Here is a 288,358-nt window from a genome sequence, read left to right as displayed (position 1 = left end):
AAAATAATATAAATAGTGTAACACCCTGCCAAAAAACCCTACAGGAATCAACTAACATTCTCGAAAAATAGTGAAAACTTTTTTTTTAAACATTTAATGAACATACATTAACATTAAACGGATAAGATTACTCTATAGTGCACAAGCGAAAGTCTACTACAACTTGTCCCATAAGGTTTCTCAACGTGGTTACTTAATCTAACCATACATCATTTAAGTGATTTATTTAAATCAAAGGTAACATTAATGCATACAACTTCTTAAGCAAAATAACCAAATAAAGTAAACCATTTAACCAATTATTGTTTTTTACAATAATATTGCCTATTATAAATATTTCTAAAACTACATACATCATTAACATAATTAATTACATAGAATCAAAGTTCACATTATCTGATATAAGATCCTACCATCTAAATCTCATTTCATATACATCAAGTTTACATCATAGATACAACATTGTTACATCATAATTACATCATGTTGACAACATTGCCACGAAGGCATGTACATACATAGGTTACATCTGAAGAACATAAGTACAACATGAAAGATACAAGCAATCTCCATCTGACTCATTGAGCTGAAATCCAAGAGAGCAATCTGGAACAAGAACGAAGCCAAACCACACAAAGATAGGAACAAAATCCCCGATGGAAAAAAGAAGTACTACTCGACCATGTGGACCAAAAGGACCACCCCTCTGTACTAGGAGATAGACATAAGGCCCTCAAGAAAACAAACAAGGGAATACAACACATAATAAAGATTTATTTAATTAATAGTAGACTTAGGATAAACTAATTAAATAAAAAAAAAAAAATATTTAATTAATGAATATATGATCATTAATGAAAATAATATATACAATGAAAAAGGTAATCTTCTAGTTTATAAATTAAAGTAATAATTATTCTATTAATATTAATCCCGACACAAGAAGGAAATATTAAATTAAATTTACAAATGATTTAATTTTTGTGTTAAAAACCACATGATATTATATACTTTCTTTAAATCCAATTCAGAAATAATATAATCTAAATTGTAATCCCCTAATTGGATATAATTAAATCTAATAATCACTTGCAAAAGATTATAAATACTTAGTACACAAAAATATTCTCTCTCTCTCTCTCTCTCTCTCTCTCTCTCTCTCACACACACACACACACACACACACACATACAGAACACAAGCATATAAAAAAAACATTTGATAGAGCATGAAATAATTATCACACAACAAAAGGATTAAATAGGGCATGATTCAAAACCCTATGAAAATATAATAGAGGAGATGTGGGAAATTTCCCACGGCTATGGGTGCTTGGCTCCCCACAACATGGGTAAACCTTCTCATGGACGTGGGAACTTGGCTCCCCGCAACATGGGTAAGTCTCTCCACACCTGTGGGTAGAGGCTCCCTATGACTGTGGGTCGAGGCTCCCGGCAGTGTGGGGTTACCCACAAAACAAACAATAGAAAAAAAAAATTGTATTAAAAATTTAATATTCAAAAACAATAATTCCCAAAATTTACAAACCGAATAAATTTACTAGCAATCGTAAAAGAATTTAACAATAAATCTTATATAATTACATGCACAAATTACGAAAGAATATTTTAGATTTTAAAAAATACCAACTATATTGATACGATTTTAAGAACCCCCACAAAGATTCACAATAAATTCTCCAGACACCAAATTAACTCAAAATTACAATTCCAGAATAAAATAACCATAATCTCCCCAAAACACTCAGCAGGCAACTCATTCAATTTTATTTTTGTTTTTAAAATACAAACTAGTTTCCTTATCAAAAATTTCCAATGAAATCTCACAGGCATAAAGGATTTTAAACCCTACCTCTGTTCGCAAACCGAAAAGAATACATATAGAGGCAACGTTGAATCCTCAACAATCTCTGCTCCTCAATCCAATAACCCCGATGAATCATAGGCAATAACATCCACAAAGCACCCCAAAAATTGTCCCCACTTCCCTTTGCAAACTTCCTTCCAAGAACTTTCTTTAAAAAAATAAAAAAGAAACAAACCCCCCATATTCTGGAAATTTTCCAGAATATAAAGTGTTTTCCCCCAAAATCAATCTAGAAAGGGAACTTCCCCCAACCACAATGCACACACAGAAAATACCAAAAATTTTCCCTTCTAGAAAAACTTAATTAATTTAAAAATTCCATTTAATAAATAATCTGATTTAATCTGTTAATAAAAACCAACTCAATTAATTAATAAATAATGCTTATATTTAATTTATTTTTACAAAGCACCATTATTAATTTATTTATTTGAAACTTTAGTATTAATTTATTAATTAATAACAAAGGTTCTATTACTACAATGCATTTATATGAATATATATAAACCCATACATACATACATACATACATACATACATATATATATATATATATATATATATATATATATATATAATTTATTACTCCCAAGTACAAATAATTAAATATATTACTCTCAAAATAAATAAAATTATAATAATAAAAAAATAATTAAAAAATACCAACACAACACACATTAAACCTAAAATCAACACCTAAACAGACACACAATATATTAGAGACATCGAACAATTACCGATGTGGTGTTCTGATTGGGCTAACAAATGACAATAGACTACGCTCTAAAATCGAGCAAGGCTAAGGGTAACACTGATGGGCCTTATGACTATCTCCACATCTTCCATCAAGATAATGTAGGCACGCTCAAACCTGTGAAGCCAGGTGGAGTTGATGCCTTGCGCCTGCAATCCTACTTCATCGAGAGAAAACATACATACATATATCCAACATTTGCAGGCACATCGATGGAGGAGAGTCATGACATTTCTTGTCTCTCTGAAGTGAGTGACAAAAGATCATCCCCTCGCACCCCACATAGACTTATACACTTACATGAAAACGAATACATGATATATCCCATACATAAAGTAAATATGTCAGTACATGGTCAGTATATAAGCATAACATCTAACATCTAAACATCCATAAAGATATAATGCATAACCACATTTATTAAATCCAAAACATTATAGCATAGTATCATGATGAAAGTCATCGCAACATAGAGTATTATTCAACCACATAAACAACTGAAGAGGTCAACTAGAGTTAAACTAGGTTAAATAGAATCTAGTCAAGGGAGGGGCATTACAAATAACCAATCACAATCAGAGAACTGGTCCTAGAACAACTTCAAGAACTTAGAAACCAACAAAAAGCAGCCTCTGGAAAAATACAGAATCAAAAAAATCATCATAGAAGGCTTGCAATAACCAAAATGAAAAAGATAGGCAGATTAGCACCTTTGAAAATCAATGCAACACATCTATTAATCAGAATTGTACATCTCAAACTTAGAACAACGCATTCACCTCATAGTTTAGTGCATATAAGCTATTCTACAACACTTCTGCCAAATACTTTAGTGCATCTACACAATGATTTTGTGCATACGGAATGCAAATTAGCACATACATGCAAAAGAATAGCGCATTTGTACAAGGGGTTAGCGCATTGACTAAAACCTCAAAAACAGAAATAAAGGATTGCGATTGAATCCAGAAAATTAATAAGACTTTTAGGTGACTCCGAAAAACTAATCAAATAGGGATGCAATAGTCAAGCGTGGCAAAAATCATGATACTACTCATGGCACGACAAACTCAAGAATACCAACTCCCACATTAGCAAAAGATAAAAATCTCCCACATTTGTAGAGACATTGGGATACCAATAGAGTTATATTCAATCCATGATGCACATACAACATGATAAGATGAAATCCCAAATTCCCCAAGGTAGCCATTATTGGGTGTACAGGAAGCTCACAACAAATGCAAAAATAATACAAGCCATTCATGACAATACTACAATGAATAAAATCCATAAAATATATAATACTCTCCAAACATTATACTATAAACTAAATAAATAAATTCACCACCATTCCTAGCATCTTCTCGCTAGCAACCTTTTCACAGACACGATGCATACAACCTTATCAAAACCAAAATGTGAAAATGGATAAACCTCCAACCTGGAAAAATTGAATTCATGATAAATGAATTTGATGAAGCGCAATTCCAACCACAATCCATCCAAGTCGAGCTCCAAGAAAAACAAAATCTTCAATCGCAGAAAAATTCTCCAGAAGGTCAACCCCCAACAAAACTCAAAAAGCTCAATAAATAGAATAACAAACCCAAACTATGCAAATACGTCGACTAATCAGAATAATCAGAAATATAATATTTCATACCAACCCTACCTGAATATCAAGGTAAGAAATATAAAATAGTATTAATTAACTTACCCAAAAACTCTCAACCAATAATAAAATAAGGTAGGTAGGATGAATAATATTTAAATAACCAAAAATGGGTAAAAAGGGAATTAAATAATAAGAATATCCCAAATAATTAAATAAATCAAATGGGTAATAATATAATTACCCAGTCAAATATTAAACCACAAAGCTCAATAATAATTAAACAATAATAAATAATTTAACTAAAAGGGCCAATTAAATATTAAATCACAATAAATAAATAGAAGGGGTCATAATAAAATAATATAAACACTCAAGTAAATAATAAACCATCAAATAATATAAAGCTACCAATTAAATATAAATATAAATCCTCCATAAAATAATCACACATAATTATTTAAATATTATTACCATCCAATTAATTAGTTTAACATTAATACTTATTTAAGCCAATTAATTAATTAATAATTTAATTAACCAATAATCACAACTCCTCAAGCAACCCAACATAAGGTAACATAAAATACCACGAGACAACTCTAACCACAATACCATGACTAACAGGATACCAACTTAAACCTAGAGTGTAGCATGGAATCTCATGTTACCTCCGATCAACTTGCCATTAGGATGAAGACATTCTCAGGCCTATGCAGCCAGACAGAGTCAATGTCTAGTACTTGAAAACCTATCACCACCAATATATGTATGACAACATATACAATAACATATATCATAAATGATCAGGCAAGTGAAGAGAATCACAACATCATATCATGCTCATAGTTGAGTGATATGACATCGTCTCTATCACAAATACAATAGTAAGATAGTCATGACAATCATAGCATCAACTCATCCAATATAATCATGAAGTGGGGTTACCACATAGTATGAAACCATCATATCACCATAAGAAAATATGAATCTCGCATATGCATATAGATCATCAAATAAGAGTACACCATAATAATCCATGAATATCATCGTCCATATGAAACCATAATCTCAACTGCAAATATGATATCTCTATCATCAACCATATGGCATCCAAATCATAGATAAATCCATAAACATCTATCAAAATCATCATAAGATAGTCTAAGCTATATCAATATAGTCTATCGATGCACAAAAGCAAAGATGAATCAGGGAGGGACATGTTGGAATCAAGGAACATTGAGAGGTGGGGTGAATCAGTGTTCTGCAACTTTCAATCTTCTTAAATTGTCCTTTAATCCACTTAATGCCAATTAAAAAGAGAGATAAGCATAAGGAAAAAACACACAAAACTACCACCATATCATAAAGATTTTGTACGTGGAAAACCCGGTCAAGGGAAAAACCATAGCGGGAATCCTATCCAAGTAAGATGATACTCTGTTAGAAGTATGTGAAAATTCTACCTAGGAATGCACATGCATTCAGGCACACTTCCTAGAGCTCACTGCTCAAATACAATAAGGGCTACAACCCCAAAAGGCTCACTACCTTACAAAGGAATTACATAAGGATAACACCAAGATTGAACTATGAATTAACATCTACAAATGTGTGGAATGGTTTCGGTTTAAGCACAAAGTACATCTACCTCATTGCTCTGTTTTGTTGATCTTCTTTAATCCAAAACAAAAATCCTTCAATGGCGCACGTGAAATTGCGCATAGTCGCACATACACACCACTCGCATACTTTCTGATATGCAAAATGAACTTTCCAATCTCTTATATATCCGCAACATGAATTTAGCTCACCAACAAGTCAGCTTCAAAAATACTTACAAAATATGAAACTTGTATGATGTGTCAGTTGAATCCATTCCTCAATGCATATGTGGACCAAAAAAAATTGATTACACGCCACCCACATGTCGGCCAAACAACCTCGAACATAAAATCAATCACCAAAATCATTCCAATAATTTCGCATAACACGATACATCACTAGTTTACCAAATAGCACCGATCTTCCTGAAATGTCAAATACCAGACCTTCAATCTTGCATGACAGACAACATCGAAGGCTAAGATTCTGGAATAAGATACTCCAGACATCCAACCAACTACTTGAATCACCCCAAAGAAAAATATGCAACCAAAGTGAATTTCTGCTCAAAATACTCCCATACTGTCAAATATTGTGTTCCAGCTTCCAAACTTAAGAAAAATGGATTTCATACTTCCAGTAGGATGAATCTGTACAAACCAGATGCAATCTCTGAGTTGGGTTTCCATCAATGATAACTCCTATACACTTATGTACACTATGCAGTGTCTCTTGCCAACAATATCCTCCTTTGGCATTGATGACAACACTTGGTGAAAAATGACTAAGTGTTAAACCAAAAATGTCATACATTGCAAACTTTAAAAAAAGAAAAACTTCTACAAACTCCAAACTCCCCCTAAGACTATACACCATTTTTCACTTCCCTATCTCCCCCTTTGACATCAATGACAAAGTCAAAATTCGGAAAAATCAAAATTTTCTCATAACTTACAAAAATTTGAAGATATCTACAAAAATGTTCTTCATTAATTGCAAATGGTCATCCCATCTCTTCTTCAGATTCTCCAGAATAGATATGAGAGTACTGAATAAATATGCATGCATTTATGCTTTCCTAACATCTGTAGGAGCACTTTTATTCAATGCATTCTGGGCATCCTGCAGACTGCTAAGTAGACTATCTAACCGGAGAGTGATTAGATTCCTTAGCTCTCCTACTCTTCCTACAATTCTATCCTTCTCCTATTTCAGAATCTTGATTTTACCAAGCAGAAATATCACCTGATTTTCTCTACTGCTCGCAAAAACAAATTAAGGATCATAAGATTGAGATAGGCTAGCCAACTACCCTTCACACTCCTTTATCTTCTTATCAATCTGAATAGTGAACTTAGGCAATACTAGGCATGACTTGTAGACTCTTCCTCCTTCAGCCAATGCATCTTGAATGATTTTAACAAAGGTGGCCAAACTTTTTTTCTCCTTCAATCATTTTCAGAATTGTCTTCATCCTTAGCATTAAAATTTCTTAAAATCTTTGCCTCAACAAATTTCTCTAATAATTCAGAATGAGAATCAGCTGACTCGAGCAAACTCTTTAGCTTACCCGATAGTGTGTCAAATGAGTCATGCTTTAAAGATGGAAATTTTTTCTCAAGAACACCCATTACCAATGATATCACCTCACTGTCCTCTGTGGGGATTTCATTAAGTCTTCACTAGTTTTGGCTTGAGCGAGTGTAGCAAATTTAAGCATGTGGATAGGGGATAGAGAGTCAAGATTGATAGGGATGGGAAAAATTAGTGTCACTCATGATCTGCTTCCCCTTCTCAGATTCCACATTGTCTCTTGCCATTGGAATCTATTCAACCTTGCTTTCTATTTCCTCTGCTTCTTTCTCTGCTTCTACTACCTTTTCAGGTTCAACAGTTACTACTGGAGGGTTTTGAGTTCCCTCATCTACATCAACTTCCTTCTTACTTACATCTACTTCCTCACCTACAGTATCCTCAACTCCTACATCTCTCAGAGCATCTATGACAACTTGTTGAGCTATGTGTTCTCCTGGATCAATAGTTTTTGGCTCATCTCCTAAGGATGGCATTCATAGGACTTCCAGAACAAACTCTTGAACATGTTCTTAATATCTCTTAGGAATCACCTCATACTGATACTTTGAAATAATTTCCCTCAATCTCCTTGTGGACCTCTTCATTTTTTCCAATCATTAATCTATTCACCCTTGATTTACTCCTGAACTTGTCTTTATTTTCAATAACAATTCTATCCATTTCCACTTTAGCAATTACCAGACAAAGTTGCACTAACACATATTCCCTTATCCTTTCTTCCTCTAGTGTAGCTATCTCTTTCCTTATTTCTAAGAGGTCATACAAGCTCTTATGAACTTCTGATACAATCTCAATAAGAGCTCTATTATACTTATTCAAGTTTACAACTGCGACCTCTTCCAATGATCTCTTCCCTTTATCATCCAGTAGATCATAAAAATGAGAAAGTAATTTGAGATTACCTTGTTCAGTTATTGCTTCCTTTACTTGCTTGAGTGTTATTCCAGATTGTCTTGCTTTAGCTCTTGACTTCTTGCTAGGCTTCCCCTCACTAGATGATCTCTTCTTGACAACTCTGGAAGTTGTAGAGCTTTTCTTCACTTCTTTTACCGCTTCATTAGATTTAGTTTCCTCTTCTTCTACAGGTGCTGACACATAAAATCTATGTGGTTTCTCTTTCTTCCTCTTCATTGCTCCACTTGATGATTGGGCTCGAGGCTTAGAAGTATTTGATGGTTTATGAGCATCAGAGGAGGGTGTAAAGTTCCTTGTATGTCTTGGCTTAGATGAAGGGGTTTTTGGTTTGGTTTCCTTAGGCTTCACCATATCTTCGTCCTTCAAGATGTTCTTCTCTTGGTCTCTCTAGATTGCCTCCTTGCTAATCTCCATTTTTTTTCCAGCTGCTCCACCTCCTTCCTTATCTTCTTCTGAATCTCAGGTTTCTTGAATTGAGAGTTCAGGTTGAAGCTCTTTTCCTTATATGTGTTGAATTTCTCTTCATATTTGTCCATCGTTTTTCTCAATAAGTGTTGAGCATATTCTTCAAGTACACATCCTTCAACCTCATACCCCATGGGCATGATCCATGAAGTCCTTGGCTCAACAACTTTCATAAGACATTGGTCAGTATCAACCATAAAACATATAGTATCTTGATATTTCTCAACTATCTCTTTAGGAATCCTTTCCCTACTTTGCATCATGCTTTGAAATGTCTTGAAGTATCCCCAAAGTATGCCTTTTTGTGCTTAAAAATATCTTAGATTCTGAAGTGTCTCTTTGATCTGAACAACCATTGACCTATCATAGGCCCACTGAACCTTTCCTACTCCCAGAATCTCATTCATAAAGTAGAAATATAGATAGATAATCAGAATGCCAAATTTGAATACGTGCTTCTTATCTTTCTTGATTTTCTTCAGATTGCTCAGGAGCTCACTCTAAAGCACCTCACACAGTTCACACATCTTACCTTCCTTCAAGATTTGATAGGTAGCATAGATGGTCGTACCAGATACCGAATTGTCACAGATGAATTGATAGACTTTGTATCCTATTACCATTGATGAAAATTTGGCATCACGTTCAATTATATCACTAATTGTCATTTCCCTCTTGTCAAATTGTGAATAGTTGCTTCTGTTATAGTCTGGCTCTTCACATTTCTTAGACCAAGTACTTCACTAGTCGAATTAAGACAAGTCACTACCTTGATTGTTGTGTTGGTGATCTTGTGTGGTTTGTCAAGCCACATAAACTCACCTCACATTTTGCTCAAGATATACTGGACCCACTCAAGTTCATCAAAAACTAGAAAATTCACAAATTGTGCAAAACCCTTTTCCTCAAGGATTTTGAATTCTGGTTTCAGGTTTCCCAACTTGATAATCATACGATCTGTGTAAATTCTCAACATCTGAGCATTCCCAAGTTATTAAATGTTACAATGATAGTTAATCTTCCATATGCAAGACTCCATATGGGACTGATAAAAATGTATAGTTCGGATCATCTTTCGTCAATTTGTAGGGATGTTTGTTGAAGTTTGGTCTAGCTCGTTTAGTTAGCTCAACTACCAGTGGAGTTGCAACACCAGTCAATGCCATATCAAAAAAATAGGTTTCAAACTAAAAAAGTTCTAACTTAGAGAAATACCTTTTCAATCTTCAACTGGATGAAAGATCTCTTTGACAAGTTTATCTATCTCAGCCAAATCAGCTTCGCCACACTCTACTTCTTTCTCACTTCAAATGAAAAGTGAGAAATGATAGATTGGATCACCTTGTATCTGCCACATACCTAACCTTTAGGTATAATAAATGCTCTTTAACCCTAACTCTTCCGAACACCCTACATACACAGATTTCTCTTCTATGAACCTTTAGTTTGAATCAAATCTTCTAGAAATGCATCAGTGACCATCACACACATCTCTACAACCTACCAGAAACAAGTATGGATCTTCAACAGGGAGTTTTTAAGAATTTCATGAAAAACTCCCCCTAAGGCCGGATGCCTTAGCTTAGTTATCAAATGAGGTTCCAACACCGAAATCAGGTGCAGACCCACTTCCTGTATCATTATCGTTCTTCTTCACCCAATTCTTCTTCATCTTCTCTCCGATTTCTTCATTTTTGGCTTTTCCCTTCTCATTTGTCTTCACATTCTTGTTTTTGACTTCCAAACCTTTCCTATTAACATTTCTACTACTGCAATACTTAACAATGTGACCAGATTTGTTGCAAGCATAGCAAACAACATTGTTCCTCTAATTAGGTTTGAAATTTCCTTGATCTGCATTGATTAACAATATGTCCAAACATACCACATGCATAACATCTGACATTTCTTAGAATTTGAAAGTTGTTTATCACACTTTTGCATACATTTGCCTTATGACCATACTTATTGCATTTGAAACATTGATCGGTAAAAGATTGACCATTATTGTTCATCTTATTTCTGCATTGACTAGCCATATGACCAATTTTATTGCAAACAAAATAGTTACCATTGTTTTTTTTAGCTTTAGGCTGCCTTACCGAAGACTTTCTTGAATTGTTCTTTTGTTGTGCCGATTTGGTGCTTTCACCTTTCTCATATCCGAGATCTTTAGTATCATTAGGATTCTTCTGACTGGAAAGCATCTCATCAAGCTTGGCTAAGTTGACTCAAAACTTCTCTTTGTATTCATTTGCAGCTTCAAGATCAACCTTAAGAAATAGGATCTTCTTTCCAAGATCTTCCTCATGATCTCTAGCATCTTTTAGATCACTTATCAACTGTCCATTCTCATTCTCAAGTCTGCAACATTCTTTGGATTTGTCTTTCAGTGACTGAGCAATTTTTTCCTCATTCTTCTTCCTTTCTTCAATCTCCTTTGTCAATCTCATCATAATGGCTTCTATCTCATTCTTTTAGACTATATTAGCTCTAGCAAGTTTCTCACATTCTTCCATCTTTTCTTTTAGGGATTCTTCAACAGTGATTTGATTTTCTTTCTCCTTCAGCTTGTCAACAAGTTCCTTTCTCTTATCCCTTGATTTGTTCAACTGATCTTTCAATGTTTCAATGTATTCCTCAACATCCTTGAGATTTTCTTTTACTTGCCGGATTTCAGCTTTTGAATGATCAAGATCTTCAAGAGAAACAACCAGCTGTTGTCTGAGACTACTGAAATCCATGGATTTTCTTTCTCGGGTCTTCCTCAAGCTGTTAGGCTTCCTCCAAGGAACTAGGCTCTGATACCAATTGTTGGAATCAATGAACACTGGGAGAGGGGGTTGAATTAGTGTTCTGCAATTTTTAATCTTCTTAAAATATCCTTTAATCCACTTAATGCAAATGAACAAGAGAGATAAGAATAAGAAAAACAAACACAAAAGTATCAACATAACACAGATTTTGTATGTGGAAAACCCAGTCAAGGGAAAAACCACAGTGGGAATCCCACCCACAGTAAGATGATGTATATGGTGAAAAGTGATGATGATAAACTATTGTAAAACCATAAAGATCCAACCACAAACAATATAGGTCCTAGAATGAAACATTCACCAATACCAATAGAGATACCTAAGATCATACAAATAAACAATAACAAAACAAGATATACCATTTACATGTCTAGTAGGGTTTCAATCTCCATTGTCTTCCTATCTCCATTGATCTTGTTTGATGTAGTTGCTCTCAGATTTTAATTTGTATACAAGAGCTCAACAAAGAACAAATTGCACGGTTGATAGCTTGATCACAAGAAGGTTTAATTGAAGCAGTTGCTAGGGTTGATAATGAAGAGGGCATCCTCTTATATAGAGAGCACTGTAAGAAATGAAGGGATAAGATTGAGAGGTGTAAATATAAATGGGCAGCTAGGATTAAAGGGCAGGTAGAGGAAATAATTAAATGATAAAGGGGGTAGGTAAGAGAAGAATTAAGAGATGAGTGACGTGTCATAGGTAGAAAAGACTAATGAATTAATTAAATAAATAAATAATTATTTAATTGATAGAGGAAGTGGGATCAATTAAATAAATTAAATATTTATTTAATTTAAGAAAAGGACAATTTAAATAAATAAAAGTATTTATTTAAATGAGGAAAGGATTAGAAGAGGATTAATGAATTAATTAAATAAATAAAGATTTATTTAATTAATAGAAGACTTAGGATAAAATAATTAAATAAATACAAATATTTATTTAGTTAGACAAGACAATTTTAGGTGTCTACATTTTGCCTCTCTTTGAGACAATGCAGCTTGTTGTGTTGGCTCAAAGAAAATAAGATAAACTAATACAAAGTTGCCCCATGACGAGAATGATATGCCCCCTCCAGAGATTGGATGAAAATGTTTGAAAGATTGCAGACAATCTCTCGATAAGAAATAAAGGTTAGAAAGGATTGACAAGATAGGGTGACAAGGTCACATAGGAAAAAGACTGACTCAAGAGGAATCAACAAAATTGTGTCTATGTCTTAGTGATGAACATACACTATCAATTGGCTAAGCTATTGAAAGGATTCACTCAAATAGGTGCCCTAGGGAAGACAACATAAAACAAGGCTAGAATTGACAATTTTGGGATAAACATATGTTGCCAATTGGATAAGCTGCTGAGAGGATTCACTCAATAGGTTCCCTACAAAAGACAAACTAGAAAGAAAGCTAGAATTGACAATTCTATGATAAACATACGTTGCTAATTGGATAAGCTGCTAAGATGATTCACTCAAACAAATGCCCTAAACATGTAGGTTTGCTAAGCCGAATATAGGATAAGTTGTCGAATAGATAAAATCTGGCAAGTGCTCTAGCATGATGGGATATAGTACAATGTGACAAACGTATACACTAGGATGCAACGAAATGTGATAGACATAAGCACTAGGATAGAACCTGATGAGCAACACCATGTGATGGACATAGGTACCACTAGGCTAGGCTAGGATAATATAAGTAGCACTATGTGATGGACATGAGTACCACTAGGGTTGACATGATTAATTTGATTGGATGCAAGAGTACTTACCCCAGATTGAGTCTAGAGAGAGATTCCCTATGACACAACAATTGAGAACAAATTTGACTGTTGAGGACCATGCCTCGATCAAGGTGATGAGATTGAGACACATTATGTATATGCCTAAGATTTGGGAAAACAAAAGACTGTTAACTGTTTTGGTGAAAAGATGGTCCCACGGGATCTACAGGAGAGGACAGATGAGATGATTCAAGGGCTTGTCCTTCAGGAGCTCAAATTCCTTCGAGCCTAGTTGGCTCTGAGTGAAGGTCTTCATCATAGCTCTCTTAGATCCCATTTTGTATTAGTTTTTGTATGATGATGTAGACACCTTTGAGTGGTTTTGTAGCCCTATGAGATATTTTGACATCATTGTAGCATGCCACTTTATTATTTTAATATATATGAGATGATCCATCCTTGCAGCAGCTATATGCATGTGTTCCTATGTGATGTTCTATATGCTTAATGATGATTTAATGATGCTTATGATATGGATGCAAATATGTGCATGGTGAAATGCAATATATTTTTGTTATTTTTCTAGGTTTATATGTACTAAATGCAGATGAGTATATGGTAATGATATGATGTGATTATTTACAGGATGAGATGCATGATGTGTTATTATTTTGGCATTTTATGTTTTATATGAGAATATATATACTAACCGTAATCACATAAATCTGTCCACTTAATTAAATGAATATTTAATATTTATTTGATTATTTAACCATCAATTAATAATTAATTAAGTTAATATTTAATTAATTCATCTTAACCCTCTTCTCCTATTAATTAAATAAATTATTCAATTTATTTGATTTAATTCACTTAACCAAATTCAGACCATTAATTAAATAAATAAATCATATTTATTTAATTAAATTTTCTCACATTTAAATAAATTAATATTTATTTAAATTCCCCCAAAATCCCACCTCTCACATTTAAATAAATTAACATTTATTTAAATCACCTTTATCCTTTACCCACTTGCATTTTCCTACAAATGCAAGTTGCACAACTATTTTAAATAAATCATTTATTTAAATCACCTTTATCCTCTACCCACTTGCATTTTCCTACAAATGCAAGTTGCACAACTATTTTAAATAAATCGTTTATTTAAATCACCTTTATCCTCTACCCACTTGCATTTTCCTACAAATGCAAGTTGCACAACTATTTTAAATAAATCATTTATTTAAATCACCTTTATCCTCCACCCACTTGCATTTTCCTACAAATGCAAGTTGCACAACTATTTTAAATAAATTATTTATTTAAAATCCTATTTATCCTCACCCACTTGAAACCTTTAATGGTTTCCCTTAAAGTCTTCAAACTTAATGGCTTCCTTCTAGAGTCTTCTTAAGCCTTTAATGGTTTCCCTCAAAGTCTTCAAGCATTTAATGTTTTATCTTCTTTTTCTCATTTAAATAAATTAATATTTATTTGAATATTTACCCAAATGCAAATTACACCATTTAATTGAAATAAATGATTTTATTTTAATTGAAAATACCAAAATTCCTCCCACTTGCATTTTCCTACAAAATCCACTTGCATGCCTAAACCCTTTCTAAATTCTTCTAAACCCTTCCTAATTAACCTAATCCATTCCCTAAATATTGTCACATTCCTAAGAAAATTGGAGTCACTTCTCAAAGACTCCAAAGTCTTTGAAAAACAATTAATGCTTTGTGTGTTCAACAAATTAACCTCTAAAGTCTTCCAAACCACTTATGGCTCTTACATTACCATTAATGGTTAATTCCACTTGCACCCATGGTTAAGGACTTTGACCCCTAATTTAACCCTCATGTAACCCATGTGTCTCTTCAAAGCATTTATTTCCTTGACTAGGGTAACCATCATGTCCCCTCAAGCATTTAATGCTCCTTATCTCTCCTCTCAAGCCTCCTCATGGTGACACTTGTCAACATGGGATTGGGTTGAAAGTCTCACATGGATTGAATATCTTTCAATCCTAACCCTTGTTAAGATTACTCAATCTTAACCCTTCATTTCCCCATTTCTTCTATAAATAGAACCCTTCTCCTCAAGCAAAAGGGAAGCATTAGAGTATTGTTGTTATACTAGTATTAGCATAGAGCTTTTTCATAGCATCACTATCTACACTTGCATAGCATTTGCTTATCATATTCAACCATCTTGAATCTCCATATGGCATCCATGGCTAGTGCTAAAAGCTGAGAGCTACACTCATTTGGGACTTGGAGAGGGGAGAAATAAGGGAGAAGCATCTTAGGGAGGCTCTTCTCCTTTCTTTTATTTTGTTAAACTTCTTTCATGCTTTTTGAAATCTCTTTTGATATGTTTGGAATGGTTTTTAGTTATTTGTTTTGTTTTTATGGTTGAAACTAACTTATTAACATTGAACTTTGTTGTTGCCTTGTCCCCATTTCCATAACATCACTAACCAATGACATATACAAGATGTGATGTGATTGTGATATCTATATTTATGTCTATAATGCTAATATGTGGTAATGCAGGTGAAAACTACATGAAATGCAGATATTTTTGGCATGTCATTATACTCAGTCATGTGATAGCGAGCTACACGAACTCAGGAAGGACAATGGAGGTCAATCATGAAAGGGGAATGGAAGGTAAAAGATATGGAAGTGAAAGAGATTCTTGTGCTTTATCATAATTGAGCTTGATTATGGAACATAGGTTATGACAATCGAGGTATAGGTTCAACCCAGAAAGTCATTATACCTGTTTGCATGGAGATCAGACAGTCACAAATAAGGAACGCCCCAGTTCACACTAGACTCATACTGTCCTCATATTCTTAGACAAGTCATAGTATTACTAAGAGATAATCCACAGACAACAAAATAATAGGTGAACATATCCCATCCTCGCCTTTCTAGTCAAACACATCCTGGAGATATAATCTCTAGTCAGAGACATCCTGGAAAAGATAAAAGATATGTCATCAAAAGATAAAATCAAAAGAAAACCAAGACTTGACACCAACACACAATGAAATCTTTAATTTATTTGTGTTTCTTTCCACATATGTTAACATATTTGATTTGGTCACAATGTTGTCATCCTGATAAAGGACAAATCATGCTAAAAACCATGTTGCTTGAAAAGTCTGTTGAAAGATTTGATTTGTTGAAAGCCCATTGCTGCTTGTGTCTCATCTAAAACTGACTGAATCCATGAAACTGATACTTTATTGTGAAGAAGAACGGATTTTTAATGCGGATTGGTGATGCAAGTGATCTTTTATTGCAGATTGTGCATGAAAAGGAGGAAAGAAAAGACAATACTCCTCAAAACTTGCCATGCTCAGGGTACCACTTCCATCAATAGATTTAGGATTTTGCCCCAGTTGCAGATTGGACATGATTTATTATGAAAGGAAAGGTTGAAAATTATTATGAATGGTTAACCAATCTTAGGTAGATAAATAACAAGCCATGATGGGAATAGGTAAATTTGTTATGGATTGATAGATTGTGAGTGTGTGCAAAGTGAAAGGATATGATTGAATCTTGAAGGAGGGAGGAGAAATGTCTCTACACATGGCACCAGTAACCTGGTTTTCACCATGGTACTTGTCCAGGGAAACACCAAAGTGGTTTTCACCATTGGATGGATTTATTTCTCTTTAATTTTTTCTTATTTTTCAAAAAAAAATTGTGTCACAAGGCGCTTGTTTGCCAGGTTTTCACCAAGTAATGATTTTTTAATTTTTATGATTTTTTTGATATTTTTTTAATTTTTATGATTGTTTTGATATTTTTTATTTATTTATTTATTTATTTTTTGATATTGGGATATTCTGAAAAACTGTGTAAAACTTGCGAAGGTGCATGTTGTTGATAGGATCTTCCAAAGGTTCTCCATCTGGTGTTGAAAGCTTATATGCACCTGATCCATAGACTGTTGTGATGACATAAGGACCGAGCCAATTTGGTTCAAACTTGACCTTCTTCTCTCTGTCTTGTTGATTCTTAGAATTTTCTCTCAGAACTAAGTCACCCATCTCAAATGTGTGAGGATTTACCTTATTATTGTAGTTGCGATGTTCATTGACTAAATGATGTGTTGCTCCATTGATTGTATTCCTTGATAAAGGAACTAAGGTAGAATTACTAATGTGTGAACTACATAGGCCCATATGCATGTCACCTAAATAAGTTTGGGCATCCCTGATAACAAAGTCCTTCAAAGAAGTTCCATTAAGGGTCCATTGATGCGATATATCACCAAAATTGAATGGATGTGTGGAACAAGTGGATGAGGAATGAAGGTTTATGATTGTGAAAAGAAGTGAAAGTAGGATAGCATGATGGAGACTTAGGATCAACAAGTATTCTTTTTGACTTGAAATTTTAGAACTTTTGCCCCCTAGTTATTTTGATATTAGGGGAGATCAACTCTTGTTCTTTTTTCTTCATAGGAGTTTTATCCTTGACTTTGGATTTTGCAGAGTCCAATAACTTTTGATTTTGATTTGGACTAAAGGAATTTTCATTATTTTTTACTTTTAAATTTTTAATTTCAAAGCTTTATTTTTGATCCCCAATAAATAAGGGATTTTGTAATTCTTGTTGATCCAATCCTAGGAGTGGAGTGGAAATGGAAGGAGTGGCTGAAATGGTAAGGCTATATGAGTGCTCAAGAGGGCTAGTGATATATTTGACAAATTATTTGTTGGAACCACTCTTAGGACTATTGATATCAAGAGTTGCTTGCACCACTAGAGGAGATTTGCATTCAGACTTAGTAGTCACAACATTAGGTGATTCGTAACCAATTCCTTAGCATTGCAAATTGTTTGTAGGATGTTCCTATCAACTAAATGTCTTAGGAGATAGTAGGAGTTGATCAACATGAAATATATACTCACCAGATCCCATGTCTTTAACCTTGAATTTTTCTTTAAGCTCGCCTTATTTTGATGTTGAAGGTTTTAATGATTCTGGATCCACATATGCTAATGATGGAGTTGCTTCTCTATTAATTGGAATTATTATCTCTAATCGTGGTCGTAGGTTATTGCAATATATGAACGGATTTGGATCACCTTTTATTATTACTTCAACTCCATTGTGAGGGAACTTGATACATTGATGATATGTTGATGGTATTTCACTCATTTCATGTATCCATGGGCATCCCAGGAGTATGATATATGTGAGATCTAAATCAAGGACTTGACAAACCACATCCTTCGTGACTGGCCCAATTCTTAAAGGTAAGGTGACTATTGCTTTGGATGAGCATTCTTTGTCATCATATGCTTTAATGGTGATTGCATGTGTAGAATTCACAACGTTTTTAGAATATCCCAATTGCTTAATTTTGTTCAATGTACAAATGTTCAGACCTGCTCCTCCATCTATCAAGAATCATTTTATTCGGTTTTTATGGAGAAAGGATTCAATAGGTAGAGGTGAATTATGAGGCTAGATTACAGATGCATCATCGGCTTCTGTGAATGTAAGGCTATGTGGAACAAAAAGATATCCCACCATGGCTTGAAACTGGTCCACATTCAGATCAGTAGGTACGGAAGTTTCTCTCAATACTTTATCAAGGATGGCCTTATGTGAAGGGGATATGCGTAAAAGCTCAAGGATGGAAATGAGGCGGGTGTTTTCCCTAGCTGATACATAAGGTCATATTCATTCTTGGTAGATGACAAGGTTGTGGTCTTGGATGGAACACCTTGCAAGGCGACTTTACCTCGACGGGTTGTGACATTACATTCAAATGTTTCATTTTTGGAAAATGAGGAAGATGGTCTAATGCCTTTCAAAACAACTTTACTCCTTTGGGTAGAACCTTTGGGAGTTTTGTCCTTTTTGATAATGGTCAAAACATGGTTTTCCATTGAAATGTGATTAATAATACTAGAATCATAATCATAGGGCATCCTAGTATAATTAGCTCGATTATCTATATTTTTGGCTTTTCCTTTGTCATGTTTAGGAAATGGCTCCTTGAACATCACATGCTCTTCATTGGAGGTGTGACCATCAACTTCTATGTCACCTTTGTCAATGAGATCCTGTATGATATTCTTCAATCTGTGACAACTGCTAGTTAAATTCCCTTTACTCTTGTGATATTTGCAATATTCATCATCATTCCACCAATTTGGTTTTACTTTCAACTCATATGGTGGATTATCTGGTAGTGTTATGAGCTTGTTTGCCACTAACTTCTTAAATGTTGTTTCAATCGATTTTCCCAATAGAGTGTACTTTCTTTAGGGTTTTGATTGCCTTTGATTGTTCACTTGATTGTTCATATTACAAGAACTTGCACCGGGAAAAGTTATCTCAGGTTTCACAACATTTGCATCTACTACCCCATCATTGTCTATGTTCTTATTCTTGTTCCAAAAGCGGGGTTTGTCTTTCCCATTTGATTCCTCTTTGTTCTATTTGAATATCTTAATGACACCTTGTTTGATAAGGACTTTTTCTGTTGCCATTCCTTTCTCAATGACCTCTTTGAAGGTAGACAAACAAGCTTTTCTTAGCTCATATCCAATATCCTTGTTGATATTTTGAGTGAACATTTCTACCATCTATTTTTGCGGGATATCACAAGAGCATTGACTAGAAAGACCTCTCCATCGCTGTAAAAATGAAGAGAAATTCCCCATTTTTCTGCTTAGTACTGCACAAGGTAGTTACTGACACATCTGTTTCAATGTTATATGAGAAGTGTTGTATGAAAGCCTTTGTTAAATCACCCCATGACTTAATTCCAGGTGGAAGTTGGGAGAACCATTCCATTGCTTGTTCACCTAAGCTTTGTGGAAACAATCTCATCAAGTATGTTTCTTCTCCTGCTACCTCAATGAAAGTTGTCACGAAATATGGAGGAAAAGGAGGCATTAGAATGCTTCTATCAAATGGGTAAGGGCATATGTCCTTCATTGTGTACTATTGATTTGGTGTATTCATGTCCGCCATTTGCTTTTGCAAATCCTTGATTTGTTGTTGCAAGTCGTTCTTGAGTGGTGTCTTTTCTCTTTGAGCTAGTCCCATGCCTGAGTCACTGGGCGAAGGAGGAGGGATATAATGCATGTATAGATGGTATTGATCATAGATGTGTTCATATGGAGGAGGAACATAGTTATAGCTTGTATATGGACCACTTGGTATGGTGTTGAGGAGCACTAGGTCTAGGTCGATACATGTCATGACCATGAAGATGGGAGGTATCATAAGAGTGATCTTGAGTATTGCCCCCAAATATGACATGGGGTCTCCTCATGTCATGATTTTGAACATTCGCTTGAGTATAATTGTATATGCATTGGTATGATCTTGGGTATCATCATGAGCTTGTGTGGTGGTATTTCTTCTCCATGGGAAAGGACGACTACAGGGTTGTTCATGAGAGTTCCTAGTAAAATTGGCATGAGAATGAGTGTATGTGTTTGGATTTTTAGGTTTTTGAAATAGGGAGGAAGGTGACTTAATAACGAGACTCTCTCTCCTATTACCAACATTATTGGGCCTCCTAAGCCTTGTATTAGCTAGATTTTCTTGATTTGGATCATCCTCCAAAATTTGTGACATCTCAAAATCATGGGGTAATCTTGTTCCACTTTGTGCCATTACTTGTAGGAAATATTGTCTATCCCTCTTCATGATTTCTTAAACCAATTTATTAAAATGGTGATCCATGATAGTTTCTTCAACTTCTGTAGAATCCACAGATGCATTATCATTTTCATTATCATTTCCATTGTTGTTCTCATTGTTGTCATTATCATGGTCTGGTATATTATTGCGATTGTCAAATGGATTGTAAAATTCATCTCCATCAAACTCATAAGTACTCATGTTTAAAGATCTGAAAGCTTCTTCGGCTTCCCTTCCAAACCTTTGTGAACGGTTTTCAACCATGGGCTAAAGTCTTGAACAAAATGAAAGGTATTATGAAAATGCAAAGACTATGGAAGACCAAGAAGTGTATGAAGTGTAGATAAATCTAGGGTAAACTTGCAATGTCCAAGAGTGTAATACCAAAGTATGTATGTTTTTAAAGTAAGGTGTGGCTTTCAAAGAGATTATGGATCTCTTGATGAGGTAAGTTGACCTTGACTCAAGAAGACCAAATGAGACCCTAAGACGATAGATCTTGATATGGGAATCACTTAGTGTTGTGTTGTAGTATGTTTGCAAAGTTTGATGAGGACAAGCAAAGTAACCTTTTGACTCAAATTTGGAAAATATGTATGAGGGAAATGAAAGTGAAGGAAAATGATTGACTATATGACCCAGACATGTTGACTGAAGAATGAAGCCTTATAGGAAGCAGCCTTAGAAGCTCTTTAAATCTGAAAACTTAAGTCTTTTTTCTCTTGACAAATCTTTTGCAATTTCTTAGTTTTGAACACAGGCATAGTTTAAGTAAACCTAGACGTGATTTTGAAAATGTTTTGCAATTCTGTCCAATTGTGAAGTTGTTGAATGTGACCAAATCTCAATGTTTTGACTTTTAGTGACAAGAAAATACAACAAACAATGAAGACACAATGTCTGAAGGTGTTTGTCTGATTTGAAATAAAAACATGCAAGCACAAATCCTAAGGTTGACTAGGACAATAGTTGTTGAATCTCACTTGGTTTCCCAACTATGTTTATTCAAAGCGGATACTTAGATGCTTGACCCCACTAGCTCCACTCCACAACACTCACTTCCCCGGGGCAGCCAAGCATCAGTCCCCACGAAAAATCCCCGTGGTGAAATTTGTATCTCTACTAAGAACCGTAAGAATGTGAGACAACATCAGAGGTCCAACCTCCTATACCAACAACTAGAAAGTTTTTCGATTCTAACACAAAAAGGTGTCTAGTAAGAGCATCCATTCGGGTGGCTATAATCAACAACATGTTACACTCTGTTAAATGGAAGGCCTACTAGCCTATAGAGGTTGCTCTCTATAGGTTTTATGGGGAGTCATAACATCGTTATACCAGCATGTAATACTCGTTGCTTGCAAATTTCGTCACAAACACTTTTATTTATAGTGGCTTGGAAGAGATTGGCTTTATCTCATTACCACTTGAGTTGTTCCCTCTCACTTGGTCTTATGGGCTACTTGGGAGGCATGCCCTCTAAAAGGTAAAACAAAAAGAGCCTATTGCTCAAGACACAAAAGACACTTGTTAATTTTAGAGCACCAATTGAAGTGCTTCTCTAGACTAAAGAAGACAAAGCAAGAAATTTCAAAATCAAATCTTTGCCAAAGGTCCTGCACCAAACTTGTTAGTAGTTGTGAAATAATACCCCTCCTACAAGAACACAAGTTAGGTAAATTTTTAGAAATCCCAAATGACTTTGTGAAATAGGGGCCTTCGACAATACGTTTTTTGACAAATCTAAAGATCTGATTTTCCCCGAGTTATTTTGCATCAAAATTAAATTCATAAAAAACATAACACCTGTAGAATTTCAAGACATTTCCAAGAATGTAAGAAAATCCAAAAAATTTCTAATTTGCTCCCAAAATTAATTTTTTATGAAAAATCATAAAAAAATCAAACTTGATCCAAAAAATATGAATTTTGTACTGGAAACTCCTAATACCATTCCCAACCTGCAAAAAAAATACTGCAAAAATTCCAAGAAGTTTATGAGATATGATCAAAACATTGCAAAACCCTAATTTTTAAAGAGTTGATTTTTCACAAATTATTTTGCATCAAAATTAAATTCATAAAAAATAGACCCCCTGTAGAATTCTGAGAATTTTCCAGAAATGTAAGAAAATCCAAACAATTAGCTAATTTGCTCCAAAAATTATTTTTTAATGAAAAAGAATAATTTTTTTATAAAAAATACAAATATGCTCTTAAAAATCTAAATTTAGGACCGAACACTCCTGATACTGTTCCCAACCTACAAAATCAAATTTATGCAAAATTTCCAAGCCGTTTCTGAGATCTGATCAAATCATTGCAAAACTCTAATTTTTAAAGATATGATTTTTCACGAATTATTTTGCACCCAAATTAAAATCACAAAAAATATACCCCTTGTAGAATTCTGAGAAATTTCCATAAATGTAAGAAAATCTAAATAATTTGCGTCCAAATTTTTTTTTTTATGGAAACTCATAAAAATAAAAATATGATCCAAAAAAAATGAATTTTGGACTGAACACTCCTGATACTATCCCTAACCTACAAAACAAATTTGATGCCGTTTGTGAGATCTAATCAAATCTTTCCAAATTCTTAATCTTGTGTCCAAAACCCTAGCTGCACAAGGTTATTCTCCAAATTGTTTTACAAAAAAACAATATAGAGTTAGAAAAACCTGCAAAAAAAAACATAGATCTAACAAAAATCCATGTCCCACCAGGCGTGCAAAAATGTATATGGTGAAAAGTGATGATGATAAACTATAGTAAAACCATAAAGACCCAACCATAAACAATCTAGGTCCTACAATGAAACATTCACCAATACCAATAGAGATACCTAAGATCATGCAAATAAACAATAACAAAACAAGATATATCATTCACATGTCTAGTAGGGTTTCAATCTTCATTGTCTTCCTATCTTCATTGATCTTGTTTGATGTATTTGCTCTCAGATTTTATGTGTGCACAAGAGCTCAAGAAAGAACGGATTGCACGGTTGATAGTTTGATCGCAAGAAGGCTTAATTGAAGCAGTTGTTAGGGTTGATAATGAAGAGGGCATCCTATTATATAGAGAACACTGTAAGAAATGAAGGGATAAGATTGAGAGGTGTTAAGATAAATGGTTGGCTAGGATTAAATGGTAGGTAGATGAAATAATTAAATGATAAAGGGGGTACGTAAGAGAACACTTAAGAGATGAGTGACATGTGTCATGGGTAGAAAAGGCTAATGAATTAATTAAATAAATAAAGATTTATTTAATTAATAGAGGAAGTGGGATTAATTAAATAAATAAAATATTTATTTAATTTAGGAAAAGGACAATTTAAATAAATAAAAGTATTTATTTAAATGAAGAAACACTTAGAAGAGGATTAATGAATTAATTAAATAAATAAATATCTATTTAATTAATAGAAGACTTAGGATAAAATAATTAAATAAATAGAATATTTATTTAATTAGGTAGGACAATTTTAGGTGTCTACAAATGATACTCTATTAGAAGCATGTTAAAAGTTTACATAGGAATGCATATGCATTCAAACACACAATCTAGAGTTCACTGCTCAAATATAATAAGGGCTATAACCCTGGAAGGCTCACTGTCTTACTAAGGAATTACAAAAGGATAACACCAAGATTGAACTATGAATTAGCATCTACAAATGCCTAGAATAGTTTTGGTTTAAGCACAAAGTACAACTGGCTCACTGCTTTGTTATGTTAATTTGCTTTAATTCAAAGCAAAAATCCTTCAATGGCGCACATGAAACTACGTACGATCTCACATACACACCACTCACATACTTTCTAATATGAAAAATGAACTTTCCAATCTCTTATATATTTGCAACATGAATTTAGCTCACCAACAAGTCGGCTTCAAAAACACTTGCAAAATATGAAACATGTAAGATGTGTCAGCTGAATCCATTCCCCAATGCATATGCGGACCAAAACAAATTGACTACATGCTACCCACATGTCAGCCAAACAACCTTGAACATATAATCAATCACTAAAATAATTCCAATAATTCCACATAACATGATATATCACTAGTTGGCCAAATAGCACTGATCTTCCTGAAATGTTGAATACCGAATCTTAAATCTTGCACGACAGATAACACCGAAGGCTAAGATTATGGAATAAGATACTCCATACATCTAACTATCTACCTGCATCACTGCAAAGCAAAATATGTGGTGCAGGAGCACCTAAGGGTTGAAATGTCCTTGACCAATTTTGACTTTTGAGACCCTCCCGTGGTCATGTAGATATTTGTTTGGTTGTTTTCTTTGAAGTTTTTGAGTTTTTCCTTATCAGCAAGTCTTATTCTGATGAGGTTGCCCATGTTGAAGTAGTTGTATTGGGTATTGGCGGGAGTTGTTGAATTCTTTACAATGACCCGATGGGAGTTATCGGGTATCAGAGTGAATGTTTTTAGGTTATCCCACGGACCCGATAGGAAAGTGCTAGCCAATAACAAATGAGCAAGTCTAGTGCAGGAGCACCTAACACAAAGGTACAAAAGGAGTCTATAAGAGGATAAATATCAATTCATAAATATATTCAATTATATTTTCATTTGTAATGTCATTTTGAGTCAATATGAATCAATATGTAAGGCTAAAAGAGCCCATTGTAATGAGTTGTCCAAGTTGCCCTAATAAGGTCTTGAATTAGTCATTTGGTTAAAATTGTATAAAATAACCTTTGAGGGGTGAAATGGTGACAAAAATACATTATTATTCCATCCTAATATGTTTTGAAGGTTCTTTTAAAGGTTTAAAGTCATTTGAGTCAAAAGTTGTAAAAGTTGTAAAATGCAACTTTTCAAAAGTTGTAAAAAAAACAAAATGGGAAATTGTATGGTCCTAAGAGGAAGTTGGGTAGTTGTAACTTCCATGTGAAGATGAAAAGGCCATAAAACCTCTATAATGGTCATTCATAAGAGTGTGTAAAAATTGGAGAAGGAATTGAAAAGCATTGGAAACATTTTGGTATCATATTTTCATTGTTTTCAATCTCTTGTTTTATGGTCTTGAAAGTTTTTCCTCTTGTTTCCAGGCCTGGTACAGCCATGTACAGCCTAGAAACAAGTGTATTTCTACAATTATAGTGTATTATATTGAATCATATTTCCATTGCTTTTAGTTTGATTTTATTTCATTCAGTTTTAAGAAAGTTATGAGTGTTTTGGTGAAAACCGTTTGGAACTACCCAAAACCCTGATTCACGACGACTAGTTTTGGAAAAATTATCATACATTTGGATTTAACTATTGGATTTTTCTATAAAGTGGGGAAAAGTTATATAACTAGCATTTATAGAATATGACTGGAGCGATTGTCCTTATGATTAATATTTTAAGAGTTATTAATGAATGTTCATGACTATAATTTCATGACCAGAATAGAGTAAATTTCATAGTTTGGGAAAATTCTTGGTTTTCATTTGCAAGAAATGAATAGATGAAGGGTTTAAATGATTCATATTTAATGCATAATATATGTATCTACAATCATGATGGATTGATATCTATGGATAAGATTTGATAATGGTTATTTGATTGATGATTTTGTTGGGAAATATATGACAATGTCTCTAACATGTTGGAAGATTTGTGTTGATAATTGAACTTCACGAATGATTGGAGGTTCTTGGTATGTTTTTCATGATTCTCTGCATCAGATTGGTATCAGATCTCAGCAAAAGGTTTGGGTTGAGCAAGTGATTGGTATTTTGGTTTGCTAATGGTTGTGGTTATAGATGTATATCCACTAGCTGCAACTAGGCAGACATGAAGGTTTGTCATGGGGCCATAGGAGATGGTCCAAGTGGTCTGAGAAGAAGGTCCAATGGGTTGCCAAAAGACCTGGGGAGAGAGGAAAGGAAAGGACTCCTGGGTGAGGCAAAGTAGTTGGTGATTTTGGCAGCATTGAGGGTGGAATTATGTTTGGAGCAACATCTTGAGGAGTAGCCAGTATGAACTCCATTGATGGGAGTTTTGATTGAAGTAGAAAACAAAATTAAAAAAATCAGCAAAGGCATCAAGAGAATCCAAAGAGGTAAAGATTAATGAAGACAAAGGTGAAGATCTCACTCAAAATATTCTTGCAAGTTATTTTCATCCATGTTTCCAAGGGACTTGGAAACTTTTCAAAGTCAGGAGTATGGTGCAGAAGCACCTAACACAAAGGCACAAAAGGAGTCTATAAGATGATATAGATCAATTCATAAGTATATTCAATTAAATTTTCATTTGTAATGTCATTTTGAGTCAATATGAATCAATATGTAAGGCTAAAAGTGCCCATTGTAATGAGTTGTCCAAGTTGTCCTAATAAGGTCTTGAATTAGTCATTTGGTAAAACTTATATAAAATAACCTTTGAGGGGTGAAATGGTGACAAAAATACATTATTATTCCATCCTAATATGTTTTGAAGGTTCTTTTGAATGTTTAAAGTCATTTGAGTCAAAAGTTGTAAAAGTTGTAAAATGCAACTTTTCAAAAGTTGTAAAAAGAGGGAAATGGGAAGTTGTATGGTCATAAGAGGAAGTTGGGTAGTTGTAACTTCCATGTGAAGATGAAAAGGATATAAAACCTCTTTAATGGTCATTCATAAGAGTGTGTAAAAATTGGAGATGGAATTGAAAAGCATTGGAAACATTTTGGTATCATATTTTCATTGTTTTGAATCTCTTGTTTCTAGGTCTGGTACGGCCATGTACAACCTGGAAACAAGTGTATTTGTATAATGATAGTGTATTATATTGAATCATATTTCCATTGCTTTTAGTTTGAGTTTATTTCATTCAGTTTTGAGAAATTTATGAGTGTTTTGGTGAAAACCGTTTGGAACTACCCAAAACCCTGATTCACGGCGACTAGTTTTGGAAAAATCATCATAACTTTTGATTTAACCATTGGATCTTTCTATAACATGGGGAAAATTTCTATAACTAGAATTTATATAATATGAGTTGAGCGATGTTCCTTATGAATAATATTTTAAGAGTTATTAATGAATGTTCATGACTGTAATTTCATGACCAGAATAGAGTAAATTTCATAGTTTGGGAACATTCTTGGTTTTCATTTGCAAGAAATGAATAGATGAAGGGTTTAAATGATTCATATTTAATGCATAATATATGTATCTACAATCATGATGGATCGATATCTATGGAGAATATTTTATAATGGTTATTTGATTGATGATTTTGTTGGGAAATATATGACAATGCCTCTAACATGTTGGAAGATTTGTGTTGATAATTGAACTTCACGAATGATTTGAGGTTCTTGGTATGTTTTTCATGATGCTCTGCATCAAATTGGTATCAGATCTTAGCAAAAGGTCTTTACTGAGCAAGTGATTGGTGTTTTGGTTTGCTAAAGGTTGTGGTTGCAAATGTATATCCACTAGCTACAAGTAGGCAGATATGAAGGTTTGTCATGGGGCCATACGAGATGGGCTAAGGGGCCTAAGAAGGAGGTCCAGTGGGTTGCCAAAAGATCTGGGGAGAGAGGCAAGGAAAAGACTCCTGGGTGAGGCAAAGTAGTTGTTGATTTTGGTGCAACATTGAGGGTGGACTTATGTTTGGAGCAGCATCTTGAGGAGCAACCAGTATGAACTCCATTGATGGGAATTTTGATTAAAGTAGAAAACAAAACAAAAAAAATTAGCAAAGGCATCAAGAGAATCCAAAGAGGTAAAGATTAATGAAGACAAAGGTGAAGATCTCACTCAAAATTTTCTTGCAAGTTATTTTCATCCATGTTTCCAAGGGACTTGGAAACTTTTCAAAGTCGGGAGTATGGTGCAGGAGCACCTAACACAAAGGCACAAAAGGAATCTATAAGACGATAAAGATCAATTCATAAGTATATTCAATTATATTTTTATTTGTAATGTCATTTTGAGTCAATATGAATCAATATGTAAGGCTAAAAGAGCCTATTGTAATGAGTTGTCCAAGTTGTTCTAATAAGGGTCTTGAATTAGTCATTTGGTAAAACTTGTATAAAATAACCTTTGAGGGGTGAAATGGTGACAAAAATACATTATTATTCCATCCTAATATTTTTTGAAGGTCCTTTTAAAGGTTTAAAGTCCTTTGAGTCAAAAGTTGTAAAAGTTGTAAAATGCAACTTTTCAAAGGTTGTAAAAAGACCAAAATGGGAAGTTGTATGGTCATAAGAGGAAGTTGGGTAGTTGTAACTTCCATGTGAAGATTAAAAGGCTATAAAACCTCTATAATGGTCATTCATAAGAGTGTGTAAAAATTGGAGAATGAATTGAAAAGAATTGGAAACATTTTGGTATCATATTTTCATTGTTTTCAATCTCTTGTTTTGTGGTCTTGAAAGTTTTTCCTCTTGTTTCCAGGCCTGGTACGGTCATGTACAACCTGGAAACAAGTGTATTTCTATAATGATAGTATATTATATTGAATCATATTTCCATTGATTTTGGTTTGAGTTGATTTCATTCAGTTTTGAGAAAGTTATGAGTGTTTTGGTCAAAACCGTTTGGAACTTCCCAAAACCCTAATTCACGGCGACCAGTTTTGGAAAAATCATCATAACTTTGGATTTAACCTTTGGATATTTTTATAACTTGGAGAAAAGTTATATAACTAGCATTTATAGAATATGACTTTAGAGATTTTCCTTGTGATTAATACTTTAAGAGTTATTAATGAATGTTCATGACTGTAATTTCATGACTAGAATAGAGTAAATTTCATAGTTTGGGAAAATTATTGGTTTTCATTTGCAAGAAATGAATAGATGAAGGGTTTAAATGATTCATATTTAATGCATAATATATGTATCTACAATCATGATGGATTGATATCTATAGAGAATATTTGATAATGGTTATTTGATTGATGATTTTGTTGGGAAATATATGACAATGCCTCTAACATGTTGGAAGATTTGTGTTGATAATTGAACTTCACGAATGATTTGAGGTTATTAGTGTTAGGATTCCCAAAGATGCTGAGACGGGGGGGGGGGGATGAATCAGTATCTGATTGGTTAATGAATTTTCAGAACTTATTATATGAAAAGCATACCAAAACTGTGTACCGGTAAACTAAAATTAATGCAGCAAATAAGAACAATAAGCACAACATGAAAGACACACCATAACATAGTATTTTTAACGAGGAAACCCGGTGTTGGAAAAACCTTGGTGATATTTGTGACCCACAATATTCGCTTACTGGCCAATAAGGGAATATTATTGTTTACAATAGGGGCCTGCACATGCAGGAAGGCCAATTGCCTAGAGCTCACTGCTCAGTTAGAAAAGAAGTCTCACTGACTTAAAAAATGGATTATACAAATCCAGTATCATGTACTGCTTCAGATCAGCATCTACTATGCCAGGTTCAGTACCAGTTTAAGCTCTGCAATATTCATAAACCCTTATCCAAAATCTACCTTAGAATTCGCATATTAGGTCTCCATTGATCCTTCCATATTCACTTTTCAAATGATATACAATGATCTCATACTTATATGATTCATATTACAATCTGCCAAGTCGGCTTACAAAAGGTTTTACAATTAAATACAAAATACATTTAAACAAAATTCTTGTGAGCCATGGTGCCGGTAATCTTTCTTTTCGGTGCCAGTGAACTATATGTCAGTGTTGAGTCTGTCGGTGTTGGTGCCTGTCGGTATCATTTGATTGTAAGGTTGCCATCAATGACAATACCTTCAATCACCTACAATTTCTCATTGGAGTGTGCATTTGCCAACAATCTCCCCCTTTGACATTGATGGCAACACTCATGAGAAAAATACAAAATTATATATCCAAAAATGTTTTGCCAAAATTGTCTTACCAATAACTGTGTTATCAAGATGCTCCCCCCTGAGCTGATGATGTCTTTCTTCTGATCATTTTTCTTAGTTCCACTACTCCCTCTTTGACATCAATGACAAAGGTTGTCAAAGTGTCAACTGAGTGCAGTTTCAGCTTGATCCTTGTAACCGGTTGGTTACAATATAGAAAAGGTCTGCCAATACAAGATTCAGGCTCTCAGTGAACCTTTCGATGTCCTTCAAAGCTACCTCTGTTCTCTAAATTGTACCGGTGAGGTGTTGCATTTTCTCTTCCGGTGTCTTCAGTCCTTGAACAAGTGCCTCTGAGATCTCTTTTCTCAAGGAGATGAGGTAGTCCAATTTGGGACTGAGTTTGCATTTAAGATCTTTTGCCTTTCCTTTTATTCTTTCCTTCTCTTTTTCCAAATTTTCAAGTTTCTCCTCAAAACTTGCTATTTCCTTCTCTATAACTGATAATGGTTCAGATGAATCAAAGAAATTGTCAGCTATATCATTTATTCCTTTTTGTACCTTACTGATCTCCTTGTCTATATCTACTATCAATGTTTTAGTCTTACATGTGTCTCTATACAACTCCTTAAACTCCTTTATTGTTTTTCTTAGTGCTGGTAAAAGGGTATCAATGTGTCCCATGCACTTCTTTATTTTCTCATCAAAGAATTTTGTTTTTCTTTCTCCATTTCCTCTTTGAATGTTTCCTCATTTATCTGATCAACTGCCATAATGTTATCGGTGATATATTTAGACAATGTGTCTAGTTGATTTAAAGAATCTTTATTTTCCACATTGCAATTGGGTGCTATCAATTTTAGAATAGGAATTGTATCATCGATAGCCTTATATGCTTGTGCACTGCACTCTGTGATTTTCTTAATTGAGTCCAATAAAACCTCTATCACATTTGTTGGTCTGAATTCTATCATGGAAGAGCCAACAATCTGCATTCCGTCGGTGTGAGTAACCTCTTTGCTTGTATTAACCTCTAGTAGGTCAGTTTGTGTTTGCATTTCTTTTAGCAAAGGCCTAGGTTTCTCAGATGTTGCTTGTGGCACTATCTTTGCATGAACCTGTACCTCATCCTATGCCTCGGAGTGTTTCACTGTGCTCTCTACTGTCAGTTTCTCTGATGAAGTTTCAGTATTCACTGTCGGTTTCTCAGTATGTACCTCTGCACTATCCACAACCAATGTCTCAACTAGTTTGTCAGTCTATTGCTCTAGCTCGGTGGGTTTAGGATCAACTGATTGTTCAGTTTGTGTCTCAATCCCAATCTCAACATCTGCTGTCGGTGGCTCAGTAGCCACATCTTTCTTCTTATCTTCAGTGGTCTCTTTATCCACCACAATGTTTACCTCTTGGGTGTCTATGTTCATAGTGTACAAAATTTCAGACTCAAGATTTGTATCCTCATGAGGAGTCTCCATACTCTCTGTTGTTGGTTTTTTGTCAACAGTATGTACCGGTGGAGTATCAGAAGGAGGTGGGGGCAAGTTATCTATTATATTTAGGCTTGGAGGTCCACCTACCTTACCTTTCCCCTTATCCCTATCCTTTTGGTAGACTTTGATGGTCTTAGGTTTTTTAAGTTCTTCTTGTTTCTCTTTTTCAACAAAGAATATATCCCATTGATCTGCAGTTTCTTCAGAGATCATTCACTCTTCCTGCCATTAGTGCTACATGTCGGTGACCGGTTGAAAATACTGTCCGGTTGGCCTCACTGATTAATTGATCTATCTCTTCAATGGAGTTCACTGGGTGAACTGCAAGTATTTTTTCTATTTTTATCTTTTTGTCTAACTCAACAATAGCTACCCTTCTAGCTTCTAGTCTTTTGTATAAATCAATGGGTATATCATCAACAATCTCCATCAAAAATCTCTTGTATATGTCTAAGTGTAAAATTACACTATTCTCTATGCTCACTTTATCATCAGTAGAAAGTGTGTTATACATCTTGCTAATACTTTTCATTCTTCCATCCTCTATTATTTCACTTAGAAGTTTGTCCAGTGGAGCAATATCCTGTTTTACCTTCTTTTTTCTTTGGGGTTAATTTCTTGACTGGAGGCCTAACTGCTTGTTGCTTTTGTCTTGTCTTTCTGGGTATAGGTGAGGGTGCCAGTGAGGGTTTTCTTTTCCTTGCTACCCTTTTGAATTCAGCCGGTATGTCACTTTCAGATGAAGTTGCAACTGGTGAAAGATGAGCTTCTGGTTGAAGTCCTTCCAACTCACTTTCCTGAATACCAGTTTTGTTTAATACATCTTCCTTAATTGCTTTAGCTTGTCTTGTACCTTTCCTCACTATTTGTTCAGTCTTCTTGACTCTTTTCTGAGACTGAATACCACTCTCAATTGTTTCTGCATTGCCAAAAACTTTCTCAGATGGTTCCTTTGGTGCTTCAAGGAGGGCTTTTGCATAAGTCTCAATGATATTATCATTTGTTTCATATCCCATTTTAGTTACCCAAAGAGTTCTAGGGACATCTGCTTCCATCCAGATTTCATCTTTCTTAATTACAAAACATATTTCCTTTTGATATTTATCCACAATTGCATGAGACAGCCTTACTCTTGTCTTCATTCTATCCTTCAGTGCTTGAAAATATTCATTTATATGTTTCTCTCTGTTTTCTCCCATGTTGTTTAATATGTCCAATAGTTGCTTTCCTACCGATATATCAAAGCCAAAGTCTTTCTTACCAATACCGGGTACTTCCTTGGTAATGTACAACATCAAACATACAAGCAAATTTCCAAATCCGAATGTTCCCTTCTTATCACCTTTGATTTTCTTCAGATTGTCTATCAATTCATCTTTAAGCCATTCACACACATCTATTCTTTTATTGTCGTTCACCATGTCATATGCACTTTTAATACATAGGCTAGATACTGAGTTTAACCTATTTGCATGTGTAGCCTTATAGCCAAGAATCATACTGACAAATCTAGCGATGTCCTTCACATCATTGACTCTTGGAGATATTTTGTCAAATGTTTAAGTTTATCACAGTGTCATTTGGAACTTTCTTAGTTTTGTCAGGCCTGCTACTGGTGGAAGGTAAACTTGTTACTGCCCTAACTGCTTCTTTAGTGATCTTATGGATGGAATCCAACCAAAAGAATTCACCATGGACTCTTCTTAGGACTATTCTTATCACATCATTAGGAAAATTAGGAATGCTAAGAATATCCACAAAACCTAGGGTTTCTACAACCTTGTGTTCTGGTTTGATATTTCCATCTACATCACAAATCACTGTCCTATACATGTTCTTGATTTCATCATCTTTTAATTCCTCAATATGACAATGTATGTATATTCTAGGATCCTTTGCATAAACTACTCCCTTAGGTATTTTCGAAAATGATCCTAGGGTATCATCCTTTTTCGCAATTTCAGGGATAAGTTTGAATACGAGTCTAGGATGCTTGATAACCTCAATCACAAAAGTGTTTGCAATAAATTCAGGTGCATATGAAAAAGCCATAGTTATAAATACCTCAATCTGCCTTTAGGATGAGTGCTTGAATGAACTACTTCACTTTTCGTTAAGGATGCCTTTGCTTGGGAATTTTTGCGCTCTCAAAAATTTGAATGCTCAGTGAATAAAAAGGAGCCAAAACACTTACTTTATAATGTTATTTTCTTCAACTACCACATTTAATGCTTGCCGGTTAAGTCAAACTTAACTCATCTTGTCGGTAAAGAAGTAATTCAACTTCTCACCATCAACAGAGGGTATATTAGCATGTTTTTCAATCAGTTGCCAAACCCCCAAAGTATTTTCCTTCAGTTAGATGAAAAGTCTCCTATCCGTGGAGTGATACTCTATTCAGCCAATGGAGGAGTATTCCCATCAACATTCTGATCTGACTTTCTGATCCATTGCTTGGAGAATTCTTGCTTTACCTCTTCAACTTTTTCTTTACCGCTCAAGCTGGGTCCTTTGTTATTTGTCGGTGATGCCTTACTTCTACAAAATTTTACAATATGTCCAATCTTGTTACAAGCATAACAAGTCACATTGTTTTTCTGAATAGCTTTTCCATATCCTATGTCAGTATGTGTTCTGCATTGATTAGATAAGTGTCCAAATCTTCCACAAACATAACATCTTACATTCATTCTGCAATTTTCTGAATTGTGACCCACTTTGTTGCATTTAGAACATTGATCGGTGGGTGTGTTGGTGTTCTGATAATTTCTAGATCTATACTGATTTTCTCTATGACCATACTTGTTACAGTTAAAGAATTTCCCATTAAATTTGTAAACATTAGGTTGTCTTACCGGTTTGATGTGATCATGATTGTTTGCAGTACCGGAGCTTTCACCAACTTCAAAGCCAAGGCCATTTTTATCACCATTAGGTTTCTGATTTTTCAGCATGTCATCAAGTTCTTCTGAACTTTTGTTGAATTTTTCCTTGTGTTGATTTGTAGTAGCCAATTCATTTTCCAAGATTCCTTTCTGTCTCATGAGTTTAGTTCTGTCATTTTGTGTATGCATCAAATCTATTTTTAACATATCATTTTCATGACTAAGTCTTGTGTTTTCATTTCCAACATCATTTAGTCTTCTAACCAAGTCATCTTCATTCTTCTTTCTATCTTCAATTTCTTTACAAAATCTCATAGTTATATCTTGCATCTCATTCTTCATTGTACTGTTTTCTTGTCTCAGTTTGTTCACTAGATCATTAAGAGTTTCCTTTTCATCATCATCATTCTGCATCTTTTCACAAAGTTCTCTTCTGTTAATCCTTGCAATAGTGAGATTTTCTTAAAGTCCTTGAATGATATCCTGTGTAGTTCAGATCATCTTCAAGTTTGATATTCTTCACTTTTTTTGCATCATAGTCTGAAAGAGTTGTTTCCAATTGCTTTCTCAAGTTTTCCATCTCTACCGGTGTCAGGATCTTCCTCAAGTTGTTAGGCTTTTGAAAATAGAGGACCAATCTCTGATACAAATTGTTAGGATTCCCAAAGATATTGAGAGGGGGGGTGAATCAGTATCTGACCGGTTAATGAATTTTCAGAACTTATTATATGAAAAGCATACCAAAACTGTGTACCGGTAAACTAAAATTAATGCAGCAAATAAGAACAATAAGCACAACTTGAAAGACACACCATAACATAGTATTTTTAACGAGGAAACCTGGTGTGGGAAAAACCTCGGTGGGATTTGTGACCCACAATATTCGCTTATTGGCCAATAAGGGAATATTACTGTTTACAATAGGGGCCTGCACATGCAGGAAGGCCAAGTGCCTAGAGCTCACTGCTCAGTTACAAAAGAAGTCTCACTGACTTACAAAATGGATTATACAAATCTAGTATCATGTACTGCTTCAGATCAGCATCTACTATGCCAGGTTCAGTACCGGTTTAAGCTCTGCAATATTCATAAACCCTTATCCAAAATCTGCCTTCCAATTCGCATATTAGGTCTGCATTAATCCTTCCATATTCACTTTTCAAATGATCTACAATGATCTCTTACTTATATGAGTCATATTACAATCCGCCAAGTCGGCTTACAAAAGGTTTTACAATTAAATACAAAATACATTTAAACAAAATTCATGTCGGCCATTATGCCGGTAATCTTTCTTTTCAGTGCCGGTGAATTGTATGTCGGTGTTGAGTCTGCCGATGCCGGTGCCTGTCGGTATGATATGATTTTAAGGTTGAAATCAATGACAATACCTTCAATCACCTACAATTTCTCATTGGAGTGTGCATTTGCCAACACTTGGTATGTTTTTCATGATGCTCTGCATCAAATTGGTATCAGAGCTCAGCAAAAGGTCTGGGCTGAGCAAGTGATTGGTATTTTGATTTGCTAATGGTTGTGGTTGCAAATGTATATCCACTAGCTGCAAGTAGGTAGACATGAAGGTCTGTCATGGGGCCATAGGAGGTGGTCCAAGGGGCCTGAGAAGGAGGTCCAGTGTGTTTCCAAAAGACCTGGGGAGAGAGCCAAGGAAAGGACTCCTGGGTGAGGCAAAGTAGTTGGTGAATTTGGTGCAGCATCGAGGGTGGACTTATGTTTGGAGAAGCATCTTGAGGAGCATCCAGTATGAACTCCATTGATGGGAGTTTTGATTGAAGTAGAAAACAAAACAAAAAAACCAGCAAAGACATCAAGAGAATCCAAAGAGGTAAAGATTAATGAAGACAAAGGTGAAGATCTCACTCAAAATTTTCTTGCAAGTTATTTTAATCCATGTTTCCAAGGGACTTGGAAACTTTTCAAAGTCGGGAGTATGGTGCAGGAGCACCTAACACAAAGGCACAAAAGGAGTCTATAAGATGATAAATATTAATTCATAAGTATATTCAATTACATTTTCATTTATAATGTCATTTTGAGTCAATATGAATCAATATGTAAGGCTAAAAGGGCCCATTGTAATGAGTTGTCCAAGTTGTCCTAATAAGGTCTTGAATTAGTCATTTGGTAAAACTTGTATAAAATAACCTTTGAGGGGTGAAATGGTGACAAAAATACATTATTATTCCATCCTAATATGTTTTGAAGGTTCTTTTGAAGGTTTAAATTCATTTGAGTCAAAAGTTTTAAAATGCAACTTTTCAAAAGTTGTAAAAAGACCAAAATGGGAAGTTGTATGGTCATAAGAGGAAGTTGGGTAGTTTTAACTTCCATGTGAAGATGAAAAGGCTATAAAACGTCTATAATTGTCATTCATAAGTTTGTGTAAAAATTGGAGAAGGAATTGAAAAGCATTGGAAACATTTTGGTATCACATTTTCATTGTTTTCAATCTCTTGTTTTGTGGTCTTGAAAGTTTTTCCTCTTGTTTCTAGGCCTGGTACGACCATGTACAGATTGGAAACAAGTGTATTTATATAATGATAGTATAGTATATTGAAACATATTTCCATTGCTTTTAGTTTGAGTTGATTTTATTCAATTTTGAGAAAGTTATGAGTGTTTTGGTCAAAACCGTTTGGAACTACCCAAAACCCTGATTCATGGCGACCTGTTTTGGAAAAATAATCATAACTTTGGATGTAATCGTTGGATCTTTTTATAACTTGGAGAAGAGTTCTATAACTAGAATTTATAGAATATGACAGGAGAGATTGTCCTTGTGATTAAAATCGTAAGAGTTATTAATGAATGTTCATGACTGTAATTTCATGACCAGAGTAGAGTAAATTTCATAGTTTGGGAAAATTCTTCGTTTTCATTTGCAAGAAATGAATAGATGAAGGGTTTAAATGATGCGTATTTAATGCATAATATATGGATCTACAATTATGATGGATTGATATCTATGGAGAATATTTGATAATGGTTATTTGATTGATGATTTTGTTGGGAAATATATGACAATGTCTCTAACATGTTGGACGATTTGTGTTGATAATTGAACTTAACGAATGATTTGAGGTTCTTGTTTGGATTTCCAGGATGCTCTGCATCAAATTCCTGTGGCTTCCAAAAGGATCGAATGACTGCCACTATACCGCGATGGGAAAATGATCGAAGTTTATCTATCGCGACTTGGCGATCAAGGTGGGGCCCAACAAGGGACAAACATAGGCAAGTTAACGAGTGATCAAGTTCTGGCTGATCGGATGGTTGTTGCCATACCTCTATTCAAAGGTTCCCGAAGTTTATCTGTCGTGATTTGGCAACCATGGTGGGAGCCAGCAAAAAAGAAGAGCATTCCGGGTGGTTAGAGAGACCGTGTTGAGATGTCAGGGTAGAGTCCCCAGAACCAATCAGTGATTTCCACGTGGCAAAGCACAAAAGAGAGATCGAGCATATCGGACGGTTGGATTAGCTTTTTGGTTATCTTCCTGAAGACCGTTAGAAACACCCAGCAAGAAGAGAAGGGCATCGGCTATCGGACGAAGGGATTTTTTTGCTATCTCGACGCCCGATGGAAAACGTGTGAAAGGTGAACATTGTCATCGATCATCGGAAGTAATGTTTTGAAGACTTCCTGATGACCCGATAGGAAGTGCAAAGCGCAGAAAGTTGACATTGGCCGATGGATGCCAGGTTCTGGGGCTTCACAGATGACCGTTCTGAAACTGTTTTCCAGTTTGTAACCGTCTATGTTTCACGACGGATGAAATTTTTAAAAGACCCAATGGGCATTTTTAAAGGGGGCGATGTTGGTTGTTTGAAAGGTTGAAGCACTAAAAGAAATACATACAGTCTATTTTCTGGTTTTCTATCATTGTACTATTTATTTTGATTAAGTTTTTCATTATAGTTTTGTAATTAAAGTTCCTTTTGTTGTTCATTTCTGTTTTGATCTCACTGTGTAAATATGGCTCTGTCTTGAACCTCCACTGTGGGATCCACACGGCTATTGGAGTTCTTCAGGAAGAGCCAAAAATGTATAGAAGAAGTAGAGTAGTAGTAGGAGGAAGCCAGGAAATGGCAATCACCATTTCTACATACTGAACCTAGGCGAGTTTGATGGTAGTTTGACTAGATATCAGTAATTGAGGAGATAACTTACAGGGGAAGGAAACTATTGTGAACTAGAAACATATCTAGAAGGCTACAAGCCTGAAAGCAAGACATTGTGTAACCTTAGGGAAAGGTTTACTAAACCAAACAAGATAGGTGGTTTAGCAAGGAGAGAAAGAATGAGCGTGTCCTTCACCCCTACAAGGATATGTTGAGAAAAATTACTTGGTGAGCTTGAGGAAGGAGAGTTAAGAAATCAAAAGGTAGGGAAGCCCTTAGAAGTCTAGAAGGGTAGACTTGAACCCGGAATGGGATAGAAGAAACCATTGAAGAATTCTAATTGATGGTAAACTAGGTTCCCTCCCTATCATATTGGTATTAGAGCGAGTTTAGACTTGGGAAGAAAGTAGTTGATGATTGATACTGAATCAATAGGAGACAATAGCCGCAAAGTGGTGACTAATGTAGAGTTATCCAAGAAGGTAGCAGATCAGGAGGAAGACAATAGACTCCTAAGAGAAAGATTAGCACAACTAGAGAGTAAACTAGACACAGTTGAGGATAAAACTGAGAAAGTAAGAATCCAAGTCAATGAAGGGAAGGGTAAAGAACTAGTAGAAGAGGATTGGATACCAAAACCAGACCCTGTTCTACCTAAAGAACCTTTCCTGAAAGCAATTAAAGCTTTAGGAGGAAAATCTTTAGAAGGAGTGCCACTTTTCATGGGAAAATGGAGCCTAAAGTAGTTATTGAATGGATTGATGGAATTGAGAATCACTTTGAGTGTGATGGAATTAGTGAAGCCCAAAAGGTGAAGGTAGCTAAGTCTAGATTGAGAGGAGCAACCTTAACTTGGTGTAAATTTGTCCAAGAAGAGAGGCAAAAAGAGGGTAAGAACCCCATAGCTTCTTGGAAGGGCATGTTAGCCAAGGTGAGGGAAACCTATATCCCTAAATATTATGACATCTAGTTGCACAAGAGGAGACAAAACTTGAGGCAAAGAGACTTGGATGTGAGCAGCTACACTGAGGAATTTCAGAAGTTGTGTCTGAGATCCAAGGTGGTAGAGGATGAGAACATCAAGGTAGCCAGATACTTGAATGGCTTGAGATAGAATATTCAAGAGGATTTGAGTTCTATCAGTTGGCACTAAAGGTGGAGGAAAAGAGCAAAAAGAAGCAAGAACAAAGAAACAGAGGAAGAGGCAGAGGAAAAGATGGTAGAGGCCAAAGAGGCAGTTTCGGTGGAAGAGGAATAGATCAAAGGTCCCAAGGAGAGTCCAAACTTATAGAGAAAAGTGAGGATTCACATAGCAAGAGCATCTATAGAGGAAGGGGATCATCTAGCAACCCAGAAAGAGGTAGATCTAGTGTACCAGGAAGAGGGTCCTACTTCTCCACCATGAAGTGTTACAATTGCCAAAAGTTGGGTCACCCTACCTATAGATGTCTAGAGAAATCCTCTTCATCTCAAGGAAGTGAAAGAAGAGTGGCATATGCACAAGAAGATGCAAAAAACAACAAGACACAAGATGTAAGCTTATCTCCTGAAGATGGAGAAAATTTAATGATGAGAAGAGCCTTGATTAAGGAGCCAATCAAAGAAGAACCAACTCAAAGAAGAGCTTTGTTTAGAATCAAATGTAATGTCATTGGTAAGGTTTGTAGAGTGGTGATAGACTCAGGGTCTACTGACAACATTATGTCAGAGGAAGTAGTAAGTAAACTGAAGTTGAAAAGAATTCCACATAGTAATCCATATAGGGTCACTTGGCTCAACAAGAGCAACATGTGGTAGTGAATGAACAAACATGGGTTGATCTCAACATAGGTAGTTATAAGGATAAAATATTATGTGACATCCCGCCTATGGATGCTTGTCATCTACTTCTTGGTAGATCATGGTAGTTTGACAGAAAGGCCATTCACAACGGAGAGGAGAACTCTTATTCTTTTCAAAAGGAAGGAGTTACATAACACATTCAGTCCCTAATTGATGAAGGAGAGAGCAACAAAACTAAAGGCCCAAATGTGTCATTGGTGAGTGAAAAAGAGTTCATTAACACTCTCAAGGAAGGAGAAGGAGTGGGATTTTCTCTTATAGTAAAACCAAGGGAAACAAAGAAAGAAAAGAAGGTTCAAATACCTCATGAAGTGTAGTAGATACTAGACAACTTCAAAGAAATCATAAGTGATGGAGCACCAACAACCCTACCACCTATTAGAGCCATCAGCCATCAGATTGATTTTATTCCTGGAGCATCATTTCCCAACAAAGTAGCCTATAAGATGACTCCCGAATAGAACAAGGAAGTGGCTAGACAAGTCCAAGAATTGTTGGACCAAGGATTGATAAAGAAGAGTATAAGTCCTTGTGTCGTACCTTCAATGTTAGCACCCAAGAAAGGAGTAATGTGGAGGCTATGCACAGATTCAAGAGCCATAAATAGAATCACTATCAGGTATAGATTTCCTATCCCAAGAATTAAAGACTTGATGGATTGCTTGGGAGGTGCAAAGTACTTCACTAAGATTGATCTCAAGAGTGGATACCACCAGATCAGAATAAAAGAAGGCGATGAATGGAAAATAGCCTTCAAAACCAATGAAGGACTTTATGAGTGGATTGTTATGCCATTCAGTCTTAATAATGCTCTCAGTACATTCATGAGACTCATGAATGAAGTGCTTAAAAATTTTATTGATAAATTTGTTGTTGTATACTTAGATGACATCTTGATTTTCAGTAGAATTAAAGAGAAACATCTAGAGCATCTTAGTATTCTATTGCAAAAATTGTATGATGACAAACTAACAATAAACTTGGAGAAGTGTGAGTTTATGAAGCAGGAACTTGTCTATCTCGGATTTGTAGTTTCAGGAGAAGATTTGAAGATGGACACATCAAAGGTGGAAGCCATCACAAATTGGCCAACACCAAAGACAATGAGTGCAGTAAGAAGTTTTCATGGTTTGGCACAGTTCTACAAGAAGTTTATCAGAGGATTCAGTGAGATTTGAGCACCCATGCTGGATACCATCAAAGGAGGAGTTAAGACTAAGTTTCAGTGGACCAATGCAGCTAACAAAGGGTTTGAACTTTTGAACAAAAGATAGCTACACAACTAGTACTCATTCTTCCTAGTTTTGACAAGTTGTTCACAATTGAACGTGATGCCAGTAATATAGCAGTTGGTGCTATTTTGAGTCAAGAGAATAGACCTGTAGCTTTCTTTAGTGAGAAGCTCAATGATGACAAGAAGAAGTATTCATCCTATGATCTCAAGTTGTATGCTCTTGTTCAAGCTCTTCGGAAGTGGAGGCACTACTTGTTACCTAAGGAGTTTGTTGTTTACACATATAATCAAGCTTTAAGTTTTCTGAATTCACAAGATAAGTTGAGTCATAGGCATGTTAAATGGGTTGAGTATCTACAGTCATATACTTTTTTTATTAAGCATAAGAAAGGAAAGTGTAATAAAGTAGTAGATGCTTTGAGTAGAAGGCTACTAACAGTGCAAGAAGTATAGATTCAGAGTATTGGAGTTGATTACTTCAAGGATTTGTAGCCCAAGGATGAAGATTTTGCAACCATTTACATGGTTTGTCAAGAATTCCATAATCACTTTCATAGTGAATATGCTGACTTTACTTTGCAGAATGGTTTGTTGTTTAAAGGTGGACAGTTGTGTGTTCCCAAGGGATCGATGAGGGAAAATCTGATCCAAGAAAAGCACAATGGATGTTTGAGTGGTCATTTTGGCCTTAATAAGACATTGGAACGTGTTCAAAGGTTCTACTATTGGCCCATAATGCATAGGGATATCGGAAGGTATGTTGAGCAGTGTATGGTTTGTTAGAAAGCTAAAGGCACAATTACTAATGATGGTGTTTATCAGCCATTACCTATTCCTACAAGGCCATGGGAATGTATGAGTATGGATTTTGTGGTTGGATTACCCAAAACAAAGCTTGGTTGTGATAGCATTTTTGTTGTTGTTGACAGATTCAGTAAAATGGCACATTTTGTTCCATGTAAAACTACTCATGATGCTAGTCACATTGCACACTTATTTTTCAAAGGGTTATTAGAATCCACAGTTTGCCGGTTAGTATTGTTTCAAATAGAGATGTCAAATTCCTTGGATATTTTTGGAAAACTCTTTGGAAAAGACTGGGAACTAATTTGTCTTTTGGTTCAACCTATCATCCCCAAATGGATGGTCAAACAGAGGTGGTCAATAGGACACTTGGAAAACTTTTAAGGTATTTGACAAAAGAGTATGGACAGAGTTGGGATCAGGTTCTTCACCAGAAAGAGTTTCCGTACAATGACAGTGTCAACAGGTCTACTGGGAAGAGTCCTTTTAAGATAGTGTATGGTATGCACCCACAAGGTGTTATGGAATTATGAGACATTGGTAATATGTCGCACAGAAGTGGTCAAGCTGATGATGTCGCTCAATCTATGAAGGAGGTTCATGACCAAGTCAAGCGAACTCTCCAAGATTCTTCACAGAAAGTTAAAGCCAGAGTTGATGCCACACAGAGAGATGTGCAATTTTCAGTTGGAGATTTGGTGATGGTACATTTGAACAAGGCTCGACTTCAGAAGGGGATTCCTAGCAAGCTACAAATGAGAAGAATAGGCCCATGTAAAGTTTTAGCCAAGTATGGCTCTAATGCCTATAAGATTGATTTGCCATCTGATATTGCTTTGTCTCCCATTTTCAATGTTGCAGATTTAGTTGTCTACAAGGGACAACTTCCCAAAGAGGATGCGCGAGTTTCAAATGTTCAATAGTCACTTGTTGATCTGCCATTACTTTCTTCTTCCATGCCTTAGGCTGATAAAGTGTTAGATTCCCGCATTCTCAAGAAGACTAGACAACAGGTCTACATGGAACATTTGGTGAAATGGATGCATAAACCTGATTCTGAAGCGACTTGGGTCCCTAAATCAAACTTTGTGAAGTCAGGAATTGATCTTTCCTTGCTGTCGAGCGCAGTCACTTGAGTTCTTTGTTTTTGGGGGAGTATGGTGTAGGAGCACCTAAGGGTTGAAATGCCCTTGACCAATCTTGACTTTTGAGACCCTCCCGTGGTCATTTAGATATTTGTTTGGTTGATTTCTTTGCAATTTTTGAGTTTTTCCTTATCGACAAGACCTACCCCGATCGACAAGTCTTATTCCGATGAGGTCGCCCGTGTTGGAGTAGTTGTATCGGGCATCAGCGGGAGTTGTTGCATGCTTTACCGATGAACCGATGGGAGTTATCGGGTATCGGAGTGAATTTTTTTAGGTTATCTTGTGGACCCGATAGGAAAGTGCTAGCCGATAACAAGTGAGCAAGTCCTACGGCTTCCAAAAGGATCAGACGACTGTCGCTATACCACGATGGGAAAATGATTGAAGTTTATCTGCCGCAACTTGGCGACCAAGGTGGGGCCCAACAAGGGAGAAACATAGGCAATTTAACAAGTGATCAAGTCTTGGCTGATCGGATGGTTGTTACCTTACCTCTATGCAAAGGTTCCCGAAGTTTATCTATCGCGACTTGGCGACCATGGTGGGACCCAGCGAAAAAGAAGAGCATTCCAGGCAGTTAGAGAGACCATGCTGAGATGTCAGGCTAGATCCCCCAAAACCAATCAATGAATGCCACATGGTGAAGCACAATAGAGAGATCAAGTAGATCAGACAGTCGGATTAGCTTTTCGGTTATCTTCCCAAAGACCATTAGAAATGTCCAGCAAGCGGAGAAAGGCATCGACTATCAAACGAAGGGATTTTTTTTGCTATCCCGACGGCTGATGGAAAAAGTGCGAAAGGTGAACATTGTCATCGGTCATCGGAAGCAAAGTTTTGAAGACTTCTCAATGACCCGATAGGAAGTGCGGAGCACAAAAAGTCGACATCGGACAATGGAAGCTAGGTTTCGAGGCTTCACCGATGATCGTTCTGAAACTGTTTTCCAGTTTGTAACCATCTATGTTTCATGATGGATGAAATGTTTAAAAGACCCAATGGGCATTTCTAAAGGAGACGATGTTGGATGTTGAAAGGTTGAAGCACTAAAAGAAATACATACAGTCTGTTTTCTGGTTTGCTATCGTTGTACTATTTATTTTGATCAAGTTTTTCATTACAGTTCTATAATTAAAGTTCCTTTTGTTGTTCATTTTTGTTTTGATCTCATTATGTAAATATGGCTTTGTCTTGAACCTCCATTGTGGGATCCATGCGGCTATTGGAGTTTTTCAGGAAGAGCAAAAAATGTACAAAAGAAGTAGATTAGTAGTAGGAGGAAGCCAGGAAATGGCAATTGTCATTTCTGCATACTGAACCTAGGCGAGCTTGATGGTCCGGCTAGGTGTCTGTAATTGAGGAGATAACTTGCAGGGGAAGGAAACTATTGTGAACTGGAAACAGATCCAGAAGGCTACAAGCCTGAAAGAAAGACATTGTGTAACCTTAGGGAAAGGTTTACTAAACCAAACAAGATGGGTGGTTTAGCAAGGATAGAAAGAATGAATGTGTCCTTCACCCCTACAAGGATATGTTGAGCAAGCTTACTTGGTGAGCTTGAGGAAGGAGAGTTAAGCAAACAAAATGTAGGGAATCCCTTAGAAGTCTAGAAGGGTAGACTTGAACCCGGAATGGGATAGAAGCAACCATCAAAGACTTCTAATTGATGGTAAACTAGGTTCCCTATCTATCAATATGAACTTTCCAATCTCTTATATATCCGCAAAATGAATTTAGCTCACCAACAAGTCGGCTTCAAAAACACTTGCAAAATATGAAACATGTAAGATGTGTCCGCTGAATCCATTCCCCAATGCATATGCGGACCAAAAAAAATTGACTAAACGCTACCCACATGTTGGCCAAACAACCTCGAACATAAAATCAATCACGAAAATAATTCCAATAATACCACATAACACGATACATCACTAGTCGGCCAAATAGCACTGATCTTCCTGAAATACCGAACACCAAATCTTGAGTCTTGCACGACGGACAACACTGGAGCCTAAGATTCTGGAATAAGATACTCTAGACATCCAACCAACTACCTGAATCACTGCAAAAAAAAAATGCAACCAAAGTGAAGTTCTACTCAAAATACTCTCATACTATCAAATATTATGTTCCACCTTCCAGACTTAAGCAAAATGGATTTCATACTTCCGATAGGATGAATCTTCATAAACCGGATGAAATCTCTTAGATGGGTTACCATAAATGACAACTCCGATACACTTATCTACATTTTGCAGTGTCTCTTGCCAATAGGACACTACATCTTCTTCAAGTTGTAATGATTTCGTGAATGTAATTGTTGTCTCTTATGCCCCTAAAAGGCCTAAGAGACCAATAATTTATGTGACCACAACTAGTCCTTCTCCAAACAAGGTAATTTCTATTCATGGTGTTCTTTTAAAAATGAATCACTAGATTTTTTATGAGATACACACAGTTTAAGACTCCTTATAAAATGGTAGCCCATACTTATAAAACTCGTGAAAATAAGAAAAATGTCAATCAATTGAAATCTTCTTTACTACCTTCTCAACTAGATCTTCCTCAAGAACCTATGCCTTCAGTTAAGAAACCTAGTGATTATAATCATATTGAGTAACTTCATGTTACTCCTAATAAGATCTCACTTTGGGATTTTCTTCAGACTACTCCAATTTATCAAGGTATGCTTTAGGAAGCTATTTAGAAGATCTTATTGCCTTCTTTTGCTAGGCCTTCGGATGTGAATGCATTGATAGATCATATTCATGCAAATTTATTGAATATTACATTCTATTCACATGAACTCATGCCTCAACAAATAATAAATCAAATAGATCCATTACTAATAATTGTTTATGTTAATGATGTCAACATTAGATTAACTCTTGTTGATACTAGCTTAGCACTCATTTTTTGTAGTCTCGATTTATTGCCCATAATCAAAGTGGATTTGAATTCTCTTGTTGCATCTTCTTTGTTCATCTGTGATTTCGATAATACTAGTAAAATCACTTTGGGCACTATTGATTTTCCTATAAAGATTGGGCTAGTTACTATTCCAACCCTGGTGTATGTTATGATAGGGCCTTTACCATATAATCTTCTCTTGGGTAGACCTTGGATTCATGCTTTAGAAGTGCTCAATTATGTTGGAAATTAGAGTTGTTGGAATGTGTTGTTGTCATTGATGTCAACATATTCCTATGTTGCGGAGAATTGGTGTATTGCAGAGAATTGGCTTGGGTGATATGTTGTAGATGTGCTGATGCGGTTTATTGGGTTTTGAGATACCTATCTCTAGTTGATTTAGTATGAGTTTCATGATTCTATGAGGTGATTTGGTCAAGTTATGTGGTTCAGTATGTGGACTGGTTTTTTAGTGTTCTATATTGCAGAGTTGTGGTATTTGATCCATATTGCTCTGGAATGATTATATCTTGAGTTGCGGATTTTGGAAAGTATTTGGGATGTTCATGTGTGTCCTTTTATTAGATGGTTCATGATTTGGAACTTTTCAAGCATATATTTTAATTTGATAGTTGGTGTTCTTGTGCTCCGATGATGGAATAATGATGATTCTTATTATCCAAGTTGTTGCGGTAATTACGGTGGAATTCATGTTGCTTTTTGATGTTCTCTGATCATGTCCTATGTGTTTTGGTGGTCCGCATTGATCATGAGGCGCGTTATTGAATATTTTATTAGTCTAGTGGTATTCTTCTTGTTATGTGACATATTCAGCGGCTTAGCATGTTACGGATGATCTTGGAGAGTTATTTGGAGGTGTAGCATGTTCGAGGATTTGATTTGGTTCCATGCTATGTCATTGCCGAAATTGTATTGGTCCGGTTATGGATTTATGTATCGTGTGATGTAATTTTATAATTAGGTCTTATGTGTTGAACTTAACTTAAGGTTAAGGTTGATGATTTGTATAAATAAGTGTTGTAATCATGTAAGTTGGGTGTCTATGAGTGTCTAAGGTTGGATCTATGATCTGAGAGAGTATTATATGTGTGAACAAGTGAATCTATCATTCGGAAGTGGAGAAGAGTAGAGAAGAGTTGTTGTGCAGACAATGTGCTTAACCAGAATTGTAATCAAGAATTTGGAGATATTATTCTTTCAGTTCATGTAATCCAGATTGGTGTCCGATCTTTGTAAGGCAGCAAGCCTTCCTCTATATTGCATCTCTTCTTGTTTTTGAGCAGTGAGCCCTAGGCAGTGTGCCTGAATGCATGTGCATTCCCCATTGTAATATTTACACATACTACTGCAGAGTAATATCATATTGTGGGTAGGTTCCCACCATGGTTTTTCCCTTGACCGGGTTTTCCATGTCAAAAATTCATGTTGTGTGTTGTTGTTGTTCTTAATCAGATCTGAAGGTGAAGTTAATTTGATTGAGTTTGGTGAAAACTGATTCACCCCCCCCCTCTCAGTTTTCCTGCTGCCCTACTACCAACAAGTTCTACCCTTCATGGTTCTATTAAGTTTGTTGCTAATAATTAGGTAGTTACAATGAAGGTTGATCATAATGCTATGGACTCATATCAAATAACAATAGTTGGTCATGCCTCAGACCTCAGTTACAGCTACCTTTAAAACCATATTCCATGTTTATCTTCTAATATACTGACAAATATTCCCATGGACTCTCCTAAAGAGGAAACCCATGACAAGGTTGTCCCTTAAAAATATTATCCTAAAATAGAAAGTCCTAATTCTACTCCTACTCTATCTCCTTCTTCAAATTCATCTTCTTCTCAAACAAATGCATTTATTGGTGGTGATTGGGGTTCCTTAGACTTTACAAGCTCATTCATTGGAGAATATAAAGTCAACCCTATCCACCTTAACATTCCAAAAGTATCATTCACACCCGTTATCAAAGATGATTATTCTTCTGTATCACTGGATCATGTGACCACCATTTGATATACCATTAAATGTGATCCTTGCCATTCAGAGGAGTCGAAATCACATTATGGTCCATGATTCAATATTTCCTCCAAGTATGGATACAAAGGAAATGGTCTTGGGCGCATGGGTCAAGGAGTTAAGGTCCCTTTGGAATCAAAACTATGCTCTTTTACAACTGGTTTAGGTTACACATATTTTCCTTTGTCTTCATCCCCTCCATTGTCTAATGTTTCTATGTCTTCTTCTTCTTTTGAGAAGTCAAACTTTTCTTCATAAGAGAAAGGCTTGCTTCTTTCTCCTCATCCTTTATCTAATCAAGAGCTTATTTTGTTGAGGCTTCTTAAAGCCCACTTGATTAATTTTCCTCATATACATAAGAAGTTTCATAAGGATGATAAAGTGAAAAATTCTTTCTATGCATACCATCAAGTGCTTGGCCATACCACAAGTGAATGTAAGGTCTTGAGGGATAAGATACAACAACTTCATCAATTAGGTGTTATAATTCTTCATCTATTGATACACCTTCTTCTTCTTATTCTTTTCACAACAAGTGATCAAGGATTACCTCTATCCTATTCTTTTACATATTCCACTCATTTGTAAATTCTTACTATACCTACTCTCCACCCATGGTGGCAGCTATCTCTTCTTCACCCACAGTGGTACATGTCTATCTCTTGCCCGCTTCGGTGACTATATTTTTTTCGCTCGATGTGGCACCTACATATCTATCTTTTCCCTTTGTGGTTCTTATCAAATTGATATTATCTATAGTGGCTTCCCTCCATAGCAAGGTTGGTTCTATACAATGTCTATTTATCTCTATCAATGGTGGCTCTCTTCCACAAGTGAAGTTGGTTCTATTGGGCATCTTATCTTTTGGTATTGGCTTTAATTCATAGAAAGGTTGGTTCTACTTATCTTTTAATAGTGGCTTTTGTTCATAGAAAGGTTGGTTCTTCTTATCTTTTGGTAGTGGCTTTCCTTCATAGCAGGGTCCATCCTACTTATCTTTGATTACCTAGTAGAACACAACTTTCTAGACTATCATTTTAATCATTACCATCTACATGACCGCTAGCTACAAAGCAAGCTAGTGGCTAGGTCATGTACTACCTCTTCGATATTGGTTGCTTCTTTGACTTTTGGGTGCATTCTTTCTTGAAGAAATCGATCCTTGCATTCTTTTCTCCTTTTTATATTTCTTGTATGTGTGATTTCTTGTATTTTGGGGATGACACATAGTACCAAGACAACCTTTTATATCGAGGTCTCTTTCACTTTGCTGACTCAAAACTTTTAGTTTTCTTGTTATGTGCTTTCATGTGTGGTATCCATGTTCTTTCTCATATATCTATCGTGATTTAACCCTGTCATATTGGGATTTTTTATTCTCTAACCTTGTTGTCATGCAGATTTATTAGCCTAATGAATTTATTTTTTACGTCTTCAATTTGGGGGCATGCTTCCTTGGCTCAAAGATTTGTTTGCTTCTTCTATAATATCATTTTGCATCATGATATTATCTTATGTTTAGTAGGTTTCCTTTAGCATGTATATTTATGTTGATTCATAAGCCTGCTAAAGTAAGGGCAAAATGTAGTGTCAAAAATTGCATACCCCCTTTGCAATTTCGCCTACACTTTTGTGGCCACTTTAGTGTCGATTTCCCTAAAATTTGAATAGGCTCATTTCAACCCTTGTATCAACCTTTTCCCTCTAAGGATGCTTAGGACGCCTTTTCCAACACCTATCTTTCATCTTCAATTTCATTTTAGCCATAGGTTTCTCTTGCCACTCATCATTTTTTAGCGTGATTCGTTTGGACACTATCATACCATGCGGACGCTCATGCGCGATGCATTTTTTTGTGACATATTAATGCTCACATGTTAGTTCTACTACACATTTCAACACTTGTCGTCTATCTTGGTCAATTAAAATGGCTCATAATATTCTAAACGGATTGCCAACCCTCTTCTCCCTTCGATTTTGTTATTTTAAATCTATATTTTCTCTCCATTCAATCTCTTTTGGTTCTCTCAAGAAATATTTTGTATACTCTTCGCTCTCATGGCTTTTTTTTGTTTTCTCACTTGCTACAACAACTCTAGTTTGCTACAACACTCTCAAGATCTCAAAATAATCTTCTTATCTCTCTTGGCTTTCTCAAGACTTGCTGGTAATATTTTTCTTACATCAAGTTGAGCATCTTGGGGTTGTTGGCAAGAGACACTATATAGATGATCAGTTGTTGTCATTGATGGCAACTAGAGTTATATATTCCATCCACAGTTCTTAATTTATTCATATAAGAAGTGTGATTGAGCCTTTGTGAGGTCTGGTGAGATAGAACATGTCATCCAATAGTGTATAGTATTTGGTTGGTATTTCATTTCAGTTGTGGATCTCAGAGGAATGTTGTGGATGTGTAATCTACCTTATTCTAGGTTTGTGGCCTCTGATGATGTTTAAAGGAGTAAGCTGGAAGGTTCGGTTTACAGGCTTTTGGTTAGAATAGTATTCATCAGCAGTAACGTGTGCATATTTATTGTACGGATTGTGTAGAGTAATTTTGGTGATTATTTTTGTGTTTGAGGATGTTTAACCGACATTTGGGAGGCGTGTGGACAATTATTTTTGGTCCACATGATTGTTTTGAATTGGATTGAGCCAACTTGGGTAACATGCTTCATTTGTGTGTTATGCGTTTTTGGGCCAACATGTAAAAGATATAATTTGATGTTGCGGATATATAAGAGTGATTGATATTGTCATTTTGGTGATTGATGATTTTGTGGAAAGTGTTTAGGAGTGATTGTGTGTAGTTTCACATGTGCAAGTGAAAGATTTGTGCTCTGGTATAACACAAAACAACAAAATAAAGTAGTATAGCAAAGCAGAGTACATTTTGCTTAATTGGAACTATATCTTGGCATTTGTAGATGTTGTTTATTAGTTTAGACATTCTAATTATCTTTGTAATCACTTTGTAAGATAGTGAGTCTTCTGGGGTTGTAGCCCTTATTGTAATTTGAGTAGTGAGCTCTAGGTAGTGTGCCTGAATGCATGTGCATTCCCCATTGTAATATTTCATGTACTCCTAACAAGGTATTATCTCATTGTGGGTAGGTTCCCACCATGGTTTTTTCCCTTAACCAGGTTTCCACATAAAAAATCTTGGTGTTATGGTGTTATGGATATTTGCTTTATATGTTTGCATTTCTCTTTTGTTGATTTGCATTAAGTGGTTGATAAATGAAATTAATAATATTAAAAATTGTAGAACACTGATTCACCCCCCTTCTTAGTGTTCCTTGATTCCAGCAATTAGTATCAGAGCCTAGTTCCTCAAAAGAATTCTAACAACTTGAAGAGGATTTGGGAAAGTGAATCAATGGATTTCGGTAGTATTAGACAACAACTTCTTGTTGCACCTTCAAGATCTTGATCAATCACAAGCTATGGTTCGACAGATGAAAGTGAATCTTAGAGATGTTGAGAACTTCCTTGAATCATTGAAAGATCAGCTGAATAAATCAAGAGAAAAGAGAAAGGATCATGTTGATAAGATGAAAGAAAAAGAAATTCAAAGCATTGATGACCAAGCCTTGAAGGAGAAGACATAAGAGTGTGAGAAGCTTGCTAGAGATAATGCAGTTCAGAAGAATGAGATAGAATCTATTGTGATGAAATTGACAAAGGAGATTGATTCAAGAAAGAAGAATCAAGAAAGTCTTAATCAGTCCCTTAAAGATAAATTTGAAGAATGTTGTAGACTTGAGTATGAGAATGACCAACTGAATCATGACTTGCATGAAACCAAGGAAGAACTTTGAAAGGAGATCCTTCTTCTCAAATTTGATCTTGATGTTCCAAATGAGTATAAGGATTTGTTTTTCATGAATTATTTTGCACCCAAATTAAAATCACAAAAATATACCCCCTGTAGAATTGTGAGAAATTTCCAGAAATGTAGGAAAATTTAAAAAATTCACTAATTTGCTTCCAAAATTATTTTTTTATGGAAACTCATAAAAAAATCATAAAAATACAAATATGATCCAAAAAAATTAAATTTTGGACTAAACACTCCTAATATTGTCCCCAACGTGCAAAACAAATTTGATGCAAACATTCCAAGCCATTTGTGAGATCTAATCAAATCTCTCCAAAATCTTAATCTTGTATCCAAAACCCTAGTTGCATAAGGTTATTCTCCAAATTGTTTTACTAAAAAACAATATAGAGTTAGAAAAACCTACAAAAAAAACATAGATCTAACAAAAATCCATGTCCCACGAGGCGTGCCAAAATATATATGGTGAAAAGTGATGATGATAAACTATTGTAAAACCATAAAGATCCAACCATAAACAATCTAGGTCCTGCAATGAAACATTCACCAATACCAATAGAGATACCTAATATCATCCAAATAAACAATAACAAAACAAGATATATCATTCACATGTCTATTAGGGTTTCAATCTTCATTGTCTTCCTATCTCCATTGATCTTGTTTGATGTATTTGCTCTCAGATTTTATGTGTGCACAAGAGCTCAACAAAGAATGGATTGCACGGTTGATAGTTTGATCGTAAGAAGGCTTAAATGAAGCAGTTGTTAGGGTTGATAATGAAGAGGGCATCCCCTTATATAGAGAACACTGTAAGAAATGAAGAGATAAGATTGAGAGGTGTAAAGATAAATGGTTGGCTAGGATTAAAGGATAGGTAGAGGAAATAATTAAATGATAAAGGGGGTAGGTAAGAGAAGAATTAAGAGATGAGTGACATGTGTCATGGGTAGAAAAGGCTAATGAATTAATTAAATAAATAAATAATTATTTAATTAATAGAGGAAGTGGGATCAATTAAATAAATAAAATACTTATTTAATTTAGGAAAAGGACAATTTAAATAAATAAAAATATTTGTTTAAATGAGGAAAGCATTAGAAGAGGATTAATGAATTAATTAAATAAATAAAGATTTATTTAATTAATAGAAGACTTGGGATAAAATAATTAAATAAATAAAATATTTATTTGATTAGACAAGACAATTTTAGGTGTCTACAGATGATACTCTATTAGAATTATGTGAAAACTTTACATAGGAATGCATATGCATTCAGACACACAACCTAGAGCTCACTTCCAAAATAAAATAAGGGCTACAACCCCGGAAGGCTCACTGTCTTACAAAGCAATTACAAAAAGATAACACCAAGATTGAACTATGAATTAGCATCTACAAATGTCTAGAATAGATTTAGTTTAAGAACAAAGTACAATTGTCTCACTACTCTGTTATTTTGATTTTCTTTAATCCAAAACAAAAATACTTCAATGGCGCACGTGAAACTACACATGATTGCACATACACACCACTCGCATACTTTCTGATATGCAAAATGAACTTTCCAATCTCTTATATATTCGCAACATGAATTTAGCTCACCAACAAGTCGGCTTCAAAAACACTTGCAAAATATGAAACATGTAAGATGTGTCCATTGAATCTGTTCCCCAATGCATATGTGGACAAAAAAAAATTGACTACATGCTACCCACATGTCGGCCAAACAACCTCGAACATAAAATCAATCATGAAAATAATTCCAATAATACCACATAACATCATACATCACTAGTCGGCCAAATAACACTGATCTTCCTGAAATACCGAACACCGAATCTTGAGTCTTGCACGATGGACAACACTAGAGGCTAAGATTCTGGAATAAGCTACTCCAGACATCCAACCAACTACTTGAATCACTGCAAAAAAAAATATGCAACCAAAGTGAAGTTCTACTCAAAATACTCTCATACTATCAAATATTATGTTCCACCTTCCAGACTTAAGCAAAATGGATTTCATACTTCCGATAGGATGAATCTTCACAAACCGGATGAAATATCTCAGCTGGGTTACCATAAATGACAACTCCCATACACTTATCTACAATTTGCAATGTCTCTTGCCAATAGGACACTACATCTTCTTCAAGTTGTAATGATTATGTGAATGTCATTGTTGTCTCTTATGCCCCTAAAAGGCCTAAGAGACCAATCATTTATGTCACCGTAGCTAGTCCTTCTCCAAAGAAGGCAATTTCTATTCATGGTGTTCTATATTGCAGAGTTATGGTATTTGATCCATATTGCTCTGGAATGATTATATCTTGAGTTGCGGATTTTGGAGAGTGTTTGGGATGTTCATGTGTGTCCTTTGATAGGATGGTTCATGATTTGGAACTTTGCAAGCACATCTTTCAATTTGACAGTTGGTGTTCTTGTGCTCCGATGATGGAATAATGATGATTCTTACTATCCGAGTTGTTGCAATAATTGCAGTGGAATTAATGTTGGTTGTTGGTGTTCTCTGATCGTGTCCTATGTGTTTTGGTGGTTCACGTTGATCGTGCAGTGCATTATTGAATATTTTATTGGTCTAGTGGTATTCTTCATGTTATGCGACATATTCGGTGACTTAGTGTGTTGCGGATGATCTTGGCAAATTATTTGGTGGTGTAGCGTGTTTGAGGATTTGATTTGGGTCCATGCTATTTCCTTGCCAACATTGTATTGGTCTAGTTATGGATTTATGTATCATGTGATGTAATTTTGTAAATAGGTCTTATGTGTTGAACAAGCCTTAAGGTTAAGGTTGATGATTTGTATAAATAAGTGTTGTAATCATGTAAGTTGGGTGTCTACGAGTGCCTAAGGTTGGATCTATAATCTGAGAGAGTATTATATGTGTGAACAAGTGAATCTATAATTTGGAAGTGGAGAAGAGCAGAGAAGAGTTGTTGTGTAGACAATGTGCTTAACCAGAACTGTAATCAGGCGTTTGGAGATGCTATTCTTTTAGTTCATGTAATCCAGATTGGTGTCCAATCTTTGTAAGGCAATGAGCCTTCCTCTAGGTTGTATACCTTCTTGTTTTTGAGCAATGATCTCTAGGCAGTGTGCCTGAATGCATGTGCATTCCCCATTGTAATATTTTCACATACTATTATAGGGAAATATCATATTGTTGGTAGGTTCCCACTGTGGTTTTTCCCTTGACTGGGTTTTCCATGTCAGAAATTCTTGTGTTTTGTGTGTTGTTAATGTGGTGTTTATCTTTGTTGTTGTTGTTCTTAATCAAATCTGAAGGTGAAGTTAATTGGATTCAGTTTGGTGAAAATTGGTTCACTCCCCCCCCCCCTCTCATTTTTCCTGTTGCCCTACTACCAACAAGTTGTACCCTTCATGGTTCTATTAAGTTTGTTGCTAACAATTAGGTAGTTAAAATGAAGGTTGATCATAATGCTATGGAATTATGTCGAATAGCAACAGTTGGTCATGCCTCGAACCTCGGTTGCACCTACCTTTAAAACCATATTCCATCTTTATCTTCTAATATGTTGACAACTATTCCAATGGACCCTCCTATAGAGGAAACCCATGAGAAGGTTGTCCCTAAAAAAGATTATCCTAAAATAGAAATTCCTAAGTCTACTACTCCATCTCCTTCTTCAAATTCATCTTCTTCTCAAACAAGTCCATTTATTGGTGGTGATTGGGGTTCCTTAGACTTAACAAGCTCCTTCATTGGAGAATATAAAGTCAACCCTATCCACCTTAACATTCCAAAAGTATCATTCACACCCGCTATCAAAGATGATTATTCTTTTTTATCACTGGATCATGTGAGCACCATTGGATATACCATTAAAGGCGATCATCTCCCTTTGGAGGAGTTGAAATCACATTATGATCCATGATTCAATATTTCCTCGAAGTATGGATACAAAGGAAATGGTTTTGGGCTCATGGGTCAAGGAGTTAAGGTCCCTTTGGAATCAAAACTTTTCTCTTTTACAACAAGTTTAGGTTACACATATCTTCTTTTGTCTTCATCCCCTCCATTGTCTAATGTTTCTATGTCTTCTTCTTCTTGTGAGTAGTCAAACTTTTCTCCATAAGAGAAAGGCTTGCTTCTTGCTCCTCATCCTTTATCTAATCAAGAGCTTATTTCGTTGAGGCTTCTTAAATCCCACTTGATTAATCTTCCTCCTAAACATAAGAAGTTAAATAAGGATGATAAAGCAAAAAATTATTTCTATGCATACCATCAAGTGCTTGGACATTCCACAAGTGAATGTAAGACCTTGAGGGATAAGATACAACAACTTCATCGATTAGGTGATATTAATTCTTCATCTATTTATACACCTTCTTCTTCTTATTCTTTACACAACAAGTGATCAAGGCTTACCTCTATCCTATTGTTTTATATATTCCACTCATTTATAAATTTTTACTATACCTACTCTCCATCTATGGTGGCAGCTATTTCTTCTTCACCCACAGTGGTGCATGTCTATCTCTCGCCCGTTGCGGTGACTATTATTTTCGCTTAATGTGGCACCTGAGTATCTATCTTTGCCCTTTGTGATTCTTAGCAAATTGATATTATCTATAGTAGCTTCCCTCCATAGCAAGTTTGGTCCTATACGACATCTATTTATCTCTATCAATAGTGGCTCTCTTCCACAAGTGAAGTTGGTTCTATTGGGCATCTTATCTTTTGGTAGTGGCTTTCGTTCATAGCAAGGTTGGTTCTACTTATCTTTTGGTAGTGGATTTCCTTCATAACAAGGTTGGTTCTACTTATCTTTTGGTAGTAGCTTTCGTTCATAGCAAGGTCTGTTCTACTTATCTTTTGGTAGTGGCTTTCCTTCATAGAAGGGTCAGTCTTGCTTATCTTTGATCACCTAGCATAACACAACTTTCTAGACTATGATTTTAATCATTACCATCTACATGACCGCTAGCTACATTGAAAGTTAGTGTCTAAGTCATGTATTATCTCTTCGATATTGGTTGCTTCTTTGACTTTTGGGTGCATTCTTTCTTGAAGAAATCGATCCTTGCATTCTTTTCTCCTTTTTAGAATTCCTCTGTGTGGTTTCTTATATTTTGGGGATGACACATATTACTAAGACAATGTTTTATACCGAGGTCTCTTTCACTTTGCTGACTCAAAACTTTTAGTTTTCTTGTTATGTGCTTTCATGTGTGTTATCCATGTTCTTTCTCATATATCTATCATGATCTAACCCTATCATATTGGGAGTTTTTAATCTTTAACCTTGTTGTCATGCAAATTTATTTGCCTAATGCATTTGTTTTGTAGGTCTTCAATTTGGGGGCATGCTTCATTGGCTCAAAGATTTGTTTTCTTCTTCTATAGTATCCTTTTAGAATCATGATGTTATCTTATGTCTAGTAGGTTTCCTTTATCATGTATATTTATGTTGATTCATAAGCCTGCTAAAGTGGGGCCAAAATGTAGTGTCAAAAATTGCATACCCCCTTTGTAATTCCACCTACACTTTTGTAGCCACTTTAGTGTCCATTTCCCTAAAATTTGAGTAGGATCATTTCAACCCTTATATCAATATTTTCCCTCTAAGGATGCTTAGGATACCTTTTCCAACGTCTATCTTTCATCTCAATTTTATGTTAGCCACAGGTTTCTCTTGCCACTCGTCATTTTTTAGCGTGATTCGTTTGGACACTAGCATGCTATGTGGACGTCCATGCGCCATGCATGTTTCATTTGACATCTGAATGCTCACATGTTATTTCTACATATTTCAGCACTTGTCGCCTATCTTGGTTAGTAGAAATTGCTCAAAATATTCTAAACGGATTGCCAACCCTCTTCTCCCTTCGATTTTATTATTTCAAATCTATATTTTCTATCCATTCAATCTCTCTTCGTTCTTTCAAGAAATATTTTGTATACTCTTGGCTCTCAAAACCTTTTTTTGTTCTCTCACTTGCTACAACAACTCTAGTTTGCTACAACACTCTCAAGATCTCACAATAATCTTCTTAGCTCTCTTGGCTTTCTCAAGCCTTGTAGGTAATATCTTTCTTACATCAAGTTGAGAATCTTCGGGTTGTTGGCAAGAGACACTAAATAGATGATCAGTTTTTGTCATTGATGGCAACTTTTGCTAGATATTCCATCTGTAGTTCTTAATTTGTTCATATAAGAAGTGTGATTGAGCCTTGGTGAGGTCCAGTGAGATAGAACATGTCATCCGACAATGTACAATATTTGGTTGGTATTCCATTTCTATTGTAGATCTCAGAGAAACATTGTGGATGTGTGATCTTCCTTATTCCAGGTTTGTAGCCTCTGGTGATGTTTAAAGGAGTAAGTTGGAAGGTTCGGTTTACATGTTTTTGCTTAGAACAATGTTCATTAGCAGTAACGTGTGGATATTCATTGTGCAGAGTAATTTTGGTGATTATTTTTGTGTTTGAAGATGTTTAGCCGATATGTGGGAGGCATGTGGTCAATTATTTTTCGTCCACATGATTGTTTTGAGTCAGATTGAGCCAACTTGGGTAACATGTTTCTTTTGTGTGTTATGCATTTTTGGGCCAACATGTAAAAGATCTAATTTGATGTTGCGGATATATAAGATTTGATTGATATTGTCATTTTGGTGATTGATGATTGTGTGGAATGTGTTTATGAGTGGTTTTGTTTAGTTTTACACTCACAAGTGAAATATTTGTGCTCTAGTATAACGCAAAACAAATTAACAGACTAGTATAGCAAAGCTGAGTACCTTGTGCTTAATCGGAACTATATCTTGGCATTTGCAGATGCTATTTATCAATTTAGACATTCTAATTATCTTTGTAATCACTTTGTAAGATAGTGAGTCTTCTAGGGTTGTAGCCCTTATTGTAATTTGAGCAGTGAGTTTTAGGTAGTGTGCCTGAATACATGTGCATTCCCCATTGTAATATTTCACGTACTCCTAATAGGGTATTATATCATTGTGGGTAGGTTTGCACCGTGGTTTTTCCCTTAACTAGGTTTCCACATAAAAATTCTGGTGTTATGGTGTTGTGGATATTTGATTTATGTGTTTGCATTTCTCTTTTGTTGATTTGCATTAAGTGGTTGAAAAATCAGATTAATAATGTTAAAAATTGCAGAACACTGATTCAGCCCCCCTCTCAGTGTTCCTTGATTCCAACAATTAGTATCAGAGCCTAGTTCCCCGGAAGAAGTCTCACAGCTTGAGGAGGATCCGGGAAAGTGACTCAATGGATTCTGGTAGTATTAGACAATAACTTCTTGTTGCACTTGAAGATCTTAATCAATCACAAGCTGAGGTTCGATAGATGAAAGTGAATCTTAGAGATGTTGAGAACTTCATTGAATCATTGAAAGATCTACTAAACAAATCAAGAGAAAAGAGAAAAGAACTTGTTGATAAGCGGAAAGAAAATGAAATTGAAAGCATTGATGACCAAGCCTTGAAGGAGAAGACATAAGAGTGTGAGAAGCTTGCTAGAGATAATGCAGTTCAAAAGAATGAGATGGAATCTATTGTGATAAAATTGACAAAGAAGATTGAATCAAGAAAGAAGAATGAAGAAAGTCTTAATCGATCCCTAAAAGATAAATCTGAAGAATGTTGCAAACTTGAGTATGAGAATGACCAACTGAAGCATGACTTGCATGAAACCAAGGAAGAACTTGGAAAGGAGATCCTTCTTCTCAAATTTGATCTTGATTATGCAAATGATTATAAGAAGAAGTTATGGATCAGCTCAGCCAGACTTGATGAGATGCTTGAAAGCTAGAAGAATGCTAATGACACGAGGTCTTGGATTTGAGAAAGGTGAAAGCCCCAAATCTGGTCAAGGCAATAACAAATCAGCTCAATAGAAGAATAATTCAAGAATACCTCTGGTAAGGCAACCTAATGCTCATAAGTTCAATGGTAATAATTATTTTGTTTGCAATAAATTTGGTCATATGGCTAGTCAATCCAGAAATAGGATGAATAGTAATGGTCCATGCTTCTTCGGTCAATGTTTTAAATGCAACAAATAAAGGTCATAAGTCAAATGAATGCAAAAGTGTGATGAACAACTTTCCAAATAGAAGAAATGTTAAATGTTATGCATGTGATAAATTTGGACATGTTGTTAATCAATGCAGATCAAGAGGAAATCAAATGAACTTCAGGCCAATGCAAGGAAATGTTGTTTGTTATGCTTGCAACAAATCCAGTCGCATTGCCAAATACTACAGGAGAAGAAATGTGAATAGAAGAGGTCTGGAAGACAAGAACAAGAATGTGAATGCAGATGAGAAGGGAAAATAAAAAGTTGAAGAGATTATAGAACAGATGAAGAAGACATGGGTTAAGAAGAGTGATAATGATGCAGGGAGTGGATCAGCACTTGATTCTAGTGTTGGAGCCTCATCTGCTAACTAAGCTAAGACATCTAGCCTTGGGGGAAGTTTTCATGAAAATATTATAAATCCCTTCTTTGAGATCTGTGCCTGATTCTAGTAGGTTGCAAAAGTTGAATTTGATAATATATATCTATCTAAAGGATTTCCGGAAGTGTTTAGGTAGATTTGAAGATCTGCAGAAGAATTCTTGAAGTTGCAAAGTATCCAGGAGTATTAGGGCAAAGTGCATTTATTATAGTGGAAAGTTAGGTATGTGGAAGATAAAAGGTGACTTAATCACTTTATTTGTCACTTTGCATTCGAGGCAATAGTGTTTGAAGAGCTCTGAGAGAAGATTGACAAGCGAGATCAAGCATCAAATCGATTTTCGAAGCAAAAGCTAAATCCGGTGGTAAAGGTATTTATTGGTGAAACCCTTTAGTTTAAAATTTGAAATTGCTAAAATGGTTGCATCTAGTATTGCTACGCCATTAGTTGTTGACATTATAGAGAGAGCTCGACCTGATTTCAAAAGCCATCCATTTATCTCAATGGAAAATGATTCGAAGAGTGTGTTTTCATTGGTTCTGCATGGTGTATTGCATATTGAGGATGTTAGGGTTTACACGCATTGTCCTGTTGAGGAAGTTGGAAGCTCACACATGCTAAATCTGTATAATAATCAATTGTTTGACAAGAGTTCAATGTTGAAACCTAAATTTTGAGGATTGGAAGATAAGAGTTTTGCGTAGTTTGTTAGATTCCCTATGTTTGATGAACCTGAATGGGTTTGGTTTGTGTTGAGTCGTATGCATGATGAGTTTATGTGTTTGGACAAGCCCTACAAGATCACAAAGAATACAATTAGAGTTGTTACAGGATTGTGTCAATTTGGAGAATTACCCTCACTGAAGGTTGTAAAGAACGAGGTTGTTACAAACGCAATCAAATCTAAGTTTGATTGCAGATCTGGAGCATGATGTTAAGTTTTCCTCAATGGTAATCAAATATAAGATCTACTACTCTGGCAGGGAGAATTCAGTTTCCGAAACAACAATTTATGCCACTTATGAGATGATGAGGGAAGACAAGAAATATGACCTTTGTGAGTTACTCCAGAGTGAGCTCTTGAAGAATTTGATGAAGATAAAGGATAACAAGAAACATTCGTTCAAATACAGAATTCTAATCCTATGTTTGTTTTTCTACTTAATGAATGAAGTTTCAGGTATTAGACAAGTTCAGTGGACCTTTGATAGACCTGTAGGTGTGCAGATCCAAGAATATTTATACAACTTCAATGACTCTAAAGTCTGGAATACAAATATATGGTGTTATTTCAAAAATTTCTAGAATGAAATGCATTAGAGGGAAAGAATTCCTAAGTCTATTGTGGAGAAGTATCAAGATACAATCAATTTCATGGTAGACACCGACCAGTGCTTGGTAGAAGCAGTTGAACCAAGGACTTCATGGATCATGCCTATGGGATATGAGATTGACGAGAAAATTTTGGAACTATATGCACAAAATTTGTTGAGTAAGCTGGTGGATTCCTTGGATGAAATATTTGGTACTTATGCAGAGAAAATCTTGAAGTTGCATCAATAGTTCAAGAAGCCAGAAATTCAAAGGAAGGTGAGGAAAGAAGTAGAGGCTTATGTAGAAAGCATTGGAATTTTTAAGAAGTGGTATGAAAAGAAAGAGAGAGGAACATCCTCTCTGAAGAGACTATTGTGAAGGAGATCAAACTGGAAGCTACACCAAAATCTAGACAATCAAGAAGTGCTACTCCCTCCTTCGGTCCTGCAAAGCCTGCAAAATCTTCAGTCCAACCATTGACTGGTAGTGGTGAGAAGGAGAGAAAGACAATAAGACTTGTTATAGTAGATGTTGAGGAGACTGAGTCAGATGAAGCAGTAAAGGAGGTTAAGGCCAAAGCAACTAAGGCCACAAAATTTGCAAAGGAGAAGCCATCCGGTGGAGTGAAATCTGGTAAGAAATCTAAATCATTCGAAATTGATGATGTGATCAAACAAAGAAAATTTATTGTTCAACTTCCAATGACATTAGATTAGATTCTGAATGAGGTAGTGAATAATGGCAATTTGAAGCCATTCTTTGATTGGTATGACAATTTTGATGAAACAAGTAAAAGAACATTAGAAGAGGCTACTGTAAAATACTTGAATGTGTATAGCAAAGCTTTGATAGAATTAATGTTAGAATTCCCAAGAGTCTATAAAAAGTTTTGGATATGAGAAGAGACAAAAGAAGAGCAGAAGAAGAAAGATTGAGAGAGTATGTATTAGTTAATTTATGTTTTGTGATATCCAAGGTGGAGATAGCAAGAATACTTAAGTTAGCCAAACATGAATTTCATAGTAAGACTAGAGTGAATAAGATCATGATTGGAAAGACTGATGAAGTTATTAAGGAAACTGAGAAAATTATGACCAATTTTTTGTTACTGAACTAGTATGAAGTCAATTCCGAAATAGGACAAGATAATACTCATCGAAAAGCACAAAACATGCCATCTCAGGAAACTGAGAAGACAAGGGATGATACCTCTATTCCGGAAGTACAGGTTGATAGTCGAGGTGGTCTAAATATTTTGAAAGAAGTTTGGGTCGAAGATGCAGAAAATAAGGATGAAGTAGATCTAGGTGAAACAGAAAAAACAGATGTGAATTCTTCGATTATTTCTATGATAGCTAAGAAGGAAGCTGAAATAGGGAAGGATACAAGGAAGGAAAAGGTTGAGGTGAAAACTGAATCCATTCCAGAAGTAAGAGACACTGTAGAGGCAGTGAAGGGAAAACATATAGTGGATGATCCACAATTCATCCAAGGCCCTATCAACCTAGCCTCTCTGTCCCCCTTCCAAAAGCTCCAATTAGCTACATTTGCTTAGGCCAAGACTAGTGAGGACTTGTTGAAATCTCACACATAGGACAGTGAGCTACTCACTCAGGCATCCAGCGTCCTTGCAAAGATAATACCGTCATTTCAGAAGGATGCATCAGATACCCACTCTAGTTAGCTAAGGAGTTTGATCAAATTAGTGGATACTCATTTTGAGTCTCTTGAGAAGTCTGCAGAGGAGAAGGTACATAGTGAGTTCAACGCTAAGAGTTTGAGAGCATTTAAAAGGATGATTGATGGTGATAGAGCTATATTGGGCACCTGCATTAAAAGCATTCAAGATGCACTAACTAAAGGAGGCAACATTTGCAAATCATGCCTATCTTTGTCCAAGTTCACTAGAGAGATTGAGAAGAAGTATAAGGAGTATGAAGAGTAGCTGGCAGGTATATCTCAGTCCCTTGATCCTCTGACAATATTTGTAAGAAGCAAGGAAGACAAAGTAATATCTCTACTTGACAAGATGAGAAGCTTCAGCCATGAAGAGGAGAGGATCATTGGTAGGGTTGAATAGTTTTAGAGTCTCATCACTCCTATGTTAGATACATTCTTCAGTGGATTGCAGGATGCTCAGAATGCTATAAAGAGCCTTCAGATCTAAGGTCAATAGAGGCACAAATATATCTTTTTGTTGGCCTTATAACTATTTTGGAGAGTTTGAAGAAGGGTTGGGACAACCACTTGAATTCATTGAAGAATACTTATGCAGACATCTTCAAGATTCTATAAGGACTGTATGTATATATGTTTATAGAATTTTGGCTTGAATTTTGACATTCGGAACCCCATATTTTCCATTGATGTCAAATGGAGAGTGTAGGCGAGTGAAAAAATTTGTAATAAGCTTAGGGGGAGTCTCTTGGAATTTTACAATTTTGATTTTTGGTTGCAGTATATATTATTTTGGTTTTGGTCTGACACAGTGTTTCCATCAATGCCAAACGGGGAGGTTGTTGGCAAGAGACACTGCATAGATAATCAGTTGTTGTCATTGATGGCAACTGGATTTAGATATTCCATCAGTAGTTATTAATTTGTTCATACCAGAAGTGTGATTGAGCCTTGGTGAGGTCCGATGAGATAGAACATGTCATCCAACAGTGTACAGTATTTGGCTGCCATTTCATTTGTGTTGCATATTTTGTGTTGTGGATCTCAGAGAAGCATCATGGACATGTAATCTACCTTATTCCAGGTTTGTGGCCTTCGTTGATGTTTGTTGAGTAAGTTGGAAGCTTGGGTTTATAGGTTTTTGGTTAGAACAATGTTCATCAGTAATAACGTGAGGATATTCATTATGTGGATCATGCAGAGTAATTTTGGTGATTATTTTTGTGTTTTAGGATGCTTAGCCAACATGTGGGAAGTGTGGATAATTCTTTTTGGTTTGCATGATTATTTTGAGCCGGATTGAGCCGACTTGAGTAACACATTTCATTTGTGTGTTATATGTTATTGGGTCGACATGTAAAAGATCTAATTTGATGTTGTGGATATATAAGAGTGATTGATATTGTCATTTTGGTGATCGATGATTGTGTGGAAAGTTTTTATGAGTGATTGTGCATAGTTTCACATGCGCAAGTGAAATATTTGTGCTCCGGTATAATGCATAACAACATAACAGAGCAGTATAACAGAGAAGAGTACCTTGTGCTTAACCGGAACTGTATCTTGGCATTTGTAGATATTGTTTATCAGTTCAGACATTCCAATCATCTTTTTAATCACTTTGTAAGACAGTGAGTCTTCTGAGGTTGTAGCCCTTATTGTAATTAGTGCAGTGATCTCTAGGCAGTGTGTCTGAATGCATGTGCATTCCCCATTGTAATATTTTACTTACTCCTAATAGGGTATTATCTCATTGTGGGTAGGTTCCCACTGTGGTTTTTCGCTTAACCGAGTTTCCATGTAAAAATCTTGGTGTTATGGTGTTGTGGATATTTTCTTTATGTGTTTCCATTTCTCTTTTGTTGATTTGCATGAAATGGTTGAAGAATCAAATTAATAATGTTAGAAATTGTAGAACACTGATTCACGCCCCCCCCTCAGTGTTCCTTGATTCCAACAGGGGATACATTACATCCCTTATCTATCAAATCATTTATCTTTTCTATTTACATTTTTATCTATCTATCTATCTAGCTATTTTGGAGGTGGAAACACCAAAATATGGACTTGACTAAGGCAAGTCTCCAAACATCCCCAAACATTTTTTCTCTTCTGTATGTGTGTAGGTTTCTTGAAGGCATTCAATCACATAGAGGTTTGTTGTATTTATTGATTTTATTTCTCTCATTCAATCCCTTAAATATTGTTATTTATTTTACTCTTTTATCTCTATATTTTATATTACATTTCAAACTCCTAGGTTTTGCAGGTCATTTGAAACATAGAGTTAGGTTTTCATGTTTTTGAGTCTTTTTCTGTTCGCGATCCATATGAGACTACAATGCATTACACAGACAATTGTGTGCCTCTTTGGATTCCTTGGTTGAGATGCTTTGATTTAGACCAGATACTCTCTATATCTCCTCTTTCCAATTCTCTAATTAGATATCTTCACCAATTGGATATATTTGAATGTATATTGTGAAATTGCCACTTAAGGGAACATAGTTCTTCCCTTTGCGGGGTCACTTTTGTACCATTAACATCTTAAAGAAAAATTATAGACTAAATCAAAGGGCAATCCCTTGAAGATCCAACTCATGCAAACACCTATTCTATATTAAAAATATATTGAAGTGACAAATCGTTCAAGTTGTCTTCGATTTTAAGTAGATAGTTGTTTAAATAAAAATGTATGTTTATATGAAATGGGTTAATACCTTAGGAATAAAATGTATTTTGTATTATTATTTTATCATTACCATGACAACAAAATCACTAAGGAATTTAAAATATTTTACAAAATATTATTTTTTAAAAATTTCAAAGTGAAGTTTGTGAAATGTGAAATAAGAATTTTAGGTCTAATATGTATTTAAATGTCTATTTCAAATTTTGAAAAGAATGCAAATTATTGTGTAAACATATATAAATTAGAACTAAAAAGCAATCCTAGGAGCACACTAAGGTGTTCATAGTAATTTCAATGAAATACAACACTTTGTTTGGTGTACTCCATTCATATTTTTAGTTTTATTATTTTTTTAAATGTTAGATAGAAATTTCCTAACATAATATTAATTGTGATCCATCCTTATATTCCAGTACACACATCTTTAAAAAAACAAAATATCGAGCGTGATCCCTCCCTCAAATTTCAAAATACATGATATTTTTTCTAATGTGTATAAAATATATATATATATATATATATATATATATAGATAGATAGATTAGAAGTTCAAGTAAAAATATAACATAAAAATTCAATAGATGTGTAGCATACAAAGGCATTAATAAAAATAAATAACGATGAAAAATACAATTTTAATTAACTATTCAAAATAGTTAAAAAGATAAGAACTAGATCCACATCGTGACATTTGTACAAAATCTATTGATGAAATATAAAATATTAATTTTGGTTGAAACTCAACATCTTCTATTTTATTTTTATACATAAATTTGAAGACCAATGATAGATCTAGTCCCTAGACTTGCAAATTTGAAGACCAATAATAGATCTAGTCCCTAGACTTGCAAATTTGAGTCAATTCCAAGTAGGCGTGGAGTTTTCTATAAAGGATAACATAATGTGCTTGTTTTATAATGTTTGTATATATTATGTTAATTTGACTAAAAAAAGTAAAATGATCTTAACATTAAACATTGTTAGGTACTTGGTCAACAACAAATTATAATTATTATTTTTTGTCAAGTTTTATATGAATATTGATAATTATCAATTTAGTAAGCCTTCGTTGTGATTCTTACATTTATTTTTATTTATATTCAATTTTAAATTTTATTTTATATTAATTAAAATTGAGAGTCATGGGCTCAAAGCCATTAAAGTGATAAATACTCAAGGAATTAAAAGTTAGAGTAAAACAAAAAGAATAGATGAAAAACGCATACAAAGAGGAAAGTGTACTCTCTAGATGAAGGTATTTCAACTAGCAATAGGAGGAAGGTATGAATTCTTGTTCTCCTTCCTTTCTTTTGGTAGAAGATTTTATGTTTGTTCAAGATAACTCCTCTTGGGTGTAGATGTCTTTTGAGAAAATATCTCTTCTCCTCCAAGGATCCCCTTTGCAGTTGTTGCAAGATATCTCTTTTTCAACCATCTTATCGTCGCTTGAAGAGTACCCTCTCTAGCTTAGGATTTATGGCATTGTTGCCTAAAGGATATCTCCTTGGTGTCGAAGGTAAGGTGTCCTTGTTTCTAGCTTCCTTAAGACATCAACATGAAACTATGTTGATATCTTAAGTGGGGAAGGGGGGGGGGGCACCCACATTGCTCCCTTTGTACTATATTGTACTATGCTCTTGCATATCATTTTTTGCATGTCTTAAACGAGGTGTTCATTCTCGAAACCAAAGTAAGAACTCTTAGAGAAAGATGCTTCACACTCAAAACTAGACACAACATTTGATATATGTATTAAATGGGGTTACACATCACCGAAAAAAGTGGTCTTAAACGGGATGGCCTCGAAACCAAGCATGTATCTTCCACTTGGCATTTACACATTTGCACACACACAATCACCCCTTGGCATTTGTATTTGTTGGCATATGATGAAGCGATGACAATGTATGTTGTCATTGATGTCAATAGGTGAACCGGTATGAACTGGTATGAAGATTGGAAGCGGTTATGGTCAACCGAGATGGAGTGGACCGATGTCGAGGTTCACTAAGTGTGACTACCAGTCAGTAGTCTTTGTTCAGCTCTAGGGTTTCCGGTTTGGCTTATGTGGTGCAACCGATGACATTTTGTGATGAGTTAGTTAATAGATAAGGATGAGATCGTGGTGCCATGTCAGTTATGTGCATGTGAAGGATTTGTTTGAGGATCTTGTGTGTGAAGATCAAATGCACTGAATGTCTACCTCGGGAATACACAATGTTTTGAGCGGTGTATGAAGTGCACGTGATGGGTTACTGATTTCTAGATGTGGTGAAGATCAAACGATGCATAATTACTTGAGATTTGTTTTAGATCGCTTCATTCTATGTAATGGATCTAATGGTCAGGATTGGACCGCTTGTAATTGTAAACCTAAATTGTTTAGGGTTTAGGGTTTATGCTACCGACCTAATTGTTGTCTATAAGGTCAATGATGTTTATTATTGTTAGTGTTGGCAAATGATACATTTGTGTCTGCATGTTGAGATACTTGCCAAAATAGAGTGTGGAATCTGCAGAGTGTGATTGCAGAGGAGAGGAGCCGAAAAGGATCTGCCTTAGCAAGTAGTGTTGTTATCAGATCAGAGCTTTACATGTTGAATTCTAATCATTTCAACAAAAGGAAAATCCCTTGACCGGGTAGCCTTAACAAGATTGTTGCAAATCCTCTAACCAGGTGACTCAAGTTCATTGAGTTCTTTAAATCCTCTAGCGAGGTAACCTTTAATAGGGTTCCAACCTTTAACAGGGTTTAAAGCCATCCCTTAACTGGGTGATCTCTAACAGGATCGGTTCCTAACAAAACCTTATTGTAAAGTCTTTAACCGGACTAGGCTCCTAGCAGAGCGGACTTCAAAAGAGTTCAAAACAAGTTTGTGGGTATTCATCCCCACCGCGGTTTTTCCCATTTGGGTTTCCACGTGAAAAATCTATGTGTTATGGGTTGTGAGTTTTCATGTGATGAGTGAGTAGTTTTTAATTAAAGTTGAATATGCATGCAGTGCTAAGTGATTGTGGTATTATTGATACAACTCATGCATGACTATATTGGTAAATTAGATATCAAGATCTAAGATCTATTAAAGTACATTTGGTTAACCGGTTTAGATGTTTGAAGTATCTGTGTTTAACCGATATACCCATGGTTAAGTTCAGAGGTGAAGATAACCGGTCAGCATTTTTTTAATATGATAAAGTGTTGAGAAAGTTTTTGTCTTTACTGATTCACCCCCCCCTCTCAGTAATAGTCAGGGTATTATTTTTTCAACATTATTCATCAATTGGTATCAGAGCAACTCTAGGTCCTCGGTGATATAAGCTTAACCGCTTGAGGCAAAAGATCTTGCTTTTGTTAATGCATTAGTAGCTTCTGGAAGATAAGACTCTCTTAACCTGTTATTCTCCTTTGTTTTGTTTTGGTTATTCATCTATGCCATTAGATTATCTGATTTATGTTTTCTGAATTGAATATGTTTATCAGATTATAACATTTATCATGATTGTGATATTGACAATGGATAAACATAGATTGGGTCGACGACTTGCTTAACATAGTTAAGCATCAATCTAATGCTATCGGGCTAATAACCTGATAGCATATTAATGTCAATTCAATTATGGATCGGCATTAGTATGCTATCGGGGTATTAACCCGACAACATATGTAATGCTATTGTTATCGAGTTTGGTTCATAAACATTTTCGGGCCATTACCAAAGCATCATAACTAAACATCGCTTCGAACAAGTGTTTAAGTATTAATGTTAGTTACCAAATATAACATAGATTGGGATGTGCAATATGAAAAGGCACCAATCAATAGGTGCCTTGATCGGTCATGTTTAAATGACATGACCGGTCAAGACATCTATTGACCGGTCCTCTAAACATATAAAGCCCGACATGAATCATTTGGAGAAGACATAGAAAACGTAAATGATCTCTCTCCTTCAGCCTGCAAACGATACAATAAGAATATTAGACAATATAATCATATAGTATTCTCACATATATAATAAGTTCTTTTATTGCAATTGAATATAACTTTACAGCTTTAATGATGAAGAGGGAAGGTCCTAAGTTCAATAGGGATAAATTCAAATTATGGAAAGACAGAATGAAGATTTATATCAAGAGTTTGGGTGCTCAACACTGGAGCTATGTTGAGAATGCCTATGTAATCCCCACTAGCACTCTAACCGATGATCAAAAAAGAGAGATTCAAGAAAATGGGCAAGTCATGGAAGCCTCTATCAGCAGGCTGTCCAATATTGAGTTCATTGATGTACAAGATAAGGACACTCCTAAGGATGTATGGGACACACTAGAAACCATTTATGGCAGTGATGAGCATGTCAAGCGGGATAAGGAAGAAAGCCTTAGAGGAAAATTTGAAGACATCAAGATGGTTGAAGGTGAGACCATTCAACAATATGGCATAAGGATCAAGACTGTGGTTGGAGATATCAAGAGCACTAGTGGAACAATTGATGATGCCACCATTGTCAGTAAAGTTCTGAGATCATTGTTATTGGTCTATGCAATCAGGGTTGCTGCTATTCAGGAGTTAAGATCTATCGACAAGACAAAGGTATCTCTAGACTCTATCATTGCAAAGTTGACTACATATGAATTGAATAGCTATGATGGTAGTGTTCAGAAGACAGAGTCAGCCTTTAGAGCGTCTGTTTCCTCCGCACCAACCAGGAAAGGAAAAGAAGTCAGCCCCAGTTATGAATCTAGGCCAAGCAGAAACATGGATTATGAGGAGATTCTGATGGAATTTGAAGCTCTTCTTGCCAAGAGACTTCCAAAAGGCACCGGAAAATACAAAGGTAAGCTTCCTCTAAAATATTTTTCCTACAATAAGATAGGACATATAGTTGTTAACTGTCCTAACAATGACAATAAGGATAAACCGGAAAGGTTTAGAAAGTATAAAGGAGGAGGTAGGATAAATTGTCTTGTTGCAGTGGATGAAGGTGTTACCAATGAAGAATCTGAGGATGAAGAGAATTAGGACATAGTGTTTGTAGTTGTAAAGGAAGAGGTGTCTGATTAGAAATCCCTTGTCTCTCGCATTGACAACTCTAATGAGTGGATCATTGATAGTGGGTGTTCTCACCACATGACTGGTGACCGGAGAAAGTTTTTGTCTGTGGAAGAATATGATGGAGGTGTTGTCTGGTTTGGCAACGATGCACCTTGCATGGTGAAAGGAAAAGGATCCATCTCACTGAATGGAAAAAGTAGTGCGGATGATGTCTACTGGGTGGAAGGCCTCAAACACAACCTTTTGAGTGTTGCTCAATTGAATGACAAAGGACTCATTCTGGAGTTCAAAGGTGGAGTCTGCAGAATAATTGGAAAGAGTGGTGAACTTATTGCCACCGGTAAGCAGACCAGAGGAAACTTGTTTTAGCTAAATGCCAAGATTAGTCAGTGCCTGATGGCAAAATTTGATGACAGTTGGATATGGCATAGGAGACTTTATCATATGAATTTTGATAATATTGCAAAGGCGAGTAAGATCAATGCAGTAAGAGGATTGCCTTTGTTGAACAAACTAGAGAATGCTTTATGCAGAGAATGTCAACTTGGGAAGATGTCTTCCTCAACATTCAAAGGTAAGTTGTTTTCAGCAGAGAACTTACTTGATCTTGTGCACACCGATCTGTGTGGCCTAATGAAAATTAGAAGTATTCAGGGAGATTGGTATTTCATGATTCTTACTAATGACTGCTCAAGAATGATGTGGGTCACATTCTTGAAAGACAAGTCTGAGGTGTTTGGAAAGTTCAAAGCCTTCAGAGCATTGGTGGAAAGGGAGAGCGGCAGAAGAATAAAATGCCTAAGAACTGATCAGGGAGGTGAATTCACTTCTGATGTATTCAACAAATACTATGAAGAGAACGACATCAAGAGGCAGTTGTCTGCCCCAAGGACACCACAACAGAATGGCATAGTAGAAAGGAATAACAGGACTATAGTTGAAGCGGCCAAAACTATGCTGATCCAAGGAAAGCTTGCTCACACTTTTTGGAGAGAAGCGGTGAGCACTATAGCCTATACCATGAACTGGGTACTCATCAAGAAAGGTAAAGACAAAACCCCCTATGAGTACTAGAACAGGGGAACTCCTAATGTGAGTTATTTCAAAGTGTTTGGCAGTAAGTGCTATATCAGGAGAGGTGAGCATCTGAGTAAGTTTGATGCTAAATGTGATGAAGGAATATTTCTGGGATATTCCACTAAAAGCAAAGCACACGACTCAGAAAATTGTTGAGAGTATCAATGTCAAGGTTGATGAATCCCCTGAGGAGCCCGAGAAAACCTACAGCAAGCAAGCGGAAGATGAACTGGGTGTAGCCTTCTAAGAACCAATTAAGAAGGAAACAAGTTGCAAACACTAGAAAGACCTCAGTGTTCCTATACTAGTAGAAGCTGCAATAGGTGAAGAAGAAGATGAAGTGGAAAAAGAAGAGGAAAAGAAAGCAGAACCAACTAGGGTCATTCCTAGGTATGTGAAACTACATCATGATCCAAAGCAGATCATAGGAGATAAAGATGCAGGGATACTCACAAGGAGAAAGGTAAAATAAAACTCTTGCATGATTTTAGAATTTGAGCCTAAGACCACTAGAGAGGCACTTATCGATGAAGATTGGATAAAGGCAATGAAAGAGGAGCTGGACCAGATAGACAAGAATACAACATGGTCCCTGGTACCCAAACCAGAACATAAGAATGTAATTGGTACCAAATGGGTCTTCAGAAATAAGTTGAATGAAGATGCCACAGTGGTAAGGAACAAGGCAAGACTTGTATGCAAGGGATATGCTCAGGAAGAGGGAGAAGACTATGGAGAAACCTTTGCCCCAGTGGCTAGACTAGAAGGTGTTGGAATGCTACTTGCATTTGTAGCATTCAAGGGATTCAAAGTATACCAGATGGATGTAAAGTCTACATTCTTGAATGGAATCCTAGAAGAAGAAGTGTATATTGAGCAACTAGATGGATTTGCTTTGTCAAAAGATAGTAACATGGTGTATAGATTACACAAGGCCCTGTATGGATTGAAACAAGCACCAAGGGCATGGTATGAACGGTTGCACTCTCATCTTGTGAAGATAGGATTTCAGAGAACAAGTGAGGACAGTAACATCTACCTGAAATCTGAAGGTGATCCGATTATGATTTGTGAAGTATTTGTAGATGACATAATCTTCAGAGGAGATGATGAAATGAGCCATGCATTCGCTGAAGAGATGAAGAAAGAATTTGAGATGTCTCGGATTGGAGAGATAAATTTCTTCATTGGTCTATAGATTCAGAAGATGAAGGAGGGTATCTTCATTACCCAGTCCAAGTATATCAAAGAGGTATTGAAGACCTTTGGCATGGAGGAGAGAAAACTGGTTGGAACAATGGTGGTGACCGGCTGCAAACTGACAAAGGAGGATGACTCAGCGTTGGTGAATGAGAAAGAGTACCGGTCAATGATCGGTAAGCTGCACTATGTAGTGCACAACAAACCGAATATTGCTCATGCAGTGGGCATAGTAGCTCATTTTCAGAAGACTCCAAGGGAATCCCACTTGGTAGCGGTAAAGAGGATTCTTAGATACCTAAAAGGGACAGTTGATTATGGATTGTGGTATCCATACAGTGGCGACTTTGGTCTCAAAGTGTTTACCGATACAGATTGGGCAAGTAATGTGGATGACCGGAAAAGCACAACCGATGGAGCATTCTTCCTTGGTGGAAGACTAGTCTCTTGGACGAGCAAGAAGCAGAGCTGTATTTCCCAATCTATAACTGAAGCAGAGTATGTGGCAACATTTATGAATTGCACTTAGGCAATCTGGATAAAGCATGTACTGAATGGCTTCAAAGTGCCTATATCTGAACCGGTGAATATTTTCTGTGATAATACTAGTGCAATCAATATTTCCAAAAATTCGGTACTACATGCTAGGACAAAGAACATTGAACTCAAGTATCATTTTTTGAGAGAAAAGGTTCAGAATAAAGAGGTTGTATTAGAACATGTTTCTAGTAAGGATCAGTTAGCAGACATATTCACTAAGCCCTTACCGAAGACTACATTTACCTATTTGAGAGGTGAATTAGGGGTTCTGCTCCTTCATGAAGTAAATTAAAAATGTGTGCTCGACATCAGTCAGGTACTACAGTGACAAATCTTACAGGATTGATGTGTTGAAGGATGCTACTCCACAAGGGGAGCAACATAGTGGAGCTTGGAAGCTTGTGCCTCCACTTTGGCATTGTTGTCAAAGGGGGAGAAGATATCTAATGTATGGGGGAGAAGATATATGGGGGAGAAGATATTTGATGATGAAGACATATGGCAGAGTACACACTGACCAACCCAAATGGTGGTGGTTGTGATCTTTGAACCGGTATATGTTATTAAGCATGGTGCAAATACTGAGCAATGATACAATGAGTATTGCCATCAATGCCAAAAAGGGGAGATTGTTGGCATATGATGAAGCGGTGACAATGTATGTTGTCATTGATGTCAATAGGTGAACCGGTATGAATTGGTATGAAGATTGGAAGCGGTTATGGTCAACCGGGATGGAGTGGACCAGTGTCGGGGTTCACTAAGTGTGACTACCAGTTGGTAGTCTTTGTTCGGCTCTAGGGTTTCCGATTTGGCTTATGCAGTGTAACCGATGACATTCTGTGATGAGTTGGTTAAGAGATAAGGATGAGATCGTGGTGTCGTGTCAATTATGTGCATGTAAAGGATTTCTTTGAGGATCTTGTGCGTGAAGATCGAATGCATTGAATGTCTACCTCAGGAATGTGCGATGTTCTGAGCGGTGTATGAAGTGTGCGTGATGGGTTACTGATTTCTAAATGCGGTGAAGATCGAATGATGCAGAATGACTTGAGATCTATTTTAGATCGCTTCATTCTATGTAATGGATCTAACGGTCAGGATTGGACCGCTTGTAATTGTAAACCTAAATTGTTAGGGTTTAGGGTTTATACTACCGACCTAATTGTTGTCTATAAGGTCAATGATGTTTGTTATTGTTAGTGTTGGCAAATGATGTGTTTGTGTCCGCATGTTGAGATACTTGTCAAACTAGAGTGTGGAATCTGCAAAGTGTGATTGCAAAGGAGAGGAGTCGAAAAGGATCTGCCTTAGCAAGTAGTGTTGTTATCAGATCAGAGCTTTACCTATTGACTTCTAATCATTTCAACAGAAGGAAAATCCCTTGACCAGGTAGCCTTAACAGGCTTGTTGCAAATCCTCTAACCAGGTGACTCAAGTTCATTAAGTTCTTTAAATCCTCTAGCGAGGTAACCTTTAACAAGGTTCCAAGCTTTAACAAGATTTATAACCATCCCTTAACCAAGTGATTTCTAACAGGATCGGTTCCTAACAGAACCTTAATGTAAAGTCTTTAACCGGACTAAGCTCCTAACAGAGCAAACTTCAAAAGAGTTCAAAACAAGCTTGTGGGTATTCATCCCCACCATGGTTTTTCCCATTTGGGTTTCCACATGAAAAATTTGTATGTTATGGGTTGTGAGTTTTCATGTGATGATTGAGTAGTTTTTAATTAAAGTTGAATATGCATGCAGTGCTAAGTGATTGTGGTATTATTGATACAACTCATGCATGACTATACTGGTAAAGTAGATATCAAGATCTGAGATCTGTTAAATTACATTTGGTTAACCGGTTTAGATGTATGAAGTATCTGTGTTTAACGGATATACCCATGGTTAAGTTTAGAGGTGAAGATAACCAGTCAGCATTGTTTTAATATAATAAAGTGTTGAGAAAGTTTTTGTCTGTACAAATTCACCCCCCTCTCAGTACCAGTTAGGGTATTATTTGTTCATCATTATTCATCAGTGTTTACATTACATGTCTTAAACAAGTTGAAGCACACTCAAAAATAGAGCAAAGACTTTTACATGGGGTGTTATACGCTTGAAACCAGACATCACTTGCACACACACACACACGAGGATGGGTGGAGCTAGCTAAAAACAACTAGACTATTCCTACTCTCCTCCCTACATTGATCACCTAGATAAAAATATCTAGGGGTGATTTGTCCATGTCCTATCTCACCATGGATCACCTAGATAAAAACATCTAGGGACGAGTAGTATGTGCTCTCTCTCATCATTCTTCTCATCGATCACCTGGATAAACACATCTCACATGTATTCATGCTCTCTCTTCTTCCTCTCATGAGCTCATAGTTTTTCTATTGATAGTTCATGGATGATGCTTGCTTTTCTCTTTTATGTGATCACTTGTGTTCATGAGATGACATTTTCAAGAATGATATTAGTTGTTGAGACATTTTGATATCGAGGTCTCTTTGGCTAGTTGACTTGAGGTCTTGTTTTTGGTCTTTAGCTTTTGGGTCTTGTGTGCCTTTATGTCTTTGCCTTTCTTTGTCTTTTTGTCTTTATTTGTCTTTGTGTTTTTGTCTTGTTTTGTGTGCCCTTGCATATGTTTGTGTGAGTTAAGATCCTGAGATTGGGAGCTTAGTTCCTCAAAATTAGTCATATCTTATACTTTGTGATTTTTCTATGCATTCCTCATCTCTCTTCTTCTACTTTGCCATGAGTATTTGTGTATGTTGATACTCCCACTAAAGTGGGGGCTAAATGTAGCATCCTAAAATCGCACCCCTTGCAATTTTGATTGTATTTTGGGCCCTCACCTTATCAATCTCATCCCCATGCTTGATCGAGAACTATTTATGCCTCCCATATGCAACCAAACCTCATTTTTTTCATCTTGCACCTTGCATAGCTCTTGATCCTAGCCTAAATTAGGATAGGACCAAGGCACCACACACTGGTCCTCCCTAATCAGGACCTATTTTGGCTCCTAGGCCCTATCTCAAATTTGAGCAGTAAATTGCTTCCCCATGTCGGCTTATGTCAGAAAATTAAACAATTGATGACAGGCAAGTATATAAGGAGATTTTCCCCTCTCATTTGGAGATAGAATCAATCATAAGGTGAGAGCATGAAAAAGTGGAGAAGGAAGGGAGACTACATTCAAGTATCAAGCATTCAAGCATTCATCATCTATCATTCCTCAAGGATATATATTCTTCATCTATCCATTGGAGCAACATAACATCATTCATTTACAAGCATGTGTGTGTGTTAGGGTTTTGTCAGGTCATGGCATTTCATATAACATAAGTGATTTCATTTAAGAAGCAAAGCATCATCATCATCTATTGCAGATCTGAAGGTATACCTTTCCATCATTTATTTCAAGCATTTGCAGTATTTTATTTGCAGAGACGGAAAAACACTTTTCAACACGCGAAAAGTTCGAAGGACCAAGTTGGGGGCGATCTGATCCAGATGCATGGTCATTGCAACTTTTGGTAGATTTCGGAGTAGCTTCAAATAATCCCAAAATTCTTAGATCCAGGTGCACGATGAAATCCCAAATTTGTAGCTCATTGTTTTCACTTACCTTGTCTTCAATTTCAGCACTTTACTTATTCAACTTACAAAAGAGGGTCAAACACATTCCAAACATCAATCAATCTACTTAGTATTCGATCCTTGCATCATTTAGGATTGGATCTAGTAGATTCATCTCCCTCTTTTAAATGTAAAGTTCTCCAAGAAAATTAAGCTTAGTGAATTCTCCTTTCTCTGTGGTGGATTTTCTAAGCCTCCAAACAAAGTTCGTACAGTAGGTAGTATTGGTTGTACATGGATATTTCAAGCTTGTACGGTGAGGAAAGAAGACTATACGCAACAACCAAACAAGACTTGTACTTGATCAAGTAGAATGAGCCATATGAACCCACCAAGTTAAGGATAGGTTGTACGAGGTAAGGCATGGATCGTATGAGTACAAAAACAATAAGGTGAACTAGAGACAATTGTATGAAGGAAAAGAGATAGTATGAAAGAATTTGGGGATCGTACGCAAGAGCAAGTCGTACGGAATAGCCGCACACCATAAGGATCTAGGGGTTTATGAAATAGGTCTGATTTCATGCAGACAACTGAGAGGGGGGATGAATCAGCTCTCTCAAATTCACACATATTAAACTTATTCTCAGATCTGATAATTAACCATGAAAGAATGAATTAGCAACACAACATAAACACACATAACATCAAGATTTTTCACATGGAAAACCCGATCAAAGGAAAAACCATGGTGGGAACCTACCCACATTTGGATCAAATCCGAAAGATCATGAACTGAAGGATAGCGTCTTCTAATGCCTGGTTACAGTTCCAAATAAGCACAACTTCTTCTAAACTCTTCTTTGCCTCTCAAAGATTAATACATTATTCACTCATACATTTGATTTTCATCTGTACACATCACCTCTCACCACACCGCACTTAATTACAAAAGATATTACATTTATTTATATATGACATCAACCTTGAGAAGATCAACAAGGTTGGCTCAACACTCATCACCTAATTACAAAAAAATAATCACACACACTACAAAATCATTTGTGGATCAAGCAATGTCAACTAAGGCATAACAAGGACCCACACCTCGAATGCGAAACACCTCCAAGAATTATGTGTCGAACATCCACAACACACTACAAGCATCTAGTTGAGGAAAATATGAAGAACACGGGAGAAAATCATCAATTACACACACAACGATCAATGTGAACCACCAACACAAAAGGCACACAATCTAGAAACATCCACAAGCAGAATGAATTACCACCGCAACATCCTCAACGACTCAATTTACTAGAATCATATCATCATTATACCGAACTTTAAGAACACTAACTGCAATGACTATCAACTGGAAAAATAACTTGTGGAGCACCAAACCACGAACCACTTAAATTGAAGACACACATCAATGTCTCAAACATTCCTCCAAATCCACAAATCAAGATATTACAATGATGAGCAATGCATATCAAATTACTGACACTCTATCACCACTGAATAACTGAAAAACTAGCCACAACACAGATAACGATAACTCACTCAAATCTTCATGCAGACCTCAAAAAATTGCACTGAATCATCTACGAACAATCCTCTACAAATGCTTTAATCTGCAAAGTCTGATCATCAACATGTTAAAAAAACCAAACTCACTAACCTCCACTGCAACACTGTCACAAATAGAGAAATATGTTGACATCAATGATAACACATCTCTCAGATATCACTTAAGCACATATTTGCAACATATTTACAACAATCTCCCCATTTGGCATTGATGGCAACATATGATGTGAAAAACAATCAATGACAAAGAAATCAACAGCTCTCTCATATTACTTTTCCTCTTGCAAATAACTCGCTCACCCTTAGATCACTACACAGTTTTTCACATGAATCTCTCCCCCTTTGACATCAATGACAAAGACACATATTAGCACCACAAAACTCAAAATTGACTCACTAACTACTCCCCCTAAGTAGCAACCTCCACTCATCATTCCGGATCACAAGATATGACTATGAAATGCACCAGACTGATGCATACCAATTCATCTTCATTTCGATTAGGAGGGGCAATCACCCCTAACTTCCCTCTGAGATACTCAAAAGTATCCTTAGGAAAAGGCTTCGTGAAAATGTCTACAATCTGTTCCTTTGTAGGAACATACTCCAATCTGACTTCCTTCGCATTTACCTTGTCTCTAAAAAAGTGAAACTTGATTGATATATGCTCTGTCTTTGAATGCAACACCGTATTCTTAGAAATGTTAATTGCACTTGAATTATCACAATATAGCAATAGGCTCAAGATACACAACTCTGATATCCTTCAACATCTTCTTCATCCATACCACCTGAGTACAATTGTTAGTAGCAACGATGTATTTTGCCTCTACAGTAGATAAAGAAATAGAATTATGTTTTTTACTCAACCAAGAAACCAACCTTTTTCCCAAGAAAAATGCACCACCACTAGTATTCTTTCGGTCATCAACATCTGCTACCCAATCAGCATCAGTAAAAGCACTCAAAGTAAAATATTCATCTTTAGGATACCATAAACCAAAATCAACATCTCCTTTCAAATATTTAAAAATTCTTTTAACAGCTACAACATGAGATTCCTCAGGATCAACTTGAAATCTAGCAACAAGACAAACAACATTCATAATATCCGGTCTAGTCTGAGTCAAATACAACAATCCACCAATCATAGATATGTATATGGTCTAATTTGCTTTAGGGGAATCATCATCCTCAATCAACTTACATTTGGTCACCCTATGAGTTCCAACTGGCTTTGTATCCTTTAAACCAAACTTCTTTAACAAATCTTGCACATACTTGGATTGTGATATAAAAATCCCTTTATCTGACTGTGTAATTTGCAATCCCAGAAAGAATTTCTACTCTCCAATCATATACATCTCAAATTCATTCTACATTTTATTAGCAAACTCTTTGCACAAACTATCATTACCTCTAAAAATAATGTCATCAACAAAAACTTCAACAATCAGAATGTTATCATGATCAATCTTGAAATACAGATTACTATCAGCGGTACCTTTGTTAAATCCTAGCTTCACCAGATACTTATTCAATCTAGCATACCATGCTCTTGGCGCTTGCTTCAACCGACACGTCATATCCTTTTGATTAGTCAACTGAAATCCATCTGGTTGCTCTGTGTACACCTCTTCTTCAAATTCACCATTTAAGATTGCAAACTTGACATCCATCTAAAAAAATTTGAATTTTTTGTAAGCAACATAAACAAGAAATAATCTAACTGCTTCAATCCTTGCTACCGAAGCAAGTCTCCTCATAATCAATTCCTTCCATTTAAGAATATCCTCTACAGACAAGTCTTTCTTTGTTCCTAACAACTTCACCTTTCTTATTCAATTTATTCTAGAAGACCCATTTAATTCCAATTACATATTTGTCTTTAAGTCTGAGAACAAGAATCCATGTATTGTTCTTTTCAATCTGATTCAATTCTTCTTCCATCGCTTTTACCCAATGTTCATCTTTACACATTTCATTTACATCCTTAGGTTCAATCTTTGAGATCAAACAATACTCAACCTAATCTTCTACAATTCTTCTCCTAGTCTGAACACCTTTATTTCTATCTCCTATAATTTGATTTCCAGAATGAATCAACCTTACATGTCTGGGAGTCTTAGGTTTTTATTTTTATTTTCAGACTCTTGAGTTCTTTCTTTTGCACTTGCCACCGGAATGATCTGAACTTGATTCTGGATCAGAGGTTGCTTTCCTTGGTTTGTATTGTCACTTTGATCATCAGAATCATAGCAGCAGGACCTGATCCATTTCTCATTGCTTTCATCAACTTTGACATTTGCACTCTCAAATATCTTTCTTAGTCTTTTGTTATAACATCGGTAGGCCTTGATTTTACTAGAATAGCCAAGAAATATTATTTCATCACATTTTGCATCAAACTTCCCTAAATATTCATCTCTTTTGATATAAAATTTACGTTAAAAAATTATGAAATATTTAACACTAGGAGCATGACGAAACCATAATTCATAAGGAGTCTTATCGGTATCACCTTTGATATGCACCCAATTAAAAGTGTAAACAACAATACTCACAACTTCTCTCCAATAAACATGCAGAACATTTACTTGCAACATCATTGTCCTAGTAGCTTCCTAAATGGTTTTTTTCTTCCTTTCCACAACTCCATTTTGCTAAGGGGTTCTCGGAGAAGACAACTGTCTTCTTATCTCATTCTCTTCATAGTATGCATTAAAATCACCAAAAATGAATTCTCCACCTCTATCAAATCTCAGACACTTCAACTTCAGACTTGTCTTAGTCTCAACCATAGCTTTGAAAATCTTGAACTTCTCTAAAGCTTTAGACTTCTCCCTTAAAAAAGTAACCCACATCATCCTTGAATAACCAGCAATCAACAACATGAAATATCTATCTCCTTGCATGCTTCTAACTCTAGAAGGTCCACACAAATCAGTATGCACAAGATCAAATAATCCATTAGAAAAATGTTTCTTGCTCTTGAAAGATATTTTGGTTTGTTTCCCTGACTGACATTCTTTGCACATAGGGTTAGCAGGTTTCATCAACTTAGGAAGATCTCTCACACCCTGAGTAGAACTATGTTCTCAAAATTCACACGACACATCCTCCTATGACACGACCAACTTTCATCAACCTGAGCAATCAAACATCTTTTATCAGAGCTATTCAAGTGAAAGATATTACCTTTAGTCTTTGTACTTGATGCAATCTCTATTCCAGAGCTACCCAAGATTTTACACTTTCCATTCTTGAACTAAAGATCGTATCCCTTGTAAACCATCTGTCCAACACTCAAAGGATTATGCTTTAGGCCTTCTACATACAAGACATCATCAATATTGTGCTTACCATCAAGATAAATAGAACCTCCTCCACGGATTATACTAGCTTTATCATCTCCAAATTTTACAACACCACCTTCATACTTTTCCAAGCTCACAAACTTACTCTTATCACTTGTCATATGATGAGAGAATCTGTTGTCTATTACCCATTCATCTTTCTCTTCAACCTGTGCAGCCAAAGCTCTTTCCACATTCATGCAACTAGTAGAATCAGTAAGTATTGGATCATCTTCCTTGGTAGCAATAAACAACCATTCATTATCACTTGTATTTCCTTTATCCGATTCATCATGTGACACACCTTCATCAGCAACATAATAACATCTCTTCTGAAATTTAGGCTTGTAAGTTTTCTTAGGAACTCTTTTCAGACATCTTGAGGCAAAATGTCCTATCTTATTGCATGAAAAACATTTAAGAAGTAAATTTCCTTCATACTTATTGGCTCCTTAAGGTAATATTTTGGCAATCAGTGCTTCAAGCTCCTCAAGCTCTCACTCTTCTTCTTCCATCTCCTTCATCTCTTTCTCATATATGGACATTATCCTTGAAGAACTTTCTCCCAGATCATATCTATGCTTGTCCTTTCCGAAAAGAGTGGCTTTGAATGCAGATTCTACCTTAGAAAGGAAGTCACCAAACTCACTCAATTCAAAAGTTGATAGCTTACCAATCAACATGTCTCTGGTTACATATGTCACGATTCGGATCTCCCCAATAGCAACAACTTTGTGTTTGTAGGATGCAGGTAAGGATCTGAGCACTTTAGCAACAATCTCTAATTCTTCCAACTTTCCACCAGCACATTTGATATTGCACACTAGTTCATTCACCTTCTACATAAAAGAAGTAATGTTCTCATTTTCACCCATCCTCAACATCTCATACTTTCCCTTTAAACTCTGCAACTTAGCAATCTTCACATAGTTGTCTCCTTCATACAGGGTTTCCAACTTCCTCCAGATCTCATGAGTAGTCTGCAATTCCATAACATTTGTCATTTCAGAATCTGTCAAGGCACCCAACAATGCTTCCTTAGCCCTAATATTGCATTCAGCTTCCTTTACTTCATCCAGAGTTGTAGGTTCATTTGCAGGAATAGTATACTTGTTCTTTGTAATAGTCTAGTAAGATTCGCCAATGCATCTCAGATGATACTCCATGCAGCTCTTCCAAAGAGAGTAGTTAGTACCATCAAATCTTGGACTATCCTTCTTGTAATAAGTCATCTCGGATCACCTCAAGCGATTAAGCTTCTCCAGAGGAACCTGCTTTGATACCAATTGATGAAATAGGTCTGACTCCAAGCAGACAACTGAGGGGGAGTGGGGGGGCAGGAGGGGTGAATCAATTGTCTCTCAAACTCACACAAATTAAACTTATTCTCAAATCTCATAATTAACCACAAAAACATGAATCAACAACACTACATAAACACACATAACACCAAGTTTTTTCATGTGGAAAACCCGGTCAAGGGAAAAACCACAGTGGGAACCTACCCACAATATCATGATACTCTGTTTTTGAATAAGGGAAAACAAGTTTTGAAGGGACTTGAAACTCTGTACAAAGCAGGTGAATATGGGGGAACTTGAAACCCACAACTAAAGATATTCAAGAATAACCAATAAACGAAACAGAGCTAAGATGAGACGGAAAAAAGCCAAGAAAGGGGATCGAAAAAGACTGACCCCTCCAAAAAGAAAATTTGCTTGACAAGTAAAAGTATATACATGGGAAATCTGGAGGTAGTCTAATAACCAAAAGGAGAAACAAACAAGTAGTAAAAAAGCAGCTGCCCAAAGGGGTTTTAACAACAGGCCCCCCAACCTGGAGCAAACAACTAACATTAGGATTTCCCTTTGGATCCCTTCTTTTGGGATCTAAGGGTCATGTCAAAAGAGGGTGAAGACCTTTTAGAATGTTTGCTTTTAATTGAAATCCAGCCTTCTTCAACCTTAGCAGCCTCAACTTGCCACTCCAGCGAATCCAACGCAGGAAACCCAATACCCAAGGAGGGGCCAACAAACATCAAAGAGCCAACGGATCTAGGGCTAGGCACATCCCTAGAAGAAAAAGAGATAGCTCCAGCAAATGCATCAGAAGCCGAAATAAAAAAATAAACATAAACAGGTATATGGGTAGTACCAGCAGACGTACCATCCAAAATCCTATCACACCCAGCTGTAGGGTAGAAAAAGCAATTTGTAAAATATCAGGGCCACCAGATGGCTAAGAAGGAATCAAAGTAGGAACACCATTTGAAACGTCAGCAGAAGGGACAACACCATCAACAACATCCACTGAAGGAAAATCAGATCCTGTCCCAGGGACCAAGGGGACAAATCCAACAAAATCCACCATAGGCTCTTTAGAAGCATTGTTGGGAAGATCCTGCCCAACCGTCTGAGAAGAGCTTTTGAATATCATATAATGTTGAGAAGAGGCACCTTTCCACCATGAAGAGGGCTTCTTCACTTTATCTTTCTCTAAATCACATTTAGTCGTGACATGCCCAGTCTTGAAACATCTTCTACATCTGAAGGGAATCCCTTCATAATCCAAAGGTTGAATCCAGAAACCCTTGGGTGTTGAAAGTTTGATCTCTGCAGGTAGCCCCTTAGAAGCATCAATATCTACCAAAATACGAGCATAGGTGGAGTGAAGGATATCATAGGACTCCACATCCACCATAAGAAAATCTCCCAAAGCCTCACCCACTTCTTCAAGGAGTTGGTCCACCCAAAGATGAAGTGGGAGGTTGGGGAGTCTAACCCAAATCAACATTTTACAAAAGGATTTAGATGAGGGATTAAAATCCTCATGCCATGGTTTAATTATCAAAGGGAAACGATTCTCCCAAAAAAAGTGATCACATAGAATGATCTTTCTATCCATCACTTTATCAAACTTGGCAATAAAAAAACCCTTTGCCAAAGGAAAAATCTGAACCGAATCCGAAATGAGGGGTTCCCAATGCTTAGAGATCCATTCATGGAGTCCCAAGAGATTGGGCCAAAAACCCCTAAACTGACATATAACCGCAGTAGAAGAAAGATCAAAGGCAACTTGATCAATCTCTTCAATTGTCTTTTCTTCCAGATTAATAGCAATAGACTAACAAACAAGAAAAGGCATAGTCTCAACATGAGAAGATCCTTTACCCCTTCCAAAAGCCAGACGATCCGCATAAGATTCCCTAGAGACCTCGGAAGCTGAGCAATCTACACCCGAAACACAAGTGGTCGAGTCAACACAGCAAGAAGACATCAATGGAGGCACAACAGGCAAATCATCACCAGCATGGGTCATTCCATTAGAGCTGTCAGAAACATCAGTACCCCCACCGAATCGGAGGCACCCAGAGCAGGCACCTGCAAAGAGGCTGAGGGTTTTAAGAGGGAAGACATCAATTTCTATTCCTTTATATATGTTTTTAAGTGTATGTGTGTTTATATAAAGAACAAAAACAACAAAAATAATTATGATCATCAAACCTGCAAGGTTGTCAACCCCTGCAAGGCTAGTATCCCTACATAGATCATTGAGTCTGTAAGGCTTGGTACCCCTTGTAAGGTTAGATGATACTCTGTTAAAAGTATATGAAATATTACAATGGGGAATGCACATGCATTCAGGCACACTGCCTAGAGCTCACTGCTCAAAAACAAGAAAGGGCTACAACCTAGGGAAGACTCATTGTCTTACAAACACACTCGAATCACATCCGAAAGATCATGAACTGAAGGATATCATCTCCTAATGTTTGGTTATAATTCCTGTTAAGCAGAACTTCTTTTGCACTCTTCTCTACCTCTGAAAGATTAATACATTATTCGGTCATACATTTGATACTCATCCATACACATCACCTCTCACCACACCACAATTAAAAAAGAGATTACATTTATTTATACATGACATCGACCTTGAGAAGATCAACCAGGTTCGCTCAACACTCATCACCTAATTACAAAAATATAATCACACACACTACAAAATCATATGCAGACCAAGCAATGTCAGCTAAGACATAGCACGAACCCATATCACATGCCTCGAATGCGAAACTGTTAATATATAATAGCTTCGGTAAGATAAATGATTGAATGAGAGATAAATGAAGTCTCTCATTCAATCATTTATCATATCGTTAACTATGATAAAATCATCAAGCAATTAATTCATCCTTGATAGCGATTCTGTATTTGCATATGAGCAATCTATGGATAATCACATATTCATCTATCTAATGAATTTTGTATTTAGATGAATAACAACTAAACATAAATAATGATCACACCGATTAATATATACCAAATTGAATATATATTATATCAGGTTGCATATAAAGTCTACACCGATAGTTATCGGTTGTCAAGGCTAACACACCGATAACTATCGGTTGTTAGCATTGACAGCCACCAATATACTATTGGTCATTAGCGTTGGGTTAAATACACCGATAAACTTCGGCTATGATCATTAATTTGCATTTACCGTAACATGCCTTTGTTAGTATAAACAAAAAGGTACGATCAAGTAATGTCTTGATCGGTCATGACCGATCAAGGCATTACTTGATCGTGCCTCCTTTGTCATATACTTATAGTAAGTGGCATTTTTGAGATAGGACATAGAAAATATTAAATGCTCCTCTCCCCTGCCACAAATAAGAAGATAGTCAGATATATATATTAAGGCAATCATAGAATTAGATAATAGAATATAACTTGCATATTGAATGTAAATTGAACATCTTTTACAAAAACACCTCCAAGAATTATGCATCGAACATTTGCAACATGCTACAAGCATTTGGTCGGCCAAAATATGAAGAACACTAACACACCGGAGAAAATCATCAATTACGTTCACAACGATCAATGCTGACCACCAACAAACAAGGCACACAATCTAGAAACATCCACAAGCAGGATGAATTACCACTCCAACATCCTCAACAACTCAATTTATTACAATCATATCTTCATTATACCGAACTTCAAGAACACCAACTACAACGACTATCAACCGGAAAAAATAACTTGCGGAGCACCAAACCACAAACCACTTGAATTGAAGACACACATCAACGTCCCAAACATTCCTCCAAATCCGTAGATCAAGATATTACAATGCGGAGTGATGCAAATCAAATTACTAACACTGTCACCACTAAACAGCTGAAAAACCGGCCACAACATAGATAACCATAACTCACCCAAATCTTCATGTGGACCTCTAAAAATTGCATTGAATCATCTATGAACAATCCTCTACAAACCCTTTAATCTGCAAAGTTTGATCATCAACATGTGGAACAAACCAACTCACTGACCTCCACTGCAACATTGTCACAGACAGAGAAATATGTTGACATCAATGATAACACATCTCTCAGATATCACTTAAGCACATATTTGCAGCATATTTACAACAATCTCCAACAAACATCCAACAGGGGTATCGTACGGGAGTAATCAAACGATGGTAAGAACAAGTGTAGGAAACCCTAGCAAAAAGCGGATGAACAGTTATGATGGTTATTTGAGAGGAGATAAATGCATAAATGACAAAGGAAAACTATTGTATCAGGCAACCATGGCGACAATAGTTGGAGGAAGTAGCGCTACCAAGAAGACATGACCAAGAGTCCAAAGTGACAAAGGGGTGACAGTTGAAAATCTCACATTTGAAAGTATTAGTGGCATTGAGTGTCGCACCTAGTGGGACAAAACCCTTGAGAACCACCCCCTAAAGGACTCTATCAAAAAGGTGGAGGTGGTTAATGCTATTCAGATGTTGGTCTTCAAGGTCTAGGAATTTGAGCCTATTCTCAAAACTCTCGTGGCAGGATGTGACCACCACTCCTATAAGTCGATTGTCCAATTCCAAGGATCCAAAATCACTGTATCCTTTAAGCCAACCCAGTTCCATTTAGTGTTCGCTATCCTCGATAGAGGGGAAAAGGTGGCTAAACAAAGGAAGAAGATGACAAAGGATAGAAAGAAGTGGTTGCTAGATTTGGTGTGTCATAGTAACTTGTTGGTAGAGGAGTGAGGGAGTCTATGGAATCACAGTAGTAGCTAAGGGGTTAAGAAGACCTTTATTAGTTCTCTCGAATGGTGGTGCTTGATGGACATAGAGAAGAATCGTTTCATGGGAGCCAACAGAGTGTCTGATATTGCAATATGGATGATTGCTCTCATAAATGGGCTCAGGGATGGCAAGGTATACAACTAGGCATCATTTCCTGCAAACTGGATAGAAGAATTCCTCACCCTCCAACATAAAATGTTGTATATGTGTCCTCACGCTATCAAACTATTTTTGGACGCCCTACAAACACAAGTACTTGTCGATGGATGGGGTTTTCTGATATTACAATATGGATGATTGCTCTCATAAATGGGCTCAAGAACGGCAAGGTATACAACTTCGCATCGTTTCTTGCAAACCGGATAGAGGAATTCCCCACCCTCCAACATAAAATGTTTTATATGTGCCACTGCACTATCAAACTGGTTTTGGATGCCCTACGAACACAAGTACCTATCGATGGATGGGGAGAGTTCCAACTCCTCAGCCGAGTGGAACCCACCAAGCCCCCAATGTTTTACTTGATGCATCCCGACTCTCACAATCGACAACCACTCTCAGGGCAAAAAGAAGAGATGGGTCGAGGGTCGGGATTTGCAAGATGCTAAGCCTATTGTCGAAGAGGAAGACATTGAGGAGGAGGGAAGCCCCGACAAAGAGGAGGCTGACACTATGGACATTACATCCATGGAGGGCAAGGGCGAGAATAATTCGTTTTGGATGGCGGTGCATGATATGAGGCAAGAAGATGAGAGGGAGATTCCCTTTGAGGGTGAGTTGTTAGAAGACAGAGATGCATCTGTTGCGAGGGTTACCATAGCATAGTTGAAGGTTTGTATGGCACCGAGGGGTTCCAGTGACTACATTACATTCACACTTGCCATGTTGTCCCCTACAACATGTTTGGTGGCAGCAAACCAAGTGTGTATCTCCACACCTTTTGGCAAAGCAACTTCTGTGGGTATTCTGCTACAACCTACCAAACCTCTAGAAGGGGCTACCACATCGGTTACAAGAAGAATGTACTTAAGGATGTCATTGCAATTGAAGGGATGGTACATGAGATTGTCATACTTGAAAGGGATACACCTACAACAAAAGAGGCAATTGGGGAAGTCGATGCTAGGCTTGACAGTTTTCTGAGTAGATTTGATGTGATTGAGATTGAGGAGAGTGCACATCTCAGTGGTGAGGGGAATATATTGAGCAGGAGGTGGAGGCGATAGCTGAGGCATCTAGCAAACAGGTGACACATGCATGAGATTTTCAAGTTTAAAAACCCAACCAACAAGATGCACTTGATAACATTCAGAGGCACCCCTCAGAGATGGATGAGATTGTTGTGGTCACTTGAGAGGTGGCTGAACTGGCAAAGTGGATCGACATATGCCTAATACTAGCTGAGGTGAAAAGACTCCTGACATTTATGCAGAGTGGAAATGGGTGGCACTTTAGAGCCCAAGGATGGCCAGATATAGAGACACCTGAAATGGTGGAGTCATGGTATCAGCCAAATGTTGGCGAATGACTGAGTGGAGTATTAAGTACCCCACATAGCATGGAGAGCACACTTCAAGCTATTTTTTATGAGTTGCAAAAGGCAACCCACTCAACGAGGGAGGCAAAGGAAGGCAAACTAGCCACAATGGAAGAGTTGATTCAGCATGAGCACCTTACTAGAGCAAAGAAGGACTTGAGAGTGGCAATGTAATGAACTTTTGTCCCCAAATAAATAATACTTTGTTTTGTTTAAATAATGGCCATGTAATGAGTTTTTGTCCCCAAAGGGGGTAGTTGGTAGTTGTCCAAGGTTGGCACTCTTAACCAACCACTAAGTGGTATATATATCTCATGTTGTATTGAGAGCAAGGATGGTGATAATTGCACTCATTACATGTTTTGGAATAAAGGATATATCATTTTGCCATATGTTGTTGTGAGTTCTGTATTGTTGTGTTCCTATTATAGGTTTTGTTTACTTCCCGTAATTAAAACACATCCCGTAGTGAGTAAAGAAAGGCATCTTTGACAAGTCCGAACCAAGCTTTTTATTTCAATTGTTCAATTGTGTATGCATGTTGGGGAGGACATCCTACCTTGCCATTTTTGCCAATAAAAGCAATTGTTCATCATAAAGGGTATTGTAATTGACATAGGCTTCACCCTTCTTGATTTTGGTACAACATATGGAGGAGAAAACATATATTCTCAAGCTTGAAATAATGAGGGTGAACTTCTAGACAATTGTTTTGCAAGTTAAAGGAAAGAGATTGAGCTCATTTATTGTTGCAGGTCAGTGGGAACCTGGAGTTTCTCAACAAAATATTTGATTAGTGTTATGTATTTTTATGGGCTATAATGTTGTTTTTGCTAGAACCAAAATTTCCCAAAAAAATAATAATTTTTTTGAATTGTTTGTTATAGAAACCAATAATGATGTCCCATATTTGGTGTTATAACCCTTCTTTTGTATGTTTGTTGATCCAAATTTCCAAATTATATTGTTACTCATGTCTATAGTAATATTGTGATCGAATCTTAGTGTGATGTGGCTACTAGGTCACTACTCATTTGGCTCTCTATCCTTGACTGCATCATTGAAGATGATTTATTTCATAAGATTATTTGTGAAATAACTCACATGTGCATGCACACACATATACTCAAAGACACACAAAAACGTGTGTGTGTTGTTAAGAGTTTGGAAGTCTAAGTGATCTCCCTAAACAACATTATAAAGATAGCAACAACTTTGTTGATGGGTTCTCTATTGTGTGAGCAAGTCACATTATGATGTCCAATCTCTATTCATTTTGAAATACAAAAAAAGAATTTTGTTCAACCTGCACAAAAGCTTGTCCAAAATTGAGCTTGTCCAAGTTGAAAGGTGGGGAAAGCATAAAACAGAAATGCACGTTAAATATGATTAGAGGAATGATTTTGATTATATAAGAAAAATACAAGTACAAGATTTTAATGTTTAGTTTGGAACCATGGTTTTCATTATTTTTATTTTCTCAAAGGATAAATAATTACACAAGATTATCACATTTCATGCATTGCTAGGCTACTTGAAATAGTGTGACCCAAGTTCAAATACACCTCACCACAACAAGGTGGCCCATAACCTCTCCCAAGCTTCACCAAGAAAAGAAAGAACCTAATAGCTCAATACATATTAAAGCTGGTAACTTTAAGAGTTGAATTTGTGAGATCGTCTGATTCAGAACATTACTTGAGAGATAAATAGCACAATGTTTCTACAATCATAATGGAGCTAAACCAACTCCCAGATCATCAATTTGAAGAAATGTCATATTTACATTAAGTTTGCCCGTTAACCACATCAATGAAAAAAGCTCTCTAAAAACCCATAGCATTAAGTACAAGATATGCAATATTTGATATTTTTTTCCAAACAACAAAGGATAATGTAGATAGTTGTGTTTTTACACATCATTATAGAGGCGTACATTCCAAAGCATAAAGCATTTAAATTTAGATTTAGTGCTTAGATAATGCAAAAGATAAAATAGAAATCGAAAAATGAAAGACAACTTCCTTGGTGTGCATTAGATGTATTTTTAATGCAATGGAAATTCCTTATATGTGACTTATATATGCGTATAGAATGTAACTCAATCCATGAATAGATTATAAATACATTTACATCATTCACAGTTGTTTTGTTTTCCCGAAACAACTTTATGGGGACAATGGGATATATAATGAATTTTAAGTGACAATACAAAAGATAATGGAGATGAAGATTGTTGACAAAAGAAGCTTGACCAGTGGGAACAAAACTTTAAAAGGAAACTATGCTCATGCCTTCATCAAGCAGTGCCTGTTATAAGTCTCTCCTGTTGATCCAACCTTCGAACTTTCAATATACCAATAAGAACTAGGAGGAAAAAGATTGCACTTCCAAAATATGCAGCCATAGCAGGCAACTGTCAACACAATTTAGATGCTTAATTAGTTTTCCATTATAGAAGTTGTATGTGATAAAATGCGGTGATCAAAACGAATAAATCAAGATCAAAAGACCCACATACCAATGAGACTCTTGGTGCAAGTATATAAACTAACTTAACTAGTTTAACTTCCCAAGGGGTGTCCCATTGTTTTCTATCTCACAAGATCCCTAAAGTCAATGTTTTTCTCTCAGATCATTGAGCAAGTGACTTAGGAATGACAACTCCAAGAACGAGTGATATTTGATCTACATGCATGAATACATCCTAAGATCTATATGATGTGTTAAAACTTATGATGATTAAGCTAGTATGAAAATAGTAATATGATAAATATATTGCTCATGATATACTAGCATGGATATATTATTGATATGAAATGAAAAGCTTATAATTTTTTATGATGATATTTTAACAAAGAGGCTAAACTGCTTAGTAAATTAGACTATAATGTAGATGCATGAAACTTGGATATATAGATAATGAAGAATGGGAGCTCTATTTATAGGGAAAATAGGGCAATGGATGGTTAAGATTGAATAATCTTAACAAGGGCTAGGATTGAAAGTTAATCAATCCATGTTTACAATTCTCATCAATGAAATGGTGACAATTGTCAACAAAAGGTGGCTTGAGAGGAGATGCAAGAGGCATTAAATGCCTAAGAAGACATGAAGGTTACCTTAGGAGGTAAAGGTTAAAGTTAGGTTAGGGTTATACAATGGATAAAGCTTTTAGCCAAGGGGTAAACTCTTGTGCAAGGGTTAAATGGATAACTATGGTCAAAGTCATAAGTGTTTGATGAGACCCTTGAGTCAAAAGGATGGTTAAGTTAGAGGAAAGTCTCTAACCAAAGGTCAAAGGCGAGTTAACCATAAATGGTTATGTAAGAGTCTTTAATGGTTTGGAAGACTTTAGAGGTTAACCATTTGAAGACACAGAGCCTTTTATGGTTATTGAAGACTTTGGAGGCTTTGAAAAGTGATTTCTTTTTACTTAGGAATGTAACAATAATTAGGAGATGAATTAGGCTAAATTGGAAGTGATTAGAAGAATCTAGAAGGGGTTTAAGAGGCAAGTGGGAGATGTAAGAAAATGCAAATGGATGAGAAAAAATGATTTTAATTAAAATAAAATTACTTTATTTCAACCAAAATAGATGCAACTTGAATAAATACAAGTGGAGGGATTTTATAAATAAATTAGATTTATTTATTTGCAAGGCTCAATTTAATTAAATGTAAATTTAATTAAAAAGGGAGAAAGGGGAATTAATTAAATAAAATGATTTATTTAATTATTTAATTAATTCCCCTAAAAGCTAAAAAAGGTTTATATGAATTTAATTAAATAAATTGAGTAGTTTATTTAATCAAATAGATGAATGCAAAGAAATCAATTAAATAAGATTTAATTAATAAGAAGAATGGAGTTAAAATAAATATTAAATATTTATTTAAGAAAGTGATCAGATTTATACTCTGGAGAAGTTCACATGTACAAGTCTATTCTCTTTTATAATACATGATATATTTTTAAGGATATTACCCGAATAGAGTTAAAGTGCAGAATGGTGGCAAGATTGACCAACGTTCCTCCCAAGACAGCCTAGCAAAATAGCATAGACGTGACAGGACTTTGTTAAAAACAGCAGATGTCAAATCTTTCAAAATCAATTTGAGTTGTCACATTAAAAACCGAAAACGAAAAGTTCTATATTAGAACATGCTAAAACAAGGTCCAAAAGATGCTTACATTTTCTATTGTTTTCTGAGCAGCAGCAACTCGCTTGAATGCTCGTTCTGACTCAAGAGTACGGACTCGTAGCTTCAAATCCCCTTGTTCCTGTAAAGCAATTTATAAGGACCTATTCATTTTCTTTTAAATCCACACACAAAATGATTGCACCTTCTTATAATAAGTAACCAAAATTACAAAGCATATGATGATTTGATGCAACTCTGAACAGGTAAACATATAAGCAACCTTTAACTCCAAGTTTTCCAGACATGTAATATTTTTCATTGAAAGAAACAAATACACACCATTAATAGGATCTTACCAGGCGTTCAATAACCTCAGCAAGTTTCTCAACTCTATCAGCTTGTCTAAAAAGATTAGAAAATGCACGTGCTTGTCGCTGCCATCTTTGACTGAAATCCTGTGGCCCACAATTGAGAAATCAAACTTGTTTTTACCTTAAAGAACATAAAGTTAAACAGAAACTCACATTATAACCCATCTTTACAACACATTAGATAATACACAATCGGCTGTGATATATCATCTTACCTTCACAAGTACTTCAATCCCAGCCTCTCGAAATCGTAGCAATTCCAGTGCATACCTGGAAAGAAAGCATTTGTCAGTAGACTTTTTGGGGTGGCAATTTTTTTACTGCGTCAGTCTTACTGATTGAGGAAGAGACAGTTGTACATATTATGTCATACTTACGGCTTTGCAATCTCAGATATATCAAAACGAGGGTCAAGACCTTTTCCAATGCCATCTAACACTGAAAGAAGGCAGTGTTGACCAAGCATTAAAAGACAGAATCTACTAAATAACAGTTCACATACATTCATAATATTTTTAAATAGAATTTCTTTGTTGAGCCTTTCGATACAATCATACATGGACAAACCTGAGAATGCCCTAACAACAAATGTGAAAGTAGCTGGAAAACGGAAAGGTTGGTCCACTGCTATAGATAATAGATCCTCTCCTGTGGTGAACAATAACAACAATATCAAAATGCAGCTCTCAAACTGTTTATTTTAATAAATCCAAAAACCCTTTTTCTTTAATATTATAACTAAATCATTCATAATGATAAAACTCGCTAGCTTGGAAAAAAAAATTATATCACTTCAATTCATAAAATTAGAAAAGAGCAATGGCTTTGCATTTATCTATTGCATAATCCCACCCCAGAGAATTTTACATAAAAGCTTACTAATTTCTTGGCAGTTTTGTGCTCTTGTATAAGAGAAAATTGTTTCTTGCAAACTTTATTGTGGTAAAGATATAAAATCACAATCTAAGGCCAACCTCAGTGCTAGCTGTCCTTGTAGTTGTCAAATTATTTCTCTGTTCGGCTTCAATGCTATATCTGCTCATGAATCTGTAAAAGGCTTGGATCCTTTCAAAAACCTAACATTTATCCTTTATAAGAAAAAAATCAATCTACGGCCTGCTGCAGGGTGTATGGAAGAAACTTCCTAGAGATTGGGTTATGCTCAATTTTATTGGAGCTGCACATTAACAGGAGAGATCTTTAGATTTGATGATGGGCAGTTTACATAGAAGCTTACTATTTTCTCAGCAATTGTGTGCTCATATATCAGCCTCGCTAAAAAAATTGTTTCTTGGAATCTTTATAGTGGTAAAGATATAAAAATCAAAATCTAAGGCCAGCATCAGGGTGTATGGAAGAAACTTCCAAGAGATTGGGTTAAGCAAAATTTCAATGGAGCTGCACTTTAACAGGAGAGATCTTTAGATATGCTGATAGACAGACCCTACTAATATTTTTGGTCCACTTGAGACTGAATATAAATAATCAGAGAATATAAATAATCAGGAAGAAGCAATGGCTCTCTTAGAAGTAATAGACTACTAATGAAAAGGGAAGGGAAAAACTTCAACAATAAGGAGGTTGAAACACTAATTTTTCAAGCAGTCAAAAAGAATCAGTGCCACTAATGGCAAGATAAACAATGTAATTCAGGAAGCTTAGATGGAAACAAAAAAATTTGACACCCTATACCAAATATCAATAGGACAGGAAATACAGTGACAGGTTGAGCAGCCCATTGAAGGGTGGAAAAGTTGGAAGGTTTATATCCATCATTTTCCCACCATGGCAATAAAGCTGATCTCATAAGATTGCTCCAAAATGGAAGAGATTGCTCTTAATTAATTTTTTTACAACTCTGGATCAAAAAGACGAAAAACCTTTCTGAACAAAAAATCATCTGCACATGCACCCAGTAGTGCTTCTTTCATGATTGAATCAAACACATGAGAGAGATAAGAGAAAAAAGAGTGATGGATAATTGATGAAAGCCACTAGCTTTTCCTTTTGCTAACTTTCTAGCAATGCTCATATACTTGTCTTGCTGGAAAAAAAATTAATTGCTTAAATTTGAATTTGGAAATCTAGGTCATTTTTATTTTAACAATTTGGTTAGTTAACACCAACTGGGGATCAGCATCTCAACAACAATTTTTCTAGGTAACTTTAGCAAAACAAATAAAAATTGAAGACTAAACTTGGCCTTTCCTTATGTAAAGGATTCTCCTACATTTATATAAAGAAAATCTACAAGTTACTTGCCAACAAGTTTTGGACAAGAACTTGCAAGAAAACTCAGAGTTCCAGACAAAAACATGGCTAATTGGCGCAAGCAAACCTGCAGGTTAAAGCAGCCAAAAACATCAATTTATCCATTTTTATAATATTTTCTCATGTGCCCTTGACTCATTGACTTCGTTGCATTAAATTTTCAATTTTGGACTTGTCTCAACTCTCATGTAATCTTTGACTAATTTAGTAGATTTCTTGACCAAATTTGAAAGGTATGTATTTCCTTTTTGAATTTTTTTAATTAGGTTTTTGCAGTTTTTTCTTTCATTTTTGTTGTCTTATAACAATTCTTCGGCTTCAAAACGGGAGGATTGCACGATGTCACTGCTGTGCCCTACCACAGCCAGTTTTTCTGCAAAAACTTGACGATAGGGCTTGGTTTCTAGTCCTTGGCAGGATACTGGTAGGGCAAATACCTCTATTGGTGCTACAGGTGAAAATGGACAACATTTTTGGTCTGTGCCCACCATTGGGGCCAAAGTGGCTGATGGTAGAAGCGAGAGTGACGGCATGTGTGGCTACACTAACATAGTTAGAGGGTTTCATTGGAACAGTGAACATGCTGCGCGAGGAAGGATGAATGAGATGGAGCAAAACTCGGGAAGTAGCTTTAGTAAAAGGGTTTTGGAGGGCGGTAGGAGCATTGGGGGGTTTATGGGAAATTATCAGGGCATCCCTGTTGCAGAAAGACTGGCCATTTGTTTAGGGGAAGAAATAGTGAGTGAAATTAGTGATAATAATAAATTAGAAATGCTTCTTTGAGTTGGGGCTGATTGGAAGATTCAAGGGTTTCTAGCCGAATCTGGGTGAACTTCACAACTAAGTTATGGAACCCCATTCTTCAGGGGGATGTCCAGATTTTCCCTCAAGCGAGAGGTTATTTTGTGGTCATCTTTGACAATGAACATGATGGGAAGAAGATACTCTGTGAGTACAATTGGAGCTGGGAGGATAGATTTTTGCTTCTTCTAAAACCGTGGTATCCAGCCTTCAACCCTACCATGAAATCTTTCAAAAAAATTCCAACATGGGTAAGACTTACATACCTTCCTTTACAATTCTGGTTTGAATCTTGTTTTGAAGTTATTGGAGACTCTTTGCGCAAATTCTTGGGTGGATGTGACCTCCCTAGGGTTTCAACATACAACCTTTGCCCGTATTTTGGTAGAGATGTATTTAAAGAAAGGGTTTCCTGCTGATTTACTTTTGAAATCAGGAGAGGGTAGCTGGCTGCAACTGTGCATTATGAGGGCATCCTTTTAGATGCTGCAAATGTTTCCAGATAGGTCATAATGTTGCAATTGTGAGAAGAAGAAATCAAACAAACAGGGAACGTGGTGGAAGGAGGTTTTTGATAAGCATTATGTGGTGGAAAAGGGTAGCCAAAATGGTTTCCCAAGAGCTTTAAATGAGATGGGCGTTGCTTGTGCTAAACAGAACAAAGATAAACACTATCCAAAGGCCCTTCGTCTTCTATGCCCTCAGGTATTGCAGTGACTTTGGCTTTTGATAGTGTTAATATTGGTAGTAGAGCCGACAGAGCAGGAAACAGTAGTAATTTGGATTCGAGGGCAAAAAATATTTCAAAAGATGGGTGTTGTAATGGACAGGAGATTAATGAAAAACAAGTTTGTTCTAGGAGCACGGAGGAGAGGGGGAAGTCTATTGTGATAGAATCCAAGTCGGAGATGTCATAGGCAGGCAGATAGACAAGAGGAAGGATGGACAGACGTAAAGAGGAAGAGAGATAAGAGAGTTGAGGAGGAAGGGTCCTTCAATACGCTTCTTCGCTCACATGATAGGGGTGGAGTAAAAGGTCAATATGTGATTGGTGACCTGTTAATGGGTCCTACATTTTGGTGCCTTGTTGGTCAGGGGAGGTGGCTCCCTGGATGTAGCCCCACCTAGTTCAGGCCAAATTAAATCTCGATATATTAATATAAATAAACAAACTTTACCAATAAAAAAAAACAATTCTTTGGCTTCAACATTCCATCGTGTTTTTTCTCCTTTTACTTCTTTCTTTCAAAGCTTGCATTTATAATTTTTAAAGTTGAAGCTTCATTGAGCATTTTCTTTTTTGCTAAATCTCCAAGTTTGCAAATAGAGATGGCATCCACAAATAACCATTGTCGTGGAGAAACCAAATACCCCACTTGGAGGTGTGGTGCAACAAGTATAGAAGCTAGAACGGTGGCATGCAATTGTTGTGGATTAGGGAGTATAAAAGGCATGAATCACCTCAAATATCATCTTGCATTATGATTCAAGAGCATCCCAAAATAGTAAAATACAAGCAATTTTACATCAACCAAGGAATATAGTGATTGGATTTTTGTCCATAAATGATATAATAAATGCATATTACATTCTATTTGGAGAACAAATTCACTACAATTTGTAATGTCCCTAGCAAATATTAATGCTAATATTCCTTAAATCTTTTGCAAATATTAGTTAAATTAGTTACTCTACTAGAGCTTATAATGTCATGGCCAAACATTTAGGGTAAATAATTGACAGATTTATTAAATCTATGTTGGTACCATGCAAACCCTAAATTTGTATCATTGTTTACCTGTAGCATTAATATCTCAAATATTTAAGTCAGCACCATACAAACCCAAAATTTGTATCAATGAATTCTCGCAACATTAACAACTCGAAAATATGTAAAACCAAATCTTATAACACCTTAGATTATATTAAAATTTACATAATACATTTAATATCCCATTTTTACGCTTTAGAATTTACTATCAACCCTTAAAATGACAAACCCTAATATGTTCAACCTAAATCTAGCAAACCCAAAAAAAATCAATAACACTTTTGCAATAAAGATGGCAAGAAATCTAGTATTTCACAACTGAAGCACGCACATCAACACCAAATTTCATTTGACTCAACATTATGTGAAAAATGGCAATGCCAAATTGATCTATTTTCCAACTATAGATCAACCAGCAAATATCCTAACAAAAGCACTTGGAAGTGAGAAATTAAAAGAAAACAAAAGCATGTTTAATCTAAACTCTATAGATTAAGGGGGGATGAAATATTATGTAAATATTTTGTAAATAATCTTTCGTTGCTTGTAGAATCCAACCAATCATCCTAAGGATGAACTGAATAGTCGCTCTTGTTGATATATTTGTACACTATTCCCCATTTCAATAATAAAATTTTGGGGTTTGCATTTCATTTCATTTTTATTTTTATTTTCATAATTCAATATCCTTACCTAACACGAGATGTCCCCAAAGGCAAAAAAAGGGAACAAGCTAGGTAAATTCCATCCACATCCCGCTGTCCACAAAACATCACCTATCTCCAAAATAATGTGTAAACACTGAGGATGAAAGTAATTTTCTGTAATGATGATAGCTGATCCATCATCATATCATATATGCCACTATGTTGTGCATTGTACTTCCTTTTTTGGTCTAGAACTTATAGGATAATTACCTATGAGTTCTTTTGAAATCAATATTTTACATGTTATTAAAGTTTATTTTGCAAATTTATGCATATTAAATAATAGGCCAAGGTTGTGCCAAGTCCCGTGTAATGTCCCCATTTTCTGAAAGAGTCGTTTACTGAAGATTGTTAGTATTCCTATAGGCTCTAGGCTAAGTCAAGTATTTTAAGAGAATAATTAATTAATTAAATTTTCATAGTCCTAAGCTTCTCAAGATTATTTATATTTAATTAATTTAAATTAAAATTGAACCTTGGTTATTTTTATATAGTGACTTTATTTTATGTCAATGGAAAATTGTAAAGTGGGTCACTTTATGAACCAGAAAATGAAATAAAAGAAAATAAAATAAAGTAATTCACGAAGATGGGATATAAAAAGGGTTGAGAGCCAAAAAGAAATTCATTCTTGACTAATTATTTTCTTGGAGAGCTTTGAGAGCTTCTGATTTCGGTTCAAAAAACTATAGGACAAAAACACTTGATATTCTTGGTTGATTGGACGAAAACCCATTTCAGCCAACCTTAGCGGATTCAGACAAAATTCACAGGTGTGTAGATTGATTCAGGTTTTGCAAGATTCAGAGAAAATCGATTTATCTTTCAAAGTCACAAGTTTGCCAAGTTTGCAGGTACAAATTCATTAGATTTGTTGGCAAATAACAATTTTGTATATCATGGTGTGTGCAATGCTTAAAGATCAAAAAAAGTAAGAGCAATTGGTGCAAGTGAAATTTGAAAAGACAACTTAGTGTTTTGTGTGCATTGAAGAAATTGATTTTAAAATCCAAATATTAATTTATTGCTGAGTTCTTACCCCCAGACATACCACTCACTCTTTTCAAGTGACCAATAAAATTATTGAAGACTCCTTAGGTCTTCCTTTATGCATTCGTAGCATCTTAACATTTTCCAAAAGCTGTCGTACACAACAACAAAAAATTTGCAGCATTAGGAAGGGCTTCCATACATTCCCTAGAGGAGCCATACCTCATCTAGAAGGAAATAGATCTTCCGTACAGCTTCAAGGGAACAATGTTGCTGATTGGGAGCTTAATAGGATGTGGAAAATTCTTCCATAATGTCAGCAATTTGGGAATTTAATTAATAACTCTATGCTGTTTGTAATTTCTGAAGTGTAATGTTTTGTAACAGCAATACCAAGAGTTATAAAGAAACTCATTGTGATTATTTTATGGAATATTTTCTGTATCAATGAAGCTGATTTCAATATATGAGATATGGACATTAGTGTCATGTTGATTATTTAATATTTACAATATCAATTCAAGACAAGTTTAAAACAATCTCAGACCAGCCTATTGTAAAATGTTTTCTGAAATGTCTGTCAAGAAAAAATTGTGAATATGGTCAGTTTGATAAAAATATTCGAGTCGGGGCTTTTACATCCCAGGTCTCACTTAAATAATGCCTATAAAATTTTTAATTAAAGCATATGCACTTTCATCCGTTTGTATAAGCAAAAATTACCATTACGCATAAACATTGTTATAAACTTATATTATTTCTGGCATGTCACAATCCATCATTACAGAATAATAAAAAAATATATCACAAATCTATCTGCATATGATTAGTTTAATGGAACTGCAGCATAGAAAATCTACTGCTTGGTTTTCAAATATACCAATTGCTGCAAGACGGAGCTTTTTCTTTTCCACTTTTTCTTCCTTTGTCAATGGTTTCTTGAACCCAAGCTCCGTTGTTGCCATCTCTTTTTCTTTCCTCTGGGATTCCAAACGTTCTTCAAAACTATATTCAATCATAGAAAATGACAAGTTAGATATAAGCATGTAAGATTTACATTACCAGCCAATAGTAATTTTCAATTATAGACAAAAATGGTTTGGTCCACAATACCTGTTGAGAAAAAATTGAGCAGTTCGCCTGACAGCAGTCATATCACTAGAAGGCGCTAAAACGCCCATCTGAACCATGGCTTGTAACACCTGCACATTGTAAGCCAGTTGCAACCTGAGTTTCTCACCTTGACATGAAGATTTCAAATCATTTAGCGACAATTTTGCTGCATACACATGTAAAAGTGTGCATATGACAGTATGTGTGAATATATATGTATAAGTGCATGTGTGTCTCTCTTTCTGTATGCACATGTATGTGTGTTTATGTCACTAATTGGCACTGAAACACTCATCTGTACCATGGCTTGTAACACTTGCACATCATAATCCAGTTGCAACCTGAGTTTCTCACCTTTACATGATTTCAAATAATTTAACAACAATTTTGATGCATGTACACCTGTGCATACGGCTGCATGTGTGAATATGTTTATTGTGTGTGAGTGGGTGGTTGTGTATTTGTCTGTGAGCACATGTGGATGTGTGTGCCTCTGTGTATGCGTATGCGTATGCGTATCTGTGAATATATGTATATTATATGTTGTGCATGTGCAAATGTGTGTGAATATATATGTATTTATTTTATTCTGTGTATGGGTGTGGGTGTGTGCATGTGTGTGTACATGGGCATGAGGTTGTGCATGGGTGTGTGTGTGTCTGGATGAATATATATGTATATTGCGTGCATGGGTCTGTCTATGTCGGGTGGGACAGGGCAGAGCAGGGTGGAAGTGTCAGTGCCTGTGTCTGCATGTGCACATGTATGTAAATGTGTGGTATGAACTTATGTATGTGTGCATGTATGTGCATATCCATAGATAGTAGTCTAATTTGCTTTTACCTCAAGACAAAAAACATTCATAGTGGACTAGACTGTTTCATGGTGTACCAGAATGCAGTATACAATTACAACGTATACATTGGATGAGGAGGTCATGGACTGTAGAATCTGGTATTAACAATTATCACATGTCAGTACTAATCCCATGGAATGGTATGGGAATACATATTGGAAATGACTGTTTAAGACCCTCACATAGGGAAAGCAGATATTTTGAGAGATTCAGACTGACCAAGTCACTTGTAGTCATCATCCTTTTATGTTATGAAGCCCATGGTGAACCAGACAATGTAAGAAGGAAACACGTGCCCAGGGAATTTGAATGGAAACATTGCCCAGTTCTACAGACAACAGTAAAATGATGAGTCTTTCATATTTCATGATGGTAATTGTATGTTTTTACTGAATAGATGACACTGATCTATGATAAATTCACATTGACAGAATGAAATTAAATAACTAGAATAGACTTTGAAAGACATACTTCTGGAAAATTGAGGTTTAACCAATAAATAGAATGCACAGAAAAACAGATCTCAGCGATGGTGAGCTTTTGCAGTAGTTACTTTATTGAAATTTAACAATATGTTGATCCTCGAAAACATAAACATCGCAACGGAAAATGTGTATAAAAGAAAAGATAATAATCTCAGTTCTAATCTCATTAAGCTGCAATATCAATGCTAAACAATGGACGGTGAAAAGAATATCATAAACTGACGGTCACATTGCACGATGTCCAGATACTTCCAAGACTAAGGAACGACCTTAAGAAATGAATCTGGTTCCTAATGGAGACTAATAAATTTTGGTTTTTTGTTACAAATCTTCATGGGTCTTAGGCTAATATGCATGCATTATGATGGTTACCTGGCATTTCCATTCAAAGCAGAGAGTGGTTATGAGAGCTGATTAATTCCATCCCATAATTTCCACAGCTACGACTTAACTTTTGATTGATAGTTAACATTAACATATTTAAATACTCTTAGTTTAAAATCAGGCATAAATGCCTTCGCCAAGAATAGATGCGTAGTGGAGGCCAGTTCAGAGCAAGTGACCACAGGAAGGAGAAGAAGATAGCATGGATCTCTGTCTTGAGACATAACATCAGAAAATCCAGGATGAGGTAACAATTTTTAGCCAGTTGAAAAAATAAACATTTTTTCAGTTAAATCACATTAACTTCAGATCTGATAGTGCAGAGCTGACCTTTAGCCATAAGTCATTTTAGTTGAATGCTTTAACTAATACAAAATCCAGCTAATTCAAAATAAAATGGAATATACTCAGAATATCAATCACTCAATGTTGCTCACACCATTACAGAAAACATTAATTATTGCACTCGTCTTGAATATTGGAAAGATCTGTATCAGATATTTGGCATGTACCTCAGGTACTACTAGTTTCAATAAGCATGCTATATTAAATGATCACCCTGATCACAAACTTAGAAAAGATTTAAGATAAAGATAACCTTATTAGGATCCTTCTCATACACCCCATAAAAAACTTCCAATAGCCCTTCTCTTATGTTTGGATTAATGCTGCATATGAAAGGTGCACATCAGATTAGCATTGTTTTAAAGTCAATGCCTACATTATTAAACAAATCCAGCAACACATAATGCATGGAGGCTTATGTAAATTTCAAAGTTGAACATATCACCTTCCCATCATGCCAAAATCATAAAAAATGAGTCGGCCTCCATTTGCATCATCTACAGCTATATTTCCAGGATGCTTCATGCAAAATATAAGATAATTAGCCCTCTTGATTCAATAGCTATATTAAAACCAACATTAATTAACATCAGTGCTAGCATTAGAACCAATCTAATGGAAGCTTCCTTATATTAGTAGCAGTATATTTCTTGTAATAAATGATGATGACAGACACCCAAATTCATAATTGCCACTAACACGTAGAAACTGCAAGCTTATGAGAATCCCCCAACTTTAATTCAAGAAATCGATCCATTAATTTTGCCAAGTTGCTTGCAATTTATTGGGATCCACAAATTTAATACCAGTTAGGTTTCACGAATAGCATCCAGACTCCACACCTTGCTTTCTTTTTGGACTACCATAATTATACAAATGATACCAAAAAGTGGCTAAAGAAGCATCTGAAAGACTCAGTGCCAATCACGGCTCATATGCTGAAACTAAAAGCACACAAAGAAGAGAAGAATGCACACTAAAGAAACCGAACCAGCATTAATAAGATTTAAAATTTATAAAATCATGTTTTCCAATCTAGTTTTTATAAATACTGGTTCAAAACAGAGGAATACTTATCAGTGCATTGGCATATCTATAACAAGTCAGGGGTATTGTCCACTGCAATCTGGGGAGGCTGGAGTTAGACATCATCAATCTGTTCCTATGTTAGCAATTCTAGTACTGGTTCAGGTTCAGGTTTGTTGGTCCACTTCATGCTTTTGACCAAAAAAACATTTGCAGTTGGATTTGTTTTGGGTTCACCAGTGCAAAAACATGTGTGTGTGTCACACACACACAACCTAAAAGTAAGAATTAAATTTAAGTTTTATATATATTATATCAAACTAAATAATTAAATTTTGAACATACCATATTATTTATTAAACAAAAATATAAAATTTAAATATAATAATATATGATATTAAGACTGAAAATATTAAAATTTTATATAATATGTTAAATGTAAAAGATTAAAATAAAAAAAAAATATCATATTATACTAAATAAACATCAAAACATTGATAAATATTTTAAGATGTCAGAGACTCAGAAGTAGAAAACTATAGAATGTAGTTGAGTAAGTAATGATATGGGATGGTGTAACGAATCTCCACCTTACGTGTTAAGGAGCCAACAACTTTAAAAAAATTAATATTTTGTGATACCATCTGCCCACTAAGCCCAACAGCATCACAGGTACACACTGCTGAATAGATCAAACCGGTCTGAACAAAACAATGAATTCCAATCCAACAGATTTTGGGCCTTGGCAAAACAGAATAGAAAAAATAAAAAATCCCCCGGTTTCACTGTAATACTGAAGAAAATAGATGATAATATATTTTTGGGTTCATTGGATAAACCCATATGATTTCACCATCTCCTGTACAGTCCCTTGGCCACACCAAACCAGGTCCAGATCAGTCCTGATTTGGGGCTTCTAACTAACAAATTGGAAAATAGATCTGTTCCAATAAGTATAGAGAAAAAACTCTTAATTCTTCTAAGTATCATCCATTTCTTCATAATTCCTAACCCTCTTGGCCAGACCTTGACCCTCATCCTGAGCCACATTCTCCTGCAAGGGTCACTCAATGTCAGTGGTGGATTTCACAACAGAACAGTCAAGTCATTTTGAGGAGTTGTGTGAAATAAAAAATGCATTCCCAGACAGGCTTGGTTCAGTTGCCCTTGGTAATGAAACATGACAGGCCTTACTGGAAGACATCCACATGATGCTTTGAATGTGCTTAATTGTTAAACAAAAATTGGAATCTACTAAACCCGCCATTAGGTGTTCATAGTTGCTAACAGAGAAACAGCAACAAAAAACTGATTTTTACATAACCACGAAATGACCTGTCTGAGGCAATAAACCTAAAGAAAACTTATAGTTAAGAAAACAAAGTAGAAAAGTTAAGACATCTCTCATTGATTCCAGCCAACAGCACCACATTTTTAAAAAGTTCAAAATTTGGCTGCACAATATCTCCAATGCCTTTGCAAGTTTGCACTATTAAGCATCATGCCCCCACCATGACAACAGTACTATCACCAATCACAGCAGTGTGAACTCCAAGTCACTGCCTTTGATCTTGTCAAAGGAAATACAAAGGGCAGCGCTTCATTAAAATATTTGATTAAGAGTAATGGGCAACAATCTCCTAAAACGTGCATTTAGAACTAAACAAAAATAACTATTTAGCATGTGATTTACATTAAGCCATGCAACACTGTAGTCGGCAGAGTGTGCTGGGTTTGTTTATAAATAAAGATTAGTTTGCCGAACATATAAAATGTGTTAGAAGTTAGTCGGCCATTTGGTATGTAAAACTATGTTATGTAATTGTGTTTATGTGTCCCCAACAAGTGGTTGTTACTTGACAGTTCCTCGCGGTTGGTAATCTTAACCAACCAAGGACAACTATATATATACTCATTTTGTATGTGTCAAGGGCCTGTTATCAATGTCATGTACACATTGCATATCAAATTGAATAGAATAAATGCTCTAACTTTTTGGAATCTGTATTCATAATTGATGTTATATTATCTGTTAGTTACATATTCGTAATTGATGTTATATTATCTGTTAGTTACATTCTCATTTACTCTGTATGTTAAGTGGCATAACCTTACCAAGTAAACATTTGCCATTGTTGCCGATACGAATTTGGAAAATATAATTCACAGGCAATATGGCGATGTAATGGGCCAACTGGTAGAAGAACCAGAAGTAACTGAAACTGAAGAAGAGTACACGATAGAAGACGAATTGACACAAGATTTGGTGTACTTGTGGGAAGTATCTGTCAACTCGTACGATCAAAGGGAGTCTCTCCAGCGAGAGGTTCACAAGAGCATTGTTCAGGAAAACTTGACAGTGAAGGAAGAAGTTGACCATATTCTCCAAAGACTACCAAGGTTGTTGGCATGTAACTTTATTGCCCTTCGAGACCTCAAGGAAGAAAGGTACCAAGAGAACCGTAGGCAGCAGATACAACTATGGTATGAGGAAAAGAATCTGAGGGAGGAAGAAGAATGTGACACAAGTAGATGTTGTACCTCTGGCAATTAATGCCCTTGCAGCCAAACAAAGACCGAACACATACTGCAAGCAATCGAGAAGAGGGAAAGGGATCAATAAGAAGATCTCTCCGCCTGAGAGAGAAAAGTGAACGATGACGACGGTTGTGGAGAATTGTCGAGGAATTGGAAAGCCCACTAGGAAGTAAAAGTAGAAATGTTAGCAAAAGCCATGGTCGGGAGGAAAGCAAGAATTTCACCAATAGGAAGCAAACGACAAGTGAGAGGGTAGAAATAGCAAGACACCTACCACTCCCAGACAAAGAAAACAAAGACCTTGCCAACCAAGCAGGCAAACTGTCCATGCAGTCAATATATTGGACGAAGAGGAAAATATTGGAACCGAGTCCATGGAGAGTAACCAAGCCATAGAGTCTGTATAGGATGAGGACAATGAAGGACGAAACCTTGAGAACGAGGTTGTTGAGATACTTGAGAATAATCTACACTGCATTGAGAACCTATCCATATTGGAAGAACCGAGAATAGGGGGAATCGAGCCAAAGACACTAGGGAGAATCGAGCCAAAGACACTAGGGAGGTAACCAAGGTGCAAGGGATGCTAAGGGTGGACATATAGAGAACTTGTACATGGCCATGACTACAAGTGAAGCACTGAAACATCGAGAGTAAAACAGTCCAACTAGGTTCTAGGCATAGGGTATATACTGACCAAGAAGGATGGTGACTCCCCCAACGAGTCCAAATGTCGGCAAGCAGAAACTCCCCAAGTTTATGAGAAATGGATTGAAGGATCCAATAAGGCACTGTAGAATGTGTGAGACTATCTGGATAGTAGGCGGTCAATTGGATAAAGATTATTGGCTAAGAGCATTCCTTACAACACTAAGGGGAATAGCCATTGATTAGTTCTTAGAACTTGAGGATGAAGCCACATCCTCTTGGGACTCGCTAAAGAAGGTGTTCATGGGCAAGTTTAAATTGCTAAGGGATGACAATGAAACTGTCGCTGAAATTTACAACACTAAAGAAGGGAAGCATGAAAATGAACGAACTTACAATAATAGGCTCACAGGCTTGTCACTAGTTCATCAAGAGGTTGACCCCTTCCTTGAAAAGAAAATGAAAGAAGTACCTTCATCCTCATTTACTGATGCTTACAATTGGATGATGGACATTGAGAGTGAGAATAAAACATCCTCACAAGGAAAGAAAGACGCAAGCGACGACGAGAGCACAAATGATGGCAACAACGACGGTGAGTCAAAGACAATGCAAGCCTTGAGGCGAGATATGTTGGGCATGATTAACTCAAGGCCGAGAAGGAAAACACAAAGGAAACAAAAGATTTGTGGTGCACCAACTATAAGGTAAAAGGCCACACAAAGGTAAAGCATCTAAAGAAGTGGTTTTGTGACATATGTCAAGTAATGGGGCATTCCATCAAGGAATGCCCACACGATTTGAAAACAAGGAGCACACAAGTGCTCTTCGCCCAAGGGGAACAGTTAACATTGCCGAAACCGAAAAAACACCAATAGCAATGCATCTCCTAGTAGGTATCAAAACCAACAAGGGAACAATAACAATAGGTCAAGAAGCCATATCCAATCTGATTCTGAGAGGAGACCAATGATCTAGTGCTGGAAGTGCAACAAATGGGATCACTTCACCAGGGAGTGTCAGCGCAATCAAAAAAAGGGAGATATGTTGTGCAAGGGGTGTGGGTCAGGCAACCACAAGGACACCAAATGCCTGAAACAAAAGGGCATCAACACGTTGGAAGTAGAAGACAAGGATATTTTGGCCATTACCATAGCACAAACTAAGAAGGTAGTGTACCAAAACCCTCGTACGGAGAAGGAAAGACTCCCTGGAGCCAAGGCAAAAATTGGGGAAGCAATGGCCAAGGAGAGAACATCCAATGAAACAACCAACACATCCATATGGTCGAAATCCGAACAAAACATAGTACAGCAGATGTTGCAAACAATAATTCCCATCAAGGTGACAGATCTCTTGCAAACAATGCCACAACTGAGAGTGGCAATTACCAATATAGTTGATGACAACCAACAGCAATAGGAAAGTCCAAGAAAGAGTATGGTGGTACCGGGTAGTGAGCAAGCTATCAATCCCATGCTATTGATGATAAACATCAGGAAGCAACCAGCCATCGTGGAGATAGAGATCATGGGAAGGAAACTTACAAACACAATTGTGGACGGAGGATAAAGAGTGAGCATACCACCAAAGGAGACGTGGAAGTGTCTTGGAAAGAAGACCTTGTGGCCATCGATATTCCCCCTGGTAGGTGCCGATCAACACAGTATCAAACCACTAGGTATACTAATGGCACAAAAGGTGACAATTGGCACACAGTAATTTTTGTTAAACTTTGTTGTCATTTTGTTACAAAAGAAGGCATATAATGCATTGCTCGACAAAGGATGGCTGGTGGCAGCCAAAGTAGATCATAATTGGAAGAGGAACACATCGTCCATTGAGAGCAATGGGAGGAAGTTCATAATTGATCTCAAGAACCCGGTAGTCAGATAAGAGTTGGCATCCTTTGATTTAGAATCAAAAGGGGAAGAACCAAAGATAGATAATGGAAGAATAGAACTAAACAATGAAGGAGTGCTCGATCTTGAGAATTGTTCCATGGCTGAGATGAGTTCTCTCAACGGCCTATTCCACTGGTAGATGGAGGACTATGAAGTATTCCACCTCGAGTGCAACATGTTGCAAATCACAGAGATGGATGAGGAAGAGATTAAAGCATCAACAAGTGAGACATCCCCGCCCGAGTATGGAGAATATAAAGGAGTTGCAAAAATTGATGACAAACTAACTCACAATTTTGAATGGAACAAGGAGATAAAATATGAAGAGTCGAAGATGAAAAGAGTAAACTTGGGTGACGAAGACAATCTAAAGACAATTCTCATCGGCGATGACTGGAACCTATTCCTGAAGGAAACAACATTTAATATCTTCATTGAGTACAAGGATACCTTTGCCTAGATTCATAGGAACTTGAAAGGCATACCACCAAAATTGTGCAAACACAAAATTCCCTTGGTACCTAGAGCACAATTAGTAAGGAAGAGGCCGAACAGGATGAACAAAAACTATGCTACCAAGGTCCAAGAAGCGATGAGAAAATGTTGGAGACAAGTGAATGGGTCTCACCGATTGTGGAGGCAAATCAAATCAAAATATCCTAGAAGAGGTTGTTGGTCATGACATGTACTCGTTTATGGAAGGATTTTCCATAAACAACCAAATAAGTATTGCTAAAGAGGACAAACTAAAGACCGCCTTTATAGTGAAGGCTAAGTATATGCATACAACCGGATGCCATTCGGCTTATCCAACGCCCCGCAACATTCCAACGGATCATTCTACATATCTTTGATAAGATGTCGTGGGGAATTTTAAAGCCTTCTGGATGATTGGTCGATATACAATGGGCAAGACATTCACTTGAAAGCACTCATAGAATGCATGGAGAGGTATAGGAGAGCACGGTTGGTGGTATACCCGAAGTGCAGGTTCATGGTACCTCAGGGTAAATTACTTGCCCACATATTTCGCTAGGCATGACTCGAGACATATCCGGACAAGGTCCATCGTACAAATGGAGGCACTCGAGATGTCACAAGGATAAAATCCTTCCTTGGGCATGTTGGCTACTGTAGAAGATTCAATAAGAACTATGTTACCCCAAGTTTCCGGGACGGGGACGGCAGGGGACGGGGGTACGCGTTTCCGGGACGGCGATTTTTTTTGCCAATTTTGGGGACGGCTAGGGGACAGCTATATAAAGGTAGGGAAAATTAAAATAAATAAGGAAATTTAAAATATTCATATGAAAACATGGATAAAACATGCACATATCCATTATAGAACCTTAACATATAAGAACTAGTAGAGTTCTTATGGCAAATTTGTGTTAAATTGAGAGTCAATGTCAAATTCATTGTCAAAATTCATTGTCTATATGCAGAATTTATGGGGACGTCCCCTAGGAGTCCCCTGTCCCCGGGACGTCCCCGGGATGGGGACGGCTGAAAAAAATACTGGGGACGCGTCCCCGGGTAACATAGATTAAGAACTTTCCCTAGATTTCTTAACCGCTAGATGTGCTAACAAGGGACAACCATTCACATGGTCGAACGAGCAAGAAAAGGCCTTTGGTGAACTCAAGTCAAGATTAGTCAACACACCTATCCTAGTGTACCCTGACTGGAACAAGGAGTTCCATGTACACATATGCCTCAAATTATGCCATCGGGGCTACACTTGCACAAGTGGGATCACAAGGGCTAGATCATCTATTTTCTTCGCTAGTATTACTCTTGAAGGTAGAGAGGAACTATAGTACAACCAAAAGAGATGCATTGGGGCTAGTGTACTCTGTGCAAAATTTTCGTCACTACCTATTGGCAACAACATTCATGTTTTACGTGGACCATCAAGCCCTCATGTACCTAGTGAACAAGCCAATCATTCAAGGATGAGTAAGCAGATGATTGCTCTCACTACAAGAATTCACATTTACAATCATTGTATGATGTCATGTCCCAATCTAGGTCGATATACATATACGGAGAGAAAGAGAGAGAGACCCTAAATGAAGAAGTTATTATTATTAATTTATATAATAATTACCAACGAATGAATATTTAATATTTATTTATTTATTAAATATTATTATTTAATTAAACATTTATTAATAGTTATAACTAATAATATTCTTTAAATGATAAGGATGGGTAAAAAGAATACATACAAAGCAATCATATGGTTTCTCCAACAAACAAGAATAGCATTTAGACTAATTGACATTAACATTTAATTGGACATTACATCACTAGGATTCCTCAATCTTGTGAAGTCTCTAAAAGAGACCAAATTGCGAATGTTATGGGAAGACCATTACTATAGAGGGATCGAGTGTGGTGCTTAGCACGGACCACCATTTAAGAACACTAATCGCATAGTCAACGATCATGATTAAGGACATATCGGGCACTCTAAGGGGATTTACGATGCAGCCTTCTACTCGGACACCCTTCAGTAGTTCATGGTTCTGATTTAAAATTATTTAATAATATTAATCTATGGATTAATTAAATAAGGTTATTATAGATAAATGATTAAAATGATAAATAGTAATATATAAAAAAATTAAAAAAAGAAGGGAATATATTTAATATATAATAATAAGAAAAGTATTACTTAATAATTAATATATTTACAATGTCAATATTTAATATATGTCAATGTAATAGTTAATATATTTAAAGCATCAAATATTCAAAAGCCCCCCCACGTGATGTAGTATTAACCTATGTATTAACAAGCCCCCCCCCAACACGATTACCCTGCACGAAGTGGTGCGACAGTAATCGCAGCCCATTACCATCGCACCCCTTCATGCGGAAGGGGACCTATGGAGGGGTACAACCCTTCACGGGGTATAAAGGGGTGTAGAGGAATAGCCATCAGGGGGCAGCGGGGAATAATTCCATGAAGCACAAATCCAGGTATGTCTCTGCGGAACTAAGAAAGTAGAATATCTAATTCGCATAACAGATAATGAGATTTATATGCTGTTACAGTCATTAAGTTTCTAAAAGCAGTCTTAATACATTATATTTATATAGTCTCTATTTCTCTGGTAACTAGTATTAATCTGCTAATAAATCTTTAGAAAACCATAGCCTGAATATTCATAATGCAATAAATCACACTAGTTCACAGTATATAACTCTAATAGATTCGCATTCTGTATATTTGATATGGCAGCCATGAATTACATATAACATTAATGAACATTAAGATTCTGAATAATAATATAATGAAATGACAATACTACAAGAATACCCTTAATACAAGCTGTAAAATAAGCAATGGTAACAAATAAATTAATGAATGTTGGAATAAATAATCAATGAATATTATTAATGAATATTTTAATATATATATTAATGAATATTTTAATACATATATTAATGAATATTAATAATGAATATTTTAATACGTATATTAATGAATATTTTAAATGTTGATGAATGTAAGTAATGAACATTTTATTACATATGTTAATGAATGGTTCTTAGATGTTAATGAATACATCTCAATGAATAGTTAGGAATATACATTAATAAATAAATATGAATTTTGGATAATAGATATTTTGTTGAATATATGTTAGGGAATACATGTTAAAATTAGGAATATGTAAATATGGATTATGGAATGGAAAATAGTAATAAATTGTAAAATGTAATATAAATGTGATTACATGATGGAGGCTCTAAGGAGGAAACTCCCTTAGTCTAATGGAGGGAGTATGATAATCCTTGGTAGGCAATATATATACTGAATATCTATAAGCATATATATGGCTTGGTTGACTAAGTTCACCCAAGAAGAGACGGATCTGGCCGGTCCCCTCTAATGGACTTGGATGATGAGATGCATCATCCAAGACAAGGAATTGACATATGGTCTTCCTTGGATGGCTTGGGTGTAAGAAATTACACTCAAGATAGGAATCGAATTAACCTTCGATTTCCTAGATGGCTTGGGTGTAAGAAATTACACTCAAGACAGGAATCGAATTAACCTTCGATTTCCTGGATGGCTTGGGTGTAAGTAGTTACATCCAAGACAGGAATCAAAGTAACCTTTGATTTTCTGGATGGCTTGGGTGTAAGAAATTACATCCAAGACAAGAATCGAATTCATCTTCAATTTCCTGGATGGCTTGGAACCAAGACGGGTTCCAAGAAGGCGAGCTTCACAGCCGCCTAAGGACATATCTCCGTATGGCATTCGTATCCTTTTTATTAGATAAGAATTGTGATTAGTGTTAATTAAGTATTTTAAAGTTAAATTGCAAGTTAAATTAGTTATATATATATATATATATTTGTTGTATTATAACAATCTGGTTTGCAGGAAAGTGATCTCTAACTAGTAGGGACATTACAGTCGTATCAGAGCAATGATCCTGCCATCCTGTCGGGTAAAGATGAATCATTCTAGTCAATAAGAAAAATCTGACAATGCATGTATGCTTCGTGTATGAATTATCCATGTGTATGCTTCGTGTTTTTATGTGTATGCTCCGTGTTTGTGATTCATATTGGGAGATAACTCAATTTGAGAAAATTGCCAATTGCTTGAGGACAAGCAATTTTGAGAAGGGCGGACTGTCATGTCCCCTCCTGGGTCGTTATACATATACGGAGAGAAAGAGAGAGAGACCCTAAATGAAGAAGTTATTATTATTAATTTATATAATAATTAAGTGTTGAAGGTGTCTTCATTCTTAGAATGGTATTAAATAACTAAATACACACTCATAGATCACTCTCCTTCACTCGGCATTATTGCTTCAGCATATCGATACTTACATCAAGGTGTGATCGGATATATGATGCTCTTGACATGCGATACCTGTGAAAATACAACAAGGCAACCAAGCCATCCTCTTCCACTTGTGCAATGGGAATTACCAATAAGATGCAAATAGTGATAGCTAATGGTACTACCATTAGCTTTACAATGAATCATTCTAAAAAATGGCAACTAATATGAAATATAAGCTATTACAAACATAGAACTGAAGGAGAAGCACGAGAACAAGGAAAAGCTTTATAATAGAGTAAAAACCACAGTACCGAACTGCTGTTACAGAGAACAGCCTGCTGCAACTCCACCAATCTGCCACCACGAACCACAGCAAACTAAGGAAAGCCACACCAACGAAGCACAAACAACACTGGAGATTCGCACACACCATAAAACCAGGATCACTGAACACAAAATCACCGAAATCTCCCATACAAAGCACACCAAACACGTCCAGCAACAAACACCAAAAGGTACGACCAGCAAAGCAAGGTACGGCCTGCAAGAAAAATACGACCAGCAATGAAAGTACGGCCAACAATGAAAGTACGGCCTGCAAGGAAAGTACGGCCAGCAAGGAAAGTACGGCCAGCAAATGAAAGGCACGCTCTTCACCAAAAATCACGCCCTCCAAAGGAAGAAGACGCCACACACTCAACACTCCAACAAACGCTACCCACAAGAATCAAACCACAACTAGGAGTGATGTCTCACACTCGAAACTGCGAAAAGCCTTTCACCCTCGAAGAAGTCTGGAGTCAATCCGACAGCATAACAGTATAAATTTTCAAAAGATATCCAAATGAGAGCCCAAGCTCTTATTTATAACATTTGCTTACCGAAATTCAAATTCAACGCCTCTAAATTCGCCCACATTACATGACATTTCATTTCACCCAAATGAGCATTGCATTTCATTTCATTACACCAGCATATGGCCGCCCAAGATGTGTGTTTTCCTCTCCTAGACAAGTTTGAACTTGTCCAAGGTCCACAAGTAATATTTCAAAATAAATTTCCCTTTTTCGACCCCTGACTTAGGAGAAATAATAAAATCTTATGAATAGAATACTTTTCCCTCTTTCCTAAGTCGTCCAATTCAATAATTGAATATTAAACTTGGGACAAAGTATTAATATTTAATAAACCATTTTGAAGACCAAATGTCATATAATATTAACTTAAGTCATTTAAATGATAAATGACCAAGTCCATTAAACTGCATTCTGAACTCAACTATGTCTACCAAAAATAGAACCAAGTCACTGAACCATCACATAACTGCCAAAAATAGTCGGTGCTGCCAGACTAGATCATATTGTCGGAAAATTCTTGAAAAACCCAAAAAAATGAGCTACTCACACCCTACTTACTAAAAATAGTAAGTATGCAAACCTCAATTCAATGCAATGCATGTACCATCATTGTGAAGCTCTTTGAAAACCCAGAAAAACTGCACAATCAAAAATCCCAGACTCCAACTGCTTCCCACTCAAAATCCTCCCGGAAGATGGAAACCCTAATTCTGCCAAAAATAGCCAACGGGCCTCCTCAATAGGCTATTCTCCACCAAGAGTGATCGCTGGATGGAAGGGGACATTACAGTCTGCCCTCCCCAAGATTGTTTGCCCTCAAGCAATCGTAAGCCTCGATGTTGTAGAATCTCTTCACTCTCCCAAGTAGCATCCTCTACAGGTAGATTCTTCCACTTCACCAAGTACTCCCTGATTATCCTTCTCCTCAAGGACTGCTCTCTAAAATCAATAATCTCTTCTGGAATCAGCACCAACTACCCTTCCTCATCCAAAGGGGGTAAATCTGAAGAGACCACTACGCTGTGTCCTAGTGCCTTCTTGAGGCATGACACGTGGAAGACATTATGAACTCTGTGTTGGCATTTCAATAGAAGGAGATTGTTGATATTTCATTAAGGATATTGAGAAGGTTGTTGAAGATTATTGATATAACTGAAGAAGGATGATAACTATCTTTATAACATTATTTTGTCATTGATGTCAAGCAATTGATATTTTGATTCTGTATGATGTTGCCATATCTTGAGAAGATTGATTTGAAGAGAATTAAGAAGTCGGTAAAAAACACAGAAAGAATGTGATGAATAAGGAGAGAAATAAGTTATTCAATGGGCAACTATTACCGAGTTAGACAATGATGAGATCATGATGTTTAGATTGTTTTGATATCCTACATATGTTGTTGATTGTAAGGTTAATACTATACTATGTCACCGAGAAAAGAACCTAGTCGGTAAACCCCAAAGAACCTAGTCAATAAACCCTAAGATTATTGATATCGGTTAATGAAGGCGGAATGTCTACCGAGTGAAGTTTAGTATTTACCGAGTTATGATAGACAGCATTGAAGGAATGAAAGCGTTATTTAATGAAGGAAGCTGATTAGCTGGAGTTGATTAAATGATTGATATGACGTGCAAGAAATTTGTTAAGGATCTACGGCTTTTAAAATTCAGGAGCTAGATCTACAGCACAGATTGAACCGCTTAACCTAGCACAAGTTCCAAGAATGGAATGCAAGTTCCTAGGCGAAGTAAAACGTTTTTTTAGATCGAAGGATACATTGAACCTAGTCAAGATTGAAGATCTGATGGCTATGATTGATCATGGGAAATGTGATCAAGGAGATTCAGCAGTTAGCAAATTGTTTATAAATAAGAAATTATTGATGAACAATGTATGCGAGCAAGTGTAAACACAGGGATGCTACATAGTGATTACCAAGCACAGAAGCTTGAAGACCTGTTTGAATAACAGACTAGGGAGCCCAGCAGAGGGACAAGATAAGTCCTATGACTAGACAGTGTTGAGCAAATAAGAATCTGCTTTAGCATTTTAGATGTGAAGTTGCAGATATATTTCTATTACTGTTATTTTGTAAAGTGATAGAAAATCTCTTAATCGAGTGGACCTAACAATCTTATTTGTAAATCCTCTAGCAAGGTAACATTCTAATTGAGTGTTTAAAATCCTTTGACAAGGTCACTTCTAACAAAGTGAAGATCCTAACAGATCTGAGGGAAATCCTTTAACAAGGTCACATCTAGCAATGTGTTTGTAATCTTTAACAGGATTTGCTTTTAACCGAGCATACTCTAAAAGAGTATATTTCTTAGTGGGTCTGAAATCCCACAGTGGTTTTTCCCTATTTGGGTTTCCACGTTAAATCTGGTGGTATATGTGTTATGATGATTATGTGTTTATGAGTTAGCATGTTTAGCAGTCTTTGGTTATATTGCTAGAATATAAGTTACCGAGGTTGAATCTATTGATTTTATTGAAGATTAAGTTTGTATGATTCAACCCCCCCCCCTCTCATCTTGTTAGCTATTGGCATCAGAACTTTACAATTGGTATCAAAGCTTTGGACTCCGGAAGAAAAGTTTGAAGGTACTTGAGTTAAGATTCGAAGATGTATAAGAGGGATGCCCCAAAGCTAAACAAGTCAAGTTTTTCCACATGGCAGAAAAGGATGAAGCTGCACCTATCAGGAATTGGAGAATATGCTACATACTATCTAGAGAATGATTATGTTGCACCAAGCACCTACCCGATGACTATGGAAGAGATAAAGGCAAAGCAAGAACACACTCAAGCAATGATTGAAATATCATCAGCATTGACCGACTCAGAGTTTAATGATCTAGAAGGCTGTATTGATACAAAGGCAATGTGGTCTAAGCTTATATCTATTTATGGCGGTCATGAACATATACAAAGAGCAAAAGTGGACAGTTTAAGAGGACAACTTGAATCTATGAAGATGAATGAAGGAGAGAACATAACCCAGTATAGTACAAGACTAAAGGAAATTGTCAATCAAATCAAAGGAGCAGAAGGAACTATTGAAGAAAAGGATGTCACAAGCATAGATGAAAAACTCGGATTTTGCAATAACTCGGCAAGGCCAAAAAATTTTAAAAACTCGGGACTCGCCAAAACTCGGCAAAAAACTCGGCAAAACTCGGCAACTTTATCGAACATTTGAAAATACATTTTTTTTTTATATATAATTCAAAAACACACATTTACACCAAATTTGTATAACATATATGATTTCCATGATATATAAATCAAATTTTTTTGGTAATACATAGCAACAAATGCAAGTATCATAGCATAAACCAAAAACCAAGTGCAACATATGTATAAGAGTTCAATACATATCAACGTACCATAGTGACAGTCTCATAGAGTTATAGAGTCATAGACCACAAAACAAGAACCTCTGAAATTCTGATTACATATCAAGTTCAAAGTTTGGTATCAATGAAATTATGAAAATAAGAAATCATAAATTGCGTCTACGACTAAAGCTCAAAATAGATTGTGGCCGCTGGGTGGGTGGTGCTGAAGTAGTGGCAACATCCTCAACACTAACAGGTGCCTCTTCTGCATGATCAACCTCTTGCTCCTCCTCACGTGCTGCCACTTCCGCATCCCATTCCTCTCCTGCCCTCTCCAACTCACTCAGCTGCTCATTAGTAAGGAATGGATCCAAATCATTATCAACATCATCAGGAGAAGCAACCCATTCTGCTGCATATGGATCAATGTCATCCAAGTCAAGTGCTTCATGTGAATCTTGCCCTAGCACCTTCTTCTCATGTAATCGAATGTTGTACCGCACATAGACAAGATCATTCAAGCGTTGTTGAGTCAACCTATTGCGCTTTTTTGTGTGGATGTTCTCAAAAACACTCCAGTTGCGCTCACAACCAGAAGCACTACAAGGCTGTGATAATATGCGGATGGCAAGCTTTTGAAGATTAGGCGTTGTGGCACCATAATCTTCCCACCACAAATCTGCAAGGATACAAAATGTGATTTATAACTTGTAAAGATTTCAATAATCTTAAAGAGAGAAATAAATGGTAAAAATTAAACATATGTTTTTTTTTACCTGGTCGTAAGGTGGCTCTCCTACGTTTGCAATCAGGTGAAGAAAACAATTCCCCTAAGGCCTTCTTATAACTCTGCAACTCATCAAGTATCAGGTCTCGAAGGATCTCATCATCAACTAATCTCCGAATGCATGTGTCAAGGCCAATTCTAACCTCTGCATCTGCTTTGAAACTCGGAGAGTAAAAAAACTTGGGATTCAAGAAGTAGGCAGCAGCATGAATATGTTGGTGGAGTTGATGGTTCCACCTCCGATCAATTATGCGCCATATGGGTTCATACTTGGTCTTGTTTGACCCATACAAGTGTTGAATCGCCTCTTTGGCCTTATCCATGGCCTCATATAGATACCCCATGGAGTTATGATCCCCATCCACCATTCGTAGCACCCTCACCAACGGTTCCGACACCTAGATATAAAAAATCTAACAAAATCAGCAGATTGAAATATTAGAAAATTAAATAATAAATCATCAATTAAAGTTTCAAAACTTACATTGATGATCTCCTCCACCATCTTGGCAAAATTAGTATCAAAAATGGCAATCACAACCTTCTCTGCTTCAGGCTTTGTAGCATAAGGACTCCCCAACCATCTTTCACTCACGAACATCCGCTTCAGGTTGGGCAATGTAGCAAGTATGCTCTGCAAGGTGAGGAAATTGGTAGCAAAGCGTGTGACCCCCGACCGCACAAGATCCTTACCTTCAGTGTGTTCTCTCATAAGATTCAGGACCCATGTGTGATTGTAGATGTATTTGGTGATATTCCTTCCATCTTCAACCACTTTCTTTACCCAACTTAGTTTCCCTATGTCCTCAAGGAGCAAGTCAAGACAATGGGCAGCACAAGGGCTCCAAAATAATGTCGGATGTCTAGCCATTAGAAGTTTGCCGGCTGCCACATATGCAGCTGCATTATCAGTCACAACTTGGATGACATTCTGCACTCCCACATCCATCACCACTTCATCCAACATGTTGCACAAGGTCTCCGCATTCTTCACTTCATTGGAGGCATCAATTGATTTTAAAAATACTAACTGTCCTCCTGAAGCAACTAGAAAGTTGATGAGTGTCCTGTTCCTACCATCTGTCCATCCATCAGAAAGAATGGTGCAGCCATTCTTTTCCCAAATAGTCCTTTGCTCTTCCACTAATGCATGAGTGTTTTGGACCTCATCCTGCAATAACGGTCCACTTACCTCGTAACGGCTTGGGGATTTGAACCCCTTACCTGCCACAGTCAACGCGGTGACCAATTGGTCCCAAGATGGACTAGAAATAGCATTGAACGGAACATCGTTGTAGATAAAAAATCTAGCACACGCCACCTTGGCTTGTTGGTGAGCCTCTTTATTCCATGCAGTGCCAAGCAATCCAGGTTGTGCACCAGGAGTGTTACGTGGAATAAAGAAGTTTTCCATGTTGCTGTCCAAAGTTCCCTTTGCTCGTATCCGTGGCCCAAGGGAAGAACCAGATGTCCCCACATCTGTATGTGACCCCATGGAACTCAAATCTGCCCTTGGGGCTGCCATTGCCTCTGCTGTTCTCTTTTTTGTTGCCTTCCTTTGATCATATGCTTCAAGCGTTGCTATTGCATCTCTCGTAGCCTCTTCAGTACATTCCGTACAGCTTGTGGTATCTCGGCATTGAATTTTTGCAAGGTGATATTTGAACCTATTAATGCCACCTTTTACAATTTTTTTGCAATGGTTGCAAAAAACATCTCCTCGTTTTGGACCTGGTCTCCCATGTTTCCAACAAGGGTCTCTCTTTTTGCCACCAACTTTAACTGTAGAAGCTGAATCCATTTTCTTTCAAAAAGATGTGGAAAAGAACCTAGCAAAAGAGAGGCAACATTTAGAGATAAATAACATTGTTACCAAAAAAAATCACAAACATCCAAAAATTACAATGACTGTATAACTGTATTTTATTTACAGTCAAAATAGATGACTCTCTAAAATTAAAATTTTTAATTGGTTGTGTATTTTTTTAAGTTTTTAACTTCAAATTTAAATTTAAATGAAATACTTTAATACACATTGACATTACACAGTTGACAGTCATTTCAAATTTTCAAATGACTATGAGTATTTCACAATTGACTGTGTAATACACAGTCATTAATTACAATGTACATTAATGATTAATGTATTACACAGTCATCAGTCATTTGAAAATGACTATGTATTACACAGTCATTTCAAAATTTCAAATGACCGTGTATTACACAGTCATCAGTCATTTGAAAATGACTGTGTATTACACAGTCATCAGTCATTTGAAATTTTGAAAATGACTGTGTAATACACAGTCATTTCTCATTTGAAATGACTGTAATGACTGTGTATTACACAGTCATTTCAAATGACTGATGACTGTGTAATACACAGTCATTTGAAAATGAATGTGTATTACACAGTCATTTGAAATGACTGTGACTGTGTAATGATGACTGTGTAATACACAGTCATTTGAAATGACTGTGACTGTGTAATGATGACTGTGTAATACACAGTCATTTGAAAATTTGAAATGACTGTGTATTACACAGTCATTTGAAAATTGAAATGACTGTGACTGTGTAATACACAGTCATTTGAAATGACTGTGACTGTGTAATACACAGTCATTTGAAAATTTGAAATGACTGTGTATTACACAATCATTTGAAAATTGAAATGACTGTGATTGTGTAATGATGACTGTGTAATACACAGTCATTTGAAAATTTGAAATGACTGTGTATTACACAGTCATTTGAAATGACTGTGACTATGTAATACACAGTCATTTTCAAATGACTGTGTATTACACAGTCATTTCAAATGACTGATGACTGTGTAATACACAGTCATTTGAAATGACTGTAAATTGTAATTACTAATTACTAATGATTGTGTATTACATAGTCATTTGAAATGACTGTGACTGTGTAATACACAGTCATTTGAAATGACTAAGACTGTGTAATACACAGTCATTTTCAAATGACTGTGTATTACACAGTCTTAGTCATTCGAAATAAAACAATACAAAAAGATACCTGGTCGTGCGTGCAAATGCAAACAATACAGTCATTTTGACTGTGTAATACACAGTCATTTCAAATGACTGTGTATTACACAGTCAAAATGACTGTGTATTCGAAATAAAACAATACAAAAAGATCCCTGGTCGTGCGTGCAAATGCAAACAATACAGTCATTTTGACTGTGTAATACACAGTCATTTCAAATGACTGTGTATTACACAGTCAAAATGACTGTGTATTCGAAATAAAACAATACAAAAAGATACCTGGTCGTGCGTGCAAATGCAAACAATACAGTCATTTTGACTGTGTAATACACAGTCATTTCAAATGACTGTGTATTACACAGTCAAAATGACTGTGTATTCGAAATGAAACAATACAAAAAGATACCTGGTCGTGCGTGCAAATGCAAACCCTATGCAAATCGCGTGGCGTTTTTTGCCTTCCGGAGTCGCGCGAGCCGCGAAATGGAATAAAGACTTCGGTTTTTTTTTTTGCCTGCGACTTAAGTCGCGTTTTTCTCGCATTTTGTGCCGCGTTTCGGGCGGGTTTTGGCCATTAACAGCGATTATTTGCCAAAAAAATCGCGGCGAGTATATAAAAAAATCACCCCGAGTATTTCCGCGATTAACTCGCGCGGGATTATGGATCGCGATTACTCGCGAGTTTTTGAATTGCTCGCCGAGTTTTTCATCTATGGTCACAAGTAAGTTATTGAGAACCCTTCTACCTGCTTATGCAATCCGAGTCTCTGCAATCAATGAATTGAGGTCTGTACCTAACATGCCAGTTTCTTTAGATGCTACTATCGATAAGCTACATACATTTGAGTTAAGTAATTTTGATAACAGTGGGTCTTTGGTAAATAAAGTTGAATCTGCATTCAGTTCTTTTCATCTTGGTGAATCTAATGATTACAATGATAGAATGAGTAAGTATTCTGAAGGGAATCACAGTGGAGCAAGTGAAAGATTTCGTAAGAACATGGAAGAAGTGCACAAACTGTATGAGGAAATCAAAAAGCAAGAAGAGTTTGAAGCATTGTTGGCCAGGAGGTTACCGAGAGGCAAAGGTAAGTATAAACCTTTGAAATGTTTCAGTTGTGATAAAATAGGACATATGGCCTCTAACTGCCCTGACAAAGAATCTAGTGAAAGGAGAGAATACCGAGATGATAGATAGAAAGACAATCACTATAGAGGATACCGAGATTTCAGAAGGAGAGATAGAAAGACATGCCTAATTGTCGATGAGGAATCCAATGATGATAAATCTAATGAAATGGACACAGAGGAAGTTGTTTATGTGGCTATTAAGGATGGATCTGATGAAGAAATGAAGAGAAAGCCTTAATATCTCACATAAATAATAATGATTCTTGGATCATAGATAGTGGATGCTCACATCACATGACAGGTGATAAACACAAATTTGTTAAATTAGAAGATTATGATGGAGGCTATGTAAGATTTGGTAATGATGCACCATGTCTGATAAAAGGTAAAGGCTCTATCACACTTTTTGACAATGCAAAATGTGATTATGTTTATTGAGTTGAAGGTTTGAAATACAATTTGTTGAGTGTAGCACAGCTAACCAACACAGGTTACCGAATAGAATTTCAGAAAGGAATTGTCAAAGTTCATGACAAGCATGGAAAGTTAGCAGCTATCGGGACTCAAACAAAAGGTAACAAATTTCACCTTGACTCAACTCGAAACAAGTGTCTTTATGCAAAGATAGATGATACCTGGTTATGGCATAAAAGGTTTTGTCATGTAAATTTTGATAATCTGATCAAAATAAGTAAGAAGCACCGAGTAAGAGGTCTACCGAGTTTGGAGAAACCTGAGAATGCTATATGCAAAGGATGCCAGATGGGTAAGATGACAAGATCAAGCTTTACAAGTAAGTCCTACACTTCTAAGGGAATTTTAGATCTTGTGCATACTGATCTTTGTGGTCTTATGAAAGTTCAAAGTTATTATGGTGATAAATATTTCATATTATTTGTGGATGATTATTCAAGGATGATGTCAGTTATGTTTTTAAAAGAAAAATCAGAAGCCTTTCAAATGTTTAAATGGTACAAGGCAAGAGTTGAAAATGAAACAGGAAGACAACTAAAATGTCTTAGATCTGATAGAGGAGGAGAGTTCACCTCTGATGAATTTAACTTATTCTGCAATGATCATGGTATAAAAAGACAAGTCTCTGCACCGAGAACTCCACGGCAAAATGGGATAGCTGAGAGAAGAAACAGGTCTATTGTGGATTGTGTCAGAACCCTAATGATTGAAAAGAGAGTGCCGCAAAATTTTTGGAGAGAAGCAATAAGCACTACTGTTTACACCCTGAACCGAGTACAACTGAAGAAAGGAACTTTGAAGACACCATATGAAATCTAGTATGACAAGAAACCTAATGTAAGTTACTTTAAAATCTTTGGAAGTAGATTTTATGTACACAAAGATGACAGAAATGGAAAGTTTGATCAGAAAAGCGAAGAAGGAACATTTCTAGGTTATTCTTCTAGAAGCAAAGCATTTAAATGTCTGATCAAATCATCTAACAAAATAGTAGAAAGTGCAAATGTGAAAATTGATGAATTTGCAGAAAGAAATGATGAAGGAAATTCCAGGGAACCAGAAGATTATGAAGAATTTGTCTATGTTCAACCAACAAGTCCTACCGAGAGAGTTACTGAAGAAAATGAAGAGAATATCCAGTTACCGAGTGATGAAGAAGATCATATCGAGCCTACCGAGCTTGTATTAGCCAAATATGTCAAAAGGAATCATGCATCAAGTCAAATTATAGGAGATAAGGATGATCCAGTGATGACAAGGAACAAACTAAGACAGAACACATATCTGATATCTGAATTTGAACCAAGAATAGTAAAAGAGGCATTTAATAGTGAAGATTGGGTAAATGCTATGACAGAAGAGATTGATCAAATCAAGAAGAATGACACATGGACACTGGTCCCAAGACCGAAGGACAAAAACGTAATTGGTACAAAATGGATTTTCAGAAACAAGCTAAATGAAAAAGGTGAGGTCATTCGAAATAAAGCAAGACTAGTTTGCAAAGGATATGCTCAAGAAGAAGGAATAGACTATGGCGAGACCTTTGCACCTGTGGCTAGACTTGAAGGAGTAAGAACATTGTTGGCATATGTTGCTTTCAAAAATTTCAAGGTATATCAAATGGATGTCAAATCTGCATTTTTGAATGGTATACTAGAAGAAGAAGTTTATATTGAACAACCTGAAGGATTTGTTGAAGACAAGAATAAAGATCAGGTATGTAAATTGAACAAAGCTTTATATGGTCTGAAACAAGTACCTAGAGCATGGTATGAAAGATTGCACTCTTACTTAATCAAGATTGGTTTTATAAGAACAAGTGAAAACAACAATATGTACATGAAAAATGATGAAAACAATGGAATACTGATCTCAGCCATATTTGTTGATGACATTATATTTTGTGAAAATGATTCTCTATGCAAAAACTTTGGTAATGAAATGTGCAAAGAATTTGAGATGTCACTAATCGGTGAGATAAAGTATTTTATAGGTTTACAGATACTGCAAATGAAAGATGAGATTTTCATTACTCAATCCAAGTACATAAAGGAAATCTTGAAGAAATTTGGAATGGAGGATTCAAAACCAGTAAGTACTCCTATGACTACCAACTGTAAACTATCAAAGAATGATGAATCTGCATCTGTTGATGAGACACTTTACCAATCCATGATTGGAAAGTTACAATATGTTGTGCACAGTAGACCAGATATAGCACATGCAGTAGGTATTGTTGCAAGATTCTCTGCAGATCCCAAAGAAACCCATATGACAGCAATCAAGAGAATTTTCAAATACCTAAGAGGCACTGAAGATTATGGCTTAGTATATGAAAAGAGAAATGATTTTGATTTAAAAGTTTATACTGATGTTGACTGGGCAGGCAACATTGATGACAGGAAAAGCACAAGTGGAGGAGCTTTCTTTTTAGGAGAAAGACTAGTGAGTTGGCTTAGCAAGAAACAAGGATGTATTTCACAGTCAATAGCAAAAGCTGAATATGTTGCTGCAGCATTGAATTGCACTAATATAGCATGGATAAAACAACTGTTGGAAGGTATAAATGAAAAGGTTACCGAGCCAGTAACTATATTCTGTGATAATACGAGTGCCATTAACATTTCAAAGAATCCGGTAATGCACTCTAAGACAAAACATATTTCTATCAAGTATCATTATCTCAGAGAAGAAGTTCAAGAAAAGAAAGTTGTGCTGGAATATGTTAGCACAAAGGAGCAAATTGCAGACATCTTCACAAAGCCACTACCAAGAGACACTTTTGAGTATCTTTGAAGCAAGTTAGGGGTCCTACCCCTATCTTCTACTCACTGACAGAGTTCGGTGAAAGCATCAATTCGATGAATCTACAGAATATTATGTGTGGATTGATGTTGATTTACGCACTTTAGGAAGTTTTCTAAAGGTGTGCAAGAACGTGAACAGGGAACATGAACAAGAAATAGTATTGAAGGAAAGATTACTCTGATCGAGTTTTAGATGTTACATTTGCATGTGTAACTCAGCAAAGGCAAGCACTTCACAGCAGAAGAGTTCATGATTTAATTCTTTTACTTTTTGGCATTGTTGTCAAAGGGGGAGAAGACTAAATGGTAAACTAAATGGTAAAGCCCTAAATGAAAAAGATAGAAGACTAATGACAAGGGGAGAAGATTACTCAAAAAGGGAGAAGACTATATGCAAGATCAGAGAAAGAGGGAGAAAGCCTAGAAGACTTCAGATGAAGAAAACAGCTCAAGGATAACAGGAGAAGTCTCCACAGCAATCTGAATCGGAATCAATTTGAATATCTAGTTGGTATTACCATTTAAAAGTTGGTATTGCCATCAATGCCAAAGGGGGAGATTGTTGGCATTTCAATAGAAGGAGATTGTTGATATTTCATTAAGGATATTGAGAAGGTTGTTGAAGATTATTGATATAACTGAAGAAGGATGATAACTATCTTTATAACATTATTTTGTCATTGATGTCAAGCAATTGATATTTTGATTCAGTATGATGTTGCCATATCTTGAGAAGATTGATTTGAAGAGAATTAAGATGTCGGTAAAAGACACAAAAAGAATGTGATGAATAAGGGGAGAAATAAGTTATTCAATGGGCAACTATTACCGAGTTAGACAATGATGAGATCATGATGTTTAGATTGTTTTGATATCCTACATATGTTGTTGATTGTAAGGTTAATACTATACTATGTCACTGAGAAAAGAACCTAGTCGGTAAACCCTAAAGAACCTAGTCGGTAAATCCTAAGGTTATCGATATCGGTTAATGAAGGTGGAATGTCTACCGAGTGAAGTTTAGTATTTACCGAGTTGCAACCGAGTTATGACAGACAACATTGAAGGAATGAAAGAGTTATTTAATGAAGGAAGCTGATTAGCTGGAGTTGATTAAATGATTGATATGATGTGCAAGAAATTTGTTAAGGATCTACGGCTTTTAAAATTCAGGAGCTAGATCTACAGCACAGATTGAACCGCTTAACCTAGCACAAGTTCCAAGAATGGAATGCAAGTTCCTAGGTGAAGTAAAACGTTTTTTAGATCGAAGGATACATTGAACCTAGTCAAGATTGAAGATCTGATGGCTATGATTGATCATGGGAAATGTGATCAAGGAGATTCAGCGGTTAGCAAATTGTTTATAAATAAGAAATTATTGATGAACAATGTATGCGGGCAAATGTAAGCACAGGGATGCTACATAGTGATTACCGAGCACAGAAGCTTGAAGACATGTTTGAATAACAGAGTAGAGAGCCCAGCAAAGGGACAAGATAAGTCCTATGACTAGACAGTGTTAAGCAAATAAGAATCTGCTTTAGCATTTTAGATGTGAAGTTGCAGATATATTTCTATTACTGTTATTTTGTAAAGTGACAAAAAATCTCTTAACCGAGTGGACCTAACAGTCTTATTTGTAAATCCTCCAGCAAGGTAACATTCTAATTGAGTGTTTGAAATCCTTTGACAAGGTCACTTCTAACAAAGTGAAGATCCTAACAGATCTGAGGGAAATCCTTTAGCAGGGTCACATCTGGCAATGTGTTTGTAATCTTTAACAGGATTTGCTTTTAACCGAGCATACTCTAGAAGAGTATATTTCTTAGTGGGTCCGAAATCCCATAGTGGTTTTTCCCTATTTGGGTTTCCACATTAAATCCGGTGTTATATGTGTTATGATGATTATGTGTTTATGAGTTAGCATGTTTAGCAGTCTTTGGTTATATTGCTGGAGTATAAGTTACCGAGGTTGAATCTGTTGATTTTATTGAAGATTAAGTTTGTATGATTCACCACCACCACCACCCCCCCCCCCTTCACATCTTGTTAGCTATTGGCATCAGAACTTTACACTCTGGTACTCTCTGGTAGCTCCAACTCGTAAGCCACTGCACCAACCTTCCTGGTGACTCGAAATGGACCAAAGAAACGTGGCTTAAGCTTTTCTGCTCCACTCTTCTTAAGAGAAGACTGTCTAAAAGTCTGAGGTCTAAGGTAGACCATGTCTCCAACCTCAAATGATCACTCTGCATGCTGCTGAGCAACATACAACTTTTGTTGATTCTGCGCAATCTGGAGGTTATTCTTTAGAGCCCCCAGAATTTCCTGACACTCTTGCACCATATCCCTAGCTTGAGGGGCTTCGCTATCTCCAAACATCAAATCAGCAAAGTTAGGGGCCTCGTAACCATACAGTGCCATAAAAGGAGACATCCTAATGGACATGTGATATGAGGAATTATAGCAATATTCCCCTAAATGTAACCAACTCACCCATGTTTTCTGTTGTTCTAAAACATAATTTCTAAGATAGCCTTCCAATCATTTGTTTACAATCTTTGTTTGTCCATCAGTCTGGGGGTGGTAGCTTGTACTTGGAGTAAGCACTAAGCCACACAATCTGTAAATCTCCTGCCAGAAGGTGCTTAGGAACTTGTTGTCCCTATCACTTACGGTATTTTTGGGCAACCCATGCAATCTAAACACTTCACAAAAAAACACATCAGCCACTTGAGTTGTTGTAAAAGAACTAGTGATGGCAAAGAAATGAGCAAACTTGGTTAATCTATCCACCACCACATAAATGCAATCCTTGCCATGAGCCTTTGGCAACCCCCTGATGAAATCCATCGAAATACTTTCCCATTTTTGGTTGGGAATAGGCAGAGGTTGCAACAAACCAGCAGTTAGAGTGTGCTCGTTTTTGTTCATCTGACAAGTGTGACACTCTTTGATGTAGTTCAATACTTCTTTTTTCAGCTTTCCATGTGAACCTCTCACAAATCTGCTTGTAGGTCTTGAAATAACCTTGATGACCAGCAAGGTGAATGTCATAAAAAGTCTGTAGAATCTTCTTTTTGAGCTGAGATTCAGGTAACAAAAAGATCCTACCTTTGTAGAGAATCAAACCGTCAACCACCTTGTACCTTTCATCTTGAAAAGTACCCTCAATAATGCTGGTTGCAAAATGATTTTTGGCATAATCAACAAGCAATAAATCTTTCCAATCAGCAATGAGCTCACACAAAGAGCTCAAATGGGGTTTCCGTGAAAGAGCATCTGCCACAACATTGTTTTTGCCTCAATGTCAAAGTCGTAAGCTTGTAGCTTGCTCACCCATTTCTGCTGCCTCTCATTCACGTCCTTCTGATGCAAGAAATGCTCAAGGCTATTGTGGTATGTCTTCACTACAAACTTGCTTCCTACCAAGTACTGTCTGAACTTGGTCAAGGCGTGCATAATTGCAAGCATCTCCTTATCATAGATAGAATATGACCTCTCAACTCCTCTCAACTTTCTGATTTCAAACACAATTGGGTGTTTGTTTTGCATCAACACAGCTCCAACACCTTCTCCTGATGCATCACACTGAAGCTCGAAAGGCTTGGAGAAATCAAGTAGGGCCAAAACAGGGCATGTGCTCATAAGTTCTTTAAACTTGTCAAAAACACCTTGTGCCTTTTCTATCCACACAAAAGCTCCCTTCTGAGATCTGTGAGGGGGCAGCCATCTAAGAGTAACCCTTCAAAAACTTCCGATAGAAGCCACATAGACCCAAGAACCCCTTCAAGTGAGTCAAGTTCTTAGGTGGAAGCCAATCAACTATGGCTTTGATCTTTTCTGGATCAACCTTCACTCCTTCTGCACTGATGATATGCCCCAAGTAAAGTAACTCCTTCATTCCAAAGTCACACTTAGATTCTTTTGCAAACAATGATTCAGACTCCAGAATACTGAGAATTTCATCTAAGTGTTACAAGTGCTCCTTCCATGTCTTACTCAAAATGAGGATGTCATCAAAGAAGATAAGGACGAACTTCCGCAACTCCTTCTGAAAAATCTTTTTCATGCATGACTGGAAGGTAGCAGGTGCATTAGTCAAGCCAAAGGGCATGACCAAAAACTCAAAATGCCCAAAGTGGCATCTGAAGGCTGTCTTCTCAATGTCAGATTCCCTCATCCTAATCTGATGATAGTCGGACCTGAGATCAATCTTGGAAAAGTAAACAGCACCGTGTAGCTCATCAATGAGCTCATCAATCCTAGGAAAAGGATACCGATTTTTATGGTTTTCTAATTAAGAGCTCGATAATCCACACACATGCGCATGGTCCCATCCTTCTTCACCAAAACTACAGCCGAAGCAAAAGGGCTCTTGCTCGGCCGAATGTAACCCATGTCAAGAAGCTCCTTAATGGCTTTCTCAATTTCATCCTTCTGCTTCTTGGGGTATCGATAAGGAGAAGTCATGACAAGCTTAGCTCCTTCTTCTAACTCAATAATGTGTTTAGTACCTCACTCAGGAGGTCTACCAAGAGGTGGATTCTCAAACACCTTACTCCTCTTCATAATCAAACCTTGAATGTCATCAGGATAACTTCTCTTCTCTTCAAGTGAAAAAGATGGCATGATCATGCACTCAGGAGATTTACCAAGAGGGGGATTTCCAAAAATCTCTCTTTTTGTGATTAAAGATTGTATGTTTGCAGAGTGGCTTCCTTTTTCTTCAAGTGGACTTGATGGCATTATCAAACACTCTACTGCCCACTACACTTGGTTATGGCGGATCAGCCTCTCCATCCTCTTCAAGGATACAATCTGAGAGCCTCCGTTAGACATCCCTCTCAATACTACCCTCTTTCCTTCAGACATGAATTTTAACTCCATGGTTTGAAAGTTAAGGGTGATCTCTCCAAGAGATCGCAGCCACTGAATGCCAAGGACCACATCATCAGTCCCTCCAATGTTGACAACGTAAAAGTCATTCTTGACTTCATAGTTACCCAGCTTCATTGACATGTTTGAAACCATCCGTTTGCAACAAATGTTTGATCCATCAACCACCATGACCTTGAAGTCTTCAACATCATCAGTAATAAGACCTCTCTTTGCAACAATTTTAGCATCAATGAAGTTGTGAGTTGCTCCGGTATCAATTAGAGCAACAAGTCGATGCTCCGCCAATACTCCTTGAACTCTGAATGATTCATTCTTGTGAAAGATCGAGAGTTGGGCCACTATACCCCTATCTTCATGGTCACTTTCAAGCCCTTTTGGAGCCTCTTCATACTCACTTCCCTCCGAATCAAGCTGGAGTTCTAAATTTTCAGAATCTGATCCATCAGCTGAATATGCCTCCATTTGACGATCATTACTCTTCCCATGGCATCTATGACCTGGAACCCAAGGTTATTTGCAGGAATAGCACGGGTTTTTTCTTTGGAGCTCTTGATGGAGCTCATCATCCATCTAGGAAGGGAACTTCTTAGGCTGATTAGAAAATTTCTTCTTGTCTTTACGAAATCAGAAAAGCTTTGACTGAAATTTGGACTTAGGGGCAGCCAACTCCATGCTCCTAGCCGTCTTGATTGCTTCAACCAAGGTGGGCGGGTTAAAGGCTTTTACCCAACCTTTCAATGGTTCTTCAATCCCTCGGTGAATAGGACCACTAACCTCTTCTCAGAAATACTACTAACCATAACTAAAAGACTTTGAAACTCAATTATGAAAGTATCCAAAGAGCCCTGCTGTTTGAATTGTGCAAGCTCTCTAAACTTCACCTCCGGATCCTTGGTATCAAATCTTTCAATCAACTTGTTGATGAATTCCGCATAGGTATTGATCAAGTTATGGCCAAGGGTGACCAACCCATGGTACCACCACTCGTGAGCACCTCCATCCAAGTGCAAGGTGGCGAACTTGATGGCCTCTTCTTTGGGCATAGGCCTCAAGGACAATGATTGTCCAACTTTTGCACCCACGCTCTAGCTGTGTTGTTGCTGCTTCCATTAAAATGCTCTAGAGTAACCTTCCCAAGAGCTTGTTAATAGTCTCTTGGAGTGGAGTATCGATTGTCATACCTTCCTTCCCTCCTCTTCTTCTGATTCATGTATTGGTCAAGAGACAAGACATTTTGAATCTCTTGGGGAAGTGATGCATACTCCACGAAACTAGTCCGGATCTCATCAGCCACAGGGACTTCTTCAGGAGGTGGTGTTTCCTTTGGAAGGAAAACTGGTTGGAAAGGCCTTGACACTGATCCAACAGGCATTACACCATTGTTGCTGCCATTCCCATTTCCACCAGAATTGTCAGAAGTGCAAACATTATTTCCACTAGTATTTTAATTCTAGTCTTGACTATGTCCTCCAGCATTCTGTCTAAAAGTAGCTATCGTCTAGGACATCATGTCCATCATAGTATCAATTTTTTTGTCCATTTTCTCCACAGCCACAATTGCATCATTCTGACCGAATATTCTCTCTCCCATTGAATCCACTGAATCTACCGAATCAACTTCCTTATCTCTGTTTCTCAAAACCTCTGAAAAGATTTCTTCCACTAGCAATGCGGGAATCTGATATTGTTGTCTTCTTTGTTCTCTGTTGTAGTAGCGGATGTCTCTGTCACTCATGGAGAACTCTGATCAAACTGAACTCACAAGCTGGAAGGAAAATCAGCTCTAATACCACTGAAATATCCCCCTTAATTTTTCCCAATTTTTCCCACAATTACATTCACCACAACACTTGTTATGGTTAGGAAATGAAAACCAAATGCTGCTGAAAGTAATCCTCCACTTTCTGATCACTGAGAGCCCAATCTGGGAGGGTGAAAGCATACATTGTTGAGGGGATCATTAGGTGCTTGAAAACTGAAATTGATTACAAATTTGGGCGGCAAGCCAGCCTCTTCCACTTTTCAGTGGGATAGAAAACCAGAAGACTTGGTAGTAAACCAGCCAAGGAGAAACACCAACACACAAACAAATCAACTCTACCACAGTATTTCAGCGGGAGGACTTATTACAAACAAAATCAACTCGACCGCAGTATTTCAGCGGGAGGACTTATTACAGCAAATCAACTCTACCGCACTATTTCAGCGGGAGGACTGAACTCACTTCCTAATTACAAACATAGAAGGCGGCCAAGCCATCCTCTTCGACTTGTGCAGTGGGAATTACAAATAAGATGCAAACAGTGATAGCTTATGGTACTACCATTTAGCTTTACAATGAATCATTCTGAAATATGGCAGCTAATATGAAATATAAGCTATTACAAACATAGAACTAAAGGAGAAGCACGAGAACAAGGAAAAGCTTTGCAAGAGAGTAAAAACCACAGTACCGAACTGCTGTTACAGAGAACAGCCTGCTGCAACTCCACCAATCTGCCACCACGAACCACAACAAACTAAGGAAAGCCACACCAATGAAGCACAAACAACATAGGAGATTCGCACACTCCCAAAAACTAGGATCGCTGAACACAAAATCACTGAAATCTCCCACACAAAGCACACCAAACACGTCCAACATCAAACACCAAAAGGTACGACCAGCAAAGGAAGGTACGGCCTGCAAGGAAGTACGGCCAGCAATGAAAGTACAGCCTGCAAGGAAAGTGTGGCCAGCAAATGAAAGCCACGCTCTTCACCAAAAATTGCACCCTCTAGCGGGAGAAGACGCCACACACTGAACACTCCAACAAACGCTACCCACAGGAATCAAACCAAGCAATCCAAAATCGAACCACAACTAGGAGTGACGTCTCACACTCGAAACTGCAAAAAGCCCTAAGAGGTTTTCACCCTCGAAGAAGTCTGGAGTCAATCCGACAGCATAACAATATAAGTTTTCAAAAGAAATCCAAATGAGAGCCCAAGCTCTTATTATAACATTTGCTCACCGAAATTCAAATTCAACCCCTCCAAATTTGCCCACATTACATGACATTTCATTTCACCCAAATGAGCATTGCATTTCATTTCATTACACCAGCATATGGCTGCCCAAGATGTGCTTTTTCCTCTCCTAGACATGTTCGAACTTGTCCAAGGTCCACAAGTAATATTTCAAAATACTTTTCCCTTTTTCGACCCCTGACTTAGGAGAAATAATAAAATCTTATGAATAGAATATTTTTCCCTCTTTCCTAAGTCGTCCAGTTTAATAATTGAATATTAAACTTGGGACAAAGTATTAATATTTAATAAACCATTTTGCAGACCACATGTCATAAAATATTAACTTAAGTCACTTTAATTATAAATGACCAAGTCCATTAAACCGCATTTTGAACTCAACTATGCCTGCCAGAAATAGAACTGAGTCACTGAGCCATCACATAACAGCCAAAAATAGTCGGTGCTACCAGACTAGACTGAAACCCTAAAAATTTCCACACTTACTAAAAATAGTGACTCCCAACTCCGTTAGGGCACAAACCGGGATAAACTGTTACTTACTAAAAATAGTAAGTCCACTGAAGAGTAGTCAAATGAAGTTGCATGTCATATTGTCGGAAAACTCTTTAAAAACCTAGAAAAATATGCTACTCAAACCCTACTTACTAAAAATATTAAGTATGCAAACCTCAACTGAACGCAATGCATGTACCATCACTGCTAAGCTCTCTAAAAACCCAGAAAAACTCCACAATCAGAAATCCCAGACTCCAACTGCTTCCCACTCAAAATCCTGTCGGAAGATGGAAACCCTAATTCTGCCAAAAATAGCCTACGGGCCTCCTGAATAGGTTATTCTCCACCAAGAGTGATCACTGGCTGGAAGGGGACATTACAAAAAATCAGGATTATCCCAAGAAGGCACATTACAATAAGTTAGAAAATTTTCATGCTATCCACATTTTGGGGTTCCTTGCCATGTAATATTTCCAAAAGTTGGGAAATATGAGTTAAATGGAAAAAGATACCATTGTGAGATTCCACAAGGGACATCTCACATGCAGTCTAGCTTCCCCGTGACTTTAGAGAATACCTTTAACTTTACTTTCAGTAATTTAGATGCTACAGTTCATGAAGCTCAAACATGTGAGAAATCACATGTATGGTGAAGAATCCCAGCTCTTAATTTATTTTTGGCATTGAATTATTATGATAAAGAGAATTGTTAATGAAGTAGTGTAAAATGAATTTGATATAAGGATTGTGTTTTCTCTGAAAGCAAAATCAGATCATCTATTTAAATTTATCATGGATTCAGTTTATTTCAAAATATATAGTTTTATCAAAAACTGAGTGCAAATCTTCAATCAGAGATGACTTTTAAAAAAGGTTTTAGTGGTTTCCTATTTCCATAGATTTTGAAGTCCCTATATTTATTTAACCTAGTTTCATTTTCATAAAGTTCCTTTGTGCAAAAATGTGAAGACGTTATTTGCTTTGTGCACCACACATTTCAGTTATGTATTGATTTGTTATTCTCCCCACACAGACAGTTCTGTATTCATCTGTTATTATCCCTCGAATTCAATTGTTTTCTTTTTTATATTGTCAAAATATACTTTTATGTTAATATTGGATAAAAGTACAAGATGGCAGGTCCATAGGAAGCCTGTCAAACAGCTCCAAAAGGACAGATTACCAGGATGCAGTGCCCACTGCGTCCCAGTACAGATCAGAAAAATACCTCCAAACTTAACCTTGTATCTAGAATTTGTAATACATTGTCTTGTGCCCAAACAAACTAACCTTTGTAAATGAACTACTTTTCCAAGAAGTCCGTGGATTTTCATGATGCTAAGTGGTTTATATTGTACTATCTAGTATATGCTACATGGTAACATGCCTCTTTGGTAAGCGACTTGTGGGAGTAGCTACTAGTAGGTTCATGAATCTAATCAATGTAGTTATGAAGCATCTTCTATAAAAACCATGCAATTTGTTAGAAATAAGAGCTGTCCCATCTCTATATAATAAATCTATTTGTTCTCAATATGATTCTACAAGGGCTTGTGAGAGAGGCTACTAGTAGGTCCATGATTCTAACCAATGTAGCCATGAAGGAGCTTCTATAGAAACCACGCAATTTGTTACAAATAAGAGCTGTCCCATCTAAATGTAATAAATCTATTTGTTATCAATATAATTCTACAAGGGCTTGTGAGAGAAGCTACTAGCAGCTTCATGAATCTAATCAATATGGTTATGAAAGAGCTTCTATAGAAACCACACATTTGGTTACAAATAAGGGCTGTCCTATCTCTATGGAATAAATTTATTTCATATCAATACAATTATACACGTTCTGTCACAACTATTGGAGAAACCTAAAACTTGCAGGTGCGAATGCAACCCTTTTCTCTAGACAAATATTACCATGTCATTCAAAACAAAGTATCATTTTTTAGCCTAATATACCATCTGAAAGTGCTTTTCATAGCTAAGAAAGTGGCCTAGTCATGTGAAAATAGCTGCAAACAAAAAGCATTAATTTACTAGGAGACTTAGTAGCAAGATAGCATAACATAAGAAATATTATGTATAACTTAAAAAACATTACAAATCACTCATGGTACTAGAAGATATACATCAGTTGCTTTCAAATTTGAGGAAACAAAAAAAAAATCAACCTACAGGATCTGCATGAAAAAATCCGTGTCGTAGAATTTGCTCCAAGTAGGACTCAACAGCATATCTCGCCAACCTGATCAAAACATAAAAACAAAATGACCCATGCCCATTTATAACCCAGAAAAGAACATTCATTTTCAGCTTTATTGCAAGGAAATAAAAGAATATTCTACAAGAAACCCTTTGTTAGGGAAGATATGGTTCAGTCAGAAATTTAAAAGTGTTGGCTTTCATCAGAATGTGCAATATTAAACATCAAGTTCATAAACTATAGTACAGAAACAAGATTTAATAGCAGAAGAAAAATAAATTTAGCAAAGATCTTAGAGAGACATAAATGGCTGTAACAACGCTGTTTGTATATCATCAAGATTCAAAGTACTTGAAGAGGGTTACAAACACACAATAATGCTCACATCATTTTATATAATTTCACTTAAAGAAAAATACTACAAATATAATAAACAACTCACGGAAACAAGTATTTCACTATACTATTGATTTATATCAAAATAAATAATGAGAAAACCAATATATATGCCTACGATACACCTCCAATGTTTTCTTTGCTAGCTATAGCATTTGCTTTACGAACCTAAGAGTTGATTCAGGACTATACCCCTTTTAATTCTCTCTTTTTCTTCTGTTAAAAACTATCACCATACAAAAATTCAGCAGTTCATTTGATTTTCTATTTGGTCTTTGCACTAACAACATTAGTTCAGTAGCTCTACTATTTTCTGCTAATCACCTTGCTTAGAACCTCATAATCACTCATATACTAATAAAATTGCCCAAAAAGTAATTAAATTTTTTAAGATTTCTCAAAATATTCGTTCTTCATTGCATTTTAGGGAATCCTCAAATTTATCATTTTTTTATGAAATAGATCTATATATTATCTCAAATTAATATACATACTATTCACAAAAAGGACTGGGCAGAATGGCATCATGCCCTAGAGTCACACAAACAGAAAGCAGCTGCTAAACAAGACTAACCAATTACAAGAAGGAAACAGCCAATCAAAAAGTCAATAAGCTCGTAACTTAATAAAAACTATCAAGCAACAAAAGCAATAAAACTGGCAGTGGAGGTGGATACCAGTCATCTAATTTGGAACCCCACCCCCATAGACTAAGTCTTGACCATCTTATCATCATTTGTTCTTCCTTTTCAAGAAATTGACTTTCAAGAATTTCTCCAAGAGGAGAAATGTCAAACTGTATAGTGGAACTTGCCTGGCCCAAAAGGCAGAACCTACCCACACCGCTGAGAAGATGTGGAGGAAGTATGATGAATAACTTGGGAAGTGTTGTGACCATTTCACACATCGCCCCATCCCAAATGGGGACCCCCTCTTTTTGCTTGTTTTTCGCTCGTTTTCGCTTTCGTTTCTAGGGTTTTGTTAGTTAGTTGGTCGTCTGGATTTAGGGCCAAGCCTTAGGGTTTTAAATTTTGCCTTTTCAAGCCAAAATCCAGTCATTTTTGAGAGCTTTTGAGCTTCTTTTCTAGAATGCAAATTTTGAATGCAATGAATTCGCCAAATTGGTCTAATTTTCAATTGGAATGTTCATGCAGAGCTTAAACTTGTCTAAGTATTGACCGTCAATATGAATTTTTGTTTGATTGAATATTTTGACCAAATTTTGACTTTTTTGAAGTTTGATCCTGGGCATTGGAATTGATTTGTTTTCACCTCGTGAAGTGTTAAAATGTGAAAAATCTTGTTATTTTGGCCTGTAGGAGCAAAATCGCTCCTGTCCCTCAGTGAAGGACGGGAGCTCAATTTCAAATATCTCATCATCCTTGCAGAGTCCAGACAAATTTTACGTTTGAAGTAATGGAGAACGACAAGATCTTTCCATTGAATATAAATTGAAGATTTTCATGAGCACAGAAATACCTCCAGGAAGAAAATCGCTCCTATCCCTCAGTGAAGGACCGGAGCTACGATTCAAATTTCGTTTTGTCCTTGCAAGATTTTGATGACTTAGCAATTTGAGGACGTCCAAAGGAAGACGCTTTGCCAAATGAATATAATTTGAGATGCAAAAACGAAGGAAAATGACCTATATTGACTAAATCGCTCCTGTCCCTCTCCAAGGGACCAGGGCGAGGTACCTTATAGCTCTCGTCCCTCTCCCAGGGACCAGAGCGATTTCCTCCATTTTGCAAAATCCAGACAAGGGTCAAGGCAAGTTTACGTTCAAAAACAAGGGAAAACATGAGATGAACGCATTGAATATAATTTGAAGATTTTTTGGACGTCCATACCAGTGCTAAATGCCTAGTTCGCTCCTGTCCCTCAGAAAGGGACCAGAGCGATTTTTGATATAATTGCTTTTCTTGCAAAGTTACAAATGATGTCAAGGCATGGGCGGATAGAGTGAAGAAGGACGAATCCGTTGAATATAAACTTGGAACCTGGCAAAGTAAGACGATGGCCACAAGGGAAGGATCGCTCCTGTCCCTCTCCAAGGGACCAGGGCGATACAATGGTGATAATACGTCCCTCCAAAGTTCAAGGTCGTTCCTCCAAGGTTCAAGGCCGATCCAAGTCAAGACGAAGGGTGGCGAAGACATTTCAAGGCATTTCCATCAAGCGCAAGGTTGTAAAGGTCATCACATGGAAGGATTTGCGCTCTAAAGACCCAGATCGCTCCTGTCCCTTGGGAAAGGACCAGAGCGATATCTACATAATGGCGTAGATTTCAAAAGGCAAACAAGTTTCGAGCAACCAAGAAGGTCGAAAGGACGTCATTCCACGCAATGAAGTTGATTGCAAGTTGGTACAAACAAGAACAAGCACATAATGATGAACTTCGCTCCTGTCCCTCAGGAAGGGACCAGAGCGATATTAGATGTATTGATCAATTCATGCAAAATTCGCGTAAGGACAATATATTGCAATGTTCTGGAGGGTCCATGGTATGACAACAAGGTGATAAACAAGAGTTTTGAACGTCCAAACATCGCCAAATGGTGTAAAGGCCCCACATCGCTCCTGTCCTTTGGACAAGGACCAAGGCGATCCTATCAAAACACTCACGTTCCTTCAAAGATCAAGGCGAAGCAAGGTTAGGAAGTGCGAAGGACATCGTCGGGAAGACGTTGCAAAGGAGATCGAAGTTTAAAAATCGCCAAGATCAAGGAGAAATGTGGATCGCTCCTGTCCCTCTCCAAGGGACAAGGGCGATGATCCTTATAACATCGAAGGTACCTTGCAAAAACGAGTGGGATGTGCGCAAAGGACACAAGCATTGATATTTCGAAGATCAAAGATACAAGATGAACATGAAGACATGGAGATCGCTCCTGTCCCTCTTCAAGGGACAAGGGCGATGTTAGATAAAACACATGACATTCTTTGAAAGTCACGTTAAGACAAGGACGCACAAGGTTCTAAATGACGTTTGGAAGATGACGCAAGGAAAGGATCGTACCAAAATGGAAAATTTCAAGCAAAAAACTTAGGATCGCTCCTGTCCCTCTCCAAGGGACCAGGGCGATAATGATCATGAGATGCATTTGCTCGCACAAGAGAGGCATTCAAATTCGAAGGACCACCAGATGATCGATTTGGGACGTGAAAATGAAGGAGTTGAACGTTAAAAACGCAAGAATCTAGACCAAAATCATGGATCGCTCCTGTCCCTCTCCAAGGGACCAGAGCGATGAGGTACGTCCTTTTATTTTCATATTTTGGCGCCAAATTAAACAATTTGAATTTCTTTAAATGCTAAATCAATTTAAAAAATCGAAAATCCATTTTTTATTGGCATTTAATATGGCGTTAACATTTATTAATTATTTTTGCCTTATTTAAAATCGAAATTTGCAAAAAAAAAAAAAAAACGCAAGGCATTAAATAATTATTTAATTAATAAAAAATCGATTTGAGCGCTCATTTAAGGGGGTCGGCTTTGTCATGTTATTGCAAATCATTTAAAAATCGTTTGAAATGGTTTTATTTTTATTAAGTCGGCCTTAGTAAATGAAGGATGAATGCGCTATATAAGGGGGGTAGAATTATCATTTTCTACATCATTATTTTACCTTCCTTTATGCGAATTGAGAAGAGGCGAATGTAGTGCGAGTTTCATTCATCCAAAGGTGGTGCGATTTCAAACCAAAGGTGGCGTAGACATTCCCAAGGTGGTGCGAGGCGTGCGAAGTGTGTTTGAAGAGGTGTGAATTCCATCCAAGGTGGCGTAAGCAATTAAAGGGTGGTGCGAATTTGAAGACCACACCAAGTGCGAGCTTGAGGATACACTAAGGCAAATTTGCTAAGGACTTGGAGACTTGTTGGTGCGAATTTGAAGATCCATTTGAGACCACGTCCAAGGCGATAAGTGAAGATCACATTCTATCCAGAGGTGGCGAAGTCAAATTTGAGGGGATCATATTGAAGATTATCTTTATACATCAAATTTTGCCTAGGCAAATTTTGTTTTTGCATTCTAGAATTAGCTCTCTATCGAGGTATGGCGATTTAATTGTTATTGCTTTATTCATTTATCGTTGTATTTCAAATTTTGAAATTTTGAATCTTGAATTTCTCTTGGCTCAATCATTGTATTTTAGGAAATGATAACTCTAGAGACTTATCATGAGGTTTCCTAAAGTTTATCTCTCTTATTTACGTTATTTATTGCAAAAATCTATTTCTTATAATGAAATGTTGTGTAGGTATGGCGACCCCAAAGGCGGGAGCATCCACCAGTCGCTCGGCTCTCATGAAAGAAGATCAGAAGACCGAAGAAATGGAGACTAAGATCGTGTCCAAGTGGAGCAACATTGGAGATACCAACTTGGGGAACTTTAGCACAAAGAAGTTCCGAGAGGTCCCTTACATCGGCAAGCCATCACCTGTCGCCCGGAGAATAATAGAGAGTGGCATCATTAAGGCGGCCGGTTTTCCTCCAGCCATTCAGTGCCACGAGTTGATGATCGAGTGTGCCCGTCATTACAATCCACAGTCCAGGACAATTGTGTCCAACGAAGGAAACACTTTGGCGTACCTTTCAGAGGAAGCCATAAGTGAAGCCTTCCATCTTCCAGAGCACAGGGACATGATATACAAAAGCATTGAAGGAGCCAGATCAGTGTACGATGATGATCCAGATGCTTGCCTAAGCATAATCAACAAGAACTGGCTACTTAAGAGTCGTCCCCGTCTGAGCAAAGTACCGAACACACCACACAGGATTGATTTCCAAGAGGAGTACAGAGATTTGATCACCATGCTCAACAGAGTTACAGGAGCACCTCATGCCTTCTATTTTGAGAAATGGATGTTTTACTTCATCCAGGTGATTGTTCAAGGAAAGGGTACAATACATTGGGCTAGGATAATTAGCCATTGCTTAGACGTACAGTTGAGAAGACTCAGGGCTACTAAGTCCTTCCACATGAGTTCATACGTCATCTATGCCTTAATCAGGAGCGTTGAGTACGCAGGACTACCTCACAGAGGAGTGATTGGAAGAGGACCCGGTGAGGTCAGAGTTTGTGAATCCTATACCTACTTGCATCATCCACCAGGGAAGAACTACAAGTTAATCAATGATACTTTCACGATGAACATCACAAGGACGTTGCAAGGAGGGATTCACAACAGATTATCTCAGGATGCCCAGGAATTCATCAAGAGGTACAGTGCTTGGTTCATTCAGTTTCCCAAGTTCACTTACATTAGAGTGTATGGATGTCCTTTACCTCCATACATGTTGCCAAGGTACCCTACAGATAGAATTGTGTTACTTGAAGTAACAAGGCAGTTGGCAGCATATGTGAAGGCATTCAGACACAGACATCAGAATGGAGTTCAGGTACCTATTATTTTGGGTAATTCAGTTGAGGTATGTCCTAATGTCTTAGCCATGGATGACGCAGAGAAGGAGTTAGCCTTGTATCCTTTTTCATCTTTTGCTTGGAGGAATAGTTTTGATCCACATGGACATTTAGAGGAGACGATCGGTAGAAGATTTAGACATGAGTACCAGATTGAAGATTTTATGATGAATCTCCTAGATGATCTCGAAGTGAAACGAAAGATACATTCTAGATTGCCTTTGGATTTCATCAGGAAATGTAAGATTTACAGAGTAGCCGACCAAGCTCAGGACAACGGCAGGCACATCCAATCTTCATATGATAGAGAAAGCAAAACAATAAGTTTGAATTGGAATGAGCCCGAGGCCGTGGATTTAGATGATTTGATGGCACCAGTCTTGTCTTGTACTCGCAGGTGGGTAGACGTTCAACATCAGAAGTTGAGAGAACAAGGCATAGCCATGTCTTTTACTTTGGAAGAAAAGCCAGCCGAAGGTGGAGCCAGTGTTAGTGAAGGCAATCCTAATCCTAGGAATTCAGGTGAAGGTAACCTTCGATGTGCCAGTGAGGGCAATCTCCATTCGAGAGGTTCGAAGAGAAAGGAAAGATCAGAAAAGAAAGAATCTTCCAAGAAAAAGCAAGGTGCTAACAAAGATCAAACACCAGGTACATCTTCCAGACCAGAAGATAGAACAGTTCGAGTGGAAGAGTCCATGGAATCGATGGTACAGAATGACAGATAGGAAGAAGAACAGGCACAGCATGTTTCATCCGATGGATCTCTCCAAGACTATGATTTAGATAATGATAATGAAGTAACATCTCCTCCCAGACAAGAAGAAGTAGTACACAAAGAAATTCAAGTTCAAGAGACAAGATCAAATATCCCAGATTGGTTGAAGGAAAGATTGACTAAGGTGATCGTAATAGAGGACGAGGACAGTGCAATTGATTTAGAGAGCCTCGTGGGACGTTCACATATGACAACAGAGAAGAAGAAGGCTACAAAGATGTCCAAGATGATTCGAGATGAGACTGGATCTAGAAAACTGCAGATAGCTACACCAGCAGCAGACAAATATGAGGGTGAGATCCTAGCAGAGGACTATCATATACAGACTATTGAGTTAGGACCATCCACAGCAGAGCAGACTTTAGATGATGCCACCGACACATTTGAGGCATTGAAGGACAAGTTTAGAGAAGAAGTAGAAAAGAATAGAAAGCTTGAGAAAGAGGTCGGTGCATGGAGGACATATTTCAGTCACATCAATGAACCTTTGGGACGTCAGGATCCAGTTAGATCACCATTGCAGGCATTGCCCCTTCAATCAATCAATGAAGCAGAAAGATTCAGGAATATGGTCCAGCGTACATGTAGTTGGATGGATAGATCTCACACGGTGGCCATAGAGTTTGTTACAAGGATGTCGAAGATCACCCATCAGGCTATCCAAGTTCTTGAGATTATTCATAGATTGATGGCAACAGTAGCTGCATTTGCCCATACCAAGGACGTTGTCATCCCTGTCTTGAAAGTTATAAGACATACATCCAGAAGAATTTTAGCACAAGAGAGGATCTTAGAAGGTGATTCTCACAGTTTGTTTCAATGGTCAACCTTACTCCATATAAAGAGTGTTCTCTTTGAGGACATCAGTGTTAGATGTGGTCAAGTTGAGGAGGTGATCAATCCGATCCAGGACAGAGTATTTGAGGTACTTCGTACCATTCTTGGCAGAAGGATCGAGATCGAGACAGATGTGGATTTACAAGAATTTGAAGATAGAATCAAGATCATCTTTCGCAAGGACGCAGATGTTACAGATGAGCAGTATGATCAAATGTATGCTACCATGCTCCTGATTGATAGAACGAAGGAACTTGAACCTACTTGGGACACAGCTCTTCTAGATGCATTTGATCAGGTTATCCACTTAGAAGAGAGTATCAAGAATCTTCCCGAGATTCCAAGCACAGAAATCGAAGGAATCGTGACGAAATTCATTGCATATGCTAAGAAAGAGAATTGGAAAGGGAATAAGATTCTAGATGAAAGGTTGTTACAGATGACATGACATCTTATTTCTCATTGGTTGATACCTCCTAGATTTTTGTGCCAAATTTAATATTTGGCTATGTATTAAATGTTGTTCAGTAAAAAGGAGGTCATTTGTAACAAACCCTAATTAGGGTTTAGGTGTCATGATCTTGTCCATTGATTTACTTTCAATCTGGACCTTTCATTGTAACTGGGGATGCTATTTATACCCCCCATTTTTCATTTCATTTGTAATAGAGTTAAGAGTGAAATAGAGAGATTAGAGTTGTAAGCAATTTTTATTTTGTAGCAAGATTGAGTCTTGAAGAGAGAAATTCAAGCAATTGTTGTATATGATGACTTGGAAATCAATAAAATATTGAAGTTATGGTGTTTTGTTGCAAGTTTCTTGAGTTATCTTCATGGTTGTTGGATGTACTTGAATCACGCTCAATCAAAGTAGTTTGTTAATTTGAAAGACTAAGTGTGAGATTTGATATTTGGTAGGATTCGCAATCCAAACCACTAGCTTCTTGCTGATTGTAGGAACGCCTTGCGTGGTCGACTGGAAAACATTTTGAGTCATTAACCTTCAAGCATTTTCGCATCTAGGATATGTACCTTCGTAGTAGTGTCCTCGGTCTTTGATGCATTGAATACCATTATTACCTTAGAAGATCGCACTAATTTCAATTGAGTTGTTACCTTATGGCAAAATTGAAGTTAGTTGAGTCTTGCCAAATCTCATTCATGCTAAGTCGTTCATAGGGTTAGGCTAGATTAGACTTCCTTAAACCCTGTCCTTTTTCCCATTTTTTTTTTGAAAGTTCCTTTTAGTTTAGTAAAATCTTCGAACTTTTGAATCCGTAAGACGCCTTGGAGGAAACAGCAAATCACATCATACCACTAAAAAGCTTGTCCACACGTGGAGACCCCACTAAAAGAACCTTGGAGTCCATCTAACTGATCCTTTTCGCAGATCTTCAGCAGTTAGAGACTATTTTCTCAAGAGAGGATAAGATGCCTGTCGGTATTTTATTCTGTGTATGATTGTGTACAAAATACACGTCAACAGGAAGGAAACCAACCAGCCGAGCTCTAAAAGTGACATTAAGAGCTATCACTGCACCCAAGCCTTCCCCACACCTTTGACTAACATGGGGAAGGGCCACAACGTCGCAAAGGAAGGAACCAAGCAATAGTACACAAAGCATTGGCCCAACAATCTATAAGGGTTTGATAAAACGGCCACCTCTAGAGCCACTTCATCTACTTGCACCTAGATCTATGGGAGCAAATTGGAGATAAGCTGAAAAATGCTTATCAATTGATGTATTAGCAAGCATATAGAAAAAAGAATCCCCAATCAAAAAGTATGCTAAATCTAGGTGAATTTATCTAGAAGCTTGGGTCCATCCCTCAAAAGAGCATTGTGCCATGAAGAGAATTTCAGCTTGAAGGGCTTGAAACTTGAAAGAAAATATGAATCAATGACCAAGGTGACTAGCCTCTAATACAAAATCAAAAAGGTTGTTTAGTAATCTCAAAATGGACATAGAAAGGGCATCTAGGGTTTGGCACACCTAAATGGACAAGGTGTTCACCAATGGGAAGACCCTAGTATAAAATACACCAAGTTAGAGTTCCACAAAGGCCTTCCAAACTATTTGAAATCTCTTACTCTAAACACAAGTAGATGAGCAAAGTGACCATCTCTTATTGAATTTGTGAAACATAGGCAAGTGAGGAGAGAACCAATTACACCATCTACTACGAGTTTAGCTATGAAAGGAGTGTCTATGACCCATGTCATATTTTTCCACCAAGGCTGATTTGAATAAATGCCAATTTTGTGTTGTAGGATATAAAGAATTGCCTTAAAAATTCCATAAAAAGATTCCTTATCTTGATGATTTAAATTAGATTTGGCTTTAGCTTCAATCCAAGAAAGCCAAGTAGAGGTGGACTTACAAAAACCTTAAATAATCTAATGCCTCTTCTAAAAAACTTGAGTGAGCAAATCCAAGGAACGTCACCAAAGGTAATCACAAGAGACCACCAAAAAAACAATTGATTAACAAAGAACCCATCTTAAATGCTATTTCCATTCTAAATAAGCCAAGGCTTAATGGCTTCCAAAGCTTTCCAAATGCTTTTAGGCACAAATGTCACAATAATTTTGATGAACAAAAGAGTAATCGTAAGAAAAAGTGAGATGAAATTCCTTAAAGAGAATTTTCCAAGCTTCATTCCCTTCAATAACCCTAATAAACCATGTTTCACAAAGAGAATTGCCTTCACATTGCACATCAACAAAGGCCAAGTGCCAACAATCTTTGCGAAGGCAACAAAAATCCCAACCCATGTGATAGAAACCCTTACCTTGGTCAAAGCTGGCCCAAAGAAAATCTCAAAGTAGTTTCTCCAACTTGTGATAAGAAGCCTCATAATGCATCTGTAATGTCCCCTTTTTAGGCATCAGCTATTTCTAGAGGTTAGCCTATGACTTTGGTCCCCATAGGCTAACATGGTGTTTAGGGGACCCTTTTGAGAGTGTTCTATGGCTCTTCAACTGACCTTTTGGTGCTTTTTTCAATATTCTTCAGCTCAAGGTCCCAGTTTATTTGTGTTGCGCCTTGAGGAGATCATTCGCGACACTTTGATTCCCACTTACTATATTTAGTAAGTCACTTGGATGTTTTGCTTGAAAAAGTATTGTAATTTCCAATTTAATGAACAGGTTATATGCAGGATGATGTATTTTAATTTTGATATTATGTCTATGACACTAATATTGCCATCTTTCTTTTACTGCAGGTTAGGAGGATGAACATGTATCGATTTCAATGTCATCTCCTTTGGTTTGAATAATGTATAAGTAGTAGGATGGCCACGATCAAGTGGCACCTTGATCAGACATGTCTTTTAGACATGTCCGACCAAGATGTCACTTGGTCGTGACCCTTACTAACATTAACCAATCCATAACTAATCGGTGCTACAAACATTAATGTATCAGTATAATGATATCAGTGCTTATACCCGATAATGAATCGTTTAATGCTTATGAACATACCCGATGGTGAATCGGTATCACTGTTAATGATAACAGCGCTTTATAAATACATCCGATCATGAATCGGTATTTGTTAATTGTTTCAGATAAAACATACCCGATAATGAATCAGTATCAAGCATATAATAATGGATCAATATAAAGTAAACAATAACAATTACGGTTAGCATTATTCCGATAGCATATTTTAATGCCGATTCATATATGAATCGACATTAATATGCTATCGAGTTAGTAGCCCGATAGCCCTTTAGATTGACGCTTAACATAGTTAAGTAGATCGTCAATCTAATCCATCATTATCCAATATCAATATCATAATTATGATCAATGTTATAGTCTGATACATAGATGAAAAACTCGGCGAGCAATTCAAAAACTCGCGAGTAATCGCGATCCATAATCCCGCGCGAGTTAATCGCGGAAATACTCGGGGCGATTTTTTTATATACTCGCCGCGATTTTTTTGGCAAATAATCGCCGTTAATGGCCAAAACCCGCCCGAAACGTGGCACAAAATGCGAGAAAAACGCGACTTAAGTCGCAGGCAAAAAAAAAAACCGAAGTCTTTATTCCATTTCGCGGCTCGCGCGACTCCGGAAGGCAAAAAAACGCCACGCGATTTGCATAGGGTTTGCATTTGCACGCACGACCAGGTATCTTTTTGTATTGTTTCATTTCGAATACACAGTCATTTTGACTGTGTAATACACAGTCATTTGAAATGACTGTGTATTACACAGTCAAAATGACTATATTGTTTGCATTTGCACGCACGACCAGGTATCTTTTTGTATTGTTTTATTTCGAATACACAATCATTTTGACTGTGTAATACACAGTCATTTGAAATGACTGTGTATTACACAGTCAAAATGACTGTATTGTTTGCATTTGCACGCACGACCAGGCATCTTTTTGTATTGTTTTATTTCGAATACACAGTCGTTTTGACTGTGTAATACACAGTCATTTGAAATGACTGTGTATTACACAGTCAAAATGACTGTATTGTTTGCATTTGCACGCACAACCAGGTATCTTTTTGTATTGTTTTATTTCGAATGACTAAGACTGTGTAATACACAGTCATTTGAAAATGACTGTGTATTACACAGTCTTAGTCATTTCAAATGACTGTGTATTACACAGTCACAGTCATTTCAAATGACTGTGTAATACACAATCATTAGTAATTAGTAATTACAATTTACAGTCATTTCAAATGACTGTGTATTACACAGTCATCAGTCATTTGAAATGACTGTGTAATACACAGTCATTTGAAAATGACTGTGTATTACACAGTCACAGTCATTTCAAATGACTGTGTAATACACAGTCATTTCAAATTTTCAAATGACTGTGTATTACACAGTCATCATTACACAATCACAGTCATTTCAATTTTCAAATGACTGTGTAATACACAGTCATTTCAAATTTTCAAATGACTGTGTATTACACAGTCACAGTCATTTCAAATGACTGTGTAATACACATTCATTTTCAAATGACTGTGTATTACACAGTCATCAGTCATTTGAAATGACTGTGTAATACACAGTCATTTCCAAATGACTGTGTATTACACAGTCATTTTCAAATGACTGTGTAATACACAGTCATTACAGTCATTTCAAATGAGAAATGACTGTGTATTACACAGTCATTTTCAAATGACTGTGTAATACACAGTCATTACAGTCATTTCAAAATTTCAAATGACTGATGACTGTGTAATACACAGTCATTTTCAAATGACTGATGACTGTGTAATACACAGTCATTTGAAATTTTGAAATGACTGTGTAATACATAGTCATTTTCAAATGACTGATGACTGTGTAATACATTAATCATTAATGTACATTGTAATTAATGACTGTGTATTACACAGTCAATTGTGAAATACTCATAGTCATTTGAAATGACTGTCAACTGTGTAATGTCAATGTGTATTAAAGTATTTCATTTAAATTTAAATTTGAAGTTAAAAACTTAAAAAAATACACAACCAATTAAAAATTTTAATTTTAGAGAGTCATCTATTTTGACTGTAAATAAAATACAGTTATACAGTCATTGTAATTTTTGGATGTTTGTGATTTTTTTTGGTAACAATGTTATTTATCTCTAAATGTTGCCTCTCTTTTGCTAGGTTCTTTTCCACATCTTTTTGAAAGAAAATGGATTCAGCTTCTACAGTTAAAGTTGGTGGCAAAAAGAGAGACCCTTGTTGGAAACATGGGAGACCAGGTCCAAAACGAGGAGATGTTTTTTGCAACCATTGCAAAAAAATTGTAAAAGGTGGCATTAATAGGTTCAAATATCACCTTGCAAAAATTCAATGCCGAGATACCACAAGCTGTACGGAATGTACTGAAGAGGCTACGAGAGATGCAATAGCAACGCTTGAAGCATATGATCAAAGGAAGGCAACAAAAAAGAGAACAGCAGAGGCAATGGCAGCCCCAAGGGCAGATTTGAGTTCCATGGGGTCACATACAGATGTGGGGACATCTGGTTCTTCCCTTGGGCCACGGATACGAGCAAAGGGAACTTTGGACAGCAACATGGAAAACTTCTTTATTCCACGTAACACTCCTGGTGCACAACCTGGATTGCTTGGCACTGCATGGAATAAAGAGGCTCACCAACAAGCCAAGGTGGCGTGTGCTAGATTTTTTATCTACAACGATGTTCCGTTCAATGCTATTTCTAGTCCATCTTGGGACCAATTGGTCACCGCGTTGACTGTGGCAGGTAAGGGGTTCAAATCCCCAAGCCGTTACGAGGTAAGTGGACCATTATTGCAGGATGAGGTCCAAAACACTCATGCATTAGTGGAAGAGCAAAGGACTATTTGGGAAAAGAATGGCTGCACCATTCTTTCTGATGGATGGACAGATGGTAGGAACAGGACACTCATCAACTTTCTAGTTGCTTCAGGAGGACAGTTAGTATTTTTAAAATCAATTGATGCCTCCAATGAAGTGAAGAATGCGGAGACCTTGTGCAACATGTTGGATGAAGTGGTGATGGATGTGGGAGTGCAGAATGTCATCCAAGTTGTGACTGATAATGCAGCTGCATATGTGGCAGCCGGCAAACTTCTAATGGCTAGACATCCGACATTATTTTGGAGCCCTTGTGCTGCCCATTGTCTTGACTTGCTCCTTGAGGACATAGGGAAACTAAGTTGGGTAAAGAAAGTGGTTGAAGATGGAAGGAATATCACCAAATACATCTACAATCACACATGGGTCCTGAATCTTATGAGAGAACACACTGAAGGTAAGGATCTTGTGCGGTCGGGGGTCACACGCTTTGCTACCAATTTCCTCACCTTGCAGAGCATACTTGCTACATTGCCCAACCTGAAGCGGATGTTCGTGAGTGAAAGATGGTTGGGGAGTCCTTATGCTACAAAGCCTGAAGCAGAGAAGGTTGTGATTGCCATTTTTGATACTAATTTTGCCAAGATGGTGGAGGAGATCATCAATGTAAGTTTTGAAACTTTAATTGATGATTTATTATTTAATTTTCTAATATTTCAATCTGCTGATTTTGTTAGATTTTTTATATCTAGGTGTCGGAACCGTTGGTGAGGGTGCTACGAATGGTGGATGGGGATCATAACTCCATGGGGTATCTATATGAGGCCATGGATAAGGCCAAAGAGGCGATTCAACACTTGTATGGGTCAAACAAGACCAAGTATGAACCCATATGGCGCATAATTGATCGGAGGTGGAACCATCAACTCCACCAACATATTCATGCTGCTGCCTACTTCTTGAATCCCAAGTTTTTTTACTCTCCGAGTTTCAAAGCAGATGCAGAGGTTAGAATTGGCCTTGACACATGCATTCGGAGATTAGTTGATGATGAGATCCTTCGAGACCTGATACTTGATGAGTTGCAGAGTTATAAGAAGGCCTTAGGGGAATTGTTTTCTTCACCTGATTGCAAACGTAGGAGAGCCACCTTACGACCAGGTAAAAAAAAACATATGTTTAATTTTTACCATTTATTTCTCTCTTTAAGATTATTGAAATCTTTACAAGTTATAAATCACATTTTGTATCCTTGCAGATTTGTGGTGGGAAGATTATGGTGCCACAACGCCTAATCTTCAAAAGCTTGCCATCCGCATATTATCACAGCCTTGTAGTGCTTCTGGTTGTGAGCGCAACTGGAGTGTTTTTGAGAACATCCACACAAAAAAGCGCAATAGGTTGACTCAACAACGCTTGAATGATCTTGTCTATGTGCGGTACAACATTCGATTACATGAGAAGAAGGTGCTAGGGCAAGATTCACATGAAGCACTTGACTTGGATGACATTGATCCATATGCAGCAGAATGGGTTGCTTCTCCTGATGATGTTGATAATGATTTGGATCCATTCCTTACTAATGAGCAGCTGAGTGAGTTGGAGAGGGCAGGAGAGGAATGGGATGCGGAAGTGGCAGCACGTGAGGAGGAGCAGGAGGTTGATCATGCAGAAGAGGCACCTGTTAGTGTTGAGGATGTTGCCACTACTTCAGCACCACCTACCCAGCGGCCACAATCTATTTTGAGCTTTAGTCGTAGACGCAATTTATGATTTCTTATTTTCATAATTTCATTGATACCAAACTTTGAACTTGATATGTAATCAGAATTTCAGAGGTTCTTGTTTTGTGGTCTATGACTCTATAACTCTATGAGACTGTCACTATGATACGTTGATATGTATTGAACTCTTATACATATGTTGCACTTGGTTTTTGGTTTATGCTATGATACTTGCATTTGTTGCTATGTATTACCAAAAAAATTTGATTTATATATCATGGAAATCATATATGTTATACAAATTTGGTGTAAATGTGTGTTTTTGAATTATATATAAAAAAAAAATGTATTTTCAAATGTTCGATAAAGTTGCCGAGTTTTGCCGAGTTTTTTGCCGAGTTTTGGCGAGTCCCGAGTTTTTAAAATTTTTTGGCCTTGCCGAGTTATTGCAAAATCCGAGTTTTTCATCTATGGTCTGATAAACATAAAACACGAATGAGTAAACTAATAACAAAGTAGAGAGTTAGGAGAGTCTTATCTTGCAGAAGCTACTAATGCATTAACACTCCCTCTTAGCTTTTGGAAGATAGATAAAGTAACCTGCATCACATTTCTTTTCATAATGTCAGTCTCCAAAAATATATATCATCTATACATATGATATGAAGTATCATCAGGACATAGGATACAAATATAAGATTTTACTCTAAGTATGTATCACCCAATCATGTGATATAAAGGATTCATCATTTTATTATAACAAAATATCACCTAGACACGTATATTAGTATTGCCTAAACACGCAACACTAAGGATAAACATATGAGGATGGTTAAATTCTCATCTTATCCATATTGTGATATGTGCACAAACATTTTATTCAAATGTTTTATCACAACACCATCATGGCACATCCATGACATACCAGAGATCCAACATGATAATTGGTTTGAGAATCATAAGATCGTCACCTTATGATGTCTGCATACAAGTGTTCATAATCTGAGAAATCGTCACCTCTTAGATATGAACACAAGGGGTAAAACCCATAATGTCTCAACATGACAAAAGAAGTTTTACATTTTCAACATCTTATTTACAAAGCAGATTACCTTTCTATCATACTGTTGTGACCATTTCACACATCGCCCCATTAGAATGGGGACCCCCTCTTTTTCGCTTTTGTTTTGCTTGTTCTTCTCTCTACTTTTAGGGTTTTGAGTGAGTGAGTTGCCTATCTGGATTAGGGCTAAACCTTAGGAGTTTCTTTTGGATGTTATTCAAGTTGAGTCCAGTCAAATTTTGGAAAGTTGTTAAGCGTCCTCCCGAAGAATTGAGACGATTGAAGTAAGGTAAGCCTTTCAGGGGAGTCAAATAGGTCTTAGGTCAGGTCTAATCAGGGTTTTTAGGGTAAAATCCAATTTTGACTAAGTGTTAGCATTTTTGAAGGTGAAATTGTGTGTCTTGCCTAGGTGAGTTTTGATCAAATTTTTGAAGCAAGATGATGCCTGAAACAAACAAATCGCTCCTGACCCTCAGAGAGGGCCCAAGGCGAAATTTATCCGGAGTACAATTTCTTGTTTTGATGAACTTGCTAACTGGTCCCTGACCTTGAAAATGACCCGACTTTGACTTGTGAAGCAGTTGGAGACTTAAATTTGAAGCAGTTTGGCCTAAAAGGGTAAAATCGCTCCTGACCCTCAAAGAGGGCCCAGGGCGAAAATGTTGTTTAAGTCATATTTGTCACTGACTTTAAAAAAATTACTTTGTGCAGGGCCTCCTGGAAGGATGATTCAACGTGATTTGACGCTTTGGACGGTTTGGAGACGTGAAAGATGGTGAATTTTGGAAACTAAGGAAAAAATCGCTACGGACCCTCAGAGAGGGCCCACAGCGAGAGTTTGATTTCCTTCATTTTGCAATGAAAAGAGACCAAGTTTTGATCATAAATGGAAAATAAATGACCTTCTCCACCCACCTGAGGAAGTTTTGGCTAGAAATGATGAAGGACCTTGTTGAAAACAGAAAAATCGCTCCTGACCCTCAGAGAGGGCCCACAGCGAGAAATCTTATAAGGGTCATTGCAAGCTTTATTTGGTCGATTTGAGAGGTCAAGAGCATGATGAAGGATAGAATGAACATAATGAAGTATCCAGACTTGATCAAAAATGATGAATTGAAGGAGTTTTGCCCAGGAAAGGAAAAATCGCTACGGACCCTCAGAGAGGGCCCATAGCGATTTTCTTTGTGTGCACATTTTTGGACAATTCTTGGACATGAATTTTTATTCATAACAAAGAACAAGATGATATCTTCCTTGGCAAAGTGATTTTTAGACGAAAAGTGAAGCATTTTGGTCCAGGTAGCAAAAATCATTATGGACCCTCAGAGAGGGTCCACAGCAAGATTTTCAAATATGCATTATTCTTGCAGGATCGAAGTGATTTCATGATTGGAGGGGATGGAGGAAGGCATGGTCTATCCATTGAATATAATTTGGAGGATCAACACAAGGGGAAATCAACCCAAAATGAAAAAATTGCTCCTGACCCTCACTAAAGGCCCATAGCGAGAAATCACTCCAGACCATCAGAGAGGGCCCACAGCGAGAAACCTAAAATGGGAAGTTTTCATCCAAGTTTGAGGAAAGCTAAGGTTAGGCATGGGTTAGAAACAATGTTTGAAAAGCCTTGAAGTGAAAAGAAATCGTTGAGAATCAATATTTTGAAGGCAATTACAAAAATCGCTACAGACCCTCAGAGAGGGCCCATAGCGAATTTCCAGTTTTCTCTCCTTGGTTTGAAGAATTGAGATAAAATCTTGCTTGGACAGGAGGAGAACGTGATGTGTTATGCCTTGGAGGTGATTTGAAGATTAAAAGATGAAGGAATTTGCCTAGAACCAAAAAATCGCTCCGGACCCTCACTGAGGGCCCACAGCAAGATTTTCAAAAAATGTATGTTTTCTTCAAAATGGTGCTAAGGCAAGGTTTGGACAAGGAGAAAAGACCTCCAAGAGCAGGATGAATATTATTTTGCATTTAAAACTTGATGATTTTGGTCAGAAAATAAAAAATCGCTCCTGACCCTCAGTGAAGGCCCACAGTGAAAAATCGCTACGGACCCTCGGAGAGGGCCCATAGCGATATTGTTGAAAATCCTCGTTTTACCTTACAACAACAAAGAGAATTTGGTTGGAGTGGATTAAGGGAAGGCATTGCCAAATGATGAATGAAGTTTTAATGAAAAATGATGAAGAATCGAGCCTAAATTGCAAAAATCGCTACGGACCCTCAGAGAGGGCCCACAGCGAGAAACTTCAAAATCACGCCTTTCCTCCAAAATTGGATTGAGCTAAGTTTGCAATTCAGTGAAAGGACCTAGTTAAAATGTCTTGAAGAAATTTTGGAGGTAGAAAAGTGCTAAATTTGAGCAAGAAATGAAAAATCGCTCTTGACCCTCAGAGAGGGTCCAGGGCGAAATCCTCAGGAAGTTTCATTAAGCCTTGTTTTAAAAATTAATATTCTCCAAATTGCATTAGATCGCCAAAATTGCTAATTTTGAGGCATTTGAAAAAATTAAAATTAAATTGGCATTAAATAAAAGACATTTTGGCATTTAATAAATTAATCTTAAGCCTTAAAAAATCGAACTTCTATCTTGGAGGCATTTAAAATTAATTTTTATTAAATTAAAATTAAAAATAAAGCACTTAAGGCCTTATTTTCATTTATTTTGCCAAGTCGGCCCCCCCCTTTTTTGGAATTTTATTTATTTTTTAACCTCTTTTTGCCAAGTCGGCCTAGAGGGAGCAAAGGGGTGAGCGCTCTATATATTGGAGGTGTTTTTTCACAATTCAAATCATTCAATCATTGCTTCAAGTGCAAATTTGGAAGGCTAATTGAAGGTGCGAAATCTGGTTTGCTTGGAGCGAATTTATTTCAAGTGTTGGAGACTAGAAGGAAGTGGAGTTGATTCTTGTGAAGGCTAAAGGAGGTGCATTTTATCCAAGAGAGAGCTTTGATCTACATTTTGCTTAGCGAAATTCACCTATTTTTCCATCATTTCTTAGAGTTTAATACTCAAGAGGAGGTATGGCGAAATCATCTTGACACCATTGTTGAAGATTTGAATTTTGAACTTTTGTTTTGAAAATTCTAAGTTTGGCATAGTTAATTAGGAAATGATAACTCAAGATTTATCATGAAGTTTCCTAATTAAAATCTTAAATCTTCCTTTCTATTCTATATTTCTACGCTTCAAGATATATTGCTAATTGTGAAATGTTGTGTAGGTGTCAAGATGGCGACTCCAAAGGCGAGAGCATCTACTAGTCGCCTGGCTCTCATGAAGGAAGATCAGAAGAACGAAGAATTGGAGACCAAGATCGTGTCCAAATGGAGTAATATCGGAGATACCAACTTGGGAAACTTCAGTGTGAAGAAGTTTCGAGAGGTTCCCTACATTGGCAAGCCATCACCTATTGCGAAGAGGATAATTGAAAGTGGCATCATCAAGGCGGCCGGTTCCCCCCCAGCAGTCCAGTGTCATGAGCTGATGATCAAGTGTGCTCGCCATTATGACTCACAATCAAGATCGATCGTATCCAAGGAAGGAAACACTTTAGCTTACCTTTCAGAGGAGGTTATAAGCGAAGCTCTTCATCTTCCAGAGCATAATGATATGATTTACAAAAGCCTAGAAGGAGACAGGTCAATGTATGAAGATGATCCTGACACTTGCCTGAATCTCATCAACAAGAATTGGTTGCTCAAAAGTCGTCCTCGCCTGAACAAGATTCCTAATACACCGCATAGGATTGATTTCCAGGAAGAGTACAGAGATTTGATAACTTTGCTCAATCGAGTTACAGGGGCTCCCCAAGCCTTCTACTTCGAGAAATGGATGTTCTACTTCATTCAAGTGATTGTCCAAGGAAAAGGAACGATTCATTGGGCCAGAATTATTAGCAATAGCCTGGATGTGCAGTTGAGAAGACAAAGGCCTACCAAGTCGTTCCACATGAGCTCATATGTCATATATGCCTTGATCAGGAGTTTTGAGTATGCAGGGCTGCCTCACAGAGGAGTGATCGGAAGAGGACCCGGAGAAGTGAGAGTTTGTGACTCTTATGTTCATTTGCATCATCCACCTGGAAGTGACTACAAGTTAGTCAATGATACCTTCACGATGAACATCACTAGGATATTGCAAGGCGGGATTCACAATCGACTATCTCTGGATGCACAAAAGCTTGTGAAGAGGTATGGTGCATGGTTCATCCAGTTTCAAAAGTTTACATATATCAGAGTTCAGAGGTGTCCTTCACCTCCCTACATGTTGCCTAGGTTTCCGATGGACAGGATAGTGCTACTTGAGGTAACCAGGCAGTTGGTAGCTTGTGCAAAGGTATCCAGACACAAGCATGGAAATGGAATTCCCGTACCTATCATATTGGGGAATTCAATTGAGGTATGTCCTAATACTCAAGCTTCAGAGGATGCAGAGAAGGAATTAGCCTTGTATTCATTCACCTTCTTTGCCCCACGGGAGAATTTTGATCCTTATGGTTATATGGATGAGACAGTTGCTAGGAAGTACGAACATGAGTTTCAAGTGGAAGACTTTTGGATGAATCTCTCAAGTGATTTAGAAGTGAAAAGAAAGATGCATTCCAGATTACCCTTAGATTTCATCAAGAAATGCAAAGTTTACAGAGTAGCCGATCAAGCTCAAGAAAATGGCAGACATCTCCAGTCATCCTATGACAAAGAAGATAAGAGAGTGAAGATAGATTGGAGCGAGCCTGAGATTTTGGACTTGAGAGCTTTGATGGCTCCAGTTTTGTCATGTACTCGCAGATGGGTGGATGTACAACATCAGAAGTTAAGAGAGCAGAATGTACCAATGACTTTTACTTTAGAGGAAAGACTAGAAGAAGGAGGAGCAAGCGTAAGTGAAGACAATTCTCATCCTAGAGGCGCGAAGAGGAAAGAAAGACCTGAGAAAAGAGAATCCTCCAAGAAGAAGCAAGAGGCCAATCGAGATTGCCCATCAGATACATCTTCTCGACATGGAAAGAAGGCAAGTCAAGCTGAAGGTCAAAGGAAGATGGTACCTGAGATTGATGAATCTATGGAATCCATGGTACAGAATGATAAGCTAGAGAAGGGACAAACACCTCAACATTCATCAAGTCAACCTCTACAAATTAATGAGCTACAAGAGGATCAGGGAAATGATGATGAAGCGAAATCTCCTCTCCGAGAAGATGAACCACTACCTAAAGAAATACAAGTGAGAGAGACAAGATCCGCCATTCCAAATTGGTTGAAGGAGAGACTGACAAGGGTGATTGTGATTGAAGAAGAAGAGGATGTGATTGACTTAGAGAGCCTTATAGGAAATTCTCAAGAGGTAACGAAGAAGAAAAAGGCCACCAAGATGTCCAAGGTGATCAGAGATGAGACAGGATCCAGGAAATTGCAGATAGCTACACCAGTAGTGGACAAGTATGAAGGTGAGATTCTTGCAGATGAGTATGATGTAGAAACATTTGAGCTTGGTCCACTCACTACTGAACAGGCAATGGATGAGGCAACCGATTCATTTGAAGCACTTAAGGGCAAACTTAAAGAAGAAATGGAAAAGAATAGGAAGCTTGAGAGAGAGGTCGGCGCTTGGAGAGGCTACTTTAGTCATCTCAATCAGCCCTTAAGACGTCAGGATCCAGCTGTATCTCCTGTGCAAGCACTTCCCCTTGAATCAGTTAGCGAGGCAGAAAGAGTCAAGAGCTTGGTTCAGCTTATGAGCTCTTGGATTGACAAATCCCACACGGTAGCTATTGAATTTACAACAAGAATGATGAAGACAATCCACCGAGCTATCCAGGTCCTTGAGATTGTCCACAATCTAATGATAACTGTAGCCGCTTTCGCTCACACTAGAGATGTTATCATTCCTGTTCTGCAAGTAATCAGGCAAACACCAAGGAAGATCCTAGCACAAGAAAAGATAATGGATGGAGGAGCTCATAACCTACTTCAGTGGTCGACTCTACTCCAGATGAAAGAGGTTCTTTTCGAAGACATCAGCACCAAATGCAATCAAGTTGAAGGCGTCATCCATCCAATTCAGGATAAGGTGTTTGAAGTGTTGTGTACCATTCTTGGCAGGCGAATCGAAGTTGAGACGGATGTGGACCTCCAAGAGTTGGAAGAGAGAGTCAAGGTCATCTTTTGCAAAGATGAGAATGTCATCACAGATGGGCAGCGGGATCTAATGTTCACTACTATGCTCCTGTTTGAGAAGATCAAAGAACTCGAACCTGGATGGGAATCGGCTCTTCTCACTGCCTTTGATCAAGTTATCCACTTGGAGGAACGAATGAAGAATCTTCCTGAGATTCCCATTGTTGAGGTTGAAGGAATTGTGTCCAGATTCGTTGCATATGCTAAGAAAGAGCATTGGAAAGGGAACAAGGTTCTAGAAGAAAGGTTGTTATAGGATGATGTGGCATCTTAATTATCATTGGTCTATGTTTCTTCGACTTTTGTGCCAATTAAATATTTGGCTATGCATTTAATAATGTTCATATAAAAAGGGAACTTTTTGTAACAAACCCTAATTAGGGTTTAGGTGTCAGAATCTCAGCCATTGATCTTCTTTCAATCTAGGTCGTTCATTGTAATTGAGGATGCTATATATACCCTCACTCATTTTCATTTTATCATTAGAAGATGAGATCAGATTAGATATTAGGGAGATAGATAATAGTTAGAGCTTTGAAGAGAAAAAAGTTATTTTGTAGCAAGATTGAGTAGTGAAGAAAGAATTTCGAACAATTGTTGTCTATTTTGGCTTTGAGATCAATAAAATATTGAAGTTATGGTGTTTTATTGCAATTCTTGTGGCTATCTTCATGGTTGCTTACTTTCTTGAATCATTCTCAGTCGAAGTAGGATTTAAGTTTGAAGGACTAAGTGTTGTGCTTGATCTTTGGTGAGATTCACGTTCCAAACCACTAGCTTCTTACTGATTGTAAGGACGCCTTGTGTGGTCAACTGGAGATATTGAGATTGCTTGAACCGTCAATCGTTATTGAAATATTGATATGTATCTTTATGGTAGTATCTATAATTCTTGATGATTTGAAAAATCACTAACCACCTTAGAAGATTGCATCAATTCCAGTAGAGTTGTAATTCCTTGGCAATACTGAAATTGGTAGAATCTTACCAAGTCTAGCCTACATTGAGTCATTCTTAGGATTAGATTAGTATCCATCTCTTGAAACCCTATCTTTTGCTATTTTTTGAGAACTTGTTAGCATTTGGGAAAATCCTGTTCCTGCAGATCGAGAATACGTAAGGCCCCTTGAAGAAACAACATTCACAATGACCACTGGTGCTTATCCACACGTAGAGATCCTACAACGAAGAACCTTGAAGTCACCCTGATTGATCCTTTTCGCGATATCTTCAGCATTCAAATACTTTACTCAAGAGAGGATAAGGTACCATTGGGGTATTTTATTCTGTTTTTGGTTGTGTACAAAATACACGTCAACACATACCTAAACCTTTCCTGAAGTGATCAACCTTCACTCTGGAAAGTGGTTTGGTCAAAATATCTACAGTCTGATCTCCCGTACTAACATATTCTAATTTGATCACATTTTTGTCTACCATGTCTCGTACATAATGGTATGGGATCTCAATATGTTTGGATCTATCATGGAATACTGGGTTCACTAAAAGTTTTATGCAACTTTGATTGTCGCAATGGATGATTGTAGATTTCATCGGATTCCCAAACAATCCCACAAGCAACTTTCTAAGCCACACCGCTTCTCGGGCAGCCATGGAGGCTGCAATGTATTCGGCCTCGATGGAACTTTGCGCTACAGAAGTTGCTTTCTACTGATCCAGGATATCATGGCTGATCCCAAACTGAAGCAGCACCCAGAGGTGCTTTTCCGATCAGTCACACTTCCAGCCCAATCTGAATCTGAGAATCCATGTAGATTAAGATCAATTTTCTTATACTTGAGACCAAGGTTTAAGGTGCCTTGTAGATATCTCATAATGTGTTTTACTGCTACCAGGTGTATCTCCTTTGGCTCACACATAAACTGACTCAAGGCATTTACTACATGGCAGATATCTGGTCTTGTATTTACCAGATACATAAGACACCCAATCATTTGCTTGTATAGAGTGGGGTCAGTAGAAGGTGATTCTGTTGCTGCTTCTTTGAGTTTATGAAGATTGGTCTCCATTGGAGAGGTCATAGGTTTGCAGTTGAGCATTCCAAATCTCTTCAGGATGTCTAATGTATACTTGCCTTGGTTTAGAACAATGTTATCAGGATTCTGCCATACTTCCAACCCTAGGAAATAATGAAGGAATCTCAAGTCCTTCATATTTTGGATAGCTCTTTCTTGCATTGATCTATAAGGTGATCTTCTCCAGAGATTAATAAGTCATCAACATATAAAATTATTATTAGCATATCACCTTTATTCTGTTTGTAGTAGAGATTAGGATCTGCATCATTTTTAGAGAAGCCTAGTTTTGATAGATATGTGTCAATTCTTTCATACCAGACCCTGGGAGCCTGTTTGAGCCCATATAGAGCTTTCTTGAGTCTGCACACATGGGATTCTGCATGATGGATCTCAAACCCTTCAGGTTGCTCTAGGTATACTTCTTCAGATATCTCTCCATTAAGAAAAGTTGTCTTTACATCCATTTGATGTACCTTCCATCCCTTAGCTGCTGCAATGGCTAGTACAGCCCTGACTGAGGTATATCTGGCTACAGGAGCAAATGTTTCTTCAAAGTCTATTCCTTCCTTTTGAGAAAATCCTCTGGCTACAAATCTTGCCTTATATTTTTCAATGCTGCCATCTGCTACATGTTTGATCTTGAAAAGTCATTTAGAAGAAGCAATAGACTTCTTAGTTGGCCTGAGAATAATTTCTCATACATCATTTTTCATTATGGATTGATACTCTTCAGACATAGCATCCTTCCATACTTGATGTTTAAGGGCATCTGTCACATTGTCAGGTTCGTGTTTAGATAGATCATTCATAAGAGCAACATAGCTAGTAAATTTATTAGGTCTTTTGCTTTCTCTGAAGGTTCCAAAAGGAGCAGCAAACCTCTGAGCTTCTTCTACTGTTTTGGTGGCCCATAGTGGTCTTTTCTTGAGATTTCTAAGTGATTTTTCATTTTCATTTTCAGTTTCATCTAGATTCTCCCTCTGAAACTCAGGAGCAGGATTTTCATCTAAGTTAGAGGTAGGTACATAGATTTTAGGTTCTATGAAGTTCTGAGCTCTTTTGAAAGCTAGATCCTCTTCAAATATTACATCCCTACTTAGTTCAATATTTCTTTGACCAGGTACATAGATTCTATAGACTTTGGAGGTTTCACTATATCCTACAAGTAATCCTCTTTTTCCAGAAGGCTCTAATTTTAGTCTCTTTTCTTTAGGTATATGGATATAGACAGGGCATCCAAATATCCTAAGGTGGCTAATATCAGGCTTAATCTTAGTGAATACTTCTTCAGGAGTTTTGTCCTCAAGATGGGAGTGAGGGCACCTATTCTGTATATAAACAGCGGTGTTGGATGCTTCAACCCAGAGATTTGTGTTAAGGTTTTGATCTAGGATCATGGCCTTGGCAGCTTCAACTATGGTCCTATTTTTCCTTTCCGCTACCCCATTTTGTTGAGGGTTATAAGGTATAGTAAGATCCCTCTTAATCCCATTATCTCTACAAAATTCTTTAAATGAATCTGATGTGTATTCTCCCCCATTGTCGGTTCTTAGGGTTTTAACTTTGTTTCCTAAGTGGTTTTCAGTTAGTGATTTAAATTCTTTAAATCTAGAGAGGATCTCTTTTGATTCTTTACTTTTCAGAAAGTAGATCCAAGTCTTCCTAGAGTAGGCATCAACAAATATTACATAATACAAGAATCCCCCTAGAGAGGATACGGACATAGGTCCGCATACATCAGAATGAACTAATTCTAGAATTTTGCTAGTTTTCCTAGTACTATTTTGGAATGCACCTTTGGTATTCTTACCTAGGGCACATCCTTTGCATGCCCCTAAATGATCTTGCTTTAACTTGGGTAGACCTGTGACAAGGTTTTCCATTGAAGATAAAGCCCTAAAATTCAGATGACCTAATCTTCTATGCCAAACTTCATTTGCATTAGTGGCTTCATGGATTAGGGCTAGATTAGGTTCTATGCACACTTCATACAAATAGCCCCGTCTCTGTCCAATGGTCATTGCCTTCTTGATGGAGGAGTTCTTTGGCCAAGCCAATACTTTGTTGTCCATGAATGTCACTTTATATCCGTTATCTTCTAGTGCCGATATAGAGACTAGATTTCTTTTGATGCCAGGGACATATAGTACTCCTTCAAGCCGCAGGGTTATGCATGTCTTCAATTTGATGGTGCAGGTTCCTACTCCTCTGACTGGATGTGTGGAGTCATCTCCGATGGTTACGTCCTCATCACTCTCCTCTGTCATGGAATCAAGTACTACTCTAAACCTAGTGATGTGCCTGGATGAACCACTGTCAATCACCCATGAGTTGTTTGTTAGAAGCTTGACTTGTGAGTGCTAAGTAGAATACGTATTTCCCGGAGTCATCTTCCCCTTTAGTCTTTCCTGCTTTAACAAATGTAGCATGTTTCTTTGTTCTTTCCGGGCATTTTGCAACGAAGTGTCCGAACTGATCACATCTGTAACATTGAATGTGAGATAAGTCCTTCTTTGAAGTATTCTTGCCTTGATGACCTTTTCTCTTTCTAAACTGCCTTTTCTTGTTATGCTTGGTGGAGTTGGTGTTTAGAACTTGTAGGTCTTCATCTATATTCTTGTGTTTCATTCCCATTTTGTTCAATCTTGATTCTTCTTGGAGACAGTCATCCCTTAATCTTTCAAACTTGGGATATTTGGACTTTGCACTGATGCCTTGGACGAATGTGCTCCATCCACTAGGCAACTCATCTAAAGCAACGAGTGTCAACTCTTTGCTTTGGATCTCATAGTCCAGAGTTGCAAGTTCATCTTTTAGAATTGATATCCGCATAAAGTAGGCGTTGATTGTCTCCCCTTTGTTCATGGTGATGTGATTTATTTCTCGTTTTAATACTAGAGTTCCACTTGCATTTGATAACCTCGTCGGGACTATGGACGTCTGACTGGCAGCGAGGCTCTATCCAGGATGCTTTTGGAGTCCAGATAAACTACGTAGCTTATCACAGGGGAACCTGGAGATCATGATTGTCTTGTTGAGGGGAATTAACTCATTTGCACACACATGGGTAACTGTGGACTTGATACTTTGTCTCAATATGATGGTCTCTTCTTGTAAGTGTTTCTTAACTCCTGGTTTTGTTAAAGGAGGTTTTCTGAGTTTTCTTTAAGAAAGATTGATTCCCAAATGTTTTCCAACATTTCTCAGTGGTGTCGCCAGATGTTGTGACCATTTCACACATCGCCCCATTAAAATGGGGACCCCCTCTTTTTGCTCGGTTTTCCCTGTTTCTCTCTCTGCTTTTAGGGTTTTGGGTTAGTGAGTCAGTCGTCTGGACTAGGGTTTAGCCTTAGGGTTTCCGTTTTGATGTTTTCAAGCCGGTGTCTAGTCCAAATTTTGAAGATTGTTGAGCTTCCTCTCGTAGGATGCAATTTTGAAATAAGGTGAATCTGTCAGGGGGTCAAATGAGTTTGTCTAGGTTCAGTCAGATTTTTGAATGCAAGTCCAAATTTTGCCTAAGTGTTAATGATGGAATTGTGAATTTTATCCGGGTGATTTTTGGCTAATTTTTGAGAATTTTGATAATTGAGCCCGAGCATTGGAAATGGCCTAATTTTGCCTTGTGAAGTGACTGAAGTCTTAAAATCTTGGTATTTTGGCCTATGGAAGTGAAAGTTCGCTCCTGTCCCTCAGCCAGGGACCAGGGCGAAAATGATATTTTATGCATCTTGGTTATTAATTTATTTCATTTGTCTTGTGCAGGGTCGCCAGGAGATGCAATAATTGAAGATTTAGAAGATTTTTAAGACTCAAAATGGCAAATTTTTAAAGTTTAAAGTCAAATCGCTCCTGTCCCTCAGTCAAGGACCAGGGCGAAATGACTTACTTAGACCATTTTGACCTCATTTTGATCAAATTGAAGCGTCAAGGACGCAATGGAAAGTGAAATCAACATGATGGAACGCCAAGATTCAGCCGTTTGCAATGAAAAGTTGAGATTTTGACCTCAAGGACAAAAATCGCTCCTGTCCCTCACTGAAGGACCGGAGCTTGTTTCTTAAAATTCAACTGTCCTTGCAGGACTAAGGTGATTTTTGGATTGGAAGAGGTAAAGGAGGACATCTTTTGTCCATTGAATATAATTTGAAGAAATTTGCAAACAAGGAAACATGCTATGAAGACAAATCGCTCCTGTCCCTCACTGAAGGACCAGAGCTTGAAATCCAAAATTGCCTTGTCCTTGAAAGATTTGAACGATTTCGCGATTTGAGAAGAACAAGGGAGGTACATTTTACTCGTTGAATATAATTTGATTGTACCTCGAAGGAGAAAATTGGCCCTAGAAGCAAAATCGCTCCTGTCCCTCTGCCAGGGACCAGGGCGAATTTTAATGATAGCTCCCGTCCCTCTCTCAGGGACCAGAGCGATTCCTCCACAAGACAAGTTTTTGGCGAAGTGAAATGAGTTTTTAAGTTTGAGGCAAGTAAAAGGAGGCATAACGAATCTATTGGAGATCATTTGAAGATTGCAAGATACCAAATGAAGCCCATATTTCCCTAGGCGCTCCTGTCCCTCTCCAAGGGACCAGAGCGATTTCTTCTTAAGACAAATTTCCCACCAAGTTGGAGCAAGTCTCATGTTAAAGATAAGTGAAGGGGAACATAATGAGTCCATTGAAGACAAATTTGAAAGTTGGCAAAGCACGAATGAGCTTATAAGTGAAAGTTCACTCCTGTCCCTCAGCCAAGGACCAGGGCGAAATCAAGGCTATCTAATATTCCCCCCCAAGTTTAAACCACTCCAGGCCAAGGTATAAGGGGGCAATGATGTTTGGAACGCCTCGAAGAGAAACAAAGTTGCAAGGACCGCGAAAAGTGATGGAAATGGTCAAGTTCGCTCCTGTCCCTCTCCTAGGGACCAGAGCGAAATGTCTAAGTATGCTTAATTTTGAGGTGCCACTTCCATTTCAAATGTTCAAAAAGGAGTAAGGAACACCATTTTATACTTTGAAGGCAATTGCAAGTTGATACGAACAAGGATTAGCCCAATGAACAAAAGTTCGCTCCTGTCCTTCAGTCAAGGACCAGGGCGATATTCATAAAATCAATCCTTTTCTTCCTAGACCACGCCAAGGCAAAGTTACACAAGGTCGAATAGGTCCTTGGAAGGATGATGGACAAGGAACCAAACGTCAAAAAGTGATTAACTTGAGCAAGGATGCAAAATCGCTCCTGTCCTTCAGTCAAGGACCAGGGCGATATTCATAAAATTAGTCATTTCCTTCAAAAGCTTCGTCAAGCCTAGGCCACACAAGGTTGAAAATGTCATTAGAAAGGTGATGGATGAGGAGTTAATGTTAAAAGTTGACAATTTTAAGCTAAAATACAAAGTTCGCTCCTGTCCCTCACCAAGGGACCAGAGCGAAAATGGTCTAGGAGGCGTTCGTTTCAAAACATTGAATCAATCAAGCTCAAGGTTCCTATTTAAAATGCCAGTTTCAACGTAGAGGAAGTGGTTTTGAACGTAAAAATCAAGATTAAAAAGCTAAGGCGCTCCTGTCCCTCTCCCAGGGACCAGAGCGATATGGTTTGTATCCCTTACATCTCTCATGTGTTTGGCGCCAATAAATTTTGAAATACATTAAATGCTTAATTTCGATAAACCTTGAAATATTTAATTAAAATTGGCATTTAATGGGTGCGCACAAGGTATTTAATTAATTAATTTTGCCTTTTAAAATCGAAATAATTAATTATAAAGGCATTTTAATTAATCAATTAATTAAATAAATAAAATTGGAGCGCTTGGGTTTTATTTTCTATATTTTACAAAGTCAGCCTCTATTTTTATTTGAAATTTATTTATTATTTGCCTATTTTCAAAAGTCGGCCTATGGGGGATTGAAGAGGTAAGCGCTTATATAAAGGGGGTATGATATCTCATTTCAAATCATCATTTAATCGTTCATTTGCATGCGATTTGGAGAAGACAAGGAGAAAGTGCGAAATCTCATCAAGGAAGGGTGTGAATTTGGTTAGAGGTGGAGCGAATACTCTATCATCACATTGGAGACCCCAAAGGTGGTGAAATTAACTAAGAAAGGCGCCTTTGCTAGAGGAGGACCACATTGAAGACTTCAAACTTCGTTTTTGCCTAGGCGAATTTCCTTATTTTGCATCTTTTTAGAGTTAGCTCTCAAGTGAGGTATGGCGAAGTCTTCTTTTGTCTAAATTTTGAATTTTGATCGTCATAGTCTTAATCTAAATTTTGAATTTTGAAATTTTGAATTTCCAGTAGCTCAATCGTATTTAGGAAATGATAACTCAAGGACTTATCATGAAGTTTCCTAAATTCAATCTTTAATCTAATTTATGTTTATACATTGCAAAATCTATTTCTTATTATGAAATGTTGTGTAGGTGTTACAATGGCGACCCCAAAGGCGGGAGCATCCACCAGTCGTCCAGCTCTCATGAAGGAAGATCAAAAGAACGAAGAATTGGAGACCAAGATCGTGTCTAAGTGGAGCAACATTGGAGATACTAACTCGGGGAACTTCAGTACAAAGAAGTTTCGAGAGGTCCCTTACATTGGCAAGCCATCACCTGTCGCCAGGAGGATAATTGAAAGTGGCATTATCAAGGCGGCCGGCTTCCCTCCAGCAGTATCTCCTATGCAGGCACTTCCCCTCCAATCAATTGGTGAGGCAGAGAGAGTCAGGAGTTTGGTCCAGCTTATGAGCTCTTGGATTGACAAATCTCATACAGTTGCTATGGAATTTGCAACGAGGATGATGCAGACCATTCACCGAGTTATCCAGGTTCTTGAGATCATCCACAACTTGATGATAACGTTAGTTGCCTTTGCTCATACTAAAGATGTTATCATTCCTGTCTTGCAAGTAATCAGACAAACATCAAGGAAGGTCCTAGTGCAAGAAAAGATAATGGATGGAGGACCTCATAGTTTACTTCAGTGGTCGACTTTACTCCAGATGAAGGAAGTTCCCTTCGAGGACATCAGTACTAGATGCAATCATGTTGAGGAGGTTATCCACCCGATCTAGGACAGAATGTTCGAAGTATTATGTGCTATTCTTGGCAGGAGGATTGCAGTTGAGATAGATGTGGATTTGCAAGAATTAGAAGATAGAGTCAAGGTCATCTTTTGCAAAGATGAAAATGTTATTACAGATGAGCAACGGGATCAGATGTTTGCTACCATGCTCTTGATTGAGAAAATCAAAGAACTTGAACCTGGATGGGACGTTGCTCTTCTCAAGGCTTTCGATCAGGTCATCCACTTGGAGGAACGAATGAAGAATCTTCCCGAGATTCCAATTGCTGAGATCGAGGGAATCGTGTCTAGATTCATTGCATATGCTAAGAAGGAGCATTGGAAAGGAAATAAGATTCTAGAAGAAAGGTTGTTATAGATGATGTGGCACCTTAATTGTCATTGGTCTATGTTTCCTAGATTTTTGTGCCAAATTTAATATTTGGCTATGCATTTAATGTTGTGCAATAAAAAGGGAACTTTTGTAATAAAACCCTAATTAGGGTTTAGGTGTCATAATCTTGGCCATTGATCCTCTTTTGATCTGGACCGTTCATTGTAATTGAGGATGCTATATATACCCTCATTCCTTTCCACTTTGTCATTAGATATCAGCATTAGTGATTAGAGATTAGCAATTTGATTTGTAGCAAGATTGAGCTTTGAGGAAGGAATTTCAAACAATTGTTGTTCATGATGGCTTTGAGATCAATAGAATATTGAAGTTATGGTGTTTTATTGCAATTCTTATGGTTATCTTCATGGTTGTTCACTTTCTTGAATCATTCTCAATCAAAATAGTATTTTAGTTTGAAGGATAAAGTGTTGGACTTGATCGTCGGTGAGATTCACTCTCCAAACCACTAGCTTCTTGCTGATTGTAGGAATGCCTTGCGTGGTCAACTGGATAAACTTGAATCACTTAAACCTTCAATCATTGTTGTATCTTGGATATGTGCCTTTGTGGTAGTGTCTATGATCCTTGATGAATTGAAAAATCATTTGTTACCTTAGAAGATCGCATCAATTTCAATTGAGTTGTTATTTTATGGCAATATTGAAGTTGGTAGAATCTTGCCAAGTCTCGTCCACATTGAGTCATTCTTAGGGTTAGATTAGACTAGATCTCTTGCAAGCCCTACTCTTTTGATCTTTTTTGAGAATTCGTTTAGTTTAGGAAATTCTACTTCGGAAACGTAAGGCCCTTTGATGACACAGCAATCACAACGACCACTGGTGCTTATCCACACGTAGAGACCCTACTTAAAAGAACATTGAAGTCACCCTAACTAATCCTTCTTGCGATATCTTCAGCAGTTAGAGATTTTATTCAAGAGAGGATAAGGTACCCTTGGGTATTTTATTCTGTGTATGATTGTGTACAAAATACACCTCAACAAGGTGTCAACTGGAAATATCTCTAGAGGATTTGCTTCAACCACCTAGGGTTTGAAGTTTATTTGCAGGTGGAAGACATATTGCTTCAGGTTTGGAGGTTCAATTGCCATATTTCTCATAATACCTTGGACAGCTAGGGTTTGGCATGAAGTCTATGAAGATTTTGAAGCTTTGGTATGGAATTTCAAAGGACAATGAGCTCTTGTGACTGCATTGGTACTGTAAGAAGGTTTTCTATCACCACGTATATTACATATTTAATTTTGACATCCACCAAATGATGTACTTGTAGATATACTAGGATGAGCATCTTAATTCTTTTGTTTCTTCACTGAGGTGGTGGGTGGATTCAATGGTTCTCCTTGAGTGAAGAGTACTTGGACACTCTTATTCTTCAAATAGTATAGGAAACCCTTTATTGAATGGCTTGTAACTTCACAAATTTCAAAAGACACCCTCTTTAGGCAATTGACTATAGTATAGCCTACTTTGTAGCCTAAACACCAAATATCTCTTCCTACTCTCATTTCTTTAAGCTCTTTCATCATCCTAAAAATTTCTCTATAAAGAGCTTGAACTGTTCCTGCTTGTTATCACTTGAATCAAAATCAAAATATTTATTTTTCCTCAAGCAAGAGGATATCTTTTTTTCACTTTCTATGTCCATTGCATGTTTATAAACTTATATGCATCCTCATAAGATGAGGATGAACTAATTTCATCCTTCTTTGTAGTGATGGTATCAATTTAATGAACAACCACTTCTTCAAACAAGCAAGTGGTTCCTTCTCAAGTTTGCTAAATTCTTCAGTTAGCCTCCTATTGTAGGCTCATACATCCTCATGTTTATCCTATCAAGCATTATAAATTTTCACGACAATCTCATTATTGTTCCTAAAGAGTCTAAACTCTTTCTCCAACAACTTCCTAAGTTTGTCCCATGTTGCTTTTTTAGGATCTAAGATATTAGAAACTAGTCAATCACCACTCCTTGTCATGTGCCTTGAAAGCATCTCAACAAGTGTCATTGGTTTGTCTGCCCACTAGCAATCCATAAGGTAATGCACATCTTGCAATGATAGATAGGATCTTCAAATCCATCAAAATAAATTTTGACAACATTTGATTCTTGAAAGAAGGAGTAGATGGATTATCCATGGACTTTATTTAATGTGAGCCTCCAAATATGATCCTCCTATATAAGGTCTACATTGGACATTCCTCACCAATGTTGGGCATATCCCTATGCTCAACCCTTCCTTCCACAATAATGTGTACTTTGTCCTAGTTGAATTTAGCTTTGTAAGTAATACTAGTTATTCCACTTCTAAACTTCGTGTTATATGTGTGTTAGAGTAGCTTATCCCTTAAACATTTGTATACATTGACTTTCTGGTTTCTATTTTTAGCTAGTTCGATAAGTGACTCTTGTGTTTAGATTACTTGTAGATTCATGCAATTTAGGGTCATAAAATCTAAAATCTTGTCTATGAGAGAAGAGTTGATTTTAGTCTTGTGCTCATACCAAAGGCCAAAAAGATAAGGCTATTTCACTTTGTGGAAAACCCCAAAGAATTATTGTGCACAATGTGAATACTTGTAGATAATCTAGTGTCTAGGGTTAGTCTTAGTTTCAAGGGAACTTCCTCTTCCAGTATGAAAACAAATTAACCTCAAATACTATTCTGTTTTGTGTTGTACCAAAAGGTACAAATTAAAATGCTAACAATCTCTCAATTCTGCTCACTCACTACAAACTACCCAATACCATTGCATTTGTTGCTCCTCACACCTTGCCAACAGAACTAGGAATTCATAGCCGATAGGGCCATCAACTTAGTTTGGAAATAAGCTATGGGCCACATATTACAAAATATAATTGTAATTAGGGTTATTAATAAGTTCAACGGAATAGGTTTTTGTTTGCCGCAAAAACATTGCAGGGTCCACACAACAGCAAACAACAGCCATGAAAAATATGGCTGTTTCCATTGCGTAGCATCTCCCATTGCCATTTTCTCCAATAAATTGATTCTCCATTCATAAATTGCATAGGCCATTACAAACTGGCTGTAGGTTTAAAAAAATCTGAAATGACATATATACATTGTGTTTATTGCAACTAAGCTGGTTGCCACTGTTGTTATGCCTCTCTGTGAACCATATGAATGCCTAGTACATCAAAATGGATGCCCAAAATAATTAATGATGGTATCCAATGCATATTCAATTATTTGTTTGAGAAGAACTTGTCAATATTCTTATATTCTTCACTTCTAATAATGGAAGAGTATTTTGACCAAATGATACACAATAAATAAGCCAGATGAATATGATACTTACTTTTGTCGATCAACTCCCAGCTGATCCAAAGCAGCAATCCTATTTATTTTGATGCCTGGAACATACTCCATTGTAAGGACCTAAGTGCAAGGATAAAATGTTAAAATACTCAGCAGAAGTAATCAGTTCATGAGGCCACTACATGTTATTCAGAAAAAGTCATTCTACCTGTGGTGTTATGTATTCCCAACAAATTTTTGGAACTTTAATATAATCCATGCTCCTAAAATTTTTTGCAAACAACTCTGCATTTGCAGCTTCCTTGCTATAATCAATTTCCTGCATGGTACAACCAATATCAACGATTTAGGAAAACTTTATTTATATAAAAATAAATCCTCTACTATGATCATTGTACTATTTCCAGACCTCTATAACGTAATTCACAAATAATGGTTATTCATTGTGTGCTGTGTTCATCTTCATTTACTTTACTGTCCCACTCATATTTTTCTAGTCATAATCTAAAAATAACATTCAAAAAAAGAACTGAGATGAAGGATTTGAAGCTGAAAATCTGGTTTATCAATAGTTTAATACTATTTCTTATTCAAAACTAAAATTTTCAAGGAAGTTACAATATGAATGATAAAATATGCAATAGACCTGTCAAGAATCTTCCCTTGAATAGATGGAGATTGGATCTGGCTTAGAGGACCCACAGAAATGCTAAGATGTATAAGGTTCTGAAAAAGCATGCCTTCATGAATGTGAAAAGGAATATTTGAGAGCTAGCTACAAGTGTTTGCAAGTAGAAAGAAGATTAACAGGTAACAAGAAATGGTTATGGTTAAGACATGTAAGGTGATGACAGTGTTAAAGGTATAAACTGTTAAAAGTTTGTACATATAAAATGACTGTCACAATTAGTGTTTGGGATAACAGAGTTCAACATTCTTAAAAGCTGGTTATAGAGGTTGTGCAAAACCTTGAAGTACTTGTAAGGCTAGGAATTGTGCTGAAGAAACAAAAGGAGCCAGATAGGTATGTAGTTAACCATAGAGCATCCACTGAATGTATTGAAGTTCTGGAAATATGAGTACGCAGAACATATTGAAGTTATTGAAATATGACAAGGTCTATTCTTGGGGAAGAAGCCTTTAAAACAAGATTCCACCGTTCCTGAATTGGGAGAGTGATGGTGAGTACTGACGACATAAGCTCATCAGATAATGAGGTAATCAATTGAGATTATATGTGTGCAGAAAATTGGATGAACAATAAGAAAGCAGAAATTTGGCAGTTTGTTTCAAGGCAAAGAAGCTAATGGTCCTTGATTATGGAGATGGGAACAAGGGAAGGCTTTACATCAAGATTCTCAAGTAAACATTCAAGAAATTACCTTCGAGGTGTTGCAGGAAGCCATCTAGATTCTAAGAAATATGAAACTTATTTGCATGTGGGATGCTTTAGACTAAAATTGGCGAAGTAAAAGCAAGTTTCCAGCTCGACTGCCGAAAGCATAGCACTGTAAGGTATGTTTATGAAGTGTAAACTACATGACTTATAGCATAGGAGTTATCATCAGTCTAATACATCTTTTCTACCCACGATAACAGCCTCATTATATGGTATTGTTTTTGGTATGGTTTTGTGACCATGATTGTTAGTTGTATGAGCAATGTAAAAAAAGGTTTTGCTATTCTATCTTCCAAGCAAGAAATTAGAATTTTATCTATTTTGATAAAGCAAGAATGGAATTCAGTCTTTGTTAATGAAATTTTAAATAGGTTTTTAAAATATATGGTAGTGGACTAATAGAATGGACTTGATCCATCCAAAAGGGGGAGGGAAAACCCTCACAATGTAGTGGTCACAAAAGCAAACCATAGCATTCCAATATAACTAGTGATGCTGCTATCTTAAGAGAAAACCTCTACAAGATTAATGATTAGTTGTCCTGATGCTTGAAGGGGTACACGCTTGCACTAGGCATCAGTGTCTCTGTATACTTGTGCAGGAATAAATCGGCCATGCAAAATATGTCAGTAATAACGAAGCTATTAATCAGTTGTGTAAGAATATGTCAATTATGTCCAGCAGAAGTCATTAGTTACTCAATATTTATTATTTCAGCTATTCATATATTGATCCATGCCAAGCCAAAAGGATGTATGGACGACAACCCTCATCTTAAGAGATGTTTGTAATTAACTAATCTGTGAATTATGTTGAAAATGCAATGGAAGCACAACAATAAATTCAAAACCACCATTATGTAATCCAAAGAGAAAAGAAATGGCACATAAAGTTCTTTCACGCATCATAAACACGATATGATATATAATTAGTACAATGGTGGACTTAGAATCCAAAGTTGTGTGATTATGTAATGTCCATTTTTCGGTCCCCATTTTTCAGTCCATTCCAACATTCTTGGAGAGTGTTGGTTTTATAAAAACAGTTTTTTGACATTAGCAGACTATTTCAGGAGTCAACATAAATACAATGTAAATCCAACTTTCAAGGAGCATTCCACATTTCTTGGAGATTCCCAACGTCCTTGGAGAGCACCACCTTTCCTAAGACATTGGGATGAGTAAATAAAAGTAATTAGATAAATAATTTAGAGCCTTCACTTCATGTGCATACCCTCAGGAGCGTACTTCATGACCATCACCCTTGGAGAGAATTCCCTTAAAAAAACCCTTATTTGAATATTTGAATGAAGATAGTGAGCCTGGTTTTGATTTGAGATCACCTCTTCTTTGGAACAAGGTTTACCTCATGAGCTCCTTGATAGGAGCGAATTTTGCATTTTAGGCCTTCATAGGGAAAGTTTGACATGGTATTGTCAATGAAAGCCTGAGAAACCTAAGGATTGAATTGGTAAAACAATGAAGTAATGAAGGAAGGGTTCATTTTGTTTTCACTTCACCTTCATGAACTGAGGGAGATGAGCGAACTTCATGTTCAAGCACATAAGAGCGAACTTCATGTTTGACCATACATGAGCGAACTTCACAAATCAAAGTACACGAGCGAACTTCACAAATCAAAGTACATGAGCGAACTTCATGTTTTCAAGAGGATGAGTGAAATTCATGAACTCAACAAGATGAGCGAACTTCACAACTTGAGGTAGATGAGCGAACTTCATGAACTCAACAAGATGAGCGAACTTCGTGATCTCAAGGAGATGAGCGAACTTCATGATGAAGCACCTAAGAGCGAACTTCATGTTTGGAGGTACAAGAGCGAACTTCATGTTTGAAGGTACATGAACGAACTTCAAGAATCAAGGTACATGAGCAAACTTCATGTTCGAAGGAAGATGAGCGAACTTCACAAATTGGGGGAGATAAGCAAACTTCACAAATTGGAAGAGATGAGTGAATTTGTTTCAAAACAAGATACAAAGCAGCTAATAGATCATTTCCTTAAGCTGAATTGATGCCTTAACCTATTTATGAGAGGACAATTTCGAATTTAAGATGATGAGAGGCAAGTTTACTTCATGTTTGGAGGGAGATGAGCGAACTTCAAGTTCAAGTACCTATGAGCGAACTTCATGTTTGAGAGGAGTGGAGCAAACTCCATGTATTCCTAAATGAGAGTGAATATCCTTCATTTGCCCAAGAGATGATATAAGAGTATTTACCTTGAGTTGATCTAATTTTTAGTTGAAAGCAAACTTCATGTTCAAGCCCATTAGAGCAAACTTCACAAATTGAGAGACAAGAGCGAACTTCATGAATGGACAGAGGGGAGAAAACTTCATGTTTTGAGCTTCAAGAGTGAATTTCAAGTGTAAAAGTTATGGAGTGAACTCTACTCCATGTGTTCCTAATTGAAGGTGAATTTGCAAGATTGATTACAAGACCACTACCTTGAACTGATTTAGTCATTTTGAGTTGAGAAGATGAAAGGTGAAAGTTCAAAGCTCACTTCATGTGAAGCAAGTTTAAGGGTAACTTCATAAGCATCGGTGTTGGAGCGAACTTCAAGTGCTCCTCTCTAAGAGCGAGAAACAACTTCAATAACTCCTTCATGAGAGCGAATTCTCTCTAAATCCTCTCATTAAACCTGCAAATCACATGAAATCACATAAAACTAGGAGGTTATAATAGAAGGAATATCATGTGTGTTTGATGCTCATTTATTTGTTTTGCAGGAAATGAAGAAAGAAATCAAAGATCACATTGGAGGAGGATTGAAACAAGTCGCTAGAGGATCAAATTTCAACATCAAGATTAAGATATAAGGAAGATATCCTCAGGGGAACTTCATAGACAAGCACAAGAAAGTGATTACACAAGAAACATTCACTAATACAAGGGCATGATCTAGCTACACAAAGTCTAATGCATTGAAAGAATCAACGACATGAAGGGAGTCACAGAGAAGGAATTCCAAAGGAGAGAAGCAGTGGTGACATCAAAAGTTCGTTCCAAGGCAACATCAATACTTCAAAACTAAGATCTACACCTTGCACCTCCATGATTGAAGCCCTCAAGAGGATAGTTTCAAAAGAGTTAATCAAAGTTAGAAGATCATCATCATCATCGCGGACGCCGGATAATGTGAGTATCAAGAAATATTCCTTAATGGTGATCTATCAAGCCTACAAGTACAAGTTGAGGTGGAATCCTAGTCATCATCCCAATCGCCACTCGCCAATCAGAGAAGTTCCACGTCAACATGTCTAGATGCAATGTACCCAACTCGTCTATGATGGCACAAACTTCAAGGCACCTACCCCCATTATATATTGGTCGTGTCCAAATGATGTAATTATTTCATTAGCCAAGTTGAGTTTGTTGTAACAAACCCTAATTAGAGTTTTCATTGTAAAATCTCGACCATTGATCACAAATTGATTTCAGCCATTGAATTGTATTGAGAGCACTATAAAAGGCTCAAATCTCTCATTTGTAAAGGTCAATAGTGAATAGAGAGAATAGAAGAATAGTAGGAGAAGAATAGAATAGAAGATAAAATAGAGGTTAGAATAAACTAGGAGGGGAAGAAATTGTTGTTATGACTTGTAAATGAGATACTCTTTTCATTGAAGTTATGGTGAAATGTATTATTTCAACAAGTCTCATGGTTTCTACTTCTCGTTCGCTTTCATGTTGATTAGATTGAATGGAGAAATTTGTTGAATGCATTTGTGTGGAATCCTTTTAGTCCATACCACTAGCCTCTTGTTGATTGTAAGTGTGCCTTATGTGGTCAACTGGAATGATATGAGCTTAACTTCAAATTGTTATGTGTCCATTGTTTATGCATTAACTTGAATGGTGATCAATGTTTGATGGTAATGATTTGAACATCTCCAAATTGCACCTTAGAAGATTGCAATAGACCTCACCCAGTAGGATTCCATCTAATCATTCATCCATCTTCTTACATTCTAGGCCTTAGAATAGACTCTCTCAACCCTTCATCTTTTGCCATTTTTTCAAACTCAAGCTAGTCTAGGACAAAAATAATCATCATATTGCGACATCAAATGATCAAGTTCCAGCGATTCAAGCATTCGACAATTCAACATAAGTCCCCCTCGTGATTCCAGCATAATCACATCAAACCAACGAGCTTTTTCATACGTCATGGCCCGACATACAAGAACCTTGGAGTTGTCTCAAGTGATCCTTAAGCTAATCTTCAGCATTTGAGTAACTTTGTTCAAGAGAGGATAAGATACTTTTGGGTATTTTATTTTGTGTTCACATGTGCATGAAAAACACATCAGCACTACCCTACACCCGTATAGAGTGTGTCCAAGTGCAGGTTTGCCCGGGGGTGCACCTAGGGTGCGTACATAGACATACCTAGGTGTACCCATGCATATCCGCAGGTACCCAGAGGCACTAAGTGCCAAAAGTAACAAAAAAAGACAATTTTCAGCTTTTTTTGCACCTAAAAACCCTAAAATGCCCCTAAAGCATTGTTTCACCCAATACAAAGATCATTTTGCTCTTTTCACTCTCTTTTCTCATTTTGGCATTTTGAAGGGCAACTAATATATATTATATGGCATATGACATAATATTGAAATTCTGAGTTATCAATTGGCATTTAATATCTATCTTTATCACTGCCCTTTTGGCATTGATCAATGATAAAGTATCATACTATCAAATGTATTTAGTTTCACAATTCCATATATTTCTTTATTTTTTGTGTTTTTTGTATATATATATAAACACCGTACCCAAGTAAAAACAAAACTGTTGTACCAATGTACCCATCTCCCCTACCTGTACATGTTACCGTACCAGCAATTTAGCTAAAAAGTAATATTAAATTAAAAGTTCTCAAAATGTCACTTTTTTTAAAATTTATTATTGAGGGGAAAAGAGAATTTCTAAAAGAGAAATTATTTGGTTGCCTTAAAGCTGCAATAAAAGTTTCTATTTAAGGAGTTGTGTAAAGAAGAAAACTTGGACTGAATATTGCATTGCTATTTGATCTGAGTGAGTTCTTCTCATATTTCTTGAGGATGAAAACCCTCTTTGAATACTAATTTCGAGGACGAAAACTCTCTTGGCTGGAAAGCGTGATTGCATCCTAAAGTCACAACTGCGCTACAAAGTTGAGTTATTTTTCCAGCTACTGTTTCAATGGAGATTTTTTTATGTGTTTTGACATGTTATTTTTTTGGTATGTAAGTATTTATGATACAGATTTAAGAAATCTGTGAGCTTGTAAAGTTATTGAAGGAGGTTTCTTCTTGAAAACAAACAAAAATAAGTTGTACTTTGGTGATTTCTAAGAGTTTTATGACATTTGTTCCTGTTGTACCTACTATACCAGGAGCATTAATACTGTATTTCAGACCTGCAATTAATCTGAGCACTATCCCAATCTGGTATCCATGGGTTCATTTATGATTGTGCTTGAGTAGTGCGGATGCTTCCACTTGTTAGGGAGTTGGGGATTGATGTTATTGGATATTTTCTGTTTGTTGTACTTGCATTCCAACTTTGTATCAGACCTGTACATATCTGAATTCCTTTTAATAGCTTAATATTGTATGGAAGTGTAATGTCCCCTTATCTTAAGACTTATGGAGATAGAGATAATTTAGCTTACAAGAATCAATTTCAAGAAACTTTTTCCCCAATAAATCAAATAATGCTCAAGTAAGAATAATAGCAATTACTTTATTGTAGGAAATGATTTAAGATAACACTTAATGACTAATTGTCCTTAGAAAATATGATTGATATCACTTATATTCCAATACTATATTTTATATAGTAAACAATGTTACTGTGTTCCTGTATCTATAATCCTTGCAATTCGTCTTCGAGAGAATTTTCCAACAATAGACGCAAGCTGGAAAGATAGTTACTGTGAAAATCCTTATATCCAGTTAATATGGCCATGATGTAAACGGCCGAAGGAATAGACCATATATTCTTCGTTTGATATATCTGAATAATGTTTGATAGCAGCATATAAGAATGTGATACCACAGTAAAAAACTTGAGAAATGGGAGCATCATAAAATATTTAATTAAATGGAAAAACTTACTAGTTGAGGATGCCACTTGGGAAGGACCTAAGATACTCGAGCATCTCAATTTGCATTACTAGAAGGCAAGCAATCTTGGGGATATTTAAATGCAGCCTATCTGTGGATAATTAACCTATTACATATATTTATTAGTTATAAAATAATACATTATTTATTTATTTTTAATATATTTACATAAGATAGATAGATAGATATATACCCAGCCCTACCAAACCCAGGGAAAAAATGGCATACCAGCATGCCTGAATAAGCAGTTTAGGATTCCATCAATCACAGAGAATCACAAACCTAAAACCTCATCAATCCATTTCCCAGCCAAAACAGAATGAAAATAACACATCCCTAGAACAGTGTCCATCTAATTGGAGACCAATCTCTAAAAAACAGAATTTTAGAACCTTCTGGATAAAGTACATAATGGGGTTATTCATGATGTCTATTTGTGTTTCTAAAATACTGTGTAATCTATTGTCTGACTACCAAATCACTCAAAAAAACAAGTGGAGTTTTAGCCTAACCGCACTGTTATAAAGGATATTACTAACATCTTTTAGGTAGTTGTTGATGGAACATTGGATGAGCCCTTTAAGGTTCATGTCTTCATTAAATAAGATCTGAGAATTGTAGCTGGGTTTTAGCAATCTTCACTGTAGGTTCACCTTCATTAAGGGTCTGCAATTTATCCCATATAGCCTTTCCAGATGATTTGTCGGTTAATCCCATAATTTGTTGATAGCAGCATATAATTATTTTATTTTGTATAGCAAAATGGATGCGAAAGATTTGGGTTTCAAGGTTTTCTTTTCTTTTCCTAAAATAAAATAAAAATTTAAATCCATCTTTTTACCACTGGGGATGACGTCACATCCCTAGACAGTTGATGGACGTTTGTACATCCCCCTGTCTATCTTGGGGATGAAAGGGCATCTCTAAATGTCACCCCAAAAGGGAGATGTCCTTGGGGACAAAATCCCTGTTGGGGCCTGGGTATTGATGTATGAGAGTTTGTTGGCAGCCCGATACAACTATATTGGACTCATATAGGATGATTCGATGATGAACTACTTCCACAATATTCTCTCCCTCCCTTCGCCACCTTTCCAAAATGATTTTCAATGCCCTTTATACTCACCATGTGCCTTTGTGTAAAGTTCGCGACTCTTAACGATTACATCCCTTCATTAATTAAATTATTCATCTCCACATCGCACTTTTTGAATAAACTCATTTTAGACTTAATCATTGCTGTAAGATCGATGGCTTATTGGATCATATTTGCCTTACCCATGTTCGTCATGATGATATTAATCTGTATCTCACGTGTGTTGTCTGACTAACACCAATACTTCATCAGTTGTCGATCATTTTCATTACGTTGACTTCTCACTGATGATTGTTGTTCCACGTAGCCACCGTTTAGCATTCTTTTACCGATGTAGCCGTCTCAATATTATCCAAGGCTAGGCTTAAGTGTTGATCGGGAGTGATGACTATAACTGATATTGATGCTTACAACCTCGATCAATAGATCTTTAATTAAATTCAGATTACGATGGCTGTCGCCATATGTTTCCCTTTCATTGGAGTTACATAAATCTACTATTAACTTGAGGAGATCTTTGGCGACTATTTTCAATTTAATTGCTTCCACTAATATTCATAAAGCGGTGACTATGATCCCTTATATGCTTCAATCGAAAAATACAAACTTCATAGAGTCTATGATTCTTCCTCAGAGCCTTCATATTTCCCCCGCAAATACTGAGAGTGCGACTTCACATGGGTTTGGCTTCGCTATGACTGTTATTCTATAGTGGTTGTCGATATCTTTTTTAATAATAAATCCCTCGATGCTGACTGATCGAGATTCGGTAACTTAGTGATTCATACATGGAGGTTCCCATATGATGGTTGTATTATATACCTTCAAACATGTTCATATGTAATTTTGCCTTAGTACCCAATTCGCGAATATCTAATTTGTACTCTCCTCTTGACCACAATCATTGGATTCTTATCTTGACTCCAACCAATGGCCTTTGGCCTTATTTCCTTCATCAAAAATATCTTCCTCATACATCAATGATGACAAGTGTGTATTTATAGTTTCATCTTTTATGGATGCTTCTTGGTCCAAGGTGGGTCTCCCTCATATTGTTAACTTGGATGCTTGCAAGTCTTTCTTCTTTGAACACTGGATTAAAGTATGAATGTTATGTCTAACAACAATGGTGTAATGTCAAGGATGGGGACATTACAGGAAGAGTTGCTTCTGGATTAGATTGTGTGGTAGTTTTTGCACCAACGTTTCGGATTATGCTCTATGATCCATCATCAGGATGAATGAGGATGAATGAGTGCTATAGAGAACAAAATGAGTGAGTAGTAGACCAGGCCAACTTAAAAAGAAGGGAAAGGAAAAGAAGGTAAAAAAATGAATTTAATCATCTCTCTATAGGTTATTTTGTCAACACCTCTTTCTTTTCCAATTTTCATTTTATTTTTATTTACTATTTTCTCCCTCTTACCTTATTCATTTTTTCACCTTCCTTTCCTTTCCCCTCTTTTTAAGTTGGCCTGGTCTACTACTCACTCATTTTGTTCTCTGATAGCACTCATTCATCATGATGATGGATCATAGAGCATGATCCAAAATGTTGATGCAAAAAGTACCACACAATCTATTCCAGAAGCAGCTGTTCCATATCTAATGGATTGTGGAAACTTGATGTCTACAGCTTAATATTGTTCAGTTATGTTGTGATAGTGTGTTGGTTGGGGTAGTTTGGAGAGCCTTATCAGCTCTTATTTCAGTTTTTGGTGAGCTTCCTTCTATTTGGGGTTATTGGATCAGCTTACAGTTGTGTTAGCGAAGTGTTTTCAAATTATATCAGTCCGATTTTGGACACTACAGAGTTGTAACAGCACTTTTCAATCTCTTGCTTCAACTTCATTGTCATACTTCAGTTAGATTGGTGAATACACATTTTGGGTACAATATTCCTTGTGCATTTTGAGCCTTTCAGACTAATTTATGTTATTGCAGCATGTAGACGGCATAAAATGCCAATGGTTTTATTTGTTATCTGCTAATGTATTAATTAATTATATTAAGTGGGTTGTCACTCTCGGTAGTTATGTGTCAGTTGGTTGACGGTTGTGCTCCTCTCGGCAACCATCGGGTTCTTTATATATGTTGTGTACTGCCAAGGAAGTGGTACGGTATAGTCAGGTCTATTGTAATCCTTGGCCGACCATCTTTGGTCTGTTCTCTGTAATAATTGCATGTGCGAATAAAGATATATTTTTCTGTCATGCCTGGTATGCATTGTCATGTACATTATTATTTTCTATATTTAATTTACCAGTTGTAGCAGTAAACATTTTGGCTCCGTTGCCTTAAAAGAAATCGGGTCAGCCTTGAGTGATTCATGTCCGTAGATCCCATTAAAGGTGAGGAGGCCACAAGGTGGTCAAGACTAAGCAATTAGGTGATCCGCCAACCCTCGGCCGGAGGGAGCGCAAAGACGAGTCGGAGCCTGGAAGTACTCGAAGTGTTGGGACATTGGAGATAGAGGTGTAGAGGACGCGCGCGTGTCTAAGAGTGCAAGGAAAGCATTGGAACGTACCAGTCTGAACAGTCCACCAGAGTGTTGGGGACGCTGAAGGTGGACATGTAGAGGACGCTTGCATGGCCGAGAGTGCAAGGAAAGCACCGGAATGTAGGGGTCGAAACAGTCCACCCAGGTCAGACATGTTAAAATAATATTAATATATTTTCTATAAAGGTCATCTTCTATTCTTAGTGGTCATCTTAGTTGTCGACTTATTTAGCTATTTAGCTTTTTAATCGACTTATTCAGCTTGTTTTGGTGCATTAAGTGAAACTATTGCTTCTTTATTAAAGACGTGTAGTTAGCTTTTTATTATTTAGTTTTTTAAGCTTTTTAAGCTTATTAGTTTTCACTTAAACGACTTGTTCTTAATTTGGAACATCGTCTTGTAATCTCTATATATACGATTGTATATCGTTGAATAAATTGATCCAATTATTTCAACAATAATTTTTCATGGTATTAGAGTAGGATTTAAAAGTTTTTGGAAAATTTATAATTCAAAAATAATTTCTTATTGAATTTTTTTAGTGAAATTTTTCTTAAGTTTTTTTTCCTAGGCGAATTGGATTCAAGAAGTTTTTTTTTTTGGGCACAGTCTGAATACTTCGTTTCTTGGACGATTCAGAATTTTTTGTTTGCAGGATTCGTGGTATTTGCAAGGTTCCAGCTAGGGTTTTCGCAGTTTTTTTTGTTTCAAAATCACGGGCTCACCAAATCGCGCGATTTTTTTAAGGTATTTTTTGTCTAAAAATCGTGGGATTCTTTTGTATCTACAAAATCGTGATTTTATTTTTCGCGTTTTCTGATCTCTGCAGAATTTACAGTTGCGATTTTTTCCGGAATCGCGTTTTTCGCGGGTTTCATATACCTGCATTTTTTGGTGTCGGTTTTTTTTCGCGATTTCTGCGTTTTTTCCCACCCTCTTCAGCGATTTTGCAGGGTTTTTTGTGCGCGGCTAGGTATTTTTCGCGATTTCTATAGGTCTTCCTATTCGCAATTTAAGTTTTTTTTCCTGCCTACCTCCGCAAATTTCGTGGGTTCTGCTAGAAATCGAGAAAAAAAAAATTGTCTATTTTTGTTCTATTTTTTTTTTAAATCAGAGGTTCGGAGGTATTTTTTTGGCGATTTTCAGTAAATCGCAATTTTTTGTTGCCGGCACTGGGGTTTCTCAAGAACCACAATTTCTGAGTGAATTCTTTGTTTTTTTCTCTCAGAAACCTAGGGTTTTGCAGTTTTCTTCTGCGACCTGTTCTAGGTTTTCCGGATACTTTTCTGGGTTTTCCAGAATTTCAATACCTTGGCTTCCATGCTAGCAGACATATTCCTCAGGATTTGTGCCAAAATATTTTTTTTGGCTGATTATTTTCTGTAGATTATTATTTTTCTGATTATTACAGGTTTTAAATTTGCAAGAAATTTTCAATTTCTGGGTTTTTCAGCAAACCTCGAAAGTCTTGCATTGGTATTTGTGCCTCGAATTCCACTCCAAGGTTTCAGATTCATTTTGCAGTTGCTTATATTCTTTTTTTTTAAATTATTCAACCTCGATTTTCGTGACGGCATCTTTCACCAACATCATGTTAGAACATAGTCAAAAGTTGAACGACCTCAACTACAACACGTGGAAACAGCGCATGTTATCGATAATTGAATATCGTTGCCTTGATCAAATTGTTTTGGGCAAGGAATCTCGTCCTAAAGCAACAAGTGAAGATCAAGACAAACATGATACGAAAAATCGAGAGGTTGTCATACTTATCAAACTCTCAGTGTAAAACTGCTAAAGAAATTTGGGATCTCTTGAAGTATCTTCATGAAACGTCTGACAAGAACCGAGCTTTCTTTCTCAAGAATATGTTGTTTTATATCATGATGGATGAGAAGTCATCTATCCAGACACATCTTACAAAGATCAAGGACATCCATGACCAGTTGGAAGCCATAGGTCGTACCATGGTGGAAGAGGATATGGTAGTGATCACGCTGAAAAGCCTTCCCAGACCCTACGGGCATTTCATTGATACGCTCAATATCTCATCTACTAGTGTTGATCTGAAGTTTCCTGATCTCTGCAACAAGCTTCTGCAACAAGATCGATGGAAGCAGCAGTTTGGAAGCAACGCTAATTCATCCACTGAACAGGCTTTCACAACCGAAGTTTTGGATAAGAACAAGGGTAAAGGTCAGTCCTTCCAGCAGAAGGGGCAAGGTCAATATACACAGTCTTCAAAGAAGAAAAGTGTACAGTGTAACTACTATCACCAGTTTGGCCATATGAAGAAAGATTGCAGGAAATTGTTGGCATCTGTGCAATCTAGGCTGAGAGGGTCTCGGGAACATGAGTAGGCTCATGCTGCAGAGCGTTCTGAAGAGGAGTCAACCTTCTATGCTTTGTAATAAGCAAATTTCCTGTTTGGTAGGTTTTCACGATTTTTAACCTGAAAAACTTGTTTGTTGGTTTTCACATTTTTTTCCTCAAAAATTGTTCGTAGGGTTTAGAATTTTTCCTTAAAAATTATCATCTATAATCCACAAAGTTTGCGTAGGATTTCTAGGTTTTCACGATTTTTCCCTAAAAAATTGTTTGCTGGTTTTTTCGATTTTTTCCTCAAAAATCATTTGTAATATGCAAAGTTTGCATGGGATTTTGTGATTCCGGAAGTTCTCAGGGTTTGACGATTTTTCTCCTCAAAAATCGTGCTTTGTTGCAACCAATTTTGGGTCACACTGCTAGGGCAAATATCTGCGACCGTGGTATCTTGCAGTTTGTTTTGGAGTTGTTGGAGCAAACAGTGCTCAGTACTCTTCTGCAAAAGGGTTTGTTGATTTTTCCTCAAAATCATGGTTTCAGGCTTCAGTAATTCGCGTGTGTCAGATCTCTAATTCGCATGTGAGGGCTATATTAGCTTGGATGGCTTTTGGTACTCTTTGTCATTTACATTCTGCAGATCCTGGGAGGGTCTCCATAGTAGCAAAGTATTCTTTGCATTTGTGATCAAAACACCTACAGTGTCTTCTGTAGGGTATTGAGTACAATGACCATTAAGGAAGGTGTTAAAATAATATTAATATCTATTCTATAATGGTCATCTTCTATTCTTAGTGGTCATCTTAGTTGTCGACTTATTTAGCTATTTAGCTTTTTAGTCGACTTATTTAGATTGTTTTGGTGCGTTAAGTGAAACTATTGCTTCTTTATTAAAGACGCGTAGTTAGCTTTTTATTATTTAACTTTTTAAGTTTTTTAGCTTATTAGTTTTCACTTAAACGACTTGTTCTTAATTTAGAACATCATCTTGTAATCTCTATATATACGGTTGTATATCGTTGAATAAATTGATCCAATTATTTCAGCAATAATTTTTCAAGGCACACAAGGCAAATCCACACAGTACCTTTCGAGTGAAAACAATGGTGAACACCCAAGAGAAGCAGAAACTGTTGAAGTTCACAGGGGATGGATCAGAGGACCCCGTACAACATTGCAAAACATGTATAATGATGCAAAGCATCCACACACTCAAAAAACTAAGGGATATCTTTCTCCCAACTCACCTATCCAATTAGGTGATAACTCTTCACTCACTCACAAAACCCCTCACAAGGTTATTGAGCACTCACAAGGTTTCCATACCCCAACAGCATGCCCATGCTTCTCAACACACCTCCAACCCTTGGCATACACTCAACTAGGGCAATACAACATGATTAGACTTCAATCCAACCTTTCCAACTCTCAATCACCATCAACACCCCTTTGTAGTCACTTGCTCAACACCATTCCCTTACTAGGACTTCAATCTCCACTAACACCCATTCACAACATGTAATGGATACACCCAAACACATATACCCCTTCTGACATTCCTATAAAGGTCTCTCAACATGCACAAACAAGGTTAACTACCCCCCCAACCACCCAAGAGGTCATAACAAGGTTTATTGCAGATTGACTGTTTTTAGGACAGTCTTACTTGTGCAGGGACAGTCATGAAATCTTAGTCCATTCCTTACTCGAAGGTCTCCAAACACTTAGGCTTATGGTGAAGGGCTTCTCTACCTTCCTCTCAGTCACCAAACTCATCAACAAGACCACTTTTCAACCGTACAAGTGCAATGATTTAAAACACTGTCAAACTGTGACAGTCATAAGACTTTTGAGAGGACAGTCAAAAGATTGTTTGTTTGCTGTGATTCTTCAACTTGGTAAAACTTATGGTGAAGGGCTTCTCTACCTTCCTCTCAGTCACCAAACTCATCAACAAGACCACTTTTCAACCGTACAAGTGCAATGATTTAAAACACTGTCAAACTGTGACAGTCATAAGACTTTTGAGAGGACAGTCAAAAGATTGTTTGTTTGCTGTGATTCTTCAACTTGGTAACATTTGACACATGTCAAGGACACCCTCATGCAGCCCTCTCTGCCTTCCTTGAGTCTTCAACGACCAACCTTGCACTCACATCCACCAAGAACCCTTAACTCACAGTTGTATCAGACTGTGACACCATAAATCAGAGCTTTGCCATCTCTTTGCACATGCTAAATTGTTCATGAGACCCTGCAATCAAAGCAAAAAGAAAATATATGGTATTACCCTCCATTCCACCAAGTTTTGGCCTTTGTTCGTCGTGGAATGGAGGTCATATACATTTTTCAAGAACAATGTTTACACTACCTAGGGTTTTAACAGTTCTTACTAAAATTATTATATCTCCTTCAAAATACAACCAAAATGAATGAAACAAAAACCAAAATTGAGAGGATTCAATCCTCTTTCATTCCCAATGAGTCTTCAATACAAATAAATCAGTTTTTACAAAGAAAAGTAGCAAATATCAAACTGTCACGTCTGAAACACACAGGAAAATGCAAGGAATCTCAACTTTTATTGACTTTCTTGCTTAGTACATGGCATCCAACCCCTTTTTGGTCGTGGGAAGGACCTATTTGAATGCCTCCAAGGCCTCCCAATGGCTATAACCACTTTTTGAACCAATATCACTAACAAACACCTAATTACCCTTACAAACACAAAAGTTGCTTTGACAATTTTTGTCAACATTGACAAGTTTTGCCTAGAATAGGACATAAACCCAACCTAAGACCATTATGACTCAAAATTGATACAAATAAGCCAAAATAGGTCCATATGACCTTAATACATCATAAAATACCATGTTAGACCCATTACTACACGTTTCTCACATGATGACAACTTTGACAAATTTTGTCAACATGACTCCTACTAAGACTCCACATACAAACTAATGGTCTTAATGACCTTATTACATCAAATATGGTCTTTCAAGACATTATTTACCACTTTCACTCTTCAAAACACAAAGGTTTCATAATTTGCCTCATAGAGGCTTGATGGCAACTTAGGTGCTCCTGCACCATATAACCATTTTGGAGGCAAATGGCCAAGACGACGAGGATTACTGGTTGAAGGCGTTTCCAGCCACCCTTCGAGGGATGGTAATTGAATGGTATACCGACCTCGACGCCTAGTACAAAACAAGATGGAATAATCTGAAGGCCTTTGAGGAGGAATTCAAACTCCTGAGGGATGATAATGAGATCATGGCCGAAATCTATAATACCAAGCAAGGGAAAAATCCAAGTGTACGCGCTTACAACCGTGTGCTCAAAGAACTGTTGAACAAGATGGATAACCAACCAGCTGACGGGTTGAAGAAGAGGTGGTTCACAGAGGGATTGATACCCTCACTATGCAAAAAGATGAAAGTAGTGCCTCCGTCCTCATACGCTGATGCTTACAATCGGGTGATGGACAGCAAGAGTGAAAACAAAACCTCCTCTCAAGAGAAGAAGAAGACTGACAATGATGAGAGCCCCGAAGGTAGCAATGACGAAGAATCCAAAACCGTACGAGCCCTTCGACTGGATATGTTGAGAATGATGAAAGAATCGAAGGTTGAGGAAGGAACCAACAAAGAAGGTAATGAACTATGGTGTACTGAGTGCAAAGGTGAGGGGCACACAAAAGGTAATTGTCCTATAAATATGTTTTGTGAAATTTGCCAAGTGTTGGGGCATTCAATCAAGGAGTGCTCATACAATTTGAAGATGAGAAGTACACAAGTACTATTCACACACGGAGAGTCCAGCCCATCAAAATCACAGAATGTATCGCCAAGCGGTTATGGAAATCAACGAGGGCGAAACCAAATACGTATGACTCCAGAGGACGTCCTATCATACAGTGTCAGCAATGTAGTGAATGGGGACACTTTGCGAGAGATTGCCAGAACAAGAAAGACAACGTACAATTATTGTGCAAATAGTGTGGACCAGGTGACCATGAAGACACCAACTGTCCAAAGCAGAAAGGGGTAAATATGCTGGACATCAAAGAGCCAGACGAGGAGATACTCGCAATCACGAGGTTACAAAGCAAAAAAGGAGTGTACCCCGATCCCCATAGGGAGAAGGAAAGACTCCAAGAGGCAAAGGCGGATGTTGAATGGGTGATGGTGGAGGAGCGAAGGGCCTCACATGATGCCGCCAGTACTCCACCACACTCGGAGTTCGAGAAAACTATCATAAAACAAATGTTGCAAGCTATCGTACCGGTACGGGTATCTGACCTTCTGCAGACTATGCCACAATTGAAAATGGCCCTCACAAATGTAGTTGGCGACAATATCATCGACCAGGAACGCCACGAGTCGGCGGCTAAATAACCTAGCACATTTGCCATAGACCAGCCAGCAGCAAAACCATCTGGCACATCGGCCACGGACCCCATGCTACTCACTGTGAGTATTGGCCAAGAGCCAGCTATAGTAGAAATGGAGATCATGGGACAGAAGCTGATCAATACCATCATGGACGGTGGCTCTGGAATAAATGTATTGTCGGAAGAAACATGGAGGGGTCTAGGCAAACCAACTCTCTGGCCACCAACATTCCATCTTGTAGATGCCGACCAACATGGTATCAAACCCTTGGGAACACTTATGACACAAAAAGTTGTTATCGGCACCCAACATTTCTTCCTGGACATCATCGTCATTCCACTAGAGAAAAAGGCCTATGATGCTCTCCTCGGAAGAGGTTGGCTGATCATGGCGAAGGCAAATCATAACTGGAAGAAGAACACACTCTCCATCGAGAGTAAAGGGCATAAGTATGTGATTGACTTGAGGGACCAGGCGGTGAGTGAAGAACTGGCGTCCTCCGACTCAAAGTCTGAGGGTGGAGAGTTTGGTATGGACAAAGAGAGGAAAGGCATGGAACCCAATAATGAAGGGGTGCTCGAACTAGAAGATTGCTCTGAAGATGAGACGAGTGCCTTGAATGGACTATTCCACTGGCAAATGGAGGACTATGAGGTATTTTCACCAACATGTAATTCTCTTGAGACTATAGATCTGGTTGAAGAGAAAACGAAAGCAAGTACATCCGATAGTACAAAGATGGGAAATGGAACGACAAAGGAAAGGGAATCAAAGGAAATTAAAAAATACAACCAAAAAAACACCCAGAAGGAATTGCAAGTTGTCAAGTACCGGCACACATTAGAGGGTTCGCCGAAACTGCCGAGTGAATTAGTGGAGTCAAATCAGTACGGATCCGTACAGACAAGGGAGCCAAGAACATACAAGCTCGTACAAGCTCACGAAAGGGACAACGGAAAAAGGTCGTACATATCTGTACGGAGCCAAGAAGAGAACGAAGAAGGGAGGAAACAAAAGTCGTACAAATCCGTACGGAAATATTTTGGAGGGCAACAAGGACATCCATACAAACCCGTACGAGAAGCAAGGCAGAGTAGACGAAGAAAACAGCCGTACGAACTTGTACGGATAGGAGACATTTGCCAAGGAAAGATACCGTACAGAAAAGAGAAGGAACAACCACACAAATCCGTACGAATCCATCACACGACGAGGGGTAGAAATCCGTACGAAACAACAATACGGATCCGTACGGGAAAAGATGAGTGCACGTGGAAAAGAATCACCTTCCAAATCCGTACAAAACCAACCACTACGAGACATCCATACGGAATTGCCAGCCGAATTCGGAGAAATCCGAGAATCTGTACATGAAGTCGAAGGAGTGAATCTGTATGAAGAATCAAATTAGAAAAGGCATGTGGAAAATTTGTACGGCCACTTTGGCTAGCACATCATGCAGAAATTTGAAGTGATTCCATACGTTTGGAGGATTGCGTACGGCTGGAAGGATTGGACGGAAGGCAGAGAGGAGGCAATACTGTACGAAGAGGAGAGGTGGTCCGTATGTAGTCCAGACCATATGATGTATGGCTTTGATGCAGAAATTGCAGAAAATAATCACCGGAGAGGAAGTTGGGAGCCGTACACGAAGGTGCCACCTAGGTCGTGCGGGATAGACTCTCACTAGAGACTATTGTTTGATTTCATCAGCAATGTTTTTAGCGTCTCAAAAAATCACAAAAATTATGTGCGCCATGGAATTTCATGTGGTTTTGAAGGTTACAATTTGGTGTTGGCAATGGGGGTGCTGCCCCTCAACCCCACCCTCCACCACGACAGGGAGCGCGCCCTAGGCGCTACCCCGAGACCCCACGAGGGGCACTGCCCCTTGCCCCCAAACCCCCATTTGATTTGGCAGGTACACTACAAGTTGGGGTTGTCCAATACAAGTTATTTCCTACACTCTTGTCATTAGTCTTTTCAGATGTTACTTGATGTTTACTTGTTGTCTGGAAGACGACTCTTTCTTTTGGGGGGGGATGATGTAGACAACATAAAATGCCTATGGTTTTATTTGTTATCTGCCAATGTATTAATTAATTATATTAAGTGGGTTGTCAGTCTCAATAGTTATGTGTCGATTGGTTGATAGTTGTGTTCCTCTCGGCAACCGTCGGGTTCTTTAAACATGTTGTGTACTGCCAAGGAAGTTGTACGGTATAGTCGGGTCTATTGTAATCCTTGGTCGACCATCTCTGGTCTCTTCTCTATAATAATTGCATGTGCGAATAGAGATATATTTTACTGTCATGTCTAGTATGCATTGTCATGTACATTATTATTTTTGTATTTAATTTACCAATTGTAGCAGTAAACACAACAGACTGATTTTATAATAAAAAAAAATTTATCGGATTTATATCAATATTATATCTCTTATAATGTTATTTTATAATGTATTTCTTGATAATCTTGTAAATCCCGAATGATAGTACCACCGGAGGCTATCCTCTTGTATGCATTTCATATTGTAAAAGTAGAAGGCTTACCATCAATTAATATAACACAAAGTATCAAAACTCGCCACGAGTCGAGCAAGTTTCTTGAGTTAGCGAGTCGAGTGAAGCTCAGCGAGTTTTGGTAGATCGTGACTCAAACTCAACGAGTTTTTCGCATAACTCGCATGACTCGCGAGTCAGGCGAGTTATGGACAAACTCGCCGAGTCCAAGCTCCAGAACTCGCATCACGGCAAGTCACGTTTTGACTCGACCAGACAGATTTTGGACACTGACTCCTCTCTGATCACTCTACCGGAGATCGATCCAAAGTTTGAGTGGATCACTGAGTCTACCGATCCCGTCTTCACTAAGGAGGACCATGAGTGGGTTGACCAGGCAGACAGAGAGGCTGAGGTTGTGGCTATGGCATAGGAGGAGGATAGAGCACGATCCGGCACAGGCACAGCTGATGTTGATCATTGTGGCACTTCACAGGCAGAGACTATGGCTACTCAGTCATCCAGGACCTACCTTAGATGCCTTTGTAGGAGGCAAACAGACTACTTTGAGGCTGAGGCTGAGGTTGAGGCTGAGGATGAGCTAGAGCCTATGCCATAGACTTGTTTTTGTTTACAGTTACATATATGTTTGGGAACATTTGATGTCATGGATTTTATATACATTTGACAACATTTATAACTCTATATATCTATGTTTTCTATTTCCTTCAGCTACAATTTACATTTCTACGCATGTGATGGATGTAAGTTTATGTATGTGATCAAATTGGCTTCTATTTGATGATGTTATAGTGTCTTTAAGCTTTATTCAATAATGGGTGCATAAAACAAGTTTTAAATCGTTAAAAATATCTAAATTTCAAGGGGTTTTTTATTTTGCCGAGTCATTGCCGAGTCACGAGTCGAGTCGGCCTTGCCAAGTCCGAGCCGAGTCCGAGTCTGGGAACTTTGATATAACATATCATTCAGCCCATTTGGCATGGATCAAGCTAGCATTATCCACCATTTTGGTTTGAGTCAAGTTTAGACATTTTGCCACTAGCTTGCATTGCACCCATGCAGTTTGCCAAAGAGGTGTTGATAAGGCTAGCTCTACCACTTGCGTGTCATTTTATGTAGTTCACCGAAAAGATGTTGATTAGGCTAGCTCAGCCGCCTACATATTCTAGTTGACTCAACAACTTACGTATTAAGGTCAGCTTGCCACTATATCATTCTATAATTGCATTCATTTAGAATAATTGTGTGGTTGGAAGCATCATATGCTCTCACCTTGCCCACTCTAGGATCTAGGTGATCAAAAAGCGTTAAAGACATGCATATGCATCTTCTATATTGCAAAAATAAAATAAAAAAGTGTGGGTTGTTACAAATTACTTATTTCTATAGGAAAAACCTTGAGAAAGATTACTAAGCACTAAGAATGTGTACAAATGAAGGAATATGCACGTTACATAGCACTTAGAATGTGTACAAGTGAAAGAATATGCATGAAACTAAAAAGCATCTATCCCCTCTAGCTCTTGTTCAATCTAAGGAGATGAAATTAATATAGTTGCAAGACGTGAGAAGATTAAGAGACTCCAAAGGCCACTTGTATTCCTACCAATTCAGATTCCTTTGAAATGATAATTGAATGTTTCGATATTGAACAAAGGAGATTTGATCTCCTTAAATAGAGAAATTACAAACAAAGTTTCTAAAATAAAAACAAACGATGAAAAGAAAACTACCTAAACAACTAAACTAAGATGACCATTATAGAAACATTACAATATTATTTTAATACCCTCCCTTAATGATCATCCTACTAACTACCCTACAAAAGACATGACATTATCTGCAAGTCATTTGGCCATTAATGCATAGAAGGCTGACAGCTTCTCATCAAAATGCTCTGCAACATGAGCATACTGCTGAGACCCTCCCTGGTTCTGCAAAACTTTTGGATATGACCAAGTTTACCATAATCCATCTACCACGATCCCTCCAACCTGATGTTAGGTAACAGAGCTATCCCTCCCTTAAACCGAGATCAGCGTCTCAAAAAACTTCACAATTTTGAAAGAACATGATTTTGCCAAAAATTGTCAAAAGACAACACCCACGATTTTCTAAAAAAACTCTCAATAAATTTTGCAAAAGAACACTGTTCACCCTAGAAACCCTAGGTGCAACCCAAAACAAGCTGCAAGTAACCACAATTTTTGCGGAAAAAATCGTCAAACCCTAGATGCAATGTTGAAATCACAAACCTTCATCTTTGTAAAAAAAAAGGGTATATACCTTTGTTTTGTAAAACAAAAGTAAAAACCCACGACCACGATTTTTAGGAAAAAATCATGTAAAACCCTTCCATGATTTTTTTGGAAAAAAAAATCCCTTAATTTTTAAGGAAAGAATCGTAAAAACCCTAAAATATCGCATAGTAAAACACCAGACATCACGCGGCAAAACCCTGATTTTTGAGAAGAAAAAAATCATGCAAAACCCTCCCATGATTTTTTGTGGAGAAAAATTAGAAAACCCAAAGGAATAATTTTTTAAGGAAAAAAATTATAAACCCACAAATATTTTTTTTAAGGGAAAAAACATGTAAAAACCCAACAAATAATTTTTTTAAGGGAAAAAAAAATTATAAAAACCCACTTCTCTAAAAATAGCACCACTGCCATCCACTACCATCAAAAAGTGAGATGCAGGAAAAAAAAATCCGTCGCCGCTAGAAACACCACCATAGCAAAGCCCGATCACAGAAACCCTCCCGCCAAAAAAAGGCAAAAAAAACTTTAGAAAGCCGTGTAGGCCAGAGGTTAAAACACGACACCGCGAAAAACCTGAAAAAACGCATCAGTAGAAACCTGAAAAAAAACAACACTGTTTGGGCAAAATCCACAGAGCCAACGCGATTTTCTTTACACAAAAAAATGAGTTGGCGTGGGCAAAACCCTCCCGCGATTTTTAGCAGAGGCACAAAATAACAATCACAACCCTCTACAATCTTCCTATAGCGCGACCCGAACCAAAAAAATGGCAAAAAAAACTTTTGTAGAACACTTCGCAATGCAAAACCAAAATCGCTCGAGATCTCAGGTTGCAAGAAAGCAGTGGAAAATCACAAACAGAGAAAAACAACGGCTAGAAACAAATCGCTAGCGAAAAAAAAAATTCAAAAAATTTCACGACATGGATTCTACAAACAACCCGAGAAAACAAGCCAAAACTCTCGTAGCGTGCTGGAGAAAAAGCCAGATGCGAGAAAAAAACGTCACCCAAAAAAGTCTGCAGGTTGCACAGGATAAACCAGGAGGTTGCAGCCACATGAAATCGCCAAAAACACTAAGTGCCAAAAATTGATCCTCACAAAAATCTTCCACAGCAAAAACAAATTCTCAAAAAACCCTAATCCACGACCTTCGAAAAAAAAAACACTAATGATTTTTTTCATTAAAAAAATCGAAGAAAAACAAAATCTGGAAATAAATTCCAGGTAGCGCAGCACCTCCACGAATTTTATTAAAAAATTCGCCAAATCCTATTAAATCCTATCGACCTACTCTGATACCATGAAAAACAATTAAATGATTATATTTACAAATATATGATGTATATAAAGAGGTTTACAAGACGGTGTTTTAAAAAGAACGAACCATTAAACTCAAGCTTCAACACAAAGCTAAAAAGCTAAAAACTAAAAAACTAACTACGCCTTCTAATAAAAGCAATAGTTACACTAAACAAACTAAAAAGACAACTGAGTCAACAACTAAGATGACCATTATAAAATAAATATAATATTATTTTAATAAGGATGTCCCCAAATTTTCAGGAAAAGGGGGATATGTTGGGAATGTTCAATCCACATCCCTCCACCCCCAAAATATCTCCCCATCTCGCAAACATCCTCTCATCCCTAACGAGAGAAAAACCCCTAGGTATGAATCCCCAAGGAACTGGTAATAAGGAAATTGCCTTCAAATCTGCCATTAGTACAATTTTGGTGGTACTATAAGACAGTAACATGTTTTGGCTCGTTTCCATGAGTCTGCTAAGTTCTTTCAGTAGTATCAACAATAATTTGGCTAATACCTGTGTTATTAATAAGAATGAATGAATCATGGTTATAGCTACGACAAACACTAACAGCAATGCTTTCTGTTGTAGCTGAATTAATATAATTCATCTCGTTAGCTGAAATCATGAATTTACTTACTTTTGGTAGACTCAAGAACAAACCAAGTTAAACCGAACAAAAAAGAACAAACCAAGTTAAGATGCCAGTTAAAAACTTCAGGAACTAAATCAAGCTTAGTGTGCTTAACATCAATCTTTGCTCATTAAAACTTGATTAGATTACATTAGAATTAATGAGTGTTGTTAGTGAGAACCCAGGGAACACAACAGAAAGTTGATCTGTCACTAACTAAAGAAAGTTGGAGATACAGGAAAAAAAATCCAGTGTGTTTTCCCAGCATCTAGCTAAGGGGTTCTCACAAAAACCAGATTCAAAATTGCAGAATTCCTTTCCAAACTCTGTTTATATTCTTTTTATAGGTTCAAAATCTAATTTATAACAAATGCCTTCTGTTGGAGCTGTGTAGGAGTTTTATATGGAGATTTGTGATAGAAATGTAGAAGGATTTATATGAAATAAGAAGATCGACCATATATTGAAAGATTTCAATGGCACATTTTATATAACTGCCTTATATTTTATTTTATCATAAGGTTATATTAATATATCAAAAAGGTAGGTTGCATGTCTTATCTCCCATCCCTCTCCCTCTATACATTGTAATGTTCTCTAGTAAGCGTTTGTACACTTGATAGTAATAAGGTCAAACAGTAAAGAGAAAATAGAGAGCAGTTTCGGAAGGCTTTATATGTATCTCTAGGGTTGCATTAGTTGCATTTAAAATTTAAAAGCAATTAATGCAGTTATCTATAAGCATCAGAAAAAGTCTTCCTGTGCTATTCAATGCAATTTTCCAAAAGTATCGAGAAAAATTCTTCACGTTGAAATCTTGGATGTAAAATCTCTGAGGTTACTACAATCTGCTCCATGGTGGTTAAAGTTTCTAATTAGACTACAATATAAAAAAGAAATGTTTTAGATTAACAAATTTAAAAGCAAGTTTTTTTCTATTTGCAGTGAGCAATTTACAGCAAGCACCTGATACAGAACAGTGGAACATTCATCATAAATAGCAACCCAATCCCTTTTGGCACCATCTGACTTTGGATCAATCTTTTGTAGATATTCTGCTATAACCTGCATGTATTAAAATTTAAAACACTTGTATTAGACAAAGCATTACAATAGTAGATTGTTTACAAATTGCAAGAGATCTAAACAAAAGAAATCAAAAGTCAGCAAGAAACTATGAATCTACATCAAAAAATCACGAGGCTTACCAAAGATCAAAAGTTTTCAAGAAAACAAGATCTAAACAAAAAAAATCAAAAGTCAGCAAAAAACTATGAATCTACATCAAAAAATCACGAGGCTTACCAAAGATCAAAAGTTTTCAAGAAAAATGAACAAGGCTTAAAAAATTATTACAAATAGAAAATATTGCTCAAAGCAATTTACTAATGAAACAAATATCAATAGCCAGTGATGTTCAATCAGCATATTTTAAATACCAGTGCTGGGAACCGTAAATGAGTTCAAGAGATATGACACCAGAAATTCTTATTAATTTATTTATAACTATCAGAAAGATAATTTTAAATGCTTAAGTCAGAAAAGCCCATAAATCTTCAAACAAAATTATTTATAACTAAGGGGTACAGGATATAATCATATCAGTGCTGGTAACCGTAAATGAGTTCAAGAGATATGACACCAGAAATTCTTATTAATTTATTTATAAACTATCAGAAAGATAATTTTAAATGCTTAAGTTAGAAAAGCCCATAAATCTTCAAACAAAATTATATAAAGGGCAAAATCATTTTCAAGCTATATTAGAGGAAGATAAATGGCTTTTACTGAACTCTAGTTTCATACACCTCTGACTTTTGGTAGAGTATTAATATACCACTGCAGGCAGTAATATAGTCCATTAGTCCATACTATTGAACAACAGGGAGTAAAATATAATCAAATAAGATATAGTTATGCTGCAGGCATATAATATACAGGTTTCACAGAACCAAAGAAAACTGCATAATTAAAAGAAAGGATGTTATCGGGTTCTGTCTTATGGCAATTGATATGCTATATCATGTCAACCACAAAACTTTAAAAATCATTGCAAATTTTTATAGTTTACTAATATCAGTAGATACTGGATTCATAAAAGAGAACATATCAGTGGAGAAAGGGAAACATGTTCAGTATCAAAAGCTTTATCACTCCCGTTGAAAATCTCAACAAAGTAAGAGAACAAACCCTCAAATTCTTCAGATCAATGTCAAACAATTCCTTGAGCCCTGGCCGCTGAACCTTGACAACAACTTCCTGACCTCTCAACCTTGCACGGTGTACCTGGCCTAAATTCAAAATTCCAAAATGTAGGTTCAGAATTTGGGTCTCTTCTTCATTACCCTAATCAAGATTATTCATTCTTCACATTTTTGCCTTTTTAAATTAAGCTGAAATTTGGCAAAATATAATTTTAGAATTAGAGAATTTTCTCAAAGTCCAGATGCAAGGCAATTAATATGCAAGATGGCCTTACCAAGACTAGCTGCAGCAATTGGATCACGATCAAACCGCTCAAAAATCTCATCCACAGGCTTCCCTAATTCCTTTTGAACTATAGCAACTGCAGTTTCCGAGTCAAATGGGGGTACTTGATCCTGTGCTCATTAAGTCACAATACACCAATAACTTACTATTTAAGCAGGTGAGGGAATAAAATAAAATAAAATAAAAGTCACATTAACTTTATTGTTAAAAAATAATATCATAAGATTTGTTCACAAAGGATTCCCAAATCCCCAGGTCCAAAGTCCAAAAAACATATAGAAAGTGCAACTGAAACATATAGCACAAACAAAATTTCAAAACAAGTCTAACTATAAGAAGCACCATATTAGACATGAAAATCAGAAAATAAAACCAAACTTTCAGTCTTGTGACCTTTGTGGTTGGATAGGATGAGAGCAGCATTGGCAATCGATGTACTCAGATCAAGCTTTACAAAAATTATACTACAAAGTGATAACATGCCAACCCACTGTAAAATACCTACTTCCTACACTACCAATGCAATAATACAGATAAAGAACAGTTCATACCAGATTTGATTGTATAGAAATAACACAATGAGTTCTTTATTGAGGGTAGTACTTACAATAAATGTACATCAAAAAGGACTATCCACAAATCAGCACCCTTCCCTAACTACAGAATTTATTTTTAGAGGGCCCAACAGTTGTCAGTTAGACAATGACCATTGATAGCTGATTATAACTATTTACTAAAAGACTACCCAACGTCAACAATGAACTAAAAAGTGAAGTACTTCCAGGGACATCTTCTTCCCTGGCTCTTCCATAATATGTTCTACTTTTTTGTAGGCTTGTCAAATGGGACTCTGACTTTTCTTTAGGGTGTGATGATGTAATCAACATAATAGGATCTTGTTACATTTTGTTAGTATTTGTGAGGCCAACTTATTTTGTTAGTTTATGGATAAATTGCTATAAACTGTTACAAATAGTGATGATAGAACTGACAACAGTTGGGCCCTCTATATAGAATATCTATAGTTAGGGAATGGTGCTGATTTGTGGACAGTCCTCCATGATTTACTTCCATTGTAAACAATCACTGCCCTCAATAAAGCATCTACCATGTTACTTCATACAATCAATCTGGTGTGGAATGTTTTATCTAAATATTATTGCATTGGTAGCATAGAAGGTAGTTAGTTTACATTTATCCTTGGAAATGACAAAAAATATAAACTACCTACTTTCTACACTACTTGTAGACACCTATTTTTCTCCACTTAATTAAATGAATTTTATATTTGTTTAATTATCATTCATCCAACTATTAATTAAATTCACATTTAATTAATCCTTTCTCCTTTTCCAACTATTAATTAGATTAATATTTAATTAATTCATCCTAACCCTCTTCTCCTATTAATTAATTCACTTAACCATATTCTGACAATTAATTAAATAAATAGAGTATATTTGTTTAATTAATCCCATCTCTCACATTTAAATAAATTAACATTTATTTAAATCCCATCTCTCACATTTAAATAGATAAATATTTATTTAAATTCCTAAATCCCTCACCCACTTGCATCTTCTAGAAAATACAAGTTGCAAGTTAACCATCTTCCTAATCATTTCTAAAACCCCTATCATTGGCCTAATCACCCTTTAATGGTTTGCACATTCCTTAACCAAAGGTTAACCCAAAACCTATCAACTCAAACCTTTAATGGCTTCCTTTAAAGTCTTTAAGCCTTTAATAGTTTCATTCTAGAGTCTTCTTAAGCCTTTAATGGCTTCCTTCAAAGTCTTCAAGCCTTTATTGGTTTCATCCTAGAGTCTTATCAAGCCTTTAATGGCTTCCTTTAAAGTCTTTAAGCCGTTAATGGTTTCCTTCTAGAGTCTTCTTAAGCTTTTAATAGCTTCCTTCAAAGTCCTCTTAAGCGTTTAATGACTTCCTTCAAGTCTCCGAGCATTTAATGCTTTGTCCCCCTTTCCTCTCAAGCCTTCCCTTGTTGACACTTGTCAACATGTGATTGGCTTGATGGAGAGCACATGGATTGAGGATCAACACTTCCTGAAGCAATCCTAACCCTCCCCCAATCAAATCAATCCCAACCCTTCATTTGCCCATTTTTACTATAAATAGAGCTCATTCCTTCATTGTCGAGAGTCACACACACAAGAGTTATCCATGCATTGTTACTTTGCTTAGAATTTTGAAGTCTTTGTAGGAAGGATTTGTATTATGTTTTAGCTCTTCCACTAGTTGGAATTGCTATTTAACATTAATACTCCATTCACATCTTCAAGCATTCAACACTTCACACAATCAACCATCTCCCATCCTCCATTTGACAACCAGTGTACTAGTGCTCAAGCTGAGGGCATACTTCACATAGCAGCAGGATCTTGGAGAGGAGGAGGACAAGAGCCATAGCATAGGGAGCATCATGGGGAAGTAATTTCATTTTCTTTATTTCCTAACTAGCTTCTTGTGTTAATCTTCCTTGATAATGCTTTAGATGGATTTGTCTTCATGTTTTGCTTATGGTTGAAAGCTTGTTACTAACATGATTTCCTATTGGTTTATGCTAACCTCCATTTTCACAGTGTTTCACCACCCATGCAATAATATATAGATAAAGAACAATTCATACCAGATTTAAGTGTAAGAGAATAAAACCATGGATTCTTTATTGGAAGTGATGCTTGCTTGTAATGATCGTAGATCAGAGAGGACTATCAACAAAACAGCACCCTTCCCTGATCAGAAATTTTATTTAGAGGGCCCAACAATTGTCAATGAAATAACAACCAATGATAACCACTTGAAACTATTTACCAGTATACTACCCAAAGCAAACAATGAACTAACAAAATAAGTCAGCCTCACATATCCTAAGAAAATATAACAAGTTCTAATTACACTGATTACACCCAAAAGATATAATCTCTATGTAACTATGTTCTTTATAGCATGCTGCAGAATATAAGACATGATTTCAACAAAAAGGGCAACCTATGAGTTAAAATTTAAAAACTATTTCTTGAATATGGATAACAAGGACATTAAGCATTTTAATTGTAAATGTATGCCAGAATAGTGGTGTCAGTTGATTAATCAAAAGAACAAGAAACTAACATACTGTTGACGTGTATTTCGTACACTATCAAACACAGAATAAAATACCTAAAGGTACCTTATCCTCTCTTGAGTAAAGCCTCTGATTGCTGAAGATATCGCGAAAAAGGATCAATCAGGATGACTTCAAGGTTCTTGTATGTAGGGTCTCTACGTGTGGATAAGCTCTTTGTGGTATGATGTGATTTGCTGGAATCACAAGGGGACTTACATTTGATGCCTGAACTTCTGATTTGCTTTGAATATTGCTGGAACACAGGATTTTCACTAGCTTAGATTTGAAAAAAGAAAAAAAGGCGAGGGCGAGGAGAGGATCTAATCCTAACACTAAGAATGTAAGAGCAATGAATGATCTTTGATGAAATTCTAACTAAGTCTTGTTTTGACATCCCAGGACCATCTCCACAAGGTTAGTGCGATCTTCGAAGGGAAGCTTTATGATGTTCAAATCATCACTGCAGGCATAGACACCATCAGGTTGATGCATATCAATGAAGAAGCGACAATTGAAGTTAAGCTTAAGCTGAATGATTCCAATTGACTACACAAGGCAAGTCTGCAATCAACAAACTGCTAGTAGTATGGATATACGAATTTCACCATCAATCAAGCACATTTCTTCCACTCATCTAATCATAAAATCAAACATGAGAAGTATAAAGACCATGCAAATTGTCGAATCGACCCATAAATTTCACCATTTCTTCAATGAAGTTACAAGTCTTTTACAACAACATCTTGGCAACAATCTTTGCCTTCTCTCTCTACTCTACTCTAATTGCTATTCTAATACTTCCAACTGCTTCTAACAAACTATGTTAACATGATATATGCTATGATAAAGAAACTAACAAACTATGTTAACATGATATATGCTAAACATTATAAAATGCTATACTAATATGCTTCTCAATGATTAAGATGATGATTAACAAAGAGAGGCAATGCTTGATGAAGTAGACTATAATCTGGTTGCATAAAAACTTGGATTGTGATAATGAAGGAAATGAGCCCTACTTATAGAAGAAATGGGCAATTGGATGGTTAAGATTGAATAACCTTAACAAGGGTTAGGATTGAATGATCTTCAAGGGCAACTCCTTGGAGGTAGTGATGGATTACAAGTATCTAGGAATTGATTTTCACAATAGGCTTACTTGGGAGACATGTAGATCAAAGAGGATACAAGGAGGTTGGAGAGCTTTATACCTTCTTCAGAATAGATGTAGTAAAGCAAAGTTACGCGATTGGAAAACTAAGATAACCCTTTTCGGTTTGTTAATGGTGTTGGTTATCCTTTACGGGTGTGAAGTATGGGGGAATAGCATGTCAAATCACAAATGGCGACAAATAGAAAGAATTCAAAAGCACCTAATTACCAGCAGTCTTAAAGTCAAATCAACGATTCCGTATGATATTCTTTTAGCGGAAGCTGGTATGTTTCCAATTGAAGCATTAGCGGTCATTCGATTGTTATGTTATCTAAAGAAAGCTGAAAATATGGATAAGCACTGCTGGCCCAAAATGATCGTGGAAGAAGGGGAGCTAAATCATAGGAAAAAAAACTAGAAAAATCAAAATAGTAAGTGGTTGAGCAAGTGGAACATAAATCATCATGACTGTCCTAACACTAAAGAAGAGATTAAAAAGTGGGCGGTGGAAAAATTTAGGAATGTTATGTGGACAAATCAGCTAGGCAGAAAAAAAGCATACTATAGCAAAGAGTTTAACCCCACCTGATAACACGATGAAAAAGTGTATTTGAGATTCGCGATCAACAGAAAGGCCAAAAATCTAATTGCACAGTTAAGGACAGGGTCTCATCATTTGAGATGTGAAACTGCTAGATGGAAGGTCCCCAAAGAGGACTGGGAAGAAAGGACGTGCATTTTCTGCAGTAAGAGGACAGTGGAGACAAAATGGCATTTCATCAAAGAATGTGCAGCATATGACGATATCCGCAATCAGTTTGTTAACGAATTAAAGGTGGATAGCTTGAATGAGCTTTTTGAAGAGACAAGAATTCACAAAACAGCGAGTTTCCTAATAAAGATCCACAGCAAGAGAGCCAACATAGAAAAGAACTTGAAAACGGGCTAGCATGTTTCATCTTGGTCCCTTAGATCGTTGGGTCTCGTGGACGTCATTAAAATTTCTTCATTCATTTGATCCATGTTTACAATTTTCACCAATGAAATGGTAACAATTGTCAACATGAAATGGCTTGAGAGGAGAGAGAAGACATGGTGGTTACCCTAGGGGGTAAGGTTAGGGTTGAGTTATTGGATAATCCTTTTGTCCAAAGGATAAACTCTTGTGCAAGGGTTAAATGGATAACCATGGTCAAAGCAATGAATGCTTGAAGAGACTCATGAGTTAAAGAATGGTTAAGTTAGAGAGAAAGTCTCTAACCCAGGGTTGAGTTTGAGTTAACCATTAATGGTTATGAAGACTTTTGTGGTTAACTTGTTGGAGACACAAAGCCTTTAATGGTTTGTGAAGACTTTAAGGATTTTTGAGAAGTGACCCTTTTCTTAAGGATTGTGCAAATGTTTTAAGGGGTAATTAGGCTAAATTAGAATGGAGTAGAAGAATCGTGGAGTAGAAGAATCTAGAAGGGGGGATTAGTCATGCAAGTGGATTTTGTAGGAAAATGCAAGTGGGAGGATTTTTGAATTTAATTGAAATAAATTGATTTATTTCAAAAAGGTGGGTTACAAATTGCATTGGAAAGATATTTAAATAAATATTGATTTATTTAAATGCAATATGATTTTTAATTAAATGGGAAAAGGGTGATTTAATTAAATAAATATGATTTATTTGATTAAAGGCTAGAATGTGGCCAAATGAATTAAATCAAATAAATTGAATAATTTATTTAATTAATAGAGGAAAGGGGGTGAAATTATTTAAACATGATTTAATTAATAGAAGAATTGTTTTAGTGGATTAAATAAACATTGAATATTTATTTAATTAGGTGGTCAGATTTATACGTCTACAGTAAAGATTCAAATCCATACTAATTAGTAATAGAATGAAAAGGAAAGAGAAAAAAATAAACTTATACACAAAGGGAAGTAACATGCTAAAAAGCACTTACAAAAAGTTTGAGCTAAATGGGTCTGCTTTCCTAAAGAGCAGACAAAGTTATCTACCCAATGAATCTATGTGGTGCCTTGATGATTTCCTCAAGCACATTAAACAAGCTGCTAAATAGCACAAGAATGGAGATTTGTTACACCACAAGGTTGATGTGATGATGCAGAAAGACCCTTATAACTGATTGGAAAAGATGAATTTATTGATGCAGAAGTCATGTCCGTAATAAAAAAATGGATGGAAAACTTGAACAACGCTTGATAAAGAATACCACAATTGGTTTAGAGAAATAGATTCCCCTTACCAAATTGGATTCAAAGGCATAGGAAAAGCAAAAAATCACACCATGAACAAGAAATAGTATTCGCTGCATTAACTTCATGGATGAATTAGAGGTTTTTACATTTGGCTTATATAAGCCATTCTTTCAACCATATGCCTCAACCACTTAAACCTCCCAAAAACCAACTAAAAGTACTAATCACTATGCAATAAACACATTAAAATAGCATTACATTAACCTACTAACATCATAACATAATAACAGTGACCACAAAAATAAAATTTTGGATTATAATATCCAACAAAACCCCCTGAATTCAAATAATTTGGAGCCTCTAGCAGCCAGCTTGCAACTCTATAAACCTAGTTTTCCACAACTGGAACTGATAAAACTATGCCTCTTATCCTAACACATTCATGTCAAAGTATCACTGACTTAGCATGCCTCTGAACATCTAAATCCTACATATGGTTTAAACAAAAAATACATAAATCAACCACAATGACCATGTCTCTCACTAATCAGCTTGTACCTGTAATCATTGGATAACATTCTCCGAAGATTACATTACCACTTTGCTTCTCATTCCTCTATGAGCAACACCTCTCAAGCTATACTAATCACTAAAACCTTCAACCCCCCCATGATAATCATGAGGGGAAAATGATAGCATTCACACCACCTTCACTCCTCACAAAAATTTGAAAACTGAACCAAAATGGTATTTACTTAACATTGTAAAGTTAAAACCACAACACGCACTAAATTATAAGAACAACTCAAAAATATTAAGAATTTTACCCAATCTCCAAGTGAATAGTTAACCTGAGAAGGGAAAGATCGTCCCTCTTAGTGGGTCCTCCAACCTCCAATTTCACCCCTAGGCTCTAATAACGAAATGCAATAGTAATATCACTGAGTCTTCCAGAGAAAAATCAGAATTTAAAAAGGCACATCCATGGTAATGAAAATGCTTGTATGGAGAAAGAGAAGGGTGTTGAGTTCAAGGATAATGCACCTGCATAATACAGTGATCTGAATCCTTGGTGGTCCAAGGCACAACACTCTAAATGTGGATTTAAATGTATTGTATGTATGTGGAAACAATGTGGAGACGAGGATTGTTCAAGGGACAACACTCTAAAAATGGAATTAGATGTATCATATGTGTGGAAACAATGTGGAGCCAAGGATTCAAATAAAAAAGAATGCTAGAATATGAAAAAAAAATTATTAATCTTAACATTTTGTACATGGCATGCTCTTGAGGGAGATGTATTGATGTGTAGTTTCTTCTATTTATCCTATATTTACCTACCCCTGTATGATTATGTTAAAAATGTGCATTTGCTGATTACATATTCATGAAGACAAAGTATCATTATGGAAGTTGAAAAGATTGAGCTTCCATATGTGAGGCTTCAACTCCTATTATTAAAATTCCAGTCACTTGTTGTGTTGATAGCTAGCATGTCACAAAAAAATTCCAAAAGGTGCATTTAATTGTTGTATGGTGTTCAAAGATGTTGAGTGACATTATACAATGATTTTTGAACTGCATATCCTCATGTGCTACTACATGTAGGTGTAGATATGGTGCAACTCATATAGAGTTGCCTATGAAGATGTGTGGCATGTTCCTTGGCACTATGCAGTGGGTTGCACAAGAGTTGTATGATATCTTCTAAGTCGCACAACATGTTTCCAGGCACTATGCATATGATACATAATGCTGTGAGCTATGCACATTGGAAAGAAATGATTCTTGGCAATTTGCACATTACACATGATCCAAGGAGTTGTGCACAAGATTATGCACTACCATGCAAAGCACTAAGGTTGGCATGCATGCTTATGCAATAGTGCACAAATTGTTTGCCCCTTTTTAAGACAATCATCTGGATGGTATTGAAAGATACTTGTGCAATCTAAGGTGGTGACAACACAGAATCTTTGAACTATGGAATCACTTTAGGAACCCAATACCTCTTACCGCTCACTAATATTGTGATGCTCTTGGGATTGGCTGCATATACACCTTAGTGATGATGCAAGTAGGAATGCCCAAGGACACTCTCATAGGAATCAATTGGTATGACATCACATACTACCTCCTCACAAAAAGGATGAATAGCATATGTAAGTGGCATTGACAAGCAATATGTATACCTGTGGTGCTACAAGAATTGATCCATCCCAAACTATAAGGCTGCAAATGAGACACGGTAAATTCAAGTGTGCAATGGTAGTTTCAGAAATTAGGTTCTTCATGTTATTGTCATCAACCAAAATATCCAATGGCTAATCTTGCACTCACATCTATGAATGAAAAGTGCACTCTACTTCAACATCTATAGTGAATGTAGGGGTTGTGTTGAGAGAAACAGCTTCAAGGTCTATTACTTCCACTTCAATCTCATGTGAACCCTCTACTTCTATGCACAAACAAATTTTTCTATGCATGGCACTTTGTGTTAGAGTGGCGTTTGGTTTTGTGTTCGCACACCATTAACCTATCTTGGACTATTTGTTTGAGACACGGTGAATTCAAGTGTGCAATGGTAGTTTTAGAAATTAGGTTCTTCATGTTATCGTCATCAACCAAAATATCCAATGGCTAATCTTGCACTCACATCTATGAATGAAAAGTGCACTCTACTTCAACATCTATAGTGAATGTAAGGGTTGTGTTGAGATAAACAGCTTCAAGGTCTATTACTTCCACTTCAATCTCATGTGAACCCTCTACTTCTATGCACAAACAAATTTTTCTATGCATGGCACTTTGTGTTGGAGTGGTGATTGGTTTTGTGTTTGCACACCATTGACCTATCTTGGACTATTTGTTCTTGCTCAAACGTGTTTTCTTTGGCATAGGAAATTGGTCTTGTTTACCTTTCAAAAATGACTCCTTAATGATAGTTGAGTAGTGATAGGCTCTTCACCCATCAACTGACCTTGGCCAAATTCAATTTGGACCAAATGAATGATCACAGGCTGCTACAGTACTTAAGATATCTACACTACTTTAACTCAAATGTGCCCAACTTCACATAGAGATCATGAAGCCATCAATGTAGGTGCAAATTATCTAGTTACATCCTTGTTGAAATCATTGCCATTAAATATAGCAAACATCATAGACATCTTCAGGATGGTATTCATCCTTGAATGCTTCCAAATCTTCTCCCAAATTGTCTCAAATCTTTCTGATTGGTTCTCCCAAAGAGAATGGACTTGCCAATATTTCCTTATGAGTGAAGATACTTTTAGAAGTATGGTCTTAATCATTTCATCATCCAAAAAAAGTGACTCATAGAGATATGAATCAAACTACACTAACTAGTTATTTATTACATCCGCATGTAATTATCATGAAACACAAGAACATCTAAATTCACTTCAAATCTGGGAGGAACTCAGCCAACAAAAGCTTTAGTTAGCAATTAGGCAAATGGAGCCACACATGTAAGAACTTCAGCAAATTGGTTAAACAAATATGTTCATTGTTCTCAAAGATCCTTTACAACTTCATTTTTTATCATTGCATGGCCACAGATCACATCTTGTGCTTCTTCCTTCTAAACTCATTTGAAATGGTTTGAGAGATAATTTTATGGATCTAATGGTTTGACATTGAGGCTTAGATACTAAATCTTGTTTGATGGGACATGCAAGATGAATCACTCTAATACCAATGATTTGAAACCCAAGTTAGCCAAGAGACAACACTCTAAATGTGGATTGAATACTAGAATTGGAATAGAAAATTCTATTAATCTATGCATTTTGCACATGGCATACTCTCAAGGGAGATGTATAGTTGCGTATTTTCTCCTATCTATCCTATAACTACCTATCTATGTATGCTTATGTTATAGATGTACATGTATAGATTACATATTTGTGAAGACAAATGGTCATTATGGAAGTTGAAATGATTGAGCTTCCATATGTGATGCTTCACATCCTAATGGTTAGAATTAAGGTCGCTCGATATGCTGAAAAATAATGTCATAAAACAGCTCCAAAAGGTGTGCCAGATTTATGCACAATATTTTGTGATGTTGCATATCCTACATTTGAATTGTAGACCATGTGTCATGTGTGTACTAAGTTGCTAATTTGTATGTGTACATGTGGAGTAAAACTCAAATACAGTTGCCTACGAAGATGTGTAACATGATCTTTGGAATTACATGAGTGGCACATGATGCAAAGGGTTGCATGAGAGTTGAATGATATCTTGAGTTGCATGCAATAGATACAAGCATTGTGTGAGTGGCAAATGATGCACAGATATGTGCTTGTTGGCAAAACATGATTCCTAGTACTACAATGGTGCAGGAGCACCTAGTATCTAGTCATCATGTTAATTAGATGTTTGAGTCTTAGGAGTTAGGGACCATGTTAGTCTGGTTCAATAAGGTCTATGGAGACCATTTGTAATGTCATTTCATGTTTTCAGGTCTGTATGTCAGAGTTGGAGTCATATTTTGCAAGTCTGTAAAAAAATCTGTCAATGTTGTCATCGGGATAAGTTATACCGATAAAGTGTCATTGTTGTAAAAAATTGTCAATGTTGTCATCAGGATAGTTATCCCGATGAGGTGTCGCTATTGTAAAAGAAGTGTCAAGTTTGTCATCGAGATAGTTTCTTCTATCGGGATTGGCAAATATGGTTTAGCCAACTGTGGAAGGTTATCCCGATAGTTGTCCAATTCCCTCGTTCGGTATAGCTATGCCGACATGGGGTCATCGGGGTAAGTTTGCCTTGCCGGAGTTGCATAAAAAGGTTATCCCACCGATAGTAGCTATTCCGATGGGTGAATTAAGACTTCAGTTCAAGATTGCTATCCCGACATCGGTGTCTGGTAGGGTTTTATCAGTTTGGGATTGTTATCCCGATGTATGTGTTCAAATTTGATTTTTCAAATGTAGAAGTCGAATAGTCATGCAGTCCAACTATCATAGCGGGAAAACACAAATTTGGTATAAATTGTATAGCAACATTGGAAAACCGATAGAGAAGGGTGAAATATGAAAATTTGAATTTGAATCTGATTTTGTAACATAGTTTGAAAGTTTTGAAATCACTGGCATCGTATTGGAAGTTCATTTCATTTTCCTGTAATTAATCTGTTTCGTGTAATTACATGTCGTTGTATGAATTCAGATTGGTCGGTCAGTTATATGTATGGTTAAGCACTGAATTACCTTCCAGTTGCCGGTGATCTGAGTTTTGAATTCGTTGCGAAGAAGAAGCTTAGTCGTTTGCATGCGGAGACCTAGTTAGCAAGGTAACTAGGGTTTTAATCTCGTTTTGACAATTCTCCCTCTCTGTATTGCATCAAAGTGGTATCAGAGCTTAGGTCTTGATTGGGAGTTTTTTGTGACTGAAGTCTGAGCGGAAATAGTGATTACATAGAAGGAAAAGGGCAAGATGCCTCCCAAGGGAAGTGCAGTCCTCACAAAAGAGGTGAGGTCGGTCAAGGAGGGCCAAGATGGTATGTTGGTCAAAATAGTAGCACTTGAAGCAGATTTGAGGAGAACTGGGGTTGCTACGACTCGGAGGAAGAAGAAGTGGGTGAGCAAGAGAGTGAAGCTCCCCAAAATGTACCCCAAGAAGAACAGTTGGGGCCAGAAGAGAAAAAGTTCCTAGTGGTGCTCAAGGCTGTCAAAGGAGACCATTCTGACATGAAATTGGATTTGCCAATGTATGGTGGCAAGATGGATAATGAGGAGGTACTGGATTCGATAGATGCCCTTGACAACTATTTTGACTTCAAGGAGGTTCTAGAAGACCAAAAGGTGAAGCTGGCCAAGACTAAGTTGAAGGGATCAGCACTGACTTGGTGGAATTACACTCAATTAGAGAGATTGAGAAGAGGAAAGCCCAAGATTAACACTTGGGACAGAATGGTAGCAAAGGTGAAGGCCCAATTTCTACCGAGTGACTATGAGGTTCAAATCTTTAGGAGATTGCAGAACCTAAAGCAAAAAGAAATGGATGTGATGACATACACAGAGGAGTTTCATAAATTGAGCCTGAGGGCAGGGCACCATGAAGATGAAGTGGAGAAAATAGCAAGGTATATAAATGGGTTGAGACACAGCATACAAGACGAATTGAATCTAACTACCCCTAGGAGTGTAGAAGAATGTTTTCAGTTAGCCACAAGAGCAGAAGAGAAGGTTAAAAGGAGGCAGGAGCAGCAGGCCAGGCGTAGAGGAAAGAAAAATAGAGAAAGAGGAAACTTTGGAGGAGGTAGAACACAATTCCAAAAGCATCAAGGGGAGACCAGTGGACAGCAACAACAAACCAATGAGCAAAGAGGTGGATTCAGAGGCATGAGATCTAACACGAGGCAGATTTGGAAACCAAGGTGTTGGGACCTATGAAAATTTTGAGATTTTGAGTGGCCCATTTTAAAATTCTGCTCTACACTTTCTAATGGCACTTGATGAATCTGTTATCACTGTTTCAAATATGTTGAAAATCTTGCCTTTTAGCTGTTGGAGTCTGTCGAAATTCAGAATTTGACCTTTGCTTGCGAGTATGTGGTTCTAAGGGTTTAGGATTTTTGCTTTTCATGAAATCATTTTAAAAAAATTAAGCCTTTGCAGTGCATTATTGTAATTCGCTTTGAACTTGAACCCTTGATGGTTCACGGTTCAAGGTTTAATCGCTTCTCCTGCTTGTGTCGTGGCTTTGTAATGTTTTTTAATAAGCAAGTGAGAATGCGTAATGTCTGTTTTGAACCATTTGCAAATCGATTCAAGGTTCAAGGTTCAAGGTTCAAAATGTCCCTTTGCTTTTGATTAAAAGTCTTTGCTCGTCATTTTTCCACTTAAGCGGAACGGTCTATGTGTCGTCAAGAGGGGGCCCCCTTTTTAGTCTAGGCTTGGGCGGGTTCTAATAAGTTTTAACTTTGCCTAAGTCTTAAGTTTTTTCCTATGTATCTGTCGGGCGGTTGTCGCTATACCGCAACACAAAAGTGCTCGATGGTTATCGCCTGTGACTTGGCGACAAACCACTAGCAGTGAACCATGACCGACAGTTAATGCAAGCAGTTCAGGCAAATAAAGATTCGCAAGTGTTTGGGGAGGCATCTAAGTTTTATAAACAATGCAATGGCAGGTGTATAGTCCAGGCCCAGACCAGAACCATCCTCTCTACATAGTCCGAGGAAGCAATTTCAGTCGCCAAGGTAAAGAACCTTTTATCCCACATTGGCCACAGGGAGGAGCATTTCAGTATTTATGTGCAAGGCCGCATATATCCTAAGTGTCAAAGCTTACGGGCTTTTGGCAAATGGCCGATAAAGGAAGTGGTGGGCCCCCCACGTGCACATGCATCTCAAAGCGGCCTAATTTTGCAGCAAAAGGGGAAATTAAACAGCGGGCATGTTGCAGAAGATCGAACGGTGGTCGCTATACTGCAAGACGAAGGTGCTCAACTGTTAAAAGCCGCGACTTGGCGACTGATGAGCTGGCAAGCCAGGTGGCGCCGAGGTAAGCACTGAGCAAATCATGAGGTGCCACGTAGTGACACGCAGCTGACAAGTGGTGGACAAGTGGTGACACCGTGGCATAGGATGTGGCCGCTCAGAGGGGCTAAGGGTCGAGCAGTTCAACAAAGATCAACGATGATCAAGATGGATCCAAGGGTTGTTGCTATGTCGCGACGTAAAAATGCTCGCCCGATATCGCCTGCAACTTGGCGACAAACCACTAGCAATGAACCATGGTCGGCAGTTAATGCAAGCGGTTAAGGCAGGCGGTTCATTCTGACGGTTAGTGGAGGTCGTGCTAAGGTGTCAGAGTGGAGAGCCCAGAATGAATACCCTCGCGACAGGTGGCACCTAGTTGTGAACTTCGAAGCCAATCAAAGGGTGCCACGTGGCAGACAGGTGACATATCATCAAGGTGTATATCGAGCAGACCGTGGTTTCGATGGATCTCAAGGAGGACTCACCAAAGGCATCAGTTTCATTGACATAAAAGGAGTCGATGAAACTAAGGTTTCGATAAGATGTGAAAGCAGTTCACCGAATGCTCGGATCCATTGACAAAGGGCACATCGAAGAAATATCAACCGGTTCCATCAAAAAGTGAAGGCATCGATGAAAATGCAGTTTCGATGAGACAAAAAAATGGATAGCCGAAGAGGAAGTTTGGCCTAAAGGATGATGCCGAACAAACCAAAGGAAGTGGTGGGCCCGGTGGAGATGACTTGGCGGTCCAGGTGGGTCAGGTGGCGAACCAGAGGTTTGACAAGTGGCAAGCCTGACTGGACAGGTGGAGTCCAGGAAGATCTTAGAGCGAATCCAGAGAGGCCAAGTGGTGACACCGTGGCATAGGCGAGAGCCATTCAAAGAAGCTAAAGGCCAAGCGGGTTTAGGAAGATCAACGGTCGAGCGAGATGATCCAACCGTTATCGCCATGTCGCGATGCGAAAGTGATCGCCAAATATCCCATGCGACTTCGCGACAAAGCACGTGCACTAAAAGGAAAGCGGCCCAGGTGTTAAGGATCGAGCAGCTTGAGGGAAGATCTACGGCCGTCGATATACCGCCATGTGAAGATGCCTAATGGTTATCACCTACGACATAGCGACTGACCAGGTGGCAGTTCAGGTGGGCTCAATGCAAATCAGGACGTGCCACGTAGCGGGAGTATAAGAAGAATCAGTGCGGGCCCAAGTCCAGTGGCAAGTCCAAGGTGGCAGGTAAATGGATCCAAAGGCAAATCAGGATGTGCCACGTGTCAGGCCCGCCAGAAGAGAAAGTGATAGAGGGAGCCGCTCAGGCAAGGTAAAGGACGAGCAAGTCACGGCAGATCAATGGTGATCCAAGGAAGATCTACGGTTGTCGCCAAGTCGCAACAAAAAGTTGCTCGGTGGCTAAAAGCCACGACTTGGCGACTAAGCAGTGGGGCCCGATAGAAAAGAAGAGCAGTCCGGAGGAAATAAAGAGCAGGCAAGCCGAGGAAGAAACAAAGAGATTCATTCCAGTAGTGAACCTAGGCGGTGCTGAGGTGGCAGGATAAGGGCCCCGGAATGAACCAGAAGGTGCCACGTGGTGGAAATGCATTGTAGATGTCTGCGCGGCAAAATCCAAAGGTTTAAAATATGATTTCTGACTGTGGTGAAAAGGCAGAAAATTAAACAACCGACCTGCAAAGGGATTAATGCGCCTAAGGGATTATTTTTTGCCTGATATATAAGTGTTATATATTGTTGGAAAGCTCTGAATCCAAGGAATCTGATTCTACAGTGAAGTGTAGCCCATGGCAAGTTTTTTTGGGGCAGTTACCTCAGGATCTCAGATTGGATGTTTCAGTTAGAGAGATTGGATTTTCTGCAGGCCAAGTTGTGCGAAACAATTATTGCTAAAGGATAGGGTAGTTGCTATTGTCAGAGAATGAAATCTGATTTTGTCCTCCCTACCTTCTTATTCGAGAGTCTTTTCATTTTGTAAGGGTTCCAGATTTTTGTGAGCAAGGCTCCTAAATCTCGGTTTCCATTTTCTGCGTTTTTTCCCAAATTTGTATAGTGAATGTTCATTTTCAAGCAATAGAGTATCTTCTTGCTGTAAATGTTTTCTATTGTAGGTCACATAAATGTAAGGCATATATACAGTTTATTGGATTATCTCTAGGCCTTCTCTTATTTTCAATGAATCCAATCTTCAAGGGAGTTTAGGTTTGTCCTCTCAAAGTGGGAGTGTAATGGGTGTTCTTAAGTACTCTTCAAGGAAGGGTTTAAATTCTATGAGCAATCATTTTGAATTCAGAATAATGTCTGGATATGTATGATCCTCTGTTTGAGTTTAGAATGTATTAATGTCAGGCATTAATACAAGGATAATCTTTTTCAATAAATTGGATTTGTAATAGAGGTTTTCATTTTCAGTTTGATGTATGACTCCATGCCCTTGGATAAGGCACTGGTCTTGCAGATTCTGGGGATTCTCAGAGATTTTAAAATATCAAGTATCCATTTGCTTTCATGTTTGTAGTTTTAGATGTTCCATCTATCCAATGCTCCAATCTTGTTGGGATGTCAATGTAGATCTAGCCCATCTGCAGTAACCTCCTTGTTGTTGAGCCCTGTGAGATTTATTTGTTTTTATTGATGCCATATGTTTGTAACTGGTTGTATTTTATGCATCAAAAGGGTGTCCCCCCCTAGGTCTTGCAGAACCTGAAGTGTAGGAGGATCATTAGGATCTTATGTTATGTTGTCCAAGCCCAGAAGCACTTCATTGATTGAGATTGGCTATTTCATAGATAGTTTGCAGGTGAACTTGGGTGTCTCTTTTTGAGACCAACACAAGGAAGAGGATCAAATACATTCTCAGGGAAGTGTTTTCAATGCGGCCAAATTGGTCACCCTACTTGGAGATGCCCAGACAAACCAAGTACAAGCTCATATGGAGGGGAAAGGAGGACACAAGTTGTTCATGAGGAAGAGGCAAAGAGTGTGAACCCACCATCATTGCTTGCAGAGCCTGTGGTAGGGGAAAACTTACTCGTGAGGACATTGATCAAGGTTCCAACCATCAAGGAACCACCACAAAGAAAATCTTTGTTTAGAACCACATGTATGGCACAAGGTTAGGTATGTAAAGTGGTAATTGATTCCGGTTCCACTGATAATTTAGTTGCAGTAGAGATGGTAGAAAAGTTAAAACTAAAGAGGATCCCTCACCCCACACCATATAAGGTGTCTTGGCTAAATAAGGGTCAGCAAGTACTTGTCAATGAGCAGTCTTGGGTAGAGTTCAGTATTGGTTTGTATGAGGATAAAATTTTGTGTGTTATCATTCCCATGGATGTGTGCCACATCCTACTTGGCAGTATGATAGGAAAGCCCAACATGATGGAAAGAAGAATGTCTTTGTCATCAGGAAGGGGGGATGTCTTATACCCTTACCCCACCAAAGGAAGATGAGAGTGCAGTCCATGAAGGACCTAGTGTAATGGTGGTGAAGGAGAAGGAGTTCATGAAGAGCCTAGAAGAAGCGGAGTCTGGATACGCCATTATGAGGAAACCAATCTCAGAAGCAGCAAATAATGACAGCAACGAAGTCCCCAAAGAGGTGCAGACCCTACTTGATAAGTATGAAGGTATAGTAGTGAAGGAATTATGTAATGTCCCATTTTTTTAATAACTTATAAACAAGGACAATTAACTTGCAAAGACCAATTGCAAGAGACTTCTTTCCTCAATTAACCAATAATACTTATAACATACAATGGGTTATACTTGTAATTTGGTTGACAAATAATGATTATTAACACTGAATGCAATTCAATAATGATAAGATTATCTCAATCTTTACATTAATACATGTTACTGCTAAATGATATTAGCTTTCTCTGATATGACAATGAAAAAGTATGCTATGCTGGACAGTAGCTGTTTCTGATATTCCGTTATAAATATGCAGAAGGTAATATATCACTTACAGCGATACAGTGCTTGGTGCTGTTTCTGATATATGCCTCTAATCGGATTATGCACAAGATAATTGGGCCTTTGGCCTTTGCTCTTATGAGCGATCCAACACTAGACGATAAAACAAAATATATTGAATTCTCCACAACCTTTGGGTGGAGTTAATGACCATCATTTAATATCCATGATGAGTTATGAGGTGAACGGATGTGTCCCATTTTGTGTCTATTTGCAATATCTATTCATTCATGTCTCTTCATTAATTAATTAACTAACTGTGATTAGTTAATGCGAGCATTATCCTCTTGAGATGGTAGTTTCCTTAATCCTTTCGATAGCTTGTGTTTTCAAATAATATTAGTGATTTTGATATCAAACATATATGTTTCTTCCTTGAGGATCGTTATGCCTACATTCGTAGAAGATTATTGTTACGATTAGAGGGGATGACTGGCAATTCAAATCAGTCCTTGATATTCCCTCTCATAATGTGATGAAGGGATGATCTTCTTATTCGATCTATTAGGGCTCTTGAGATATCAGCTTCTACAATTCACGTTCCCCAAGCTTGTTTGGGTATGTCGCACTATCAATTCAGTAGCAACACGGTTGTCTCTTCCACAAGGAATGATAATATCTGCATATAACTTTGATAGTTATAAACTTGTCATATGTTGGCTTACATAAACTTCAGTAGAATATATCATTGCTTCCAGAACTCCTATAGGTATTTTCTTCATGCCATTACGATGTGAGGACTGAATATTAATAATCTTCCGCTCATTCCTTCTCAATTTGAATCTTATAAACCATTGATACCAATTTACCTCATAATATACTTCATCCTATCTTTGACATCATAGTTGTCGTGAAAATATCGGTGGAGACCGGTAATGGTATTGCTATTAAAATGTATCAGTGATTTTCATCAGACTTCACATACTCGAACTGTCTATCCTTTTACATTTTTTTTCTCTTTTAGAGACTCCACAAAATTGATAAGTGGTGTGAAATATCAATAGTGTGATGACAAGGGTGGGAACATCACATTCTTCTTTGTTGATATCAATTTGGCATTATCTTTACTCGTATGCACTCACCGGGTATTTATTTTATTATTATTTATTTATTTATATTACTTATATTATTATTAATAATAAATACTAATTAAATAATGTTATCTAATAAATAAACAACTATTTAATAATTTCAATTAATCTTTCATTAATAAATATTAAATTAGTAATAATTATTCAATTCAGGTTTTATATTCGCTCTTCTTAAGTGTGGTTTAAGGAGAGCATAAATAATTTATATTGTATATCGGTTCTATTAATGGCATTGTATTAATACGATATTATTCCAAATAATACTCATAATGTATTTTGACAATTCATGTTTATATTTTATATTTAAATAACACGTTATATGGTAAGTGTAATATATTCAATATATCTATTTTATGTTTTAATAGTATTTTATGGTAAAACTTCTTTAATAGTTAATATAATATTAATAATTGAAATATGAACGTTAATAATAATAAATAATAATCATAACAAATAATAAACATTAATAAGCATATATTAGAGAAAAATCATGAAGTCTCATAAATGAGATGATTTTCCAATATTATTAATGTTAATTAATAAATGTTTTAATTATCGTCTTTATTTAATCCCATGTCCAAAGAGGGGTTATGACAAATTACCTAATTCTTTGCCTCCCATCCCTGATGTGAGTCATCATATTGACCTAATCCCTGGTGCAAGTCTTCCCAACAAGGCAGCATACAAAATGACACCTCAACAAAATGAAGAGATCAAGAAGCAGGTCCAAGAATTGCTTGACAAGGGCTTGGTGAGAAAGAGTTTGAGCCCATGTGTTGTGCCAACTGTTTTGGCCCCCAAAAAAGATGGAGATTGGAGGCTTTCTACAGACTCAAGGGCTATCAACAAGATAACCATTAGATATAGATTTCCCATTCCTCGGATGGAAGATCTTATGGGCAATCTGGTCGGAGCAAGGTACTTTACTAAAATTGATTTAAAAAGTGGCTATCACCAAATAAGGATTAGAGAGGGGGATGAGTGGAAGACGACTTTCAAGACTAATGAAGGCCTGTATGAATGGCTTGTCATGCCTTTTAGGCTATCTAATGCCCCGAGTACATTCATGAGACTCATGAATGAGGTCCTAAGAGACTTCATAAACAAGTTTGGGGTAGTATACTTGGATGACATTTTGGTATTCAACAAGACAAAGGAGGACCATTTGGAACACTTAGATAAGGTGTTAAGAAGGTTGGATGAAGAAAAATTGATGATCCATCTCAAGAAGTGTGAATGGATGAAAGAAGAGTTGGTATATTTGGGGTTTGTGATTTCACAAGGAACTTTGAAGATGGATTCGCAAAAAGTAGAGGCCATACGCAACTGGCCAAAACCTAAATCAATTGGGGAAGTCAGAAGTTTCCATGGTTTAGCAAGCTTCTATCGTAAGTTCATCAAGAATTTCAGTCATATTGTGGCACTGTTGACGTGTATTTTATACACCATCATACACAGAATAAAATACCAATAGGCATCTTATCCTCTCTTGAGAAAATAGTCTCTAACTGCTGAAGATTCGCGTAAAGGATCAGTTAGGAAGACTCCAAGGTTCTGTTAGTAGGGTCTCTACGTGTGGACAAGCTTCCAGCGGTATGATGTGATTTGTTGTTTCCTTCAAGGGGTCTTACATATTCCAAAAGTTCAAAGATTTTACTAAAACTAAAGGAACTTTTCAAAAAATAACAAAAGAGTAGGGTTTTTTAAGAAGTCTAATCTAATCTAACCCTATGAATGACTTAGTATGGACAAGACTTGGCAAGATTCAACCAACTTCAATTTTGCCATAAGATAACAACTCAATTGAAATTAGTGCGATCTTCTAAGGTAACAAAATGATATTCAATGCATCAAAGATCAAAGATACTACCACGAAGGTACATATCCAAGATACAATAATCATTGAAGATTAAGGGACTCAAAGTATTCTCCAGTCGACCACGCAAGGCGTTCCTACAATCAGCAAGAAGCTAGTGGTTTGGATTACGAATCCTACCAAAGATCAAGTCTCACACAATGTCCTTCAAATTAACTCACTACTTTGATTGAGCATGATTCAAGTAAATCAAACAACCATGAAGATAACTTAAGAAAGTTGCAACAAAACACCATAACTTCAATATTTTATTGATTTCCAAGTCATCATGTACAACAATTGCTTAAATTCCTCTCTTCAAAACTCAATCTTGCTACAAAATAAAATTGCTTCTAACTTCTAATCTCTTAGCTATCTCTCTTCTCTATTACATCAACTATTGACTATTAACTATTATCAAATGAAATGAAAAATGGGGGTATAAATAGCATCCCCAATTACAATGAAAGGTCCAGATTGAAAGTAGATCAACGGTCAAGATCATGACACCCAAACCCTAATTAGGGTTTGTTACAAATGGCCTCCTTTTTACTGAACAATATTAAATACATAGCCAAATATTAAATTTGGCACAAAAACCTAGGAGACATAAACCAATGACAAATAAGATGTCATGTCATCTGTAACAACCTTTCATCTAGAATCTTATTCCCTTTCCAATTCTCTTTCTTAGCATATGCAATGAATCTTGATACGATTCCTTCGATTTCTGCAATTGGAATCTCGGGAAGATTCTTCATACTCTCTTCCAAGTGGATGACCTGATCGAATGCATCTAGAAGAGCTGCGTCCCAAGTAGATTCAAGTTCCTTTGTTCTTTCAATCAGGAGCATGGTGGCAAACATTTGATCATATTGCTCATCTGTAACATTTGCGTCCTTGCAAAAGATGACCTTGATTCTATCCTCTAACTCCTGCATATCCACATCTGTCTCGACCTCGATCCTTCTGCCAAGAATGGTACGAAGTACCTCAAATACTCTGTCCTGGATCGGATTGATCACCTCCTCAACTTGGCCACATCTAACACTAATGTCCTCGAAGAAAACACTCTTCATATGGAGTAAGGTTGACCACTGAAACAAACTGTGAGATTCCCCATCCAAAATCTTCTCTTGCGCTAAGATCTTCCTTGATGTATGTCTAATAACTTTCAAGACAGGAATGATAACATCCTTGGTATGGGCGAATGCAGCTACTGTTATCATCAAATTGTGGATTATCTCAAGAACCTGGATAGCTTGATGAATAATCTTCATCATCCTTGTTACAAATTCTATGGCCACTGTATGAGATCTATCCATCCAATTACTTGTACGTTGAACCATGTTCCTGAATTTTTCTGCCTCACTGATTGATTGAAGTGGAAGTGCTTGCACTGGTGATCTAGCTGGATCCTGACGTCCCAAAGGTTCATTGATTGACTGAAATATGTCCTCCATGCACCGACCTCTCTCTCAAGCTTTCTATTCTTCTCCATTTCTTCTCTAAGCTTGTCCTTCAATGCCTCAAATGAATCGGTGGCATCATCTAAAGTCTGCTCTGCTGTGGATGGTCCTAGCTCAAATGTCTGTATATCATATTCCTCTGCTAGGATCTCACCTTCATATTTGTCTGCTGCCGGTGTAGCTATCTGCAGTTTTCTGGATCCAGTCTCATCTCGAATCATCTTGGACATCTTGGTAGCCTTTCTCTTCTCTGTTACTTCGTGTGAACGTCCAACAAGGCTCTCTAAATCAATTGCACTGTCCTCGTCCTCTACTACGATCACCTTAGTTAATCTTTCCTTCAACCAATCTGGGATATTTGATCTTGTTTCTTGAACTTGAATCTCTTTGTGTACCACTTCTTCTTCTCTGGGAGGAGATGTCATTTCATTGTCTTCTTCTAACTCATAGTCCTGGAGAGATCCATTTGGTGAACCATGTTGTGCCTGTCCTTCTTCCTGCCTGTCATTCTGTACCATAGACTCCATGGATTCTTCCACTTGAATTGTTCTCTTCTCAGGTCTAGAAGAAGTACCGGATGATCGATCTCTGTTAGCCTCTTGTTTCCTCTTGGAAGACTCTTTCTTTTCTGACCTTTCTTTTCTCTTTGAACCCCTTGGATGGAGATTGCCCTCACTGGCACATCGAAGGTTTCCTTCACCTGAATTTCTAGGATTAGGATTGCCTTCACTCACACTAGCTCCACCTTCGGCTGGTTTCTCTTCCAAAGTGAAAGACATAGCTATGCCTTGTTCTCTCAACTTCTGATGTTGTATGTCAACCCATCTGCGAGTACAAGACAAGACTGGTGCCATCAAAGTATCTAGATCCATGACCTCGGGTTCATTCCAATCTAACCTTATTGTTTTGCTTTCTCGATCATAGGAAGACTGGACATGCCTGCCACTGTCCTGAGCTTGGTCGGCCACTCTGTAAATCCTGCATTTCCTGATGAAATCCAAAGGCAATCTAGAATGCATTTTTCGTTTCACTTCAAAATCATCTAGGAGGTTCATCATAAAATCTTCAATTTGGTACTCATGTCTAAACTTTCTGCCGACTGTCTCCTCTAAATGTCCATGTGGATCAAAGCTTTCTCTCAAAGCAAAAGATGAAAAAGCATACAAGGCTAACTCCTTCTCTGCGTCATCCATAGCTAAAGCATTAGGACATACCTCAACTGAATTGCCCAAAATGATAGGTACTGGAACTCCATTCTGATGTCTGTGTCTGAATGCCTTCACATATGCTGCCAACTGTCTCGTTACTTCAAGTAACACAATTCTGTCTGTCGGATATCTCGGCAACATGTATGGAGGTAAAGGATATCCATGTACTCTAATATAAGTGAACTTGGGAAACTGAATGAACCAAGCACCGTACCTCTTTATGAATTCCTGTGCATCCTGAGATAATCTGTTGTGAATGCCACCTTGCAACGTCCTTGTGATGTTCATCGTGAAGGTATCATTAACTAACTTGTAGTTACTTCCTGGCGGATGATGCAAGTAGGCATAGGAATCACAAGCTCTGACCTCGCCGGGTCCTCTTCCAATCACTCCTCTGTGAGGTAGTCCTGCGTACTCAACACTCCTGATCAAGGCATAGATGACATATGAACTCATGTAGAAAGACTTAGTAGCCTTGAGTCTTCTCAACTGTACGTCCAAGCAATGGCTAATCATCCTAGCCCAATGTATGGTACCTTTCCCTTGAACAATCACCTGGATGGAGTAAAACATCCACTTCTCAAAATAGAAGGCGTGAGGGGCTCCTGTAACTTGGTTGAGCATGGTAATCAAATCTCTGTACTCCTCCTGGAAATCAATCCTGTGTGGTGTGTTCGGGACCTTGCTCAGACGGGGACGGCTCTTAAGTAGCCAGCTCTTATTGATTATGCTTAGACAAGCATCTGGATCATCTTCGTACATTGATCTGGCTCCTTCTATGCTCTTGTATATCATGTCCCTGTGCTCTGGAAGATGGAAAGCTTCACTTATAGCTTCCTCTGAAAGGTACGCCAAAGTGTTTCCCTCATTGGACATGATCGTTCTGGACTGTGGATTATAGTGACGAGCACACTCGATCATCAACTCATGGCACTGAATAGCTGGAGGAAAGCCTGCCGCCTTAATGATGCCACTTTCGATTATTCTCCAGGCGACAGGTGATGGCTTACCAATGTAAGGGACATCTCGAAACTTCTTCGTGCTAAAGTTGCCCAAGTTTGTATCTCCAATGTGGCTCCACTTAGACACGATCTTGGTCTCCACTTCTTCGGTCTTCTGATCTTCTTTCATGAGAGCTGAACGACTGGTGGATGCTCCCGCCTTCAGGGTTGCCATACCTACACAACATTTCATAATGAGAAGCTAGATTTTGCAATAAATAACATAGATTAGAGAATAAATTTTAGGAAACTTCATGATAAGTCTTTGAGTTATCATTTCCTAAAATAAAACGATTGAGCTAGGAATTCAAAATTCAAAATTTCAAAATCTAGGTAATGACGATCAACTAATAAAACAATAAAATCAAATCGCCATACCTCAAATCGAGAGCTAACTCTAGAATGCAAAATAAAAAGGATTCGCCTAGGCAAAATTGACGTATAAATAGTCTTCAACGCAATCTCTCCTTATCAATTTCACCACCTTTCAAGTTTTTTAACGTGATCTCCAATGGTTTTGACAAGTTCGCTCAAATGGATCTTTAAATATCGCACCACCTTTGAATGATATTAGCGCCACCTTGGATAATAGTTCGCACTTTCCTTTGATCGCATATGAGATGAAAATGAAAATGTGAAAATAATGATTTTCACCTCTCCTTTATAGCGTTCACCTCTTACCACCATATAGGCCGACTTTGGTAAAATAAAGCAATTTTTAAACGATTTTTTAATAAGTAATAAAGGCCGACCTCCATATCTTAGCGCTCTTTTGATTTTTTAATTAATAATTAATTAAATGCCTTTGTTTTTAAATTATCAAATTCGATTTTTTAAAGGCAAAATAATTAATAAATGTTAAGCGCAACATTTAAATGCTAATTTATTGAATTTCAAAAATTATCGATTTAGCATTTAAAATAAATTCAAAAATATTTGCTTGAGCACCAAAATTTGAAAATGAAATAAACATACCTCATTGCCCTGGTCCCTTGGAGAGGGACAGGAGCGATCCTTGTCTTCTAGCTTGAAATTCATCGTTTTTTATTCTAACTCTCCGTTCCTTGCCTTCCAAATGGCATTTTAGACCTTGTGCAATTTGTTTTGCTATGATCTTCGAAGGATAACATGTGTCTTGGCAAATATCGCCCTGGTCCCTTGGAGAGGGACAGGAGCGATCCTCATAATTTCTCCTTGACCTGGCATCTTTAATCTCTAATCTTCATTGTAGGGCGAATAATAACATTGTTTGTTCATTCCATGCTTGTTCCACTTGATTTTTGCAAGGCATTTAGACTTTAGAAAGATTATCGCCCTTGTCCCTTGGAGAGGGACAGGAGCGATCTGGAAGCTCTAGTCCAAATGCATCACCTCTCAATCTTGGTTCCTCGTTCATTGCCTTCCAAAGGACGTTCTTGATCTCACGTGCACTTTCCTTGACATGCATTTAAAGGATCATGAGTGTTTTAATGAAATCGCCCTAGTCCTTGTCCAAAGGACAGGAGCGATATGAGTTCCTTGCACAAATTGGTAACACTGACGTTCAAAACTCTTGCATATCATCTTCAAAAGACACCTTATACCTTGTGTGACCCCGAAAAACCTTGACTTGGCATGAATTTGAAGAAAAATGAAGGATCCTAAACAAATCACCCTGGTCCCTTGGAGAGGGACAGGAGCGATATAGCCTCTGTGTTCACTTTGATGATCATTTAACGTTTGAAGTCTTTGTATATCACCTTCTAATCATGCCTTGGACCCTTTACGACCTTGCAAAACCTTGACCTTACGTGATATTTGAGAGATTTGGCTAATATAATCAATATCGCTCTGGTCCCTTCCTGAGGGACAGGAGCGAATTTCAACATTTTGAGCTCGTCTTTGCCTTGTTCAACTTGCAATCGCTATCATCGTGCAAAATAAAGTTCCTTGATCGTTCTTGATCACTTGATGCTTGATAAACTTTCAAATTTTATGCCTTTATGGAAATATTGCTCTGGTCCCTTCCTGAGGGACAGGAGCGAACTAGGTGTCTAAGTGCGGTTCCCTCAATATTGGCAACTTTGGATACTTCGCGCTTGATTGAGATGTCTTAAGACGTCCTTGCCTCCTTGTTCTTCATTTTGGAGTGGCTTGAACTTGGAAGAATAGCAATATAATCATCATATCGCCCTGGTCCCTTGGAGAGGGACAGGAGCGATTTTGCTCTTGTGGGCTTCATTTCACTTCATCTCCTTCAAAAACTATCTTCAATTGTCTTGTCATACTTCCTTTCATTCATTCATGCCTTGAGATCGGTTGTAACTTGGCAAGAAAATCATCTATAACAAAAATCGCTCTGGTCCCTTCCTGAGGGACAGGAGCGAACTTAAGCATTTTGGTCCTTTGATGGCATTTGGTAATCTTCAATTTATCTTCAATGAGTTCATTTCACCTCCTTCCTTGCCTTCAAACATAAACTTGACTTGATCTTTGCCTGAATTTTGTCTTGTGAAGAACTTCGCTCTGGTCCCTTGGAGAGGGACAAGAGCTACAATGTACTTCGCCCTGGTCCCTTCCTGAGGGACAGGAGCGATTTTGGCATTCTGGACCATTTTTCTTCATGTTTGCACTTCAAGTTATATTCATTTGATAAAACATATCTCCTCGGACCTTTTCGAATCGTCAAGTCATCAAAATCCTGCTAGGACAAAGCAATATTTGATTTGTAGCTCCGGTCCTTCACTGAGGGACAGGAGCGATTTTGCTCCTATAGGCCAAAATAACATGATTTTACACATTTTATCACTTCACAAGGCGAAAACAAATCATTTACAATGCCCGGGATCAAAAATTAAAAAACTCAAAATTTGGTCAAAATTGGTCAATTGGTCAAAATTCACATTCCATCATCAACACTTAGACAAATTTAAGCTCTGCATTCAACATTCCAATTGAAAATAGACCATTTTGGCGAAATCATTTTATTCAAAATTGCATCCTACGAAAGGAAGCTCAAAAAAGCTCTCAAAATTGACTGGATTCTGGCCTGAAAAGACAGCAATTAAAACCCTAAGGCTAGACCCTAAATCCAAACAACTGACAATCTAACAAAACCCTAAAAAGCAAAGCGAAAGGCGAGCGAAAAACGAGCAAAAAGAGGGGGTCCCCATTTGCATGGGGCGATGTGTGAAATGGTCACAACAGGCACCCATGATAGACACCATCAAAGGAGAGAAGAGGAGCATATTCCAATGGACTAAGGAGGCTGATCATAGTTTTGAGTACCTCGAGACAAGGGTAGCACATCAACCTATCCTTACCTTACCAGGTTTTAATAAGGTATTTACAATAGAGTGTGATGCCAGTGGCTATGCCATAGGGGTAGTGTTGAGTCAAGAGGGGAAGCCAATAGCTTTCTTTAGTGAGAAATTGAATGAAGCCAAAAAGAAGTATTCATCCTATGATTTGGAGCTGTATGCCATGGTGCAAGCACTGAAAAAATGGAGACACTACCTACTGCCCAAGGAGTTTGTGGTATACACAGATAACCATGCTTTGAGTTTCCTAAACAGTCGGGAGAAGTTGAGTCATCGGCACATGAAGTGGGTAGAGCAATTGCAGTCCTATACTTTTACCATAAAGCACAAGAAAGGGCAGGCTAACAAGGTAGTTGATGCTTTGAGCAGGAGGATAATGATGATACAGGAGGTGCAGTTTCAAAGTGTAGGAATTGATTCCTTAAGAGGTATGTATTAGAATGATGCAAACTTTCATTAAGTGTTTTATGTTAGTGAGCAGTCACCGGGTTCTTTTCACAGTGAGTATGTAGATTATGTAGTACAAGGTGGTCTTTTGTTTAAGGGAGCTCAGTTATGTGTCCCAAAGTGTTCTATGAGGGAAAATTTCATCAGAGAGAAGCATAGTGGCAGCCTTGGAGGACATTCTGGATGTGATAAGACATTCGATCAGGTCAAAAGGTTTTACTACTGGCATAAGATGCACCTAGATGTGAAGAAGTTTGTGGAAGGCTGCAGTATATGTCAGAGAGAAAAGGGGTCAAGTTCTAATGCAGGGTTGTATCAACCTCTGCCCATACCCAATAGACCATGGGAAGCCATCAGTATGGATTTAGTTTTGGGTCTACCAAGGACCACAAGGGGATATGACACAGTGTATGTAGTTGTGGATAGGTTTAGCAAGATGGCTCACTTCATTGCATGCAAAACAACCAATAATGCCTCCCACATTGCAAACTTATTCTTTAAGGAGATTGTAAGGATCCATGGATTGCCATTATCCATTGTGTCTGACAGAGATTCAAAGTTTATTGGACATTTTTGGAGAACATTGTAGAGAAAACTAGGAACCAATCTGACTTTTAGTTCTGCCTATCATCCTCAGACGGATGGGCAGACTGAGGTTGTCAACAGGTCATTAGGCAACCTGCTGAGATGTCTGACTAAGGAACACAATCAGTCATGGGATCTAATCCTACTGCAGGCAGAGTATGCATACAATGATTCAATCAACCGGAGCATAGGGAAGAGTCCATTTGAAATTGTCTATGGAGTGCATCCTAGGGGTATCTATGAGTTGAGAGATTTGAGTGGAATGGATAGGAGTGCCCAAGGTGAAGACTTTGCAGTAGCCATGCATGACATCCACAAACAAGTCAAGGAGACACTTGAGAAGAATGTGGACAAGTATAAGAAGAAGGCAGACTTGAAGAAGAGAGATGTACAATTCAAGGTGGGTGATCTAGTATTGGCACATTTGACCAAAGGGCAAGTATACAAAGTTGATGATGAAGAAGATAGAGCCATGTAAAGTAGATTCACAAGTATGGCAATAATGCTTATGAGATTGAACTCTCACCAGGGGTTGCTATCTCACCTATATTCAATGTAGCAGATTTGTATCCCTATAAGGAATCTGATTTTGCAGGTCAAGGAGAAGGAGCTAAAGATGCTGATATGGAATGGGTCAAGGACCTTCCACCTACTCAGCCTATGCAACTTGAAGCCATTTTGGACTCAAGAGAAGTGAAGAGGACAAGGAGGAAAGTTTATAAGGAGCACCTGGTAAGTGGCTATAACTACCAAATGAAGATGCCACCTAGATGTCAGAGGATATAGCACAGCATGGGGTCTCAGTTGCAGATCTCATTTCATCGGGAGCATGAAATCTTTCCTCTCCGAGTGTATGGTGCAGGAGCACCTAGTATCTAGTCATCATTTTAATTAGATGTTTGAGTCTTAGGAGTTAGGGGTCATGTTAGTCTGGTTCAATAAGGTCTATGGAGACCATTTGTAATGTCATTTCATGTTTTTAGGTTTGTATGTCAGAGTTGGAGTCATATTTTGCAAGTCTGTAAAAAAATCTATCAATGTTGTCATCGAGATAAGTTATACTAATAAAGTGCCATTGTTGTAAAAAAATGTCAATGTTGTCATCAGGATAGTTATCCCGATGAGGTGTCGTTGTTGTAAAAGTGTCAAGTTTGTCATCGAGATAGTATTCCCGATAAAAGAGTCATTAGGATAGTTTCTTCTATCAGGATTGGCAAATATGGTTTAGCCGACTGTGGAAGGTTATCCCGATAGTTGTCCGATTGCCTAGTTCAGTATAGCTATGCCGACATGGGGTCATCGGGGTAAGTTTACCTTATCGGAGTTGCACCAAAAGGTTATCCCACTGATAGTAGCTATTACGATGGGTGAATAAAGACTTCAATTCAGGATTGCTATCCCGACATCGGTGTCTGGTAGAGTTTTATCAGTTTGGGATTGTTATCCCGATGTATGTGTTCAAATTTGATTTTTCAAATGTGGAAGTCGAATAGTCATGCAATCCAACGGTCATGGCGGGAAAACACAAATTTGGTATAAATTGTATAGCAACATTGGAAAACCAATTCTGAAGGGTGAAATATGAAAATTTGAATTTGAATCTGATTCTGTAACATAGTTTGAAAGTTTTGAAATCACTAGCATCGTATTGGAAGTTCATTTCATTTTCTTGTAATTAATTTGTTTCCTGTACTTACATGTCGTTGTATGAATGCACATTGGCCGGTCAATTATATGTATGGTTAGGCACTGAATTACCTTCCAGATGTCGGTGATCTGATTTTCGAATTCATTGCGAAGAAGCTTAGTCGTTTGCACACGGAGACCTGGTTAGCAGGGTAACTAGGGTTTAACCTCGTTTTGACAATTCTCCCTCTCTGTATTGCATCATACAACCATGGCAATTGGTGCAAGGAGCTACGTGTGAATTGTGTGTTAAGATTAGATGTCATACACTTAACAAATATGAGTAACATTGTATGTTTTTAATTTTGTAGTGTGTTGCAAATATGAGGCCACACGATAAAAAGGCACCAACTTGGGATGAATCTCAAGATTCTTTGGATGACACATCACAATTTACAACACTTGGCATTTGTATCATGATATGTGTCAGAGCATCTATGTCATTGTCAGATGTGTAAGAACATCTAACGTTGTAAGATGGATAAAAGAATCCATTCCATGTAAAAGCATGTAAAAGCGAATTACAAAGTGAACTTGAAGGGCAATGAAGAGACCTATGATTGGTAACAATGGCATGCATAAAAGCATCTTATGGACCAAATTGGAGGGCCCAAGTTTAGCGAGTGGAATATTTGACCTTGGGAGTTACATACTATCCCCGCAAGGTGGATTCATCATGAGCAGGGGAGAAATTTGTGGAGACCAATTTGGACCATGATTTTGGAAAGCACTTATGATCTCCTAGTTTTGTCTTGGTCTATATATTGGATGCTTCAAATAGAGGTTTAGACACTTGTAGGTTTGATGGGATCAATTTACCTAAATTTTTGGACACAAGTAGAAGATCTCTATTGAAGGGTTGGTACTCTCAAAGTGTATTATAATTTGCAAATTGTGATTAATTCATTAAGTGTTTCTTTGATGATGAATTTTCTCCCAAAAGAGTTTTCCTGATTTGTCTATTCGTTGCTGATGTAATTGTTCAATGTGTAGAACTTTCACACTTATAACTCCTATTATAAATAAATTACATCATAAAGGAGGTCTTAGATGAGAAAAATAAGCCTTCAAATGAATCTAAAATATGATAAAACCTATACTTTAATTTGTCGCATGCATATGTTTTCAAAAAAAAAAAAAAAATCTCAAAAGTTCCTATTTCATAGAGCATATGCATGTTCGAATTATGTGATTTAAAAAACAAATTTGGTTTTGCGAGTCTTGAACTCGTTATCTCCGACATCAAAAGCAATGGCTTAGAGGATTCCCTCACACCATCTACCTAAGCACAAATATATATAACTTTACCACACTTATTTATTTGCACTCTATTTATTGTTTAGCTATGGACAAAATAGCAGGGCCTAAATTTGAACTGATGACCATACACCTACAATGCACATTCACCACTGATTTAAAGTTAGTCACTAACATCAAACAGCCAGTAGGAAATAAAAAAAAATGAACCATGAAGATGCTTTCACTATGCAAACCACCATGACAGCTTACTAACAAGGAATAATTTATGATACTAAATCAACCAATTACAAGATAGTGTTGGACATTGTTTGCTAACCAAACATACAAATTTGATGTACATGGTGAAATCCGCATTGAATAAGCAAAAGGTGATCCATTATACTACCAAGAGGACATCTGTCATTCTATTGCACTACTAACAGATCCAACACACTATTTAACAAAATTTTTAAAAAGTGGCAGATGGAAAAATAAGTTCAATTACATGCTAGTAAACATCTTGGAGATGGATGGCGCACAAGCATTGTCCATCAATGGCTAGCCTTTCAATTGATGTGCAAAGAGCCAGCAAAAAATCATATCATGAATAAGAAAAACTATCCAATACATTAACTACACGGTGATTTGCAGGCCTTTGCATTTGGCTTATTATTATATAAGCCATTCTTTCAACCAACCTCAACCACTTCAGCCTCCCGACAACCACCTAAAAAACTAATCACTACTCAACAAACACATTGACGTAACATTAAACTAACCTACTAACATTATAACCCTAACCACAATAACGAAATTTTGGATAACAGTATATAAAATACCAGATAGTTTTAATTATTTCCATTTGTACTTCACAATGTATTTTTTGTCTAGGCTACAACTAGATAAGCTATTATATTCAATCCTGCATCCCATAATACAATACATTTTCTACTGGCATTAATTGCTGGGGTGCTCTGCTACTGAACTTTCTTTCTTTTATGATAAGTTCCCAAAAAAAATATAAATTTGCATGTATGAGTGAGCTAAAAATTAAATGAGAAAAGAAAGCTTAAATAGAAACCATAGTTAAAATAAGCTTTGGAAAAAGGAGCATTCCAAACATTAGAGACATATATTACCCAGGTTGAAAAGCTTCCTCGTTTCAAACTATATAGTCCAACCTGGCAGCATAAGGAATCTTAAAAAGGTCTAGGAGAGTCATGAACAAACTTTGGAAGAGTATATGAAAAAGGAATTCATTCATTTTCCCAGACAAGACCTACTTGACTCCAACTTTGTAGATCAAGTCAAGTCAACTATGCTTCCTAGTTGAAATTTCCATTGTTGTGACATTAAAAAACTTGCAATGCAACTAATTTATGTACACTAGCATATATCTAGTCACCACAAACTCAAAAAATACTCAAACTTTTGTTATGTAGAACTCCACGAGTTGCAGCCATCATGGCCACTATGATCCATCATGTATTCACAATGCAGATCAAACTAAAAAATCATCTTAAGATACATCAACAATGTTTTTATCATTTATAATTATAAATTCAACATAAATGCATATTGATAGCAGTCCCCATAAACTCTCTCTCAACCTTCCAGTGGTATATTATAGGATTGCAACCCAAATAAAAGAGAACCAGAACTTCTTTTGCAAGATCCATATATGCAGCTAACAAAAAGCGCTCAAAAGGATCTAGGTATCTACTGCCAATATGATTAATACAATTGTGGTGTATTAAATGATCACATATAATTACCATGAATACTTGATGAGATTGCACAATGTTAAGGCATATGGACTCAATTATATGCTACTGATTCACTGAATAATCTTAGTAGAAATGATTTTTAGAAATAAGAAAATAAGATGTCAGCTTGAAATTTAAGTTAGCAAGATAAATATCAATATATGTAAAGGACATGAAAATAACGTTAGCTAAGAACTTGATAAACGAATTTTAACCTGAAGCTCTGCTAATTGATCAACATATTCCTGTGCAAGAATATCAACCCGGGTGGAAAACTGCTGCCCAATTTTTATGAATGTTGGTCCTAATCTCAAAATAGTTTCTTTCAACCACTTAGCTAGGACTTTCCGCCTTTCCTTTTTTTTCTCCTCAGTAATCCCACCTGTACATAAATTGGAAAAGCATGAATGCAAAATTATTTTAGATGATATGGTATGAAAACTTTGCATAAAAGACCACCTTGAAAATTTGTTGAATATTGTCATTACAACATTACATGACATCAATGTTATGGTGAGGGATTTTTAAGATTTTTATAATTTCATACAATTTCATGCAAATTTGTATGATCGTAGAGAATAATGTCTATCTGAAGGAAGATATCACCATGCATGTTAAAAATAAATGGCCAAATGAAGTACAGACAACCGAAGTCAACAAGAGAAGTATTCAAGCAAGGCATCTAAAGACCTCAAAAATGAGGCACCAGATATTAACTCGTCTCAAGATTTTCCTGGTATAACCCTAGAACCTGATCCTTATTAGGTCTTAGGGCTCAAGCTCTAATATATGCTTTTAAGGTCTTATAGCACACATATGGAATCATAATGAAGTGGACTAACAGTGCTGAGAACTTCAAGGATTAGTCAAGGTGATCCTACTACAAAGGGTTTATTGTGCTGTTCTATTTTCAGATCCACCAGACCAAAGTGTTTATCTTTGAAAGTGGGCCCTACTTCATGGGAAAAGGTGGGAGTCATAAAATATTGGATGGTGGATCTCAATACACTTGATGATAAATCATACACCTTGGGCATTCCAGTATGGATTAGGCTGTTAGACTTACTGCTAGGTTCTATAACTGCAAATTTCTGAACAAGTAGGCAATTTATCAAGGAAACTCATTTGTATATCCAATAACACCGAGAAAAGAAAAATAGTCAAGTATGGCCAGGTTCTTTTTGATATTGCATGAGAAAAGAGGATACTTATTACACAGTTCTTGCAACTAAAGACTCAGATTGTGTAGGCACCATAGACATGCAACCTACATCTAGCCATGTGTATCATCTTGGATCAAGTCATGTTACTGGTCATGTAAGAAGCAAAAGACAATTACACTATTCAAAATTGAGGCAGCTTTAAATGAGGAGCAAATGCAGCACAGGAGTCCACATTCAAGAGTTGCACTGAGAGCTTGATCTTCCACAACTGATCAGCCAAACTCCACAGTGATAGCCAGGAAGCTATTCAATCAGTCATAATCCAATTGAGTAATCTAGGACGAAGCATACTGAGGTCCATTGAGATTATATTCATTATTGAATTGAGGAGGGGATGTTGGGTCTATGATTTATGCCGAATTATAATTAGGTAATTGACATTTTCATATGCCACTTTCTGACCTTAATTTTGTAGAATATGATTGTGCTTTTGGGCATAGTCAGTAGGGCAGGGACTGGCAAGTAAATGTTTTTCCTTTTTGCTTTGGGCTGTCTATGATGTGTTTTAGCATTGATGTTAGTGTTGTTTTTTATTTTTTTTTAGAGGTATCCCTGCAACCCAGCCCAGCACCCAACCCGCCTTACCTTGGTCTTACTTACTGCCAAGTTGGGGTTAGGAAGGGGTGAGCTGAGGCAAGACTAGTCCTCTAAGGATGCACACGAGCACCCGCAAGCCACATGCATCGGGCAAACCCGAGCCTCGGAGTCAAACCCAAGACCAATGGGGAGCAAACCCATGGCCCAAGCCAACTCCGCTACTCGTGCAGGTTGATGTTAAGAGTTATTAAACCCATCTTATTGAGCCCAGTGAGTTTCCAATCTTGTTGTAAATGCTTACAAGTGATTTCAGTGATGTAAGTCATTGAGAGTTTACTGTCTCATTTTACTAAAACAACATTAAGCAAAAAAGGTAGAGAAAAAAGGGAACAGGGAAACTTGCACAAAAAGGAAAGGAAAATGCAATTACTAAAGAACTGATTAACAGAATACAAATGCACACACTCCTTAAAAAACATTTTAAGGAAAGATTGAAACCAGATACAAAAAGCCAATATTAGAAGCCCAAGAACCTGAAGAGGAGTTTCTGAGAAGAATGAGCTTTAAAGAATAATTTTATTAGGAAAAAGACCCATGACTCTGTGAGGAAAGAAAAAAGGGAGACCAATAAAGCAACAGTTTAAGGAACATGCTGCAAGGCTCCTACTTCTAAAGGAACAAAAACAACGATTTTAAGTTCAGCAGAGAGAGCTAACTACTAAGTTGAATAAAGTACTTGATGACCTCAAAGTTCAGACAAATATTAAACATCACTTGTAGCTCAAGATACATATTTTCTTGATATTTTATAGAAGGTAATTTGTTTCATTATAGTGATATATATCGATACATACAATTTTATTTAATATAATTTTTTTTAAAATTTGTTCTGTTTGTTAGCATTTTAATAAGTCTTTTGCAAGATATCACAAAATGGAACAGTGTTGTAAAACCTCTCTTCAAATTTGGTGAAGTTCCCTAAGATATACAGATATGCTAAATTGTTCCTAAACTAAAAAATTATAGATATGTATGTTGGCATATGTGCAGAGCTTGATGACATGATGATATTGTATGTTGTCATTGATGTCAATATGCTTTAGTATGAACCGGTATAGTGAAGTAAGCAAACTGACAAGAGAACCAGTATGATGTTGTGAACCGGTATATGTGAAAAAGTGAAGCGGTATGTTGGTTCGAGTGAAGCAGTATGTTGGAATGAGAACTGGTATATGGGAAGTTTTGTATCGGGGTTTCATTTGGGTATGACTACCGGTTGGTAGTCTCAGTTTCAGGGTTTCCGGTTGATGCATTTCAAGTCTATGTGATTCGACCGACGCCATCCTGTGATGGGTTAGCATTGAAATGGAGATCAGATCGTGTTGCCACGTCAACCTTGTGCACGTGAAGGATTTCCTTGAGGATCTTGCATGAAGATGATTGATCCTATCTACCTCGGGAATGTGCTAAGTCTTAGTAAACGATGGAGAACGTGTGATGGGTTATCAACTTCCAGAAGCGATAAAGAACGAACGATGGAGAACGTCTTGAGATCTGTTCAAGACTGTTTTATTCAATGCAATGTGATTGAACGGTCAGGATTGGACCGACTGTATTGATAACCTAAATGTTTAGGGTTTAGGGTTTATGCTACCGACCTATCTGTTTCCTATAAGGTCGATGATGATTTGTATTGTGAAGTTGTTGGCAAATGTTATGTGTGTATCCAAGTGAAGAGATACTTGATTCTTGTCAGACCAGAGCAGTGTGTTGATACCTGCAAAGTGTGATTGCAGAAGCAAAGGAACTAAAGTGGATCTGCCTTGACATTGAGTGTCGTTATCAGATCAGTGTATTACCTGTTGACTTCTAACCATTTCAGCAGTTGGAAAATCCCTTAACTGGGTAGCTTTAACAGGCTTTGTGTAAATCCTTTAACAGGGTGACTCAAATCAATGAGTTCTTCAAATCCTCTTGCGAGGTAACCTTTAACCGGGTATTTAGCCATCCCTTAACCGGGTGATCCCTAGCAGGATCGGTTCCTAGCAGAACCTATTGTAAAGTCCTTAACCGGATTAGGCTCCTAACAGAGCGGACTTCAGAAGAGTTCAAAGAACAACTTGTGGGTATTCATCCCCACCGTGGTTTTTCCCAGTTGGGTTTCCACGTGAAAAATCAGTGTGTCATGTGTGATGCCTTTTCATGTGATGATTAGTATTTTCTGTTAAGTGGTAATGCATGCCGATCCAGTGGTCTTTATATTTCTAATGTATTACTTGTTTATGCATATGGGTGAAGTGGAAAGGAGATATTAGGTGTGGTGAAGATCTAAGTGTCACCGGTTTATGCCTTTCACAGTCATACTGTGTTTTACCGGTAGTGCCCTGTTTTAGATCGGTGATACTGTTTACCAGTTAGTTCAATCTTTGCAGTCAAAGTGGTTTAAAAGAGATTTTTGGCTAAACTAATTCACCCACCCCCCCCCCCCTCTCAGTATCTGCTGAGTATTTACTATTCATCATTATTCATCAATGTACACTACACAAGATTCACAAGGGAACTTTGCATAAAAATAATGACTACTTTCCTATGTTTTTCCTTGGATACAAACCCCAAACTATTAACATTCATGCCTTGCAAATGAGAATTTCAAATATTAAAAGAAAGAAACTAATATAAACACACAAAAGACACCTTCCAGCTGGCTATAACAAAGACCATCTATTCTATGAAGCAAGATTCTAAAAAGAATAACAACACATGTGACACATGATTCCATGAATTATAATTCATAAACAAAGCCACAAACTAAGTAGACAAATAACCTCTACACAAAGCTTGATGGTGAAATCCACTTTCAATTTGATTAATGGAATTACCAACACATGTTCAACAATAACTTTAACTTAAACAATCATAATCAAAGCATAAGCATAGCATCAATCATCATTCTACAGTTTATGAGCTCAAAGCACTTATTTATAGGTTAAAAATGCCCAATCTTTGAGATTTTTGAATAGTCATCATTTAATTCCAAAACACAAGTTTTAAAGAAAAATGCTTGAAGGTTGTTGAAAAGTTAAAAAGAAAGAAACCTTAAAGCATATCTAATTTAAACAACTAATCAAAATAAAAACACCTAAAATAGATTCTCCCCCTTCATCCAAAAATATAGCATGACTGGAAATAAATATTTCCAAAAATAGCAATATTAAGTAGAATGGTGTCTATCACACCGCTAACACTTCAAAAGTATCTTCCTATGGCACTAAAATTTTAATTTAGTCCTATGCATAAACTAAAAGGAATACCAACACCTCTACTTGAAAACACCAAAAGGCAAGCTCCTTCTACTAAATGGTGAATCAACTTGCATACATAGGGGCAAAGATTGAGTTTTACACTTTAATTCCTTGCTTTTTGTTTTCTTTGTCGACTGCTTTAATGTCATGACTATTGGATATTTTGTCATTGATGTCAAATGTTGATGATCAAGGTTGTATGAGGGCTTGTCAAGTTGTTGATTATTCATTTAATTTTCATCAATTGTTCAGTTGAACCACCTAGTTGGGTGCTTAAGCTACTTGCCTACTTGCTTGAGCTACCTGGGTGTCTGGTTGAGCTACTTGGGTATCTACTTGAGCTACTTGGGTGTCTACTTCAGCTGCTTGTCTGTGTGTTTCAGCTACCTGCCTATCTGGTTGAGCAGCTTGTGTGTGTGGCTAAGCTAGTTCAATATTAGCTTAAGCTGACTATTTGTCTACCTCAGCAGTTTGTCAACTACTTGCTTGTCTATGTGTGTGCCAAATCAGATTGACACATCATCTTTGGAGTTTTCTAAATATGCGATGGTCTAATTTCAATGTTGAATCAAGCAGTCTTAAGGAAATGGACAATACATGTGTAATGTCCCTCCTTGGGATTTTCCCTAATTCAGTCCTGAGACAACAATTTCAACTTATAGTGAGAATTATAATACATTTATAAATTAAATATTATCAAATCTGAGGACATTTCACTATAATATTTAACTTAAATTTCTATGAATAATTCAGAAGGTAGAACTTAAAAGAAGGTAGAACTTATCTTGATAGCCTTCTCCATTTATATACTTGAGAGTGGTGCTCCTATATCATAAACTTATGCTCTACTAGAGAGATTCAAATCTGAAAACAAGAAATAAAAGTCTTCAAGTGTCTTTCTCAATTTCCCCTACTTATCCTTTTATGTGTTTTTCTCCCTCTTCTTAAATTAATGAATGTACTTGATATGTCTCCCTTATATATAACATGCCATAATCTTCATATAACTCTCTCTAAATCATGTGTTGACACTTCAATTGATCATGATTTACTACAGCTTTTATTTGATTGGTATCTCACAAGTAGTGGAGAATGGGTAAAAAACACAAGTAATTTTCCCAAACAAAAATCTTCAACATGTTGTTGACTCCTCTTAGACATTCATTGACCCTTTGGTAATAACCTACAAATTCCTTGCGAAAGCTTAAGTGGGGTTGAAGTGAAAAAACACAACCAATTTTTCAAAGTATTACAAGTGGGTCCCATTCCATTTAGTGGAGCTGCTGCTAAAAACACAAAAAATGTGAAACCTTCAAAACCTCTTCTAATTGTTGCAAATGCTGTTTGGAGATTCTTTTATTATAATTATTGTGTGGGGCCAACAAAGCACTTTGGCAAGTGTATTCTAATACTAATAAATCTGAATTTCTATTGAAGTCCTTTTTCTTTAATTCTGATATCTGTCAGATCAAAGACCCCCCATGGTATTCCTTCCTTTATAATCTGCTTCCACATCACAAGATAATTATAAATGCTGCTGAATTAATATATGTTTTCTGAGTTCTCCCCCCTTTGACCAACAATGTCTGGTTATAATAATCAGACAGAGCATATATAGAACATCCTATATTGTGTCACGTATCCTATACCACAACTACAGAATTGAATTGAACTGCTGTATATTTCATCTCTTATAAATGCCAATATCTCCTCTTGTGGTTCGTGTATTCTGACCTTCTCCGATTTCTCCTTCTCCCCCCCTTTTTGAATGTGTGAGTCTTTATTTATACTTCTATCTCTTAAAGGTTGCACCTCTTTGATGAGTCATATCTTTCCCATTTGGATCAGTTCATTATACCCATAATGCTCTTAGAGATCGCTGGCAACTTTAGCTGATAATCAGCCTTCTTTTAAAGGCGGCATCACTTGTTAATTTTGTTTTAAGACTTGATCGATGTCATTACCCTTTTAATTCGTATCCATCAGCCATGATCATAATCAAATCAGATTTGTACATAATCAATATTGGCTTATCATGATTGCTATCCAATCAACTCTTAATGTTGATTATACTTGTGTAGTCAGTCCAAACGATATTTTATTTGTTGATTATAATATAGGTGAGAGGTGTCGAATGTAAATGGTTTCTTTATTCTGTTATGATTAGTGAACATGGCTAACCAATCGATGAACATAATGTGTGTAATCACTACCGTTTCTTCATCCATCGATTTCCATTCACTATCGTCATGCCAATAATCGATCTTTGTCCTCCCTTGTTTAGCGGCACTTACTATATTAATATACGATGCTTGGTGACCTACGATCTTTGTATGAGCGTTTACTAATCTTGCGTGTCATCGATGTTCCATTATTTAGACAGTCAACTTTAAATGAGTCTTCGTTGTATTTAACTAATAATCTCGAACTCATTTATATTATATTTTATTATTATTTTTATTATTATATATATATATATATTTTTTTTTTTATTATTATTTTTTTTCCTCTTTTGTATTTTAATTGTATTATTATTTATTATTGAATATATAAATTATGTTGAAGTTATTATATAATAAATAATAATCATATATAACAATAATAATAAATAATAATCATAACAAATAATAATAAACATTAATAATTATATATTAGAGGAAAATCGTGAAGTCTCATAAATGAGACAATTTTCCAATATTATTAAATGTTAATTAATAAATGTTTTAATTATCGTATTTATTTAATCCAATGTCCAAGGAGGGGTTATGGCAACATGCAATATTGGTAGCTTGTTGAATGCTATATTTAGACTTCACACAGGATGTGGTAAAAAGAACAATAATTAATGAACCGGTGGTTTAAGGCAACGAGATCATTATTACAGCAAGCCCAATACATGTATGGCAGGCATAGCACTTTCGTGGAACTCCAAAAAGAGGGATGCTACAGCTAGATTGTGGGGTATTATTATTTTTATTCCTAGCAAATTCGCGTGATTAAATTTAACGTATTTGGAATAATATCTTTTAAGATGAGAAGATCAAAAAAAAAAATTGAAACAAAACGTAATGGAGATTGGTCATTAAGCATATGACAGAAAATTTATCATTAAAATGCTAAGTTGGAGGGTTTGCCCCCCTAGGCCCTTGGTACAAGTCCGGTCTAGTCCAGTCTGGGTCCAATCCGCTTGTGGTCCAGATAGGTCAGACCAGATCGAACTCAGGCGTCCAACGGCACGAAAACCAAGTTTTTTTTTGCAAAATTTAATTTTTTTTCAAATCTGCCACTTAAAAAAATTAAAGCGAGTTTTAAAACATAAACTTGGCTCATTTCTCCTCATGTGTTGCAAACAACAGTTTTTTGCTAGCAAGCTGAAGAAAGGGTGAACAAAGTTTGGCTTCCAAAATCAAATAGAAGTTGAATTCTGATTTTTAAAGCTTCAACAAGTGTTGCAGCATCATTTCCACACATTTGCAAGCTCCCATTGGTTGAAAGAGGTAGGTTTTTGAACATTTTTTTCAACTATTTTTACTTCACAAATTGTCAAACATGAAACATTAATTGTTTTTCATTATTTTGTTTTTGTTTTGAATGTGTTCATATTATTTCTTTTTTTGCCATAGGAACTAGAATGGCATCTACCTCTTCCTCCATTGGCACAAATAAACAATCGATATCAAAACAAAGAAATGATCCAAATTCTCCCCTTTGGAAGTATGTTGAAATTATAAGATCGCTTCCAGGAGGTGGGGGACAATGTTGGAGATGCCAAGGATGTGGTGTAGAACGTAGTAGTTTATATTTTCGGGTGGTAGGCCATTTGTGTGGAATATTAGGAAGAGGCATCAAAAATTGCCCTAGAAAAGAGAGTAAACCTATACCAAATGAGACGGTGATGAAATATATTAGGGAGCATGAGGCTACAAAAGAGAGAGGGAATGCAACCTCCATCTAATCTCAATGTTGTAGTAGAAAACTACCCCTTCTTTTCCACAACTGAACGTCAAAGTGAAGCACCCTTTAGACGCAAAAGAACAAAGGAGTGTTTAGAAACCGCATTTCAAAATGAGAGTTGAGAAATTGCCGACCAAGATGTAGCAAGGTGCATATATGCAAATGGGTTGGCTTTCAATGTTGTTTGCTCCCCATATTGGAAGAAAAAGATGATAAGTGTTAATGAAGCTCCAAGAGGGTATAAGGGCCCAAGTTATGAGAAGGTACGTGGAACCTTATTGGAAAGAGAGGTGAAAGGGGTTGAAGATGCATTGAAACCCATAAGGGATTCATGGACTAAGACAGGTGTATCAATTGTTTCAGATGAGTGGAAAGAATCTAAAAATCATCCCTTGATCAATGTCATAGCGGTGGCCCCTAAAGGGACAATAGTTTTGAAAGTTGTAGATTGTGAAAGTTGTAGATTGTGAAGACCAAGTAAAAGATGGCCAATTTATTGCAGATATTCTCATCTCTGCCATTGAGTTAGTGGGACCCCACAATGTTGTCCAAGTCATAACAGACAATGCAAAAAATTGTAGAGTTGTTGGTTTGTTGGTTGAGGAATGCTATCATCACATCTTTTGGACACCTTGTGCAGTCCATTCACTCAATCTTTTGCTGCAAAAAATTGGGAATAAAATTAAATGGATCAAAGATGTGTATGCAGAGGCTAAGGACATCCAGATGTTCATCACAAACCACTACATGTCTCAAGGGATTTTTATATCCTTTTCGAATTTGGAGCTATTAGCTATTGAAGGTAAGTGAAGTAGTAATTTAATTTTCAATTTTCTGATTTTTAAAAATTTCAATGTTCATAATATCATTGTGTAAGCTATATTGTGTATTCTTCTTTAAAGTTTGGCTTTATTTTTTAATCATTTTGGCATTAATTTGCATAAAGTGGCACTTTGCAATATGGTGATCGGGACAAATTGCACTATATGGAAGCAGATCAACAGTGAGAGGGCAGCAAGAATTAGGGAACAGATATTGAATAAGTCATGGTGGGATCTTGTGACATATCTCCTTAGTTTCACTAAGCCCATTATGAGCATGATTCGCTATACCAACATGGATAGACCTTGCATTGGTGAGATTTGTGATGGCATTGACTCAATGCTTGAAAAAATGAAGTGCATTATGAATGCAAGAGAGAAAGACCTCGAGGAGAAATTCTTCAAACAAGTGGAAGCAATTGTTGTATAAAGGTGGAATAAGATGACCACTCCTTTGCATCTTTTTGCCTATGCCTTGACACCAAAGTACTATAGCAATCATTTTATTGATCAACCAAGAAGGCTTGCACCATGGAGAGATTTAGAAGTGTCTAATGGGTATAAGGCAGCATTCCTTAGACTCTATCTTGATGATGATTTGTGAGATATTATTACAAATGAGTTCATAAAATTTGCAAATGGAAATGGTCTAAGTGTTGATGCTATTCGTCATAGATCCAAAAAGGATGCTCATAGTTGGTGGTACTTCCATTGCACATGCTTCCAAAACCTACAACCCCTCACTGTCAAAGTTTTATCACAAGCTTAATTAATTAAAATTTATCATAAGTTTTATTTATAGTTTACTTTGTCTTCATAGGTTGCTAGTAATTTTTAATTTTATAAATTTATAACTTTAATTGTTTACTTTGTCTTCAAAGGTTGCTAGTTCATCTGCTTCAGAAAGAAATTGGAGCACATACTCTTTCATCCACTCAATAAAGCGCAATAGATTGCAATCAAAAAGAGCGGAGAATTTAGTATATGTGCATTCCAACCTACATCTTCTTTGTAATATCCCGGATAAGAAAAAATTGTTTTTAGGAGCAATAAGAATTAACAACCAACACATAACCCATTAAGGTTAGAAAACATAAACTCAAAGCTTGCTGAAAATGTAACCCTTCCACTTTCTGATCACCAAGTGCCCAATGTGGGAAGGTGAGAGCATACGGTGATGAGGGGATCATTAGATCACAAATCTTCTAGAATGATAAAATAAATACAATACTAGGCAGCAAGCCAGCCCCGTCCGCTTATCCAGCGGGAAAGCAAGAAACTTGGCGGTGAACCAGCCAAGAGAACCATACAACAGACACAAATCACTCAACCACAATATTTCAGCGGGAGTACTGAATTACAAAATACTCAACTCGGCCGCTTATGCAGCGGGAGGACCATTACAACCAATCATCGCTCGACCGCTTATGCAGCGGGAGGACTGAATTACAATTTAAACAAATGTAGGCGACAAGCCAACCTCTTCCACTTTTTCAGCGGGATGAGAGATTACAATCCAGAATGGGTTAATAGTACTACTACTTAACCTTACAATAAAGGGAGAGTGAGGGTAGAAGAATAATGCTGAACATAAAAGATAATGATCATGAAACTCTTCTAACATCAAAAACAGTAGGCTGGAAATGCATAACCAGCAGCCTATAAACCTACTAAATCACTCACTCATATCTCTCTCAATACTCACTCAAACCACCCCAAATCACTCCCAAACTAACACTATAACAGCAGTGACTAAAACAAACCAAATGGAAGCCATCAAAACCCCCCACATTATTTGGCACACATCCCAATGCACCCTCAAAACCCCACGCCTAGCTAGGAAATTTCGATTTGCTTTAATAAATTCAATACTCAATGAAAGGTGCCACAAACTTACAATATGAATCGCCAGCAGCAGGAAGGATGATTGAACCAGTACCCAAAATGACGAGACACTCAGGCAGAGAGGTGTGATCAAAAACGTGCTTCAGCCACAGGGAAACCAGCAACTCCAGAAATCACTCCAAACACCAAAAAGACTGAGATATGCAATGAAAGTATCATAGATTACAACACGCAGCTAGGTACTATATTTCAAATACGAAACTGGAAAGCACTAGGGAGCCGCACTTCGAAGCTTCAAAGTTCTAACGCCAATCCGGCAGCATAACAATGCAAATTTTCAAGATAACCAAAATGAGAGCCCAAGGCTCATATTTATAACTCCACACCTTTCCAAATGCAAATGCAAATGGCACCAAACTCCATTCAAATTCACCTTCATTTCGCCTTATGTCTCCCGACTAACATGGCGCCCACTTACCTTTCCTAGGCAAGTTCAAACTTTCTTCATGGTGGCGTCTTTTGCAATATTAAACATTAAACCAAAGATGTTTAATCCTCCTAAATGGCCACCAACAAATTCACCCTTTGACTTAGGAAATAATCATATGAATATTAATTAATTATTTTTCCTAAGTCATCTCCACAATTAATCAGTAACTACAAATATTTAAATATTAAACCTTTGACAAGGAAATAATATTTAATTAAATTACTTATGACTCCCATACTAATCATTAACAGAAACCCGGATGAAGCGGAGTAAAGAAGACCAAAGAACTGTTGTAAGACCAGGATCCTATCCACTGCCAAAAATAGAAATACTCCATACTGCCACTTACTAAAAATAGTAAGTCATGAATTACTGCTCCGAAAAGCATGATCTTCGCACCCAGTGACAGAGCACGGAAAGCTCAGTAGGACAGCATCATCCAAACAGCCAACCCCTGACTTACTAAAAATAGTAAGTTCTCGCCTCACCAACGTTTGAAACCTTAATTCTTCATTCCACATAGCCTGCGGGTCTCAGGAATGGGCCAATGGACCACTAAAAGCACATCATTGAGAAGGGGACATTACATTCTTTCACACAAGCAACATGACTACAAGCAAGGGGAATCGAAGATGTGGGATATAGAGCCAGAGCATAGTGATTTGGATGCTTCCACTTCCCAGCTTGTTGCATTTGATGACTCGGACAGGGAGCAAACTTATAGTGCAAGTGACATTGGCATTGGTTCATCTAATGTCAATGTTAATGATGAGGAGGAGGATAATGAGGATGATGAATTAGAGAATCCATTTGATGATTAAACTTTAAATTGTTGAAAATTGAAACAATGATACTTGAATATTTGTCAATTTGATATTAAACTTGATGTATATGATGCTATTATGGTATGATCATGATGCTATGATTAATTTTATGTTGGTTTTGTTGTTTATATGATGCTATGTGACATGCTAATCTTAATTCATGCTTATAGGCTGCATAAATATATATATAATAATATATATATAAAATTTACATGTTTTTGTACTAACGAACCCAAATGAACCCAAACCCCTTTTCAAAATTTTGTCGTACTAGTTCTTCAAACCCGAACCGGTGCCCAAACCCGAACCGACAACTTAGTTAAAATGTGTATTAATGAGACATATCGAGCCTTACTCGAATGTTGTTGTGAATAGGAATGAACTTGCAATGCAATATTTTATTCTTGGTTATGGCGTGTTGGTATGGTTTTGACAGTGGAGTCGCGTTATGACTATTGACTACTACTGTGGAGTGGAGTGAGAACGTGCGGTAGCATATTCATATGCCTCGATAATAATAGTGGATACAATGCATCGAATAGGTTGTTGATGTTGTTTCAAAATGACTAGTGAGATTGTTGGAGTATTTGAGCTGGAATCTTACTAGGTTGTCATTTGATATAAAAAATTGTATGCAGCTATCAAAGCAGCGATTGTGGAGACTAATTTTGATTTGTAGAAGATTATGAATTGGTGCTCTCTGTGAATTGGTGCTCACTTTTGTAATTTGGGTTGGTGCCCATTTGTTAATGAAAGCTTTGTATGCTGTGGGTTTTTACCCGAAAGAGTTTTCCATGCAAAATTTTGTGTTTGCGTCTTGTGCTCATTCTATTTGTTCATTTATGAGGTTTCATGCTCTTAGAAGTTTAAAAGTTTAAAATACTGATTCAACCCCCCCCCCCTCTTAATATTATCTGTGTGCTCTTCAATGACCATTTTTCATGAGAAAATTGCCCACTTATGTAGATGATCTGCTCTCCACCAAGTTTAAATAGAAAACACACAAGCATGAAGGGAATAGGCTAGCAAAAGTAAAGACGGCACATGCTAGGAGGATATTTGCCATGCCAAATATCGAATTGGCACATGCCTCTTATCACTTAGCCATTTCTTTAAGTTGAAAGAAACTTTTAAGCTGTTCAATCATGCCTATTAGAATAGGGTGATGATTTTAGTGCAATTGGAAATGGTTTCTCAATAGATCTTGCAAGTTTTTCAACTAGGTCACGTATGTATTTGGATGCACCTAGTGAATGGTTATAATGGTAGATATTTATGGCAGCATTCCTACATTGTTTGGTGTGTTTGTCAACCTCGGTGTCTGTCTTCATCATTGCAAATTTGTTCTATGCAAAATTTCTTACAATGGCTGAAGCCATTGAAACCTAACCCCAACGTTGTCTCCATGGCCACTAATCCAATGAATTTTGTGAATGTTTCTTTGCTCCAACACTCCAAACCTACAAATTATTGATGTGCTAAATCATTTTATTGTGTTCTCCTAGTTCAATGGACCTCAAAATGACGTTTTTCTACTAAGCATTGATGAACTCAATGGCTAATGCACGACCAATCTCTACAACTCTTGATTCGCAAGTTTCCTCCTCCATGACTCATGACCCAAGGTCATGTTCTTCAACAAAAATGTGTTTGTCATTTCATGTTTTCACAAAAAAGGGTGCAAAACTTTCTAGGTTATCCACAATTGCTAGTCAATTTGCAATTAGGGTTTCACTCAAAACTTGCAAAGAGATAGCTGTAGTAGCAAATGTATGCAACAATGTGTCTCCAAGATTAGTTGTCAACACTTTAAGAGGTTTTAAATAGCCAAATAAGACAAGTTTCTTGCTGTTTCAATTTTTTCTTCACCATATTTGATGATGTATATCTAACAAGGATTTGATAAAAGATTAGCATTTTAAATCAATAGTTTTGTGTTGGTCATTTCTATGTTATATGAGAGTGTTTGTAAATTTGATTGACAATGATTAAGTAGACATTCTCGCATATTATCATATTTATCCTACATTTTCTTATGTGTTGTTCTAATAATTGCATTTGACTCTGTTACCCAATAAGGTACTAGTCTTGAGAAAATAGAACTTCTGTTACGTCTCATCTTTTGGCTTAGTTAAATAAATGTAATAAGCTGGATTTAGTATCAGTTAATCATCTCTGATTATTTAATTATGATTAAACACATTAGGATTAGTGTTATATTTTTAAATGCAAATGAAAAGGAAATGATTAAATTGAGATATTAATATGTTTTCCCTACTATATGTATGCGCTTCAGCTATGGTTTTGAGAGCTAACCTATTAATGTGTGACTAAGTGTGATTGAGTGCAGGTATTAGTCGAACGCAGGAACATGTTTGAGGAGAAGTGATCTAGCCACTTGGTAAAGAATGATCATGATGGATAGCTGTTTCACACACCATGTAGTCTCATTTAGATATGCATTTAGGATGATAAGATAGATGCATTTCGAATGATTTGATGATGTCTATATTGATAGTTATCACAATGTTTCAATTAGTTTGAAAAGAAAATAAATCTGCATACCTTGCTTATACCTATTTATTCATACCTCAATGCTTTTGTTTTGATTTTAAGTACATATCATTTATCTTTGGAAATGAAAGTAACTGTACCTATATACACAAACACATAGACACACATATTAATCTGATTTTAATTGATGTTCGTATGTACAAATGTATACATATACATACCGATATACACACCGATACACGCACACACACACACACACACACACACACACACATATATACACACGCATACATAATACCGATATATATACATATAATATGTAAATACCAATAATCATATCGTGAATGTTGTATTGAGCTGTTACAACTTATTGAATCAGACCTTATATATACATGGGAGGCCAATTTGTTTTGAACAAAATCTCACATTTATAACATAGATTTATGGCATACAAAACCAAATGTTTGTATTTATCTCTTGTTTGAACTAATATAAGTTCGTATGTATAATGAAGGGCATTTGTATCACCCAGCTTTCATATAATATAAGTTGTTCTCCACAACCGATTAAATAAATATATGACGGAGAACTTGATGAGTTCAATTTGCAACCAAATTCATATTAAATCAAATGTCATTGTAGTAATTATTATTGACGTTGAGCTGAGAGCATTTAACAATATCAATTTCTATTTTGAACATGAGGTTATAATGCCTCACTTAAGGCATTTCCCTTCTTTCTGCTGCAACTTTTAATCTTCCAAACATAACCAATTATTTCCATAGCAAAATGGCAATAACATCTTCAGCAAACATTGAACTTGGGGAAACGAGGGAGTAGTGACTACTCCATAATGGAGTCACTATCCCATTTTGGGAGAAAGGGGGTGGGGAGAGGGCTACATTATGGAGCCCCATTATTATCTTTTTTAGGCAGAATATCAGACCAAAACAGAAGATTTGTCATAACAATCAATTTCTAGTGTAATGGAAAAGGGGTAGAATGTTATATATCATACCTAGTTTTGTTACTTTTCATCTCCCATTTTTATATATTCTCTCAGGCCAATTTGATACCGATTTGAGCATGAAACAAACCATTATTTCTGATAATCTTGCTAGCATAGGGAAAATAGGAGAAACTCGATGGGTATTGGGTGGTTTTAAATATGATTTCTTCCAATTAAAAGAGCTTTTGGTTGGAGACTGATCATTCTCATTTATGGACAACTTTCACTGATTTCAGTTTTCATTTTCCAAGTAGGTTATTGTTCTGTTTCTTCCATTTTTGAAAATTAGTCCAATCATATGAAATGTAGAAAATCCAAGGAACATTTATTCAATTATATTTGCCTGAAACTTAGAGCTTTTGCAAAAATTGTATATATATGTGTGTGTGTGTGTGTGTGTGTGTGTGTGAATCATTCATCATTCATACATACATATATATATATATATATATATATATATGTATGTATGAATGATGAATGATTCACACACACACACACACACACATATGTATGTATGAATGATGAATGATTCACACACACACACACACACAAAAACACATATATGTATGAATGATGAATGATTCACACACACACACACATATATATATATGAATTATACATATATGTAGCAACAATCTGAAATGTAAATATTAGTTGTAAATTTTGTAGACTATAACTCTAATTTTTCATCTCATTTTCACGTGAAAAGGAAAACGAAATTAATTATTTCTGTTAGAATAGATTAGAAAACTTGAACTGCTAAAATGAATATGAATTAGAACAATAGGTAAATTTACAAATAAACTCTTGACTGCAAATGAAATCTGATTGTCTTCTGTGACTGGAAAACCATGAATTTGTTATTTGTTTAATCTGATTTCTTAAATATATATATATATATATATATATATATACCTTCTTTAAATTAATATTGCATATTCATTTTAATTGCTGTTATAAAAATCTGCATTCATACTTTCATTGAAATTGCATTCAGAAAATAATAATGTTCACTATGCATATAAAAGTCATGTAGTTTCAGCTTTGCATTGTGAATTAACAATCATTTCATTATATCATTATAGGTGAATATTACACTAGAATGTACATGAGCATTATGAACGGGTAGATAAACTCATTTGGCATATGTGTGAATGTCTACATTTTATAAAGCAGATTAAACTCTCATTGTGTTTATTTAAGCTATGATTCCAGGAAAGGGTGCAGAATATGGGTAAACAGAAACGTTGATCCTCTTTTCAGGAAAATCCATTTATTTTGAAGTGCTTTGGCCAAAGCCATGTTCATTGAAATAGATGAATTAGCCTAGCAAAATTTATTAATATATTTCTCTGCCACATCATGATAATAGGGCATTGTATTATCATATTTTTAGATATGCATGTAGATGTATCAAGTTGCACCAAGGTTTTCATCTTGTCATTGTTTCCAGGTAGCAAGGCTCTTCATGCAAGGTCGGGTGTTCTTCAAAGCATGAAGAACTCCAGGGAAGCATTGCTTCACGGTTGGGCAGAAAAGCACCTAGGCCATGTTCCCGTCCATGGCTTGCAGATGACCATGTGGGTTAATGGCGACCAAGGACGATTGTTATAAACTTGTATTTATTGCAAATTTGTAGTTTATTGATTTATTATTGATGTACTCATGGCATGAAAAATGTACTTCGGATATATATGTGCTTTTATCTTGATTAAGCACTTTGAAATCTAAATTGTAATTGGCATTTAATAATTATGAATGAGTAATTAATTGATTTGTGAGATACTAAGGGTTACGAACCTTATACCTTCCCTACTATTTTAAAATACATAAAGTCACTTACAAGTTGTTTAAAATCAAAAATCAGTGCTATGCATTCATGATCTTGTAGTTTAACCAAGGAAGGATCTTATCAAAGCCTTGAAAGAAATTATTTCATGAGGATTATGTATGCACCTTTTAAACAGCTATATAGCAGTTAATACTGTTACTCTTATTTGACCTACTGAGAAAATTTAGAGTCAAATGTGCAATTGAGTTTAGTTATCATTATTTTGGTTGTCTATTTTGTTTGACCTCAATATTTGTTAAGGTGTACACCTAAGAATACCCCTTTGAGTCTAAGTTGAGCTCAAAGCATAGGAGAGATAACCCACTCTTAGAGTTGACCCCTAATTGTCTTCCTCTTTTTTCCCTTCTTAATGAAAAAATCCTAGCCTTGAAGATGGAGAAAAGATCTATGATTTAGGAGTGTTGTTTCAAGACCCAACAGTACTTATCACACTGCTACATCTTTGAAAGTACCTTGTTATGGTGTAAAAAACCCCAATGAAGACCTACACAAAGCCTAAAAGCAACATCAATGGGTCTACTTGAAAACACCAAAAGACAAGGTGCTTCTAATGAATGGAAAATCACCTTGCATTTATAGAAAAGAACATTTTAATTTTGCACTTTAAATCTTGACTTTGGTTTTCCTAGTCAACTACTTTAGTGTGGTATCACCTTTTTTCATAAGAAAATGGCCAAGTTGTGCAGATGGCGCATTCTTTAAAGAGTTCCACACCTTCTAAGTCATCCCGCCAAGTTGAAACAGCGAAGGCGCAATCTTGAAGGGATAGAGCTCAGCAGAAATAAGCATGGTACACACTAGGGGGATATTTGCCATGGCAAATATGGACTTGGTATCAACATCTTATCAATTGGCCAAAAGCAGAACTTTTAAGTGATTCAACCATGCCTGGCATGCACCAAGAGGGGAACTTCCAAATTTTAGATTTGAGTGGAAAACTTCAATGTCTTTGCCGTGTTTATGCGTTAAGGCAGAAAAGTTAACCACTTGTGCCAAGTCAGAACTTCCTTTCACTTAAGCCAAGCAAAGATTTCACTTACTTACGTCAATTCAAATGTTGGGCTGCCACTTTGGGCATGCACCACAGCCATCTTAACCACCTCTTATAACATTGGTGGAAATTTCATGTGGCTGCACCATACTAATGGTGCACCTAGGTGGAGTTTACATCGCTTATTGCTATCAATTGCAAGCTACATGAAAATATTTAAGAGTCTCGCCAAAACAGTCTTAGCCAAGGCCGACTTCTGGGCTGAGACAGCCATCTTCAAGACAGGGCCAAGATTTGTGTTATGTTTGTCAAGCATATTTTTGGTCAAACCTTGCCACTTTCCAATTACCAGGCAGAATTCCGATGTGGTTTAGCCCTCTTAAATGTGCACCAGGCTCTAAATTGCAGAATGTTCACATACCTCTGCCATTTTTTAAAACTCTGCTCTGCCTAGCTGCCTGCTGTTCCTATTTCTGTTCTTTTAGAAATATGTTATTTAAACTTTATGATTTTCTGTGCTCCACCTGCTCCTGCTGATATGGAAATCTGTTGCAGACTAAATGAGAAAAAACAGATAAGGCTTTATGACGGAAGTACATAACAATTTCTGCCAAAAAGCCAAAACAAGGCCAGGAATAAGGGCAAAAACCAGGTCGACCCTAATAGAGTAATAACTTGCTTTTTCTTAAATTATGGAGGTGTAACACTACTAAAAATATTATAGAAGCTCTAGTTAACAAATGACTTCAAAACATATCTCTTGTTTAATCCACTATTGCTACTCATAGGATCTTACCTTTGTATGTGAACTTTTGATTATCAAGCCATGCCTTAAATAAGAAGGTGATAAGAGAACCCCATATCTCCATGGTTCTTTGTATTGTTGAGTATTTCTTAAACTTATTCCATCGACCACCAGGAGCTACAGAAACCTGTAATGATGTTACATAGGATCTTTCATAAGATAGCTAACAAGAATAAGAAACCTAGCGGAAGCAAGTGGAAATAATAATTATAAAGGTTGAAAATTTTAAAGCTTTTTTATATCCATCCTCTCTTAAATATCATATTTCTTAATGATAGAAGTGATTACAGAACCTGCAAAAAGGAAATGAGGTTGAGATAAAAAGATATGCCTCGTAAGGAATAAATATCAACAAATTATAATCCCTTCCGTCCTCCTTTGATTTCAAAGTTTGCAAAACAAAAAGAAAAGATAACAGGAGAGGCATCAAAGAATATGAAGCAAATCTGAATCATTGCAAACTCAATCAAAATATATCTAAATACATATCTATCACATCATTTTGTCTTACTACAGATTTTCTAATTGTTTTAAATTTAGGCCAATGAGATCCACAAATTAAAAAATATGCTTTCAAAAAACAAACTCTAAATACATGCAAGATCCAGATTTGTTCTTTCAATTCATGTTTCTTTCAATGTTCTCGATGAGCCATATATCTAGAGCCGGGTGGGCGGGTATAGCCAGCCGATGATAGCTGGAGGAGGACGAGGGGGAACTACAACTACTCTATAGTATAGCCCCGCCAACTCTCTCTCTTATCTATAGGCCAACGGCCCCATCTAACTATGGGGACCCGGCTGTATATAGGAGCCAACCATCTTCTGTTCTTGACAGAAACAATCTGAAAAAGACAATTGGAATCTACTGTAACGAACAAAAACATACACCTCATGTAAAATTCAAGTCAAAATTTTTGAATGAGACTACAATATTTTGAACAGCAGATAACACAAATGGCATTCTTCAGTATCAAAACAGAATGTTCGCTAGTGCTTCACACATTAGATAATAAGGAAAATAAAATGCCTAAGGAGGAGTTGAAAAATGAATTTCCCAGTGTTCAAAACTCCTATTTCCATGGACAGGGACACACCAAGGGTAGAGGGGCAAGGGCAAAACATCCCCCTGCCATCCCCCTGGGCAGCACCCCATAGGAGCACCTCCCCAAAACAACCCTGCAAAGCAGGAGGCATCCCCTCTGAGGGACAACACCCCAGGGTGCCTTGTCATCCCTTTATCCACCCGGAGACATCCCTTGAACATCCCTTGAACGTCCCAAGGATGGTAGGGGATCCTGTTGTGACGTGTTCACACATCGCCCCAATGCAAATGGGGACAACCACTTTTTCACTTTCTAGGTTAGCTGTCTTAGCTTAGCCGTTGGTAGTTGTCGAGTCTTTGCTATTAGCCTTTCATTTGTAAGACGTGTAGTTGGTCAAGAGCTAATCAAGTCAAGTCTCTCTCTTTAAGATGAAGTGAGGTACAACATTTCCTCTGCTCTCCAAAGCTTCCAACCTGCCTCTCCCAGCACTACCAGTGGATGCCCAAGCCCGATCGCTTCCCTTCCATCTCCCCTCATCTTTCCATCTCACTCCTCCTTTATCTCACAGCCCCTCCATCTTTTCTACCTTCAAATTCTATCCTAACCTCCCTTCCCTAAACCTCTCCTTCCATTCACCCTACCTTCCTCTAACCTTCATCCCCACTTCCTACCTTTTCTTCTACCTCTCATACCTTCCATACCCTACATTTTCTAACCTATATCTCACACTCCTTAACCTACCCATCCACTACCCACACTCCTTTACCTCCTGTTGACTTGTTTTTTATGATGGTGTCTAACACAAAATAAAGTTGCCTAATGGTCACTTCACTCTCCCTTGATCAAAGTACGATTGTATGCTAAGATTGTAGTAAGTTCAGACAATCAAATCCAAGGTTCCTATATGTGATGGATTGTGACTCTGTTGGCCGATGTGATTGTTGGTAATCCAAGGGGCCTTACATTTGGATCGTTCTTTCACTTCTTTGTCATGGCGTGGAACTTCATCATCAGATATGGCAATTCCGCGATGCTTTTGCTTTGAACGGATTGAACTAGAATGGACTGAAATTAAAGGGGAAAGGGTTAGAGGATCTAAATCTACTCCTAAGGGCAATGATATCAATGAATAGTGCTCTGGTAGACAAATTCCAAAGCTCTACTAAACCAAGATTAACTACAACTCCACAAGAACCAGTGCAATCTTCTGAGGATGTTGAAGGATTTTCACATTGAGAATATTCATAATCGAACTTCCTTCAACATCCTCAAAAAATTGCACCGGTTCTTGCGGAGTTGTAGTTAATCTTGGCGAAGCAGAGCTTAGTTTATTTGGAATTTGTCTACCAGAGCACTATTCATTGATATCATTGCCCTTAGGAGTAGATTTAGATCCTCTAACCCTTTCCCCTTTAATTTCAGTCCATTCCAGGTCAATCCGTTCGAAGCAGAAGCATCGCGGAATCGCCATATCCAATGATGAAGTTCCACGCCATAGCAAAGAAGTGAAAGAATGATCCAAATGTAAGGCCCCTTGGATTACCAACAATCACATCGGCCAACTGAGTCACATACGTCGCATATAGGAACCTTGGAGTCAATTGTCTCAACTTACTGCAATCTTAGCATACAATTGTACTTTGATCAAGAGAGAGTGAAGTGACCGTTAGGCAACTTTTGTCTGTGTTAGACGCCGTCATAAAAAAACACGTCAACACCACCCTACCTCCTACCCCTATTCTATCGTAACCCACTATCAACCCCTTGCTATCCCATCATAACCCGATCCTACCTAGCCTACACCCCCTTACCCTTCCACTACCCCTTATACCTCCCACATCCTCCATCTACCTTACCCCACGATATGTACTACCCTCCCCTACATCCCCCACATCCATATCCCTTATAACTCCCCATCTCCTAGCACCTCCCTTATCACCTTCACTTAGCACTTCCCTTTCCTAACCCCCTATGACCCCACCGCAGCACTTATCCTATCCCCGCATTCCTTCCATCCTACCCCCGTGGCTTTTCCTTACCACATCTCTTCATCCCTCCTTGCCACGCATTGCTTAGACCCACAAACTCTAAGGTGGAGATTCAAAAAGTTTTTCAAGGCATTTACAATGCCACCTCACATGCCTTCCAATTTCCTTGACTCCCTGCACTATCGTACCTTTTGCTTGGGTCCCACCAAAACTTTGGAATGGAAGTAAAAGTTTTAAGGCATTTTTAAAACATCCACCTCACCATTTCCTTTGACTCCTAGTATCCCTGGCACATACCTAAGCCCCTTAAATCCACGATGAAACACAAGGCAAGGTGTGGCGCTAAGGAGATAGGAAGCTGGCCTTTGAAGCAAAGGACATGTCACTTAAACAAAACGCTGGAGATTTAAATTCAAATAAAATAAAATCAGATATCAAAGGGATCTTATCAAGCATTAAAGCCAGTGTTGCAGGCCTAAACAAAGGCAAATTTCTGCCTAATCAGATCATAGAAAGAGCAGAATAAAACGAATCCAGTTAGAGACATTTGTATCAGCTTGAAGGCAGATTTGGAGAAGCAGAAAACAGATCAGACCTGTGAATTAGGGGAACGGAGGTATAAATTAGATCCTGAGGCAGATCCTTTCCACAATGGGGCAGATTTGCAAATCAGATTTAGGAATGAGGTTACTAAAGGGTACTTAGTGCAAATTCAGGGCAAGTGTAATGAAAATCAGAGGTCAAATAAGGAAAATCAGATTTGAAATTCATTTCCAGATTTGGGAAAACATTGTTCTCTTTCTACTATCTTGATCAAAATGTGTTTGTTTTTCAGGTTTAAGGGAAGCAGTAGAATGCATGGAGCATGGAACAAAAGAGACCTATCAAGGATTCAAGTTTCACATTCAATAAAAACGGTATGAGAGATTAAGGACTCTACAATGCAATTGAAGGATGAAATGCCGCCTTGTCTTGGTGAAATAAAATGATCAAAAGCTGATCAAACAAAGGTGCTTATGCAAATGAAGCCCAAAAGGCCAATTTGCCTAGGATTAACAAAGTGATCAAAATCTGATCAAGCACACTTGCTTATGCAAATGGAGCACAAAGCACCGATTTGCCTAGGAGCAACTAAGTAGTCAAAATTTGATCAATCCAACCTGCTTGTGCAAATGAAAGCATAAAGGCCGATTTGCCTAGGAACAATAAAGTGATCAATGTTTGATCAATAAAATCTGCTTGAGCGAATGGGCACCTAAGGGTCGATTTGTCAATGTAAATGAAGCATAGATGACCGCCTAAGCAAGATGGAGTTTATGCAAACCAAGGGTTTAAGGCTGCCATCATTAAGCAATTCAAGAAGAAAATCCCGATCAGGTAAGAAGGACTAATGCAAACCAAGGGTGTAAAGCCGCCCAATCAGAGTTTTCATAGTGCAAACAAAGGGTTCAAAACCGATCAAGTTGTGCAAATGAAGGGTTCAACACCATTTTGTTTGTGCAAATGAACAAGAAGTTGCCGCCCAGCATATAGTTATGCAATTGAATGTCAGAGGGCCACCCAAAGGTTTTTGTGCAATTAAACCCCCAAATGCCGCCACCCTAAGTTTGATTTTAGGCAAGTTTAAGTTTTGCGAATGAAGGGTTCAATACCGCCAACCTTGTGCGAATGAGGCATCAAAGGCCGATTTAGCATTAGGAGATTTTTGTTCAAAAGGGATAGGCAATATCTTCATCAAGCTTGCTTAGGCAAATGAAGCCCTAAAGGCTGATTTGCTTGGGATCAATGAGGCAATCTAAAGTTGATCAAACCAATGTGCTTATGCAAACAAACCCTCAAAGGCCGCTACCATAGTGTGAGCAAAGAGTTAGAATTGCATTACATCTAAAGCAAATTGAACAAATGATCAAGTAAACACCGCCTTATCTTGGTGGAATGAGGCAATCAAAATCGTTCAAATAGATCTGCTCATGGTAATGAAGCTCTCAATACCAGAATCCATCGTGCAATTGAAATAACAAGGGCCGAATTGATTGGGCAAATGAAGGAGAGAAGGCCAAAATTTATGTTATGCAAATGAACACATCAACACTGACTTATCTTGGTGAAGTATGGCAACCAAAAGTTGATCGAACCAACTTGAGTTTGCAAATGGAGAACAAAATGCTAATTTGTCTTGGTTGTGTTAAATTTATGGATCAGAATTAAAATTTATCTTGTTCTATGTATTACTGATAAAAATATAAATCTGACTATCTTCTTTTGTATGGCAGGTGAGAGGAGCATTTGTTTTTCTCTTTCCTATCTCACGAATGCCACTCAATATAAGTATATAACAAATGGGACACGGTCAAGCAATGCCTTGATCGGTCATGACCGATCAAGACATTACTTGATCGTGCCCTTTTGTTTATACTAACAAATGCATGTTTCACCGTAAATGCCAATCGGTGTGGGTTAGTATTATAACCGAAGTCTATAGGTATTTGCTCAATGCTAACAGCCGATAGTTATCGGTGTGTTAGCCTTGACAACCAATAACTATCGGTGTAGACTAACACACCGATAACTATCGGTGACCTTTATATTGCCACCCGATATATCGTATGCATCCCGATATAATAATATGCAACCTGATATATATTTATTAATCGATGTTATCATTATTTATGTTAATTGATATACATTTAAATGCAAGATTAATTAGATCGATTAACATGAGCAAAATACATAGTGTGATTATCAAAAGGTTGTTTATATGCAAATGTAGAATGGCTATCAAGGATGAATTAATTGCTTTAAGGTTTTTCTTTTAATCATAGTTATCGATATGATAAATGATTGAATGAGAGACTTCATTTATCTCTCATTCAATCATTTATCTTACCGAAGCTATCATGCATTAACACTCCCTCTTAGCTAGGTAAGATAAAAGGTATTGGGAGCAATATTCATAAATCGTATGATGCTTATCTTGGGACCATAGTTTCAAGATGTGAATTGCCTCTGTCGGCGATTCTATTCACAAACTCTTGAGTGGATTGCCTCTGTCGGCGATTCTATCCATAAGCTCTTGTGTGGATTGCCTCAGTCGGCGATTCTATCCACAAGCTCGTGTGGATTGCCTCAGTCAGCAATTCTATCCATGAGCTCTCACATGGATTGCCTCAGTCGGCAATTCTATCCATGAGCTCTTGTGTGGATTGCCTCAGTTGGCGATTCTATCCACAAGCTCTTACGTGGATTGCCTCAGTCGGCGATTCTATCCATGAGCTCTTGTGTGGATTGCCTCTATCACCGATTCTATCCACAAGCTCTTACGTGGATTGCCTCAATCAATGATTATATCCACAATCTTGAGTTATTGTAAGATCGTCACCTTCCAATAACCTCAAAAATACAAGTGGAAATCATTTGGAAGTCATCACTTCCTTATGATTTACACAGGGCCCATAAAATAATTAACATTTACAATTTTTACCTAACAAGTGCTCAATCTTTATTAGTAAGCTCCCTCTCAATCACAAGGTATCTTGAGTTTCTTCTAGAGAACATATTTTTCTGAACATACGTCTGAATTTCTGACTTCAGCAAGGGACGCTTGTAGTTTAAGTTTGAGAGGACAAGTTCTTGCAATGTGGCCATATTCGTCACATATGAAACATTGTACTTTAGAGGAGTCTCTAGGCCTCTTGAATGATCAATTACCATATGTCTTTTTGTCCTTTTTCCTTTTCAAACTAGAGACTAGAACTTGAACATCTTCATCAACGGGTTTCATGATTCCTCTTGATATTAGGTTACACTCTTCTTGAATGCAGTCAGCTTTTAGTCTATCAAATTTGGGAACTTTGGATCGAGCACTAACTCCTTGTCTAAAGTTTTCCCATGAGATAGGGAGCCCATTTAGAGTTATCATAGTTAGCTCCTTATTATCATAAATGTGACCAATTGATGAGAGTTGGTTCCTTAATTCTGTTATCCTCAAAAAATATGAAGTGATAGTCTCTTCTTTACTCATTTTAATATTAGAAAGTTGATTTTTAAGTGTGAGGATTTTGCTCGTGTTGTTAATCTCAAACATGTCTTTCAAGGCTTTGAACATGTCATATGCAGAATCTAACCTTGTAATGATAGGTAGTAGATGACTCTTTACTCCATCTACTAATAACTCCATTGCTTTAATATTGTTCTTTTCCCACTGACTCTGTTCGTCTTTTCCATCAGGTTTAGAAGGATTCTCTATTATTGTTTTTAACTCATTCTTCCTTAGTACCAACATCATTCGTAGTTTCCATGAATCATAGTTTGAGGCACCTTCAAGTCTGTCTTCGAATCTGATTCCATTCGTCATTTTAAAATACAAACTTTCAAGGAGATATCAATCTAATCTTAATCGGATCTTCCTTTAGGCGGTTAGGCTTTCTAGAAGGAAACTTGGCTCTGATACCATGTTAAATTTATGGATCAGAATTAAAATTTATCTTGTTCTATGTATTACTGATTAAAATATAAATCTGACTATCTTCTTTTGTATGGCAGGTGAGAGGAGCATTTGTTTTTCTATTTCCTATCTCACGAATGCCACTCAATATAAGTATATAACAAATGGGACACGGTCAAGCAATGCCTTGATCGGTCATGACCGATCAAGACATTACTTGATTGTGCCCTTTTGTTTATACTAACAAATGCATGTTTCACCATAAATGCCAATTGGTGTGGGTTAGTATTATAACCGAAGTCTATCGGTATTTGCTCAATGCTAACAGCCGATAGTTATCGGTGTGTTAGCCTTGACAATCGATAACTATCGGTGTAGACTAACACACCGATAACTATCGGTGACCTTTATATCGCCACCCGATATATCGTATGCATCCCGATATAATAATATGCAGCCCGATTTAATAATATGCAACCCGATATATATATATTAATCGGTGTTATCATTATTTATGTTAATCGATATACATTTAAATGCAAGATTTATTAGATCGATTAACATGAGCAAAATACATAGTGTGATTTATCAAAAGGTTGTTTATATGCAAATGTAGAACGGCTATCAAGGATGAATTAATTGCTTGAAGGTTTTTTTTTTATCATAGTTATCGATATGATAAATGATTGAATGAGAGACTTCATTTATCTCTCATTCAATCATTTATCTTACTGAAGCTATCATGCATTAACAGGTTGCAAATAGGGCAATCAACATTTGATCAAACGGATGAGCTAATGCAAATGAAGGCCATATTGCTGATTATGCAAATGAAGATGCAAATGCCAACCAAGCATGTTGTGTAAATAAAGAACTAAGTCAGCCATCCTAAATAAGGTATAGGCACTCAGCAAGGAACAAAATAAAATGTTTTATTTGAAAGTGCAAGTCGGCCTAAGGTGAAAGGAGGCAACCCTAAGCATCCAACGCCTATATAAGAGAGGTACTTCATTTCATTTTAAAACATCATTCAAGCAAATTAAGGAATTCTGATCTGCATTTGAAGGCATAGCGACTTTCATCTCTAGGCAGCGACTTTGTGACACTTTTTTTATCATTTCATTGATCAAATTCTGATCAGACTTCAGGCACAGCGAAATACATCAAAGATTAGAGATTTTGATGACACAGTTTTGTTGATCAAAATATACTTTCAAGGAAGGTGAATTTGATTAGAGGACACTTTATCCTAATTTGAAAGGTTTTCACTCCATTTTGAAAGCAATCTAGGCAAAATTTGGTGAAATTTTGTATGTCATCAGACCTGTAGCAAGCATAAAATCAGACCTAGAGAGTGATCAATTAGAACTAAAAACATCATTTGATCAGACAAAATCAGACATATAGAAATGGAAGGTAAATGAAATTAGTATGTATTTTATGTATTTGACACCCTTTTTGTCTGCTTTGCAGATAACTAAGGAAGAAATCAAGGACAAGTCTGATTGTAGGAGGATCAGAATAATGCTCCAAAGGGGGTTACTTCAACATCAAGGTATAGGCATCATAAGGTCAAGATCAAACATAGACATCATTATGAAAACTCACCAAAGTGTAGATACATCACCAAAGGGTAGATTCCCAAACATGAAGATGGAAGGACGCAACCACCACATGAAGATAAGTTCAACAACAATATGACATTCAATGCTAGCAGCACAACATGAGGAGCAAAATTGCATCATGGCAACATAACCAAGTCAAATTGATCAAGACAAAATAGGCAAGCAAGGATAAGGTGTTGACTAGACTAAGTTGATGCTTCCCATCATCACCACATTGAGCAAGCTCGTGATGTTGAGTATCAAGTCTACCAATACAAATTGAGGTGGCATCCTTATCATCACTCACCCTGTTGAGGAGTTCCACATCAGCATGTCTGGATACAATGTATTTGACTCATCCTATGATGGCACAAAATTCGAGATACCTAACCTCTTTCTCTATTGGTTCACATTCAATATGTGACATGTGTCAAATTAAATGTAATTTTCTCATTGGCCAAAGGGAGTTGTTGTAACAAACCCTAATTAGGGTTTCAAAACCTTGTAATCTTGGCCATTGATTGTGAATCAATCCAAGCCATTCATTGTAATGAGAAATCTATAAAAGGCTCAAATCTCTCATTTTGTAAAGGTTAATAGCAGGTTAACAATAATAGAGTAATAGAAGATAGATAATAGCCACACAATTAGGAATTAGAAGTTAAAGTAGAACTTGTAGGAGAAGGCAAAGATTGTTTCCAAGACTTTGTTGTAAAGAGCATATGATTTTATTGAAGCTATGGTGAATTGATGTGTTATTTCAATAAGTTGTATGGTCTCTACTTCTGATTTCATTTTCATGTTGTTTAGATGAATGAAAGAACTATGTGCATGATCAATGGTGAAGTTCATATACCCATACCACTAGCGATTTGCTAATTGTAAGTTTGCCTTGTGTGGTCAACTGGAATCCTTAAATTAGCTTAACTTCAATTGCTATTCACACTTTGATATGCATTGCCTTGATGGTATCCTTGTTGCTAACAGTGGTTTGAACATCATTTTGCTCTCTTTAGAAGATCGCACTAAGCTTTGTGGAGTTGTTGCTTTGCATGTCAAAGCAAGGTTTAGCTGAGTTTCATTAAAAATTGTCCATCGTTCCTACATTCTTAGGATTAGATTAGACTCGTTAAACTCTATCCTTTTGCCCTTTTTTTTAAATCAAGTTAATTTCCAAGTTCCAGCAACATCCAAACGTTCAATATTCAAGTACTCAACGTAAGTCTCCTTGTATTACCAGCAATCATATCAACCAATTGAGCTATCTACACATCAAGCCCTGACTATAGAAACCTTGGAGTCATCTCAGTTGATCACATCATTTAGCATCCGAGGAGATTTTGATCAAAGAGAGGATAGAGTGCCTTTGGTATTTTATTCTATGTTGCATTGTGCATAAAAACACATCAACAGATCCCCACATCCTAAGAAAGAAAAAACAGTTGAATAGCATGAAACAAAAAATTATATAAAGAACCTAACCTAAAACCTAAACCATAAACCATTCACTCTAGTTTTAAAACATAAAAAAGATAAAAATACTTTTGGCAAAGCACAATAAAATTCTAATTAATTGAGTTCCATTTGAATTTTTGGTTTGCTGAGTCAATCTTAATTCCAAGTACTGCCACTATAGTTATAGTCAAAGATAGGGTTGAAGACATTGAGATTTATAGTCTCTAATGCAAAATGTGACACAATTTCATATAAATTTCATCTTCTTTTACTCATATTATTTACATAAATGATAAATTGCAGTTTCTATAACTTTTTTTTTCTAATTAATTTTTCAAATATTAGTTTTTATGTATTATTTTAATAGATGTCCCCTGCCATCCCTAAATTTTGTTAAGAAATTGTCATCACTAAAACTCATGCCCCTATTACTGCACCCCTTGTCCCAAAGATTCTGTGGAACACTAGAATTTCCTAAGAAAGTGCAGCCAGAATCTCATTCCAAAGATTGTCCAACAAATGTGTGTAAGGATGATCGTGGTTTATCAATAGGAGAATAGTTTCCTTGACCAAATTGTGGTCAAGGTCTAAAAAGATCTTTTGTTGTAGGACAAAATCCGTTCTCATAATATATAGCAATGTCATGGGACAACATGATCCTGAACTAGCTTGCAATGCAACAACGGTATTTTGCACCATGTGCTCACTATTGGTGTTGGAAATAAGCCACACCCGGACCGACGATGGACTGGTCCAAGAGGGGTCAGTAGCTCAGTGGTAGAGCACTCCAGCAGCATATGGAAGGTCCTAGGTTCGAGTCCTAGCTGGTCCATGTCTCAACATGGTATCAGAGCCAAGTCCAGGCTAGGAGCCCCAAGCACACAAGAGGTGTGGCTTAAGGGGGGGTGTTGGTGTTGGAAATAAGCCACACCTGGACCGACGATGGACTGGTCCAAGAGGGGCCACTAGCTCAGTGGTAGAGCACTCCAGCAGCATATGGAAGGTCCTAGGTTCGAGTCCTAGCTGGTCCATGTCTCAACACTCACAACACCACAAACTTCAAGTCCTTCCCTACAACACATGGTCATACCACGTGTCTCTAATTCCTCTTTGTTTATGCCAAATAGCTCTTTGGCAGTGTCAACCCTCTTCTATGCATTTGTTCTATAGTATTTTTGGATAATGATGAAATAGAGGACACCAACAAAAGGCGAGCAATTACATTTCTTATAATCAGCATGATTCCCTTCATTTTCCACACTTGCATATTAGAAATAATTTGGCTATTAATTGATAGCCAAAAATATGTGCACCTTCAGTTGATGTATCTTGCACCTAGAAATTATCCATAAAGACGTTCAAATCATTTCTGGTACAACAGAGTCTACTAATGCTTGGCAGTTGACTAGTTCATGGAAATCCCTCATGGATTTGTTTGCTGCTACATCCAGATTCTGTTCTAGGCCTGGGGTTTGGTTGCAGTTTGAACTTGCCCAAGGTCGTCACTAGTGTGCCTCAATGGCTTGTGCCTCACTATTGATTATTGCCTGATGTATTCTATGGTGTGGCTGGTGTGGGCAAAAGACCTGTAGGCACTTCCTCTAGCCTGTCCTTTTTACCAAATCTCCCAATGCTTGTCGCTCAGCCAGGGTTCACAATGGATGTTAACTTGGAACACTGTCTGCTCAATTGGGTGGTATGATGGCCTTCTGCCAAAGTGATTGTCCACACAACTCGCCTAATTTAGAGATTTTCTGCTTCTTGTTACCCCAATTCCCTACGCAGGTGTGAATGCAAGTTAGATAAAAATGCAGGGTAGATAGTGATGTTAGAGAAAGGTTAGGATTTACATCCCAACTTAAATACACCAGCAGGGGTTTTATCCTGAAGGTGTTAATAGCCAGAACTATAGTTCTGTAGAATATTGAACAGTAGTTCAGTAGAATATTCTTTCCAAAAAAAATGATGATCAGCTCCAGCAAATTCCCCCAGTTTTATATTTGTTTATGAAAGCTGGAAGAGAAATAAGTCGGCCTCAGAAAAACAAGATTAGGTTGGCCCACAATTGCAAAGATTGTTATTATTATTATTTGTAAAGTAGAACCAGGTCGGCCAATTGGTGCAATTAATTATTAATAATAAAATAATTAATATGTATTTATATTATTATAGTAGGGTTAATAAACAATATTTTTAAAATAATATTACCTTGGGCTTAAGCTGGAGGGCCATGGCATCTTAGCATGCTTGTCGAGTGCACAACCCTTAGACACACATGTCTACTATATCTTAAATTATAGCAATCCTACACCATATCAATTAAGAGGGTTGATCCTTCAATGTAGATGACCAAGTCTCTTATGCCAAATCTCTCACAATTTGTCAACGTTTTGTACTAAAGCTCCATGTTCAATCAGATTGACACTCAACCTATAAAGGCCACCCTCTCACATACATTTGGCCAATATTCAACCAAGATCTTGGTTGCAATATTTGATAGTGACTTGTTGATCGTCAAACTCAACCACACACTTTGGATCAATCATGTCTAACACTAAAAGTAAATTCTTAGGTAAACCAAGAACATATAGGTCATCATAGAGTTCAAGAACATCACCTAAAGGCTTGCAGAAGAAAAATGTCATGTCCCTGGAATGTGATATGCCATGTCCCTGGAATTTGATATGCCACATTATCACCAAGATCCACCTATAAAACTTCCTTTTGGACCTTAAGTCTATTGAAAGCCTTCTTATTCAAGATGATGTCCCTACACTAAAAATGATGTTAGTGGATATGCATGATGCCATGGATAAGGTTGTCTCAAGTCTCGATGAAAGCTCATCCACTGTTGAAGCTTTGCACTACATAAAAACTGCTTCAGTTGCTGCTGCTGCTCACCCTTCCCTTTCTTCTTAGGACACTAAGAAGCGTAATGACCATTCTTGTGGCATATGAAGCGCTTGATATGCTTCAAATTTGTCTTCCTCTATTGAAAAGAATTTGAGTCCTCCTGACCCTTTCCAGGTTCTCCTTTCTTACCACCTTTCCTCATTTTTCTAATGAGAGCTTGCTTCTGATTCTCTTTCACTTTGGCCAAAACAGTCTCTAGTCTGATCTCCTCTTGGACAAAAACCTCCTAAAGCTTCTCAAAAGTGAAAGCTTTTCTCAAGCACAAACACTTTGAACAAATGGGTCCCGAGGTGAGGACAACCCAGTTAGAGCTATGTGCACCAATTCATCATCATCATCCACCTTTACCCCTAATGCAGCAAGTTGATATCGATATTCAGTGATCTTCATAAGGTAAAGGACCATTGTGTCTATAACACTCATGCATGTGGCACTAAGTGATCCAAAATTGTTTTGAGTAGTTTGGATTGGAAAGGTTCCATGGTCGGGAACATGCTACAAGTTCACCTGTAGGCCACTTCAATCAGTGTTATAAGTGTTGTTCATGCTGCTGCGGGAATTTTGCAGGCTGCTACTGGTTTTTGCAGGTGTTCAACATTCTGTTACAGGTGTTCTACAGGTTGCTACAGGTATTTTGAATATGCTGCAGGCATTATGTTTGTGTCCTAAATGGTATGAGGTCTCTTGAGGAGTGTTTTCTGACTTTGTGTAGGTTGTTAGGTGACCTTCTTCTACTGGAATCATTATTGGGGTAATTCTCATTTCTTTCAGCAATGCAGTGAATGCTTCAAAGAATATGCAATAGATGTATGAGTAGGAAAATGTTTCCACAGGTGTCTTGGTGGTGTTCTCGAACATTGTCAGGAGATTTCTGGAGTCAAATATTCATCCTATCTTATAGCAGGACAGTCAACAACATGCTTGAGGTTGTTTGAGGGCAGAGGAATGCAATTACAATTTTGTCTCTTTTTGGCAGCCATTTGACTTTGCTGTAGTTTGCATCTGTAGTTCCCCCCTTATTGGATGGCATTAGGGCGGTGACCTTTATTTTGGAAGGTTGTTCATTTCTTCAAACTGCCCTTTTTTGGTATTGTCAATACATTTCTCCATGGGACAAATATGATGACTGGGACAGCAATTACAATGTTCTCGAAGATGGTACTGGTGGTGAGTTTGGACAGTTGTTTTGGGTGATCATTTCAGATTTGGTGTTAGGTATGGCTGGAGTGTCAGCTCTGAAGTATTGGGAAGCAATGAACACCTCTTGCAAGAAAAGTACTTAAGACAAGTACTTGGTGATATTCAATCACAAAAGAAGGCAACGTCAATGCTTTCTGAAAACTAAGGTGTCATTAGGTCCAGAAAAATCCAATATATCATGCAATGAGGAAGCAAAATCAGTTGCATTGGTGTTCCGTAATGAGGATATTTGGTGTTCTGCAATGAGGATGTTCGGTGTTCTGTCCAGAGGTTGGAGAAATATAACTGACATATTATGCTAGTCCCTTTCTAAGTATAAAATACAGAACAAATAAAATGACACAAGTTCAATCCTTTGGAATGCAATGATCCGCATTAATGCTATTTAAAGTTAATCGAAATGTCCCCTTAAGACTTACAGAACAAGTAAAATGGCTATAAGTTCAATTCCTGATGTTCCATGTCAATGCTAGTTAATATTAATCCAGTTCTCCACTTAAGACTTACAAAGCCAAATCATGTAAGAGCTTCAATGACTGATCTATAGATTCAGACAAAGTTATCATTCTAATGGAAGATGCATTTTTCTAAAAATAAAATAGCGTATATTGCTGTATTCTCCTAATTTCACTTGGAAAAAATATAGTATCAGAAACTTCAAGCTTTGGCAGTCTATAATGTTAAAGAACAATCTTCCCCAGAAACTAGGTTGGCAGTTTAGAGAACTGAACTTCCAGGCCGCACTTTAACCTTTAAGTCAATTTTCTAAACTCCTATTGCAATTCCTTCAGAAGATTATTCTTTTTTTAAAGTTGATTCTCTGAACTCCACAATTCTCCCGAAGATTGTTCTTTGTTCTTTTAATGATACTCTAAAGTCCACAATTTCTCATCAAAATTTGTTCTTTAAGACAGATAAGACAGACACAATTAATCAGCCTCGTTCCTCTCCCCCGTATTCATTAATACTAATGAACTCCTATCCAAATTGTGGAACCTAGTTTGTTCTTTGAGTGGATTTTTAAAACTGCTATTGCAATCTCATTTCCCTCACATGCTTATTTAAACTTACAAGCTCATATCTAAATTGCGGACCATACTTTGTTCTTTTAGTCAATCATCTAAACTCCTGATGCTTTTTCTACAGAAGAGTGTTCTTTTAATCAATCCTCTAAACTCCCCTCGCAATTTCTCCAAAAGATAATTCTTTCTACTTCTGGTCAAGCACTTAAACTCCTATCGCAATTCTCCAGAAAATTATTCTTGTTCTTTAAGGCAAAATATTATCAATCAGTCTCATTTCTTTGTCCTGCATTCAATTACACTAAATTCTAATAATCTCGGAGGAAAAAAAAACACAAAATACAAAAAACTTGCTTTAACACACCTGAAGATTATCTCGTCCGTCCCGTTTAAACCATGCCTCCTCCTGCCCGATTTCTTCCACCTTGCTTCTCTTATCTTCCTCCACCCTCGCATAAGCGCCATTTCCACCAATATAGCTGTCAAACTGAACGGAGCCCGTCGCCGCACCGTTGCTATTTTTCTTCTCAGCCAATGCTAACCTTTTCTCGCTGCCATTAACAGAAACTCTAGCTGCTCCGTTGCCATTTGTGTTCGAGTTAGAAATAAAAGAAGCAGAGCTTCCCACCTCAAATGCAGCTCCGTTGCCGTTATTGCGGCTCGAACCGTTGACCCCGAGAACCACGAGGTTCTTCTCATCCGACGAAACTGTTCTGTCATCTTCGGCAAGCGACGCCGACACTTTAATCGCGAGCTTGCGCAGCTTGACTCTGGATGTAAGGGGTTTGAAACCTGGGCTAAGGCCCGAGTGTAAGAGATGCCCTGGAGGCGGGCGGGGGATTGTAGTAGCTACAGAGGCAGCCATGGCTGCTCTCTGCCCTGCTGCTAAAAAATATTATTTTCTTAAGGAGGTCACGGGTTCGAAAATTGTTTCAGTTTCAGTAGAAAGAGAAACAAGCTTGGGTATGATGCTGTGTTTTAATAACTGTAAGCCAGGACGTGGATTCTGCTGTTTCTTTTTTAATTTTTCTCGTACTCCCTGGATTTTGGTTATGCCAAATGTATGGCAAAGCCTTTGCCACGATGGTTTTGTGTGGATAAAGATCCGCCATTGGTCCAGCTATTTGGCTGTGCTATCTTGTCGTACGCAGAGCACAGCAATCAACGAGGGTTCCATCGCATGGATAGCAAATGAGATAACAGGTAAATTATGAGAATGAAAGTTAGGTTGATAATTGTTGTTTTTGGCTTTCATTTTTATCCTTTATCATTGGGTGATGGAGTACTTGTGTTATGATTACTGATCTATTCACGTATTTTTTATCATTGAATCAGTGATGTATTCACACAATTAGATCTTAAAAAAGCAATCATCGGTGAAATCTAATATCAGTTAATTGTTTTATTTAAGACATAAACTCTCTTTTCATTATGTCATGAATTTTTGGTATATGATAGTGTATGGGAAGTTTCCTTAATGATAATAATTGATAAACAATATTGGATTTGAAAATGTTACTAATTTAAAATGAAAATATATGAATTATTGATGGCTATTGGGAAGAAGTTTTTAGCTTTTAGGTGGGTAATTTGTAATTTATAAGGAATGGTTATGTATAGGTAAAGATAGGGTCGTTGGAGGAGTAGGAGAAGACAACGGTGAAATGATGAAAGTATGGGATTATTTTTTAGGTCAATTTTGGGTTTTGTGATGAAAGGTATAGTTCCAATGGAAATCAAGTCACAATTTACAACCTTCGGGGTAACCCTTTTCATTGTTGTTACAGTTTTGGATATGTTGTTTTATAGTGTCTACAAGAATGTAACTGTTGGTGTAAATAAATATTCATTTTGGATATTATTACACTTACTTAAGTTAACTTAGGATAATGCATCTCTTCGTAGTTTGGATTTGAGACACTTAGGGAAGTGTGCACATAGGGATAGAGCTTGTAGGAGAAATTCCACTTTTTGTGGTCTTATTTTGCTGTTACACTCCACATTCGGTGGGTCATCCACCTCTTGTGGAATATTATATTATTTCTCCTACCTACCCCTAGTATTTCTTACCTACCCTTGTTTCTCATTGAGCCACATGTCATATTTGTGTGCTCATACATCCATATGGCCTTGCCTATATAAGCAGGCCTATATTCATTGTATTGGTTAATCCAGTTGATCATTTTGCATATTGATGAGAATACAGTTTGTTCTTGTCATTCTATTGTCTCTTTTATGCTTTTCATTGTGCCCTTGATCTTGGCAAAATCCTACAGTAACCCTTTTCATTGTTGTAGCAATTTTTGTCTTGGATTATTGGATGGAGAAACTACTATTCACCCTACTTTGTTTAAATGTTTGGAGCCAATTTGTCTTGAGGAGGGCTCTCAAGTAAATGGTGTGCCCTCTACAAGCATTAGTTTAACTAGTGCCTAAGATCTAGAGAAGGAAATGGTGAAGGCGAATATTGTTGGGTTTACAACTAGTCCCTTTTTAGAAGGTGAGGTCTCACTTGGAGATGTCTTTCTACTCTTGGTAGTGGACTCTCTAACTTTGTCTCTCCTCAATGAGGTAGTTTTTGAGTTCTCTTCCATTTTGGCCACTAAATTCCATTTGGAAAATTTATGGGTCATACAATTAGTTAACATGCTTTTTCTATTATGATATTGCTATCAAGATTCAACTGTGTAGTTTTCAAGTCTAACTCATTGACCCATGTTTTTAAATGGATGGTGGCCTCTTATTCTACTTTGAGCTTCCCTCCATTGGCAATCTAGAATGGTTTCTTTCTTCTCGAGTTCTAATCAACTACAAACATGGATTTTTTCTAGAGCTAAAGATCATGGTTTATGTGTTTTTTGGTAGATCAATATTTTTTCTTTACCATGAAAGCCCTTCTTTGACCCTAGCAAGGTTTTTGTCCACTCAAATATCCCTTTTTGGATTTGGTGGGTCATACAATTAGTTAACATGCTTTTTCTATCATGATATTGCTATCAAGATTCAACTATGTAGTTTTCAAGTCTAACTCATTGACCCATGTTTTTAAATGGATGGTGGCCTCTTATTCTACTTTGAGCTTCCCTCCATTTTGGCAATCTAGAATGGTTTCTTTCTTCTCGAGTTCTAATCAACTACAAACATGGATTTTTTCTAGAGCTAAGATCATGGTTTTTGTGTTTTTTGGTAGATCAATATTTTTTCTTTACCATGAAAGCCCTTCTTTGACCCTAGCAAGGTTTTTGTCCACTCAAATCCCTTTTTGGATTTGGTTCTACCTTCACCCTTTCATAAATGGTTCAAAGAAGTTTATCTAGTTGATATTGAAGAATATTGGGACATTTTTTAGGTTGTGACTCTTCACCATGGTTCTTCTAGTTACTTTGCAAGGATGTGTGTGTTTGTGGATTTATTTTACCGTATCCCTCATTCTACATAGATTTAGTCCTCTCTTGGTTTATTATTGCACTATGTGGTCTACGAGGGTTTGTCTTGAGATGTTTCCCTTTCAATCAACTTGGTTATCATACTCAATGTGTTCTCTTTAGTCATTGGTAAAGTTATAGAGGATGGTGCCAAAGAAAGGTACTTCATAATAATCTCATGTAGTTAAGGCCAAGAAATTAATTGGTGAATTCACATAGCAAACAATGGTTAGACTCATCTCTAAGCTCACAGTCATTATTTATTGGCTACCCATGCATAAGTTTGTTGATCTATAGTCATCATTTATTTATCTAGTTTAGTTTTATGTAAATGTATGGTTGTCTTTCTCCCTATTGTAGGTTATATTATATTTTTTGTAGTATGTCTTCGTTACAAGGTTTGTGGATTTATCACATCTCAATTAGATTTGTTTTGGCTCATAGTCTTATAAATATCTTTGTATATCGTTATGTAATCTTGGTTATTTTGGTTTGGATGAGGGCCCTAATAGATCCCTCTTCAACTAACTAAAAATAGGTCAAAATAAATAAAATCATATTTTTGATAGCTTATATTTCTACACTTGAGAACATTGGATACGTATGACCATATTTTAGATTATTGTGCTTGTGTGTATGTGAGGGAGAATAAAATTTGTTTTACATTAATCTAAGGGTAAATAAATAAAGTACATAACTATTTATATCCCTCCTTGTATTAAAGGGTTGGGAATGATAATTTTACAAAAACAAATATTTTGAAAATTTAAATGAATAAAAACTATCTTACCACGTGTTCTTCAAGGCGTCTGGAAGTAGATTTACCGCTATGCTCCCCTTAGGCCTGTTGAAAGGCTTAATTCACTAGTGCAGGATTCTCCACACTAGGTGAAGGGTTAGATTCTTCAGCAGGCTTGTCCTCACTCTTCTTTTTCCAGATTTTGTTAATCTCCTCTCTGGTTTCCTCAACATTGACCTTCTGCTTACCTTTCTGATCTTCGGAGTGGTTAACCAGTTTGTTCTTCCTGGTTCTACAGAATTTTGCCATGTGTCCCGGTTTGTGACAATGATAGAAAGCCATCCTAGATGATATCCAAGGTCCTTCATTACCTCTTCCAGTCCTCCTTCTACAATTCATAGCCACATGACCATAATTATTACAAATGGTGCAAATCACGTTAGTTACCTTTTTCATTTCAAATAAGACTAAACCGGTTGACATAGGGTTTCTATCAGTTCATGTTTCCCCGGTTGTCATAGGTTCTCCTCCAGTCACCATTAGGTCTTGGATTCATGTGAGGTGTCGGATTGTTTGCTCCATATCTGCATTCAATTGATCTATGTCCATACATGTTGCATGTAAAATAATGACCTTCAAATCTCCTAGATACATACCCAACATTTGTATTATAGCCTATATTCTTATTAGGTCTGCTTCTACACACATTTGCAGTATGTCTAGGTTTGTAACAGATAAAGAAAACGGGTTTAAAAGCTTTCTTACCAGTAGGTTTGTTAGCCTTAGGAGCAGTTTTACCTTTGTGTATGTTGCTCTTTGTACCAGAAGATTCTCCTTTCTCATATGTATTAAAACCTAGTCCAGATGTGTCACCTTTCATCCTCTGATATTGGATATGCTCATCCATCATAGAATAACTCTTATTGAACTTTTCCAAATTTCCATTAGCCTCACTGAGCTCTCTGGTAAGATCTTCATTGTTTTTTGGCAAAGTCTCTCTTAGAGATGTTGCCATTTCAAGATCTAGCTGCAAAGCCTCCTTCTCTTCCTTTTCTTCATGCCAATGCTCATGCAAAGTTGCATTCTCTTGTTTGATTTTAGCAATCTCGTGATCTCTTTCTTTGATTAGGTCTTCAGCTGCCCTTCTTGCTTCAAGCTCTTGGCTCATGCAGATGGTTAGGGCTTCAAGTTCTCTCCTCAGATTTAGCTTTTCACCATTCAGTTTTTCAACTTCTTTAACCAATGCATCAATGTTAACCTCATCTGAAGAACTATTATCAAATATCTCCTATAGTTTCTCAGTCAACTCTCTCCTTTTGACTTGTGAAGCTTTAAATCTGACCCTTAGGGTTTCAAGCTCTTCCTTGGTAGCATCAAGCACTCTAGCCATCTCTAAATAACTCACATCCCCCATGGTGGATTTAGGGTTTCCTTCAAAGCGATTAAGACTTAAGGAAGTTTGGCTTTGATACCAATTGATAGACTTATAAAGCACTGAGAGGTGGGGGGTGAATCAATGACAACAAAAACAATACCACTTGAAACACAGACCGATAAAGATACTTAACCAATTTACTTAATACTATGCATGCAATCCAAAATGATATTAAAGTATCCACAACAAGTAAAACATTCACCATAACACAAATGATTATACGTGGAAAACCCAACTGGCAAAAACCACGATGAGATGGGACTCACAAGTTAACTATCTGCAGTAATAGGTAATTGACCGATTAAGGTCTACAAAGTGCTCAGCTAGGAGTGAATCCTGTTAAAGATCCCAAAAGATCTGTTAAGAGCTATACCCTGTTAAAGGTAGTACCTTGTTAGGAGTAACCTCGGTAGAGGATTTCAAACCCAAACTAATGGATCACCTTGTTAGAGGATTTGTACATTGAAGCTTGTTAAAGCTTACCCGATTAAGGGATTTGACTGTTGTAGTGATTAGAAAACAACAGGTGGTGTGATCTAGAAGTAGCACAACTTGCTTGAATAGATCCTCTTCCGCTCACTCAAAACTGCATCACCGACATACTCTTGCTACAACTTCAGTAAATCACAACAACTTAACACTTCTATCTCACATCCTAAAAATAGTTCATCATAATGTCATTATATAGACATTAGATTTCATGTCGGCTCGGGAATCATATCATAATTTCCTAGGTGTAGTGTATCCAGACAATCTAGCATACCTCATCACAGATTGCCACCAAATATGTCGATTAGGGATAACTCATCATGACCAGTGATAACTAATCACACAATCAGTGAAACCGGTTGGAACACTGATACCGGTTAAGAGTTAACCTCTTCCAACTTATAGATCGATTGTCCTTCAATTGCTTCTTTGATGATCTTCGCAGAATCTCCAAGCTGGTATCATGCCATTCCTGCATATACTAGTCTTCTACATATATCAGTTAGACACCTTCAAAACCGTTTGAACTTTACTATACATATAATACCAGTTTTGTAATACAAAAACTTAGGAGTAATGCCGGTTTGTCTTAACTAAGATGACTAAGACAATGTGAACATATGTGTGCGTATACATGTGCCATCAATGACAACACATGAAGTCATCCATTACAATCATCATCAAGCCAACAAGCACTACTCCCCTAAAATTACCCCCAAGAAATGGCCTAATGCCCATATTGCTTGGTCAAATGACTCCTTCTCTAGAGACGATGCAAAATGTTGCTCCTCTGATATGAAATGAAGAAAAGATGACAAAGGTAAAGGCCCTAATAAGGAGAAAGGAGATAGTTGGAAAGGCGAGGAGAAGGAGGGGCAACTTGTTGATAAGGATTGTGGGGTTGAGAAAGGGAAGGAGAAAGAGATTCCAAATGAGAATATGGATAAACATTATAGGGAAGTGGGTATAGAGGAGACGAAAACTCTTGATGAGACTCAGGGTATGGTAGAGGATGATGTATCTAGATGTGATAGTAGGAGACACATTGATAATATTATTGTTTGGGCTACAGAGGGAACTATGGGCCATCTAGATTATCCAAGTGGCTCTTCAATAAAATTAATATTGTTAGTGAGAAGGTTCAAGTTCTCTAATGCAAAATGGACAAAGTGGATAGCGACCCTAGAAATGATAAACTAAATAGGGTTACTCTAGATGTTGGCCATTCTAGAAGAGGTGGCCAAGGATGCCACTACTTTACAAGCTAATTATGAGAGTAGAATCAAAATGTTTGAGCAGATAATTCTTAAAGTTCATCAAAAGCTTGAAATAATGTTGAATGTTAGGAAATCTTGTTTCCATAATAGTGCTAATGGACTCAAGGCGCTGAACAAATAGGTTGAGAAATTGAAGCTTGAGGACAAGAGTAAGAAAGGTAAGAGCAACCAGGTTAGCTCGGGTGATGAGGGCACCAACAAAGGTACGGCTACCAAAATTAATACTAGTAAGGATAATGAGAAGAGCATGGACTATCAAATGAAGGGGCCTTCAAAAAGAACCTAAATCCCGTTCAAAGAAATGGACAGTCAAAATTAGGTGATCCAACAGGTGTTCAACCTCCATGAAAATCTTATCAAAAAAGATCTAGAAGCTATGTGTATTTTGAAGGAGCTCTAGTAGTGCTAGTTTTTCTTTTGTCTCTATTTTTTTTGTTTGTCTTCCTGTTAGTTTGTTGTTGGTTCTCTAATGATTATCCTATGGACAATTGTTTGTTGTAAGGGGTAACAGGGTCCCGTCAATACCTATTTCACAATATAATTAAAAACACACAATGTTGAAGCACTAAATTTGAATTCTAGTTCCAAATTTTTGTGGGTCATTTCCATAATTATGCATTTGATATAGTTTATCTCCATAACTATGAACCTATTTCAAGGTAAGAAATGGATGAATCTAAGAATGAAGATTGGTCTGGATGAAAATAAGTGTATATGAAAATAAATAAAACTTGGGTCGTGTGCCAACTATCAATAAATCATGTCTTTGAATGAATTTCATTACATGAGAGATAACATAAGCAAAATGGGTCCAAAACAAAGGGGAAAATATAACATTTATAATTTTTCCCATTGTGTCAAAGGGGAAAACGTAACATATATAATTTTTCCCATTATGTTTTGCCCCTACATTGCTTTGCATGTGAATTTTCATAAGAATACATGTATGTAATACTCAAATTCTACTAAGGATAAAATAGGTATAACATACCTAATAATTTTTTGCATTAACAAATACAACACCTAATCAATGATGTAGTGTATTCTCACACATATGTGTAATTATCATGCATGGCTATGCTATCTTAAAAACTCAATACAAATAAAAGATATGGATAGGTACACTAAGTATAGAGATGTCATCACCTTAATCTATTAGGGGCAACATGCATCTCAGTGCAACACTACTGCACACACAAGCAAAATACTAACTCAAGTAGAATGACTCAACAAACAAAACATAAGAGGGAAACCATCTTGAGGTATACAACCATCAAAATGAAACAAGGGAGATGAAACACCATCATCAATGATCTAAGAGAATTCGCCAATGGTAGTACATATGATAACACCCAAGCCAATATCATGGCTTACAATAATTATGGGGATACTTATTTGATTTGTGGTACACTAGAGCAACTCCTAGATGCTTGTGACAACACAAAGACCATCCAACAATCTCTAGAAAGTGTTACACATGCTCCAATAGTTTCATGGAGAACTTTTCATAAAGACAAACATTTTTATAGTATAAATACCTCCATCAAATATTGTATAGTTTCTACCACAGCTTCAACAATGCCTTGTACATGTCTAGGAAAAGCTACAAAGTCCAAATCAAAGATCTTATCACATAGTCCTAATTTTTATTCTCTAAATTTTGGATAGCGTGGTTAATGTGTCACAACCCTCCTTTATCACCTTTTGATTTAAATACAATTCTATTATATTTTTGGATAAGCTATTTAAATGATTGAATGAATATTATAAAAGGATAAAATAATAATGCACACACGCACACACACATGGAAAATATACATTATTTTTATTTATTTATTTTCTACATCCAATTATGGCACATGTTGTAGGAAGAATAAGAAGCTTCTAGAGGATTCTCCACCACCTTGCATGTAACTCCCCCACTAAGTCTAATCAATTTGCATGAAGTCCAAAATTGGGAAAGAATCTCCTTTTTAATTAAATTTTCTAGATAGTGGAATAGAGGGAATTTTCTTATAAAATTATATGCAAGTTTCAAAGAAGGGAGTTGATTATGTTTTGAAGAAATTTCCCCAAGTTTTAGAAGTAGATCTTCTTTGGTAGTCTCATTTTCATTGCAAGAATTTTAAGTCGTTTGAAGGATTTCTCTCAAGTTGCAAGGAATGATCAAAAGGATAACCAGTGGATTCAACATCAAGCTCGATAAACCAGGTTCTCTCCTTGTTATTTCACATTCACTTATGAGGAATTTGTATTATCAAAAAAAAAAAGTTATAGATCTTCCTTTTATAAAGAAATTCTTTTATTAGATTTTAAATCTTTTATTTGGGGATAAATAATAATGATAATGCTTTCATATAGTGCATACAAAAGATAGTTATTTATTTATTTTATTTCCCTTAAGAAAATATGCACATGATCTTGCTTTTTGTTTTTTTCAAAGATTTTAGCAAAAAAGAAGAAGAGAGAAATCATATTTCTTTAATTTTTTTTAAAATCTCTTTTTCTGAGAATAAAATTCTTCCCTGTGTGATTTGAATCTTAACCTTTACCTCTTTCCTCTAATGGGTGAACTCACAATACTGGTTCCCACTTTTTGACCAACTTTGACACTTAGATGAACATTTTGCAAAAAACCTTCACTTTCCGACACCTATAACTTTTAAATCGTTAAGAATTTGAAGATGATGTAAACTAGTGATTTGTAACATCCTTTTTGTAGACTCTAAATATATTTTTTTCAAATTTTTTTGAATAAAATTTTATTGATTTTTCCATCTCCCTCAAAAGTAGTTTTTTACAGGAAACAACATTTTTTAAGAGTGATGTGCATCCCGAAACGTATAATTTTTTTTTTATAAATGATAAAAACTTATCTCTTTTAAATTTTGGTTTGTAACATCAATACCCAAGGCATGCAGTTGGTTTGATAGTGATATGTTGAATATTTTTTATTTTATTAAGTTTTGAAGTCCGACTAATTATAATTTAGATATAGGTGTACGTTTGAACACATAACTTGCTCTATATATATCAAAATTAAGTTTTATTTTTTTTGTTAGAAAGAAGACATCAATACCTAGGGCATAGATATTTTTCAGAATTTTTTTGAATTAGTTTGCTATTTTTCCCAATGCATTGGACAAAGAAGTTCATGTTCGGTGAAAAACCTACATTCATAAAAAATAAAATAAAAATATATTAATAAACTTAAATATATTAAAAATTATACTATTTGGAAAGCTTATAATAAGGACTAAATCCTTAAGAAAACAAAACTTCTAAATGAATTCGTTTGACCCCTCAAAAGCTAATGTAAAATTGGTTTTTTATCAGCATTTGATAGATGCAAAGGAGACTCCATTGCAAGTATGATATAGAAGTAGAGAGGTTCTATTCAAGAAATTTTGATCTAAGAGCCTTTGATCTAACTCTCTTCAATTAATTACTTCAAATGGGACCTCTTAAAGCTTAAATAATTATATTTTCCAAAAAATGTATGATTTCAGCAAAAATCAGGATGTACCAAAAAGTGGGAACCAGCTTTGTGAGTTCACCCTAATTCATTTCTCTGGTTCTTCGAATGGAAATCTGACTCTCATTCTTTAATCTTCCTATAAGTTGAGTAAGATCTCTCTGTGAATAATAGTTGAATCAAAATCTCTCTGTGAATTTTAGTTAAATAAATCTCTCTGTGATTATTAGATTAAATAAATCTCCCTGTGAGTTGAATAAGATCTCTCTATGAATTTTAGTTAAATAAATCTCTCTGTGATTATTAGATTAAATAAACCTCCCTGTGAGCTGAATAAAATCTCTCTGTGACTTTTAGTTAAACAAATCTCTTTGTGATTATTAGTTAAATAAATCTCCCTGTGAGTTGAATAAGATCTCTCTGTGAATATCAGTTGAATAAACAATCTTCTAGTGAATCTTCCTGTGAATATTGGAAACAAACAATCTTCCTGTGAATACTGGAAATAAGCATTCTTCCTGTGAATACTGGAAATAAGCAATCTTTCTGTGAATACTGGAAATAAACTATCTCCCTGTGCATACTGGAAATAAACTCTCTATTCCCTTGTGAATACTGGAAAATATTAACCTCCTGTCTACTGTAAAATCAATCTAAAACGATTGATTGATTATCTATTTTATTCATGAATAAATTCTCTTTTGTTTATATATATATATATATATATATATATATATATATATATATATATATATATATATATATATATATATATATATATATATATATATATATATATATTTAATTAAATGTAAACTAGACATATATATATATATATATATATATATATATATATATATATATATATATATATATATATCATTTCAAATGATAAAATATATTAAACGTTGTAAAGCGATTTTATTTTAGCAAAAAAATGGTTTCAAAAAAACGTTGGGCGGCGTGCATGGGGGAGGCGGTTATGGTAATCGTTGAGGAAGTGGTACACTCCACTTCCCCTACGGTCACTATCACGACAGTGGCCGCAGGGTAGTGGAGGGGACCACGGGGTCCCCTCATCACTGCGGGCCTGCTTCCACAGACCCGTACTGGTGATGGGACCCGTGGGTCCCACTCCCCACTATCCCTTAAACGAAAAAATGCCTATCTTTTCCTTTTTATATATATTTATTTTTTTATTTAAGTTTTTTGTTAAATATAAATATAAATGTTTAAATTTCAATTTAGGAATTGTCAAATTCTTTTCTTAGAATAAATTTTAAGTTATTAAATTTTAACTTAGAAAAGTTCATAAATATTGGGGATTATTGTGTAGTAAATTCATAATTAAATTATCCTTGGTAAATTTCTATATTCGTAAATTATATTATATCAAATTCTTTTAATTAGAGTTATTCATTCCATTTAAGATCCATTGGGGCACTTAGTTGGCCTTAGCAATTAATTCACATTAATATGATTTGAATCGAATGCCTAAATTAATCACTATTTTTGGGTTGCTTAATCATGCACGCAAGTTACACTATTCTTATAACATGCAAATTACTTATAGATTAATTACATTTATTGACGTTTTCATGCAAGTTACAATATTCTTATAACATGAAAATTACTTATAGATTAATTACATTTATTGACGTTTTCATGCAAGTTACACTATTCTTATAACATGCAAATTACTTATAGATTAATTACATTTATTGACGTTTTCATGCAAGTTACAATATTCTTATAACATGAAAATTACTTATAGATTAATTACATTTATTGACGTTTTCATGCAAGTTACACTATTCTTATAACATGCAAATTACTTATAGATTAATTACATTTATTGACGTTTTCATGCAAGTTGCACTATTCTTGTAACATGCAAGTTGCACTATTCTTGTAACATGCAAGTTGCACTATTCTTGTAACATGCAAATTACTTATAGATTAATTACATTTATTGACGTTTTCATGCAAGTTGCACTATTCTTATAACATGCAGCTTATTTATAGATTAATTACATTTATTGACATTTTCATGCAAGTACACATGTAATTATTAATATGCAAGCTTCATGATGTCATTGTTATGCAAGTTATATTTTAAGCAGTTACTTCAATTAATTAAATTTTGTGCATTCAATTAGTAGTTGTTTTCAAGTATGATGTTTTCATAGCTCGTAGTTAGAAAACTAAATAAAGGAAGATGGAAACCAAAACATAGTAGCGTTCGGTATATACAGTGCCTCTAGGTCACGCTTACGGGTAATGTCGTCGTGTTGAACTACTGCACTTAACACCTAATAAAGCTACATCAACGACGTCTGTGGCATCATCCCTATAAATCGTCAGGGAGTAATAAGGGACACTTGGAAGTTAAAATCCAAGGGGCGGGTAATCCCCCTTGGATCGATAATCTAATAAGATAACTTTTAAATGATTTTTCATTCGTTGAGATAAACCATAGTAAACCCCCTTTAGGGTTGGTTAAGTAAAATGCTTTTATGAGATTGATTTTTATCTTGAAGAGATATTGGTGATTGACAATTTGGTCAAGGGTGACGCTCATGATAGGTGTTAGGATGTAGTTGTTAGGCCACAAACAATAGGCCATCTTGAGCCTTTGTTTAAGTGCTACCATCGTGGGTAGCAACCGCAGAGAAACTGTCTGGGACATTGACCCTAGAAAGGGTTGCATACCCACTAATCAGTTTACATCAAACCATAGAGTAGAAAATAGAACTACATACTTTACGCCTTGATCTCGTGCCGAAGCGGGTATGTAGGTAGTCTTGGGACGGAGTTGTCCCTCGTACTCAGGCGTTCGTGGGTGGGGTCTAGGCTTGGTAAAATAAAGATTGAGTAAGAATCCTATTTTGAAAGATAAGATAATTAAATTGGAAAAAGTAATTCAATGCATACTCGAAAGAAATCTCGTATGGATTCGCTTGACTTCCCGAGGCTTTAAGCCAAATTTCGAGGTGGAATTAAAGCTTGTATTATGTTATTTAATTACTCCTAAGGACAACAACCTCGGTGCACTTCTGTTAGAAGAGTGTAGTACTTAGTGAGTGGCTCAGGACCCGAATGGTCCCGATGAGTCTAAGTCTCTGGCCAAAGCACCTCCTATCCCGATTGGATAGATGCCTACCTCGTATGGGTAGATGCCTATCCCATATTGGATAGATGAAATCTTATGTCCCATATGGACCGATGCCTACCTCGTATGGGTAGATGCCTATCCGGTATTGGATAGATGAAATCTTATGTCCCGTATGGACCGATGCCTAACCCGTATGGTTAGATGCTCATCCCGGATGGATGAATGCCTAATCCAAATGGATGAATGCCCAGAGTATGTGATTGAATCAAACATAATGATTAAATTAAACAAAAAAAAAAGAATGGTCAATTTTGTTGAGTTAATTATGGTGGGTTATTACATAATGCAACAACCAAGATAAGACCCACAAATCTTGTGGTGTGTCATTATGTGTCAACTCGTCAAGGAAACACTAATAATCAAATTAGGTCCACAACTATTAAGATGAGAATAAAATATGGGAATTGATTTCATTCCATAAATGACAATTCAACTTTCTAGGAAGTCCTAGTCTCCATGGAATGAATCTTTGTAATGTATATATACATATATATCATAGCTATAAACAAGGAATTCAAAAAATTATTTAGTAAAATAGGTGGACAGTCATATACCTTTGTTAAGAGTATGTCATGTACAAAAATCAATAGCTAATTTTAAATACATTCATTGTTTTAGTTTTATGTCTCTTTGTGTATTTTATATATTTTATCACATAAGCTTTTTCATACACCCATAACTTCATCTCGATCCACATCTATTATATAGTTGTCTACTAAGATTCAAACCCTAAGCCTAGGATTAATGATATTATAGCTTTTGCTACACCACATAATCCAAACTGCGCTAAAAATATTCATCTAAATTTATTATGTTCTATTATTGTGTGTTTTATCGTAATATATGATCACGTACAAGGATCATTCACACTTCCCTTGACAAATAAAATAGGGTATCCATACAACCTAATTCCCAAATTAAAGTACAAGAATCCACATCCATTGGTATTTACAAGCATTTACAATAGGAACATCAATTCAATAGCAATGACACCAATATAATAAAAAGGTTCATCTTCTTCTTGCATGATTTATCTAACATCATCAAGAGCCTCGAAATTAAACCTTGTAATATCCCCTTCTCCCACATAAGCAATTGTTTTGTCATTAGCTTATTTCTCATAGTTTCTTGTAAGCTAATTGACATTAAAAAAGGGGCATGTAATTTAAATAACTAAGTTGTCAACAATTATTTTTTATATTTTATATCAACATTTTATATTAATTGTTTAAAAAATAACTTTAAGTTGTGTCAAAAAGGTGTTAGGTTCAAGGTAGAAAAAGGTGACCCTTTAGCACATTTTAATTTATTTTTTTAAATATTAAAGTTAATATGGAGTAGACAAGAGATATTAATATTATTTTGACCAAAAATGTTTATAAAAGGAGGGAGTTGTGGACAAAAAAAAGGGTTACCAATTTCATATTTTCTATTTTGTCAAAGTGAGACTTGAGTGCTTCTCATATTTCTTAAGGATGAAAACCTTCTAGAAATACTTGTTTTGGGGACAAAATCCCTCCTGGTTAGATTTGATGATTTTATCCCGAAGTCACAAGTGTTTTGCAAGTGAAGATTTTCTAGTTTGTTGGTCAGGATGAATATTTTGAATGTATTTTGATTCGCTAAAGATTTTGGTGTTGTCAGATATTTTAGTATTTTTGGGAAAGCTTGGTAGAGGTTTCGACGAGGGTCATGCCATTCCTTATGTTGATTGTACCATTCCATCTATACAATATGTACCTCTTGTTATGCCTTGAAATTATAGTATCTATATTTAATATTAGTTTTGATGTACTATTTTTATTGCATTCACTAGATCATCACCTTCTACAAGGGTTTGTTTATGATTGGGATTGTATCATACTCCATGTTGAGCATACTTGTAGCCCCTATTGCCAAAATATTTCCATTCCAGTCCCTTTCCATGTATCCTACCCTTGAGGGACCCAGATTACCTTTTGCAGCCCCATCAAAGTTTACTTTGATCCACCCCTCCTTGAGCCTTTTCCATTCAACCAACTTTGCCCTCAAAAAATCCAGAATAGCCTGAATAGGCCCATTAACAGGCCAAAAATATTCAAAACTATTATTAATTTGTAGACTTGAGAGATAATTTAGTAGAAACCCTAATTCTTCAATAACTTAGATAAGTTATATACTTGCATTAAATTCCTTCAAATCAATATAGTAGATGTGTATATTTTCCCTTTTTCAACTCTCTAAAAAATGGAAAAAAATCATTAAATTGAAGGCTTGGAAATGAAATTTAAATAGGAACCCTAATTTTATAGTAAATCTTTTAATTATACTTTAATTTACTTAAAATATATCTTGTATTATATAAAATATGATCTTAAATACCCCTTTAAAAATCAAGAAAAAATTCATCATAATAAAGCATATATTCACTTTAGTAGAGGGTTAGGGCATAGCAATCCTCAAATCAAAAGAAATCTCCCAAGATAACAACATTGATACCTCATGGCCCAAGCATAAGAAGCAAATATTAATGCATTTCAAAGTAGGGAATACATCAAATGAATTGGGGAAGCAGACA

At 36.8% G+C, this 288,358-nt stretch overlaps 1 protein-coding gene across 1 annotated transcript; it reads right to left on the bottom strand.

Moving 5' to 3' along the window:
• Nucleotides 1–93,550: 93,550 nt before the first annotated feature.
• On the bottom strand, nt 93,551–272,931 carry LOC131076896 (protein ACTIVITY OF BC1 COMPLEX KINASE 8, chloroplastic). The gene is made up of 20 exons (XM_058014241.2): nt 272,151–272,931; nt 256,107–256,242; nt 236,164–236,330; nt 202,290–202,410; nt 202,001–202,101; nt 200,777–200,875; nt 175,436–175,546; nt 175,268–175,347; nt 139,667–139,736; nt 106,146–106,219; nt 105,954–106,023; nt 103,631–103,719; nt 103,398–103,522; nt 96,545–96,625; nt 96,355–96,415; nt 96,193–96,247; nt 95,963–96,061; nt 95,656–95,745; nt 95,449–95,508; nt 93,551–93,876 (listed from the first exon to the last, which is right to left on the bottom strand). Exons 1-20 carry the CDS (start codon nt 272,649–272,651, stop codon nt 93,760–93,762), a joined length of 2,307 nt encoding a protein of 768 aa, XP_057870224.1. The 5' UTR covers nt 272,652–272,931; the 3' UTR covers nt 93,551–93,759.
• Between the last annotated feature and the right edge of the window lie 15,427 nt (nt 272,932–288,358).

The sequence above is a fragment of the Cryptomeria japonica genome, chromosome 10 (assembly GCF_030272615.1).
Source record: "Cryptomeria japonica chromosome 10, Sugi_1.0, whole genome shotgun sequence".
Lineage (NCBI taxonomy): Eukaryota > Viridiplantae > Streptophyta > Pinopsida > Cupressales > Cupressaceae > Cryptomeria > Cryptomeria japonica.
The sequence above is the reverse complement of the archived record's forward strand: the minus strand, read 5'-3'. Positions and strand labels throughout refer to the sequence as shown.

Excerpts from the sequence above, each read along its gene's own strand:
- LOC131076896 (XM_058014241.2), bottom strand. The coding sequence starts at position 272,651 with ATGGCTGCCTCTGTAGCTACTACAATCCCCCGCCCGCCTCCAGGGCAT. Across the intron at positions 256,243-272,150 it reads ACGGACGAGATAATCTTCAG|GTTTCTGTAGCTCCTGGTGG; the intron begins GTGTGTTAAAGC and ends ACATCATTACAG. Across the intron at positions 106,220-139,666 it reads GATTTTTTCATGCAGATCCT|CATCCTGGAAATATAGCTGT; the intron begins GTAGGTTGATTT and ends TTTTGCATGAAG.